Consider the following 219,371-nt stretch of genomic DNA (forward strand, 5'->3'; position numbering starts at 1 on the left):
ATCGAGGGGAAGGGGTTTCGGGCTGACCCACCCGCGGCCCCCACCCCAAATCCAGCCGCGAGTCCTCCCCCCCCACCCAGGACAGGCCGTCACTCACATCGAGGGGAGGGGGTTTCGGGCTGGCCCACCCGCGCCCCTCACATCGAGGGAAGGAGGTTCCGTTCAATCCTATTTATCGTATCTATTGAGCGCGGACTGTGTGCAGAGCACTGGACTAAGCGCTTGGAATGGACAGTTGGGCAACAGATAGAGACCGTCCCTGTCCGACGACGGGCTGGCCCGCACTCCCCACCCAAAATCCAGCCTCAAGCCCCCCCAGAACAGGTCGCCCCCCACATCGAGGGGAGGGGGTTTCCAGTATGCAGGTGGAAGAGAGGGTAGGAGGAGCCCCTGGAGAAGACCCCCTTGAACTGACCCTCGCACCTCTTTTGCTCCTTCTGTTCGGACCGGCGCTTAGTACAGCCCCTGGCACATAGTAAGCGCTTTACATATACCATTATTATTATTATTATTAGGCGCCCAGCCCTCACGCGTGTCAGTGGGGCGGGTGCTGGGGTAGGGGGGAGACCTCTGAGCTCCCCCTCCTCCTCCTTCAACTCCGAGGGGAGGGGGCCGCCCCTGGGAAGGGGTCCGACTGGGAAAAACCAGGAGCAGGAGACGGTGGGCCAGGCAGATTCTCGGGGGTCCCGGCCTCTCCCCCGAAATCAGGCTGAGGACGGGGAAGAGGGGCGCTGGGAGGCTTCGCCCCATCTGGGGGGAGGGTCGGGCCCCCCGCCCCAAGTCAGCTGGGGAGCCCCCCCCCCCACCTTGGGGTTCCTGACTCGGGGGGTCCCGTCTCGGGGTGGGGTCTGGGGTCCTGAAGGGTCGGCCGTGGAGGGGAGGGCTCGGTCACCCGCAAATGGGAGGGCTGAGTTCCAGGTTCTGTTGGTTTGGTTTTGATTAATGGTATTTCTTAAGAGCTTACCATGTGCTAGGCACTGTACTGGACACCTAGGAGTAGGTACAGCAATGGCGGCATTCGTTAAGCGCTATGTGCCGGGCACTGTGCTAAGCCCTGCGGTAGACAAATCGGGTTGGACACGGTCCCTGTCCCACGTGGGGTTCACCGTCGCAATCCCCGTTTTCCAAATGAGGTATCTGAGGCCCAGAGAAGTCAATGATAATGTTGGTATTTGTTAAGCGCCTACTACGTGCAGAGCGCTGTTCTGAGCTCTGGGGGAGATACAGGGTAAAAATAATAATGATAATGTCGGTATTTGTTGAGCGCTTACTAAGTGCAGAGCGCTGCTCTAAGCGCTGGGGGAGATACGGGCTCATCGGGTCGTCCCACGTGAGGCTCACGGTCTTCGTCCCCCTTTCCCAGATGAGGGAACGGAGGCCCAGGGAAGGGAAGTGACTCGCCCACAGTGCTACAGCTGACAAGTGGCAGAGCGGGATTCGAACCCACGACCCCTGCCTCCCAAGCCCTGGCTCTTTCCACTGAGCCACGCTGCTTCTCGAGAACCTGGTTAGATGCCACGAAGGAGGTGGCAGTGCCTTAACCACGTGGGTGGTAAAGGCCGCTGGGACCTCTTCCAACCTCCCCGAGGGGACTGCTAACCTTCTCTCCTTTCGTACGACCCGGTGAAGTGACTTGCCCAAGGTAATCGGGTTACAGCGAAAGGCTGGAGGGCTCCCCTCCCAACCCCCCGGATGGGGGTGATCCCGTTCATTTATTCCATCGCGTTTATTGAGCCCTTCCTCTGTGCAGAGCACCGTACTAAGCGCGATAGACCGTGACGCTCGGTCGGTCAGTCAGTCGTATTTACTGAGCGCTTACTGTGTGCGGAGCGTCGCACTAAGCCCTTGGAAAGTACAGTTCAACAACTAATAGAGACAGTCCTTGCCCACAAGAGTCTAGAAGGTGCGTTTGGGGGGTCGGGGGACGCAGTTAGCAATACAAGTCAATAAAATTACAGATGGGGACGTAAGCTGAGAGAGGGAAGGGCAAAGAGAGCAAGACAAGGAGACGCGGAAGGGAGTGGGAGATGAGGAAAAGTGGGGCGTAGTCAGGGAAGGCTTCCTGGAGGAGGTGGGCCTTCAATAAGGCTTTGAAACGGGGGGGGAGGGGGGAGTCGTCGTCTGTGGGATCCGAGGAGGGGGGAGGCTGTTCCAGGTCAGAGGCCGGACGTGGGCCGGGGGTCGACGGCGGGACGGGCGAGAAGGAGGCCCGGCGAGGAGGCGAGCGATGGGACAATGGATCCATTGATGGATAGCTCTGAGCCTCAGTTTCCCCACTTTAGAGAGGGAGATTGCCCTACCCCCCTAACAGGCAGCCGGTCCAGTTCCCAGCCCCGGCCCGGCGCCGGCGGTGCTACCGGTCGTGTCCCCCTAGGAGCCTGGACGGCTGGGGGACGACCAACCGTGAGAGGCCGCGTGGCTCCGCGGTGAGAGCCCGGGCTCGGGAGTCAGAGGTCGTGGGTTCTAATCCCGGCTCTGCCGCCTGTCAGCGGTGTGACTTTGGGCAAGTCACTTCACTTCTCTGTTCCTCAGTTACCTCATCTGTAAAGCGGGGATGAAGACTGTGAGCCTCAGGCGGGACAACCCGATTACCTTGTATCTACCCCAGTGTTCAGAACAGTGCTCGGCACAGAGTAAGCGCTCAACAAATACCAACATCATTATTAACGGCGATAACCAGGGTCGCCCCTTCCCGGCACCTGCCGTGTCTCCAGACTGTCCTCAACCCTGAGCCCCTCGAGGAAGCACGGCAGGTTCGTTTCATTCTAGCCGGGATAACACCGCCGGCCAGGATAACACCACCCGACCCCCAAGGAAGCACCACAGGTTCACTTCATTCCACCCGGGGTAACACCACTGGCTGTGAAGCGGCACGGCCTAGTGGATAGAGATCCACTATGGCCTGGGAGTCAGAAGGTCAGGAGTTCTAATGCCGACTCCGCCGCTCGTCTGCTGTGTGACCTTGGCCGCTTCACTTCCCTTCCCTGAGCCTCAGTCCCCTCATCCCGAAAACGGGGATTGGGACCGTGAGCCCCACATAGGACAGGGATTGTGTCCAACCCGATTAGCTTGTGTTCACCCCCCCTCCCCCCAGCGCTTAGTATAGTGCCTGGCACATAGTAAGTGTTTAACAAATACGGAAAGACCACAGGCTTAGGAGTCAGAGGTCATGGGTTCGAATCCCGACCCTGCCACTTGTCAGCTGGGTGACTGTGGGCGAGTCCCTTCACTTCTCTGGGCCTCAGTTCCCTCATCTGGAAAACGGGGATGAAGACCGTGAGCCCTCACGGGGGACAACCCGATGACCCTGTATCTACTCCAGCGCTTAGAGCAGTGCTCTGCGCATAGTAAGCGCTTAACAAATACCAACATTGTTATTATTATGCCCGGGGGCCCCCGCGGCAGCCCCGAACTCTGCCAGAGGGAGACGGGACGCTAGGAGGGATTGAGGGGCTGGTTGCTTTCTTGACACCTGCCTTCAGGGTTAAGGATGGGTCTTTGTACACTCTTGACTCTCCCCTCTCCATCCCTGACTCTCCCCCCCCACCCAGTGACCCAACACGGACCCTCCCACCCCACCCCCCCGATTCTCCCCTCTCCATCCCTGACTCTCCCCCAGGAACCCAGCATGGTCCAGTGCCCAATGCCCATGCCCACATGTCTTTCCTTATTTCACTTTTACAAAAGAGGATGGGAGGCCCAGAGAGATCAAGTAATTACCCCGAGGTCACACAGTGGACACACACGGTGAGAAGCAGCGTGGCCTGGTGGAAAGAGCACGAAATTGGGAGGCAGGGGTCGTGGGTTCGAACCCTGCCCCTGCCACTTGTCAGCTGCGTGACTTTGGCCAAGTCACTTCACTTCTCTATGCCTCAGTTACCTCATCCGTAAAATGGGGATGAAGACTGTGAGCCCCACGTGGGACAACCCGATAACCTGGTATCTACCCCGGCGCCTAGAACAGTGGTTAGCGTGTAGTGAGCGCTTGACGAATACCATCTTTTCTAGACCGTGAGCCCGTTGTGGGCAGGGATTTTCTGTATTGCTGAATTGTACTTTCCAGGGGATTAGTACGGTGCTCTGCCCATAGTAAGTGCTCAATAAATACGATTGAACGAATGAATGGACCGTAAAATCAGGCTATTCGTTAAGGGCTTACTATGCGCTAAACGCTCTCCTAAGCGCTGGAGTAGATACGAGGTAATCAGATCGGACACCGTCTCTGCCTCACACGGGGCTCATCACAGTCTAAGCGGGACAGAGAATAGGTATTTAATCCCCACTTTACATACGAGGAACTGAGGCTCGAAGAGTAATTATAACTGTGGTCTTTGTTAAGCGTCTACTATGATGCCAGGCACTGTACTAGGCGCCGGGGCGGATACAAGAAAATCGGGTTGCTCACAGTCCCTGTCCCACCTGGGGCTCACAGTCTCCATCCACCATATCCGGATGACGGAACTGAGGCCCAGAGAAGTGAAGTGACTTGCCAAGGTCACAGAGCAGAGAAGTGGCAGAGCTGGGATTAGAACCCACGACCTTCTGACTCCCAGGCCCGCGGTGACCTAGCCGCCGAGTCCCGCCGCTTCTCAGGGGCAGGTGCGAAGGCAGGATCCGAACCCAGGTGTTCTGTCTTCCGGCCAGAGTCTAGGTCTCTCCCTAAGTGTCTCTCTAGGCTCTGCTGTCCCACCCCGGCCAACCTTTCCAGCCCAACAGGAAGGGTTGATGAGCCTCCCCTCCAGATCACTTCGATCCCCTCCGCTCCCAGGGGAGGGGCGGGGGACCAGGCTCTGGGGGGCTTCGTCCGTCATCCCACCCAGTGGCTAGACGAAGGCCGAGGACAGCCGGACACCGAGGACACCCTTTGCCCCCGAACCTGGCCGCTTCCGCCCTTGGCTTTCTCACCCGTCTGATTCTCTCCGTGGTTCTCAAGCCGACTCTCCCCGGGGGTCTCGGCCTGACTCTGTCGGGGGGTCTCGGCCTGACTCTCCCCCATGGCTCAGTCGATCTAACTCTCCCCCTGGCTCGCTCAAGCTGACTCTCCCCGGGCCTCTCAGCCTGATTTCCCCCCACGGCTCTCTCCGCCTGATTCTCCCCCATAGCTCCGGCAGCCCGATTCTCCCCGAAGGTCTCGGCCTGACTCTCCCCACGTCTCTTTTCAGCCCGATTCTCCCCGTGGCCCTCCTGCTGTCGTAATAATACTAATGGCGGTATTGGTTAAGCGCCTACTACGTGCAGAGCACTGTTCTAAGCGCTGGGGGAGACAGAGGGGAATCGGATTGGCCCACGCGAGGCTCAGTCTTGATCCCCATTTTAGGAATCTGAGGCCCAGAGAAGTGAAGCGGCTCGCCCACGGCCACACAGCTGACGAGTGGCCGAGCCGGGATTCGAATCCGTGACCTCCGACTCCCGAGCCCGGCCCTTTCCACTGAGCCACGCTCCCCAGGTGATCTCCGGGGGCACACCTGCCCTCCCCCGCGGCAGGATCCCGGTGCCCTGGGAGGGATGACGGACTCTTCGACTGACACCGCCCTCGCCCAGTCGCCCCGGGCCCGGGGACGGATCCCTTCCTTCGGCGACACGGTCAGTGCCCGCGCGGAGGAGGGTGGTCTGGTTCAGCCTCAGGGGCCCAGGTCGAGGGGGCCGGCCCGCCGCCCACTGTCAGCCTGGACTACCCGAACCTTGTAGATGAGAGCATCTGGTACAGTGCTCAAGTGCTTAGTACTGTGCTCTAGACTGTGCAGTGGCCAGGGAAACTGTCTGTTTATTGTTCTACTGCGCTCTCCCAAGCGCTTAGTATAGCGCTCTGCACTCAGAAAGAGGTCAGTAAACACGACTGAATAGCAATAATGAGGATGAGAATGGTATCTGTTAAGCGCTTACTCCGTACCAAGCACTGTTCTAAGTGCCGGGGGAGATACAAGTTTAATCAGGTTGTCCCAGGTGGGGCTCACGGTCTGGTCCTGGGTTCGAATGCCGGCTCTGCCGCTTGTCAGCTGTGTGTCTGTGGGCAAGTCACTTCGCTTCTCTGTGCCCCAGTTCCCTCGTCTGTAAAAATGGGGATGAAGACTGTGAGCCTCACGTGGGCCAACCTGATTACCCTGTGTCGTCGTCGTCCCCCCCCCCAGCGCTTAGAACAGTGCTCTGCACATAGTAAGCGCTTGACAGATACCATCATTATTATTAATTCCCATTTTACAGATGAGGTAAGTGAGGCACAGAGAAGCGACTTGCCCAACGTCACACAGTTGACAAGTGGCAGAGCTGGGATTAGAACCCGCGACCTCTGACTCCCGGGTCCGGGCTCCTTCCACTGAGCCACGCCGGAATTAATAGGGAGAGTCAACGGCATTGGGTGGTCTAGTACAGGGTCACCGGGGAGAGGCGAGGACGGAGAGGGGAGAGTTAGGGATGTTGAGGGGGGTCCTAGCTGGGTCACTGGAGAGAGTCGGGGGTGTGGGGTGATCCATAGTACGTTCCGTCTGAGTCGTCCGTGAGCCTGTAAGCTCCTTTTGGGCAGGAGGATGTGGGCCTGGCTGCTGTTGGACTCTCACAGGCTCCCGGTACACTACCGACCAGTCTGGAAGTGCTCAGTACATCATCCCTGATGGATGGACTGACTGTCAGCCAAGTATCCCAATCAGACCCACCGCCCCCAGAAGACCGGAGAAGCAGCGTGGCTCAGCGGAGAGAGCACGGGCTTTGGAGTCAGAGGTTCGAAGCCCGGCTCTGCCCCTTGTCAGCTGTGTGACCGTGGGCGAGTCACTTCACTTCTCTGGGCCTCAGCGACCTCATCTGGAAAATGGGGATGAAGACCGTGAGCCCCACGGGGGACAACCTGATTCCCCTGTGTCTACCCCGGCGCTTAGAACGGTGCTCCGCACATAGTAAGCGCTTAACAAACACCAACATTAATATTATTATTATTAGAAGACTGGTTCCTGAACGAGCATAATTTAAAAAAAATCGTTAATAATAAGGTTGGTATTTGTTAAGCGCTTACTATGTGCAGAGCGCTGGGGTAGATACAGGGTCATCGGGTTGTCCCACGTGAGGCTCACGGTCTTCATCCCCATTTTACAGAGGAGGGAACTGAGGCCCAGAGAAGTGAAGTGACTCGCCCACAGTCACCCAGCTGACAAGTGACAGAGCCGGGAGGCGAACCCATGACCTCTGACTCCGAAGCCCGGGCTCTTTCCACTGAGCCACGCTTACTCTGTGCCGGTACTGTACTAAGCGCTGGAAAAGACGCAAGATCATCAAGTTGGATACACTCCCTTTCCTGCAAGGGACTGAGAGTCTCAGTAGGAGGGATTGGGGAAACTGAAGCGGAGAAATGACTGGTCCAAGGTCACAAAACAGGTGCGTGGCAGGGCCGGGATTAGAACCCAAGTCCTCTGACTCCCAGCCCTCCACCGCTGCAGGAACACCCTGATTACCTTGCGTCTACCCCAGCGCTTAGAACAGGGCTAGGCACATAGTAAGCGCTTAATAAATACCATAGTAATAACAATAATAATAATAATAAGCCCCCTGCCCTGTTTATGCAGAAGTGAGTGGTTTAGAGAAGGTCTGTGGTTTTCAGAGGGGCAGTGGGGGCCGGGGGTCCCCGAGGGAAGGGTTTTGGGGTGTGGCATCTGGGGGGGGGGGTCTCTAATTAGATGATGTCACAGAAGTGGGGTGGGGGGGAACGAAAGAAGGGGACGTTTCCGGTGTGTGGCTTCTCGGGGAGGAGCTTCCAGGAATCTTTCAAGAGAAGGATTTCCAAACGGGAAATATCCGAATTCGTCTCTCCTTCGAGGACTATCGAATAATAATAATAATGTTGTATTTGTTAAGCGCTTACTATGTGCAGAGCACTGTTCTAAGCGCTGGGGGAGACCCAGGGGAATCAGGTTGTCCCACGTGGGGCTCACAGTCTTCGTCCCCTTTTTGCAGATGAGGTCACTGAGGCCCAGAGAAGTGAAGTGACTCGCCCACAGTCACACGGCTGACAAGGGGCAGAGCCGGGATTCGAACCCATGACCTCTGACTCCCAAGCCCGGGCTCTTTTCACTGAGCCATGAACGACTGAAGACAGTCGGGAAAACCGGTGCTTTCGGGCTAAGGGATCCGTGAGGGTCACGGAGGCTCCTTCATTCATTCAGTTGTATCGATTGAGCGCTTACCGTGTGCCAAACGCTGTGCTAAGCGCTTGGGAGAGTACCAGAGAATAACAAAGAAACACGTTACCTGCCCACAACGAGCTAACAGTCTAGAGGGAGAGGCAGACATTAATAGAAATAAATAAAATGACAGAGACAGGGTGGAGAAGCAGCGTGGCTTAGTGGAAAGAGCACAAGCTTGGGAGTCAGAGGTCTTGAGTTCTAATCCCGACTCCTCCACTTACAACGTTGGTATTTGTTAAGCGTTTACTAGGTGCAGAGCACCGTTCTAAGCGCCGGGGGAGATACAGGGGAATGAGGTCGTCCCACGTGAGGCTCCCAGTTGATCCCCATTTTACAGAGGAGGGAACTGAGGCCCAGAGAAGTGAAGTGACTTGCCCACAGCCACACGGCTGACAAGGGGCACTGTGCGACTTTGGACAAGTCACTTTACTTCTCTGTGCCTCCTCCGTAAAAGGGAGATGAAGACTGTGAGCCCCAAGTGGGACAGACTGATAGCTACCTCAGCGCTTAGAACAGTGCTTGGCATATAGTAAGCGCTTAACCATCGCTAGTCTAGCACACTTCCCCCCTTCAAAGCCCTCCTGAAAGCTCACCTCCTCCAGGAGGCCTTCCCAGACTGAGCCCCCCTTTTCCTCTGCTCCCCCTCCCCTCCCTATTGCCCCGACTCCCTCCCTCTGCTCTACCCAGCTGTGTGACTTTGGGCAAGTCACTTCACTTCTCGGTGCCTCACTTCCCTCATCTGTAAAATGGGGATGAAGACCGTGAGCCCCACGTGGGACGACCTGATTCCCCTGTGTCTCCCCCAGCGCTTAGAACAGTGCTCGGCACAGAGTAAGCGCTTAACAAATACCAACATTATTATTATTATCATTACCCCCCACCCCTCACCGCTCCACAGCACTCGTTTATATCTGTACATTTTGATATCAAGACCGTGAGCCCCACGCGGGACAGGGACTGTGTCCGATCCGATTTGCTTGTATCCACCCCAGCGCTCAGTACAGCGCCTGGCACATAGTGAGGGCTTAACAAACACCCTCATCATTATTTATTTTGTTAATGATGTGTATATATCTATCATTCTATTTATTTATATTGATGCTCTTGATGCCTATCCACTTGCTTTGCTGTCTCCCCCCTTCTAGACTGTGAGCCCCTTGTTGGGTAGGGATTGTCTCTGTCGCCCAGTGGTACTTTCCAAGCGCTCAGTAGAGTGCTCTGCACACAGTAAGCGCTCAATAAATACAACCGAATCAATGAAGAAGTGGGAAGCAGCGTGGCTTAGTGGAAAGAGCCGGGGGTTTGGGAGTCAGAGGGCGTGGGTTCTAATCCCCGCCCTGCCCCTTGTCAGCTGTGTGACAGTGGGCGAGTCACTTCACTTCTCTGTTCCCCAATTACTTCATCTGTCAAATGGGGATGAAGACTGTGAGCCCCGCGAGGGACAACCCGATGGCCTTGTATCTCCCCCAGCGCTACGAACAGTGCTCGACACATAGTAAGCGCTTAACAAATACCATCATCATCATCATCATTATTATTATTATTAGACTGTGAGCCCGTCACTGGGCAGGGATTGTCTCTATCTGTTGCCGAATTGTCCATTCCAAGCGCTTAGTACAGTGCTCTGCACCTAGTAAGCGCTCGATAAATACTATTGAATGAATGAATATTCTTAAGTGCTGTGGGATTGGGAGGGGGGATGAATGAAAGGGAGTGAGTGAGGGCGACGCAGAAGGGAGTGGGAGAAGAGGAAAGGAGGGCGCAGTCAGGGAAGGCTTCCTGGAGGAGATGGGCCTTCAGTAAGGTTTGGAAGACGGGGGAGCTGGACATTCATTCATTCAATAGTATTTATTGAGCGCTTACTCTGTGCAGAGCACTGTACTAAGCGCTTGGAATGGACAATTCCGCAACAGATAGAGACCAGCCCTGCCCTTTGACGGGCTTACGGTCTCATCGGGATCCTGAGGGACTGCGTCGGCCTTCCTATGATAATAATAATAATGTTGGTATTTGTTAAGCGCTTACTATGTGCAGAGCACTGTTCTAAGCGCTGGGGTAGGTACAGGGTCATCGGGTTGTCCCACGTGAGGCTCCCAGTTAATTCCCGTTTTCCAGATGAGGTCACTGAGGCCCAGGGAAGTGAAGTGACTTGCCCACAGTCACACAGCTGACAAGCGGAAGACATGCCTCGCGTGGCTCAGTGGAAAGAGCCCGGGCTTGGGAGTCGGAGGTCATGGGTTCGAATCCCGGCTCTGCCCCTTGTCAGCTGTGGGACTGGGGGCAAGTGGCTTCACTTCTCTGGGCCTCAGTGACCCCATCTGGAAAATGGGGGTTAACTGGGAGCCTCACGTGGGACCACCCGATGACCCTGTATCTCCCCCAGCGCTTAGGACAGTGCCCTGCACATAGTAAGCGCTTAACAAATACCAACATCATTATGGCTCCTTACTCCCTCGCTCCCGGGGATCCAATGGTTTTGCCCCCCGCCCCTCCCTCTTCCCGTTTTCCCTTCGGGCTGCTCCCGGCGGGATCCGTTGGGAAGAGGCCGCCGGAGCAGGGACGGTCCCTGCCGCCGGGGGGCGCTGCGGAGAGGCGCCGCGGGGAGGCCGGGGCCTCTGCGCAGGCGCACTTCGGGGCTCTGCCTCCCCGCTCCACCCCGAGCGGCTCCGGCGCCGGGTTTTCGGCGGCTCCGTCCCGGGCGCCTCCCCATCGAGGGACTGGCGCGAGAATTATAATAATTACGGTATTTATCAAGCGCTCAATAAATACGAACCAATAATGCGCGAAGCCCTCACTATGTGCGAGGCACTGTGGCAAGGGCCGGGGAGGATACAAGCAAAGTGGGTTTGTGAGCCCCTGGGTGGCCCACGTGGGGCCCACGGTTCCAATCCCCATTTGACAGACGAGGTCACTGAGGCCCAGAGAGGTGAAGTCACCATCAATCATGTTGGTATTTGTTAAGCGCTTCCTATGTGCCGGGCACTGTTCTAAGCGCTTGAGGTAGATACAGGGTCATCAGGTCGTCCCCCGCGGGGCTCACAGTCTTCATCTGCTCTTGGAGAAGCAGGGTGGCTCAGTGGAAAGAGCACGGGCTTTGGAGTCAGGGCTCATGAGTTCGAATCCCAGCTCTTCCACTTGTCGGCTGTGTGACTGTGGGCAAGTCACTTCACTTCTCTGTGCCTCAGTTCCCTCATCTGTAAAATGGGGATGAAGACTGTGAGCCCCACGTGGGACAACCTGATTCCCCTCTGTCTACCCCAGCGCTTAGAACGGTGCTCGGCACATAGTAAGCGCTTAACTAATACCAACATTATTATCCCCATTTTCCAGATGAGGGAACTGAGGCACAGAGAAGTGAAGTGACTTGCCCGAGTTGGCACAGCAGATAAGGGCGGAGCTGGGATTAGAACCCACGACCTCTGACTCCCAAGCCCGGGTTCATTCATTCAGTGGTATTTATTGAGCGCTTACTCTGTACTAAAGCAGCGAGACTCAGTGGAAAGAGCCCGGGCTGAGGAGTCAGAGGTCATGGGTTCTAATCCCGCCTCTGCCACCTGTCAGCTGTGTGACGTCGGGCAAGTCACTTCATTTCTCGGTGCCTCCGTCACCTCATCTGGAAAATGGGGATGAAGACCGTGAGCCTCACGTGGGACAACCTGATGACCTTGTATCTACCCCGGGGCTTAGAACAGTGCTTGGCACATAGTAAGCGCTTAACAAATGCCACAGTTATTATTGTTAATTATAACTTAACTTCTCTGGGCCTGTTACCTCATCTGTAAAAATGGGGATTAAAAGTTTAACCGTGTTCAACCCGATTAACTTCCATCTGCCCCGGCGTTTAGAACAGTGCTTGGCACATAGTAAGCGCTTAACAAATACCGTAATTATTATTATTAGGAAGAGAGCAGCGAGGCGAGATAGGAGGGGGCGAGGGGGTTGAGGGCTTTGAAGTTCCCGGATTCTTTTCTGGCCTCTGCCTCTTTTTCGGTTCCTCCCTCCTCCCCCTTCCCCTCGGATGTCTCACCTCCGTTACGGGACATCCGGGGACGGAGTCATTCATTCAATAGTATTTATTGAGCGCTTACTATGTGCAGAGCACTGGACTAAGCGCTTGGAATGGACAAATCGGTAACAGATAGAGACGGTCCCTGCCCTCTGACGGGCTTACGGTCTGATCGGGGGAGACGGACGGACAAGAACAATAGCAGTAAATAGAATCCAGGAGTCCCGGCCGGGATCCAGGCTGGAGTAGAAGGTCTGCAGCTAAAAAAAGACCCTCTACCTCCCTTTCCTCCTAGCCCGTTTATACATATATTCATTTATACTTTATTATTTCATCCTATCGGCATTTATTTTAATGTTCATTCCCCCCCGCTAGGCCGAAAGCCCCCTGAGGGCAGGGATAATGCCTGCTAACTCTACGATACTCTCCCAGGTGCTCGGCACAGTGCTCTGCACATAGTAGACTGTAAACTCCCGGAGGGCAAAGATCCTACCTACAGACTCTATCGTACTCTCCCAAGCGCTCAGTACAGTGTTCTGCGTACAGTAGACCGTCAGCTCCTTCAGGGGCAGGGCCACGTTGGCTAACTCTACTGAATGCTCCCAAGCACTTAAATCAGCACTTTATTATGCACAAGGTATCGGTACAGTGCTCTGCTCTCAGTAGGGGACTAGTACAGTGCTCAGCACACAGTACGGCACTCAGAACACGGTAGACCCCCAGAACACCATTGTACACACAATACATGTCTAGAAAAGCTCTCTGCACACAATAGACATTCAGTACAGTGCTCTGCAAAGAGTAGATACCCAAGGACACGTCCTACACATAGTGTGGACTCGGGGAGAAGGATTATTACTATTAAGTGCCGTCGAGTCGTTTCCGATTCAGAGCGACTCCATGGATCTACTTTCTCCAGGACGTCCTGTCCTCTGTCGTAATCTGCAAGCTTTCTAACGGTTCTTCCGTTATCGTCGTTGTGGTCGCTATCCATCCAGCTGCCGGTCTCCCTCTTCCGCGTTTTCCCTGAACTTTCCCTAGCATTAGTGTCCTCTCTGGAGAATTAGTCTTCCTGATTATGTGTCCCAAATAGGCTAATCTAAGTGGAGTCACTTGGCCTTCCGAAGACCACTTTGGTTGAATTTGCTCTAAAATCCATCTGTTTGCCTTTCGAGCAGTCCACGGTATTCGCAAAAGCCTTCTCCAACACCGCGGTTCAAAAGAATCGATGTTCTTTCGATCCTGTTTTTTCACTGTCCGGCTTTCAGATCCATACATCGTCACAGGAGATACCCCAGAGTCGACAATTTGTATTTTTGTGGCAGTCGTCACATCAGCACGTTTCATGGCTTTTTCCAGGCTCTTCCTGGCTAGGCTTCCTAACATTAATCTTCGGCGTATTTCTTGGCTACTGGTTCTTTTAATATTGATTATCGATCCCAGGAGGGAAAAATGATCAACTATTTCAATCTTCTCTCCATCCACTATAAACGAGTTAAAGCTTCCAGTTGTCGTGATCTTTGTTTTCTTGACGTTCAATTATAGGCCCATCTTTTTGCTCTGTTCCTTAACTTTTCATTTTAGTCTACTTTCTGAGAGGAGGGTTGTATCATCAGCATAAGGAAGGTTGTTCAGATTCCTTTCTCCAGTCTTTACTCCCCATTCGTCTTCGTCCGATCCAGCTTCTCTCATTAGGTATTCGGATAAGGGGATAAAGAACAGTGCTTGGCACATAGTAAGCCCTTAACAAACACCATCATTATTATTATTACATCCTTGTCTTACTCCCTTAGTAATGGGAAACCAATCTGTCTCTCCCTATTCTGTTTTTATTGTAGCTGCCCGCTTGTCCTACAGGTTCCATATTAATGCAGTTCAAGTGGCCAGGGTGTGCCCATTTTCCTTAATGTGCTCCACTGTCAAAAGGATACTGGTGATTATTATTGTAATCGGCATTATTATTATTATATGTGTTAAGTGCTTACTCTGTGCCAAGCTCTGTACTAAGCGCTGGGGTAGATACAAGATGATCAGGTCGAGCCCCCGTCCCCTATGGGGCTCACGGTCCAAGTCGGGTGATGACAGTGACCCTAAAAATGACAATGAGGATGACGAAGCCATCCCAGCTGGTGGGAATTATGACTTTTTGATCTGTGTGCTTGGATCTGTGACCCCTGGGCATTCGATATTCACCCCGCCCTCAACCCCAAAGCACTCAGGTCTATATGCACAGAGGCAGGGTGGCTTAGTGGATAGAGCAGAGGCCTGGAAGTCAGAAGGACCTGGATTGTAATCCCCGTTCGGCCACATGTCTGCTGTGTGACCTTGGGCAAGTCATTTCGCTTCTCTCTGCCTCAGTTACGCATCTGTAAAACGTAGAGCGTGAACCCGTTAAGGGGCAGGGATTGCCTCTGTGTGTTGCCGAATTGTACATTCCGAGCGCTTGGTACAGTGCTCTGCACATAGTAGGCATTCAATAAATACTACTGAGTGAGAGTGAGTGAGTAAAATGAGAAGAGTGTGAGACCCGTGTGGGACCGTGTCCAACCTCAATAACTTGTATCTGCCCCAGGGCTTGGAATGTGCTTGGCACAAAGTAAGTGCCTAACAAATACCATAATTATTATGATTATACCTTTAAATTATATATTATATATATATATATAAATACTATATGCAGAGCACTGTCCTAAGCGCTGGGGGAGATACAGGGTCATCAGGTGGTCCCACGGGAGGCTCCCAGTTAATCCCCATTTTACAGATGAGGGAACTGAGGCACCGAGAAGTGAAGTGACTCGCCCACGGTCACCCAGCTGACAAGTGGCAGAGCCGGGAGTCGAACTCATGACCTCTGACTCCGAAGCCCGGGCTCTTTCCGCTGAGCCACGCTGCTTCCCAGCTACGTGGTCCACCCAGCTCATCTGATTGCCCCCCATGAGGGTCCCTCCCCCTGGCTCAGGGCCTCCCCCCAATCTCCATCCCCCCAATCTCCATCCCCAACTCAGGGTCATCCCCCCCAACCCCATCCTCTCTACTGCAACTCTCCCCACCCCATCTCCAACCCCGTCCTCAGCTCGGAGCGCCCCCCGAAGTTTCACCACACCCATATCCAGCGCCCCCCCCCCCGCTACCAGCACTCTCTCACCCCATACTAGGACTCTGATATTAATTCGTTAGTTAATGAATCAATAAATTACAGTACTTGGAAAGCCCTTGGTAAATTCTAATGCCACCTTTCTCACTGTACCTCAGTGTCGTCAATCTCGCCACCGACCCCTCGCCCACGTTCTGCCTCTGGCCTGGAACTCCCTCCCTCCTCATATATGACGGACAATTACTCTCCCTCCCTTCGAAGCCCTATTGAAGGCCCATCTCGTGGTTCAGTGGCAAGAGCCCCGGCTTGGGAGTCGGAGGTCATGGGTTCAAATCCAGGCTCTGCCATTTGTCAGCTGTGCGACTGTGGGCAAGTCACTTCCCTTCTCCGTGCCTCAGCGACCTCATCTGTAAAATGGGGATTAAGACTGTGAGCCTCACGTGGGACAATCTGATTCCCCGTATCTACCCCAGCGCTTAAAACAGTGCTCTGCACATAGTCAGCGCTTAACGAATACCACCATTATTATCTCCTCCAAGAGGCCTTCCCTGACTAAGCCCTCTTTTCCTCTTCTCCCGCTCCCTTCCGCAGCACCATGACTTGCTCCCTTTCTTCATCTCCCCTCCCAGCCCCGCGGCACTTATGTCCATATGTGTAATTTATTTATTTCTATTCATGTCTGTCTCCCCTCTAGACTGTAAGCTCGTTGTGGGCAGGGAATGTCTGTTTATTGTTATATTGTAGTCTCCCAAGTGCTTAGTACAGTGCCCTGCACGCAGTATGAGCTCAAAAAATACGAGTGGCTGACCGACCCTCATTGTGTGCCGTGCGCCGTACTGAGCACTGGAATATTCATTCACTCATTTATTCAATCATATGTGTTGAGCGCTTACTGCGTACAAATCACTGGACTAAGCACTTGGGAGAGTACACTATTTATTCATTCGTTCAATCGTATTTACTGAGCAAGGGGAAAGAGCACGGGCTTGGAAATCAGCGGTCGTGGGTTCTAATTCACTCCATAGTATTTATTGAGCACTTACTATGTGCAGAGCACTGTACTAAGTGTTCTAATCCTGCCATTTGTCAGCTGTGTGACTTTGGGCAAGTCACAACTTCTCTGTGCCTCAGTTGTCTCATCTGTAAAATGGGGATTAAGACTGCGAGCCCCGCTTGGGACAACCTGATAATCTTGTATTTCCCCCAGCGCTTAGAACAGTGCTTGGCACATAGTAAGCGCTTAACAAACGCCATCATCGTCACTGAGCGCTCACTGTGTGTAGAGCGCTGTACTAAGCGCTTGGAAAGTTCAATACAGCAATAAAGAGAGACAATCCCTTCCCACGCCGGCTCACAGTGTAGAAGGGGAAAGACGGACACCGAAACAAGTAAACAGGTGTCAATATAAATCTATAAATTCATTCATTCATTCATTCAATACTATTTATTTAGCGTTTACTATGTGCAGAGCACTGTACTAAGCGCTTGGAATGTACAAATCGGTAACAGATAGAGACAGTCCCCGCCCTTTGACGGGCTCACGGTCTAATCACGCTGGAGAAGCAGCGTGGCTCAGTGGAAAGAGCACGGGCTTTGGAGTCCTTGACCTCTCTGCTGCCTTTGACACTGTCGACCATCCCCTCCTCCTCCGTACCTTATCTCACCTTGGCTTCACGGACTCTGTCCTCTCCTGGTTCTCCTCTCACCTCTCTGGCCGATCATTCTCGGTCTCCTACGCTGGAGCCTCCTCCCCCTCCCATCCTTTAACTGTTGGAGTTCCTCAGGGGTCAGTTCTTGGCCCTCTTCTGTTCTCCATTTACACTCACTCCCTCGGTGAACTCATCCGCTCTCACGGCTTTGACTACCATCTCTACGCAGATGACACGCAGATCTACCTCTCCGCCCCTGTCCTCTCCCCCTCCCTTCAGGCTCGCATCTCCTCCCGCCTCCGGGACGTCTCCACCTGGATGTCTGCCCGCCACCTAAAACTCAACATGAGCAAGACTGAGCTCCTCATCTTCCCTCCCAAGCCCGGTCCGCTCCCAGACTTCTCCATCACCGTGGATGGCACGACCGTCCTTCCCGTCCCGCAGGCCCGCAATCTCGGTGTCATCCTTGACTCGTCCCTCTCGTTCACCCCACGCATCCTATCCGTTACCGAGACCTGCCGGTTTCACCTCTACAATATCGCCAAGATCCGCCCTTTCCTCTCCACCCAGACGGCTACCTTACTATTACGGGCTCTCGTTATATCCCGGCTAGACTACCGTGTCAGCCTTCTCTCTGACCTCCCTTCCTCCTCTCTCGCCCCGCTCCGGTCTATCCTTCACTCCGCTGCCCGGCTCATCTTCCTGCAGAAACGATCTGGGCATGTCACTCCCCTTCTTAAACAACTCCAGTGGTTGCCTATCGACCTCCGCTCCAAACAAAAACTCCTCACTCTAGGCTTCGAGGCTCTCCATCACCTCGCCCCTTCCTACCTCTCCTCCCTTCTCTCTTTCTACCGCCCACCCCGCATGCTCCGCTCCTCCGCCGCCCACCTCCTCGCCGTCCCTCGGTCTCGCCTATCCCGCCGTCGACCCCTGGGTCACGTCCTCCCGCGGTCCCGGAACGCCCTCCCTCCTCACCTCCGCCAAACTGATTCTCTTTCCCTCTTCAAAACCTTACTTAAAAATCACCTCCTCCAAGAGGCCTTCCCAGACTGAGCTCCTCTTCCCCCTCTACTCCCTCTGCCATCCCCCCTTTACCTCTCCGCAGCTAAAGCCTCATTTTCCCCTTTTCCCTCTGCTCCTCCGCCTCTCCCTTCCCATCCCCACAGCACTGTACCCGTCCGCTCAACTGTATATATTTTCGTTACCCTATTTATTTTGTTAATGAATTGTACATCGCCTTGATTCTATTTAGTTGCCATTGTTTTTACGAGATGTTCTTCCCCTTGACGCTGTTTAGTGCCATCGTTCTTGTCTGTCCGTCTCCCCCGATTAGACCGTAAGCCCGTCAAACGGCAGGGACTGTCTCTATCTGTTGCCGACTTGTTCATCCCAAGCGCTTAGTACAGTGCTCTGCACATAGTAAGCGCTCAATAAATACTATTGAATGAATGAGTCAGGGCTCATGAGTTCGAATCCCAGCTCTGTCACTTGTCGGCTGTGTGACCGTGGGCAAGTCACTTCACTTCTCTGTGCCTCAGTTCCCTCATCTGTAAAATGGGGATGAAGACTGTGAGCCCCACGTGGGACAACCTGATTCCCCTATGTCTACCCCAGCGCTTAGAACGGTGCTCGGCACATAGTGAGCGCTTAACAAATACCAACATTATTAATCGGGGGAGACGGACAGACAAGAACAATGGCAATAAATAGAATCAAGGGGATGAACATCTCATTAAAACAATAGCAAATAAATAGAATCAATATAAATGTAAATTATGTACCGATAACTCTATTCATCTATTTTGATGCTCTTGATGCCTGTCTACTAGTTTTGTTTTGTTGTCTGTCTCCCCCTTCTAGACTGTGAGCCCACTGTTGGGTAGGGATTGTCTCTATCTGTGGCCTAATTGTACTTTCTAAGCGCTTAGTACAGTGCTCTGCACACAGTAAGAGCTCAGTAAATACGATTGAATGAATAATTAGAATTAAAGATATGTACATAATTACACAAGTGTTGTGGGGCGGGGAAGAGCAAAGGGAGCGAGTTGGGGTGACGTGGAGAGGAGAGGGAGCTGAGGAAAAGGGGGGCTTAGTCTGGGAAGGCCTCTTGGAGGAGGTGAGTCTTCTGTAGGCCTTTGAAGGGGGGTAGTAATAATAATAATGTTGGTATTTGTTAAGCACTTACTGTGTGCAGAGCACTGTTCTAAGCGCTGGGGTAAACACAGGGGAATCAGGTTGTCCCACGTGGGGCTCACGGTCTTCATCCCCATTTTCCAGATGAGGTAACGGAGGCACAGAGAAGTGCAGTGGCTCGTCCACAGTCACCCAGCTGCCAAGTGGCGGAGCCGGGATTCGAACCCATGACCTCTGACTCCAAAGCCCGGGCTCTTTCCCCTGAGCCACGTTGCTTCTCAATGACATGACCCCTGCTCTCAAGGAGCTTCCAATCTACTGTGTCCGGAGCACCGTGATGAACACTTGGGAGAATCCAATAGAGTCAATAGAAAAACGATCCCTGTCCTTTTAGGAGTTTGTCGTCTACTCTGTGAAGAGCACTATAATGAGCTCTTGGGAGAGGACAGTAATAATAATAATAATCATGGCATTTGTTAAGCCCTTACTATGTGCCAAGCACTGTTCTGAGCGCTGGTGTAGATATAAGGTGATCAGGTTGTCCCACGTGGGGCTCACAGTCTTCAGCCCCATTGGACCGATGAGGTCACCGAGGCCCAGAGGAGTGAAGTGACTCGCCCAAAGTCACACAGCTGACAAGTGGCGGAAACGGGATTAGAACCCATGACCCGTGACTCCCAAGGCCGTGCTTTTTCCACTGGGCCATGCTGCTTTTCAGTAGAGTTAGTCGACACGACCCCTGCTCTCAAAGAGCTTCCAGTTTATTGGGGGCGGCCAACACTCAAATAAATGAAAGTAGGGGGGACAACAGAGTCTAAATATAATAATGATGGTATTTGGTAAGCGCTCACTATGTGACCAGCACTGTTGTAAGCCCTGGAAGCGGGGTGAGAGCAGGGGGTGGGATGAGAAGCGGAGAGAAGCGGCGTGGCTCAGTGGAAAGAGCACGGCCTTGGGAGTCAGGGGTCATGGGTTCGAATCCCGTCTCTGCCACTGGTCAGCTGGGTGACCGTGGGCAAGTCACTTAACTTCTCTGTGCCTCGGTGACCTCATCTGGAAAATGGGGATTAAGACTCTGAGCCTCATGTGTGACAACCTGATTACCCTCTATCTACGCCAGCGCTTAGAACAGCGCTCTGCACATAGTAAGCGCTTAACAAATACCAACATTATTATTATTATGAGTAGCTAAGTGCTTATAGGGCCGGGAGACAGTGCAGAGATAAGACGGTGGAGCAATGAGACGGTGGGGAGACAGACAGAGAGATGTCTCTGTTTCTGTCTGTTTGTGCCTCTCTTTGGGGCTCTTGTCTCTCCGTCCCTTGGTCTCTCTGGGTCTGTGTCTCATGGTCTCAGTCTCTGGCCCCCTCCCTCGGTCTCTGAGGGTCTCTGTTTCTCTCGCAGTCTCCGTCTCTGCTCCCCCACTCTGGGTCTCTGACAGTGTCTGGGAGAACCTGGGGTGCCAGGCTCCCCAGTGGCTGGGAGGGAAACGAGCGGAGGGAAACTTCGGAGTGCGGGAAATTGCCTCCTAGAGGCCCGGGCCTGGATTTTGGGGGTGCTCTCAGTCCGTTCCCTGAACGCCCACCCCAGAATCACCCTGCAAACACCCCTGACCCGGGGGTGGGAGAGGAGGAGGAGGAGGAGGAGGAGGGCACAGATGGGCAAGGCCTAGGATCTGAGGGGGCAACCGTCGCCCCGGCCCTCAACCTTCCCCCTCCCCCCCCCCCCAACCCCCTGGCATCCCTGAACGAAGAACTGATGGAGCAGGGCACGGTAGAAAAAGCAATTGAGCAGAAAATAAACAGGCCGGTGGACCCCCGCTCCCTCGCCCCGCTTCCGCCCTTCTGATTGATACCGGGCATATCGAGGCCTAATCATGTTTATACTCTGGTGAAATGTGGTTTAATATTCCATGCATTTTTAGGTCGACTGTCGCTAGACCCACTCGGTGGGTGAATTACGGAGCCTCTGGCCAGGTGGAAACGTGCTTCACCGTGGTCTTCCCCACTGCCCTCTCTCTGCCCTCCGACGGGCCACTTATTGATGGTTGCAATTTCTCCTCTCCCTGCCCCTCCCTGCCCCCCACTCTCTCTTTCTCTGTGTCTCCTGGCTCTCATTCTGGGCTTCTGCCTCGGTTTCTGTCTCTGTCTTTACCCCTCTCTTCCTCTCCATCTCTCTCTGCATCTCTCCTTTCTCCTTCTCTCTCTCCATCTCTCTGTCTTTCCTACTTCTCTTTTCCTTCTCCCTCCTTCTCTTTCTCCATCTCTGTCTCTCTTTCCCTTTCTTTTCCATTGCTCTCCTTTCTCTTTTCCTCCCTTTCTGTCGCTTTATCTTTCTTCCCTTCTCTTTCTCCCTCTTTCTCCCTCACTCATTCTCCTCTTTCTCCATCTCTCTTTCTCTCCTTCCTACTTTTTCTCCATCACTCGCTTTCCTTTTCTCTTCCACTGCTCTGTCTCTTTCTCTTCCTCCTTCTCTTTTCTATTGCTCCCTCTCCTTTCTCCATCTCATCTCTCTTTCCTTCCTTCTTTTTCTCCATCTCTCCTTCATCTCCTCTTTCTCCATCTCTCTCTCTCTCTCTCTCCTTCCTACTTTTTTCCATTGCTTGCTTTCCTTTTCTCTTCCACTGCTCTGTCTCTTTCTCTTCCTCCTCTTTCCTATTGCTCCATCTCATTGCTCCATCTCTCTCCTTTCTCCATCTCCATCTCTCCTTCCTTCTCTTTCGCCATTTCTCCTTCATCTCCTCTTTCTCCATCTCTTTCTCCCTTCCTCTTTTTTCCATCTGTCTATTCTTCTGTTTTCCATTGCTGACTCTTTCTCTCCTTCTTTCTCCCTCCCATTATATCTTTCTGCCCCTGTTCATCTCTTTCCCTTCCCTTCCATCTCCCTGTATGCATGTGGGTCTCTCTGCATCTTTCTCTTTTCTGCCTCTTTCAATCTCTGTAACTGTCTCTTTCTCTTCCTCTGTCCTTCTCTCTCTTTTACCATCTTTCGATTCTAACTTTCCCTTCCCATTTCTGTCTGAATCTCTTTCCCCGACTCTCTTTTTTATGTCTTTCTTTCTGCCTCTTTCTCCAGCTTTCTAGCTGTTTTTCATTCTCTCCCTCTTCTCTCTTTCTCTATTTTTGTCTCCATCTCTCTTTCTCCATCTCTACCTGTCTCTTTCTCTTCCTCTCTCCATTTCTTTCTCTCTTTCTCCACCTGCATCTCCTTTTCTGCCTCTGTTTCCTTCTCCTCTTTTCTATTTCTCCGTCTCTTTTCTCGCTCGCTCGCCTTCTCCGCTCCTCTCTCCATCTGTCTCTCGGTCTCTCAGCCTATTTCATTCATTCCCTCCCCTATTTCTTTCCCTGCCCGTCTCCCTCTTTGCGTCTCTGTGTCTTTCTGCTTTTGTCTTTCTCCCTCTCTCTGAGTCTTTCTATCTCTGACTCTCTCCCACTGTCTCTGACTCTCTACCCACCTCGTCCTCTCCACCCTTCTTCCTCTTTCTCTGTCTCTTTCTGCCTCTTTCTCCAGCTCCCGGGCTCCGTATCTCTTTCTATCCTCCCGTTTCCCCCTTTCTCTGCTTCTCTCTCTGTGTGTCTGTCCCTCTATAACGGTAATAATAACTACGGTACTTATTAAGTGCTTACTATGTGCCAAACACAGCTCCAAGCCCTGGGGCAGATACAAGTTAATCAAGTTGGGACACAGTCCCTGTCCCACATGGGGCTTACACTTGATCCCCACTTTTGACAGATGAGGTAACTGAGGCATAGAGAAGTGAAGTGACTTGCCCAAGGTCACGGTGTAGGGGATAGAGCACGGGCGTGGGAGTCAGAAGGTCACGAGTTCTAATTCCAACTCTGCCACTTATCTGCTGTGTAACCTTGGGCAAGTCACTTCACTTCTCTGCGTCTTGGTTACCTCATCTGTAAAATGGGGTTTGAGACTGTGAGCCCCACATGGGAAAGGGACTGTGTCCAATCCGATTCGCTGTACCCACCCCGGTGCTTAGTACAGTGCCTGCCACATAGTAAGAGCTTAACAAATGCCGTTATTATTATTATCATAATTATTATTACGTGGCGGAGCTGGGATTAGAACTCAGGTCCTTCTGACTCCCAGGCCTGTGCTCTGTCCACTAGGCCAAACCGCTTTACGTCTCTGTCTCTCTCTTCGTCTCTCTCTCTCGTCGCTCTCTTCATGTCTCTCTGTCTCTCTTCTCCTCTTTATTTGCTTTCCGCGATGGGGAGGGGGGAGCCCCCTTCCGCCCCCGGGGAGACGGATCTCCCGGCATGTTTCCCTGCGCAAGAAAAACAGCGGATGATAACGATAATGACTGTGATATCTATTAAGCGCTTACTGTGTGCCAGGCACTGACCTAAGCGCTGGGGTGGATACTAGCAAACAGAGTTGGACACACGGCTTCTAATCCCAGCGTGGCTCAGTGGAAAGAGCATGGGCTTGGGAGTCAGAGGTCATGGGTTCGAATCCCACCTCTGCCACTTGTCAGCCGGGTGACTGTGGGCGAGTCACTTCACTTCTCTGGGCCTCAGGTCCCTCATCTGTCAAATGGGGATGAAGACTGTGAGCCTCACGTGGGACAACCTGATTCCCCTGTGTCTCCCCCAGCGCTTAGAACAGTGCTGTGCACATAGTAAGCGCTTAACGAATACCAACATTATTATGGTTATTATTATCATTACGCCATGCTGCTTCATGGATGACGAAGCCGAAGAACGGAAGCCAACGTGGGTCTGGGTGTCGGGTCTGCAATCTTGGGGATGGGCCGGTCGGTCTTTGGTAGCGCAACGCGCTCTGCAAGGGGCCAGGACAGTTCGACGCTCGAAGCACGTGCTCTGCCCGCAGGGAGCGTCCACTCCGACGGATTCAATCGATCAATCGTATTAATCTGTGTATTTATTTATCTCTTTATGCATTTATTCATTTCCTTATCTATTTGCTTATCTATCCATCTATTTATTTATTTACTTAGCTATTTATTGATTTATCTACTTATCTATTTGTTTATTTACTTTTCTATTTATTTACTTATTCATTCATTCAATAGTATTTATTGAGCGTTTACGAGGTGCAGAGCACTGGACTAAGCGCTTGGGATGTACAATTCGGCAACAGGGAGAGACCATCCCTGCCCAGTGACGGGCTCACAGTCTAAGGCGGGGAGACAGACGGACAGAAACAAGACAACATAATCACGATAAATAGAATCAAGGGGATGTTCACCTCATTAACAGAATAAATAGGATAATAAAAATATATACACATGAGCACAGTGCTGAGGGAAGGGAAGGGAGGGGGGAGGAGCAGAGGGAAAGGGGGCTTAGCTGAAAAATATGGAAAGCTTCACGAATTTACGTGTCATCCTACTTATGTATCCATCTATTTATTTATTTACTTAGCTATTTATTGATTTATCCGTTTACATATTTACCTATCTATTTATTTACCTATCTTTTTATTTACTTATCTATCTATGCATTTATTTATTTACTTCTAATAATGATAATAGTGTTGGTATTCGTTAAGCGCTTACTATGTGTCGAGCACCGTTCTAAGCGCTGGGGGAGATACTGGGTCATCAGGTTGTCCCGCGTGAGGCTCACAGTCTTAATCCCCATTTTCCAGATGAGGTGACTGAGGCACCGAGAAGTGAAGTGACTTGCCCAAAGTCACACAGCTGACAGGTGGCAGAGGCGGGATTAGAACCCCTGACCTTTGACTCCTATGCCCTGATCTTTCCACTGAGCCACGCTACTTAATCTATTTGTTATCTAGATATCTATTCTCTACAGAAGCAGCGTGGCTCAGTGGAAAGAGCCCGGGCTTGGGAGTCAGAGGTCGTGGGTTCGAATCCCGGATCTGCCACTTGGCAGCTGTGTGACTGTGGGCGAGTCACTTCACTTCTCTGGGCCTCAGTTCCCTCATCTGTAAAATGGGGATTAACTGGGAGCCTCACTTGGGACATCCCGATGACCCTGCATCTCCCCCAGCACTTAGAACAGAGCTCTGCACATAGTAAGTGCTTAACAAATACCAATATTATTATTATTATTATTTGTTTATTTACTTTTCTACTTATTTATTTATCTGTCTATGCATTCATTTATTTACTTATCTATTTGTTTATTTACCTTTCTATTTATTTATTATCTATTTGTTTATTTACTTTTCTATGTGTTTATTTACTTATCCATCGATGCATGTATCTATTTGCTTATCAATTCGTTTACCTATTAATTAATGTACTTATCTATTTTTATTTTATTTACTTATTGATTTATCTATGTATTTATCTGTTTATATTCATGTCTGTCTCCTCTTTACACCATGAGCTCGTTGTAGGCAGGGAATGCATCTGCTTGTTGTTGGGTTGTCCTCTCCCTAGTGCTTAGTCCAATGCTCCGCACACAGTAAGAGCTCAATAATTAATTATTGTTGGTATTTGTTAAGAGTTTACTATGTGCAGAGCACTGTTCTAAGCAGTGGGGGAGATACAAGGTAATCAGGTTGTCCCACGTGAGGCTCACAGTCTTCAGCCCCATTTTACAGATGAGGGACCTGAGGCACCGAGAAGTGAAGTGACTCGCCCAAAGTCACACAGCTGACGGGTGGTGGAGCCGGGATTAGAACCCATGACCTCTGACTCCGAAGCCCGGCCTCTTTCCACCGAGCCGCGCCGCTTCTCTCTGACTGACCGACCGAATGAACCTATTGAGCAACTGCTGGGTGCAGGACTCTGGACTAAGCGCTTTAGGGGAGGCAGCTTGGGGTAGTGGGTAGAGCATGGGCCGAGGAAACAGAAGGTCATGGGTGCTAATTCCGGCTCTGCCATCTGTTGGCTGTGTGGCTCTGGGCAAGTCGCTTCACTTCTCCGGGTCACGGTTCCCTCATCTGCAAAATGGGGATTGAGACGGCGAGTCCAACCTGATTTGCTTGTCCCCAACCCAGGGTTTAGTACAGGGCCTGTCTACTTGTTTGTTTTTGTCATCTGTCTCCCCACTTCTAGTGTTGGCATCTGTTAAGCGCTTACTATGTGCAAAGCACTGTTCTAAGCGCTGGGGAGGATACAAGGTGATCGGGTAGTTCCACGTGGGGCTCACAGTCTTAATCCATAAGCCCACTGTGGGGAAGGGATTGTCCCTATTTGTTGCCGAACTGTACTTTCCAGTGCTCTGCGCCCAGTAAGTGCTCATAAATTCATCTGACTGCATTAATATTATTATTATTACAATATAACAGCCTAACAGACACAGTCCCTGCCCTCAACGAGCTTAGCAGTCGTATGTTTTGAGCGCCTTGTGTAGACCACTGTACTAAGTGCTTGGGAGAGAACAGTATAACAGACTCGAGAGACACACTCCCTGTCCACCATCAGTTTACAGCCTCGGGGGAAGCGATAGACAGGGAATTATTTACAAATGGAGCAGTTAAAAGAAATCATAGACTGAAAAATTGATTAAATCATAGACTGCACAATTGATTATGAATATGCCGTCCCCCTCCCCTGTAGAGCTCAGTTATATCCCTCCCCGTCCTCCCTTCCCCCTCCCTGCCACTGGGAACGGCCAACCGCTTTCAACCCTATTTGGGAAGCGGCATGGCCTAGTGGAAAGAGCCGTCCCCTGAAAGTCAGGGGTCCCGGGTTCTAATCCCGTTCTACCACCTGTCCGCTGGGTGATCTTGGGCGAGTCACTTAACTTCTCTGGGCCTCGGTTACCTTATAATAACAATGATAATAATAGTGTTTATTAAGCACTTACTATGGGCCAGGCACTGTTCTAAGCACTGGGGTAGACACAAGATAATTGGGTTAGACCTAATCCCCTGTCCCACCTAGGGCTCACGGTCTTAATCCCCATTTTACAGATGAGGGAACTGAGGCACAGAGCAGTTAAGTGACTTGCCCAAGGTCACACAGAAGTCAGGTGGTGGAGTTGGGATTAGAATGCAGATCTTCCTGACTCCCAGGCCCGTGTTCTATCCACTAGGCCATGCTGCTTCTTGGGATTAAGACCGTGAGCCCCATGTGGGACGGGGACTATGTCCATCCTGATGATTTGCATCTACCTCAGTGCTTAGTACAGTGTCTGGCACATAATAATAATAATAATAATAATGTTGGTATTTGTTAAGCGCTTACCATGTGCAGAGCACTCTTCTAAGCACAGGGTAATCAGGGTAATCGGGTTGTCCCACGTGAGGCTGACAGTCTTATACCCATTTTACAGATGAGGTAACTGAGGCACCGAGAAGTTGAGTGACTTGCCCACAGTCCCACAGCTGACAAGTTGCAGAGCCGGAATTCGAGCCCATGACCTCTGACTCCAAAGCCCGGGCTCTTTCCACTGAGCCACGCTGCTTCTTCCTTATCTGGAAAACGGGGATCGAGACTGTGAGCCCCAAATGGGACCGGGATTGCGTCCAACCTGATTTGCTTGTATCCAACCCAGTGCTTAGTACGGTGCCTGGCACAGAGTAAGCGTTTAACAAATACCATTAAAAAGTGCCGGCGTAGCGGATAGAGCGGGGACCTGGGAGTCTGAAGGTCATTCATTCGTTCGATCGTATTTATCGATCGCTTACCCGGTGCGGAGTACCATGCTAAGCGCTCGGGAAAGTATAATACAGCAACCAACAGTGACATTCCCTGCCCTCAACGAGCTTACAGTCTGGGGGGTGGCGGAGGGAGACAGACATTAATACAAATAAATAAAGTTACAGATATGTACGTAAGTGCTTTGGGACCGGGAGGGGGCAAAGAACAAAGGGAGCAAGTCAGGGGGATGCCGAATGGAGTGGGAGGTAAGGAAAAGTGGGGTTGAGTCCGGGAAGGCTTCTTGGAGGAGATATGCCTTCAGTAAGGCTTTGAGGTGGGGGAGAGTGGTTGTTGGATTAGAGGAGGGAGGGCGTTCCAGCCCAGAGGCAGGATGTGGGCCCCGGGGTCGGGAGCGAGACGGGCAAGATGGAGGCACAGTGGGCAGGTTAGCCCTAGAGGAGTGAAGTGTGCTAACTGGGTTGTAGAAGAAAAGTGAGGGTTCTAATCCCAGATCGGCCATTTGTCTGATGTGTGGCCTTGAGCAACACACTTCAGTTCTCTGTGCCTCAGTTACCTTATCTGGAAAACGGGGATCGAGACTGTGAGCCCCAGGTGGGACCGGGATTGCGTCCAGCCTGATTTGCTCGTTTCCACCCCAGTGCCTGGCACACAGTATGGCACTCGCCAAATACCCCAATTATTATTATTATCATTAAGGGCGTAACAAATGCTATATTATAATTACTATCATTATTATTATCCTTATTTTATTGGCTCCGTTCCTTCTCGACCCTCCATCAGCCACCGGAGGACTCTTTTCTCCCCTCGAAGACTGCTGTTCAACCACCCGTGTTCCATTAGAAGTAACTGAAATATAATTTATTGAACATCCACCGGGTGCACTGCACTAAGCGCTTAGTACAGTGTTCTGCACACAGTAAGCGCTCAATAAATGTGACTGATTGAATGAATGAAAGAAGTACCAAACCCAGATGGGACACATTCCCTGCCCACAAAAGACTTCCACTCTCATGGGGAAGACAGGCATAAAACTATTTACAAGAAGGGTAATGAGAATTAATCCTTGAAGGAATGACTGACTGAATGAATGCGAATGAGCATAAGGAGATCTGAGAGAAAATGGAGACCTTAATTCAGAAAAGAACCAAAAACAGAATAACTTCATTTTCGCCTTCAGCAGAAGAAGGGGGCTGTCCTCTGTCTAATTAAAACGCCCCGATCACAATGTAAATAATCGTGTTTTATTAATCATCGGCACCCAGGATTGGGACCGTGGCAATCCCGGAGATAATTGGGCGGTCGGTGTTGTGAGTGGAGCCTTGGTAATCATACGGTCGTCAAGAGGTGGAATGCTAATGAACGGCGGGAGATTCTGCCCCGACGATGTCCTGGAGACCGGTAATTTATTCCGTTTCGTCCATCATTATTCATTCCAAGCAATGAAGGGGCCACTAGGCTGAGGACTGAGGTCCTGGTCATAAGTAATAATAATTAATAATTGTGGTATTAGTTAAGCGCTTACTATGTGCCGTGGAGCGTACTATGCGCTAGGGTGGGTGCAAACAAATCGGGTCCCTGTCCTACGTGCGACGCACCGTCTCGATCTCCTGAGGTAACCGGGGCCCAGAGAAGTGAAGTGACCTGCCCGTGGTCGCAGAGCAGAAAAGCGGTAGAACCGGGATTCGAACCCATGACCTTCTGGCCCCCAGGCCTGTGCTCTAGAAGCAGCGTGGCTCAGTGGAAAGAGCTCGGGCTTAGGAGTCAGAGGTCATGGGTTTGAATCCCGGCTTTGCCACTTGTCGGCTGTGTGACTGTGGGCAAGTCACTTCACTCCTCTGGGCCTCAGTGACCTCATCTGTAAAATGGGGATTAAGACTGTGAGCCTCGTGTGGGACAACCTGATTACGCTGTATCTACCCCAGCGCTTAGAACAGTGCTCTGCACATCGTAAGCACTTAAATACCAACATTATTATTATTATTATCATGCCACGCTGCTTCTCAAGGTGAGCTCGGTATGGGTAGAGAATGCGTCTGTTGTTGTTTGGTATTTTCCCAAGCGCTCAGTACGGTGCTCTGCACATAGTAAGTGCTCAATAAATACGATCGAATGAATCAATCTCCATCTGGTAGGGGTTCAGTGGCCCTCTCCATCACGTGGCCTGGTATCAGAGTGCGGGGTTGGGAGGAAGATGACCTGGGTTCGTGTCCTGATTCTGCCATGGACCTGCTACCATTGAGGGTGACGATGCTGGGGCTCATGGAGTTACTCCCCATTTTACAGATGAGGTAACTGAGGCACAGAGAAGTGAAGTGACTTACCTAGGGCCTCACTTTCCTCATCTGTAAAACGGTATTCAATCCCTGTTCTCCCTCCTGTTTAATGTCAACCTTATATGGAACAAGGACTGTGTCCCACCTGACTGACTTGTGTCTGCCCCAGCGCTTAGAACAGTGCTTGTCACATTGAGAAGCAGCACGGCGTAGTGGCTAGAGCGTGGGTCTGGGAGTCAGAAGATCGTGGGTTCTAATCACGGCTGGGCCACTTGACTGCCATGAGACCTCGGGCAAGTCACTTCACTTCTCTGGGCCTCAGCGACCTCATCTGCAAAATGGGGATCGAGACTGTGAGCTCCACGTGGGACTGGGACTGTGTCCAACCCGACTCACTTGTATCCACCCCGGTGCTTAGTACAGTGCTTGTACCACAGTAAACACTTACCACATACCCAATTATTGTTATTTTAGAAAGGGAGGGAGGGCAAGAGAGAGGAAGGGAAGGCAAGATGGAGGGAAAGAACTCCTGTACTCCTTTTCATTTCCTCAGAATAACTCCAACATCATTTTTCCATCAATTCTTAGTTGTAAAAGCAAAGAGCTAGAAATTGGGTCAGGCCCCTCAGAGGAAAGATTGACACTGAGCTGGCAAAATTTCTCCTCCTTTCACCTCGCTGCTCTCCCCACTTCTCAGTCATCCATCTTCATGCCCCAAATCAATATCCAGCCCCAAAAGCAGCGTTGCCTCATAGATAGAGCCCAGGCCTAGGAGTCAGAAGGACCAGGGTTCTGATTCCCAGTCCTCCACTTGTCTATGTGACCTTGGGCAAGTCACTTCATTTCTCTGGGCCTCAGTTACCTCATCTGTCAAATGGGGATTGAGACTGTGAGCCCATGTGAGACAGGGACTGGGTCCAAAGAGATTTTCTTGTATCCACCTCAGAGCTTAGTACAGTGCCTGGTATCCATACTCTCAGATCCGACTGGGCCCCCTTTTTTTTTAATGGTATTTGCTAAGTGCTTACTATGTGCCAGGCACTGTTCTAAGCGCTGAGATAGGTACAAGGTAATCAGAGCGTGGCTCAGTGGAAAGAGCCCGGGCTTGGGAGCCAGAGGTCATGGGTTTGAATCCCAGCTCTGCCACTCGTCGGCTGTGTGACTGTGAGCGAGTCACTTAACTTCTCTGTGCCTCAGTTCCCTCATCTGTAAAATGGGGATGAAGACTGTGAGCCCCACGTGGGACAACCTGATTCCCCTGTGCCTACCCCAGCACTTAGAACAGTGCTCTGCACATAGTAAGCGCTTAAAGAAACCCCAACATTGTTGTTATTATTACTAAAGTCCATGTCCCACGTGGGACTCCAGTCTTAATCCCCATTTTACAGATGAGGTAACTAAGGCCCAGAGGAGTTAAGTGACTTGCCCAAAGTCACACAGCTGATAAGCTCATTCAATAGTATTTATTGAGCGCTTACTAGGTGCAGAGCACTGTACTAAGCGCTTGGAATGGACAATTCGGTAACAGATAGAGACAATCCCTGCCCATTGATGGGCTTACAGTCTTGGCGGAGCCCAGGATTAGAATCCATGACCTCTGACTCCCAAGCCCATGCTCTTTCCACTGAGCCCGGTGCTTCTCAAATTTAGACTATTCATTTAGACTGTAAGTTCCTTGTGGGCAGGGAATATGTCTACCAACTCTGTTATGCTGTACTCTCTCAAACAGTGCAGTGCCCCGCACACAGTAAGCACTCAATAAATACCAATGATTGAGTAAGTACTTACCGTGTACAGAACACTGTACTGAGCACTTGGGAGAGTACGATACAATAGAGATATTACATGCACTCCCCCTCCCCCGGGTGGATTCAGGGAATGGACTTCGGGGGGTGACCTTCGGGGTGGGGTTCAGGAGGCGATGGATTTTGAGCAAGGAGATGGAGAATAAGAGACACAGATGCAGTAATGGAAAGAGACGTAAGCCAAGAGACATAGATGGAGAGAGATACAGGAACGGAGAGACCTCAGCTTCAAGACTTTCTCCCAATTCTCCCCACTTTACTTGGGGGCTCTGTTCATTTTACTCCCTTTTTTAACGGTATTTGTTAAGCACTTAATATTTGTCAAACCCTGTTCTAAACGCCGGGGGAGATACAAGCTAATCAGGCCCTGACTCGCATGGAGCTCACAGTCTAAGTAGGAGGGAGAAATGGAATTTAGTCTCCATTTTACACAGAGACTGTGCCCAGCCCGATTTGCTTGTAATAATAATGTCGGTATGTGTTAAGCGCTTACTATGTGCAGAGCACTGTTCTAAGCGCTGGGGGAGATACAGGGTCATCAGGTCGTCCCACGTGAGGCTCCCAGTTAATCCTCATTTTCCAGATGAGGGAACTGAGGCCCAGAGAAGTGAAGTGACCTGCCCACGGTCACACAGCTGACAAGGGGCAGAGCCGGGATTCGAACCCATGAACTCTGACTCCAAAGCCCGGGCTCTTTCCGCTGAGCCACGCTGCTTAGTACAGTGCCTGGAACATAGTAAGTGCTTAATAAATACCATAATTATCATTATTAGACAGGTGACGTAACAAGCCTAGACAAGTGAAGAGATTAGAACCCAGGGCCTTCCGATGCCCAGGCCCGTGCTCTATCTACTACACCACACTGCTTCTCAGTGTGCTTCACACTGTTGGGGAAGGGGTCTTATAAAGCTCTGTGCCTCTTTAGACCCCTCCCAATTTACCCAACCCGAAATCCTGTCTGAGAAAGGGTCAGGGAGACTCCAGGGTGGAGGGAGGGGGGTACCCCTAACCAGGCCTGTTTCAAATGATAATTCCTCCTCTCTTTGATCAGGGTTGTCCCCCGGGGGCAAGCGGGAGAGGTGGAGAGGGGAGGGCAAAGGGAAGGGGGGGGGATAATTTAGGAAGGGATGGGAGAGAGCAGGAAGGAGAGAATGGGGGGAGGGGATGAAGAGGGGGCACAGAAGGGGATGGAGGTGGGGAGGGGACGGGTGGGGGCGAGATCGGAGAAACGGGTGGCGGGAGGAGCTGGACCAAAGGAGACAAAGAAGCCAGCTGGCCCGGGATCTGAGCCCACCCTTCTTTCACGGCCATCATTAGCAGCCAATCAGGAAACCGCAGCTGGTCCCAGGGCCCGGCCTAAATCCCTTTTATAATAAGAGTTAACGGGCCCCGGGGTGGTCAGGGATCAGGAGCTGGGGGGGGGGGGGAGGGCATCCCATCATATCTAGGGCAGGTGGGCGACAGTGATCATATCTATACTTCTGTTTATCTATTTTGACTCTATTGATGCCTGTCTGCTGTTCTGTTGACCGTCTCCCCCTTCTAGACCGTGAGCCGGTGTTGGGTAGGGATCGTCTCTCTCCGTTGCCGAATTATACTTTCCGAGAGCTTAGTACGGTACACAGTAAGTACTCAATAAATATGACTGAATGAGTGATCCAGGTCCCCCTCCCCTAAGTCCCTTGCAGCTCCGTCACCTATAAATCCCTCTCCCCGTCATCGCGGGCTGCAGCCGGGGTGACCCCCGCTCCCGCAGGTAGAGACCCCAGAAATGAGCCTGGTCTGACCCCGTCTCCCCGCTTCTAGACTGTGAGCCCTTTGTTGGGTAGGGATTGTCTCTATTTGTGTCTGAATTATTCTTCCCAAGTGCTTAGTACAGTGCTCTGTACATTGTAAGCGCTCAATAAATATGATTGAATGAGTGAATTAAGAGGCACATTCCCTGCCCACAACGAGCTCACAGTCTAGAGGGGGCAGAGACAGACATATAATATAAAGAAATAGATAAGGACGTAAGTGGAGTGGGGCTGGGGTTGGGGGGATGAATAAGGGGAGCGAGTCAGGGCAACACAGAAGGGAGTGGGAGAAGAGGATGTGTCTGTCTATTGTTATATCGTGTTCTCCCAAGCGCTTAGTAGAGTGCTCTGCACACAGTAAGTGCTCAATGAATGACCGAACTGAATTGAAATGACGGGAGGGCTTAGTCCCGTCATAAGAGAAGCAGTATGGCTCAGTGGAAAGAGCCCGGGCTCGGGAGTCAGAGGTCACGGTTTCGAATCCCGGCTCCGCCGCTCGTCGGCTGTGTGACTGTGGGCGAGTCACTTCACTTCTCTGCGCCTCAGTTACCTCCTCTGGAAAATGGGGATGAAGACTGTGAGCCTCACGTGGGACAACCCGATGACCCTGTATCTACTCCAGCGCTCAGAACAGTGCCCGGCACACAGTAAGCGCTTAACCAATACCAACATTATTATTATTAGTCAGGGAAGGCCTCTTGGAGGAGATGTGCCTTAAATAAGGCTTTCGTAGGGAGGGAGAGTGACCATCTGTCGGATATGAAGGGGGAAGGCGTGCCAAGACAGAGGTCAGTGGTGAGAGAGACGAGATCGAGTTTCAGTGAGAAGGTTGGCGTTATAGGAGCAAAGTATATGGGCTGGGTTGAAGGAAGAGAACCTAGCCTTACTGAAGGCACATCTCTTCCAAGATGCCTTCCCAGACTAAACCCCGCTTTTCCTCATCTCCCACTCCTTTCTGCATCGCCCTGACTTGTTCCCTTTGCTCTTCCCTGCTCCCGGCCCCGCGGCGCTGATGTCCATATCTGTCATTTTATTTATTTCTATTCATGTCTGTCCCCCCCACCCCCCGCTCTAGACTGTAAGCTCATAGCGGACAAGGAATATCACTGTTTATTGTTGTACTGTAGTTTCCCAAGCGCTCAGTCCAGTGCTCTGCACCCAGAGAGCGCTCAATAAGTAACGATCGAATGAACGAACGAACGAATGAGAGCTGCGAGGTGAGGTAGGAGGGGGTGAGGGGATGGAGGGCTTCGACGCCGCTGGTGAGGAGTTTCTGTTTGATGTGGAGGTGGATGGGCAACCACTGAAGATTCTTGAGGAGTGGGGAGACACGGACTGAACGTTTTTGTAGGAAAATGATCCGAGCGGCAGAGAGAAGTATGGACTGGAGTGGGGAGAGGCAGGAGGCAGGGAGGTTAGCGAGGAGGCTGATACGGTAATCTAGGAGGGTTAGGCTAAGTGACTGGATTAAAGTGGTAGCAATTTGGATAGTTGAACTCAGCTCTCTCGCTCATAAATAATTTATAATTATGGTCTTTGTGGAGAGCTTATTGTACGTCAAATACCGTTCAAAGTTCTGGGGTAGGGACGGGTCAATTAGGTCGGACATAGTTTCTGTCCCACATGGGGCTCACGGTCTAAATAGGAGGGAGAACAAGTATCCTGTTTTACAGAGAGGAAACCGAGGCACAGAGAAGTTAAATGAACTTTCCCAAGGTCACCCAGCAAGCAGTCGGCGGAGCTGGGATTGGAACCCAGGTCCTTTTAACTCTCAGGCCTATGTTCTCTCCACTAGGCCACACTGCTTCTAAGTCCAAGCCCTATTATCCCTTTCTCTCCCTTCTGCAACAACCTTGCACGTGGATTTGCACCCCTCATTCCCTCCTCCCTCAGCCCCGCAGCACTTATTTACATATCTGTCATTTATTTCTATAGTGTCTCTCTCCTTTTTATTATTATTATTGTTGGTATTTGTTAAGCGCTCACTATGTGCCGAGCACCGTTCTAAGCGCTGGGGTCGACATAGGGGAATCAGGTTGTCCCACGTGGGGCTCACAGTCTTCATCCCCATTTTACAGATGAGGGAACTGAGGCACAGAGAAGTGAAGTGACTTGCCCACGGTCACACAGCCGACAAGTGGCAGAGCTGGGATTCGAACTCATGAGCCCTGACTCCAAAGCCCGTGCTCTTTCCACTGAGCCACGCTGCTTCTCTAGACCTCAAACTCCCTGGGGGCAGGGAACGTATCTGTCAATTCTGTTGTACTCTTACAAGTGCTTAATATAGTGCTCGACGTGCAGTAAGAGCTCAATGAATATGATTTATTGATTATATACACCACCACTCCTACTATCGGTAATGGTAAAAACAATGATAATTGTATTAATAATTCTTTTGCAACATAAACTGCTTGGTGCTATTTCTGGGACAGCGGGAGGAGAAAAGGAAGAAGCAGCTTGGTCTAGTGGATGGCGCCTGGACCTGGGAGCCAGAAGAACCTGGGTTCTAATTCTGGTTCGGCCACTTCTCTGGTCTGTGACCTTGGGCAAATCACTTCACTTCTTTGTGCCTCAGTTACCTCATCTGTAAAATGAAGTCTGTGAACTCTTTGTGGGTCAGGGACTGTGTCCAACCTGATTAGCTTGCATCTACCCTAGCATTTAGTACATACTAAGCGTTAGACAAATACCATCAAAAAGAGGGGCAGCCATGAATCGGCCCATTCTACAGATGGCAGAAGGCTGAGTCCCAGACAGGTTAAGGGACATCGTGGCTCAGTGGAAAGAGCCCGGGCTTGGGAGTCAGAGCCCATGCGTTCGAATCCTGACTCTGCCACTTGTCAGCTGTGTGACTGTGGGCAAGTCACTTCACTTCTCTGCGCCTCAGTTACCTCATCTGTAAAATGGGGATTAACTGTGAGCCTCACGTGGGACAACCTGATTACCCCGTATCTATCCCAGCGCTTACAACAGTGCTCTGCACATAGTAAGCGCTTAACAAATACCAACATTATTGTGTGAGGTCACCCAGCAAGCCTGAAAGCCCAGAACCCAGGCAGCCTTTTAGACAGTGCTCCTGATTCCTTTACAGACTGATCTGTCAATTCTGTTTTTGTTCAAAGCCTACAGTCCTTGGCCACACTTTAAATCTTCCTTCTCATCTCCTCTCTTTCAGTCTTTTCCCCACTCTTCTTGTTTCTCCTTTTCTCCCCGCTCCCCAGTTTGCTTGTATCCACACCAGTATTTATTACAGTGCCTGGCACATAATAATCTTGGTATTTGTTAAGCGCTTACTTAACCCGTTCTAAGCGCTGGGGTAGATACAGGGGAATGAGGCTGTCCCACGTGAGGCTCACAGTCTTCACCCCCACTTTACAGATGAGGTAACTGAGGCCCAGAGAAGTGAAGTGACTTGCCCACCATCACACAGCTGACAAGTGGCAGAGCCGGGAGTCGAACCCAGAGGTCATGGGCTCTTTCCACTGAGCCACGCTGCTTCCCACATAGTAAGCACCTAACAAGTACTATTCATTCATTCGTTCGTATTAATTGAGCACTTACTGTGTGCAGAGCATTGTACTAAGCGCTTGGAATGTACAATTCAGCAAAGAGACAATCCCTGCCCAACAACGGGCTAATTATCATTATTCTCCATTTCTCTCTTCTCCTCTCCTCTCTTCGTCTCTACTCTTCCCTTTCCTCTCCTCCCATTTCCTCTCCTCTTGCCTCCTCCACCCTTCTACTTCCTTTACTTCTTTCCCCTGCATTCTCCTCTTTTTTCTTTTCTCTTCTTTGTTTTACAGAAAATGAGGGCTGTGTGAAGATGGCTTTTAGCACAGTTGGGAGAATATGCTTATTTCCTATCTCAGCTAGAGGCCAGCCCCTCTAAAGTGTTTTCTCCTATCAGAACGGAAAGAGGGAGAGGGAGAGAAGAGAAAATGAGGGGGGAGAGAGAAGAGACAGTAGGGAAAGAGGGGGAGAAAGGGAGAAAGAAAGGGGACAGGGGTATTTATGTATATATTGAGAGAGAGAAGAGAGAGTAGGGAGAGAGGGGGAGAATGAGAGAGGTCGGGGAGAGATAGAAAAGAGACAGTAGGGAGAGAGAGGGAGAAGAGACAGGGAAAAAGAGAGGGGGAGAAAGGGAGAAAGAAAGGGAGCAGGGAGAAAGAGAGGGAGAAAAAGAGAGAGGGAGAGAGAGACTAGACAGTATGGAAAGAGAGAAGGGGAGAGAGGGATGGAAAGAAAGAGGCCAGGAGAAGAGAGAGAGAGAGAGACTGTGAAGGGGGTCATGGAAAATTCAAACATCAATAGCTCTTGTAGCTGCTGCTGTTATTGCTTCCCGCACATTGGCAGATCGCAGGAGCCAACAAATTAACCTTCTCTTTCCATTCCTCCTCTCAATGAAATGATTTCCAAGGAGTCGGATCAGTAGTTCTCGGGAAGTGATCAATATCCTAGTGACAGTGATGCTTCTTCCTGGCTGCTCTGCTCCCGGGTGACAGACTCGGTGGCCTGATACATCCAGTTCCAGAGAGTTTCCTCCTCAAGGATGAATCACATCCCTCTCTCCCCTGGGATAGCCTGACTCTGCTGGTTGCTCCTCTAATATTAATAACTGGGGTACCTGTTAGACGCTTACTCTGTGTCAGACACTAATAATAACAATAACGGTACTTGTTAAGCACTTACTGTGTGCCAAGCACCGTTCTAAGCAATGGGGTAGATACAAGTTAATCAGGTTGGACACAGTCCCTGTCCTACGTGGGGCTCACAGTCTTCATCCCCATTTTCCAGATGAGGGAACTGAGGCCCACAGAAGTGAAGGGACTTGCCCAAGGTTGTGCAGCAGACATGTGGCAGAGCCAGGATTAGAACCCAGGTCCTGCTGACTCCAGGCCCACGCTCTAGCCGCTAAGCCACGCTAAACACTGGGGTAGATATGAGATCCTGGCTCCACCACTTGTCTGCTGTGTGACCTTGGGCAAGTCACTCGATTTTTCTGGGCCACAGTTCCCTCGTCTTTAAAATGGGGATTGAGACTGTGAGCCCCTCGTGGGACAGGGACTGTGTCCTCTTTGCTTGTAGCCACCCCAGCGCTTAGAACAGTGCCTGGCACATAGTAAGCACTTAACAAATACCATAAGTATAATCAGGTCAGACACAGTTCCCATCCTACAAAGGGAGCACAGTCTGGAGGAGAGGGAGAACAGGTATTGATCCTCATTTTTGTTAATGTACTTGTTAAGCACTTACTACGTGCCAGGCACTGTACTACGTTCTGGGGTAGATGCAAGAGAGTCGTGTTGGACACGGTCCCCTGTCCCACATGGGGCTCACAGTCTTAATCCCCATTTTACAGATGAGGGAACCGAGGCCCACAGAAGTGAAGGGTCACCCAACAGAAAAGTGGCAGAGCTGGGATTAGAACCCAGGTCCTCTGACTCCCAGACCCATTCTCTTTCCACTAGACCGCTTTGCTTCGCTCAATCAACTGAGTTCATTAATTGCTTGACTGAGGAGTGGGGAGACTTGGGATTTTGTCTCAAGTTCACCTGAGAGCTCTACATCTCCGGACTGTAAGCTCCTTGTGGGCAGGGAATGTGTCTATTATATTGTACTCTCCCAAGCGCAATGCTCTGCACGCAGCAGCATGGCCCAGTGGATAAAGTCCGGGCCTGGGAGTCAGAAGGTCGGGGGTTCTAATCCCGGCTCTGCCACTTGTCTGCTGTGTGGCCTTGGGTAAGTCACTTCACTTCTCTGGACCTCAGTTACCTCATCTGTAAAACGGGAACTTAAGACTGTGAGCCCCACATGGGACAGGGACTGTGTCCAACCCAAGTTGCTTGTATCCACCCCAGCTCTTAGTACAGTGTCTGCTACATAGTAAGCACTTAACAAAGGGCCCAGTTATTATTATTATTATTATTATTATCAAGTGCTTATTAAATACGATTGGCTGATCGATTGACTGACAGACTGACTGTGAGCATGCCCAGTTGGGTTTGAGGAAACCACGCAGCAAGCCCTTGGTAGAGGCCTCCTGATTGGCTAATTCCACATCTGGCACTAAGGACCAATAATAATAATAGTAATTTTGTTTTTTGTTAAGTGCTGTTTACTTGCCAGGCATTGTTCTAAGCACCGGGGTGGATATGAGCAAATCGAAGTTGGCGCTTAGTACAGTGCTCTGCGCTCAGGAAGTGCTCAGTAAATACAATTGAATGAATGGAGGAAGGAAGAGGCTGGGCCTCAGCCTTTCCCCGCCTCATTAGAGAAGCAGCAAGGCTTAGTGGATAGAGCACACGTCGGGGAGTCAAAGGGTCATGGGTTCTAATCCTGATTCCGCCACTTGTCTGATGTGGGAGCTTGTGCAAGGCACTTCACTTCTCTGGGCCTCAGAGACCTCACCTGTAAAATGGGGATTGACACTGTGAGCCCCACGTAAAACAGGGACGGTGCCCAGCCTGATTTGCTTGTCTCCATCCCAGTGCTTTGTACAGTGTCTGGCACATAGTAATAATGATGACGGTGCTTACTATTCATTCAATAGTATTTATTGAGCGCTTGCTATGCGCAGAGCACTGTACTAAGTGCTTGGAATGTATAAATCGGTAACAGATAGAGACGGTCCCTGCCCTCTGACGGGCTCACGGTCTAATCGGGGGAGACGGACCGACAAGAACAATGGCGATAAATAGAATCGAGGGGATGAACATCTCATTAAAACAATAGCAAATAAATAGAATCAAGGCGATGTACATCTCATTAACAAAATAAATAGGGTGATGAAAATATATACAGTTGAGCGGACGAGTACGGTGCTGAGGGGAGGGGAAGGGAGGGGGGAGGAGCAGAGGGAAAGGGGGGAAAAGAGGGCTTTGCTGAGGAGAGGTGAAGGGGGGGTAGAGGGGGAGCTTACTATGTTCCAAGCACTGTTCTAAGCACTGATAGTAAGCACTTTCTCTGCCTCTTGTCAGCTGGGTGACTGTGGGCAAGTCACTTCACTTCTCTGGGCCTCAGTTCCCTCATCTGGAAAATGGGGTTGAAGACTGTGAGCCCCACGTGGGACAACCTGACAACCTTGTATCTCCCCCGGCGCTTAGAACAGTGTTCTGCACATAGCAAGCGCTTAACAAATACCAACATTATTATTAACAAATGCCATTGTTGTTATCACTGCTGTTTCCCAAGACAGTAGTGAATCCCAGGGAGGCTTCCTGGAGGAGGCAGGACTTGAATGGAATGCCCAATTCTTTCTATATCTTCTCTGTTTTTTGGTGTGTGTTTGTCATTAGATCGTCAACTTCATCAATCAATTGTATTTATTAAGCGTTTACTGTGGGCAAGGCACTGTACTAAGCGCTTGGGAGAGAATAACACAATATAACAGACACATTCTGGATCACATCTTCTTACTCTTTTGTACTCCAAGATATTTACTGAGTTCTTACTGTTCTTACGGGTGCTCGGGAGTTAGTAGACAGGATCCCTGCCCTCAAGGAGTTCAAAGTCAACCGTGTGCGGAGCAGTAGGCTGAACGCTTCGGAGAGGACAAGAGAGTTGGTAGACCCCATCCCTGTCCCGGAGGAGCTTCTAGTCTAGCAGGAGAGATAGACACTCAAATAAATTACTGGTCGGATGAAGTGTGTGTTATGAGTGTGTGTGTGTGTGTGTGTGTGTGTGTGTGTGTGTGTAATTCATAGTGGGTGGGACACCCACCAATAATAATAATGTTCGTATTTGTTAAGCGCTTACTATGTACAGAGCACTGTTCTAATAATAATAATAATAATAACGTTGGTATTTGTCAAGCACTTACTATGTGCAGAGCACTGTTCTAAGCGCTGGGGTAGATACAGGGTCATCAGGTTGTCCCACGTGAGGCTCACAGTTAATCCTCATTTTACAGATGAGGGAACTGAGGCCCAGAGAAGTGAAGTGAGTTGCCCACAGTCACACAGCTGACAAGTGGCCGAGGCGGGATTCAAACTCATGACCTCTGACACCCAAGCCCGGGCTCTTTCCACTGAGTCACGCTGCTTCTCTAAGTGCTGGGGAAGATACAGGGGAATTAGGTTGTCCCGCTGAGGCTCACAGTCTTCATCCCCATTTTACAGATGAGGTCACTGAGGCCCAGAGCAGTGAAGTGACTTGCCCACGGTCACACAGCTGACGAGTGACAGAGTCGGGATTTGAACCCATGACCTCTGACTCCCAAGCCCGGGCTCTTTCCACTGAGTCACGCTGGGCCCGCTGTCTAAGAGATCTGGTGTGCGTGTGTGTGCTTTTGTGTGCTTTTGTGTGTTGGTGTGTGCTTAAGATCCACTGGGTGCCTCGAATCTGCTGGCAGAAGGGCCCCACTTGCCTAGTGTCCAGAACCCGGGCCTGGGAGTCAGAAGGACCTGGGTTCCGATTCCAGGTCCCCCCACTTGTCTGCTGTGTGACCTTGAGCGAGTCACGTCGCTTCTCTGTGCCTCAGTTCTCTCGTCTGGAAAATAGGGATTAAGACTGTAGATTTGTATGTATTATTTCTCTATTTTATTAATGACGCATATATAGCTATGATTCTATTTATTTTGATGGTATTGATGGCTGACTACTTCTGTTGTTTTGCTGTCTGTCTCCCCCTTGTAGGCTGTGAGGGCGTTGCCGGGCAGGGATTGTCTCTATCTGTTGCCAGATTGTACATTCCAAGCGCTTAGAACAGTGCTCTGCACAGAGTAAGCGCTCATTAAATACGATTGAATGAAATGAATGAATGACTGTGAGCCCTACTGAGGGACTAGGACCGTGTCCAACCCGATTATCTTGTATCTACTTCAGTGCTTAGAACCGTGCCAGGCAAATAGTAAGCACTTAACAAATACAATTATTATTATTATTATTACTTGCCTGCTGTGTGACCTTAGGCAAGCCACTTCATTTCTCTGTGCCTCAGTTGCCTTATCTGCAAAATGGGGATTGACCGTGAGCCCCATGTGGGATACGGATTGTGTCCAACCCGATTTGCTTGCGTCTGCCCCAGCACACAGTTCAGTGCCTGGCGTGTAGTAAGTGCTTAAAAAATAACCGGCTTCATGTAGTAGGGGCTTTACAAAAAATAATAACGATAATGATAACTGTCTGGGGTCGGGGGAGTGAGAGCCACTCTACAATTTCTCCTCCCCAAGAGACCCAAGAGAGAAGCAGCTTGGCCTAGCGGATAGAGCCCGAGTCTGGGGATCAGAAGGTCACGGGTTCTAATCCCGCTTCCGACCCCTTGTCTGCCGCGTGACCTTGGGCGGGTCATCTCACTTCTCTGGGCCCCAGTTCCCTCATCTGTAAAATGGGGATTGAGACTGTGAGCCCCAGTGGGACAGGGCCTGTGTCCAACCCGATTCGCTTATATCCACCCCAGCGCTTAGTACAGTGCCTGGCACATAGTAAGTGCTTAACAAAGACCATCATTATTATTATTATATCAGTGGATGAGCCCCTGAGCCGGCACGGGGGTCAACTTCCTCCTGCGGGGGTGGGGGTGAGGGCTGTGAGCCCGAGACCCCTTTCGGCCCTATCATTCATTCATCCATTCACTCAATCTTATTTATTGTTTACTGCGTGCAGAGCACTGGACTAAGCACTTGGGAAAGTACAGTTCGGCAATAAAGAGTGACGCTCCCAGCCTAGAGGAGCAGCTCGTGGTCTAGAGGGAGACCCCTGCCCAGCTTACATCTTTTCATCCCAAGGCGGGAAGGGGCGTCGGGGTTCAGAGACGTCAGATATAGGAGGGTGGGGGGTGGGAACGGGGTCTTTGCCAGCGAACAAGCAGCTGGCTAAAGGACCGGCCTTCCAGATGGTCACTCTGTTGCCCACCCACCCGCCCCTCCCCTCGGCTCACAAAGAAAGCGCTCCAGGCCCGAGGCAAGGGGTGGGAGTGGGGGGAGGGGGATAGAGGAGGGAATGGGGGGGCTAGGGGTGGGGGGCGAGGGAGAAAGGAGCAGGGAGTGAAGGAAAGCTGGGGGTCGAAGGGGGAGCGAGAGTGAGAGGGATGCAAGGAGGACCCTCAGCGAGTGGGAGGGAAAGGGGGTGAGGTGAGAGTGAGGGGATGGAAAGGGAGAAAGCAGGAGGCGAGGGCGAAATGAGTGGGGGCCTGGGGGTGAAGGAGAGCCAGGAGATGGGAGGGGGGAGTGGGAGGGGAGAGAGGAGGGGTCGAGGGGGGCAAGGGAGACTGAAGAGCAGAGAGGAGCGAGGGGGAGAGAGGAAGGGGTGCTGAACAAGTGGAGGAGAATTCCAGCCCTGGGAAATGGGGGAGAGGGAATAGCAGAATGTGGGGGGGGGGATCTGAGGTGGGGGGTTGGATAGAGAGGGTCAGCGGGGGGCTCGGGAACTCACCTTCGGCGGTCTGTTGGAGCCCCTGGCTCCTGGGGGGGCGTCGGGGGGAGGGGGTGAGGGGGAGACGGCAGAAGAGGGAAAGAGGCCCAGATAGACAGCAGAAGGGAGATGGACACCAGGCCAGGCGCAGCTGGACACACAAACCCAGAAAGACAATGAGAGGCACTTGGAAAGGGGGAACAAAGGATTGAAAGAGAGAGGGAAAATTAGAGGGCATACTCTCTCTCTCTCTCTCTCTCTCTCACACACACACACACACACACACACAAACACACACACATACACACAGGAGCCTCAGAGAGCCAAGAAGAGACTGAGAGATTTACAGGGACAGAGACCGAGAGAGAAGCAGATAAGGAGACTTAGGAAGCACAGCAACAGAAAAAAAGCCAGAAAGAAAAAAGAGAAAGAGACAGAGAATCAGAGAGATGGAAAGTCAGAGAGGCTGGGAGAGAGAGAGAGAAAAAAAGGCAGTCAATACAGAGCAATCAATCAGTCTTATTTATTGAGAGCTTTTTTTTTACCGGTGTCTGTTAAGCGCTTACCAGGTGCCAGGCACCGTTTAAAGCGCTGGGGTAGAGAAAAGTTAGGTTGGACACAGTCCGTGTCCCACAAGGGGCTCGCCACCTTAATCCCCATTTTACAGATAAAGTAACTGAGGCACCGATAAGTTGAGTGACTTGCTCGAGGTCACGCACAGCAGACGTGCGGTAGAGCTGTGATTAGAACCCAGGTTTTTCTGACTCCCGGGCCCGTACTCTACCCACTAGGCCACCCTACTTCTCTAATGGGTGTAGAACACTGTACGAAGCGCTGGGGAGAGTTCGGTAGAGTAACTAAAGATGACTCCTACTTTCCAGGAGCTTACAGTCTACTGGGGAGATGGACATTATAATAAACTACCTGTTGGGGAAGCTACGAGAGAGAGAGAGACAGATGGAAGACTAGGGACAGATGATAAGTAATCACAGAGGAAAAATTACAGAGGAAATATCCTTTAGAGTGTTAATAGCTCCTTGAGGACAGGGAACTCCTATTTCTAGTGCCTAGACCTAGTTGCCTTGGGAAAACCCAAACAGAAAATTAAACATGGACCGGACACTTCACCGCTAGACATACCCTATTGAACTTGAGATGGTCAGGCATCACCTAGACTGTCAGCTCCTTGTGGGAGGGAACATGTCAACTCTGTTGTATTGTACTCTCCCAAGCACTCAGCACAGTGCTCTGCACATGGTAAGTGCTCAACACTTAGACTATGAATCCAGTGTGGGACGGGGACTGTGTCCAGTCTGATGAGCTTGTATCTACCTCAGGGCTTAGACAGTGCTTCGGACATACTAAGTGTCTAAAAAATATAATAATAATAATAACAGTAATAATAATCATGTGCTTCCAGAGCCTAGGGCAGGGCATTGTTTTCAGTAGATGGACAGTCGATTGAAAAAGGAAGAACAAGAGAGAGAGCTAGAGGCAGAGAAAGAGAGAGACTGAGAGAAAAAATGAGGCCGGTAAAGAGAGAGATTAGAGATAGACCGAGAGAGGAAAAAAAGAGCTAGAGGTAGGAGACTGAGAGACAGGGAGGAAAAAGGGGAGAGATGCAGAGGATAAAATAGAGAAAGAGAGGGAGTCTGAGAAGAAAAGAGAGACGGAGAGACCGAGGATAAAAGAGACTGAAAAAGAGAGAGACTGAGAGAGGAGAAAGGAGGCAGAGGGAGACAGAGAGAAAGAAGAGAGAGACAGAGGGGGACAGAGGCTCAGCTGATAAAAGAAACAGAGACACACAGAGAGAAAAAGAGAGACAGAGAAAGAAAGAGGCTATGAGAGGTTAAAAAGAGACTGAGAGAGAAAAAAGAGACAAGAGGGAGACAGAGAGAAAGGAGAGACAGAGAAAGAGATAGACTGAAAGATATAAAGAAACAGAGAAAAAGGAGACAAAGAGAAAGATAGAGACTGAGAGGCAAAAAGTCAGAGAAAGAGAGAGACCCTGAGAAGAAAAGGGACAAAAAGAGAGGGACAGAGAGAGAAAAAAGAGACAGGGGAAGAGAGAGGCTCTGTGAAGATAAAAGAGACCAAGAGAGACTGAGAGAAAAAAGGCAGAGAGGAGAGAGTCGGAGGATAAATGAGACAGAGAAAGAGAGAGACTGAGAGAGAAGCAAAGAGAGGCAGAGAAAGAGAGATCGGGAATTGAAAAAAGAGACAAAACCAGAGAGAGCCTCTGAGAGAGGCAAAGAAAGGGAGACAGAGGGAGAGAGAAGTTTAAGGTGCCTGGTAAGCAGATTGATAAGGAGAGAGGAAGGGGCCCTAGAGTCACATGAGGAATGATGAAGGCGGGGAAAGGAGAGAAATTAGATAAAGGGGAGAGGGGAGAAGAGAGGCTGATCCATTGAAGTGGGGGCGCGGGGGGGAACTTGCCATTTCAACTTTATTGCAAAATAAATTTAATTTATTGTCATTTTAGCTTCTTTAATCACTTTTCAACCTTTTTTTAATGAGGCCCATATGTTGCCAGGAACGGTGTTTTATGGCTCTTGTTCTCTCTCCTTTCCCAAAGCCTCAATTTGCACGGTAATTGTGGCGTTCACCGCGCACTTATCAGCCTCTGCCTCCCGGTTCGGCGCCGGGCGACCTATTTGGCGAGACCCTCCTCTGGGAGAAATACGGTAGGAACACCTGTCTCCCCTTAATTGAAGGCCGCTAGTGTTGCTTCGGACTGAACGCCAGATGGCGGTGGTGGGTTTTCCCCAGCGGCTGTCAATCATTCGATCCATCCATCAATCAATCCATCAATCGTATTGATTGAGCTCTTCCTGGATGTTGAGCACTGCACTAAGCGCTCGGGAGAAAACAATATAAGGGACTTGATAGACACGTTCCGTCCCCGCAGCGAGCTTACGGTCTCGAAGACCGTCGATCAATTAGTCGATCGATAGTTTCTACTGATAACTGGCCATTCATTCCGCCAATCGTATTTATTGAATGCTTACTGGGTGCAAAGCACTGTACTGAGCGCTTGGGAGAGCAGCACGGCGTAATGGTTGGAGCACGGGCCTGGGAATCTAATCCCCGCTCCGCTATTTTTCGGCTGGGTGGCCTTGGGCAAGTCACTTCACTTCTCTGTGCCTCAGTTCCCTCATCTGTAAAATGGGAATTGAGACGGCGAGCCCCACGTGGGACAGGGAGTGTGTCCAACCTTATTTGTTTGTATCCACCCCGGCCCTTAGTATTCGTTCGTTCGATGGTACCTATTGAGCGCTTACATTGTGCCGAGCACTGAACTGAGCGCTTGGAAAGTACAATTCAGCAACGAAGAGAGACAATCCCTGCCCACAACGGGCTCACAGTCTAGAAGGGGGGAGAAAAACATCATAACAAGTACACAGGGATGCGTGGCACATAGTAAGGGCTTAACAAATACCGTAATTATCATTATTGTTATTAAATAACAATAAACTGACCGAGTCCGTGCCCACAACGAGTTCACACTTACTATGAACAGAACAATTACTATGGGAGAGTATCATGCAGTTGGTAGACACGAACCCAGCCCTCAAAGAGATTATAATTTGCAGTGGTAATCAATCAGCTGATGTTGTGTAGAGAATTGTAGTAAAAATATTAATAATAATCCTACTACTATTATTTGTGAAGAGTTGACTATATGTCAAGCACTGTACTAAGCACTGGAGTAGATTCAAAATAACTAGGTCCCATACAATAATGTTGGTATTTGTTAAGCACTTACTATGTGCAGAGCACTGTTCTCAGCGCTGGGGTAGATACAGGGTCGTCAGGTTGCCCCACGTGAGGCTCCCAGTTAATCCCCATTTTCCAGATGAGGTCACTGAGGCCCAGAGAAGTGAAGTGACTCGCCCACAGTCACACAGCTGACAAGTGGCAGAGCCGGGAGTCGAACCCATGACCTCTGACTCCGAAGCCCGGGCTCCTTCCACTGAGCCACGCTGCTTCCCCAATTCACAGAGTAAGTATGAAGGAGAACAGGTGCTGAATTCCCATTTTGCAGATGAGAGAACTGAGGGCCAGAGTAGTTATTAATAATAATGATAAAGACTATTATGATTATTATGGTACTTGTTAAGCTCTTACTCAGTGCCCAGCACTGTGCTAAACGCTGAGGTAGCTACAAGATAATCAGGTTGTCCCACGTGGCGCTCACAGTCTTACTCCCCATTTTATGGATGAGGTAACTGAGGCCCAGAAGAGTGAAGTGATTTGCCCAAGGTCACACAACAGATAAATAGCAGAACCGGGATTAGAACTCAGGGCCTCTGACTCCCAGGCTGGGGCTCTTTCCACTAGGCCACGCTGCTTATCGTAATAGTAATACCTGTGGTATTTGTGTAAACCCCTCTTGATAGTAAGCTCATCGTGAGCAGAGAATGTGTCTGTTTATCGTTGTATCGTGCTCTCCCAAGTACTTGGTAAAGTGCTCTGCACAGAGTAAGCATTCAATAAATATGATTAAATGAATGAATTTAGCACTTACGATGCGCCAAGCTCTGAGGGAGATACAAGGTAACCAGGTCGCACGTGGGGGTCACGGTCTAAATAGGAGGGAGAATAGGGATTTCTTCCCCATTTTACGGTTGAGGAAACTGAGGCGCAAAGAAGTGAAGTGAATCCCCCTTTTGAAGGTGAGGGAATTGAGGCACAGAGAAGTTAAGTGACTTGACCAAGGTCACACAGCAGAGCAGGGGCAGAGCCGCAGTTAGCACCCAGGTCCTCTGACCCCCGGGATGCATGAGACCGAGGCCAGGGATTCGTGTCGACTGACTTTATTTTCCTCTCCCAAGCACCTTGGTTCAGTGCTCTGCACACCGTAGACTGTAAGCTCCTCGAGGGCTGGGATGGTGCCTACAAACTCTTTTATCTTCTCCCAAGCGCTCAGTACAGTGCCCTGTGCAGAGTAAGCGCTCAATAAATACAATTAATTGATCCATGAGACACATTCCCCATCCACAAGGAGTTTGCCCTGCAATGGAGGGCCTACTGGCCACACTGCACTGTACTGAGTGCTTGAATGAGTTCAGTAGAATTCAACTCACTCATTCCCTGCACGCACAAGGAGTTTATAGTCTGTCATAATAATAATAATTATGCCATTTGTTAAGCACTTACTATGTGCCAAGCACTGGAGTAGATACAAGGTCATCAGGTGATCCCACTAGGGGCTCACAGACATAATTCCCATTTTCCAGATGAGGTAACCGAGGCAGAGAAGTTAAGTGGCTTACCCAAGGTCACACGACAGACAAGCAGAGGAGGCGGGATTAGAACCTACGACCTCTGACTCCCAAGCCCGGGCTCTTTCCACTAAGCCATACCATTATCATCATTATTATTATTACATTCATTCAGTAGTATTTATTGAGCACTTACTCTGTGCAGAGCACTGGACTAAGCGCTTGGAATGTATAATTCGGCAACAGATGGAGACAATCCCTGCCCACTGACGGGCTCACGGTCTAACTGGGGGAGACAGATGGACAAAAACAAGACAACATAATCACGACAAATAGAATCAAGGGGATGGACACCTCATTAACAAAATAAACAGGATTATAAAAATATTACAGTCTAGCAGAGGGGACAGACATAAAAGGAGCCTTAGAGTCATCAAAATAAAAAATTGAATGGACAGTAGAATAAATGTAATCATTAAGCCCCTCCTATGTGCCAAGCACTGTTCTAAGCACTGGAGTAGAGGCAAGTTAATCTGGTTGGACACAGTCCCTGACCCACATGGGGCTCACACTCTAAATCTCCATTTTGCAGATGAAGTAACTGAGGTTTAGAAAAGCGAAGTGACTTGTCCAAGGTCACACAGCAGACGTGTGGCAGAGCCGGGCTTAGAACCCAGATCCGACTCTCCGGGCTGTGCTCTATCCACTTGGCCTCGCTGCTTCCCTACACCAGTTCCGTTCGCAACGCTGTTATATCGTACTCTCCCAAGTGCTTAGTGCAGTGCTCTGCACACAGTGAGTGCTCAATAAATACTATCGATCCATCGATTGATTCCTTTGCCCCCAGGTGAAGACAGTAAGAGAGCGACCCAATTCCCCCCTCGGAACAAACGCTATTGTAGTACAAAGCGGAAGAGCCCCCCGCCACCCAACAACAACAAAAAATTCTGTTTTATATTTGGAATCTCTTCAATTTTGCCGTTCTATTTCCAGGGGCTGGGATCCGCACCAGAATTTTAATTAATGAGTAAATTCATGCAGCAGGCCAGAGCAGCAGGAAACATGCACGTTATTTAAATAGGTTTTGAAATGATCAGATCTTATCTCCCAAAACAGCACTCCGATGAATATTAAAGTTGCCTTTGTTCCTCTAAAGGAAGTAGGGAGAGAATCAAGGCGAGAGGAGGTTAAATCCCGAGCAGTCAAACACACGGATCCAGGCCAGACGCGCCAAACCAATACACACGTGTCAGTCCGTGATCTTAGACTGAGAATTCCGTCGTGGACAGGGACTGCGTACTAGCTAATAATAATAATAATAATAATGTCATTTGTTAAGTGCTTACTATGTGCCAAGCACCGTTCTAAGCGCTGGAGAGGATACAAGGTGAGCGGGTTGTCCCACGTGGGGCTCACCGTCTTCATTCCCATTTTACAGATGAGGTCACTGAGGCCCAGAGAAGTTAAATGACTTGCCCAAAGCCACGCAGCTGACAAGCGGCGGAGCCGGGATTAGAACCCATGACCTCGGACTCCCAAGCCCGGGCTCTTTCCACGATGGTCGATCATCTATCTTCTCCAGCATTTAGCGCATTCAATAATAATGATGATAATAATAATGTCGGTATTTGTTAAGCGCCTACTATGTGCTGAGCACCGTTCTAAGCGCTGGGGGAGATACAGGGGAATCACGTCGTCCCACGTGAGGCTCCCAGTCTTCATCCCCATTTTCCAGATGAGGGAACTGGGGCCCAGAGAAGTGAAGTGACTTGCCCAAAGTCACACAGCTGACAGGCGGCGGAGCCGAGATTAGAACCCAGGACCTCTGACTCCTAAGCCCGTACTCTTTCCACCGAGCCACGCTGATTCGGTCAGTGAGCCCATCCGTGGTATTTACTGAGCTTCTAGACTGTAAGCTCCTTGTGGGCAGGGAATGTGTCTGTTTTTTGTTGCAGCGTACACTCCCAAGCGCTTAGTATGGTGCTCTGCACACTGTAAGCGCCCAATAAATACGATTGGCTGAGTGAATGAGCTCTTCCGGGGTGGCGAGCACTGTGCTAAGCACTTGGGAGGGTACGAGATGTACATCCCCTTGATTCTATTTATTGCCATTGTTTTTTTCTGTCCGTCTCCCCCGATTAGACGGTAAGTCCGTCACTGGGCAGGGACCGTCTCTATCTGTTGCCGCTTTGTCCATTCCAAGGGCTTAGTACAGTGCTCCGCACATAGTGAGCGCTCAATAAATACTATTGAATGAATGAATACAATATAATAGAGCTGGTCAATAAAATAGAGTTGGGCGACACATTGCCTGCCCCCAAGGAGGTTACAGTCTAGGCGGGGCGACAGGCATTAAAACAAATTACAGATCGGGAAACAGTAGAGTATGGGGATATGCCCTTTCTTGCTCCTTCATTCATCCTCCCTCTCATCCCCACAACACATATGTATATATCTGTATATATCTCTGATTTATTTATTGATCTATTTCTTTATTTATTGATTGATCTATTTCTTTATTTATATTAATATCCGTCTTCCCCTCTAGACTGTGAGCTGCCTGTGGGCAGGAATGCGTCTATTCGTTGTTATACCGTACTCTCCCAAGCGCTTAGTAGAATGCTTTGCACACAGTAAGCGCTCAATAAATACGATTGATTGAATGAATAATAATAATAATAAAGTGGGTATTTGTTAAGCGCTTACTATGTGCAGAGCACTGTTCTAAGCGCTGGGGTAGACACTGGGGAATCAGATTGTCCCACGTAGGGCTCACAGTCTTCATCCCCATTTTACAGATGAGGGAACTGAGGCACAGAGAAGTTAAGTGACTCGCCCACAGTCACACGGCTGACAAGTGGCCGAGCCGGGATTCGAACCCATGACCTCTGACTCCACAGCCCGTGCTCTTTCCACTGAGCCACGCTGCTTCTCCGAAATAATTATGGTACCTGTGAAGCGCTTACTATGTGCCAAGCACCGTTTGAAGCACTGGGGGAAACACAAGGTGATCAGGTCGTCCCACGCGGGGCTCCCAGTCTTCATCCCCATTTTCCAGATGAGGGAACTGAGGCCCAGAGAAGTGAAGTGACTTGCCCACAGTCACACAGCTCACAGGGGGCAGAGTGGGATTCGAACCCATGACCTCTGGCTCCCGAGCCCGGGCTCTTCCCACTGAGCCACGCTGCTTCTCATGAATGATATGGACGTTATTATTAATTGCATTTATTGAGCACTTACAGTGTGCAAAGCACTGTACTAAGCGCTTTAGTACATTAGTGCTGGGAGGCTGAGGGTGGGGTGAATATCAAGGGCTTAAGAGGTAATCAATCAGTGCTATTTATTGAGTGTCGACTGTTCAGTCATTCATTCAATCGTATTTACCGAGCGACTACTGTGTGCAGAGCACTGTACTAAGCTGCCGATTCATTCATCCATTCTTCCGATCGATCTATTGAGCGCTTCCTGTGTGCAGAGCACTGTACTAAGCGCTCGGAAAGTACAGTTCAGAAAAAAAAAGAGATACAATCCCTGCCCACACCGGGCTTACAGTCTAAAAGGGCGGGGAGGGGACAGATATCAAAACAAGCCAACAGGCATTATTATAAAGAAATAGAATTACCGATGTATACACATCAAAACAAGTAAACAGGCATCAACTATAAATAGAATTTGCGTGGCTCAGCGGAAAGAGCCTGGGCTTCGGAGTCCGAGGTCATGGGTTCGACTCCCGGCTCCGCCACTTGTCTGCCGTGTGACTGTGGGCGAGTCACTCAACTTCTCTGTGCCTCCGTTACCTCATCTGTAAAATGGGGATGAAGACGGTGAGCCTCACGTGGGACAACCTGATGACCCTGTATCTCCCCCAGCGCTTAGAACAGTGCTCTGCACGTAGGAAGCGCTTAACGAATACCAGCGTTATTATTATATGTACTTATTTACACAAGGCCTGTGGGGAGGGAAGAGCAAAGGGAGCGAGTCGGGGTGACGCAGAGGCGAGGGGGAGCTGAGGAAAAGGGGGGCTTAGTCTGGGGCCAGAGCACAATACAGCAGAGTTGGTGGACATGTTCCCTGCCCTCAAGGAGTTTACAGTCCTAGAGGCGGAGACAGACTTCAAAATAAATGGCGGATGGGGGAAATCACTATTTATACTACTATTGCTATAAAAATATGGACACAGTGCTGTGGGGCTGAGGGTAGACTGACTCTCAAGCGCTATAGGGGGTAATCAATCAATAATAATAATGTTGGTATTTGTTAAGCGCTTACTATGTGCAGAGCGCTGTTCTAAGCGCTGGGGGAGATCCAGGGTCATCGGGTTGTCCCACGTGAGGCTCACAGTTAATCCCCATTTGACGGATGAGGGAACTGAGGCCCAGAGAAGTGAAGTGACTCGCCCACGGTCCCACGGCCGACAAGGGGCAGAGCCGGGCTTCGAACCCATGACCTCTGACTCCGAAGCCCGGGCTCTTTCCACTGAGCCACGCTGCCATCAATTGTATTTATTGAGCACCTACTAAGCATGGAGCACTGCACTAAATATTTGCGAGCGTACAGTGTGACACAGTTGGTAGAGACATTTCCTGCCCACGACCGGCTTACAGTCTAGAGGGGCTGACAGCTTGGCTCAGTGGCAAGAGCCCGGGCTTGGGAGTCAGAGGACGTGGGTTCTAATCCCGGCTCCGCCACCTGTCGGCTCCCTGACTTTGGGCAGGTCACTTCACTTCTCCGGGCCTCCGTGACCTCATCTGGAAAATGGGGGTGTCCCATGTGGGCCAACCCGATGACCTTGGATCTCCTCCAGTGCTCAGAACAGTGCTCGGCACCTAATAACGAAGGTATCTGTTAAGCGCTGACTATGCGCCGAGCCCTGGGCTAGATACAAGGCTAACAGGTTGTCCCACGTGGGGCTCACAACCTTATACATAGTAAGCACCTAAATACCATTATTATACTTGTTATTATTAATAATAAAATCAAGGATGGGTATGGACATTACTGGGGCTGAGGAAGGGGTGAAGAGAGGGAGCAAATTCAAGGGCCAAAAAGAGGGAGTAGGGGAAATGAGGGGTTAGTCAGGGAAGTCCTCTGAGGGGAGGCGTGCTTTTGAAGGTGGGGAGAATCAGATACGAAGGGAAAGGGGGTTCCGGGCCAGAGGTAGGATGTGGGTGAGCGCTCACCTCCTCCAGGAGGCCTTCCCAGACTGAGCCTTCCCTTTCCCTCCGCCCCTCCTCCCCTCCTCCCTCCCTCTGCTCTTCCCCCTTCCCCTCCCCACAGCCCTTGTGCATATTTGTGTGTATCCTTTATTCCTCTCTTTTATTATTGATGTGTATATATATCTATGATTCTATTTATCTCGATGGCATTGATGCCAGATTACTTGTTTGGTTTCGTTGTCCGTCTCCCCCTCCTAGACCGTGAGCCCGTTGTTGGGCAGGGATCGTCTCTATCTGTTGCTGAGTTGTACCTTCCAAGCGCTTAGTACAGTGCTCTGCGCACAGCAAGCGCTCAATACATCGATCGAATGAATGAATCGGCAGGAAGATAGACACCCGTTGACAGCTTATTGACAGCCATGCCCGTTGCCAGTTGTTCCAGAGCTCCGCCCCGGGACCTGTCCTTCCGCCCCCCTCCTGCCCGGCGGGACCGGACCTGTCCTGGGTTCGAATCCCGCCTCTGCCACTCAGCTGGGTGACTGTGGGTGACTGTATCTACCCTAGAACAGTGCTCTGCACATAGTAAGCGCTTAACAAATACCAACATTATTATTATTATTATTTAACTCCCTCCTCAGTCCCCCGTCCCCCCCACCTCCCCCATCCTTTGCCACCAGTGACGTGACCACCTACTTTATTAAGCAAATTGACACGATCAGGAGTGAGCTCCCTAAAATCGCCCCTGCCCCTCCTCAGTCCCTCCCCGTTCCGGTCCCCTCTTCAACTCTCCCGTCCTTCCCGGCACAATCTCTAGAGGAGATCTCCTGCCTCCTCTCAAAAGCCACCCCCTCCACTCAAGCATCCCACCCCATTCCCTCGCACCTTTATCAAAACTCTCCCCGCTTTCCTTCTTCCCTCCCTAACAGCCATCTTCAACTGTTGGCTCTCCGGGGGCTTCTTCCCCACTGCTTTCAAACATAATAATAATGTTGGTATTGGTTAAGCGCTTACTATGTGCAGAGCACCGTTCTAAGCGCTGGGGGAGATACGGGGTCATCACGTTGTCCCCCGTGAGGCTCCCAGTTAATCCCCATTTTGCAGATGAGGGAACTGAGGCCCAGAGAAGTGAAGTGACTCGCCCCCGGTCACACGGCTGACGAGGGGCAGAGCCGGGAGTCGAAGCCATGACCTCTGACTCCGAAGCCCGGGCTCTTTCCACTGAGCCACGCTGCTTCCCCATCTCTCCCCTATCCTAAAAAAACCCCTCCCTTAACCCCACGGCTCCTTCCAGTGTTCGCCCCATCTCCCTCCTGCCATTCCTCTCCAAACTCCTTGTGCGAGCCGTCCACACCCGCCGTCTCAAATTCCTCTCCTCCGATTCTCTCCTTGACCTCCTCCAGTCTGGCTTCCGTCCCTTTCGTGCCAAAGAAACCACCCTCTCAAAGGTCAACTATGATCCCCGTCTTGCCAAGTCCAGTGGCCTCCACTCTATTTTTCATTCTCCTCGACTTCTCAGCTCCCTTCGACACCGTGGACCACCCCCCTGCTCCCGGAAACGTTGGCTTCGCTGACTCTGTCCTCTCCTGGTTCTCCTCCTGGCTCTCTGGCCTTTCATTCTTAATTAATAATGATAATAATAATTATGTCGGTATTTGTTAAGCGCTTACTATGTGCAGAGCACTGTTCTAAGCGCTGGGGTAGACGCAGGGGAATCAGGTCGTCCCACGTGGGGCCTCACAGTCTTCATCCCCATTTTACAGATGAGGGAACTGAGGCACCGAGAAGTTAAATGACTCGCCCACAGTCACACGGCTGACAAGTGGCCGAGCCGGGATTCGAACCCATGACCTCTGACTCCAAAGCCCGTGCTCTTTCCACTGAGCCACGCTGCTTCTCGATTCTCCTTCGCGGGCTCCGCCTCTGCCTGTCCCCCCCCTCTAGACTGTAAGCTCGTTGTGGGCAAGAAATGTATCTATCGTATTCACTCATTCACTCATTTACTGAGCGTAAATATGTACTAAGCGCTTGGAAAGTACAATTCAGCAACAGAGACAATCCCCGCCCACACTGTTCATGCAATAGTATTTACTGAGCGCTTACTATGTGCAGAGCACTGTACTAAGCGCTTGGAATGTACAAATCGGTGACAGATAGATTGCTGTGTGACCTTGGGCAAGCCACTTAACTTCTCTGTGCCTCAGTTACCTCATCTGTAAAAATGGGGTTTAAGACTCTGAGCCCCATGTGGGACACTCTGATTACTTAGTATCTACCCCAGTGCTTAGAATAGTGCTTGGCACATAATAAGCGCTTGACAAAACCATTATTATTATTATTATGGGGAGACTACAAAATACCGCAGAGTTGGTAGACGTATTCTCTGTGCCATTGTTCTCGTCTGTCCGTCTCCCCCGATTAGACCGTAAGCCCGTCAAACGGCAGGGACTGTCTCTATCTGTTGCCGACTTGTTCATCCCAAGCGCTTAGTACAGTGCTCTGCACATAGTAAGCGCTCAATAAATACTATTGAATGAACAAGCTCACAATCAATACCACTGACTGGTTGATCGATGTGATTGGTGGTTTCGGCAGGAGTTAAGATCTCCTCACGGCACGGAGTTGGATTATTTCTTGATATAGGGCTCTGGTTTTGTGTTTTCTCATACTTTGCCCCGAAATATGTTTCTTATCCATTATGAATGGGAACAGAAAAGAGCGAAAATGCAAATGAAGGGGTGGGGCATTCTCCGGTCCTGTAGCTCCCTAATTTATGTTTTATTAAAGTTGATTTTTATGAAATCCAAGAGGAACTGAAAGTAAATTCAGCTTTCGGAATAAAACATAAGAACGCTCTTTGCTAGCCAGACGTACTTCTCCAGAGGGATTCCTAGACCTGTTTCCGACATATCAAAACTCCTTCTAACATTCCAACGCCATCAGGAAGTCAATTTTAAACCCATTTTGCAGATGGAGAACTTGGGTTCTAAATCCGGCCCTGCCACGTGTCTGCTGTATGACCTGGGGCGAGTCATTTCACTTCCCTGTCTTTCAGTTTCCTCATCTCTAAAATGGGGATTAAATCCTACTTCCTCCAATTTAGACTGTGGCCTGGTAGATTGAGCAGAGGGTGCCGTAAGGGTGCTGTTTTTTGTTCTGTGTTTATATTTTTTATGGTACTTGTTAAGCGCTTAATTTGTGCCAAGCCTTGTGCTGAGCACCGGGGTAGATCCAAGATAAGCAGGTTGGACCCAGTTCTTGTCCCACATGGGACTCAGAGTCTAAGTGGGAACACGGTCTGAGGAGCACTGTTCTGATGCTCAGAAAGAGTGGAGCAATTTTTCTTTGTCTGCACGGGCAACCAGAAGAAAGTGACTAATTCCCGCCTTTAGCCTTTAATTTGCTGAAAGAAAGAATGGAAGAGGGAGGCGTGTGTCAGGATTGGGGGCCTTGCTAATCAGTCAATCGTATTTACTGAGTGCTTACTCTGTGCAGAGCACTGTACTAAGCATTGGGAAGAGTACACTACAACAGTAAACAGACACATTCCCTGCCCACAACGAGCTTCCACTCTGTCACTAATTAATCACTGGTATTTATCGGAAAGCTGTATTTATTGGGAAGCTGTGTGGCCTAGTGGACAAGGCCCTCATCTGGGAGTCAGGCGGACCTGGACTCTAATTCCTGCTCTGCTACTTGTCTGCTGGGTGACCTTGGGCAAGTCACTTTACTTCTCGGTGCCTCAGTTACCTCATCTGAAAAATGGGGATTAAAGCTGTATCGATCGATTGTATCTATTGAGTGTTTACTTTGTGCAGGGCACTGTACTAAGTGCTTGGGAGAGTACGATATAACAGAGTTGGTAGACGCATTCCCTGCCTCAACAGATGTACAATCTAGAGGGGGAGGCAGACATTAATAACAATAAATAAATTACGAATAGGGACGTAAGTGCTTTGGGACTGAGGGATTCGTGAATGAAGGGAGGAAATCCAAGCGCAAGGGTGACGCAGAAGGGAGTGGGAGGAGAGGAAACGAGGGCTTAGTCAGGGAAGGCCTTTTGAAGATGATGATGATGGTGGTATTTGATAAGCGCTTACTATGTGCCAAGCACCGTTCTAAGCGCTGGGGTAGATAGAAGGTAATCAGGTAGTCCCACATGAGGTTAACAGTCTTAATCCCCATTTTTACAGATAAGGTAACTGAGGTCCAGAGAAGTTAAGAATAGGGAAGCAGCGTGGCACAGTGGAAGGAGCATGGCCTTGGGAGTCAGAGGTCATGGGTTCGAATCTCAGCTTGTCAGCTGTGTGACTGTGGGCAAGTCACTTAACTTCTCTGTGCCTCAGTTACCTCATCTGTAAAATGGGGATTAAGACGGTGAACCTCACGTGGGACAACCTGATGACCCTGTATCTACCCCAGCGCTTAGAACAGTGCTCTGCATATAGTAAGCGCTTAACAAGTATCAACCTTATTATTATTATTATTAAGTGATTTGCCCACGGTCACACAGCTAAGTGGCGGAGCAGGGATTAGAACTCACGACCTCTGACTCCCAAGCCCGGGCTCTTTCCGCTAAGCCACTCTGCTTCTCTAAAATGTGGGATGGTGTCCAACCTGATTAGTGTGTATCTTCCCCAGTGCTTAATACAGTGCCTGGCACATAAGAGCTTAAGAAATACCATTTTTAAAAAGTAGTGACTGCTCGGAGCACTGCACCAAATGCTTGGAGAGTACATTTTCAGAGAGTTGGTGGAGTTGTACATTCAGTCGATACGGACACCAGCATAACACGTGTGGATCTAACTGCCGGTGCCTGTGACCTGTCTCCTCCAGGAAGCCTTCCCTGACTGCACCCTCCTCTCCTCTCCCTCCCTTCTGCGCCCCTCTCCCTCACTCCTTCATTCATCCTCCCTCCCATCCCCACAGCACATCTGTACAACTCTGTATGCATGCAATTTATTTATTTTTCTATTTATTAATTAATATTAAAGTCTGTCTCCCCCTGTGACCTCACTGTGGGCAGGTATGTGTCTATTGATTGCTCTATTGCCCTCTCCCAAGCGCTCAGCACAGTGCTTTGCATATAATTGGAGCTCAATAACTACGACGGAATGAATAAATGCAGGAGAAGTGAAATAAAATAAAATTCCCCCCCCCTAAATTATGGCAGCTCCAGCTTGGCAGAGGAGGGGCGTCCCGAGCATGCGCACTGGCGCGCGTTCGGGAGCCCTTTCGCCCAACCCGTCCGGGCGGGGAGTCTGCGCAGGCGCGCGCTCCTCGGCCCAGCCCTGCGGGAGGGGCCGGAATTCAGCCCGCGCGCCTGCGCACCAGCCGTCACAAGAAGGAGGGGCGGGGGAACAGGGTTTCCCGGCGCCTGCGCACGAGGCATCACGAGGGGGCGCACGAAGGGGGGGCGGGAGGGTTCCACAGCGCCTGCGCACGAGCCATCACGAGGTGGTAGACGGAGGGTTCCGCTGCGCCTGCGCACGAGGCACGGGGGGGGGGGTGCACCAAGAGGGGTGGGGGGAGGCAGGGTTTTCTGGCGCCTGCGCACGGGCCACTATATATGTATAATGGTATTTGTTAAGCACTTACTCTGTGCAAAGCACTGTTCCAAGCGCTGGGGGGGGGGATGCACGGTGATCAGGTTGTTCCACGTGGGCTCACAGCCTTAATAATAATAATAATAATAATGTCGGTATTTTTAAGCGCTTACTATGTGCAGAGGACTGTTCTAAGCGCTGGGATGGATACAGGGTAATCAGGACCCACATGAGGCTCACAGTCTTCATCCCCATTTTACAGATGAGGTAATTGAGGCGCAGAGAAATGAAGCGACTTGCCCAGTCTTCATCCCCATTTGACAGATGAGCTCACTGAGGCTCAGAGAAGTGAAGTGATTTGCCCAACGTCACCCAGCTAAGTGGCCGAGGCGGGATTAGAACCCACGACCTCTGACTCCCAAGCCCGGGCTCTTTTCACTGAGCCACGCTGCTTCTCTGTTCATTCAATCGCATTTATTGAGCGCTTACTAGGTGCAGAGCACTGTCCTAAGCGCTTGGAATGGACACTTCGGCAACAGATAGAGAGAATCCCTGCCCATTGACGGGCTCACAGCCTAAGCGGGGGAGACAAAAACAAGACAACATGATGACGAGCAATAGAATCGAGGGGATGGAAACCTCATTAACAAAATAAGTAGGGTATGGCCACGAACGAGCACAGGAATGGGGGAAGCGAGGGTTATCTGGCGCCTGCGCACGAAGGGGCGAAAGAAGGGAAGGAAAGGCAGGGTTGTGTGGCGCCTGCGCACAAGCCGTCACGAAGGAGCGCAAGAAGGGGGGGGAAGGCGGGGTTGTCTGGCGCCTGCGCACGAAGGGGCGCAAGAAGTGGGAGGGGGCGGGCAGGGTTGCGTGGCGCCTGCGCACGAGCGGTCTCGAGGGGGCGCAAGAAGGGGGGGAAAGGCAGGGTTCTCTGGCGCCTGCGCACGAAGGGGCGCAAGGACGCGGGGGGGGGAGGGGGAGTGAGGGTGGCGTGGCGCGTGCGCACGGGTCGTCACGAAGGAGCGCACGACGCAGGGCGGGGCGGGGGGAGTGAGGGTGGCGTGGCGCGTGCGCAGTGGGGCGCGAGGCCGGGGGCGGGGGCGGGGGTGGGGGCGGTGCCGGGCCGTCAGCTGACGGGGCGGCGGGCGGCGGGCGGCGGGGGCGGCCGGCGGTTTGACGGCAGCGGGCGCGGGGGGCAGCGGCCTGACCCGCCCGCACGGACCCGGCCTCCTCCCGCTCTCCGTCTCTCCGCCTCTCCGTCCGTCCCTCCGCCCGTCCGGCCTCGGGCCCCTGCGTGAGGGCCGCGGGCGGCGCCCTCGCCCTCGCCCTCGGGGACGACATGGCGACCACCGTCACCACCCAGCGGGGCCCGGTGAGGACACCCCCACCCCACCCCCACCCCATCCCGGGGGGCGCCCTGTCTGTCTGTCTGTCTGTGTCGGGGGGGGGAGGTCCCCCGTCTCCTCACCCCACCCCCCCCCCACCCCGGGGCTGGACATGAGGGGGCCTCGTCTCCTCACACACACCCCTCCCCCACAGCTGGACTGGGGGGGGGGCGGGATATATTTTATATATATATATATATACACATGCACACACACATATATACACATGCACACACACATATATACACACGCACACACACATACACACACACGCACACACACATATATACACACACATATACACATACACACATATATACACATATATACGCATACACACACATATACACACATATATGCACACACATACACACACGCATTTACACATACACACATATATACACATACACACACGTATACACACATATATGCACACACAGACACACACATAGATACACACATATATACACACACATATATATGCACACACACATATACACATATATACACATATGCACACATATACACACACACATTACACACATATACATATATATGTTTGTGCATGTTTGGCAGGGAAATCCCTGTCTCCTCAGACCCCTCCCCCCCAAGCTGGATTGGGGGGGGTGTCTCCCTGTCTCCTCAGAGCCCCCCCCTGGCTGGACTGGGGGGGGTGTGTGTGTGTAAAATCCCTTTTTTCCTCAGACTGCCCCCCAGGCTGGATTGAGGTGGGGGTCTCCCTGTCTCCTCAGAGCCCCCCCTGGCTGGACTGGAGGGTGTGTGTATGTGTCTGTGTGTAATAATAATAATGTTGGTATTTGTTAAGCATTTACTATGTGCAGAGCACTGTTCTAAGCGCTGGGGAAATCCAGGGTCAGCAGGTTGTCCCACATGAGGCTCCCAGTCCTAATAATAATGTTGGTATTTGTGAAGCGCTTACTACGTGCAGAGCACCGTTCTAAGCGCTGGGGGAGATACAGGGTCATCGGGTGGTCCCACGTGAGGCTCACAGTCTTCATCCCCATTTTACAGATGAGGGAACTGAGGCCCAGAGAAGTGAAGTGACCTGCCCACAGTCACACAGCTGACCAGTGACAAAGCTGGGATTCGAACCCATGACCTCTGACTCCCAAGCCCGGGCTCTTTCCACTGAGCCCCGCAGCAGATATTCATTCATTCAGTCGTATTTATTGAGCGCTTCCTATGTGCAGAGCACTGTACGAAGCGCTTGGAATGGACAGTTGGGCAACAGATAGAGACCATCCCTGCCCATCGACGGGCTTACAGTCTAATCGAGATATATAGATAAGGTCATCACGTTGACCCACGTGGGGCTCACAGTCGTCATCCCCATTTTACAGACGAGGTCACTGAGGCCCGGAGAAGTGAACTGACTTGCCCAAAGTCGCTGACAAGTGACGGAGCCGGGATTAGAACCCACGTCCTCTTGACTCCCAAGCACGGGCTCTTTCTGCGAAACCACGCTGCTTCTGGGGGATGGGCGTGGGGGGGGGGGGCTTCAGTTTTGGGGTGTAGCCAGGGTGGGATTGGTGACTATTCAGTTCCCTTAATTAATGTTGGTATTTGTTAAGCGCTTGCTACGTGCAGAGCACTGTTCTGAGCGCGGGGGGAGATACAGGATAATCGGGTTGTCCCACGTGAGGCTCCCAGTTAATCCCCATTTTACAGATGAGGCAGCTGAGGCCCAGCGAAGTGAAGGGACTTGCCCACAGTCACACAGCTGACAAGGGGCAGAGGCGGGAGTCGAACCCACGCCCTCCGACTCCCAAGCTCGGGCTCTTTCCACCGAGCCACGATGCTGCCCTACTATTAGGGGAGGCCAGTTAGGGTTTCTGGAATTCTTGGGAGGGGGGCCGAACCAATCCAGAAGATGTTTAGATAAGAAACCACATTGCTAATACTATTGATAATAGTGGTATTTGTTAATCACACCGGGCAAAGCACTCTGCTAGACGCCGGGTTAGTTGCAGTGCAGTCGGATCAGAGACGACTGTCCCCCGGGGTGTTCACGGTCTAAGGTGGAGGGAGACTGTGTTCAATCTACATTTTACAGGTGAGGAAACTGAGGCCCAGAGGAATCGCGTGACTTCCCCGAGGTCACATAGCAGGCAGGCAGCGGAGGAGCGATTAGAACCCAGGTCCAGGCATTCCCGGACCCCTCCCTCTTTCCACTAGGCCGCCCCGTTGCTGTCCCGTCCTCGCCAAGAGGTTGGGTGCCGAGGCTGGAACCTCTGGGGAGGTGCCCGGAGAGACGAGATCTCCCAGATTTCTCTGCCGTTGCTCAACCCCAGCGGGAGAAAAAAAGCACTTTGCAGTGTCTCCCTCTCTCCTTTTGCAGTATCGAAGGGGCAACTTTTGACCTGCCCCGGCGTCCCCCCGGGGAGGGGTGGGGCAGGCAGGACTTGTTCATCCTCTTCTCCCTACACCCCGTGAGTTAATTCCGGCAGCCAGTGGCCTCAGAGGAGGGAGAGCTGCAGTCCTCCCCCTTGCCCAGCGGGCTGCTCACTTGATTTTTTATTTTTCGTTTATGGCATTTCTTAATAATAATGTTGGTATTTGTTAAGCGCCCACTATGCGCAGAGCACTGTTCTAGCGCCGGGGTAGATGCAGGGTAATCAGGCTGTCCCGCGTGAGGCTCACGGTTAAGCCCCATTTGACAGACGAGGGAACCGAGGCCCAGAGAAGCGAAGCGACTTGCCCACGGTCGCCCAGCTGACAAGGGGCGGAGCCGGGATTCGAACCCATCACCTCTGACTCCCAAGCCCGGGCTCTTTCCGGACTTGGATACAGATAATCAGATCGGACACAGTCCCTGTCCCATATGAGGCTCACACTCTAAAGTGGCAGGGGAAAGATGTTGGTATTTGCTAGTATTCGTTAAGCGCTCACTATGTGCAGAGCACTGTTCTAAGCGCCGGGGTAGATGCAGGGTAATCAGGTTGTCCCACCCGAGGCTCACGGTTAATCCCCATTTGACAGACGAGGGAACCGAGGCCCAGAGAAGCGAAGCGGCTCGCCCACAGGCACCCAGCTGACAAGGGGCGGAGCCGGGATTCGAACCCACGACCTCTGACTCCCAAGCCCGGGCTCTTTCCACTGAGCCGCGCTGCTTTCTCATGATGGGACCCCCCTTTTCCAGATGAGGTCCCCGAGGCCCAGAGCGGTGATGTGACTTGTCCTAGGTCACCGGGCAGATATTGGGTGGAACTGGGATTAGAATCTCCGCCCCTTGTCAGCCGTGGGACCGGGGGCGAGTCGCTTCCCTTCTCGGCGCCTCAGTGACCTCATCTGTAAAATGGGGATGAAGGCTCTGAGCCCCTCGTGGGACAACCTGATTCCCCTGTGCCTCCCCCAGCGCTTCGAACGGTGCTCTGCACATAGAGAGCGCTTAACAAATCCCACCATTATCATCTAGGTCTTGTGAGTTGGCCCGGGCTCTATCCGTTAGAACACGCCGCTCTATCCACTAGGCCATCCTGTCTCTGACTCTCATTCAACCCCCATATTCAGTCCATCCCTAAATCCCGTGGGTCCCACCTCCAACACCTTCGCGAAAATCCACCCTTCTACCGCGTAGAACAGTCGCTCCTCCTCTCCCGCCTGGTTTAGTGCATCGGCCTCCTCGCCGACCTGCCAGCCTTCCGCCTCTCCCCGCTCCGGTCCACACTCCGTTCTGCTGCCCGGCTCATTCTTCTACAGAAACGTTCAGGACACGTCACCCTCCCCTCCTCAAAAAGCTCCAGTGGCCGCCCGGCCGCCCCCGCCTCACACAAAACCTCCTCCCCGTTGGCTTTTAAGCCGTCCGCCACCTTCCCCTCTCCTACCTCACCTCGCTTCTCTCCTGCCACAACCCAGCCTCGTTCCCCTGGTGAATCAGGGAAGCAGCGTGGCTCGGGGGCCGGACCCCCCCCCCCCCCCGGGCTTGGGAGTCCGAGGTCACGGGTTCGAATCCCGGCTCGGCCACTTGGCAGCCGGGTGACTGTGGGCGAGTCGCTTCGCTGCTCCGGGCCTCAGTGACCTCATCTGGAAAAGGGGGGGGGGGGTGAAGACCGCGAGCCGCACGTGGGACAACCCGATGACCCCGTATCTCCCCCGGCGCTTAGAACAGTGCTCTGTACACCGTAAGCGCTTAACAGATAGCAACGTTATTAGTGCTAACCTTCTCGTACCTCCGTCTCGTTTATCTCCCCTCTGACCTCTCGACCACATCCTCCCTCTGGCCTGGGACTCCCTCCCTCCCTCATATCAGACAGATAATTGCTGTCCCCGACTTCAAAACCTTATTGAAGACCCACCTCCTCCAAGAAGCCTTCCCTGCTTAAGCCCTCCCCGCCTTTTCTCCGACTCCCTTCTGCGTCGCCCTGACTCGCTCCCTTTATTCATCCTCCCTCCCATCCCCACAGCACTTACGTATATATCTCTAATTTCTCTATTTATTCCTGCATATGAATGTCCGTCTCCCCCTCTAGACTGTGGGCCGGCAGTGTTCGTTCAGTAGTATTTATTGAGCGCTTACTATGTGCAGAGCACCGTACTAAGCGCTTGGAGCGGACAAATCGGTAACGGATAGGGACAATCCCTGCCCTCTGACGGGCTTACAGATGAACGTGCCTAGTTGTTGTCGTGTCGTACTGTCCCAAGCGCTCAGTACGGCGCTTTGCGCCCAGGAAGCGCTCAATAAATCCCACTGGATGAATGAACGGGATGAGTGAATGAATGGTTCTTTTTCCCCAGCGCCCGGTGAGGCGAGCTGGGGTGATGGGTGGGCTGGTCAGCGGGGCGGAAAAGAAGCCACTTCTCTGTGCTCCGTAGCCCCCGACGCCGTCCAGATGGGGGGAGTTGTCCTGGGGGGGTTTGAGGCGGCTCACCGGGGCTCCCCCTCCTCCCGTTCGGGGAAGCAGCGCGGCTCGGTGGAAAAGAGCCCGGGCTTGGGAGTCAGAGGTCATGGGTTCGACTCCCGGCTCTGCCCCTTGTCAGCTGGGTGACTGTGGGCGAGTCCCTTCACTTCTCTGGGCCTCAGTTCCCTCCTCTGTCAAATGGGGATGAAGCCTGTGAGCCCCACGAGGGACCACCCGATCACCTTGTATCCCCCCAGAGCTTGGAGAAGCAGCGTGGCTCAGTGGAAAGAGCACGGGCTTTGGAGTCAGAGGTCATGAGTTCGAATCCCAGCTCTGCCGCTTGTCAGCTGTGTGACTGTGGGCGAGTCACTTCACTTCTCTGTGCCTCAGTTACCTTATCTGTAAAATGGGGATTAAGACTGGGAGCCCCACGTGGGACAACCCGATTCCCCTGTGTCTACCCCAGCGCTTAGAACGGTGCTCTGCACATAGTAAGCGCTTCACAAATACCAACATTTTTTTTTTTTTTTAGAACAGTGCTCTGCACATAGTAAGCGCTTCACAAATACCAACGTTATTATTATTATTCTGCCAGCTGCCGGAGGGCGAGGGGTCCAACTGGAAGCTCGTTGTCAGCGGGGAGTGGGTCTGTCCTGTTGTCCTCACCCAAGCGCTTAGGACAGTGCTCAGCACCCGGAAAGTGCTCAGTAAATACAGTCGTCTGACTGTTGAGAACTGCTGGGCTTCACCTGCCCCACCTGGTTCAGCTTCGACGTCCGGGTCGAGCGGTAGCTCGGAGAAGCAGCGTGGCTCAGTGGAAAGAGGCCCGGCTTTGGAGTCAGAGGTCACGGGTTCGAACCCCGGCTCCGCCGCCTGTCAGCCGGGTGACCGTGGGCGAGTCGCTTCGCTTCTCTGGGCCTCGGTTCCCTCATCTGGAAAATGGGGATGAAGACCGGGAGCCCCACGTGGGACGACCTGATTCCCCCGTGTCTACCCCAGCGCTTGGAACGGTGCTCTGCGCACAGTAAGCGCTTCACAGATACCAACATTATTAATAGGAATGTGCAGGGGTGTCGAGGGGGGCGTTCCTTTTTTTATGGTATTTCTGAAGCGCTTCCTCGAGACCGTTGTGGACAGGGAATGCGGCTCTGCTCTTTTATCCTCCCGAGCTCTTGGTGCTCTGCACCTAGTAAGCGCTCAATAAATACTAAGCTCACTGTGGACGGGGAAGGTGGGGCAGAGTGGATAGAGCCCAGGCCTGGGAGCCGGAAGGGCATGGGTTCTAATCCTCGCTCCGCCACTCGAGTTCTGTGTGACCTTGGGTATGTCACTTCTCTGGGCCTCAGTGACCTCGTCTGTAAAAGGGGGGTGAAGACCGTGAGCACTCATGGGACAGGGCCTGGGTCCAACCCGATTTGTTTGCATCCACCCAGCGCTTAGTACAGTGCCCGGCACATAGTAAGAGCTTGACAGAAGCCATAATTATTACTGTTATACGGTACTCTCCCAAGCGCTTGGTCCCTGGGCCGCGTCCTCCCGCGATCCCGGAACGCCCGCCCTCGTCACCTCCGCCAAACTCATTCTCTTCCCCTCTTCAAAGCCCTACTCAGAGCTCACCTCCTCCGAGAGGCCTTCCCACACCGAGCTCCCCCCTTTTTCCCTCTGCTCCCTCTACCCCCCGCTTCACCTCTGAAGCAGCCTGGCTCGGTGGAAAGAGCTTGGGCGTTGGAGTCAGAGGTCATGGGTTCGACTCCCGGCTTTGCCGCCTGTCAGCTGGGTGACTGTGGGCGAGTCACTTAACATCTCTGGGCCTCAGTTCCCTCATCTGTAAAATGGGGATTAACCGGGAGCCTCACGGGGGACAACCTGATGACCCTGTATCTCCCCCAGCGCTTAGAACGGTGCTCTTGCACATAGTAAGCGCTTAACAAATACCAACATGATCACCTCTCCGCAGCTAAACCCTCTTCTCCCCCCTTTCCCTCCGCTCCTCCCCCTCTCCCTTCCCCTCAGCACCGTACTCATCCGCGCGACCGTATATATTTTCATTACCCTATTTATTTTGTTAATGAGATGTACATCGCCTTGATTCTATTTATTTGCTCTTGTTTTAATGAGACGTCCCTCCCCTCGATTCTATTTATCGCCGTTGTTCTCGTCTGTCCGTCTCCCCCGATTAGACCGTGAGCCCGTCGACGGGCCGGGACCGTCTCTGTTACCCATTTGTCCATTCCGAGCGCTTAGTCCAGTGCTCTGCACATAGTAAGCGCTCAAGAAATACTGTTGAATGAATGAATACAGTGCTCTGCACACAGAAGCGCTCAATAAATACTAAGCTCGTTGTGGGCAGGGAATGTCTACTATTTTGTTGTATTTTACTCCCCCAAGTGCTCTGCACACAGTAAGCACTCAATAAATACGATCGATTGGCTACGTGTCAAGCACCGTCCCAAGCGTGGGGCAGATTCAAGATAATCCGGGCCCATTGTGAGGCTCATGGTCCAAGTAGTCAGTCGTATTTATTGAGCGCTTACTGTGTGCAGAGCACTGTACTAAGCGCTTGGGAGAGTGCAATATAAGATAGTTGGTGGATCCATTCCCTAAGCATTCATTCAGTCGTATTTATTGAGCACTTACTGGGTGCCAAGCGCTGCACTAAGCACTTGGGAGAGTACAGTACAACAGACAGACACATTCCCTGCCCACAACGAGCTCCCAGTCTAAGCAGCACTGTACCGAGCGGACGGTAGAGAGGACGGAACGGAGAAGCCGCGCGGCTCAGTGGAAAGAGCCCGGGCTTGGGAGTCGAGGACGTGGGTTCTAATCCCGGCTCCGCCACTTGTCTGCTGTGCGACCTTGGGCAAGCCGCTTCACTCCTCTGTTCCTCAGTGACCTCATCTGGAAAATGGGGTTTAAGACTGTGAGCCCCACGTGGGACAGCCCGATTACCTTGCATCTACCCCGGCTCTTAGAACAGTGCTTGGCACGTAGTAAGCGCTTAACAAATACCCTAATTATTATTACAGTCAGCGTTTAGACTGTGAGCCTGTTGTTGGGCAGGGAGTGTCTGTTGCCGAATTTTACATTCCAAGCGCTTAGTACAGTCCTCTGCCCGTAGCAAGCGCTCAATCAATGTGATCGAACGTGGCAGGATCCATGATGATGTCAGGGTGGACGGGACCGGAAATCAATTACAGGAGGGAGGAAGTAATAAGAGCTTAAAGATATGGAACGGTTAACTCTTGCCGGGGAGTGGATTCAGTCAGTCGGTGGTATTTATTGAGCGCTTACCGTGTGCAGAGCAACAATAAGCGCACGTTTCCTGCCCTTCAGTGCTGAGGAGAAGTGGAAGGGCTGAAGCGGCCCCTCCCAACCCCTTATCTCTTCCTCCTCCAAATGTGAGGCTGCTATCTTTTCCCCAATACTTTAGTTCCTTTTTCTTTTTATGGCATTTGTTAAACGTTTACTATGTGCCGGGAACTTTACTGAGGGCTGGGGTAGATAGAAGCTAATCAAGTTGGACACAGTCCATCTCCCACCTGGAGCTCGGTCTTAATCCCCATTTTACAGATGGTTTTTCGTTCGTAGGGTATTTGTTAAACGCTTATTCTGTGAAGGTACTGAGGGCTGGGGTAGGTCAGAGAAGCGGCGTGGCTCAGCGGAAAGAGCCCGGGCTTGGGAGTCAGAGGTCATGGGTTCGGATCCCGGCCCCGCCACCTGTCAGCTGTGGGACTGTGGGCGAGTCACTTCACTGGGCCTCAGTGACCTCATCTGGAAAATGGGGATTAACTGGGAGCCTCACGTGGGACCACCTGATGACCCTGTATCTACCCCCGCGCTTAGAGCAGTGCCCTGCACATAGTAAGCGCTTAATAAATACCAACATTATTATTATTACAAGCGATTCAGTTCGGACACGGTCCTTGTCCCACTGGCCTAGCCCCTTTTAGAGATGAGGTAACTGAGGCCTGGGGCGAGTCGGTCCGTCAGTCATATCTACTGAGCGCTTACCGTGTGCAGAGCGCAATACTAAGCGCATGGGAAAGTACAGTAAACAAACACATTTCTTGCCCACAACCATCTTACCTTTTTCGAGGGGGAAGAAGTAGTCAAACGACTTGCCCAAGATCACACAGCAGGCAAGCGGAGGAACTGGGATTAGAACCCAGGTTCTCTGACTCCCAGGCCTGGGCTCCTTCCACGAGGCCATGCTTCTTCCATCTTTCTTTATTAGAAAGGCCTTTTGGTAATAATAATAATGGTTATTATTATTACGAGGGTATTCGTTAAGCATTTACTTTGTGCCAGCTGCCGTTCCAAGCGCTGGGGTGGATACGTGCAAATCGGGCAGGACCCGGTCCCTGTCCCATGTGGGGCTCACAGTCCCAAGCCCCGTTTTCCAGATGAGGGAACTGAGGCCCAGAGAAGCGAGATGACTTGCCCAAGGTCACACGGCAGACAGGTGGCCGGGGTCGGGATTAGAATTCTTGAAGACAGCTCCCTCTGCGAGAAGCTCCACCCCGTCCCCAGTCCGATAAGCAGCGCCTCGAGAAGCAGCGCGGCCTCGCGGATAGAGCGTGGGCCTGGGAGTCGGAAAGTCGTGGCTTCTGATGCCGGCTCCGCCACGTCTGCTGTGTGACCTGGGGCAAGGCGCTTCGCTTCTCTGAACCTCGGTTACCTCATCTGGAAAATGGAGATTAAGACAGCGGGAGCTCCCTCCAAATCCCGACTGAAGGCTCACCTCCTCCAAGAGGCCTTCCCAGGCCAAGCCCCCTTTTCCTCATCTCCCCCTTTCTTCCGCATCACCTCCACACGTTCCCTTTGCCCTTCCTCCCTTCTCCCCGCCACAGCGCTTAAGTATTTATCTCTCTATAAATCTGTACCGATGCCTGTTTACTGATTTTGATGTCTGCCTCCCCGCCCAGACTGTAAACCCGTTGTGGGCGGGGATTGTCTCTCTTTATGGCTGAATTGTACTTTCCAAGCGCTTAGCACATTTCTCTGCCCATAGGAAGCACTCAATAAACGAACGTTGTTGAACGTTTACTATGTGCCAGGAACTTTACTGAGGGCTGGGGTAGATACAAGCTAATCAAGTCCATGTCCCTCATGGAGCTCACAGTCTTAATCCCCATTTTACGGGTCGTTTTTCGTTTGTAGGTTATTTGGTAAACGCTTATTCTGTGCAGGTACTGAGGGCTGGGGTAGATCCAAGCGATTCAGTTTGTCAGATTCGGTAAATACAGTTGAATGGATAAATGAATGACAGGGCCTGTGTCTAACCCGATTATCTTGTAGCTACCCCAGCGCCCAGAACAGTGCTTGGCACATAGTAAAAGCTTAACAAATACCTGCACCATCATCACCCGTTCAGCTCCGGTCACAAATCTCTGGGTGGGATGCGGAATCACCAGCCCGAGACGCCACTTTGGATAGTTTGACCCTGTAGCACTTGAGAGCACCGTATCCCGTTCTTCTTTTCTATTCCCTCCCCACCCTCCTCGCCCCCTTCACGCCATGCCCGTGTTTCGGGAAGATGGCCTTAGGCCGGCCCGGTTCAGGGGAGAGGAGAGCGAGTCGTCGCTCGTAAATTAGCAGGTGACGCTCATTCGTTCGTATTTATTGAAAGCTTACGGTGTGCAGGACCCTGTGCGACGCGCTTGGGAGCATATAGTATAACAATAAACACGTTCCCTGCCCACAAGGAGTTTACAGTTTATAGGGCGTGGCGGTTCAGGACCGGTCCGCGAGGGTGTCGAGGCCGGCAGCGGAGCCAACCCTCCAGTGGGGTGAGAAGCAGCGTGGTCTAGTAGTTAGAGCCCGGGCCTGGGAGTTAGAAGGACCTGGGTTAATAATAATAATAATAATGTTGGTATTTGTTAAGCGCTTACTATGTGCAGAGCACTGCTCTAAGCGCTCAGGGAGATATAGGGTCATCAGGTTGTCCCATGTGGGGCTCACAGTCTTAATCCCCATTTTACAGATGAGACACAGAGACGTGAAGTGACTTGCCCACAGTCACACAGCTGACAGGTGGCGGAGCCGGGATTTGAACCCATGACCTTTGACTCCCAAGCCCGGGCTCTTGCCACTGAGCCACGCTGCTTCTAATCCTGGTGCCGCTCCGTGGGATGTCGGGCAAGTCACGTCAGTTCTCTGGGCCTCTCTGCCTCATCTGTAAAATGGGGATTAATACTCTGAGCCGCGTGTCGGACGAGGGGCTCTGTCCAACCCGATCAGCTTACATCTCTTCCAGCGCTCAGTACGGTGCCTGGCCTACAGGGAGCACTTCGGAAGCAGCACGGCTTAGTGGATAGAGCATGGGCCCGGGAGTCAGAAGGAGCTGGGTTCTAATCCCAGCTGTGCCGCTTGTCTGCTCTGTGACCTCGGGCAAGTCATTTAGCGTGGCCTAGTGGATAGAGCCAGGGTCTGGGAGTCAGAGGACCTTTTCATTCAATAGTATTTATTGAGCGCTTACTATGTGCAGAGCACTGTACTAAGCGCTTGGGACCCGGGTTCTCATCCTGGTTCCCCTGCTTGCCTGCTCTCGGATCCCCTCCCCACCCCATCCTCCCCCTCTCCCCCTCCTTTCCCTCCCCTCAGCACTGTGCTCATTTGTATGTATTATTTATCACCCTATTAATTTTGTTAATGAGGTGTCCGTCCCCTTGATTCTATTTGTCCTGATGATGTCCTTCTTGTGTTGCTCTGCCGTCTGTCTCCCCCAATTAATAGTAATAATGTTGGTATTTGTTAAGCGCTCACTATGTGCAGAGCTCTGTTCGAAGCACCGGGTTCATCAGGTTGTCCCGTGTGAGGCTCCCAGTTTTAATCCCCATTCTGCAGTTGAGGAAACTGAGGCCCAGAGAAGTGAAGTGACTCGCCCACAGTCACCCAGCTGAGCAGAGCCGGGATTCGAACCCATGACCGCTGACTCCCGAGCCCGGGCTCTTTCCACCGAGCCCGTCACTGGGCGGCGATCGGCTCTATCTGTTGCCGAATTGCCCATTCCAGGCGCTTAGTACAGTGCTCTGCGCACGGTAAGCGCTCAATAAATACTGTTGAATGGATGAATCTGGGGCAGGTCCCTTTCTCTGGGCCCCAGCTCAGTCATCTGTAAAAGGGGGATGAGGACTGTGAGCCCCACGTGTCCCGATTACCTGCGTCTATCCCGGCGCTTAGTACAGTGCCTGATAGGTAGTAAGCACTTAGTAATGTCGTTACTAGCAAATACCAGGAAAAAAAAATCCTAGCCTAGAAGTGCTGGCCACCGGAGGGAATGAATAAACCGTGCACCTCCGGGTCGGTCCTGACGTGGAGGGCGTGGGGTGACTGGTGGTGGTTATTCAATAGTATTTATTGAGCGCTTACTATGTGCAGAGCACTGTACTGCGCGCTTGGAATGGACGAATCGGTAACAGATACAGTCCCCGCCCTTCGACGGGCTTACTTATTCAGTCTGATGTGATGTTTCCATCTTCATAGTGAAAAGAATTGTGCGCTTGAAGTGTGTAGTATGTACCAAGCGCCGTATTAAGCACCGCAGATTATCGGGTTGGCCTCCCCCTCCCACCGGGGACTCTCACAGTCTAAGGAAGAGGGAGAGCAGTTATCGATCCCCATTTTGCCGCCGGGGAAACTGAGGTGCAAAGCAACCGAGCGTCTGGTCCGGGCTCACGCGGTATTCATTCGTTCAATGGTATTTCTTGAGCGCTTACTAGGTGCGGAGCACTGGACCGAGCGCTCGGAATGAACCAGTCGGCAACAGATAGGGACGGCCCCTGCCGTCTGACGGGCTTACGGTCTGATCGGGGGAGATTAGGCAAGGAGGCAGGATTAGAACCCAGATCCTTTGACTCCCAGCCGGGCTCTTTCCACTGGGCCACGCCGCTTCTCTTTTTGCCCTCTGGTTCCTGGGTGTTCTCTGTTTTCCTCTCCATATTGGTCGGGCCCTCGTGAGGATCGGATGAAGGAAGCGGCTCTCTCCTCGATGTTTTCAGGCGTGCGCGGGGTCTCCCCGTTTCAGGGGTCTACGGAAGTGTCAATAATAATAATAATGTTGGTATTTGTTAAGCGCTTACTACGTGCAGAGCACCGTTCTCAGCGCTCGGGGAGATACGGGGGGTCTGAGGTTGTCCCACGTGAGGCTCCCGGTCTTCCTCCCCACTTTCCAGCTGAGGGAACCGAGGCCCAGAGAAGCGAAGCGACTCGCCCACGGTCCCGCAGCTGACAAGGGGCAGAGTCGGGATGCGAACCCGTGACCTCTGACTCCCAAGCCCGGGCTCTTTAATAATAATAATGTCGGTATTTGTTAAGCGCTCACTATGTGCAGAGCACCGTTCTAAGCGCGGGGGGAGATACGGGGTCATCGGGTCGTCCCACCCGAGGCTCCCAGTTAATCCCCATTTTCCAGATGAGGGAACGGAGGCCCGGAGAAGCGAAGTGACTCGCCCACGGTCACCCGGCTGACGAGGGGCAGAGCCGGGAGTCGAACCCGTGACCTCTGACTCCGAAGCCCGGGCTCTTTCCACTGAGCCGCGCTGCTTTAATCCCTGGGCCTGGCTACAGGAGCAGTAACGGTATTTGTTAAACGCCCCCCTGTGTATACTATCCTACGCTAAACGCCTGGGAGAGTCAACCGAAGGGCGAGACAGGGGACGTGTGTTGACCGACTCTGAAGCAGCGCGGCTCAGTGGCAAGAGCCCGGGCTTGGGAGTCAGAGGTCATGGGTTCGAACGCCGCCTCTGCCCCTTGTCAGCTGTGGGCGAGTCACTTCGCTTCTCGGTGCCTCGGTTCCCTCATCTGGAAAATGGGGGTGAAGACTGGGAGCCCCACGTGGGACAGGGACCGTTTCCAACCCGACCTACCCCAGTGTTTAGAACAGTGCTTGCGCTTAACAAATACCATCATTGGGAAGCGGCGTGGCTCAGTGGCAAGAGCCCGGGCTTGGGAGTCAGAGGTCATGGGTTCGAACGCCGCCTCTGCCCCTTGTCAGCTGTGTGACCTGTGGGCCAGTCGCTGCGCTTCTCTGGGCCTCAGTTTCCTCAACTGTAAAATGGGGATTAAAACTGTGAGCCTCACGTGGGACGACCCGATGACCCTGTATCTCCCCCAGCGCTTAGAACAGTGCTCTGCACATAGTGAGCGCTTAACAAATGCCAACATTATTATTCTTAATTGGGGGAGACAGACGGCAGAGCAAAACAGAACGAAACAAAAACAACATTATCACGATAAAGAGAATCAAGGGGACGGACACCTCATTAACAAAATAAATAGGGTAATAAATAATATATACAAATGGATTGTATTGAAAGAGCCCGGGCTTGGGAGTCAGAGGTCATGGGTTCTAATTCCGGCTCCGCCGCTTGTCAGCTGTGTGACCTTGGGCAAGTCACTTCACTTCTCTGGGCCTCAGTGACCTCATCTGTCAAATGGGGATGAAGACTGGGAGCCCCGTGTGGGACAACCTGATCACCTTGTATCCACCCCACTGCTCAGAACCAGTGCTTTGCACCTAGTAAGCGCTTAACAAATCCCATCATTATTATTATTAGTAGTGATAAGTGCTCAATAAATTGGGCAGGGATCGTCTCTCTCTGTGGCCGATTGTCCGTTCCAAGCGCTTTGTACAGTGCTCTGCACAGAGTAAGCGCTCACTAAGTCACTTAACTTCTCTGTGCCCCAGTTACCTCACCTGTCAAATGGGGGATGAATAAATTGTGGTATTGGTTAAGCGCTTACTATGGGCAAAGCACTGTTCTCAGCGCTGGGGCATACAAGGCGATCAGGTTGTCCCACGTGGGGCTCACAGTTTTTTAATCCCCATTTGACAGATGAGGTAACTGAGGCCCAGAGAAGTGAAGTGACTTGCCCAAGATCACAAAGCTGACTAGCGGCGGAGCCGGGATTAGAACCCGTGACCTCTGACAAGACTGTGCGCCTCACGTGGGACAACCTGATGACCCTGTATCTCCCCCAGCGCTGAGAACAGTGCTCTGGACGTAGAAAGCGCTCAACAAATACCAACATTATTATTATTACTACTACTAATAATAATAAATACTATTGAATGAATGAAATTGACTGACTGTAGTAGAACTGAACGGCCACCAGGAGGTGCCAAAGTCGTAGCCGTGAATTTCCACCCTGAATTTTTCCTGCTTTTCCTAATATTCATTCAATAGTATTTATTTTAATACTATCGAAGTCTTTAATACTATTAAAATAACTACAGCAGGTTATTTGAATTGGGCACGGAACCGCAAAGGGGACTGTGATACAATCCCTGGAACAGCGAGGCGTGCTTGACGCCTAGGAAGTGCTTAAATGCCGTCATTATTATCAATTGTCCATTCCAAGCGCTCAGCACAGTGCTCTGCACACAGTGAGCGCTCGATGAATGGAGAAGCAGCGTGGCTCAGTGGCAAGAGCCTGGGCTTTGGAGTCAGAGGTCGTGGGTTCGACTCCCGGCCCTGCCACTCGTCAGCCGTGTGACTGTGGGCGAGTCACTTCACTTCTCTGGGCCTCAGTTCCCTCATCTGTCAAATGGGGATTAACTGGGAGCCTCCCGGGGGGCGACCCGATGACCCCGTCTCTCCCCCAGCGCTTCGAACAGTGCTCTGCACGTAGTAAGCGCTTAACAGATACCAACGTCACCGTGATTGTTATTGTCTAGGAGAGCACCGTACGACAAGAGAGTAAGAGAAGCAGCGTGGCCTGGCGGCAAGAGCCCGGGCTTGGGAGTCAGCGGTCGTGGGTTCTAATCCCAGCTCCGCCACTTGCCTGCTGTGTGGCCTTGGGCAAGTCACTTCACTTCTCTCTGGGCCTCAGGTACCTCATCGGGAGAATGGGGACAGAGACCGCGAGCCCCACGTGGGACAACCTTGATTACCTTGTATCCACCCTAGTGCTTAGAACAGTGCTTGGCACTTACTAAGTGCTTAAATACCATTATTAATAATAATGTTGGTATTTGTTAAGCGCCGGGGTAGACACGGGGGAATCAGGATGTCCCGCGTGGGGCTCCCGGTCTCGATCCCCATTTTACAGATGAGGTCACTGAGGCACAGAGAAGTGAAGTGACTTGCCCACAGTCACACAGCTGACGAGTGGATTAATAACAATAAGCGTATACGTTCCCTGCCCTCGGCGAGCTTACGATCTAGAGGGGGAGACGGACGTCAAGAGAAATCAGTTACAGACAGGGACGTAAGTCCCGTGGGGCGAGTGGGCTTCCGTCCCCTTCGCTCCTCAGAAGCGGCGCCCTTTCAAGGACGCCGATGACCTCCGCCTTGCCAGATCCAACGGCCCCTGGTCCGTCCTCATCCTCCTCGACCCCTCGGCTGCCTTGGACACCGTGGACGACCCCCCACCCCGGCCCCGGAAACGTTACCCAACCTCGGTTTCACCGATTCCGTCGTCTCCCGGTTCTCCTCCCGTCTCTCCGGCTAGTCATTCTCGGTCTGTCTTTCCCGGGCTCCAGATCCGCCTCCGGCCCCGCGACCGTGGGGCTCCGGCGAGGTTCGGTTCCGGGTCCCCTTCTGTTCTCCGTCTACGCCCGCTCCCTCGGGGAACCCGCCCGCTCCGGCTACCGCCTCGCTCCCCTCCGGCCCCGATGTCTCTCCCTCGCTGCGGTCTCGCGTCTCCTCCCGCCTTCGGGACATCCCTCCGCGGACGGCCTCCCGTCACCGCGGGCTGAACGTGCCCCAGACACAACTGCTCAGCCTTCGCGGAGAGGGAGGCCTTCGTAACGGCTCTCGAGCCTCCCCAGAGTGGGGAGGTCCCTAGGAAGGGGGAGGATTCTCGTGCCCGGGTGGGAGGTTCGGCTACTTCCCCTTTTAGGGAGGAGGAAATGGAAGCTCAGAGAGCTTAAGTGACTCGCCCAAGGCCACGCAACGGGCTGGGACTAGAACTCGGGTTTCCCGACTCCCAGCCCTACCCCGCGTCCCCCAGTACGTGCCGCCTCCTCCCCCCCGGACTCGTATGGCCGCCTCGGTTCTGTTTATCGCCACCGCCCTCGTCCGTCCGTCTCCCCCGATTAGACCGTGAGCCCGACGGAGGGCGGGGACCGTCTCTCTCTGTTACCCGTTTGTCCGTTCCGAGCGCTTCGTACAGTGCCCCGCACGTACTGTCGAATGAACGCTCTACGTACAGAGCGCATAGCAAGCGCTCGGCGTGGCCCGGTGGCAGGAGCCCGGGCTTGGGAGTCAGAGGTCATGGGTTCGAGTGCCGGCCCCGCCACTTGTCAGCTGTGGGACTGTGGGCGAGTCACCTGGCTTCTCCGAGCCTCAGTTCCCTCAGCTTTAAAATGGGGATGAAGACCGGGAGCCTCACGTGGGACGACGCGATTCCCCTGCGTCTGCCCCAGCGCTCAGAACGGTGCTCCGCGCCTAGTCGGCGCTTAACGAACACCAACGTTATTAGTAGCGTCGAATGATTGAATGAGCCAGACGGGGTCGGACGCAGTCCCCGTCTCCAACGGGGCGCCCCGTCTCGATTCCCCCTTCGACAGATGAGGGAACCGAGGCCCGGAGAAGTGAGGCGACCGGCCCCGGGGTCACGCGGTGGACCACGGGCGGAGCCGGGACCCGGGTCCTTCCGGCCGCCAGGCCCGGGGTCGCTCCAGATCGGAGTTCGAGGCGGGGGGCGGGGGGCCGGACAGGGCGACCCGCCGGCCCGGGTGGAGGAGGGGGGCCCGCCCCGGGGCGGTGGGGGCGACGGGGCCCGCCCGAGCCGACTCCGCCCCCTCGCTCCGCAGGTGTTCGTCGGCGACCTCCCTCGGGACTTCCTGCGCATCACCCCCACGGCCCAGCAGCGGCAGACCCAGCTGGACGCCCAGGCGGCCCAACAGCTGCAGTACGGCAGCCCCCTGGGAACCGTCGGCCGCCTCAGCGTCACCGTGGTGCAGGTGAGGCCCGGCCGGGGGGGGGGGGGACCGGGAACCCGCCGCCTCGGCGAGCTCTATCCTCTGCCGAGCGCGTAGCGCGGCGCCCGGCACACGGTCGGCGCTCCGTAAAGACCGTCGAGCGATCATAAAGCGTGGCGACGGTACTCGCTACGCCGGGCCAAGCCCTGTCGGTAACGGTGACGATTATCCTGGTGCGCGTTGAGCGCCTAGGTGGCGCAGTGGAAGGGGCCCGGGCTTGGGAGGCAGAGGTCACGGGTTCAAATGCCGGCTCCGCCACTCGGCGGCTGGGTGACGGCGGGCGAGTCGCTTCACTTCTCTGGGCCTCAGTGACCTCATCTGGAAAATGGGGATTAACCGGGAGCCCCCCGTGGGGCGACCCGATTCCCCCGTATCTCCCCCAGCGCTTAGAACAGCGCTCCGCGCACAGTAAGCGCTTAACAGATACCGACGTTATCATCATCATCGCTGTCGCCACGTGCCAAGCACCGTTCCGAACACGGGTCGATAGAAGGTTATCGGGTCGGACGGGGTCCCTGTAGAGATCGTGTCTCTTTGGTGCCGAACTGTAGTTCTCAAGCGCTTAGTAGGGCGCTCAATAAGTACGACTGAATGAACGAACCAACACCCCAGTGCTCCGTACGGGGCCTGGCCCTCGCCGGGCTGGGAGTCAGAAGGACCTGGGTTCTCTGCCCGGCTCCACCGTTGGTCTGCTGTGTGACCTCGGGCAAGTCCCCTCATTGCCTGGGAAGCAGCGTGGCTCAGCGGAAAGAGCCCGGGGCTCGGGAGTCGGAGGTCACGAGTTCGAATGCCGGCCCCCGTCGGCCGTGTGACCGTGGGCGAGTCACTTCACTTCTCTGGGCCTCGGTGACCTCCTCTGTAAAATGGGGATGAAGACCGGGAGCCCCGCGTGGGCCGACCTGATGACCCCGTATCTCCCCAGCGCTTAGAACAGTGCTCCGCACGGAGTAAGCGCTTGACGAATACCAACGTTGTTATTCACTTCTCTGGACCTCGGTTCCCCATATCTGTAAAATGGGGACGGGACCGTCGTCGACCTGATTGACGTCTGTCTGCCCCAGCGCTTAAAACGGTGCTTGGCGCACGGTAAGCGCTCAGCCGGGGCCCTGATTATTATTACCGTCAGGAGCGCTCAACAGATACCGTTAAAAAAAAGAGAGAGGGTCCGTCCCTCACCTCCCGGGAGGCGTCCTGGGGTGGGGGGGGGGGGGGGGGCCGCTCCCGTCGGCCCTGACCTCCCCGGCGGGCCGCTCCTCCGCTCCCGCAGGCGAAGTTGGCCAAGAACTACGGGATGACCCGCATGGATCCGTACTGCCGGATCCGGCTGGGCTACGCCGTGTACGAGACGCCGACGGCTCACAACGGCGCCAAGAACCCCCGCTGGAACAAGGTCATCCAGTGCACGGTGCCCCCCGGCGTGGACTCCTTCTACCTGGAGATCTTCGACGAGGTCGGGAGCGGGGCCGCGGGCGGGCGGGCGGGCGGGCGGGCCGGGGAGACCGGCGGGGCCGCCCCCGGGGCCGTTGACGGCGTCCCCTCTCCTCCCCCGGCAGCGAGCCTTCTCCGTGGACGACCGCATCGCCTGGACCCACGTCACCATCCCCGAGGGGCTGAGGCAGGGCAGGGTGGAGGACGAGTGGTACAGTCTGAGCGGCAGGCAGGGCGACGACAAGGAAGGCATGATTAACCTGGTCATGTCCTACACGGTGAGCGCCCCCCGCCCCGGCGGGAGGGACGCGTGGCGGGGCTGGCGCCGAGGCGCACGCGGGCCTGAGGGCCGGCTCCGCGCGCGTACGGACGGGGACGTGCGGGGGACGCGGGGCGGCGGACCGTGTGGGCCTGGGTCCCAGCCGCCCGGGACGTCGGCCCACCGGGGCCGTCGCCCCCGGGTACCCTTCCTCCTCCGCGTGCCCCCTCCGGGGCCGCGGCCGTCCCCCCGGGGTCCGTCTCCCACGCACGCGTTCGCGCGCGCGCGCCCCGCGGGGGCACGGGGGGCCGCCGCTTATCCCGCCCAACGCCCGCGGTGCCCGATGGCGTGCGGAGCGTCCTGACGGCCGCCCCCGGTGCTCTCTCTCGGTCCAGTCGCTCCCCGCCGCCATGATGATGCAGCCGCAGCCGGTGGTGCTGATGCCCACGGTGTACCAGCAAGGCGTCGGCTACGTGCCCATCACAGGTCCGTGGACCCCCCCACCCCCCCCCGGCCCCTCCGCCTCCCCCGAGGCCGCGGGGCCCCCTCCCCGGGCCGCCCCCGTGCGACGTGGGAAGGCGGGATGGGGGGAGCGTCGGCAGCCACCCCCGAGGACCCTTCCCCCCCCGAGGCGGGGCCGGGGGGTGGGCGGCGGGAGGGCGTCCCCCTCCACCCACCCCGACTCCCGTCGGTGGTACCCGGCCCCGGGCGGGGACCGTCGTGAGCCGGGAACCCCCGGCGCCTGTCCGAGCTTGATTCGCGGTCCGTCGCTCGGTCAGCGGTATCTCTCAATAATGTTGGCATTTGTTAAGCGCTTACCAGGCGCAGGGCACCGTTCTGAGCGCCGGGGGAGACGCGGGGGAATCGGGTCGCCCCGCGTGGGGCTCCCGGTCTCCATCCCCATCTTCCAGGCGAGGGATCCGAGGCCCGGAGAAGCGAAGCGACCCGGCCACGGTCACCCGGCTGACGAGCGGCCCAGCCGGGACTCGAACCCGTGACCTCTGACTCCCGAGCCCGGGCTCTTTCCACTGAGCCTTCTCGAGCGCTTACCGTGCGCAGGACACCGGACTGGGCGCCCGGGCTGCTTAGAATAGGCATGGCTCGGTGGAAAGAGCCCGGGCTTCGGAGTCAGAGGTCACGGGTTCGACTCCCGGCTGGGCCGCTCGTCAGCCGGGGGACCGCGGGCGGGTCGCTTCGCTTCTCCGGGCCTCGGTGACCCCGCCTGTAGAACGGGGGTTAACCGGGAGCCTCCCGTGGGACGACCCGGTGACCCCGGATCTACCCCGGCGCTTAGAACGGTGCTCGGCACGCAGGAAGCGCTTAACCGATACCAACGTTATTAGCAGAAGCGGCGCGGCTCAGTGGAAGAGAGCCCCCCGGGCTTGGGAATCGGAGGTCGTGGGTTCTACTCCCGGCTCTGCCGCTTATCGGCTGTGTGACTTGGGGCAAGTCACTTCGCTGGGCCTCGGTGACCTCGTCCGGAAAATGGGGATGAGGTCTGTGAGCCCCACGTGGGACGACCTGGTGACCCTGTATCTGCCCCAGCGCTTATCTCACTTCACTTCTCTGTGCCTCAGTGACCTCATCTGTAAAATGGGGGATTAAGACTGTGAGCCCCACCTGGGACAATCGGATTCCCTTGTGTCTCCCCCAGCGCTTAGAACGGTGCCCGGCGCATAGTAAGCGCTTGACAGATACCGACGTTATTATTATTATTACGGTTAAGTAAGCGCTTAACAGATACCGTTATTATTATCATTATTATTCTTATTATTGGGTGACGGTGGATTTGGTTGATGCGGTCCCCGCCCACAGACAAGCAGCGTGGCTCAGTGGAAAGAGCCCGGGCTTCGGAGTCAGAGGTCATGGGTTCGAATGCCGGCTCGGCCACTCGGCAGCTGTGGGACTTGGGGCGAGTCGCTTCACCTCTCGGCGCCTCAGTGACCTCATCTGTAAAATGGGGATTGAGACCGTGAGCCCCACGCGGGACAGCCTGATTCCCCCGTGTCTGCCCCAGCGCTTAGAACGGTGCTCGGCACATAGTAAGCGCTCAACAAATACCGACGTTATTATTGTTAGAGCTTCCAGTCTAGAGCGAGAGACCGGGCCTTTAAAGAGAAGCAGCGTGGCTCACTGGAAAGAGCCCGGGTTTGGGAGTCAGAGGTCATGGGTTCAAATCCCCACTCCGCCACCTGGCAGCCGTGTGACCGTGGGCGAGTCGCTTCACTTCTCTGGGTCTCAGTGACCTCATCTGGAAAATGGGGATGAAGACCGCGAGCCCCGCGTGGGACAACCTGATCACCTTGTAGCCTCCCTAGCGCGTAGAACAGTGCATTGCACATAGGGTTTACCGGATGCCGTCGTTATTATTATCATTATTATTATTATTATGAAACCATTTCGAAAATTTTCCAAAATGGTATTCGTTAATAATAATAAGAAGAATAATAACGCTGGTATCCGTTAAGCGCTCACTAGGTGCCGAGCGCTGTTCTAAGCGCTGGGGTAGGGTAATCGGGTCGTCCCACGTGAGGCTCACGGGTAATCCCCATTTTGCAGATGAGGTCACTGAGGCCCAGAGAAGTGACTCGCCCACAGTCACACAGCTGGCAAGCGGCCGAGCCGGGAGTCGGACCCCCGACCCCCGACTCCGAAGCCCGGGCTCTTTCCGGTGAGCCGCGCTGCCTCCCCACTGCACCGAGCGCTTGGGAAGAGTCCCCTCGTTCGGTCGTATTTATCGAGTGCCTACCCTGTGCAGAGCACTGGACCAAGCGCTTGGGAGAGTTCAGTGCGACAACAGGGACGATCCCTGCCCGCAGGGAGCTCACAGCCTAGAGAGGGAGACGGGCGTTAGGGAGGCAACGTGGCTCAGTGGAAAGAGCCCGGGCTCTGGAGTCAGAGGTCGCGAGTTCGAATCCCCGCTCGGCCGCCCGTCAGCCGGGTGACCGCGGGCGAGCCGCTTCGCTTCTCCGGGCCTCGGTCCCCTCGTCTGGAAGATGGGGATGGAGACCGGGAGCCCCACGCGGGACGACCCGATTCCCCCGCGTCTCCCCCGGCGCTCAGAACGGTGCTCGGCGCACGGTAAGCGCTTAACCGATACCAACATTATCATTATCAATATACATAAACAAAGAGATTTAATTAATTAATGTTGATGTTGGTATCGGTTAAGCGCTTACTACGTGCCGAGCCACCGTTCTAAGCGCTGGGGTGGACACGGGGGAATCGGGTCGTCCCCCGTGGGGCTCACAGTCTTCATCCCCGTTTTACAGATGAGGGAACTGAGGCACCGAGGAGTGAAGTGACGCGCCCACGGTCACACAGCCGGCAAGTGGCAGAGCTGGGATTCGAACTCATGAGCCCTGACTCCAAAGCCCGGGCTCTTCCCACTGCGCCACGCTGCTTCTTCAGATTTCAGATTTAGACGCGTGTGCCGTGGGGATGGGACGGGGGCTGAATGAAGGGAGCAAGTCCGGGCGACGCAGAAGGAGAGGGGGAGGATAATGATAATAATAATGACGATGTCGGTATCTGTTAAGCGCTCACTACGTGCAGAGCACCGTTCTGAGCGCCGGAAAGAGACGCAGGGTCGGCGGGTCGGCCCGCGTGGGGCTCCCGGTCTCCATCCCCGTCCTACACGCGAGGGAACCGAGGCCCAGAGAAGCGAAGCGACTCGCCCACGGTCACCCGGCTGACAGGCGGCAGAGCGGGGATTCGAACTCATGACCCCCGACTCCAAAGCCCGGGCTCTGTCCACCGCGCCGCGCTGCTCCCCTAAGAATAGTAACGTCGCCATCGGTTAAGCGCTTGCTGTGTGCCGAGCACCGTTCTACGCGCCGGGGGAGATCCGGGGGCATCGGGTCGTCCCGGGTGAGGCTCCCACTTGATCCCCATTTTACAGATGAGGTCACTGAGGCACAGAGAAGCTTAAGTAATAATAATGCTGGTGTCTGTTAAGCGCTGACTAGGGGCAGAGCCCCGTTCTAAGCGCCGGGGGAGGGACGAGGTGATCGGGTGGCCCCCGCGTGAGGCTCCCGGTCTCCATCCCCGTCTTCCAGACGAGGGGACCGAGGCCCAGAGAAGCGAAGCGTCTCGCCCGCGGTCACCCCGCGGACGGGTGGCCGGGCCGGGATTCGAGCCCGTGACCTCCGACTCCCCAGCCCCTGCTCTCGCCCCTGAGCCGCGCGGCCTCTCGCACCCTTGTCTCCCGACTCTCGTCTCCCACTCTGCGGGGCGTTCCGTAGGGGCGGGTGTCGTTAGCCCTCCCCCAAACGCTCGGCACGGTGCTCTGCGCGCGGTAGGGCGTAGGCTCTACTTGAGAAGCGGCGTGGCTCGGTGGAAAGGGCACGGGCTTTGGAGTCCGAGGTCGCGAGTTCGAATCCCGGCTCGGCCGCCGCTCGGCCGGGTGACCGCGGGCGAGCCGCTTCGCTTCCCCGGGCCTCGGTCCCCTCGCCTGGAAGATGGGGATGGAGACCGGGAGCCCCACGCGGGACGACCCGATTCCCCCGCGTCTCCCCCCCGGCGCTCAGAACGGTGCCCTGCGCCCGGTAAGCGCTTAACAGATACCCACGGGATTAACTCCTCCGGGGCAGGGATCGGGTCTACTGACCCGGTCCCGAGCGCTCGGCGCGGTGCCCTGCCAGCGGTAGATCGGAAGCTCCCGGGGGGGAAGGGATCGCGTCTGCTGACTTCGCCCTGTCCCGAGCGCCCGGTAGACCGCCCGCGGCGCTCACGCTCGTCTCCTCGCCCCCAGGAATGCCCGCCGTCTGCAACCCCGGCATGGTCCCCGTGGCGCTGCCCCCGCCGGCGGCGGCCCCCCGGGCCCCGTGCTCCGCCGAGGACCTCGGAGCCATCCGGGACATGTTCCCCAACGTGGACGGGGAGGTCATCCGCTCCGTGCTGGAGGCCCAGAGGGGGAACAGGGACGCGGCCATCAACTCCCTGCTTCAGATCGGGGAGGAGTCGTAGGCTCTCCCCTCCCCGCCGCCCCGCCCCCCCCCCCCGTCCCGTCCCGCTCCCTCCGTGCCCCCCCCCCCCGGCCCCCGCCCCTCCCCCGCCTGGCCGCGTCCCCCCCCCCGCCCCGGCCGTTGGCGGCGCGCGGCGGCCCCCGCGCGCCCCCCCCCGCGGGTCGGCTCTCCCCCGTCACTCGCGTCTCCGCCGGCGGGGGGCTCGGGGAGCCGGGAGGGCGGTCGGGGCGGCCCTCCCTCCCCCTCCGTCCCCCGCCCCGGGGGAGAGCGCGGGCGAGCTCCCGGCTGCCCGGAGCCGCCCGCGAGCCGAGGTCCCCGCGGGACGTGCCGGACCTCTCCGCTCCCCACCTCCCCCGCCGCTTGTCCCCTCGCCTTTAATAAAATCTCCCGGCTTCCGAAGGCGGCCCCCGTGGCCGGGGAGGAGCCGGACCCCCCGGGTCCGCCCCCGACCCCGCCGGCTCCCGCCCCGTCCCCGGGGCCCGGGCGGAGGTCCCCCTCGGGCCGCCCCCGCCGCCTCCGATCTGTCTGCCGGCGTCCCGAGAGCGGCGGGCGGGGCGCGTCCGATCTGTGGACGACGGGCCCGGCCGGGGCCGCGGGCTCGGGGATGGGGTCCTCGCGGCCGGGATCGGGAGCGGGGGCCGCGGCGGGGCGTGGGCGCCGTCCCTCCCGGCCGCCCGGTCGGCCTCGGGCCGCCACCCCGGGCGTTCTCACGCCGGCGTCTGGCTCGGTCTCGGCCGGAGGGAACCGGGCGCCCCGCGGAGACGCCTCCGGACGCGAGAAGCCGCGGGAGCGGCGCCCCGAGATGCCGCCCGGACTCCTCCGCCCCCGCCCGGCGCCCCGCCCGCCTCGGGGACCCGCCGGGGAGCCCACGGGGGCCGGGGGTCGGCGGCGCCCGGGGCCGCCCCCCGGGTCCCTCCTCCTCCTCCTCCGCGCCGGTCGGTCCTGAGGCCGCCGGGGCATCCGCTTTCCGATCTGCTGCTCGTAAATATTTATTTTTTTAGGACTTGAGAGGCAAGAGCGCGGTGACGTTCGTCAGGTGGGGTTTCACGCGGCGGGTCTCTTCTGGGTGGCGGCGACGGGGGAGACCCCCGGGGGCCTTTCCTCTGTGGCGGGAAAGACAGAGGGTGCCGGGGGCGGGCGCCACCGGGGTCCGGGGCGTCGTCGGTCCCCGCCCTGCCGGCGGAAGACCCCCCACCCCGACGGCGGGGGGAGCGCGGGTCTCTCCGGACGGGGACCCGTGGCCTCCCGAACGTCGGCGGGCCCGTCCCGGGCCGCGGGCGGAGGCGGCGGCCGGGCCGGGGTCCTCCCTCCCGGGGAGAGGGGGCCTCCTAGCCCGAGACCCCGCCCCGTCGACCCGACGCCGTCCTCTCCGAGAAGCCGGCGGTCCGCCCCCGCGGGCTCCACGGCGGCCGCTCTTCGGTACCGTCCCGCCCGGGGCCGAGGCGGGGGCGCGGCGGGCCGGGCAGACCGCGCGCTCGCCCCGCCCGGGTTTCCCGCCGGGTCTGAAAACGCCGGACCGGAGGGCGTCGCGGGAGGTTCGAGGCCGCGGTCATCTCCGGCCTCACCGAACCGCTCCCCCGCGACGCCCGGAGGAGTCGGGGGATCTCAGATCCGCCGCGTGAGTTTCGACGAATCGTCCCGGGGGGGCCGGGGGGGGGGCTCCGGGCTCTCCCCCCCGCCCTCCCGCCGCTCCGGGAAATCGGGGGCGGACCCCCGGGGGTCCGCCCCCGGCCACGGGGCCGGCTCTTCGGACCCGGCGGAGGAGTCCAGATGGGGTCGGTCGGGGCGGGGGAGCCGGGCCGGGGCCGGGGCGCCCCCCGCGCGTCCCCCTCAGTTCGAACCCCACATCCCCGGGGCCTGGGAAAACCCCCGGGGGTGACAGGAGGAAGGCGCCCCGCCTCCAGACCTTCGTCCGGCTGGGAGGGCGGGGAGTCACCTTCGGTTCCAGTTTAAGCGACGCGTCGGTCGCGCCCGGCCCCCCGATCCGCACCCCTTCCCGCCCCGGCTCGCCAGAGCGTGGGGGTCGACCGCCCCCGGTCGGGGGCGGGCCCGGGTCGGGGGGACCGGCCGACGGCGGGACTCCGTCGGTCCGGCTCGACCCCCTCGCCGCTTTCTCTCCGCAATCCGGCGTCCCCGCCGACCCCGCGCTTCCCCCCCCGCCCCCTCCCCCGGCCGTCTGCTCGCGTACCCCCGGGACGCGACCGCGTACCCGAGGCGTCCCGCCGTGACCCCCGTCGTCCGGTCCCGCCTTTTCGTCTCTAACCGTATCGTCGGGGCCCGGCGTCCTTTCACTGTATGATAATCGCCACTTTTTCATTCTTCTAATTTAATAAACGATCACCCGGACGAGAACGGAGTGGTGGATCCTTCGCGAAGCCGGCGGGGGGGTCTCGGAGTCGCGTACCCCTCCCCTCCCGCCACGCCGTCCCTCGGACGCCCTGATCCACGAGGGGCGGCGTCGGCCCGGCGGGTGGGGCCGGGGACTCGGGAGGACCCGGATTCTAATCCCGACTCCACCTCTCGTCTGCGCCGTGACCTCGGGCAAGTCTCTTCGCTTCCCTACGCCTCGGTTGCCCCATCCGGAAAACGGGGACGCGCCCGTGAGCCCTACGTGGGACGCGGACCGGGTCCGACCTCTCCGTCTACCTCAGCTCTCAGCGCGGCGCCCGGCACACGGCGGAGCGCTTAAAAGCAGACCAGAGAAGGGGCAGTTGGACAGCGGTCGGAGAGGTTGGCTTATTTTCCGGTGCTCGTTAAGCTCTTCCCCGTGCGTCAAACACCGGGGTAGATAGAGGTTTATCGGGCTACGGTTCCTGCCCCCTCACGGTCTTAATCCCCGTTTTCCAGAGAAGGCAACTGAGGCCCGGAGAAGCGAAGCGACTCGCCTGAGGTCATGCGGCACGGGCGGAGCCGAGATTGGAACCCAGGTCCTCTGAGGCCCGGGCCCCGTCCGCTAGGCCGCCCCGCTTCCCAGTCCTGGTCCGGGGTCCCCGGCGGGGAGGGGAGAGGCCCTTCCCTTCGGAAACGGGGCGCGGGCGGGGGGGGGGTCCGGAACCCGCGCCTCGCCGCCCGGGGGCCGTAGGTCCCTCCTGGGGTGGGGGGGGGGGGCCCGGCCGACGCCGGCCTCACCCGGAGGCTCGGCCCAGTGGGAGGGGGCGGCGTTTCGGGGACCCGGCTGGTGAGCGTCCGGTAACGGTGATGACGATGGTGTCTGTGAAGCGCTTACTCTGTGCAGAGCACCGTTCTGAGCGCCGGGGTGGGTACGGGGTCATCGGGCCGTCCCACGCGAGGCTCCCGGTTAATCCCCGTTTTCCAGACGAGGTCACTGAGGCCCAGAGAAGCGAAGCCACTCGCCCCCCGGTCACGCAGCCGACGAGCGGCAGGGCCGGGAGTCGAACCCGTGACCCCCGACTCGGAAGCCCGGGCCCTTCCCACCGCCCCACGCCGCTTCCCCGGTCGGCGTCTCCAGTCAGCGTCCCCCGGCTGCCGAGCCCCGGAGGCCGCGACCCGACGCGATCCCGCTGGCCGCGGCCCTCCCGCTCCCGCACCCGCGTGGGACCGGGAGGGGGTCCGGTGGAGGTGGGGGGACCACGGGGCAGCTGTGGGGGCAGGGAGAAGAAGGGTCTGAGCTGAGGAGAATTGGGGAGAAGGGGGGGGGCGGGTGAAAGGGAGAGAAGCAGCGTGGCTTAGTGGCAGTAACGTTGGTATCTGTTAAGCGCTCGCTACGCGCTGAAGGCTCACGGTCTTCATCCCCATTTTGCAGATGAGGGAACCGAGGCCCAGAGAAGCGAAGCGACTCGCCCACGGTCCCACAGCCGACGAGCGGCCGAGCCGGGAGTCGAACCCGTGACCTCCGACTCCGAAGCCCGGGCCCTTTTCCACGGAGCCGCGCTGCTTCCCCTAAGACCCCGGGCTTGGGAGTCGAGGTCGCGGGTTCTGATCCCGGCTCCGCCGCTCGCCCGCTGGGCGACCTCGGGCGAGTCCCTTCGCCGCTCCGCGCCTCGGTTACCTCCTCCGGAAGACGGGGATCGAAAGCGTGAGCCCCACGTGGGACCACCTGATTACCCCGTCTCTACCCCGGCGGTCAGAACGGTGCTCGGCACGTAGTGGGCGCTTAACAGATACCGTAATATCGGTTATTATGGGGGGGGGGGGGGGAGGTCCGGGGGTCGGCGGAGAGGCCCGGGTTCTGGGGGGGGGGGTGGGTTGGACTAGGAGAGGGGGGTCTGGCGCGGGATGGCGGGGGGACTCTGGGGCGGGGGTCCGGCGGGGAGGACCGGGAGAGGGGTCAGCCGGAGCGGGGGTCCGCGAGGGGGGCCGGAGGCGGGAGACGGAGTCGCCAACTTGGAGTCCGGGGGGGTCCGTCCGTCCCCCCGCCCGGCGCTGACCGTTTATTGGATCGCCCCTGGCCAAAAGTTAACAGAAACCCGAGGCCCCCCTCCCCGGCCCGGCGGCGCCCGGCCGCGCCCGCCCGGCTCGCCAGGGTGGGTCCGCGTGTCCGTCTCTCCCCGAGAGGGGTCAGGCCGCTCGCCGACGGGGAACGCGTCTCGTGTCTCCGCCGTCGTCTCCCAGACGCTCGGTACGGCGCTCGGCGACTCCCGCCGTCCTCCCCGCGAGCCGGCCGCCGGCCGAGGGCACGGCGCTCCCCGGGCTCCGGGCGCGCGGGTCTCCCGCGGGGCCGGGGGCCGTGCCGGGTGCCCGGCGGGCGCGGGCGGTCGCGCCGAGCGCCTTCCGGGTGCGGGGAGGGGGGGGCGTCCGGAGCGCGGGCCGGGGGCCGTGCCGACCGGGCGCAGGGGACGGCCCGCGGCGGGCCGATGGCTTCGCGGGGCGCCCGCTTCCGGCGGAGCGCCGTCCTAAGCCGTCGGGGAGCGCGTCTCGGCGGCCGGGGAGCTCTCGGGCGGCGGGGACGGGAGCGCGGAGCGCGGCGGGTCGCCGACGCCGGACGGGGTCGGGGCCGGGGGGGCGGTCTAGGCCGAGGCGTCGCCCCCGTCCCGGGGCGTGGCGGCGGAGGGCGGCGGGCAGGCGGACCGGCACCCGCACCGCTCCACGTGGGTGTAGGAGAAGAGGACGCGGGCGCCGCCGGGGCACAGCAGGGCCACGTCGCGCGGGCGGGTGGCCTCCTCCTGGCAGCAGCCGCACCGCCGCTCCATGGCGCTCGCCTCCGCCGAGTAGCTGCCGGGGGACACCCAGCTGGTCGGCGCCCTCGCCCGACCTCTGACCCCTGACCCCGGCCTCCCGCCCCTCACCTCCCGCCCGTACGCCTCCCGGCCCCCGGCCCGCCGCCTCCCGCTCCTCGCCTCCGTTGGGAAGCGCTTGAATAACTTTAAGAGAAGCCGAAACCAAAGGCTCCCGGACCAGGGGTCTCCTTGGGTCCCGGGGGCAAGAGCCCCGGCTTGGCGGTCAGAGGTCGTGGGTTCGAATCCCGGTTCCGCCGCTCCGCTGCGCGACTCGGGGCGGGCCACTTAGCTTCTCTGGGCCTCCGTTGCCTCGTCGGGAAAACGGGGATGAAGACCGCGAGCCCCGTAGTGATGATAACGTTGGTATCTGTTAAGCGCTTACTGCGTGCGGAGCGCCGTCCTGAGCGCTGGGGTAGACACGGGGGAATCGGGTCGTCCCACGTGGGGCTCACGGTCTCCATCCCCGTTTTCCGGATGAGGGGACCGAGGCGCCGAGAAGCGAAGCGACTCGCCCGAAGTCACCCGGCTGCCAAGTGGCAGAGCCGGGATTCGAACCCATGATCTCTGACTCCAACGCCCGGGCTCTTTCCACTGAGCCACGCCGCTTCCCATGCCCGATTAGGCCGTGAGCCCGTCAAAGGGCGGGGACCGTCTCTCTCTGTTACCGATCTGCCCATTCCAAGCGCTTAGTCCAGTGCTCCGCACCTAGTAAGCGCTCAATAAATACGGATGAATGAATGAATGAATGAATGAACGTCAATACATTATAATAATAATGATGTTGGTATCTGTTAAGCGCTTACTAGGTGCGGAGCACCGTTCCAAGCGCTGGGGTAGACGCGGGGGAATCGGGTCGTCCCACGTGGGGCTCCCGGTCTCCATCCCCGTTTTCCAGACGAGGGGACCGAGGCCCAGAGAAGCGAAGCGGCTCGCCCACGGTCACACGGCCGACGAGTGGCGGAGCTGGGATATCTACCCTAGCGCTCAGAACAGCGCCTGGCACATAGTAAGCGCTTAACAGACACCCTGGGCGGCGGCAGCGGAAGCTGCAGGGGAGGACGGGGGCCTGGGTGTGAGTTTCCCCCACGCGTGCTTCAAGCCCCAAACCCGCGGCAAGCCCCACTGGGTGGGCCGAGCTCCTTCTCCAGGAAGCCCACCCCCGCCAAGATTATCCATTCGTTCGATCGTATTTATTGAGCGCTTACTATGTGCGGGGCACCGTACTCGGCGCTTGGAATGGACAATTTGGCCACAGATGATAATGTTGGTATCTGTTAAGCGCTTACTATGTGCAGAGCACCGTTCCAAGCGCTGGGGTAGACGCTGGGGAATGAGGTCGTCCCACGTGGGGCTCACGGTCTCCATCCCCATTTTCCAGACGAGGGGACCGAGGCCCAGAGAAGCGAAGCGGCTCGCCCCCGGTCACCCGGCGGCCGAGTGGCCGCGCCGGCCTTCGAGCCCATGACCTCGGACTCCAGAGCCCGGGCGCTTCCCACTGAGCCACGCTGCTTCCCGTAGAGACGGTCCCCGCCCGACGACGGGCTCGGGGAGCCCCCCGCGCCACGCAGCCCCCCCGTGCCCCGGGGAGGGGGGTTGTGGGCGTGGAGGGGCTCGGAGCCCCCCGTACTCACATGGAGCTGGTGTGACACGTCCCCTCGCAGAAGGTCACGTTGACGGGCGCCTCGGTCCGGCAGCCGTCGTGGGTGAGCACCGTCTCCTTGACCCGCACCTGGCAGAGCTCTGCCCGGGACGGAGGGGACGCGGGTGAGGCCCTCCCCTCCCCGTGCCCCCCCCCGAACCCCGGAGGCCCACCCGGCCGGCGGGCGTCCCCGGGGGTCATCTCGTCCAACCCCCCGCCCCCCTCCCGCCCCCGCCGCGGGGCCCTGCCTCCCGGACGGGCCGGAGGCCGCCGGGCTCCGAAGGCCACCCCCCGGTTCGTCCGCCGTCTTGGGGCAAAGGATGATAACCACGTTGGGATGGGTTAAGCGCTTCCTACGTGCAGAGCACCGTTCCAAGCGCCGGGGTGGACACCGGGGTCGTCGGGTCGTCCCCCGTGGGGCTCCCGGTCTCCATCCCCGTTTGACAGACGAGGTCGCCGAGGCCCAGAGAAGCGAAGCGACTCGCCCGCCGTCACCCAGCTGACGAGCGGCAGAGCCGGGAGTCGAACCCGTGACCTCCGACTCCGAAGCCACTGAGCCACGCGGCTCCGGCGGCTCGGGGGGGCGGCGCGGGGTGGAGTGGGGGCTCCCCGCTTTCTGGTCTAGTGTCTGGGGGGGGGGGGTCGAGGTCAGCGTGCGTTCATTCATTCGCTCGTATTGAGCGCTTACTCTGTGCAGAGCACTGGACGAAGCTCTTGGAAAGTAAAATTCGGCAGCAAATAGAGACGAGCCCTAATGATGATAACGATGCTGGTATTTGTTAAGGGCCCAGGGAAGCGGCGCGGCTCAGAGCACGGACTTGGGAGTCCGAGGTCGCGGGTTCTAATCCCAGCTCCGCCGCTTGTCTGCTGTGTGACCCCGGTCGAGTCACCAGACTGCCCTCCGCCTCAGTTCCCTCGTCTGTAAAATGGGGATGAAGACCGTGAGCCCCACGTGGGACAACCTGATCACTTCGTATCCCCTCGGCGCTTAGCACGGGGCTTCGCACATAGCAAGCGCTTAAAAAAACGCCATCGTTATCGTTAGGCGCTTGACTATGTGCCAGGCACTGTACTGAGCGCTGGGGTTGATACGAGCAGATGGGGTGGGACCCAATCCCTGGCCCACGTGGGGCTCACGGTCTCGATTCCCATTGTGTAGATGAGGTGACTGAGGCCCAGGGAAGCGAAGCGACTTGTCCGAGGTCACGCAGCAGACGAGTGGCTGAGCCGGGATTAGAACCCGGGACCTTCCGGCTCCCAGGCTCGCGCTCTAGCCACCGCACCATGCTGCTTCTCGGCAGATACGAGGTAGATACGAGGTAGTGGGTTTGTCCCCCGTGGGGGGGGGCTCGGTCTTCATCCCCGTTTTACAGATGAGGGAACTGAGGCCCAGAGGAGCGAAGCGACTCGTCCAAGGGCACACGGCAGACAAGCGGAGGAGCCGGGGTTAGATAGAACACGCTCCCTGGGAGCGCGGGGACCCCGACCTTCCGCGTCACCCCCCCCCCCCCGTCCAACTCACTACACACAGTGGGCTCGCGGTCTTCCGACCGCGCTCGGAAAACCGAGGCTTGGGTCTCCCGATCTCCAAGAAGAGGGGGCGGGCCCCCCCCCCCGTCCAGCAGCCCCCCGAGATAATGTTGGTATTTGCGGAGCGCTTACTATGTGCGGAGCACCGTTCTAAGCACTGGGGGAGACACGGGGGTCCTCAGCTCGTCCCCCGTGAGGCTCCCGGTCTTAATCCCCATTTTCCAGATGAGGTCACCGAGGCCCAGAGAGGCGACCTGCCCACAGTCCCCCAGCTGCCGAGGGGCGGAGCCGGGATTCGAACCCATGACCTCCGACTCCCGAGCCCGGGCTCTCTCCGCTGAGCCACGCCGAGGCTGGGGCCTCGGAGGGGGCGTCCCCAAGGGGCGCGCGCTGGCCACGTACCGGTGTCGTTCCTACATTCGTAGCAGCAGCCAACCTTCTGCAGTCTTCCCTGGACGGGCACGGGGACAGAGAGAGGGCTGGAGGTTAGACCTGCCGAGGATCCCGGGCCGCGGGAGGGCACGGCGGGCGGTGCCGGCCGGCGGGGACGCGGAGGGTCAAGGCCCGGCCTGCCGCGGGACCCCGGGACGGTTAAACGGGACGGGGATTGTCTCTCTCTGTCGCCGAACTGTACTTCCCCGGCGCTTAGTCCAGTGCTCTGCACGCGGTAAGCGCTCCATAAATACGATCGAACGAATGGGGGGGTGGGCGCATCCCTGTACTCCCTCCCTCTGAGATGGGGGCGATGGGAAGGTTGGCGAGGGCACCCGCCGGTCCACATGGCACTGGCCTGGCTGTTTATTTATTCGCTGCTATTTATTGCTATTGTTCCTGTCTGTCCGTCCCCCCCGATTAATAATAATAATAATAATAATAATAATGTTGGTATTTAAGCGCTCACCATGCGCAGAGCACCGTTCTAAGCGCAGGGGGAGATACAGGGTCATCGGGTCGTCCCACGTGAGGCTCCCGGTTAATCCCCGTTTTCCAGATGAGGGAACTGAGGCCCAGAGAAGCGAAGTGACTCGCCCACGGTCACCCAGCGGACACGTGGCGGAGTCGGGATCCGAACCCGTGACCTCTGACTCCCGGCCTCTTTCCACTGAGCCGTGCTGCTTCCCGTAAGCCCATCAGAGGGCGGGGACCGTCTCTCTCTGTTACCGATTTGTCCGTTCCAAGCGCTTAGTACACTGCACCTAGTAAGCGCTCAATAAATACGATCGAATGAATTGGGGAGGGGGGGTCACATCTCTGTTCTCCCTCCCTCTGAGATGGGGGGGATTCATTCATTCACTAGTATTTATTGAGCGCTTACTATGTGCGGAGCACTGGACTAGGCGCTTGGAACGAACAAGTCGGCAACAGACGGAGACGGTCCCCGCCCTTCGACGGGCTCACGGTCTAATCGGGGGAGACGGACGGACGGGAACGATGGCGATAAATAGAGTCGAGGGGAAGGACATCTCGTGAAAACAGTGGCGGCTAAATAGAATCAGGGTGCTGTACATCTCATTAAACAAAATAAACAAAATAAATAGGGTCATGAAGATACAGACAGTCGAGCGGACGAGTACAGTGCCGAGGGGGTGGGACGGGAGAGGGGGAGGAGGAGAGGGAGAGGGGGGAGAAGAGGGTTTAGCTGAGGAGAGGTGAAGGGGGGGAGTGGAGGGAGCAGAGGGAAAAAAGGGGGGAGCTCAGTCCGGGAAGGCCTCTCGGAGGAGGTGAGCTCTAAGTAGGGATTCGAAGAGGGGAAGAGAATGAGTCTGGCGGAGGCGAGGAGGGAGGGCGTCCCGGGACGGCGGGAGGACGCGGCCCGGGGGTCGACGGCGGGACGGGCGAGACCGGGGGACGGCGAGGAGGCGGGCGGCGGAGGAGCGGAGCGTGCGGGGTGGGCGGGAGAAAGAGAGAAGGGAGGAGAGGTAGGAAGGGGCGAGGTGACGGAGAGCCTCGAAACCTAGAGTGAGGAGTTTTTGTTTGGAGCCGAGGTCGATGGGCAACCACCGGAGGGGGGGGGGGTGACAGGCCCAGATCTTTTCTGCGGGAAGATGAGCCGGGCGGCGGAGCGAAGAATAGACCGGAGCGGGGCGAGAGAGGAGGGAGATCGGAGAGAAGGTCGCCACGGTAGTCTAGCCGGGATATAACGAGAGCCCGTAGCGGTGAGGTAGCCGTTCGGGTGGAGAGGAGAGGGCGGGTCTCGGCGATATCGTAGAGGCGAGGCCGACGGGTCTCGGTGACGGATAGGGCGCGTGGGGCGAACGAGAGAGACGAGTCGAGGACGACGCCGAGGTCGCGGGCCCGAGAGACGGGAGGGACGGTCGCGCCGTCCACGGCGATGGGGAAGTCCGGGAGAGGACCGGGCTCGGGAGGGAAGATGGGGAGCTCGGTCTCGCTCACGTCGAGTTTCGGGCGGCGGGCCGACATCCGGGCGGAGACGTCCCGGGGGCGGGAGGGGATGCCTGCCCGAAGCGAGGGGGGAGAGGACGGGGGCGGAGATGGAGATCTGCGTGTCATCCGCGTAGAGGAGGTAGTCGAAGCCGTGAGGGCGGATGAGTTCACCGAGGGAGGGAGCGTAGATGGAGAACGGGAGAGGGCCGAGAACCGACCCTCGAGGAACTCCGACGGTTAAAGGACGGGAGGGGGAGGAGGCGCCCGCGAAGGAGACCGAGGAGGACCGGCCGGAGAGGCGAGAGGAGAAGCGGGAGAGGACGGAGTCCGTGAAGCCGAGGCGAGATGAGGTGTGGAGGAGGAGGGGACGGTCGACGGTGTCAAAGGCGGCCGAGAGGTCGAGGAGGATCAGAATGGAGTAGGAAGGTCGGTGAGGGCACCCCCTTGTCCGCATGGCATTGGCCTGGCTTGTCATCTATCTATCGCCGTCGTTCTCGTCGGTCCGTCTCCCCCGATTAGACCGTGAGCCCGTCGAAGGGCAGGGACCGCCTCTATCTGTTACCGATTTGTCCGTTCCGAGCGCTTAGTCCAGTGCTCTGCACCTAGTAAGCGCTCAATAAATCCTATTGAACGAATGAAGGAATCTCAGTAACTCTCCGCCCCGCCCCGCCAGACTGAAAGCTCCCCGTGGCCGGGGGACGCGTCTCCCAACTTGGTTAAATTCATTCAGTCGTGTTTATTGAGCGTTTACTATGTGCAGGGCACTCTCCTGAGCGCCGGTGACAGTCCAGTACGACCGTAAACAGACACATTCCTTGCCCACAACGAGCTTACAGCCTGTCGTCCTCTCCCAAGCGTTCAGTACAGTGCTCTGCCCACGGCGAACGCTTAGTAAATGCCGTTGGCCGATGGACCGTTAGCTTCTCGGACGCACGGGCTCCGTCTGATACATTCCCCTGGACTCTCCAAGCACGCGGCACAGTGGTCTGCACACTGGAGGTGCTCAGTACAGCGCTCTGTACAGAGTAGGCACCCAATAAAAGCCTCGGAACAACGATGCCCAGTAGAGCCTCTGTGCCCAGTAGGCACGGTACCGTGGTTTGCACAATAATAATAATCATGTCGGTACTTGTTAAGCGCTTACTATGTGCAGAGCACTGTTCTGAGCGCTGGGGGAGATCCAGGGAAATCAGGTTGTGCCACGTGGGGCTCACGGTCTTCCTCCCCATTTTACAGATGAGGGAACTGAGGCCCAGAGAAGCGAAGCGACTCGCCCACAGTCACCCGGCTGACAAGGGGCGGAGCCGGGATTCGAACCCATGACCTCTGACTCCCGAGCCCGGGCTCTTTCCGCTGAGCCGCGCTGCTTCTCTAATGTTGGCATTTGTTAAGCGCTCGCTATGCGCAGAGCAGCGTTCTAAGCGCTGGGGGAGAGCCAGGGTCATCAGGTCGCCCCACGTGAGGCTCACGGTCCGAATCCCCATTTTCCAGCTGAGGTCACTGAGGCCCAGAGAAGCGAAGCGACTCGCCCACGGTCCCCCAGCTGCCAAGTGGCAGGGCCGGGATTCGAACCCGTGACCTCTGACTCCCGAGCCCGGGCTCTTGCCACTGAGCCACGCTGCTTCTCAGAGTAGCTCAGTACAGAGCTCCACACACAATGTAATGATAATGTTGGTATTTGTTAAGCGCTTACTACGCGCCGACCACTGTTCTAAGCGCTGGGGGAGATCCAGGGTCGTCGGGTCGTCCCACGTGAGGCTCCCAGTTGATCCCCATTTTCCAGATGAGGTCACTGAGCCACAGAGAAGTGAAGTGACTTGCCCACGGTCATGGACAGCACCCTGCACACGGTAGGAGCCCCGTAGAGTGCTCCCCCCCCCCCCCGTAGGCGCCTAGTCCAGTCAACGCCGGGCACCGGCTACAGAGCTCTCCCCTCAGCTGGCGTTGGGTACGGAGGATTGACCGATCGACACGGAGTCCGTCGTGGCAGCGACGCGCCGAGGGCGGGCGGGGGCCGGGCCCGGGCCGGCGAGGAGGGCGGCGGGCGGCCGGGGTCGGAGCGGGCGGCCTCACCTGGCAGCGCGTGACGTCGGGGCACCCCGTCCTCCCCGGGCTCAGGAGGAACGCGTCGTCCACCCGCTCACACAGGTACTCGGTGCAGTTGTCCACCTTGGTGTCCACCCAGGTCTGGTTGGGCTGAAACCGCAGCGGGGCGGGGGGTCAGCCCGTGGAACGGTCGGGTGATGACGATAAGGATAAGGTTGGTATCTGCGAAGCGCTTACTCTGTGCAGAGCACCGTTCTAAGCGCTGGGGGAGATACGGGGTCATCGGGTCGTCACGGTTAATCCCCATTTGACCGATGAGGGAACTGAGGCGCCGAGAAGCGACCCGCCCGCAGTCCCGCAGCTGCCAGGTGGCCGGGCCGGGGGTCGAACCCGTGACCTATGACCCCGAAGCCCGGGCTCTTTCCACTGAGCCCAAACGGGCACCGTACTAAGCACCGCGGTGGATTCGAGGTTCTCTGTTTGGGGACTGTCCCTGTCCCACGTGGGGCTCCCAGTCTTTATCTCCATTTTCCAGATGAGGGAACTGAGGCCCAGAGAAGCGAAGTGACTCGCCCCCGGTCACCCAGCTGACAAGGGGCAGGGCCGGGATTCGAACTCATGACCTCTGACTCCAAAGCCCGGGCTCTCTCCGCTGAGCCAGGCTGCTTCTTCACTATGGCATGTCGCCTCCCCGGGAGGGAGGGTCCGGCTGAGGAGGAGGGGGTTCGGATAATAAAGGCCGCCCTGCCCTCCACGTGGCAGATCCCTGATGCCTGGGGCTGGTCGTGGGCCCCGGGTGCGAGTCCTACCTGGATCCACCCGCCGTCTTTGGTCCGGCAGGCCGTCTGCACGCACCGCCCGCAGCAGCTGCCGGCCTTGACTCTGTAGGCGAAGCCCTGCCGGGGGGGCGCAAGGAGGAGGCCGGTCAGGCCCGGCCGAGACCCCGGGAGGACGGACGGACGGACGGGGGGCGGGGATGGACAGACGGAACAGGTTGGGCAGAGATGGACAGACAAAGATGGGCAGGGATAATGATGATGATAATGATTCTGGCATTTGTTAAGCGCTTACCACGTGCCAAGCACTGTTCTAAGCGCTCACGGTCTTAATCCCCATTTTCCAAATGAGGGAACCGAGGCACTGAGAATGATGACGATGTTGGTGTCTGTTAAGCGCTTACTAGGTGCAGAGCACCGTTCTAAGCGCTGGGGGACATACGGGGTCATCGGGTCGTCCCCCGGGAGGCTCCCAGTTAATCCCCATTTTCCGGATGAGGGAACTGAGGCCCGGAGAAGTGAAGTGACTCGCCCACGGTCCCACAGCCGCCAGGTGGCAGAGCCGGGAGTCGAACCCATGACCTCTGACCCCCAAGCCCGGGCTCTTGCCACTGAGCCGCGCTGAAGTTAAGTGGCTTGCCCAAGGTCACGTAGCGGACGAGTGAGGGAGCGGAATTAGAACCCACGACCTCCGACCCCCGACCCGGGGCCCTTTCCACTAGACCACGCCGCTTCCCGGACAGAGTTCGGGGGGCGGGGGCCGGCCGGCCGGAGGACGCGGGCGCTGACCTGGGGGCAGGCAGCGTGGCACGTCTCGGGTTCACACCACCAGAAGTCGTGGGTCCGGGGGTCCGGCTCCTCCCGGCAGGTGCAGCGATGGCAGGGGACGACGGACGTGACCTTCGCCCCGACCTGCGGAGGGGAGAAGGGGCCGCCCGGCGGGTCAGGGGCGGGGGGAATCTGCCCGCCGGGGTCGCGGCCTACGCCCGGGAGAGGACGGAGACGGGCCGCGGCCTCGCCGACCACCCGATTCTAATCACGTTGGCGTCTGTTAAGCGCTTCCTGTGTGCAGAGCACCGTTCCAAGCGCTGGGGGAGAGACGGGGTCATCGGGTCGGCCCCCGGGAGGCTCCCGGTTAATCCCCATTTGACAGATGAGGGCACCGAGGCACAGAGAAATTAGGCGACTCGCCCACAGTCACACAGCTGACGAGTGACAGAGCCGGGATTCGAACCCATGACCTCTGACTCCCAAGCCCGGGCTCCTGCCACTGGGCCGCGCTGCTTCTCTAAGTGACCAATTAATGGAACGTAAAATGCAAATGAAATCAAACACTGTAAATTCTCAATTGAACCCTGCAAGGACAGTTCACGTCATAGCTTCCGATTTACGGATTTGCTCTGAACCCCCAAGATGGTTTCATAGAGACAAACTGTAAATTTAGAGGCTGTTACCGTGGGGATTAGCTAATAATGATGTTGGTATTTGTTAAGCGCTTACTACGCGCAGGGCACCGTTCTAAGCGCCGGGGTAGACCCAGGGGAATCAGGTCGTCCCACGTGGGGCTCACGGTCTTCATCCCCATTTGACAGGTGAGGGAACTGAGGCCCAGAGAAGCGAAGCGACTCGCCCACAGTCACACAGCTGACGAGTGGCAGAGCCGGGAGTCGAACCCGTGACCTCTGACTCCGAAGCCCGGGCTCTTTCCACTGAGCCACGCCAATAATAATGTTGGTATTTGTTAAGCGCTTACTAGGTGCAGGGCACTGTTCTAAGCGCTGGGGGAGACCCAGGGGAATCAGGTCGTCCCACGTGGGGCTCCCGGTCTTCATCTCCATTTTCCAGATGAGGGAACTGAGGCCCAGAGAAGCGAAGTGACTCGCCCACGGTCACACAGCTGACGAGTGGCCGAGCCGGGAGTCGAACCCGTGACCTCGGACTCCGAAGCCCGTGCTTTTTCCACTGAGCCACGCTGCTTCTGTCTAAGCGAAGAGGAAGGGGAGTGGATTTTTTTTTTTTTAAATGCCATTTGTTAAGTGCTTATACACCTCCCAGGGGCCGAGCGCTGCGTGTGGGGGCCTTCTGGGGGCCGGACACTATACTGAGTGCCTCCTCAGGGCTGGGACTGGCGGAGTCAGAAAGGGGTGGGCGGACGGGGCGGGTGCAGAATTTCTGTTCTTCAAATCCCACCTCCTGGGGCAAGAGACCCGACGGAGCCAGAGGGTCGAGGGGGCGGAACAAACGGTAGGGAACAGTGGGGGACGGTCGCATGGCGAGGGGAGAGTCGGGGGCGGGGGTGAGTAGAAGCAGCACCGCTGAGTGGAAAAGAGGCCGGGCTTGGGAGTCAGAGGTCATGAGTTCGACTCCCGCCTCTGCCACTTGGGCAGCTGGGTGACCGTGGGCGAGTCGCTTCACTTCTCTGGGCCTCCCTTCCCTCATCTGGAAAATGGGGATGAAGACCGGGAGCCCCACGTGGGACGACTTGATGACCCTGGATCTCCTCCAGCGCTTAGAACACTGCCCTGCACACAGTAAGCGCTTACCAAATACCGACATTATTATTGTCCACGTTGGGTGACCGTGGGGGAGTCAGGGATGGACGGGGGAGAGGCGGAGGGGGGGGAGGGGTTGGATGGTCCACGCTGGGTCACGGGGAGAGTTAGGTGTGGGAGGCTCCACTCCTGTCCATGAAAAGGGCCCCCGGCCCTCTGTCCCCCACCCCCCCCCCCAGACCCCTTCAGAGGGCCAGAGTCCGGGCCGGCTCCGGGGTAGGTTGAGGCAGAGGCCGGGTTGAGGGCCGAGTTCGCCTTCTCTGGGCCTCCGGGACGGTTGCGGGCCCAGAGGAGTGGTCACTGGAGGATGCCCCTTCTCAGGGACCCCCGCCCCGGGATGCCCCCCGCCCCGCCTTACCCCGTACAGCGTCCCGTTGTGCTCGCACTGCCGACGCTCTGCGAGACAAAATGGGGGGCAGAGGGCATCCATTTAGGGTCGGGGGCTTTCAGGGTTCTCGTTCCCGCCGGCGACCTCCCCTCACCCCCCCGGGAGCTCCGCTGCCCGGAGGAAGGCCACAGAACGGGTCTGCTGGTTCCCTGTTTTCTCCCAAGCGCTTAGTACAGTGCTCTGCACGTAGTAAGCGCTCTATAAATACCACCGATTGACTGACGGGACTCCATCTTTCCACTCCGTTTCCCCATCTATCTCTCCTGTGAGATCCGAAGACCCTTGAGGGCGGAGATCTTTCATCTCTGTGGCACTTCCCACAGCGCTTAGTTCAGTGTTCTGCACGGGACAGGTGCCCCATAAAGCGGTTTGCCCGTATTAGGCTCCTGGCACAGTCCTCTGCACGCAGTAATAATGTTGGTATCTGTTAAGCGCTTACTATGTGCAGAGCACCGTTCTAAACGCTGGGCTGGATACAGCGTCACCGGGTCGTCCCACGGGAGGCTCACGGTCTTCCTCCCCATTTGACAGATGAGGGAACCGAGGCCCGGAGAAGTGAAGTGACCCGCCCACGGTCACCCGGCTGACGAGCGGCAGAGCCGCGATTCGAACCCACGGCCTCTGACTCCCAAGCCCGTGCTCTTTCCACTGAGCCGCGCCGCTTAGGCAGCTGGCACAGTGCTCCGCCCACAGTAGGAGCTAGATAAATACTGCCAACTGACGAAAAATGGACTTTCATCCCTTGGGCCTCCACCCCCCAAAACCTCCGCTCTTGACGTGGGACAGGGACTGTAGCCAACCCGATTAGCTTGTAATGATGCTGGTATCTGTTAAGCGCTTACTATGTGCAGAGCGCTGTTCTAAGCGCTGGGGTGGACACGGGGGCATCCACCCTAGTAAGCGCTTAACAAATTGGGTCGTTATTGTTATTGTGGGCAGGTGGGTATCCGTCGGGCACTTACTGCATTCAAAGGAGGGGCAGCAGTCTCCCTGGAGGAGGACCGTTTGGGGCTCTTCCCCCAGCCCACATCTGGGGGGCTTCGAGGAGCAGAGCGAGGTGTTGCAGACTGGGGAGGGAGACGGGAGAGAAGCGGCCGGCGGCGGAGGGATCGGTGTGGGGTTTGGGTCGGGGGTGGCGGAGGGGCCGGAGGGGGGTGGGGGGAGCCTGGGGGCCACTGGGGGAGCGGTCGGGCTGGGTCAGGGGGCATCGGGCCACCGGGACCACTGGGGTCCCCGGAACACTAGGACCTCTGGGACCACCGGGACCACTGGGAACATTAGGACCGCTAGAAACACCCAGGACTTCTGGGACCACCGGGACCACTAGGACAACTGGGACCACCGGGACCGCCGACCGGCGCACTCAGGACCCCTGGGACCTCCTGGACCATGGGAACTGCCAGGACCTCCGGGCCAACAAGAATGCCAGGACCGCTGGGCCCACTGGGCCACCCGGACCACCGGGACAGCTGGCGTGGCCGGGACCACCTTGACCGCCCACCAGGCCTACCGGGACCTCTGGGACTCGGGGCCCACCGGGACTCCTGGGGCCGCGGTGACCACCAGGACCGCCGAGACGGCCACCGGGACCACTTGGGCCTCGGGGACGGCCCGGGCGGCTGGGACCTCCACGACCCCCGGGCAGCCGGGGGTTCCGGCCGTCAGGGGCGGTGAGTGGACCTACAGCACTTGTGGTCCGGGCAGCACTTGTCCTCGGGCCGGACGACGCGGACGGGGACGAAGCCCGGCTTGCGGCAGGCGGCGGGGAGCTCCGGGGTCCCGCACCGGATGGGTCGGCACTGGACGGTCACCGAGCCGGCGTCGCACTGGCACTGCTGGCAGTCGGTCTCCCAACGCGCCCCGGGCTACCGGTCCGGGGAGGGGACGCGGAACGGCGCGTCATCCACGCTGCCCGCTTATCCGCACGGCCCGCCTCCTGTGCGGCCCTGCTCTCGGCGCCTCCCCGGTATCCGCGCCTCCTCCCGCTTATCCGCTCTGCTCCACGAGGAGCCCCGCCCCGGGATACAGCAGGGGAGGGAGAGGCTACTCCCGGAGAGCCGAAGGCGAGAGCCCAGAAGAACCGGTGAGAGCCCACACAGAGCTCAGAGAGAGCCCGGAGGTCCTGGAGAGATCCCACGGTCGGACTAGAGATCTCAGAGATGTACACGGAGAGCTTAGAGGTCCCGGAGAGGTTCCGCGGATAACCCAGAGATCCCCAAGAGGCCCTGGAGAGGCCCGGAGATCCCGGAGGGATCTCAGCCATGTCATACGGCGAGTCCAGAGACGTTACACAGAGAAGTCAGAGATCCCTGAGAGGTCCTGGAGAGAGCCCGGAGACAGCACAGAGATCTCGGAGACGGCATACAGAGAGCCCAAAGATCCTGGAGAGTTACACGGAGAGCCCCGAGAGGCCCTGGAGAGATCCCAGAGGCGGCCCAGAGATCTCAGAGATGTCACACCGAGAGCCCAGAGATCTTCAGAGCGGTCCCGCAGGGAGCCCAGAGATCCTCGAGTGGTCCAGGAGAGAGCCTAGAGGTCCTGGAGAGAACCCAGAGATCCTAGAGGGATCCCAGTGACAGCCCAGAGTGGTCACGGAGAGAGCACAGAGATCTCAGAAAGGTCACGGAGGAGGGCCGGAGATCTCAGAGTGGTCACACAGAGAGCCCAGAGATCCTGGAGGGATCCCAGAGACGGCCCAGAGATCACACAAAGAGCTCAGAGAGGTCTTAGAGAGAGACCAGAGATCCTCAAGTGGTTCAGGAGAGATCCCAGAGACAGCCTAGAGAGCTCAGAGGTCACACAGAGATCCCGGAGGCCTGCAGAGAAGCCCCCCCCGGGCGGGGGCGGGGGCGGGGGGCAGGGCCGGCCAGCGGGAGAGGCCGCGGGTTTCGGCCGGGGATACTCACGTATCTTGGCAGGCCGTCCGGCCCCACGCAGGCTGGAAGACACGAACGGGGAGCGAGGTGGTCATCGTGGTGCCGGTAGGCCTCGGGGGCGGGCGGCTACGGGGAGGGTGACGGGGGTCCCCCCCCCCTCCCAGTGGGCCCCCCCCCCGGGGACGGTCCCTCCCCAACAGGTAGCGGAAACTTACGGCATCTGGGCAGGCAGATGTCCACTTGGGAGTTGAAGAGGAGCTGACCCTCCGGACAGAAGCAGCCTTCCATGAGGTGGGCCTGGGGGTTGGAGTCATGCCTGCGGGTAGGGAGGGGGGCGGTTGGGTTGGTTGACCACGGGGGCGGGGGTGGGAGGGCACCGTTCTTCCTTCGGAGACCCGGGCCGCGGGGGTCCCCGGGGCTGGGGGGGCCCGGGGGGCCCGAAGCCGCCGCCTACCTGTTGTCGCAGGACGGGGGTCTGGCCGGTCCGCAGGGCTTGTACACCTTGCCCGGTGGGCACGCCATCTCTGGGGGGCACAGGGCAGAGAATCGAAACGGGTGGCCGGCGTCGCGGATCCCGCCCTCTCGGTCTTGGGGGTGCCGTGGGCTGGCGGGGAGCCCGGGGAGGGCCCGGGGTACGGAGCTGGCGCCGGGAGGGCGGCCCTCAGAATCAAACTCCTTCATTTCCACCTCAGGGGATTCGGGGAAGCCCGGGGCTGAACCATGGAACGGTGACTCGTGCCAGGCGGCTGGGCTGGGCACAGATAACCCGCGTGGCTCAGCGGAAAGAGCGCGGGCTTTGGAGTCAGAGGTCCCGGGTTCGAATCCCGGCTCGGCCACCCGTCAGCTGTGTGGCCGTGGGCGAGTCACTTCACTTCTCTGGGCCTCAGTGACCTCATCTGGAAAATGGGGGTGAAGACCGGGAGCCCCACGTGGGACAGACAGCCTGATTCCCCTGTGTCTCCCCCAGCGCTTAGAACAGTGCTCTGCACATAGTAAGCGCTTCACAGATACCAACATTATAGCCCGGGTGGACTCGGGCCCTGCCCCGTCTGGGGCTCGCCCCCCTCTCAGGGAGGCAGAGCAGTCAGTTCATCCCCATTTTACAGGTGGGGACACTGAGGCCCGAGGAGGAGCAGCAGCCCGGGCAGATCTATAACAGTGATAACGATGATGTGCCAAGCACTGTACCAAGCACTGGGGTAGATACAAGATAATCAAGTTGGACCCACTCCCTCTCCCACGTGGAGCTCACAGTCTTAATCCTCATTTTACAGATGAGGTAACTGAGGCACAGAGAAGTGAAGTGATTTGCCCCAGCTCGCACAGCGGACAAGTAGTAAGGAGGACCTGGGTCTCCCCGACTCCCAGTCTCCGTGCCCTCTCCACTAGGCCGCGCCGTGTCGCCCTCTGCCTCGCCCCCGGGCAACCCCCTTTCTGGCCGGGGTCGGGGCAGAGGAGACGCGGGGGTTTCTGAGGGCGGGAAGGTCGGTCGTCCAGGGGTCCGGGGTCAGGAGGGGCCGGTCGTGGCCTCTCCAAGGTCAAAGGGCGAGGCCTGGGGTGGACACGGGGGGGGGCGGGGGGCGCTCACCACACTGGCCACCGGTGAGGCTCCTCCACTGGGTGCAGACACCTTTGCCCCGGCAGAGGGAGGCGTAAAGCTCGACGCTCTGGCAGGGAAGGGTGTCGGCCGCGTGGCAGGAGTCGGCGACGCACGTGTCGTAGAAGGCTTTCGGGGGCACCAGGTGGTGGCACTCGGCAAACACCCTGCAGGTGCAGAGAGGAGCTGGGGGCCGAGAGGGCTGCTGGCCCGCCTCGTGTACGCGCACAAATACAGACTTTGTACCATCCACAAGCACGCATGCACACACACGAACACCACAATCTCCCCTCTTCATCCCTGACTCTCCCCCAGTGAACCAGGACGGCCATTCCAACACCCCTGACTCTCCCCCGTCCATCCCCGACTCTCCCCCAGTGACCCAGGATGGCCCATCCAACACCCCCTGACTCTCGCCCCTCCATCCCTGACTCTCCCCAGTGACCCAGGATGGACCGTCCAACCCCTCTGACTCTCCCCCGTCCATCCCCGACTCTCCCCCAGGGACCCAGGATGGCCCGTCCAACACCCCCTGACTCTCCCCCCTCCATCCCTGACTCTCCCCAGTGACCCAGGATGGACCGTCCAACCCCTCTGACCCTCCCCCGTCCATCCCCGAATCTCCCCCAGGGACCCAGAATGGCCCGTCCAACACCCCCTGACTCTCCCCCCTCCGTCCTTGACTCTCCCCAGTGACCCGGCCCGGACCGTCCGACACCCCTGACTCTCCCCTCTCCAAGGCCAGAAGCGAGGTTACGGTTTCCCCCATTTCCCTCGGGGTGTCGGTGACCCTCTTACTCGCTGAGGATAAGCCGGCACACGGGCGCCGGCTCGCAGGGCTCGGGCGGCGTTGGCGTCGGCTCGATCCCGGGGGCGGGGGTGGGTGGCACCTGGCAGCGTTCCTTGTTCCTGTCCGGGATGAGCCAGGCGGGCGCCATGTTGGAGCAGGTGGTCGAGATCTTGCCTCCCGGGAGGCGACACTCGTCCTTCTGGTCGTTGGTGCAGGTGCCTGAAGCGGGGCAGAATGTAGACCGTAAGTCCGTCGTTGGGCGGGGATTGTCTCTATCTGTTGCCGAATTGTCCGTTCCGAGCGCTTAGTCCAGTGCTCTGCACATAGTGAGCGCTCAGTAAATACTATCGAGTGAATGAATGACGCTGCCTGGCCAAACGGCCTAGCCAGTGGGGCTCAGTCTATCGATGTTTCACTGTTCGGCCAATGGATCAGTTCATTCATTCGATTGTATTGAACAAAAATAATAATTTTAGTAGTTGTTAAGCGCTTACTACGTGCCAAGCACTGTTCTAAGCACTGGGGTAGACACACGGTCATCAGGTTGTCCCACCTGGGGCTCCCAGTCTTCATCCCCATTTTCCAGATGAGGTCACTGCGGCCCAGAGAAGTGACTCGCCCACAGTCACACGGCTGCCAAGTGGCAGAGCCGGGATTCGAACTCATGACCTCTGACTCCCAAGCCCGGGCTCTTTCCACTGAGCCGCGCTGCTTCTCCTCCCCGTCCCCGGGCCTGCTGTGCGACCCCGAGCAGGTCGGTGAGCCTCTCTGGTGGATAATTTGGCGGGGCCGGGAGAGATGGCTGTTCCCTGACTCCCTCTCAGACTGGTCAGGGGGTCAGGGACGGTGGCGGGCCTGCCCGGGAGGCCTCTCCCCGGGAGCCGGCGAGGGGACGGGGTGGGTCGGAGTTCGAATCCCGGCTGCGCCCCTTGTCAGCTGTGGGACTGTGGGCGAGTCACTTCACTTCTCCGGGCCTCAGTTCCCTCATCTGTCAAATGGGGATTAACCGGGAGCCTCACGTGGGACGACCCGATTCCCCCGTATCCCCCAGCGCTTAGAACAGTGCTCCGCACATAGTAAGCGCTTAACAAATACCGACATTATTATGGAGGAGGAGGAGGCGGGCGAGGGGAAGGGACAGGGCCGGGGGCTCGGAGCTCACCGCACTGGCCCTCCGTGTTGTTGCCGAAGAGGCCGTAGGGCAGTTTGATCTGGAAGACCAGCCCGTTGAAGGAGAAGGAGGCCTGGATCTCGGGGATCTCCACCACCATCGTCCGACCGCTCCCCGAAACGATGACGCCGTCCTGGCTGAAGCCGTGGCTCACTTCGATTTTATCGAACAGGACCTGCGGACGGGGAGGGGCCGGGGAGGGGGCAGAGAACGCCCGGCAGCTCTTTAATAATACCGATAATAATCATCATTAGAACGGTATTTGTTAAGCGCTCACTATGAGCCGGACGCCGTGCTAGGTCCCGGGGCAGAGACGAGTTAATCCGGTTGGACCCGGTCCCTGTCCCCCATGGGGCTCCCAGTCTTCGTCCCCGTTTTCCAGCTGAGGGGACTGAGGCCCAGAGAAGTGAAGCGACTCGCCCAAGGTCACATAGCAGACAAGCGGCGGAACGGGGATTAGAATCCAGGTCCTTCTGATTCCCAGGCCCGGGCTCTATCCACTAGGCCGTGCTGCTTCCCACTTCGCTACACTCGGGAGTTCTACCTTCAGGAGGCGCAGCGCGGCTCGGTGGAAAGAGCCCGAGCTTGGGAGTCAGAGGTCATGGGTTCGAATCCCGGCTCTGCCCCCTGGCGGCTGTGTGACTGTGGGCCAGTCACTTCACTTCTCTGGGCCTCAGTTCCCTCATCTGTAAAATGGGGATGAAGACTGGGAGCCTCACGTGGGACAGCCTCATTCCCCTGTATCTCCCCTCAGCGCTTAGAACGGTGCTCTGCACGTAGTAAGCGCTTGGCAGATGCCAACATTTATTATTTTTATTTATTATTTACAGCACCCCACGCTCAGCAGGACTTGACGACAGCTCTTGGCACCCAGGAGGCGTCCAGTAGATAATGGTATTTGTTCGACGCTTCCTATGCGCCAGGCACCCTACTAAGCGTCCAGTCCCTGTGGCGCTCGCGGTCTTAATCCCCGTTTTCCAGACGAGGTGCGGAAAATAATAATGTTGGTATCTGTTAAGCGCTCGCTGTGTGCAGAGCACTGTTCTAAGCGCTGGGATAGATGCAGTCAAGGCAAGGCGAGTCACTTCACTTCTCTGGGCCTCAGTTCTCTCATCTGGAAAATGGGGACTAAGACTGTGAGCCCCAAGTGGGACAACCTGATGACCCTGGATCTCCCCCAGCGCTTAGAACAGTGCTCTGCACCTAGCAAGCGCTTAACAGATACCAACATCATTATTACAGGGTAATGAAGTGACTTGCCCAAGGTCACGCAGCGGACAACTAGACCTTCTGACTCCCAGACCCGCGCTCTATCCGCCACGCCTCGCTGCTTCTCTATTCCCCGGTCGACTCGCGGAGGAGGAACCGGGCGTCCCCCGGGGGGAGGGGACGGGACCGGGGGCACTGTACCGGACGCCCGGGAAGGCCGCCCGCCCCCAGCCGCCGGGAGCGGACCTCGTTGGCGATCTTTCCGGCGACGATCTCGCTGGTGAGCAGGATCTCGGCCTCGCGGTAGTTGATGATGAGGGCCCGGGGGCAGGCCCGGTCGCGGCCCACCTCGCAGAAGTGGTTGTCGATGGCCACGCTCAGGTTGCCCGCCCGCGGGGAGATCTCCCGCACCAGCACGTAGGTGCAGTTGTCGTAGAACGTGTAGTAGATGCCGTCGAAGGTCAGGTAGTGAGAGTTGCCCCAGCCGCTGCAGATACCTGGGGGGGAAGCGGAGGCGGCGGGGAGTTTGGGGGGCCGACCGGCGGCCTGTCCTCTTCGTCCGGGTGGGTTTGCGGGCGGGGCTTGGGTCTGTTTGTTGTTCTCTTGTGCTCTCCAGAGCGCTTAGTACAGTGCTCTGCGCACGGTAAGCGCTCAGTAAATACGATCGAGTGGATGGATGAGTATTTTTACGGCACCGGTTAAGCGCTTATTACGTGCCAGGCACCGTTATTATCATTGTCGTCATTATGGTATTAGTTAAGCGCTTACTACGTGCCAAGCGCTGTTCTGAGCTCTGGGGTAGATACGAGGTAAGGAGGTTGTCCCACGTGGGGCTCACGGTCTTCATCCCCATTTTATAGATGAGGAAACTGAGGCACGGAGAAGTAAAGTGGGGAAGCAGTGTGGTTCAGTGGAAAAGAGCCTGGGCTTCGGAGTCAGAGGTCATGAGTTCGATTCCCGGCTCTGCCGCTTGTCAGCCGTGTGACTGTGGGCGAGTCACTTATAATAATGTTGGTATTTTTTAAGCGCTTACTATGGGCAGAGCACTGGACTCAGCGCTTGGAACGGACAAATCGGCAACAGATAGAGAAATGTCCATTCCAGGCGCTCCATATTATTATTCCATTCCATAGTAAACTTACTATGTTCTAAGCGCTGGGGGAGATACAGGGTAATCAGGTCGTCCCACGTGAGGCTCACAGTTAATCCCCATTTTACAGATGAGGTAACTGAGGCCCAGAGAAGTGAAGTGACTTGCCCACAGTCACACAGCTGACAAGTGGCAGAGCCGGGAGTCGAACCCATGACCTCTGACTCCAAAGCCCAGGCTCTTTCCACTAAGCCACGCTGCTTCCCACTTCACTTCTCTGGGCCTCAGTGACCTCATCTGGAAAATGGGGATTAACTGGGAGCCTCATGTGGGACAACCTGATTACCCTGTATCTACCCTAGAGCTTAGAACAGTGCTCTGCACATAGTAAGCGCTTAACAAATACCAACATTATTGTTATTATTATTAAAGCGACTTGCCCAAGGTCCCGCAGCAGAGAAGTGACGGATCCGGGATTAGAACCCATGACCTCCTGCAGGGGGTCTAGCCGCTATGCCACGAGGGATGATGCAACTGAGGCACAGGGAAGTGGAGTGACCTGCCCAAGGTCACTCAGCAGACAAGGGGCGGAAGCGGGATTAGAGTTAGGGATTAGGAATTTGATTATTTGAAGGATTGGATTAGGGATTAGATTAGGAGTTGGGGTTGATATCGACTGATCCATCTTCCAGAATGCTCTGCGCACAAGTGGTGCTCAGCACAGTGCTCTGCATCCAGCAGAGCGCTCTGCACCCAGTAGGCATCCACTACAGTGCTCTGCACGGATCAGGCATCTACCAGAGTACTCTGCACACAGCTGGCACTCAGCACAGTGCTCTGCACACGGTAGGTGTCCAGGACAGTGCTCTGCACCCAGCAGACATCCAGTAGAGTGCTCGGCACAGAGCAGGCGTCTACTAGAGTGCTGTGCACACAGCCGGCACTCAGCACATTGCTCTGCACACGGTAGGTGTCCAGGACAGTGCTCTGCATCCAGCAGAGCGCTCTGCACCCAGCAGATGTCCAATAGAGTGCTCTGCACCCAGTAGGCATCCACTCCAGTGCTCTGCGCACAGCTGGCACTCAGCACGGTGCTCTGCACTCAGGAGGTGTCCAGGACAGTGCTCTGCATCCAGCAGACGTCCAATAGAGTGCTCTGCACCCAGCTGGCACTCAGCACGGTGCTCTGCACTCAGTAGGTGCCCAGTATAGGGCTCTGCACCCAGCAGGTGCCCAGTACAGTGGTCTGCACCCAGCAAGCTCCCAGGACAGTGCTCTCCACCCAGCAGGCGCCCAGTACAGCTCTGGGCAGCCGGCAGACGCCCAGTACAGTGGTCTGCAGGCCCGGCCCCCGGCTCTCACATTCACACTCGTAGTGGAAGGAGCATCTGTCCTCGTGGTAGACCTTGATGGGTTCCATCCCGTTTTCGCACGAAATCTTGTCGACGGGCACCGGGTCCAGCAGGACGATCCGGTTGTCTCCTTCGCAGACGGCCACCGTGCAGTTGTCCAGGGTCCAGGTCTCATTGATCTAACGACAATAATAAAAATATTAATAATGATAACGGTAGTGGTTAAGCGCTTACTATGTGGCAGGCACTGGACTAAGCGCTGGGGCGGATACGAGGTTGGGCGCCATCCCTGTCCCAGGTGGGGCTCATCCTCTCAATCCCCATTTTCCAGGTGAGGGAACTGAGGCGCAGAGATTATTATTATTATGGTAGTTCATTCAGTAGTATTTATTGAGCGCTTACTATGGGCAGAGCACTGGACTCAGCGCCTGGAATGGACATTTCTCTATCTGTTGCCGATTTGTCCGTTCCAAGCGCTGAGTCCAGTGCTCTGCCCATAGTAAGCGCTCAGTAAATACTATGGAATGAACGATTCGACAACAGATGGAGCCGATCCCTGCCCACTGACGGGCTCACGGTCTAATCGGGGGAGACGGACAGACAGAAACAATAGCAATAAATAGAATCAAGCGCTTACTACGTGGCAGGCACTGTACTAAGCGTTGGGGTGGATACATGCAAATCGGGTTGGGCGCAGTCCCTGTCCCAGGTGGGGTTCATAGTCTCAATCCCCACTTTACAGATGAGGGAACGAGGCCCAGAGAAGTGATGGGGCTTGCCCCAGGTCACACAGCAGACGAGTGGCAGAGCCGGGATTAGAACCCGTGACCTTCTGGCGACCCAGGTTCAGGATCCATCTGCTATGCCATGCGGTGTTTGCCAACAGTACCTCCTGGAGAAGGGGGAGGGCAGCAGGGCGGGTGGCAGCTGCGGGTTCTAATCCCGCCTCGGCCCCAGGCCTGACGTGTGACCCCCAGAGGAGCAGCGTGGCCCTGCTGTGTGACCTTGGGGGAGTCACTTGACTTCTCCGGGCCTCAGTTCCCTCATCTGTAAAACGGGGATTAAGACTGTGGGCTCCGTGTGGGACGGGGACTGTGTCCAAGCTGACTGTCTCCCATCTCCCCGAGGGCTCAACAAAATACTGTAAAAAAGAAAAAGAGCTGCGAATCCTTGAACTTCTCCGGGCCTCAGTTTCCCCCCTTACAAAATGGGGAGAAGACATCTGCTCTCCATCCAACCCTGGAAGCCCCAGGTCAGACTGGGACTCTGTTCTGGTTAGCCTTTGTCAGTGCTTACAGGGTGGCTCGAGGGAAGCAACGTGGCTCAGTGGAAAGAGCCCGGGCTTGGGAGTCAGAGGTCATGGGTTCGACTCCCGGCTCGGCCACCTGTCAGCTGGGTGACCGTGGGCGAGTCGCTTCACTTCTCTGGGCCTCAGTGACCTCATCTGGAAAAAGGATTGAGACTCTGAACGCCGCACCGGACGGTGTCCGACCCGATTTGCTTGTGTCCACCGCAGCACTTAGTACAGTGCCTGGCACATAGTAAGCGCTCAGAAAATACCCCGATTATTATTATCATTCATTCATTCATTCAATAGTATTTATTGAGCGCTTACTATGGGCAGAGCACTGTACTAAGTGCTTGGAATGGACAAATCGGTAACAGATAGAGACGGTCCCCGCCCTGTGACGGGCTCACGGTCTAATCGGGGGAGACGGACGGACGAGAACGATGGCGATAAATAGAGTCGAGGGGAACAACATCTCGTAAAAACAATGGCGACTAAGTAGAATCGAGGCGATGTACATCTCATTAACAAAATAAATAGGGTGATGAAGATATAGACGGTTGAGCGGACGAGTTATCGATGCCCTTTATAAAACTGCCCATCAGAACTGACCCCGAGAGACAGTACGGCCTAGCGGAGAGAGCCCGGGCCTGGACGTCAGAGGACCCGGGTTCTAATCCCAGCTCTTCCGTTTGCCTGCCGTGTGACCTCGGGAAGGTCGCTTCGCTTCTCTGGGCCTCGGTTTCCTCATCAGTGAAGTGGGGATTCAGTTAGGACGGGGGCCCGTCAACCGCCCGTCGATCGTCCATCAATCACCTGTCGCGGAGGGTTGGCGTTGGAGCAAGAGGGCGGCGGGGCTGTGGTCCGGGCAGGCGGGGTTGTGGGGGAAGGAGGGACGGCGGGAGAGAGCGAGGGGGTGGGAGACGGGCACGGCCCCTGGAACCGGTCGATGTCACAGAGGGGGCTGCAGATGGCATAGTAGACGCACCCGGCCTTGTCCGTCTGGTTGTACACCACGTCCCCTGGCGCCGAGGGAGAGCAAGAGAAACAAAGTTCGGGGCCGGATTCTCTCCCCGCCACCCCCGTCCCTCCTTCCGTCATCCAGAGGTTTATCTTGAGCGCTTTCTGCGTGCGAAGCGCTGTACTGAGCGCTCGGGAGAGGACGAGGCGACGTGCCCGTCACAGCAGACTCTCCCAAGCGCTCAGTAGAGCGCTCTGCACAGAGTTAGCGCTCGATAAATGCGATCGACTGACAATATGATCGAGGGCGTAGAGACGAAAACTGCCCTCGAGGAGCGACCAGTCTACTGCGTGCAGAGCACTGGGCTGAGCACTTGGGAGAGGACAATAGTAATGAATAATAATGATAATGTGATGATAATGATAATATGATATGATGATATGATAATGATTAGAGAAGCAGCGTGGCTCAGTGGAAAGAGCCCGGGCTTGGGAGTCAGAGGTCATGGGTTCGAATCCCGGATCGGACACTTGTCAGCTGGGTGACCGTGGGCGAGGCACTGCACTTCTCTGTGCCTCAGTTCCCTCATCTGTCAAATGAGGATTAACTGGGCGCCTCACCTGGGACAACCTGATTACCCTGTATCTCCCCCAGCGCTTAGAACAGTGCTCTGCACAATAGTAAGCGCTTAACAATTACCGACATTATTATTATTATGATTCCCACACTCAAGAAGCTGCCAGCTACATTCTGTCGGACCTTGGGAAGGCAGTGTGGCCTAACGGAAAGATCCCAAGGCCGAGAGTCAGGAGTGGCGGACTCTAATCCCTGCTCTGCAGCTGCTCTGCTGTGTGACCTCGGGATTGTGACTCCATCTCTCTGGGCTGCAGTTTCCTCATCTGTAAAATGGGTTTGAGATCACGCCTCTTCTCCCACTCCCTTCTGCTTCGCCCTGACTTGCTCCTTGTATTCATCCCCCCTCCCAGCCCCGCACCACCTGTGTCCATATCTATCATTTATTTACGTCTATTAATGTCAGTCTCCCTCTCTGTTCTGCAAGCTCGTGGTGGGCAGGAAATGAGCCTGTTTATTATTATAGTGTACTCTCCCAGCTCTTAGTACAGTGCTCTGCACACAGTAAGCGCAGCGTGGCTTAGTGGAAAGAGCACGGGCTTGGGACTCAGAAGTCGTGGATTCTAATCCCTCCTCTGCCACGCATAAACTGTGTGACTTTGGGAAGAGCCCGGGCTTGGGAGCCAGAGGTCATGGGTTCGAATCCCGGCTCTGCCACTTGTCAGCTGTGTGACTGTGGGCAAGTCACTTAGATTCTCTGGGCCTCAGTGACCAAATCTTTAAAATGGGGATTAACTGTGAGCTTCACGTGGGGCAACCTGAAAACCCGTCAAAGGGCAGGGACCGTCTCTATCTGTTGCCGATTTGTACATTCCAAGCGCTTAGTACAGTGCTCTGCACATAGTAAGTGCTCAATAAATACTATTGAATGAATGAATGAACGACCTGATGATCCCGTATCTCCCCCAGCGCTTAGAACAGTGCTCTGCACATAGTAAGCGCTTAACAAATACCAACATTATTATTATTAACTTCTCTGAGCCTCAGTTACCTCATCTGTAAAAGGGGGATGAAGCCTGTGAGCCTCCTGCGGGACAACTTGATTACCTTGTATCTACCCCAGCGCTTAGAACAGTGCTGGGTACATACTAAGCACTTACCAGATACCATTATATTTAATAAATATGGCCAACTGACTGACTGCAGTCTCTCCCAAGTGGGAGGCGGAGTGAAACCCGGCTGATTATCACGCTCCACGGGTAGTAGACGCCCGACGGACCCCGCGACCGATCGGTTCGCCGACAGCGGAGAGGAGAAGGGGGTCAACCGAGGCACTCACCGGGGGAGAAGAGGTGGCCGAACACCCGGCAGAAGCAGGGAGTTGTGAGAGGAGAGGACGGAGGGGTGAAACCGGAGGTCGGAGTCCGCGTGGGGAGGACGGTCGCGGGCCGGCCGGAGGACGTGGCCAGGGACGTGGTGACGATGGCGGGGCTCTCGATGGAGGTGGACGTGGTCGGGGTGGGGGAGGTGGACCCGGCACAATGGCTGGTGTCCTCGCAGCACAGGATACGCATTTGGTAGTTGAAGCACACGGCGAAGGGGCCCGGCTGGTCCTGGTTCCGGCAGACCAGGCCGTAGGCCAGGTCGCAGGTGACGTTCTGGCCCAGCTCGTGGACGGTCAGCCCGGGGAAGTCCTCCCCGCGGCACTCGATGGCCCGCGGCTTCTTGCAGAGGTGGTGGCCGGCGGTCCGGAGGCGGCGGTAGGTCTCGACGTCGCCGCCATCGGGGCCGGACTCGGGGCGGTCTTCGTCGAACCACGGGGACCAGCGGCAGCGAGGACGGCACGCGGTGGACGGTGAGGGGGCCGGGGAGGAACGGGGTGCCACCGGAGAGCTCGGGGGACCGTGGGTAACGGAAACGGTGGCAGCGGTCTCCGTCCGGGGAGCCGTCGGGGTCGCCTTAGGGGTGGTCCCCACCGGGGCCTTGGCAGACCCGGTCGTCGCCGACGTGGTCGGGGACGGAGGAACGGAGGGCGCCGAGGACGGGGTACGGAGACCGGCGGCCGTGGAGGCCGGGACGGACGGCGTCCAGGTCGGGCAGTGGCTGTAGTCGTCGCAGCACTGGAATCGCACGTGGTAGTTGAAGCAGAGTTTGAAGGGGCCCGTCTGCTCGCGGTTCCTGCAGACCAGACCCACGTTCACGTCGCACAGCACGTTCTGTCCCACGTCCCGGATGGGCAGGTCGGGGTAGTTCTCCGCCCGGCACTCGACGGCCACGGGCTCCTCGCAGATCTGCCGGCCGGAGGCCCCGCATGTTGTCGAGCGTCTCGATGTCGGCGCCGTTCGGCCCCGGACTGGGGTAGTCCGTGTCCAGCCATTCCGTCCAGTGACACGCGGGCCGGCAGGAGGTGGGCGTGGGGCTCGTGTGGGCGCTCGCGGGGGCCGAGGCCGGAGGGGTGGATGTGGTTGTCGGCGGGGCTGTGGTCGAGGTGGTGGCCCTGCTTGCAGGCCCCTGGGAGATTTTGCTGGTGGCCGTGGTCGCCTCGGATGGGATGGGTGAATGTGGCGGGACTGCCGTCGTTGGCAGTGATGAGGCACCGGTGGCGGGGGTCCGCGGGGTGGCCGTGAGGCTCGCGATGGTGGTGGTCAGGCAGTGGCTGAGGTCGTCACAGCAGAGCACGCGCACCTGGTAGTTGTAGCACAGCTTGGACTTCCCCGTCTGCTCCCTGTTCCTGCACACCAACCCGAAGGCCACGTCGCAGTAGACGGTCTGTCCGACCTGGTGCACCGGCGTGTCCGGGAATTGCTCCGCCCGGCACTGGACATCCTCGGGCTGCCCGCAGAAGCTTCGTCCCGCCGCCCGGATCGACCAGTAGGTCTCCACGTCACCCCCACGCGTTCCGGTCCCGGGGCGGCTCACGTCGAACCATTCCGTCCACCGACAGGCTGGCTGACAGGATGTGGGTGACAGAGCCTCGGTGACGGACGTGCTGGTGGTGGTCACTGTGGCTGGAGCCGTGGAGGTCGTGCCGAACGTGGAGCCGGTCCCAGGAGTCCCGGGGCTGGTTCTGGTCCTTCCCGGGCTACCGGGCCCCTCTGTGGAAGTGACGTGGAGCGTCGTAGCCTTGGGGGACGTACCTGTGGCCGGAGAGTATGGAAGCAGGCTGGTCACCGTGGCAGCGGTGGTGGTGCCCCGCAATGGGCCGGTCGGGGTCGCCTTAGAGGTGGTCCCCACCGGGGCCTTGGGAGACTCGGTCGTCGCCGCCGTGGTCGAAGATGGAGGAACGGAGGGCGCCAAGGACGGGGTGTGGAGACCGGTGGTTTTGGAGGCCGGGACGGACGGCGTCCATGTCGGGCAGTGGCTGTAGTCGTCGCAGCACTGGAATCGCACGTGGTAGTTGAAGCAGAGTTTGAAGGGGCCCGTCTGCTCGCGGTTCCTGCAGACCAGACCCACGTTCACGTCGCACAGCACGTTCTGTCCCACGTCCCGGATGGGCAGGTCGGGGTAGTTCTCCGCCCGGCACTCGACGGCCACGGGCTCCTCGCAGATCTGCCGGCCGGAGGCCCGCATGTTGTCGAGCGTCTCGATGTCGGCGCCGTTCGGCCCGGACTGGGGGTAGTCCGTGTCCAGCCATTCCGTCCAGTGACACGCGGGCAGGCAGGAGGTGGGCGTGGGGCTCGTGTGGACGCTCGCGGGGGCCGAGGCCGGTGGGGTGGATGTAATCGTCGGGAGGGTTGAGGTCGTGGCGGTGGCCCGAGCCGGTACGGAGGGGGTCTCGGGCCGGGTCCACCCCTGGGGAGTGGTGGTCGCCGGCCCTCCCGTCGTCTGTGAAGCGGGAGGAGTCCGGGGAGGGACAGTGGTCAACCGTGTCGTGGTCCTGACCGGGCCCGCAGTGGTCTCGCTGGTGGCGGTGGTGGTTTCGGACGGGAGGGACGACCCCGGCAGGATGGCAGTCGTCGTTGGCGGCGATGGAGCTCCGGATGCGGGCGTCCGCACGGTAGCTGTGGGGCTGGAGCTCGTGGTGGTGATCGTGGCCGGAGCTGTGGTGGTCGTGCCGGAAGAGTAGCCTGTCCCGGGAGTCGCGGGGCTGGTTCCGGTCCTCCCCGGTGTGGCGGACACCTCAGTGGAACTGACGCGATGTGTGGTGGCTGTGGAGGACGTGCCTGTGGCCGGAGAGTGTGGAAGCAGGCCGGTCGCCATGGCAGCGGTGGTGGTCCCCGGCCAGGGGCCGGTCGGGGTCACCTTAGGGGTGGTCCCCACCGGGGCCTTGGCAGACTCGGTCGTCGCCGCCGTGGTCGGGGACGGAGGAACGGAGGGCGCCGAGGACGAGGTACGGAGACCGGTGGCCGTGGAGGCCGGGATGGACGGCGTCCAGGTCGGGCAGTGGCTGAAGTCGTCGCAGCACTGGAATCGCACGTGGTAGTTGAAGCAGAGTTTGAAGGGGCCCGTCTGCTCGCGGTTCCTGCAGACCAGACCCACGTTCACGTCGCACAGCACGTTCTGCCCACGTCCCGGATGGGCAGGTCGGGGTAGTTCTCCGCCCGGCACTCGACGGCCACGGGCTCCTCGCAGATCTGCCGGCCGGAGGCCCGCATGTTGTCGAGCGTCTCGATGTCGGCGCCGTTCGGCCCGGACTGGGGGTAGTCCGTGTCCAGCCATTCCGTCCAGTGACACGCGGGCCGGCAGGAGGTGGGCGTGGGGCTCGTGTGGGCGCTCGCGGGGGCCGAGGCCGGAGGGGTGGATGTGGTTGTCGGCGGGACTGTGGTCGAGGTGGTGGCCCTGCTTGGCCCCTGGGAGATGTTGCTGGTGGCCGTGGTCGCCTCGGATGGGATGGGTGAATGTGGCGTGACTGCCGTCGTTGGCATCGATGTGGCACCGGTGGTGGGGGTCCGCGGGGTGGCCTTGGGGCTCACGATGGTGGTGGTCAGGCAGTGGCTGAGGTCATCACAGCAGAGCACGCGCACCTGGTAGTTGTAGCACAGCTTGGACTTCCCCGTCTGCTCCCTGTTCCTGCACACCAACCCGAAGGCCACGTCGCAGTAGACGGTCTGTCCGACCTGGTGCACCGGCGTGTCCGGGAATTGCTCCGCCCGGCACTGGACATCCTCGGGCTGCCCGCAGAAGCTTCGTCCCGCCGCCCGGATCGACCAGTAGGTCTCCACGTCACCCCCACGCGTTCCGGCCCCGGGGCGGCTCACGTCGAACCATTCCGTCCACCGACAGGCTGGCTGACAGGATGTGGGTGTCAGAGCCTCGGTGACGGACGTGCTGGTGGTGGTCACTGTGGCTGGAGCCGTGGAGGTCGTGCCGAACGTGGAGCCTGTCCCAGGAGTCCCGGGGCTGGTTCTGGTCCTTCCCGGGCTACCGGGCCCCTCTGTGGAAGTGACGTGGAGCGTCGTAGCCTTGGGGGACGTACCTGTGGCCGGAGAGTATGGAAGCAGGCTGGTCACCGTGGCAGCGGTGGTGGTGCCCCGCAATGGGCCGGTCGGGGTCGCCTTAGAGGTGGTCCCCACCGGGGCCTTGGGAGACTCGGTCGTCGCCGCCGTGGTCGAAGATGGAGGAACGGAGGGCGCCAAGGACGGGGTATGGAGACCGGTGGTTTTGGAGGCCGGGACGGACGGCGTCCAGGTCGGACAGTGGCTGTAGTCGTCGCAGCACTGGAATCGGACGTGGTAGTTGAAGCAGAGTTTGAAGGGGCCCGTCTGCTCGCGGTTCCTGCAGACCAGACCCACGTTCACGTCGCACAGCACGTTCTGTCCCACGTCCCGGATGGGCAGGTCGGGGTAGTTCTCCGCCCGGCACTCGACGGCCACGGGCTCCTCGCAGATCTGCCGGCCGGAGGCCCGCATGTTGTCGAGCGTCTCGATGTCGGCGCCGTTCGGCCCGGACTGGGGGTAGTCCGTGTCCAGCCATTCCGTCCAGTGACACGCGGGCAGGCAGGAGGTGGGCGTGGGGCTCGTGTGCTCTTTCAAGGGGGCCGAGGCCAGAGGGGTGGATGTAGTTGTCGGCGGGGCTGTGGTCGAGGTGGTGGCCCTGCTTGCAGGCCCCTGGGAGATTTTGCTGGTGGCCGTGGTCGCCTCGGATGAGATGGGTGAAAATGGCGGGACTGCCGTCTTTGGCAGTGATGTGGCACTGGTGGCGGGGGTCCGCGGGGTGGCCGTGGGGCTCGCGATGGTGGTGGTCAGGCAGTGGCTGAGGTCGTCACAGCAGAGCACGCGCACCTGGTAGTTGTAGCACAGCTTGGACTTCCCCGTCTGCTCCCTGTTCCTGCACACCAACCCGAAGGCCACGTCGCAGTAGACGGTCTGTCCGACCTGGTGCACCGGCGTGTCCGGGAATTGCTCCGCCCGGCACTGGACATCCTCGGGCTGCCCGCAGAAGCTTCTTCCCGCCGCCCGGATCGACCAGTAGGTCTCCACGTCACCCCCACGCGTTCCGGCCCCGGGGCGGCTCACGTCGAACCATTCCGTCCACCGACAGGCTGGCTGACAGGATGTGCGTGTCAGAGCCTCGGTGACGGACGTGCTGGTGGTGGTCACTGTGGCTGGAGCCGTGGAGGTCGTGCCGAACGTGGAGCCGGTCCCAGGAGTCCCGGGGCTGGTTCTGGTCCTTCCCGGGCTACTGAGCCCCTCAGTGTTAGTGATGTGGAGGGTCGTAGCCTTGGGGGACGTACCTGTGGCCGGAGAGTATGGAAGCAGGCTGGTCACCGTGGCAGCGGTGGGGGTCCCCCGCAATGGGCCGGTCGGGGTCGCCTTAGAGGTGGTCCCCACCGGGGCCTTGGGAGACTCGGTCGTCGCCGCCGTGGTCGAAGATGGAGGAACGGAGGGCGCCAAGGACGGGGTGTGGAGACCGGTGGTTTTGGAGGCCGGGACGGACGGCGTCCAGGTCGGACAGTGGCTGTAGTCGTCGCAGCACTGGAATCGGACGTGGTAGTTGAAGCAGAGTTTGAAGGGGCCCGTCTGCTCGCGGTTCCTGCAGACCAGACCCACGTTCACGTCGCACAGCACGTTCTGTCCCACGTCCCGGATGGGCAGGTCGGGGTAGTTCTCCGCCCGGCACTCGACGGCCACGGGCTCCTCGCAGATCTGCCGGCCGGAGGCCCGCATGTTGTCGAGCGTCTCGATGTCGGCGCCGTTCGGCCCGGACTGGGGGTAGTCCGTGTCCAACCATTCCGTCCAGTGACACGCGGGCAGGCAGGAGGTGGGCGTGGGGCTCATGTGGATGCTCACGGTGGCCGAGGCCGGTGGGGTGGATGTAATCGTCGTGAGGGTTGAGGTCGTGGCTGTGGCCCGGGCCGGTACGGAGGGGGTCTCGGGCCGGGTCCACCCCTGGGGAGTGGTGGTCGCCGGCCCTCCCGTCGTCTGTGAAGCGGGAGGAGTCCGGGGTGGGACAGTGGTCAACCGTGTCGTGGTCCTGACCGGGCCCACAGTGGTCTCGCTGGTGGTGGTGGTGGTTTCGGACGGGAGGGACGACCCCGGCAGGATGGCAGTCGTCGTTGGCGGCGATGGAGCTCCGGATGCGGGCGTCCGCACGGTAGCTGTGGGGCTGGAGCTCGTGGTGGTGATCGTGGCCGGAGCTGTGGTGGTCGTGCCGGAAGAGTAGCCTGTCCCGGGAGTCGCGGGGCTGGTTCCGGTCCTCCCCGGTGTGGCGGACACCTCAGTGGAACTGACGCGATGTGTGGTGGCTGTGGAGGACGTGCCTGTGGCCGGAGAGTGTGGAAGCAGGCCGGTCGCCATGGCAGCGGTGGTGGTCCCCGGCCAGGGGCCGGTCGGGGTCACCTTAGGGGTGGTCCCCACCGGGGCCTTGGCAGACTCGGTCGTCGCCGCCGTGGTCGGGGACGGAGGAACGGAGGGCGCCGAGGACGAGGTACGGAGACCGGTGGCCGTGGAGGCCGGGATGGACGGCGTCCAGGTCGGGCAGTGGCTGAAGTCGTCGCAGCACTGGAATCGCACGTGGTAGTTGAAGCAGAGTTTGAAGGGGCCCGTCTGCTCGCGGTTCCTGCAGACCAGACCCACGTTCACGTCGCACAGCACGTTCTGCCCCACGTCCCGGATGGGCAGGTCGGGGTAGTTCTCCGCCCGGCACTCGACGGCCACGGGCTCCTCGCAGATCTGCCGGCCGGAGGCCCGCATGTTGTCGAGCGTCTCGATGTCGGCGCCGTTCGGCCCGGACTGGGGGTAGTCCGTGTCCAGCCATTCCGTCCAGTGACACGCGGGCCGGCAGGAGGTGGGCGTGGGGCTCGTGTGGGCGCTCGCGGGGGCCGAGGCCGGAGGGGTGGATGTAGTTGTCGGCGGGGCTGTGGTCGAGGTGGGGGCCCTACTTGCAGGCCCCTGGGAGATTTTGCTGGTGGCCGTGGTCGCCTCGGATGGGATGGGTGAATGTGGCGGGACTGCCGTGGTTGGCATCAATGTGGCACCGGTGGCGGGGGTCCGCGGGGTGGCCGTGGGGCTCACGATGGTGGTGGTCAGGCAGTGGCTGAGGTCGTCACAGCAGAGCACGCGCACCTGGTAGTTGTAGCACAGCTTGGACTTCCCCGTCTGCTCCCTGTTCCTGCACACCAACCCGAAGGCCACGTCGCAGTAGACGGTCTGTCCGACCTGGTGCACCGGCGTGTCCGGGAATTGCTCCGCCCGGCACTGGACATCCTCGGGCTGCCCGCAGAAGCTTCGTCCCGCCGCCCGGATCGACCAGTAGGTCTCCACGTCACCCCCACGCGTTCCGGCCCCGGGGCGGCTCACGTCGAACCATTCCGTCCACCGACAGGCTGGCTGACAGGATGTGGGTGACAGAGCCTCGGTGACGGACGTGCTGGTGGTGGTCACTGTGGCTGGAGCCGTGGAGGTCGTGCCGAACGTGGAGCCGGTCCCAGGAGTCCCGGGGCTGGTTCTGGTCCTTCCCGGGCTACCGGGCCCCTCTGTGGAAGTGACGTGGAGCGTCGTAGCCTTGGGGGACGTACCTGTGGCCGGAGAGTATGGAAGTAGGCTGGTCACCGTGGCAGCGGTGGTGGTGCCCCGCAATGGGCCGGTCGGGGTCGCCTTAGAGGTGGTCCCCACCGGGGCCTTGGGAGACTCGGTCGTCGCCGCCGTGGTCGAGGACGGAGGAACGGAGGGCGCCAAGGACGGGGTATGGAGACCGGTGGTTTTGGAGGCCGGGACGGACGGCGTCCATGTCGGGCAGTGGCTGTAGTCGTCGCAGCACTGGAATCGGACGTGGTAGTTGAAGCAGAGTTTGAAGGGGCCCGTCTGCTCGCGGTTCCTGCAGACCAGACCCACGTTCACGTCGCACAGCACGTTCTGCCCCACGTCCCGGATGGGCAGGTCGGGGTAGTTCTCCGCCCGGCACTCGACGGCCACGGGCTCCTCGCAGATCTGCCGGCCGGAGGCCCGCATGTTGTCGAGCGTCTCGATGTCGGCGCCGTTCGGCCCGGACTGGGGGTAGTCCGTGTTCAGCCATTCCGTCCAGTGACATACGGGCCGGCAGGAGGTGGGCGTGGGGCTCGTGTGGCCTTTGACGGTGACCGAGCCCGGAGGGGTGGATGTAGTTGTCGGCAGGGCTGTGGTTGAGGCGGTGGTTCTGGCTGTTTTGGAGGGGGTCCCCGGCCGGGTCCATCCCTGAGGAGTGGTGATCACCGGCCTGCCTGTCATCTGTGAAGTGGAAGGAGTCTGGGGTGGGACAGCCGTCAATCGTGTGGTGGTCCCGTTTGGTCCCGGGGTGGTCTCACTGGTGGCTGTGGTGCTTTCAGAAGGGAGGGACGACCATGGCAGGATAGTCGTTGGCTGTAATGGGGTGCCAATCGTGGGCATCCGGGAGGTGGCCGTGGGGCTCGGACCCGTGGTGGCGGTGGGCGCGCAGTGGCTGAGGTCGTCACAGCAGAGCACGCGCACCTGGTAGTTGAAGCACAGCTTGGACGTCCCCTTCTGATCACTGTTCCTGCACACCAGCCCGAAGGCCACATCGCAGTAGACCGTCTGTCCGACCCGATCCACTGTCACGTTCGGGTATTGCTCCGCCCGGCACTGAATGTCCCGGGGCTGTCCACAGAAGCTCCGTCCGGCCTCCTGGATCGACTGGTACGTCTCCACGTCGCCTCCGCCCGCCCCGGGCTCGGGGCGGTCCACGTCGAACCATTCCGTCCAGCGACAGGCGGGCTGACAGGCCGTGGACATCGGGGCCTCGGTGACGGATGCGGTGGTGGTGGTCGTGGCCAGAGATGTGGAGGTCGTGCTCAATGTAGAGCCGGGCCCAGGAGTCCCGGGGCTGGGCCCAGTCCTTCCCGGGGTGCCGGGAACCTCAGTGGAAGTGACCTTATGTGTGGTGGCCGTGCCTGTGGCCGGAGAGCTTGGGAGCAGGTTTGTCACCGTGGCTGTGGTGGTGGCTCCTGGCCATGGGCCGGTCGGGTATAGGGAAGGCGTCACCTTAGGGGTGGCCCCTGCCGTGGCCGTGGGAGACTCCATCATTGCCCCCGTGGTCGGGGACGGAGGAGCGGAGGATGCCGAGGAGGCGGTGCTGAGACCGGTGATCGTGGAGGCCGGGACGGACGGCGTCCAGGTCGGGCAGTGGCTGTAGTCGTCGCAGCACTGCAATCGCACGTGGTAGTTGAAGCAGAGTTTGAAGGGGCCCGGCTGCTGGCGGTTCCTGCAGATCAGACCCACGTTCACGTCGCACAGCACGTTCTGCCCCACCTCCTGGATGGACAAGCCGGGGTAATTCTCCGCCCGGCACTCGATAGCCACGGGGTCTTTGCAGATCTGCCGGCCGGAGGCCCGCATGTTAGCGAGGGTCTCGATGTCGGCGCCGTCTGGCCCGGACTGGGGATAGTCCGTGTCCAACCATTCCGTCCAGCGACAGGCGGGCTGACAGGCCGTTGTCGTCAGGGTCTCGGTGACGGCAGCGGTGGTGGTGGTCTTGACCGGAGCCGTGGAGGTCGTTCCGTATGTGGAACCGGTCCCAGAAGTCCCGGGGGTGGTTCTGGTCTTCCCCGGGCTGCTGGGCCCCGCAGCAGAGGTGATACGCTGCTTGCCTGTAGCCGGAGAGCTCGTGGCAGTGGGCGACGCCTTCCCCGTGGACGGTGCGGTGGAGCGGACGGTTACCGTCGGCCCGCCGGACGTGGTCCGGGCGGTCGTCACCGCCGGGGTCTCAGCCGTAGTCGTCCCCGGAGGGCGGGTCGCGCAGTGGCTGTAGTCGTCGCAGCACAGGGCTCTGACGTTATAGTTGTAGCACAGGTTGAACTTTCCCGACTGGTCTTCGTTCCAGCAGATCAGCCCTCGGTCCAAGGAGCACTGTACGCGCTGCCCGATCTGGTCGATGCTCACCCCGGGGTAGTTTTCGGCCCGGCACTCCACCTGGATGGGAGTCAGACAGAGCTTCCCCCCGGCGGCCCGGATGCGGTCGAAGGTCTCGAAGTCCCCGCCCATGGTCCCCGACGACGGGAAGTCCACATCGAACCACTCCGTCCACTGGCATCTCGGGTGGCACGGGGTGGATCCGGCCGTAGTCGTCGTCGGGGCCCCCGCGGACGTCCCGCGAGATGACGTGGGCTGACCCCTCGACGTCGACCCTGGCGGGGGCGTCGAGGAGAGGACGGTGGAGGTGACCCCTGGTCCGGTCTGGAGCGTGGTGGTCTCTGCCACGGGGAGAGTCAGCGGGGAGAGCGTGTGTGTGGTGCCGGCCGAGTTCATGGTCCCGGGCGACCCGGAGGCGGGGGTGGACTGCAGAGTGGTCTCTCTCCTGGTGGCCATCTCCTTGGTGGTCAGGGAGGCGATAGGGGAGCTGGTGGTGGACGGGGTGGGCCTGACCCCGGGGCTGACCGAGGCTTCGCAGGAGACGTAGCTGCAGCAGAGGACTCGGATCTCATAATCGAGGCAGCCCGGCGGGTCCTGGTCCCGGTGCCAACACTGCAGCCCCTCAGAGGGGGTGCACTGCACCCGCTGACCCTTCGACCTCAGGTCGGTGTCGGGGAATTCCGCCAGCCGGCAATCCACGGCCCGGGGCGTCCGGCAGACCGGAAGGCCCTTCTCCCGAAGCTCCTCGAGCCTCTCAAACTCACCGCCGTCGTCGGACACGGCCCCCGGGTGGCTCCCGTTCATCCAGGCTGACCACTGGCAGCTCTCGCGGACGCACACCGTGGGCGCCGTGGGTGGAGGCGTGGGCCCTGGGGGAGACAGGGGAGGTATGTGTCGGAGGAATCACCTTTCCTGGACAGTGGGGTCCCATCCCTGGCTATTGGTGGGGGGCTTCCTGCCCTTGGAATAACGGGAGCTCACTGAGCCTCACCTTTCCCCCCTTTCTCTCTCTCTCCCTCTCCTCCATCTCTCTTTCATCTTCTCTTCCTCTTTTGGCCACTCATTTTCTCTCTTCTTTTCCACTCTCTCCTCTTCTCCCTCTCTCTAGCTCTTATTTTCTCTCTACTCCCCTTACTCTCATCTTTCTCCCTGACTCTCCCTGATTTGCTCTCCCTCTCCTGCCTCCTCCAGCTCTTCTCCCTTCCTCTCTCTTCCTCATTTATTTTCTCCCTCTCCCTACATTTCTTCTCTCCTTTTCTCTCTCTCTCTCTTTCTCTCCCTCATTTGTTTTCTTCCCCCTCCCCCCTTCTCTCTCCCTTTTACCTTCCCTCCCGGTCTCCCATTTACTCTCTTCCTCACCCACCTTGCTTTCCTCTCCTTTTCTCTCTGTCCTTCATTTTCTCTCTTCCTCTCCACTCTCTCTCTCCTCCCCTTCTCTCTGTCTCTCATTTTCTCCCTCCCTCTCTTTTCTCTTCGTTTCTGAATCTCATCTTCTTTCTTCCTTTCCTCTCTACCCCACCTCTCTTCTCCATTCCTCTCTGCTTCTGTCTCCTCCCCTCTCTTCCTCACCTCCACCCCTCCTTCTCCCTTCCTCTGTTTCTGACTTTCATCATAATAATAATAATAATAATGTTGGTATTTGTTAAGCGCTTACTATGTGCCGAGCACTGTTCTAAGCGCTGGGGTAGACAAAGGGGAATCAGGTTGTCCCACGTGGGGCTCACAGTCTTAATCCCCATTTTACAGATGAGGGAACTGAGGCACAGAGAAGTTAAGTGACTTGCCCACAGTCACACAGCCCACAAGTGGCAGAGCTGGGATTCGAACTCATGAGTCCTGACTCCAAAGCCCATGCTCTTTCCACTGAGCCACGCTGCTTCTCATCTCATCATCTTTCTCCCCTCCTCCACCTCTCCTCCTTCCTCTCTGTTTCTGTTTCTCCTCTTCTCTCTTCCTCTCCTCCTTCTCTCATCTTCTCTCTCTCCCACTTCTCACTCCCCTTCCTCTCTCTGTTTCTGGCTCTATCTCCTCTCCTCCACCTCTCCTTTTCCCTAACTCTGTTTCTGACTCTCAACTTCTCTTCCTCTCCTCTCTCCCCCTCTCCTCCTGTCCTCTCTGTTTCTGTCCCTCATCCTCTTTTCCTCTCCTCCTCTGCCTCTCCTCCCTTCCTCTCTGTTTCTATCTCATCTCTCTTCCTCTCCTCTCTCCCTATTCTTCTCCCTTCTTTTCTGTTTCTGTCTCTCATCGTCTCTTCCTCCCCTCCCCTCTGCCTCACTTTCTCTCTTCCTCTCCCCTCTCCCCTTTTCCTCTCTCTCTCTCTTCTCTCCTTCCCACCTCTCACTCATTCTCTCTCCTTGTCTCTCTCCCCCTTCTCCTCCCCTCCCCGTGTCTCTCCATCTCTGTCCACCGACCTCCCCGGGCCCACGTCCGACACTACGGTCCCACGTCTCCTCCAGCGCTCAGAGCGGGGCTCGCCCCCTCCCCCCGGTCCTCCCACTGTCCGGCCGTGGTGCTACCTGTGGTGGGCCGTGTCGTGGTCGGGGTGGAGAAGGAGAACGGGGTGGTGGACGGGGCGTGGGTGCAGGCCTCGGAGGTGCGGTCGATGCGGCCTCCGGGGGAACACACGGCAGTCAGGCAGCCCCCGGTGCCGTCCGACGTGTGGTAGATCAGCTCTCCGACCTGGTACATCTTCCCCTCGTACTCGCAGGTGCAGGCTGCGGGCCACAATCCAGCCACCCGCCAGTCAACCCGATGGCCTGTACTGAGCACTCGTGTGTGCGGACGGCATTCTACTGAGTGCTTGGAAGAGGACAGTACCAGAGATTTGATGCTGGCTCTCAAGGAGCTTACAGTCTACATGGAGAAAGAGTCACTAAAATAAATTAGATAGGGGTAGAGTAGAAGGATGTGGGCATCGATCAATGGTATTTATTGAGCACTTACTGTGTGCAGAGCACTGTACTGAGCGCTCGTGCTCAGCGATGGAAGGGTCGTGGGGCGGGGGGTGGGGTGAGCGTCAGAGAACTTATGGGGTACAGACCTAGTGTGTAGGTAATGCAGAAGGGAGGATGAATAGGGTGGGGAAATGAGGACTTAATGAGGGAAGGCTTCCTGGAGAAGATGTGACTTTAGGAAGGCTTCCCAGCACCTGGTGGGCAGTGTCGAAACCACCACCTTTGCAGTGATGGCCCGGGGCTCCTAATCATATCATTTACTGAGCACCCCCTAGGTCCTGGAGCTGTAGTAGGCGCCTTGTCAAAGACCCCACCATCACCTCCCGGCTCCTGGGGACCCAGTCGGGACTTACCCATCTGGTCCGGAAGGCATTCGATGCCTTCGGGGGTGCACTGGCTAAAGGAAAGGGGGAGAGAGGAAGGAAAATCTGTGAATCAGGGGAGATCAAGGAAAGAGCCGATCTTAATTATGCTTTTCTCAGGTAATTAAGCCCAGACCCTGGGGCCCAAGATGGAGAGTGGGTGAGGAGGGTCTCATTCTAATAATAATAAAAATGATAATAATAATGATGGTGTTTTTAAGTGCTCACTATGTCCCAAGCAGCTTTCATCACTAATGCATACAAAAGGGGAGAGGGTGGATGAGATATGGAGCTGGGAGTCGAGAGACCTGGGTTCCAGTCCCAGCTCTGCTTCTGGCCTGCTGTGCGACTTTAGGAAAGCCCCTGAACCTCTCTGGGCCTCTGTTTCCCCTTCTGTAAAATGGGGTTGAGGTCGACGGGGAGCCCCTTGTGGGATGGGGACTGTGTCTGATCTCATAACTGGGTATCTACACCAGCGCTTAGCACACAGTAGGTGCTTTATAAATGCTCTCATTATTATTAATAGAGAAGCAGCATGGCATAGTGGACAGAGGACGGGCCTGGGAGTCAGAAGGTCATGGGTTCTAATCCCAACTCCACCATTTGTCTGCCGTGCGAGCTTGGGCGAGTCACTTCACTTTTCTGTGCGTCAGTGACCTCATCTGTAAAATGGGGATTGAGACTGTAAGCTCCACTTGGGACAAGGGACTGTGTCCAACCCGATTTGCTTGTACCCACCCCAGTGCTTAGTACAGTGCCTGGCACATAGTAAAAGCTTCACAAATACCATAACGAGTGGTATTTATTGAGCGCTTATTGTATGCGGAGCACTGTCCTAAGTGCTTGGGAGAGGAGAATACGACAGAGTTGGTAGACAAGTTCTTCGTCCACAATGAGTTCATAGTCTAGAAAGGGGAATTGAAATGAATTATGGATATGGATGTAAATGGAGGGGTGGGGAGAATATCAAATTCTCAAAAAGGACAGATCCTTTTGCATGGATGATGAAGAAGGGAAAGGAAGAAGGGAAAATGAGGACTTAGTCTGGGAAGGCCTCTCAGAGGAGATGGGATTTTTAATAAGGATTTTTGAAGGTGGGGAGAGTGATCGTCTGTGGGAAGGGGGAGGGAGTTTCAGGCCAGAGGGCAGGGGTGGGCGATGGGTAGGCAGTGAGATAGGCGACATAGAGGTACAGTAAGGAGACTGGCATTAGAAGTGCGGAGTGTGAAGGCTGCGTTGTAGTAGGAGAGCAGAGAGGTGAGGTAGAAAGGGGTGAGCTGATTGAGGGCTTTAAAGCCAATGGTGAGGACTTTCTGGTTGATGCTGAGGTGGATGGGCAACCACCAGAGCTTGTTGAGGATTGGGGAGACGAGGACCGAATGAATTTATAGAAAAATGATCCGGGCAGCAGAGTAAAGTATGGACTGGAGTAGGGAGAGAGATTAGACAGGCAGGGTGGATAGAGCAAAGGCCTGGGAGTCAGAAGATTATGGGTTCTAATCCCAACTCTGCCACTTGTCTGCTGTGTGACCTTGGGCCAGTCACTTCCCTTCTGTGGGCCTTCGTTGCCTCATCTGGAAAGTGGGGAATAAGGCTGTGAGCCCCACGTGGGACAGGGACTGTGTCCAATCTGATTTGCTTGTATCCACCCCAGTGCTTAGTAGAGTGCCTGGCACATAGTAAATACTAAACAAATACCATAATTATTATTATTATTACTGTCAGTGAGGAGGCTGATGGAGTAGTCAAGGTGGTATAGGATAAGTTCTTGCATCAGCGTGGTCCTTCTTTTTGTGGTATTTGTTAAGCGCTTACTATGTATCCAGGCCCTTCTGACTGCCAGGCGGCTTGGCCTGGTGGCAAGAGCGCGGGCTTGGGATTCTAATCTCGGCTCCAGCACCTGTGTGCCTGGTGACCTTGGGCAAGTTGCTTCACTTCTCTGGTCCTCAGTTCCCTCATCTGGAAAATGGAGGTGAAGACTGTGAGCCCCTTGTGGGACAGGGACTGTGTCCAAACTGATTAACTCGATTCTACCCCAACGCTTAGAACAGTGCCAGGCACATAGTAAGTGTTTAACGAACACCATAATTATTATTATTAACATTATTTCAGGCCCGTGCTCTATCCACTAGGCCATCCTCCTTGATTGATTTGGGGAGGGTCCCTCTTCATGTGGGGAGGTTGGAATCGGGCTCCTCCCCCGGCTCAATCTCACCAGCGCTGGCAGTTCTGGGGGGCGCGGACCTCCACCCCAAGCTGGTGGTAGTTTCCTTCTGAGTCGTAGCAGCCGCACTGGGAGACGCATTTCATGTCGTGTTCACTGAAGAAGGGCCTCTCCGCCGGGCATTTTGGGTAGCAGCCTGAGATGGGCACAGAGGATGGCTCTCTCCGGGGCCTTCCTCCCTTCCTTCTGTCGCCCCTCTTTCCCGCCCCCGGGTCGGTCATTACCTTCCAACCCGGGAAGAGCGTTGAGACACTTCCCGGTGGGATTACGGCAGGTCTTCATGCAGGCATCCCCGCACGGCTGGTAGTGCCACTCACACTCGCCCTTGGGGTTGTAGTAATCGCAGAACAGGGCTGGGGGAACAGGGGCCGGAGGCCGGGTCAGGGGGCGGTCGCTCCGTCCGGCCCCGGCGGCCGGGGACGGGGCTCAGGGGGACCACTGACCCCTCGATCCCCTTCGTCCGGCTCCGGGAAGGTGGGGGCCGTGTCCCCATCCCTGACCCAAGCTCGTCTCCTCTCCGACTCCCTTGCCCCCGGCCCCGCCCTCCTCCCGGCCCCCTGCTCCAGGCCCGGAACCGTCTGGGGGTGTGAGGACGGGCACTCACGGCAGATGTCGGGGGTCCTCCAGGAGACGCAGACCCCGACCTGGTTGCAGGCCCGGGCGTAGGCGGCCACGGCGGTGCAGAAACACTCACAGTCCCCGCCGCTGTCGCAGGCGCAAGCGTCGTTCACGCAGGCCTCGTAGAACCTCGACGGCTCCACCTGCCCGCCACCACGGGGATGGTCGGCAGGTCAGGCTGGGGCAGAGGGCCAGGGGCAAGTAGGCCAGCGGGAGACCGCACCCCCCAGTGCTGCCCCGAGCTCGCCGGGTTGTGGCATCGTGGCTCAGGGTTGGCATCAGGTTGTGCTCCCTCCGGCCACCCACGGGCCTCCCCGCTGCCCCGCCCCCAGCTCAGCCACGCTCCCCGTTACGTCCATCCTCTAGTTGGGCCGTCACCTCCTGGAGGGCACTCACTCTACTATGCTCTCTGCAGTGCTCAGCACAGTGCTCTGCGCACAGATGACTGGAAGTTCCTCAAAGACAGGGACTGTGTCTGCCAAACTCTATCAGATGTCCCTGAGCTCTCAGCCCAGGAATACGCATGGTAGCTGCTAATAAATACCGTTGATCGATTAGTCAGGTCAGTCAGTCGATCGTAGTTATTGAGCTGTGTGCAGAGCACTGTACTAAACACTTGGGAGGGGACGATTTAACAATGAACAGGCACACCCCCTGCCCGCGATGAGCTTAGGGTCTAGAGGGGGAGATGGACATGAATAGAAAGAAATAAGTGATATGGACCAAAGTGGTGTAGGGCTGGGAGGGGGAATGAATAAAGAGAGCGAGTCAGGGCGACGCAGAAGGGAGTGGGAGAAGAGGAAAGGAGGGCTGAGTCAGGGAAGGCCTCTTGGAGGAGATGGGCCCTCAGTATGGCTTTGAAGCCAGGGAGATTCATTGTCTGTCGGATGTGAGGAAGGAAGAAATTCCAGGGTTTAGTCAGGGAAGCCCTCTTGGAGGTCTTCTGTTTATTATTTGTTGTTGTTTGTCTGTCTGTTGTTCTATTGCACTCTCCCAAGCTCTCAGTACAGTGCTTTGCACACAGTAAGCTCTCAATAAATATGATTGAATGGATGAAGATGTGCTTTCAATAAGGCTTTGAATGGAGGGAGAGTCACTGTCCATCGGATATGACGTCAGCGCTTAGAACAGTGCTAGGCCCATAGTAAGCGCTTAACAAATACCATCATCATCATTATTATTATATGAGGAGGGGTGGCGTTCCAGGGTTTAGTCAGGGAAGGCCTCTTGGAGGAGATGTGCCTCAGTAAGACTTTGAAGCAGGAGGAGGAGGAGGGAGGGCGGTCCCGCCCCCACCGTCCCCTGTGATTGACCGTACCTGGCGGTGGCAGAGGGCGAAGACGTCACTGTGGAGGATGGCGCAGCGCCGGTGGGCCCAGGCCCTGCGGTAGGGGTTGGCGGTGCAGGGGTCTCTGGGAGTCACGGCGTCGGGGCAGGAGGGAGACGACTTCCAGCTGTTGCCGAACTCCCGCACGTCGCCCACCACGGACCCGCTGCGCGTCGTCAGATCGTTGCCCCCGTGGTCGTCGAAGTTGCCGCACAGCCCGCACACCCGGCCCTGAGGGGAGAGGTTGGGGTCGGCTTGGGGAGGCGGGCGGAGGGGGCCTGTCTAGAGCCTACCCGGAGCCTGAGACCTCTCACTCTGTCCTGCTCCTTGAGGGAAAGGATCATGTGTACGGACTCTACTGGACTCTCCCAGGCGCTCAGGACAACGCTATGCCCACAGAAGGCTGGAAACCTCTTGAGGGCAGGGACCGGGCCTACTAACTTTATTTGCTCAGGCGCTCAGTCCAGTGATCTGCACAGGATCACTGCGAAGCAGCGTGGCTTAGTGGATAGAGCACAGATCCAGGAGTCAGAGGGGCCTGGGTTCTAATCCGGGCTCCGCCACTTGTCTGCTGTGTGGCACTTGGCTTCCCTTTGCCTCAGTTCCCTCATCTGCTAAATGGGAATTGAGACTGTGAGCCCCACATGGGACATACACTGCACCCAACCTGATTATCTTGTATCTACCCCAGCGCTTAGTACGGTGCCTGGCACAAAGTAAACGCTTAACAAAGACGATAAAAGAGGAGGGAATTCGGGGTTCCCCTTCCGGAGCCTCACCTTGAGTTCCTGGCTCAGCCTGATGAAGATGCTGGTCTTCCTGTCCCATAGCAGGGCCAGACCGTTCTGGGCCTCGATGGTCAGGAAGATGCCCATGGTCCGGACGCTGTATGGGATGCTCCCACCGGCTCCCCGTTCCACCACCGCGATGTCCCCCTCGCTGAGGATCAGTTCGTAGCTCTGGGGGTTTGGGGGAGGAAGAGACAGGTGTTACCTAAGCAGAAACTCCCTGCCCCTCCTACCTCAGCCCGCTACTCTCCTACTCTAACCCAGCCTGCGCACTTTGCTCCTCCAATGCCAACTTTCTCCCTGGGCCTCCATCTCGTCTCTCTCACCACCAACCTCTCGCCCACATCCTGCCTCTGGCCCGGAATGCCCTCCCTCCTCAAATCCCACAGACGATGACTCTCCCCCACTTCAAAGCCTTATTGAAGGCCCATCTCCTCCAAGAGGCCTTCCCTGACTCAGTTCTCCTTTCGTCTTTTCCCTCTCCCGTCTGTGTCACTCTGACTCGCTCCCTTTCTTCATCCCCCGTCCCAGCCCCACACGCCTTATGTATATATCTGTCACTTCTTTCTTTCTATGCATGTCTGTCTCTGCCCCATCTAGACTGTAAGCTCCTTGTGGGCAGGGAATGTGTCTGTTTATTGTTCTATAGTCATTCATTCATTCAATAGTATTTATTGAGCGCTTACTAAGTGCAGAGCACTGTACTAAGCGCTTGGAATGGACAATTCGGCAACAGATAGAGACAATCCCTGCCCAGTGACGGGCTCACAGTCTAACTGGGGGAGAGAGATGGCAGAGTAAAACAGAACGAAACAAAAACAAGACCGCATTATCACGATAAATAGAATCAAGGGATGAACACCTCATTAACAAAATAAATAGGGTAATAATCCTCTCCCAAGCACTTAGTACAGTGCTCTGCACATAGTAAGAGCTCAATAAATACGACTGACTGACTTCACTTCTCTCTGCCTCAGTTGCCTCATCTGTAAAATGGGGATTAAGACCGTGAGCCCCCTGAGGGACAGGGACTGCATCCAACCCGATTTGCTTGTATTCGCCCCACTGCTTAGTACAGTGCCTGGCACATAGTAAGCATTTAACAAATGCCACTATTATTATTATTACTATTATCCTTCTTATTATTACATCCAATCTCCCCCCACCACCTCCACCCAGCTCACACACCCCACCGCCCACACCGGCTCACAGTCCCCCGCCTCCGTCCCCCAGCCTGGATCTCCCTCCCCACCCCAAGCGACCCGCTGGAATCCCACCTCCTCCAGGCAGCCTGTCCTAATTACCTCCCTATGTTCCTGTCGGCCACACAAGCACTTGAGGATTTTATCGCCCTGGAGCACTTCTGCCCCTGTGCAATGTCCGTTATTTATTCAGCCATCTCTTTCTGGCAACCACTGCTTCCTGACGTACCCTCGTTCTTGCTCGTGACATTTTTATATCATTTAGGCCTGCCCATCTGCTTCTGGCGAACTCTCCAGAGTCCCTTAATAGCCTGTTCCGCACTCCCCTGTTAGGCTGTAAGCTACCTGAGGGCAGTCTACTCACCCGACTGTCCTGCCTCAAGTGCTCAGCACAGTGCTCTGCACAGAGTAGACTAAACTCCTTAAGGGCAGGGATCATGTCTGCCAATATTACTGTACTCAAGTGCTCAGTACACTGCACCCAATGGGTGCTCAGTAAATGCCATTACTACTAATAGTGCCACTATTACTATTATCATTCCACTCCTAATCATCACTTTTTTTTAATGATATTCGTTAAGCGCTTACTATGTGTCAGGCATTGTATTAAGCGCTGGGGTGAATACAGGTAAATCGGGTTGGACGCAGTCCCTTTCCCACAGGGGGATCACAGTCTCCAGCCCCATTTTCCAGATGAGGTAACTGAGGCCCAGAGAAGGGAAGGGACTTGTCCAAGGTCACACAAGTGACAGAGGTGAAATTAGAACTCTTGACCTTCTGACTCCCAAACCCGTGCTCTTCCACTACGCCATGCTGCTTCTCCCTATACCATGCCACTTCTACTACTACTAACAATAATAATAATAATTGTGGTATTAATTAAGTGCTCACTATGTACCAGGCCTGTACTAAATGCTGGGGTGGATGCAAGCAAATCGGGTTGGACCCAGTCCCTGTCCCATGTGGGGCTCACGGTCTCAATCCCCATTTTCCAGATGAGGGAAATGAGGCTCAGAGAAGTGAAGTGACTTGCTCAAGGTCACACAGCAGACATGTGGCAGAGCGGGGATTAGAACTCATGACCTTCTGACTCCCAGGCCCGTGCTCTATCCACTACGCCATGTTGCTTCTACTACAACTACTGCTGCTATTTTTCCTCCTCCTCCTCTATTATTGCTATTACTAGGAAACTATTATTACTAACATTATTATTACCACTAGCATTATTACTACAACTATTCTGCTTCTGCTACTATTATACTAATGCTACTTTCCAAACAAAGGAGCAACTCTCTGGACCACCCCAGCCCTGTGTCTCGGGAAGCCGCAACTGAGAGAGAGCAGATAATTCCCTTTGGCCAACGGAGGCGGCCACTGCCCCAGCCCCGGCCCCCTCGGTGGGCGCTCACCCCAAGGAAGATCTTGATGGCCTTGGAGCAGGTGACGCCGGTGGTGCCGCAGGGCACGTTCTCAGTGATGACCCGGAAGGAGCCCGGGGCGCTGCCGTTCCCCCCGCAGTGGTCCTGTGGGGGTGGGGTGGGCTGTTGGGGGGGCGGAGGGCGGATCCGGGGGACGGGAATGGCCTAGGCCAGACTGAGGTGTCCAGGAGTAGGCCGGGGGATGGGGGCGGACGGGGTGCCGGGGGATGGGGAGAGTTGGACTGGGGATGTCTGGGGGCAGAATGGAGAGGGCAGACCGGGAATGGGGGCGCCTGGGGAAGGTGGACCGTGTACCTGGGCTAGCGTGTATTCGCAGCTCCCCTCGAAGGCGAAGCTCTCCCCATCGAAGGTGACGTAGTGTCCGTCCCCGTAGACGGAGCACGTGCCCATGCAGGCCTCCTGGGTACATTCCCAAACCCGGTCCTTGCACGTGCTGTGGAGGGTGGGGGTGGGAGAGGTGAGTGGGAAAGATTTCCGGCGAGCAACGAAAGCCGCCCCTCGGGTGCTCTCCCTGGCCCCCAACACCGTGCCACCTTCTACACCCTTCACACTACCCACGTTTCCACCTGCACACCCCACCTCCCCGTCTCCTTTTCTAGCGGGAAATTATTTTGCCTCTGGATCATTTTGCGCTCTGCACACAGTAGAGTGGAAGCTCCTTGAGGGCAGGGAATGTGTCTACTAATTCTATTGTTCTCTCCCAAGCGTTCAGCACTGTGCTCTGCACACAGTAGATGCTCAGTAAACACCATGAATGGATTGATTGTCAGACCAAGGGGAAAAAGACACCAGCGGCTATCACAAGGGATGGCCAGGATGGATAAGTGGATAAGTGTGTTTTTACAGTGATAGTAGTAACAGCAGCAGTAGTTGGGAATAATAATAATAATAATGATGATAATTGTGGCAATTGTTGTTAAGCACTTACTATGTGCCAAGCACTGTTCTAAGCACGGGGGTAGATACAGGATAATCAGGTTGTCCCACATGGGGCTCACACTTTTAATGCCCATTTTTCAGATGAGGGAACTAAGACACAGAGAAGTGAAGTGACTTGCCCAAGGTCACACAACAGAGGAGTGGCACAGCTGGGATTAGAACCCACATCCTCTGACTCCCAAGCCCGGGCTCTTGCCACTAACCAGGCTGCTGCTCTAAGCAACATGGTTTAGCAGATAGAACTCGGGCCTTGGTTCTAATGCCGGCTCTGCCACTTGTCTGCCGTGTGACCTTGGGCGAGTCACTTCACTTCTCTGGGACTCATTTACCTCATCTGTAAAATGGAAATTAAGATCACGAGCCCCAGGTGGGACAGGGCCCGGGTCCAGCCCGATTTGCTTGTATCCACACCGACACTTAGCACGGCTCACGTCGTAAGCGCTTATCAAATACCATAATTATTAATAGTAGCAGTAGTAATAATGATGGTAGTAATCATTCATTCAATCCTATTTATTTAGCGCTTACTTTGTAATAGTAAGACTTGCTAGAAGAGCCTGGAAAAAATCATGAAATGTGCTAATGTAACTATTGCTACAAAAATACAAATCGTGAACTCTCTGGTGCTTCCAGTGACAACGGAGGTATCTGAAAGCTGGACAGTGAAAAAACAGGATAGAAAAAGCATCGGTTCTTTTGAATATGTGGTGCTGGAGAAGGCTTTTGCGAATCCCATAGACTGCCCAAAAGACAAACAGATGGATTTTAGGGCAGATTAAACCAAAGTGGTCTTTGGAAAACCAGATGACTCGATTTGGATTAGCCTATTTTGGACACATCATCAGGAGGACTAATTCTCTGAGGAAGACACTAATGCTAGGAAAAGTCCGGGGAAAATGTGGAAGAAGCAGACCGGCAGCTAGATGGATAGAAACCATAATGACGATAACGGAAGAACCGTAAGAAAGGTAGCAGATTATGGCAGAGGACAGAACGTTCTGGAGAAAGTATATCCATGGAGTCGCTCTGAAACGGAAACGACTCGATGACAATAATAATGATGATAATAAATAGTAGTAATAGTAGGGGTCTTCCTCTAGACTATTAGCTCGTTAGGGACAGGGAATATGCCTGTTTACTGTTGTATTGTCCTCTCCCAAGTGCTTAGTACAGTGCTCTGCACGCAGTAAGCGCTCAGTAAATATGACTGGCTAATAGCAGTAGTAGCAGTAATCGGAGTAGTAATATTTATTGAGTGCCTCCTGGATGAAATGCACTGCATTAAGTGGTTGGAAAGTGCATCAGAAGTCCAAGACAAGTCCTCTGCCCATGAGGAGCTTTGCCTCTAATGGGGGAAACAGCCATATAAACGTGGTTCACAGAGACCGATCAAAAGTGATCAGCGAGGGTAAAGGGAAGTGCTCAAAGAGTTGAGTGTGGGAGGCTGGGGCGGGGAGGACCCTGGGGATTCCCATCTGGACCCCCCAGCCCTCGTCCCCGGCCCCCGGCCGCCACTCGCCATGTGTTGCAATCCACCCTGACGGTCTCTCCCGGGCTGTAGCTGGCCTCGTTGTGGACGCACGGACAGGCCTCCGGGGTGATGCAGCCTCCCTTCCCGTCCGACACCAGCCCGCCGGGGCACATGCAGCCAGACACGCAACGTGTGCTGTACTGGAGAGAGGGAGGCCGAGCATGGTCAGCGGGGTTGGTAGGAGGATGGGGATGGTCAGTGGGGAGGGGCAGGCTGGGACAGGACAATGTAGCGGGAGGAGGACGGGGATGGTCAGTAGGGTAGGGGGAGGCCCGGGATGATGAGAAGGGTTGGGGGAAGCCTGAGCTGGTCAGAGGGGCGGGGGGAGCCAGGCCTGGTCAGTGGAGTGGTGGAAGGCCTTGGGTCAGTCAGGGGGGTGGGGATAGGTCTGGGATAGTCAGCGGGGTGGGGAAAGGTGAGACCGGTCACTGGGGTGGAGGGAAGCTGAGGCCGGTCAGCGGAGCCGGGGGATACTCCCGGGCTGGTTAGTGGGGTGGGGAAAGCCAAGGCTGGTCATTGGGGCGGGGGAAGGCCAGCGCCGGTCACCGGGGCAGGGAGAGGTCTGAGCCAGTCACAGGACAAGACCAGGGCTGGTTAGCAGGGCAGTGGTGCAGGGAAGCCAGAACTGGTCAGCTGGGCAGCTGGCAGGGGCGAGGTGGGACAGGGTGGGCAGGGACTGTGGGGGGGGGGGTCCCCGGTCTACGGGCTCTATTTGTTTCCAATCTGAAGGCCGGGGCAGTGAGGCTCGGTGGTCAGAGCGCGGGGCTGGGTGTCAGGAGATCTGGGGCAAGTCACCGAGCCTCTCCGGGTCTCCGTCTCCCCCTCCAGAAAAGGGGCAAAAACCATTCCCCCCCTCCATCCCTGGTTGAAGGAAGCCCCCGGGCCCCTCACCCCACACTCACGCAAGCCATGTCGAGAGTCTGACAGCTCTTCAGACACTCCACCCCCGGTGTCCCCGCCGACACGTTTCCACAGTCCAGATAGACCATGGGAGGGGAGCACACTGGAAGGAAAGTCGAGGGGCGGGCGTTTCCACGGGGGCAGAAATGGGAGAGGTCTCCCCAACCCCTGGCTTTCTGGGATAGGACCCCCTTCCCGCTCCATGCCCATTCTGGGAAACACCCCTCATGGGCTGAATCTGGACCAAAAGGGGCCGCTGCTGGTCCTCCCTGTCTCCCAGCCCCAGTCCCGGTCCTGCCACAAATGGAACAGCCTGGGGCGAGATCTGCCCACCCACATAAAAGCTGTCTGGAGGCTGCCCAGACCCCCCACCAGATAGCAGGGACCAAGGACATGGCACTGGGGGTCAGGGAAAGGCCCAGCGTCAGGGACTGGGGGCTCAAGGATCAGTGGTCAAGGGCTGGGAGTTAAAGGCCGGCACTGGTTGTTAAGAAAAGGCCCAGCATCAAGGACCGGGGGCCAAGGGGTCAAGGGCCAGGAGTCAAGGGACCGGGCATCATGGACCAAAGGTTAGAGACCGAGTGTGAAAGGCTGGACACTAAGGACCAAGGGTCAAGGACCAGAATTCAGGGAACGGGCATACCAGGCGGGGGAGGGGGGGTCGAGCCACCAGGGAGGAGCGGGGGTCTGGACTGGGGAGGGGGACGGGCTTCCTGGTGGGCCCTAGGCTGGGGTGGGAGCGGGGCTGGGGCACCCACTAACTCACCTGGGAATCGGTTAATCTCCCCAAAGCAGTTCAGCTTCCCCCCTGAGCAGGAGCTGTGGAGACATGACCCGGCTTCCGATCAATCGATTAATCTGTCAATCACCCAGAACCTCCCCACTCCCAGCCGGACCCAGAGCCTCATCTGAGAACTGGATGCTTGAACCATTTCTTCCCACACCGCCCCCATACCCTCTCCCACTACCCCCCCCCCAGAAGGAGCCCCTAGCCAAAGCCCCTTCTCCACTGGCTCCTTGGCTCTCCCCAGGCCCACCCTGTCAACCACCTTAATAATAATAATAACAATAATGATAATAATGTTGGTATTTGCTAAGCGCTTACTATGTGCAGAGCATTGTTCTAAGCGCTGGGGGAGATACAGGGTCATCGGGTGGTCCCACGTGAGGCTCACAGTCTTCATCCCCATTTTACAGATGAGGGAACTGAGGCCCAGAAAAGTGAAATGACTTGCCCAAAGTCACACAACTAACAAGTGGCGGAGTCAGGATTAGAACCCTAACCCTCAGCATCTCACTAGTCGCGTAACCTGAATCCCTAAGGGAAACTCTCCAGGTCTCTGCGTTTCCGTCCCTCTCTTTTTCTCTCACTGCTTGGTCTCTTTCTGTCTCAATCATCGACTCACAATCCCCGTTAATCCCCATGTGGCTTCAGTGAGAAGCAGCCCGGCGTAGTGGATAGAGCCCAGACCTGGGAGTCAGAAGGTCATGGGTTCTAATCCCGGCTCCTCCACTTGTCTGCTGTGTGACCTTGGGCAAGTCACTTCACTGCTCTGGGCCTCAGTTCCCTCGTCTATAAAATGGGGTTTAAGCGGGTGAGCCCTATGTTGGGACAGTGACAATTTGGCTAACTTGTATCCATTCCAACGCTTAGAACAGTGCTTGGCACAGTTAGGGGCTTAACAAATACCATAATGATTATTATCCTCCAGATGTACAGACCGAGACCGTTCATCCTTTGGACTGGCGGACCAGAGATGCCCATTTCCCAGAAGGGCAGACTGATGCCTACCAGATGGCACCGTTCTGGCGGAAGGACTGGCCGGCGGGCACGGGCGCCCCGTGGTGGTAACAGGGGCAGCTGGCGGCGGGCACGCACTGGCCCCCGGCGTCCAGGTAGGTGCCGTTGGCACAGGTGCAGCCGTCCACGGGGACGAAGGGGACCGCGCACGTGACGTCCGGCTGGCTCAGCGCCCGGCACGTGGGCGGGCAGGACTCTATCGCGTAGCTGTAGGTCAGGGACTTGGGGCACGAGGTCGTATATTTGGCTGGAGGCGGGAGAGAAGCAGCCGTTAGAGAAAATCGCTCAATCCATGGTATTTATTGAGCGCTTACTGTGTGCAGAGCGCTGTACTGAGCTCTTGGGAGAACACGATAGGACAGAGACATGTTCCCTGCCCACAGGGAGCTTAGTCTAGAGGGGGAGACGGACGTTAATAGGAGTAAATAAATTCCATTTGAGGGTAAACGAGGGGGCATATCTGGGGGCTCCTCACGTCTTTGGGGGGCAATGGAAGAGAGGGGCTTCTGAGGCACCCCAATCGCCCGGAGTGTGTGCCTGAAGGGTCCCCAGAGGGGCATGACTACCACCAGGAGCGGGGCCTCAACCCAAGAGGCGATACCCCAACCCAAAACTTGTCACCATTGGCTTTAAAGCCCTCCACCCCCTTGCCTCCTCCTACCTCACCTGGCTACTCCCTTACTCCAACCCAGCCCACACACTTCGCTCCTCTAATGCCAACCTTCTCCCTGCCCCTCCATCTCGTCTATCTAAGTCCCCTGACTAAGCCGCCCGAAACCCTTCTCCCACTCCCTCTGTGTCACCCTGACTTGCTCCCTTTATTCATCTCCCTCTCCCAGCCCCACCGCATTTACATCCCTGCCATTTATTTCTTTCTGTTCATGTCTGTCTCCCCCTCTAGACTGAAGCTCGCTGTGGGTAGGGACTATTGTTGTATTGTACTCTCCCGAGCGCTTAGGACAGTGCTCTTGCACACAGTGAGTGTTTAATAAATACGATCGAATAAATTGAATGGATGAATGAATGAGGCCCCCCAACTGGCCACAGACGCCATGGCCCCTCCAGTCCCACCCCCAGCCCCCCGTGGATGGTCCCCCCCCGACTCACCGCAGACGCCGTGGCCCCTCCAGCCCCGCAGCAGGATGCCGTGTCCGGCACAGGCCCTCACGTAGGAGGACCAGGCCGCGCAAAGACAATCCTCGCTCTTCTCGCAGTTGCAGGTGTCAAACATGCAGTTCTGGGGGCGAAGGGACCCTGCGTCAGAGACCCCCGCCGAGCCCAGACATCTCCCCCCCATCCATTCCCAGGGACCACCCACCTCACGGGGCCCCCCAATTCTGACCCAGCTCTGTGACCCCACCTGCCGGGAGGCCCTCCTGGGATGCCTTGCCGTGACCCTTTCCACCCAACCGGGACCCCCACCCTCTTCGTTAAATTTGCATTTGTGTTTTGGGAACAATAAGCAGACCCCCCAGACTTCCCCTTAGCCTTCCGGGACCACCCACAATCCTCTCCACTTGCAGCTTCCGTGCGTGGCCTAGTGGAAAGAACACACGCTTGGGAGTCAGAGGACGTGAGTGCTAATCCAGCTCTGCCACACGTCACGGGCAAGTCACGTCCCTTCTCTGTCCCTCAGTTCCCTCATCTGTAAAATGGGGGTGAAGACTGTGAGCCCCATTTAGGACAGGGACTGTGTCCGACCTGATTTGCTTGTGTCTACCTCAGTGCTTAGAACAGTGCCTGGAACGTAATAAGCGCTTAGGAAATGCCACCCAAAAAAAACCAACCCCAAACAGGCTGGAGCCTTTGGTAAGAGGAGCAAGAGAGATGAAACCGTTCGTAGTCACTCCACGACGGGCATCCCTCAGTGCTCATGAGAAAGCACGGGGGGCCGTTTATCCGTTACCGTGTAGTAGGGGGCAGGGTTCACGGCCTGGTGGCAGGGGGCGAAGATCCCGCTGGAGTTGGTCAGCAGGGAGCACCAGTGCTGGGCGTAATTCTCTGCAGAGAGAGACAGCGACACAGAGAGAGAGAAAGTTAGTCATCTTGGCCCCTGCCCTCGGCGGGGGCGGTAATAATTGTAACTAGTATTTGTTAAGCATTTACTATACGCCAGGCACTGTACTAAGCGCTGGGGTGGTTACAAACTAATATCCCCATGGGGCTCACAGTCTTAATCGCCATTTAACAGATGAGGGAACTGAGGCACAGAGAAAAGAAGTTTCTTGCTCAAAGTTACATAGCAGATAAGAGACAGAGCTGGGATTATTTATTGATTTACTGAATGATAATAATAATAATTGTGGTATTTGTTAAACGCTTACTATGTGCCAGGCACTGTACTAAGCTCTGGGGTGGATACAAGTAAATTGGGTTGGACACACAGTCCCTGTCCCATGTGGGGCTCACAGTCTCAAACCCTATTTTACAGATGAGGGAACTGAGACACAGAGCAGTGAAGTGACTTGGCCAAGGTCACCCAGCAGACAAGTGGCAGAGCCAGGGATTAGAACCCATGACCTTCTGACTCCCAGGCCCGGGCTTTAGCCACGACGCCATGCTGCTTCTGCTGATTGATAGAGACTTTCTGAGTCTCCCAGTGAGCCCACCTTTCCCAGCGCCCCCCCCCCCGCCCCCCAGACTTCCCTGTCTTGTCCGTTTTGGGGTCAGGATGGGGTCAGGGGTGTGGGTTTCCTTGTCCGATGAGTGGGGGTGTGGGCAGAATGTTGTATAATTCTCCCCCAAGCGTTTAGTACAGTGCCCTGCACACAGTAAGCACCCCATAAATACCATCGATTGATTGAGTGATAGAGGGGCCTCCCCAAGTCTGAGAATCAGCAGGGTATGTGTCTGTTTATTGTTATATTGGACTCTCACAAGCATTTAGTACAGTGCTCTGCCCTAATGAGATGTTCATCCCCTCGATTCTATTTATTGCTATTGTTCTTGTCTGTCCGTCTCCCCCGATTAGACCGTAAGCCCGTCAGAGGGCAGGGACTATCTCTATCTGTTACCGATTTGTCCATTCCAAGAGCTTAGTCCAGTGCTCTGCACATAGTAAGCGCTCAATAAATACTATTGAATGAATGAATGAATGAATGAATGAACAGTAAGCGCTCAATAAATGCAATTGATTGACCGACTGTCCTACACCCTTGACTCTCCCCTCTCTGTCCCTGACTGTCCCCCAGTGACCCAGGATGGACCATCCCACACCCCTGGCTCTCCCCTCTCCGTCCCTGACTCTCCACAGTGACCCAGCCTGGCCAAGCCGGGGGAAGGGAGCACTGTCCCCCACAGTACCGTTGTCCACGCTGAGGGCACACGGGTTCTCGAAGAGGTTGTGGACGTTGGGGCAGTCGGCCCGGGTCTTCCAGGTGTTGGCAAAGGCGGCCGCCGTGGCCTCCACCACGCCGCTCACCGCCCTGAAGTCGTCCGCTTGGTTCTGGTTGAAGTTTCCGCAGAGACCTGCCGGGCCGGACGGGGGGGTCACCACGCACCGGCAGGGAGGGGGCCGTGGAACGGACGGCCCGGCGGGTTCTGGGGGTGCCTTGGGGCCACGGGGCTCTGGGGTGGGTGCTTAGTACACATGGTAAGCGCTCAGTAAATATGATTGATTGATTGATAGGTGGAAGAGCAATGTGTGTGTGTGTAAATCGGTGTCTGCTTGGCTTCCTCCGTTAGATTGTAAACTTCTTGAGGGCAGGGATCATGTCTTTTCTCACTTGATATACTGTAGAGTGCCTGGTACGGTGCTCTGCACCCAGAAGGTGCTCAGTACAGTACTCTGCAGCCAGAAGGCACCCAATACAACAGTCTGCACACAGTTGGAACCCAGTACAGCTCTCTGCAGCCAGAAGGGGCCCAGTACAGAATTCTGTAGCCGGAAGGTACCCAGTACAGTGTTCTGCAGCCAAAAGACACCCAATTCAGTGCTCTGCAGCCAAAAGGGGCCCACTACAGAACTATGCAGCCAGGAGGCACCCTGCAGCCAGAAAGTGTCCAATCCAGTGCTCTGCAGCCAGAAGGTGCCCAGTATGGCACTCTGCAACCAGTACAGAGTCCTGCAGACAAGCTGACACTACGGGTGCTGGTCCCCCTGTGCCCCCCACCCCACAGGGGCGGCCGGGGGCCGGGGCTCTTACCGCACATCTGCCCCTGGTGGGAAGAGTCCACCGTCATGAAGACCTGCATGACGGGCACGACCTGAATCTGCAGCTGGAGGCTGAAGCCGGTCTGCACTATCACGAAGAACGTCGATGGCCGGAAGATGGTCATGTTGGCTGCAGGCACGCAACATAAGAGTCACTGCCAAGGAGTGCCCGCTGCCAAGTGGGGCCCGCTGCCAAAGTAAGTCTGGGCTCTGTCAAATTCTCCCCCAAAATGCAGGTCTGGAGGCTGAGGGCCGGTGGCTGGGGGCGGTCTTGGGGAGATTCAGGATGGCAATCCCGGGACACCCCGATTTGTTTCCCCTCTGGCTCCCGGCTGTGGGACTCAAGTCTGGAGTAATAATAATCTTGGTGTTCACTAAATGCTTACTGTGTTCTAAGCGCTGTGTTGAGTGCTGCAGCGGATCAAGGAGGGCTGACCCCAACCCCAGCCCCCTCGCGGCTCACAGTCCGGATGGGAGGCCGCACCCCCATTTTATGATGGGGAAAGAGAGCCCTGGAGAGGTCCAGTGTCTTGTCTGTGGTCACACGGTAGGACCTGGGCAGACCGGGCCTAGAATCCCTGGCTTTCCTGACTCTTCCCCGTGAGGCCGCGAAGCCAATGGGGGCCAGGCCAAGAAGGCCCCGGGGAAGGCCGCCCCCCAAGGTCCACCCCCTCCCCCGTACCTGCTGAGAAGGGCAGCTGGGTGTAGATGGTGTTCACATACACACCGCCGTCTGACTGGACCTTAATCACCTGGTGGAGATGGATGAGGGGTCAAAGATGAGGGGTCAGGATTGGGGGGCAATAAGGCGGAGCCTCGGGTGGAGGGGAGGGACTTGGGGGCAGGACCAGAGTCAGGAGGGCAGAGCCTACAGGTCAGTAGGCCTGAGAGCCAGGCCTGGGGGCCGATAGGGTGGATCCTGGGATGGGAGAAGTCAGAATGATAATAAAAATAATGATGATGATGGTATTCGTTCAGCACTTACGATGTGCCAAGCAGTGTTCTAAGCGCTGGGGTAGATACAAGGTTATGAGGTTGTCCCCCCGTGGGGCTCACAGTCTTCATCCCCATTTTACAGATGAGGGAACTGAGATACAGAGAAGTTAAGTGACTTGCCAAAGGTCACAAAGCAGGCAAGTGGCAGAGCCGGAATTGGAACCCATGACCTCTGACTCCCAAGCCCAGGCTCTTGCCAAGCCATGCAAAAGCCTTTCCTGACTAAGCCCTCCTTTCCTTTTCTCCCACTCCCTTCTGTGTTGCCTTAACTTGCTTCTTCATTCACCCTCCCTCCCATCCCTACAACACTTATGTATATATCTATATATGTCTGTCATTTATTTATTTATTTATTTGTCATTTATTTGTTTATATCAATTGTATTAATTATATTGATGCTTGTCTCCCCCTCAAGACTGAACTCTTTGTGGGCAGGAATGTTGTTACATTATATTGTTGTTATATTAGGGAAGCAGCACGGTGTAGTGGATAGAGCCCGGGGCCTGGGAGGCAGAAGGTCAGGGGTTCTTATCCCGGCTCCCCCACTTATCTGCTTTGTGACCTTGAGCAAATCATCTCAATTGTCTGGGCCTCAGTTCCCTCATCTGTAAAATGGGGATTGAGAATGTAAGCCCATGTGGGACAGGGACTGTGTCCAACCCAATTTGCTTGTACCCACCCCAGAGCTTAATACAATGCCTAGCACATAGTAAGCGCTTAACAAATATCATAATTGTTATTAGTATATTGTACTCTCCCAAAGGCTTAGTACAAGGCACACAGTAAGCGCTCAATAAAATCTAATCCCGGTTCCACCACTTGTCTGCTGCCTGACCTTGGGCAAACCGCTTAATAATAATAATAATAATAATATTGGTATTTGTTAAGGGCTTACTATGTGCCAAGCACTCTAAGCGCTGGGGTAATAATAATAATAATAATAATAATGTTGGTATTTGTTAAGCGCTTACTATGTGCAGAGCACTGTTCTAAGCGCTGGGGTAGACACAGGGGAATCAGGTTGTCCCACGTGGGGCTCACAGTCTTAATCCCCATTTTACAGATGAGGGAACTGAGGCACAGAGAAGCTAAGTGACTTGCCCACAGTCACACAGCCGACAAGTGGCAGAGCTGGGATTCAAACTCATGAGCCCTGACTCCAAAGCCCGTGCTCTTTCCACTGCGCCACACTGCTTCTAGATACAAGGTAATCAGGTTGTCCCACGTGGGGCTCACAGTCTTCATCCCCATTTTGCAGATGAGGTAACTGAGGCACTGAGAAGTGAAGCGACTTGCCCAAAGTCACCCAGCAGACAAGTGGCAGAGCCAGGATGAGAACTCACGACCTCTGACTCCCAAGCCCGGCCTCTTTCACCGAGCCACGCTGCTTCTCTAACTTCTCCGTCTCTCAGTTCCCTCCTCTGTAAAATGGGGATGAAGACTGTGAGCCCCATGTGGGACAATCTGATTACCTTCTGTCTTCCCCAGTGCTTAGAACAGTGTTTGGCACATAGTAAGCACTTAGCAAATGTTATTATTATAGGATTGAATGAATGGATGGGAGGTGAGGTGTTAGGGTGGGGCCTGGAGGCCGATAGGGCAGATCCTGGGGTGGGAGGAGCCTGGGGCCAGGGCCTGGGGACTGATAGGGTGGATTTGGGGTAGGGAGGAGTCGGGGGGTGGAGCCTTGTCCCAATAGGGCAGGTCCTGGGGGTGGGAGGAGGCTGGGGTGGGGCCTGGGGGCTGATAGGGCAGATTCTGGGGTGGGAAGAGCCTGGGAGTGGGGCCTAGGGTCGGGGCCTGATCCAAATAAGTCGTATCCTGGGGTGGTAGGAACCTGGGGGCCGATAGGGCGGATCCTGGGGCGGGAGGACTTACTGTCTGGCCTCCGTGGAGGTTGAGGGTGACCGTCTTCAAGCAGGTCTCGCTGTCCGTCAGTCCGCATTTGCGAAGCTCTCCCAAGACCGTGAAGCTGCTGTCGGCGCAGTTCTGGAGGAGGGGGATAATTGGGAGAGGGGAAGACACAGACCCCCGAGGTCGGCGGGGAGAGGGCGTCGAGGCCGTCCACGTGAACGAGGGGGTGGGCGAGGTCCGGAGGAACAAGTGTGCGCGGGTGTGCCTTTGTGTACGTGTTTGTTGTTACACTGTCCTCTCCCAAGCGCTTAGCACAGTGCTGTGCACACAGTATGTGCTCAATAAGTCCGATTGACTGAACGAATGAACGTACAGCCGAATTTGCAGGCAAACTGGTTTGTAGCCGTGGGTGCCGGTGTGTATACGGGGCAGGGACTGGCTCTGTTGATTGTTCTATTGTCCAAGTGCTTAGTACAGTGCTATTATTACAGCCAATATTAATAATATTACAATAATATTTGCTATTTTTACAGTCAATAATACACGCTCAATAAGTACGATTGAATGAAGGAATGAATGAATGAACAGGGGGCTGAGTTTGCAAGGATCTTAAGTGTACGCGTGTGTGGTTGCATGTGTGGATGAGGGCCTGTGGGTAATTGCATTTGTGTACATGTATCTGTGGAAAAGTATGTACTTAATTATGGTATTTATTAAGCGCTTTCTATGTGCGAGGCACTGTTCTAAGCGCTGGGGTTGATACAAGGTAATCAGGTTGTCCCACTTGGGGCTCACAGTCTTAATCTCCATTTTACAGATGAGGTAACTGAGGCACAGAGAAGTTAAGTGACTTGCCTACAGTCACACAGCTGACAAGTGGCAGATGTGGGATTCGAACCCATGACCCGATTCCCAAACCCGAGCTCTTTCCACTAGGCCATGCTGCTTCTAATTTGCCTCGGATGCAGGTGTGAATGTCTGCATTTGTGTATGTGTATCTGGATTTGCCAACAAGTAAGCGCTTGTGTGTGCATGCGGGGCACGGATGTACTTCCGTGTGCGGGTGTGAATAGTAATTAATAATAATGATGGTATTTGTTGAACACTTACTATGTGCCAAGCACTGTTCTAATCGCAGGAGTAAATACAGGGTAAGTAGGTTGTCCCACGTGGAGCTCAGATTCTTAATCTTAATGAGGTAGCTGAGGCACAGAGAAGTGAAGTGGCTTGCTCAAGGTCACACAGCAGCCAAATGGAGCCGGGATTAGAACGCATGTCCTCTGACTCCCAAGCCTGTGCTCTTGCCACTAAGCCGTGCTGAATGTGTGCATTCGTGTACATGTACCTGTATTTCATTCATTCATTCATTCAATAGTATTTATTGAGCGCTTACTATGTGCAGAGCACTGTACTAAGCGCTTGGGATGAACAAGTCGGCAACAGATAGAGACAGTCCCTGCCGTTTGACGGGCTTACGGTCTAATCGGGGGAGACGGACGGACGAGAACAATGGCAATAAAAAGAATCAAGAGGAAGAACATCTCAGGCCCAGATGTGCATCTGCGTGCAGATGCGAATGTGTGCATTTGTGTACGTGTATCTGAATTTGCCAACAAGTATGTGCTTGTGTGGACAAGTCAGTCCTTTCTCTGTGGCCCTCCCCTGGGGTCCCCCCGAGTCTCCCCCTGCAGACCCCGGCTGTCAACCCCCTCCCCACCTCCCAAGCCCCCTGCAGCGTCCAGTACCTTGCCCAGGACATAGGTACAGTCGCCGTGGATGGTGTAGCGCTTCTCGTCGAAGGTGGACACGTGCGAGCCGCCTTCCACGGAGCAGGTGCCGGGGCAGGGGAGGGTCTGGCAGCTCCATCTCCCTCCCGTGCAGGTGCTGAAAGGTGGGGAGGGTCAGTGGGGTGCAGGGAAACTGAGTCACTGCCTCCGGGCAGGAAGGACTTGCCCCGGATGGGGTCTCTGTGTCCCCCCGGGGGTCACCGACGCTCAGGAAGGGGAAGGGGGAAGAGGGAGAGGGTTGGGGGGGAGTAGGTAGATGAGGAGGAAGAAGAAGAGGAGGAGGAAGAAGAGAAGCAGTGTGGCCTAGAGGCAAGAGCACAGCCTTGGGGGTCAGAGGATGTGAGTTCTAATCCCAACTCTGCCACTTGTCTGCTGTGTGACCTTGGGCAAGTCACTCAACTTTTCTGTGTCTCAGTTACCTCATCTGGAAAATGGGGATGAAGACTGTGAGCCCCACGTGGGACAACCTGATCACCTTGTATCTACCCCAGAGCTTAGAGCGGTGCTTGGCACATAGTAAGGGCTTAACAAAAACCATCATTATTAACATTGTTATTAATAAGAAGAGGAAGAAGAGGCCTCCCCTAAGTCCTCATTTCCTCTTCTCCCGCTCCCTTCTGCATCGCCCTTGCACTTCGATTTACTCCCTTTATTCCCCTTTCTCTCAGCCCTACAGCATTTATGTCCACATCGGTCATTTATTTATTTATATTAGTCTGTCTCCCTCTTTTTTTGGTATAATAATAATAATGGTATTTGTTAAGCACTTATTTTCCAAGTACTGTACTAAGTGTTGGGGTAGATATAAAGTAATCAGGGTCCAACCTGTCCCACATGGGGCTCACAGTATTAATCCCCATTTTATAGATGAGGTGACTGAGGCACAGAGAAGTGATTTACCCAAGGTCACCCAGCAGATAAGCGGTGGAAGTGGGATTAGGGTTAGTTGTGGGCAGGGATCATGTCTATCAACTCTGTTATATCGTCCTCTCCCAAGCGCTTAGTTTAGTGCTTTCCTCACGGTAAGTGCTCAATAAATATGATTGATTGAAAAAGGAGAGGGAGAAGAGAGGGAGGAGGGACCAAAAAAAGAAGAAGGATAGAGGAGGAAGGAGACGGGAGGGAGGAAAAGTCGAGGGCGAGGGGAAGGAGAAGAAGAGGAGAGAGTAGGGAAGAGGGAGAAGAAGGGGAGAGAGAAGGGTGGAGGGCCTGCTGAGTGAGCAAGCCCTTCAAATTATCTGTGCCTCAGTTCTCCATCTGTGAAATGGAGATTAAATACTCATTATCCTTCCCCCTTAGATAATGAACCCGGGGTGGGACAGGGACCATGTCTCATCTGGTTAACAATAATAATAATAATTATGGTATTTGTTAAGCGCTTACTATGAGCCAAGCACTGTTCTAAGTGCTGGAGTATTTTTTTTTTTTGGGGGGGGATTTGTTAAGCGCTTACTATGTGCCGAGCACTGTTCTAAGCGCTGGGGTAGACATAGGGGAATCAGGTTGTCCCACGTGGGGCTCACAGTCTTCATCCCCATTTTACAGATGAGGGAACTGAGGCACAGAGAAGTTAAGTGACTTGCCCACAGTCACACAGCCGACAAGTGGCAGAGCTGGGATTCGAACTCATGAGCCCTGACTCCAAAGCCCGTGCTCTTTCCACTGAGCCACGCTGCTTGGAGTAGACACAAGGTCATCAGGTTGTCCCACCTGGGGCTCCCAGTCTTAATCCCCATTTTACAGACGAGGTCACTGAGGCCCAGAGACGTTAAGTGACTTGCCCAAGATCACACAGCAAACACGTGGTAGGCCCGGGATTAGAACCCACGTTCTCTGACTTGCAAGCCTGTGCTCTTGCCATTAGGCCATGCTGCTTCTCCATTATTATTATTATTATTATTATTACTATGCTCTCTAGTTTGTAAGCCAGCTATGGGCAGGGAATTCATCTATCAACTCTGTCGTACCCTCCCAAGTGCCTAGTACAGTGCTCTGCACACAGTAAGTGCTCAATCAATTCCACTGATGGACTGATTATGCATCCCCCTCAGTGCTTCGGGCAGTGCTCGGCACAGAGTAAGTGCCCAAGCCGTCTCTGATTCCTTTGAGTTTCTCCTGGTGCTATTTGAGTACTTACTGTGTGGCAGGCTGGGGCAGACACAGTCATCACCCCCAAGGGTACCCCCTTTTGTTGGGTGGGGGGGCTCCCTTGCCCTCCCCCTCCCCGTTGACCCCTGGAACGCGGAGACCCCATCAGCTCCCCCAGCTAGAGGCTGTGATGCACAGAATTGAGTGGAGGCCGGCCGGGGGCCGGAATTGGGACTAGAACCCAGGTGTCCGGTCTCCCGGCCCCTCTTGGTCTGAGCAGGGGGTGGAGGGTGGTTACCAGGTGCTGCAGCGGGTGGAGAAGGAGGCTCCTGGCTGGTAAGATTGGCCGTTGAAGGTGCAGGAGCACTGCGACAGGGGGATGCAGCCCTCCTCGAGCACGTCGTCCAAAACGGTCCCTGCGGGGGAGACGTCCCATTAGCCAGGGGAAGGGGAGAGTAGGGGGGCCCCCGCCAGCCCCCCACCCCACACCTCACACATGGTGTCTGATGATCAGTGGAAGGCGATGACTCCACGAGGGCTATTTTAATAATAATTATGGTATTTGTTAAGTGCTTACTATGTGTTAAGCACTGTTCTAAGCGCTGGGGTAGATACAAGGAATCAGATTGGACACAGTCCCTGTCCCAAATGAGGCTCACAGTCTCAATCCCCATTTTCTGGATGAGGAAAATGAGGCCCAGAGAAGTGAAATGACTGGCCCTAGATCCCACAGCAGACAAGTGGCGGAGCTGAGATTAGAACCCCCGACCTCTGACTCCCAAGCCTGGGCTCTTTCCATTAAACCACGTCTGCCATCCACACTCTAGACTGTGAGCCCGTTGTGGACAGGGAATGTGACTGTTTAATGCCGTAGTGTCCTCTCCTTAGTACAGTGCTCTGCACATAGTAAGTGCTCAAAAAATATGATTCAATGAATGAATAAATGGTTCTGGCACAGGTAGGGCAGGGGAGGGAGCGTGGAGGGAATGGGGACGAGGGGGTCTTACCCGGGGGGCAGAAGCATCCATCCATGCAGTGGTCTTCGCAGAGCTGGCTACGCTCGGGGTTGGAGCAGGTGTCGGGGCAAGGAGACCCGCACTCTTCGTAGCGCATCGTGGACGGACACGTCTTGGCTGGAATGAAGGACGGGATGTCAGGTTGGCTGACCGAGAGGGACGACGCTGACCGGGCTGACCAGCCCTGGCCCCCCCCCCCCCCGCCCTTCCTCCCCCTCCCCCAGCTGGGACCACCACTGGGGAATCGAGGTTGAATAATAATGTTGGTATTAAGCGCTTATTATGTGCAGAGCATTGTTCTAAGCGCTGGGTTAGATGCAGGGTAATCAGGTTGTCCCACGTGAGGCTCACAGTTAATCCCCATTTTACAGATGAGCTAACTGAAGCACAGAGAAGTGACTTGCCCACAGTCACACAACTGATAAGTGGCAGAGCTGGGATTCGAACCCGTGACCTCTGACTCCCAAGCCCGGGCTCTTTCCACTGAGCCACACTGTTGAACCAGGTGACTGCAGTGTGGCCGGGTGGTTGCCTACCAAAGGGAGCTGATGAAAGTCCCCAGAGTGACCTCCCCCTTCCTCCACTACCTCTCCAGGAGAAAGCATGTTCTGAGTAGAGACACTATATAATAATAATAATAATAATAACAACATTGATTAAGTGCTTACTATGTGCCAGACACTGTACTGAGCGCCGGGGTACCTACTAGGTAATTGGGGTGGACACAGTCCCTGCTTTTAGACTGTAAGCCCGATATGGGCAGGGATTGTCTCTCTTTATTGCTAAATTGTACTTTCCAAGCGCTCAGTACAGTGTTCTGCACCCAAAGCTCAATACATATGATTGAATGAATGAATTAATTAATTAATTAATGTCCCACAAGGGGCTCACAGCCTCAATCCCATTTTACAGAGGAGGCACAGAGAAGCAAAGGGATTTGCCAAGGTCACACAGCAGATGAGCGACAGAGCCGGGATTAGAACCCAGGTCGTTCTGACTCCCAGGCCCGGGTGCCATTCACTAGGTCCAGCTGCTTCCCTGTAATAATAATAATCATAGTATTTGTTAAGCGCTTACTATGTGCCAAGCACCATAATGAGCGCCCTTTTTTGGTGGGACTCTGTACTGGGCACTTGGGAGAGTTCCACAGTCCCATGAGACAGGCTGTCTCCCCGCAAGGGGCTTCCACTCGACCAGTGAGGCAGACGCAGAAACCCTGTCGTTTAGGGGCCATTTCCAGCCATACTCTCCCAAGTGCCTAGTACAGTGGTTGGCATGTGGTGAGCGCCCAATAAATACCACGGATTGACTGACCTCCTCCCTCAAGACTCCATCCTCTCTGTCAGCTCTGGGCCCCGTGGTTACTATTCCTGAGATGGGAAGGAATCCAGGGAAACCCGCTCCCTGTAATACCTTGCACCCTCTCTCCCCAACTAGACCCTCAGCTCCTCAAGGGCAGGGATCTTGTCAACTAATTTTATTGGACTCTCCCAAGCGCTCACCACAGTGCTCTGCACACAGAAATAATAATAATAATAATGATGGCATTTGTTAAGCGCTTACTATGTGCAAAGCACTGGTTTAAGCGCTGGGAGGATACAAGGTGGTCAGGTTGTCCCACGTGGGGCTCACAGTCTTAATGCCCATTTTACAGATGAGGTCACTGGTAATATATCAGCCCCTTGAGGGTAGGGAATCAGCGTGGCTCAGTGGAAAGAGCGTGCGCTTGGGAGTCAGGGGATGTGGGTTCTAATCCCAGCTCCTCCACTTGTCTGCTGTGTGACCTTGGGTAAGCCACTTCACTTCTTTGGGCCTCAGTTACCTCATCTGGAAAACGGAGATTAAGACTGTGGGTCCCACACAGGACAAACCGATTACCTTGTCTCTACTCTAGCACTTAGAACAGTGCTTGGCACACAGTAAACACTTAACAAATACCATTATTATTATTCTTATGTCTACAAACTATTGTCCTCTCCCAAGAGCTTACTACAGTGCTCTGCACAGCCTACTGTGCAGGGAAGGAATGGGAGCTCCTCAAGCTCCTCAAGGACATGGATCATTTTCCTAACTTTATTGGACTCTCCCAACTGCTCAGTATAGTGCTTTGCACACAGCAGACCGCAAGCTCCTTCCGGGACAGGAATCCTGTTCACCCACTCTTTTGCCTTGTATCCTTCCAAGTGCTTAGTACAGTGCTCTTCACACAGTAAACTGTAAGCTCCTCAAGGGCAGAGACTGGGTCTCCTAACTCTAGTGGACTCTCCCAGTAGTCAGCACAGTGCTTTACACACAGCAGACTGTAAGCTTCTCGAGGACTGGGGTCATGTTGACTAACTCTCAACATAGAGAAGCAGCGTGGCTCAGTGGAAAGAGCACAGACTTGGGAGTCACAGATCATGAGTTCGACACCAGCAGACAGGTGGCAGAGCTGGGATTAGAACCCAGATCCTCCTGACTTCCAGGTCAGATTTGTGGGTCGGGGGTGGTCGTGGATTTCAATGATGGGGGGCTTCCCCATGCCCAGCCATTGGACTGTTTTCCCCCTCTTGACTGTAAACTGGCGTGATCAGGAAATGTATCTGTTTATTGTTCTATTATATTCATCATTCATTCGTATTTATTGAGTGCTTGCTATGCGCAGAGCACTGTCCTAAGCGCTTGGGAGAGTACAGTATAAAAATATAACAGACACATTCCCTGCCCACAATGAGCTTACAGTCTAGAGCAGGGGAGACAGACATTAATATAAATAAATTATGGATATGTATAAGCGGTGTGGGGCTGGGAAGGGAGGGAAGAACAAAGGGAAGCAAGTCAGGGTGATGCAGAAGGGAGTGGGGGAAGCACTCTCCCAAGCGCTTACTACAGTGCTGTGCACACAGTAAGAGCTCACTAAACACAATTGAACGCATGAATGAATGAATGAATGAATGAATGAATGAATCTCCCAGCGGGGTAATGGAGGTGACTCACGGCACAGCTGGGGGTTCCTCCAGGCCTGGGGTTGCCCTCCGGCATGGGCACACTGCCGAGAGTACTCAGCGATGGTGTCACATGGGCAGGAGGGTCCGGCGGGCACCGAGCAGAAGCACAGGTCTTGGATGCAGGCCTCGATGTACTGGCTCACGTTGACCAGCCCGTGGCAGTCCTCGAAGGCTGGGCCGGTCAGCACCCTGACGCAGACATCAGCCTGTGGACCCGCGAAACCGGAGCCCGCAGCCGGTGAGGACGTGGCCGGCCCCTGGGTGACGCCCCTCGGACCGGACTCGATCGGGCCTCCCAGGACCCAGTCTCGCACGGGGCCCGTGAAGCTTGGGGGAATTATGTGTCTCATGTCCTTTTGACCATCTGCCCTCATGGCTGGTGATAGCCCACCTCACACCTCTCACTGTCCCTCAGTGACCCAGCATGGACCATCCAAAACCCTTGACTCTCCCCTCTCCATTCCTGACTCTCCCCCAGTGACCCAGCACTTGACCATCCCAAAACCCCTGACTCTCCCCACTTCATCCCTGATTCTCCCCGGTGATACAGTACGGACCATCCCACAACCCTGACTCTCCCGCTTCATTCCCGATTCTCCCCAGTGACCCGGCTTGGATCATCCAACACCCCTGACTCTCCCCTGTGACCCAGCACGGACCATTTGACACCCCCGATTTTTCCCTGTCCATCCCTGACTCTCCCCAGTGACCCAGCACGGACCATCCCACTCCCCTGACTCTCTCCTCTCCATTTCTGACTCTCCCCCCATGAGCCAGCACAGATCATCCAACATTCCTGACTCTCCCCTCTCCATCCCTTACTCTCCCCCAGTGACCCAGCACGGACCATCCAACACTCCTGACTCTCCCCACCAAGTCCTCTTGTCCATGCTTCAACCTTACACCTGTCTGAGCCCAGGTCTGTGTCCAGACATTTCCCCGGGAAGATGTCACCCTCTGTTCCCACCTGGATGAGACCATCCGCTCCTTCCTCCCCCTGCTTTCCATCTTCCTCGAGGCCGACCACCGGTCAGCGCAGGAAGCGACGGCCCCAGGGTATCACACCTCACCTTGTCCTGACATTTCTCCTCCTTTGGCATTTCTGGGTCTTCGCATTCTTCTGTTGGTCCATCCATCTTCTGCAGGTTCCCAAACTGAAGCGCCGTCAGCCTGACGTCTGTAAGCGGGCTCTCCGTCAGCTCCTCCCTCCCGCCCGGGCCCCCTCTCCCTTCTCCTCAGGGGGACCACAGCTCTCCCCATCTTCAAAGCCCTTCTGAAAGCCCATCTCCTCCCCGCCGGCCTCCCCATACCTCCGACTCTCCCCCAGTGTCTCAGCACGGACCATCCAACACCCCCGACTCTCCCCTTTCCATTCCCTTCCTCTCTGGCAGACCACAACTCTCCCATCTTCAAAGTCGGATCATTTTTCTACAAAAACGTTCAGTCCATGTTTCCCCACTTTCAAGAACGTCCAGAGGTTGCCCAACCACCTCCAGATCAAACAGAAACTCCTCACCGTTGGGTTTAAAGCCTTCCATCTCCTTGCCCCTTCCTACCTCACCTCGCTACTCTCCTACTGCAACCCAGTCCGCACATTTCGCTTCTCTAATGCCAACCTTCTCACTGTACCTCATCTATCTCGCAGCCTAACCCTCATCCACATCCTGCTTCTGGCCAGGAACGCCCTCCCTCCTCGGATCTGGCAGACGATTACTCTCCCCCACTTCAAAACCTTATTGAAGGCACATCTCCTCCAAGAAGGCTTCCCTGACTAAGCCCTCCTCTCCTTTTCTTTCCTCTACTCTTACTACTACTATGGGTAAGCAATAAATACCATACATTCATTCATTCAATAGTATTTATTGAGCGCTTACTATGTGCAGAGCACTGTACTAAGCGCTTGGAATATGCAACAGATAGAGACGGTCCCTGCCCTTTGACAGGCTTACCATGTCTACTCTACTTCTACCACTATCGTGGGTACTTAATAAATACTTTGTCTACTCTATTACTACTATTATTAGAGTGGGTGCTCAATAAATGCCATGTATTCGGTACTACTATCACTATTGCAGGAGGCGTTTAATAACTACCATGCCTCCTCTATTAGTATTACTACTACAGGGGGTGTTCAATATATCCCATTATTGCTATGTTGGCTCTCCTCTGGACAATCAGGGGATAGTTGGGGGGCTGGCGGTGGGGACGTGCGTTATACTCACTGTTGGAGAAGAATTCGTTGTATTCCGGGAGTCCGTTGAAATCCCCGCAGAGTCCGCAGGTCTGGTTGAGGTATCTGGGGTCCAGTTCCAGCTAGAACCAGAGCAGAGGTCGTCTGGAGGTCAGGTGGTCAAACCCAAGGAGACTCCAGCCTGGGGCTTGGGGGGTGGGGGTGGCGTAGGGATCCATGCTCGCCCAGGGCAAATCCCCAGATGGGTTGGTAACATGGTGCCGACCTCAGTTCTGCCGGCCAGGAGAGGATTGCGGGATTGAGACTGTTGGACCTTGTGTGAGGTGGTGACCCCTTGGTTGATTTGGAGGTGCTCCTGACTTCTACTGATGGGAAATAACTTTAAATTTAAAGGGTCTTAAAGTAGATTTATGTCTACAGTCATGAGCTGAACTCTTCAGAGCCCCTAAATGCACAACTGGAAAATTGAGAATCCAAGAGAGTTAAAAGGAAGGGCCTTCCCCGACTAGCCCCTCATTTCCTCTTCTCCCATTCCCTTCTCTGTCACCGTAGCTCTTGGGTTTGCTCCCTTTATTCACCCCCTCCCTCAGCCCCACAGCCTGGATATACATATCCATAATCTATTGATTCATTTTAAATCTGCAAACTTCTCGGGGGCAGAGAACGTGACTGTTGGCCTGGCCCAAAGTCAACAGGCCAACCAAGCAGGCCAACCCATGGCCTCCTTCCCTTCTGCTCCCGACTCTGCTTCCAGTCTTCCCAAACTCCGGGCCCTTCCTCACAAGACCTCCCCAACCTGTCCTAGGGCAGCTGAGGCGTCGACGAGACCCTGGGCAAGTCACTTCACTTCTCTGTGCCTCAGTTACCTCATCTGTGACGTGAGGATTGAGACTGTGAGCCCCACATGGGACAGGGACAGGGCCCAACCCCATCTGCTTGTATTCACCCCAGTGCTTAGTATAGTGCCTGGCACATAATAAGCGCTTAACAGATACCATAATTATTATTATTAGGGTCGGGGGGACTGGGAGAGGCCAAGGTGCTGTCAATCAAACATGCCGCAATTGCTGTCTGTGGGAGCTGGCTCCCGGGCTATCCAGGAGCAAGCCCAAAGAAGTCTGGCTTTCCGGGGAACCCTGAGGGACGATGGCGATGTCTATGTGTCCAACTTGCAAATATAGTAATAATCAAAATAATCATAGTAATAACAGTGGTGTTTGTTAAGCACTTACTATGTGCCAGGCACCTTACTAAGCGCTGGGGTGGATACAAGCAAATCGGGTTGGACACTGTCCCTGTCCCACGTGGGGCTCACAGTCTCAATCCCTATTTTACAGATGAAGTAACTGAGGCACAGGGAAGCAAAGTGGCTTGCCCAAAGTCACACGGCAGACAAGTGGCGGATCCAGGAAAAGAACCCATGGCCTTCTGACACTCAGACCTGGGCTCTAGCCACTACGGTAAGCGGTCAGTCTCACCAGGACGCCGTCCTCGCCGTTCCACATGAAGGTCAGGCCGATCTTGGCTCTGACTTTAGTGTAGACACTGTTCTTCTCCACGGCGATCCCAGAGCGCGCGAAGGGCAGCTCTTCCCTGCAGAGGGTCGGGGAAGGAGGAGAGGAGAAGATAACAATAATAATAATGATAATTGTGGTATTTGGTAAGAGCTTACTATGTGCCAGGCACTGTCCTAAGCACTGAGGTGAATACAAGAAAATCAAGTTGGACGCATGCCCTATCTGACATGGGGCTCATGGTTTTAATCCCCATTTACAGATGAGGGAAGTGAGGCTCAGAGAAGTGAATAATAATAATAATAATAATGGTATTTGTTAAGCACTTACTATGTGCCAAGCATTGTTTTAAACCCTGGGGTAGATATGAGGTAATCAAGTTGTCCTACATGGAGCTCACAGTCTTAAACCCCATTTTACAAAAGAGGTAACTAAGACCCAGAGAAGTGAAGTGACTTGCCTAAGGTCACACAGCAGACAAGTGGCACAGCTAGGATTGGGACCCACATCTTTTGACTCCCAAGCCTGGGCTCTATCCACTAAACCACACCGCTTTTCATTTGTTAAGTGCTTACTATGTGCCAGGCACTGTACTAAGCGCTGGGGTAGATACGAGCAAATGTGGTTGGACACATTCCCTGTCCCCTGTGGGGCTCACAGCCTCAATCCCCATTTTCCAGATGAGGGGACTGAGGTCCAGAGAAGTAACGTGATTTGCTCAAAGTAACCCAGCAAGGATTAGAACCCATAACCTACTGACTCCCAGGCTCAGACTCTACCCCCATGCCACGCTCAAGTGACTTGCCCAAAGTCACACAGCGGACAAGTGGTGAAGACTGGATTAGAATCCAGATCCACACCTACCCCTCAATTCTGCTGGGACTTTCCAGTTAGGGATATGGCTGTTTGGAGATGAGGCCAACGGGGTTAATCAATCAATCAACTGTATTTACCTGGTCCTTACTCGCTACAGAGTTATGTAGTACTCTCCCAAGTATTTAGCACAGTGCTCTGCACACAGTACACAATTAATATATATGATTGATTGATTGATAGCAGAGCACTGATCTAAGAGCTTTGGAGAGTATACTGGGATTAGAAGATACAGTCCCTGCCCTTAAGGAGTTTACAGTCTACTGTGCACAGAGCACTGTACTGAGCACTTGGGAGAGGAAAATAGAGTTAGTAAACACAATCCCTGCCCTCAAAGATGACATAGTAGGGGTAGAAGCATGGCGTAGTGGATAGAAGTAGTGGGAGTTAGAAGGTCATGGGTTCTAATCCCAGCTCTGCCACTTGTCGGCTAGGCAGCCTTGGGTAAGTCACTTCTCTGTGTCTCAGCTACCTCATCTGTAAAATGGAGGTTAAGACTTTGAGCCCTGTTCAGGACAGGGGGTGTGTCCAACCTGTGTACCCACCCCAGCGCTTAGTACAGTGCCGGGCACACGATAAGCGTTTAAGAAATACCAAAATTGTTAATAATTGCTAAGGAGCTTCCAGTCTACCATGTGCAGAGAACTGGAGCGGGATCTTGGGAGAGTCCAATAGAGTCAGCAGGCACCATCCCTGGCCAGAAAGCCCTCACCTTTGGCCGTCGATGAGGACCGAGCCGTTGACCATCTCCAGGACGACGCCATCGATGCGGAGCAGGACGCGGGAGACCACGGGGCGGCCGCCCGGGACCAGGGCCCGGCGGATCTGGACGTTGAAGTCCTCGTACGGTGCGTGGCAGTGGGCGGCCAAGACATAGTTGCAGAGGCCGGGGAAGTGGAAGATGGCGCCGTCGAACGTCTTGTAGTGGAAGCCCCCCCAAGTGCTGCACACTTGGCCCCCGTGGGCAGGGTACAGGGCTGCGGGGGGCACCGGGGAAGAGTGAGGGTCAGCACGTCGGCTCAGGATTGCCAGAGACCATAGTAACTGGGAGCTGATTGGCTACTTCTCCCTAGCAACACCTTCCTGCCGGGAGCTCTCCCTAGTGGCTGGGAGACTCTGGGTGGCGCTTAGAACAGTGCTTGGCACATAGTAAGCGCTTAACAAATGCCATTATTATTACATAGTTTTTAAATTACCACTGAGGGAGGCTCCTCTCTCAAACTGGGGCTCAGGGGCTCCACACCCAGAATCCCCCACCCCTGCAATTCCAGGAAGCCACCGGGGGACTGGTGTGAGTCTTGAGGGCTCCCGTGCTGGGGGAGGGCCTGGGATTGAATCCCGGTCCTGCCCCCAGCCTGCTGATTGAACTCAGGCAAGTCACCGAACCTCTCTGGGCAGAGGAATGAAATTGGGGCTGTAGGTTGGGCCGTCATTCTTGGCCACCACGATGGGGTCACAGGCAACTGTCTGCCTGGCCCAAGCTATCTCTTCAACTTCCCAGGGCAGGGTCACATTCTGGTTGGAAATATCAGCGGGGTCCAGAGTGATTTGGACAAGTCCATGGACCAGTGGTCCAGGTTGGGTCACTGAAGGAGAGTCAGGGCAGAGAGGGGAGAGTCAGGGGTGTTGGATAGTCCATGCTAGGTCATTAGGAGAGAGTCAGGGATGGAAAGGGGAAAGTTAGGAGTGTTGGACGGTCCGAGCTGGGTCACTTGGGGGGAGACAGGGATGGAGAGAGGAGAGTCAGGGGTGTTGGTTTCATTCAATCGTATTTATTGAGCGCTTACTGCGTGCTAAGCACTTGGAAAGTACAGTTCAGAAATGAAGAGAGACAATCCCTGCCCACACTGGGTTTTCATGATCTGTGATGGGTCGCTGGGGGAACATCAGGCATATCGGATGGCCTGGGCTGAGTCCCTAGGAAGATTCAGGGATGGAGAGGGAAAGATAGGGGTGTTGGATGGTCCAGGCTGGTCACTGGGGGAGAGTCAGAAATGGGGAAGGGAGAGTCAGGGGTGTTGAATGGTCCATGCTGGGTCACTGGGGAGAGTCAGGGGTGTTGGATGGTCCAGGCTGGGTCACTAGAGTCAGGGATGGAGAGGGGAGAATCTGGGATGTTGAATGGTGTGAGCTGGTTCGCTAGGGAGAGTCAAGAATGGAGAGAGGAGAGTCAGGGGTATGGGATGGTCCATCCCTAACATGAGGGAGTCTAGCACAGGGTTCCTTCGAGCGGTCCAGTGTGGCCCTGTCAGAGACCAGGTCCCAGGCTGGCTGGACCGTGGATATGCCCCAGAAACGGTGCTGGGCCTGGGCTGATGGGCTTCCTCCCCTGGCCATGTCCCAGTTTTCCTAACAGTCAGCTCGTCCTGCCTTCTGTCCCCCCGCCCAGCCGGCTGTCTCCTCCGCTTTCTCCACTCTCCCTCCATCTTCTGACCACTCTCGGCCTAATCACCCACCTCTGCTCACGGGAAGGATGGTCACTGGCTCGATCAGGTTCACCCTCTGTCCAGGGGACAGCGTCGAGGAGGCTGAAGGGAAAGGTCGCAGCTGTTGGATCCGTGTGTGGCCACTCTGACCCGAGAACTGGCCTGGGTAGACCCCTCCCTCCCTCCTATTCCCTTCATCTCCCTCCTTCTCCTTCCTTGCCTCTGCATCTCCCTCCATCTCCCTCCCTCCTTCTCCTTCCCTGTCTCTGCCTCTCTCTCTCCCTCCCTCTCCTTCCCTGTTGGACAACCAATCCCAAAGAGATACCAACATAGGGGAACCACCAGTTCCCTCCCAGGGCCCAGACCGGTCGGGTTTCCAGCCTCTGGCGCAGTGTGGGATGGGGGAGGCTAGTGAGAGGGGGGAGTTCACCCAGGGGATCAGATGCCATCCCCTCCCCCTCCCAGGATCTCGACCCCTCACCTCCTGGGTCCGCCAGGGTCACACGATCAGGGTCCCCCACAACGAACGTGATTCCTTCGCCTGTGGCCCCCATCGTCCCCATCGCTGTGGTTGCACCCTGGGGTTCTGGGGAGAGAGAGGGAAGATCGAGGTGAGAGCAGCCCCCAGCCCCTCTCTCCTGGGGCCACCCACCCAGAGACCCACCCAGTTGTCTGGCAGGAAGGGAAGACCTCGTTTTATTACAGCATTCATAATAATAATAATAATAACGTTGGTATTTGTTAAGCACTTACTATGTGCCGAACACTGTTCTAAGCGCTGAGGGAGATACAGGGTCATCGGGTTGTCCCACATGGGGATCACAGACTTCATCCCCATTTTACAGATGGGGTCACTGAGGCACAGAGAAATGAAGTGACTTGCCCACAGTCACACAGCTGACAAGTGGCAGAGATGGGATACGAACCCATGACCTCTGACTCCCTAGCCCGAGCTCTTTCCACAGCCCGGGCTCTTTCCACATTCATTAAGTGCTTCATTAAGTGCTTACTATGAGCCAGGCACTGTTCTAAGCACTGGGGTAGATACAAAGTAATTAAATTAGACACAGTCCCTGTCCCACATGGGGCTCACCGTCTTCAACCCCAATTTACAGATGAGGGAACTGAGGCACAGGGAAGTGAAGTGACTTGCCCAGGGTCATGCAGCAGACGAGTGGCGGAAATGAGATTAGAACCCACGTCCTTCTGGCTCCAGGCCCGGGCTCTATCCACTAGGCCAGGTGATAGACACGATTCAACTGATAGACACCACTCCTGCCTCAGTCAATCAGTCCATCACATGAGCTCTTACTGTGTGCAGCACACTGTACCAAGGGCTAGGGAGAGTACGATGCTGAAGAGTAGTTAGACTCATCGTGGGCCCTGCCCACAAAAAATTTACAGATCAAATGGGGAAACAGATTAAAAGTAAATGATGGATGGATATGTACTTAAGGGAAGTGGGGCTGGGCAAGGAGTGGCTATCACAGTGCTTAAGGGGAACTTAAAATCATCTGTTTGTGGAGCACAGTACTGAGGGCTTGGGTGAATCCAATAACGTTAGTTAGACACGATCCCCACTCTCTAGGATCTTATGATCTACTTAGTGCAGAGCACTGTACTGAGCACTTGGGAGAGTAAGCCTTGTTTAAGGTGTTACATATACACCCAGTTGCCACTCAGAAACCTGCCATTTTTAATATTTTTTGCAGAATTAAGACTCCCACAGTGGTTGAAACAGAATGGGGCAATGGAATTTAATTTTTCTGTAGTGACGTCTATCTCCTCCCCTAGACTGCGAGCTCACTGTGGGCAGGGAATGTCACTACTTATTGTAGTATCGTACTTTCCCAAGTGCTTACTACATTGCTCTGCACCCGGTAAGCGCTTAATAAATACATTTGAATGAATGAATAAAGACCTAAGCTTGGACGACAGCCAGAGCGGTGGAGGAATAAGAATTGTATCTTTATTTTCCAGAGCCCCAGCCCTGGGACCACCCTGCGGATGTGCCCGAATGGGTTCCTTCCTGCTCACAGTGCAAACACCAAATCTTCTTCCTCGAACCCTGCGGCCCCGGGGCAAAGAGGCCCCCATCCAAGGTGGACATGCAAGGTTTGTTCATTCAGCCGTATTTATCGGGTGCTTACTGTGTGTACAGCACTGTACTAAGGGCCCGGGAGAGTGTGATAGAGCAGTAAACAGACACATTCCTTGCCCACAACGACCTTACAGTCTAGTTCAGCGATGAGCCCTTGTGGGCAGGGAGTGGGCTTGTTTATTGTCGTATTGTACTCTCCCAAGTGCTTAGTACAGCGCTCTGCATGCAGTAAGCGCTCAATAAATACGATTGAATGAATGAATGGGGGACTCTTCTTCACTCAGCTGGGGATCATTGTGTGGAATCTGATCTCCCGGCTGCAGCCTGGCCAAAGGAAGTTGTGATGGCTGAGATTATCCGTGAATTTAAGAGGGGTTTGGGTAGACCAAGGATGAGTGACAAGGTGAGCTGGGGGAGTGTCAGGGATATAGAGGGGAGAGTCAGAGGTTTATAAGTGGCTCAGTGGAAAGAGCACGGGCTTTGGAGTCAGGGCTCATGAGTTCGAATCCCAGCTCTGCCACTTGTCGGCTGTGTGACTGTGGGCGAGTCACTTAACTTCTCTGGGCCTCAGTTCCCTCATCTGTAAAATGGGGATTAAGACTGTGAGCCTCACGTGGGACAACCTGATTCCCCTATGTCTACCCCAGCGCTTAGAACAGTGCTCGGCACATAGTAAGCGCTTAACAAATACCAACATTATTATTATTAAGGGTTCTTGGGTCACCGAGGAGAGTCAGGGATGGAGAAGGGAGAGTTGGGGGTGGGGGCAGCCCAGAGAAGGGTTAAATAGAAATGTGAACAAATAGGTCTGTGATGGATTATAAGAGGAAATGTGAGGTTGTTTGATTCATAGCATTTGGATGTCGATGAATGGTACATTAATAAATCCTTTGGGTTCTGGGTGGAGCCTCTGTGGAGGGTCTTAAATGGTTCACATATAAATCACTTTCATTCATTCAATTTGTTCAGTCATATATATTCTAGACTGTGAGCCCATTGTTGGGTAGGGATTGTCTCTGTAGCCGATTGAACTTTCCTAGCGCTTAGTACAGTGCTCTGCACACAGTAAACACTCAATAAATACCGTTGAATGAATGAATTCAGCACTTACTTTGTGCAGAGTGCTGTACTAAGCCCTTGGGAGAGTACGATATTCTCATCCGGCAAGTCAATACCCCTCTCTCTGCCTCAGTTTCCTCAGGTATAAAATAGGGATTAAATACCTGCTCTCCCTCTGCCTAGACTGGGAGCCTCAGGTTGGACAGGGACTGTATCTTGTATCTAAGCCAGAGCAGCACTCTGTAGAGTGCTTGACACATTCATTCATTCATTCATTCGTATTATTTGAGCGCTTACTGTGTGCAGAGCACTGTTTTAAGCGCTTGGGAAGTATAATTCAGCAACAAATAGAGACAATCCCGGCCCACAAAGGCTCACAATCTGGAAGCGGGAGAGACAGACATCAAAACAAGTCAACAGGCATCAGTAGCATCATTATAAATGAATAGAATTATAGATATATACCCATCATTAATAAAATAAATAGAATTATAATTATATAACACATAGCAAGCACCTTAAGAATAACACAATTATTAACAGCTACAATTCTTCCCTTGGGAGCCATTTTATGCAGTTTGGATCAACATCCTAATGTGCAGAGACCCTTCTCCCAGAGCCAAATGTTACTGGGCGAAGCTAAAGACGAGACTGTGGGAAGGAAACCGACGTCCCGTATGTGACCTCTGAACTAGCCCCACTGCCCTAGCTAGCTATCCCACTGGCCACTCTGAACTACCCTGGCCGATCCAGCAGCATGGCCTGGTGGAAAGAACCTGGCCCTGGGAGTCACAGGACATAGATTCTAATCCGACTCTGCCACATGTCTGCTGTGTGACCTTGGGCAAGTCCCTTCACTTCTCTGGGCCTCAGTTCTCTCATCTGTAAAATGGGGCTCAAGACCGTGAGCCCCATGTGGGACAGGGATTGGGTCCAATCTGATTAGTTTGTATCTACCCCAGCTCTTTAAAGAATGCTTGGTACATAGGAGGTTCTTAACAAACACCACAATTATTAATTATCATTATTAATATTATTCACCATAAAATGGCGTGGTCAGTTATAATAATGTTGGTATTTGTTAAGCTCTTACTATGTGCAGAGCATTGTTCTAAGCGCTGGGGTAGATACAGGGTAATCAGGTTGTCCCACGTGAGGCTCAGAGTTAATCCCCGTTTTACAGATGAGGTAACTGAGGCAGCGAGGAGTTGAGTGACTTGCCCACAGTCACACAGCTGACAAGTGGCAGAGCTGGGATTCGAACCCATGACCTCTGACTCCAAAGCCCAGGCTCTTTCCACTGAGCCACGCTGCTTCTCTGTTATCCTTATCTTTTATCTGTTATCCTTATTATGTTATGTTATGTTATGTTTGTTACGTTATGTTATCTGTTATCCTTATCTGTTATCTGTTATGCTTCTCAGTTATCCCACTGGCTACCTTAGACTGCTCTGGCCCTCGCCTTGGGCAAGGCACTTAACTTCTCTGGGCCTCAGTTGCTTCATTTGTAAAATGAGGATTAAAACTGTGAGCCCCACGTGGAACAGGTACTGTGCCCAAACCGATTTACTTTTATCCACTTCAGCACTGAGTACAGTGCCTGGCACCTAGCAAGCGCTTAACAAATACCACAAAAATACCACAATTATTATTATTATTACAATTAGTTTCCCAGTCCAACTTTTTATGGTATTTGTTAAGTGCCTACTATGTGCCAGGAACTGATCTAAACCCTGGGGTTCAATCAAGTTAATAAGATGGGATACGATCCATTTTCCCACATGGGGCTCTCAGTCAAGTAGGAGGGAGAACGGGTATTGAATCCCTATTTACAGTTGAGGAAAGAGAGAAGTGGAGTGACTCACCCAAGCTCACACAGCAGACAAGTGGCGGAGCTGGGATTAGAACCCAGGTCCTTCTGACTCCTGGGCCCGGGCTCTATCCACTAGGCCACACTGCTTCCCTGCGGGAAGCAACGTGCCAGTGTTTCTGAGCCCCAATAATACTCTGGGGCCATTGTCCAGTGAATCATGCTGCTCTTCGAGTAGGAGGAAAGGGCTCAACAGAACAGCGCTCGGCATCTAGTGAGCGCCGAAACAATAGCAGAAGTAACTGAGCGACTAATGCAGCCAGAGAGGGCTAAGTTGGTATGTGAACAAAAAACACTTCCCGCTTGCCATGAATCTCCCAGAGGAGGAAACTAGGAATGTGAGAGCCGTGTGGTTATAAAAGACCTTATTGAGTTTCCCCTGGCTAAGCCTGCCTTGGCCTAAGCTGTACCCGGGCCCGGGCACAAATGGATTTTCTGGCGGGAGGCCGGAGCCTGCCACAGGTGATAAACTCTCTCTCTCGGGGGTGGCCCCAACGCCAGAGTCTCCTAATAATAATAATTATGGTACTTGCTAAGTGCTTACTGTGTGCCAGGCACTCTTCTAAGCGCTGGGGAAGATACTAGCTAATCACTTTGGACCCGGTCCCTTCCCCACATGGGGCTCACAGTCTTCATCCCCCTTATACAGATGAGGCAACCGAGAAGAGAAGTGTCCAAGGTCACACAGCAGACAGGTGGCGGAGCCAGCCGGATGTCCCCGGGCTCCCCGGGCCGGGCCGAGGGGCACCATGTTCTCTGAGGCAGGTGAGTTGTTCTGGGGCCTGACTTCTCGCAGAGAGAACTCAAGTCTACATCCTGGGCGCCCATGGGTGTCTGTCTGCCGGGGGCTGATTCAGATGGACCATTCCATGCTTAAATATTCCCACGTCTCTGTCTTCCCGTCGCTGTTCTGGCCTTCCCAAGTGGATGCTCAATAAATGCTACTGCTGCTACTACTAATTATTATGATTATTAATAACAATGATAATGGTACCTGTTAAGCGCTTACCATATGCCAAGCTCTGGGGAGATAGAAGGTAATCCGGTTGTCCCACGTGGGGCTCGCAGTCTTAGTCCCCATTTTACAGATGAGGTAATAGGCCCAGGGAAGTTAAGCGACTTGCCCAAGGTCACACAGCTGCTGCTGGAACTAGCGGGGCTGCTAGTCTGCTACTACTTCCAATACTGATAATAATTGGGGTATTGGTTAAGCGCTTACTACGTGCCAGGCACTGTACTAAGCGCTGGGGTGGTTACAAACAACTTGGGTTGGACACAGTCCCTGTCCCAGGTGGGGCTCACCGTCTCAATCTCCATCTTATAGATGAAGTGACTGAGGCCCGGAGAAGTGAAGTGATTTGCCCAAGGTCACACAGCAGACAAGTGGCGGAGGCTGGATTAGAACCCACGACTTCTGATTCCCAGGCCCGGGCTCTAGCCACTAGACCGCACTACTTCTACTCATACACGAAGCAGTGTGGCTTAGTGGCGAGAGCCCGGGCTTGGGGGTCAGAGGACGTGGGTTCTAATCCCGGCTCCATCACTTGTCTGCTGTGTGATTTTGGGTAAGCCACTTTAATAATAATAATGATAATAATGTTGGTATTTGTTAAGCGCTTACTATGTGCCGAGCACTGTTCTAAGCGCTGGGGTAGACATAGGGGAATCAGGTTGTCCCACGTGGGGCTCACAATCTTAATCCCATTTTACAGATGAGGGAACTGAGGCACAGAGAAGTTAAGTGACTTGCCCACAGTCACATAGCCGACAAGTGGCAGAGCTTTACTTTTCTGTGCCTCAGTTACCGCATCTGAAAAAGGGGGATTGAGACTGTGAGCCCGAGGTGGGACCACCTGATAACCTTGTATCTCCCCCAGCGCTCAGAACAGTGCTTGGCACATAGTAAGCGCTTAACGAATATCTACTACTACCATAGCTAAGGCTGTTGCTACTACTGTTACTATGACTGCCGCTGCTACTACTAACAATTGTTAATAATAACAATAATGGTGTTTGTTAAGTGCTTGCTATGTGCCAAGCCCTGTTCTATTCACTGGGGAGATACAAGGTAATCAGGTTGTCCCATGTGGGGCTCACAGTCTTCATCCCCATTTTACAGATGAGGGGACTGAGGCCCAGAGAAGTGAAGTGACTTGCCCAGAGTCACACAGCTGATGAGTGGCGGAGGCAGGTTTAGAACCCACATCCTCTGACTTCCAAGCCCGGCCTCTCTCCAACTGAGCCACGCTGCTTCTTCTACTACCACTGCTACTATTCATTCATTTGTTCATTCAACTGTATTTATTGAGTGTTAACTCTGTGCAGAGCACTGTACTAACTGCTTGGAAAGTACGATTCTACAACAGATAGAAACAATCCCTACCCAACGATGGGCTCACAGTCTAGGATGGGGGAGACAGACAGCAAAACAAAACAAGTAGACAGGCATCAGTAGCATCAGTATAAATAAATAGAATTACAATATATACATATCATTACTATTACTTCTACACTATTAATAATAATAATGTTGGTATTTGTTAAGCACTTACTATGTGCACAGCACTTTTCTAAGTACTGGGGTAGATACAGGTTCATCAGGTTGTCCCATGTGAGGTACTGAGAAGTGAAGTGACTTGCCCACAATCACACAGCTGATAAGTGGCAGAGCTGGGATTCGAACCCATGACCTCTGACTCCCAAGCTCGGAATCTTTCCACTGAGCCACGTTGCTTCTCTACCACCACTCCAGCTTCTACTCTAACTACTTCAGCTCCGGCTCACATGGCTTATGGGTAGGGATGAGACCTAATAATAATAGTAATGATGATGATGATGATGATGATGGCATTTGTTAAGCGCTTACTATGTGCTGATCACTGTTCTAGTTGCTGGGGTAGCTACAAGTTAACCAGGTTGTCCCCCATCACGGTCTTAATCCCCATTTTCCAGATGAGGTAACTGAAACACAGAGAAGTCAAGTGACTTGCCTAAAGTCACACAGCTGACAAGCGGTGGAGGCGGGATTAGAACCCACGACCTCTGACTCCCAAGCCCATGCTCTTGCCACTGAGCCACACTGCTTGTCAGATCGCGAAGAAGGGACCCAGGCTGGTCTCAATCCATAAATAATATTGATGAAGCATTTGTCGTGTGTGGAGCACTGTACTGAGTACTTGGGAACGTTCAATAAAATAAGAGTGGATTCACCCGTCTCTGTCCTCAAGGAGCTTACAGTGTAGTGGAATTTCCCATCGAGAGTGGTGGGTGACCCTTGATTTGAGACCCCCAGACCCGAGACCCTGCCTGGAGGGATGGGGATGAGGCTGGGGTCTGCATGGTCGCCCCCGTGCCGTCTCATCTCTGCCCACCAGGCTCCCACCATTTGTCCGTTGTGTGACCTTGGGCAAGTCACTTCACTTCTCTGAGCCTCAGTTACCTCATCTGCCAAGTGGGGATTCAATCCCTGTTCATTCCATTGTATTTATTGAGTGCTTACTGTGTGCAGAGCACTGATCTAAGCGCTTGTACCCTACCTAGACTGTGAGCCCTATGTGGGCCCCGATTATCTTGTATCTATGCCAGCGCTTAGTACAGGGCTTGGCTAGTAGTAAGCAATTAATAAATACCAAAATTAGGACGGATCGGTGATAAGCTCCTTCTAGACTGTAAGCTCACTGTGGGCAGGTCAAGTTCTGTATTCAGTAAGCGCTCAATAAATACAATCGAGTGATCTACCGGATGGGTCAGGGTCCTTGGAGGGATCCAGACCAAGCCAACACCCGGACCCTCCAACCTCCCCCTTCACCCGTCCCCCCTTCCCCTTATCCCCCCCCATCCCCGTCCCCAAAAGCTGGCTTCAGCTATAGCATAGATAATCACTGGGCTTTGTTTCTCCCCAGGGGCAGGACAGCTCTACTAATTGATTAAAGTTAAGTAAACTGTGGTATTTGTTAAGCATTTATGGTGTGCCAGGCACTGTACTAAGCACTGGGGTGGATACAAGCTAATTGGGTTGTATATAGTCCCTGTCCCATGTGGGGCTCACAGCCTCAGTCCCCATTTTACAGATGAGGTAACGGAGGGCCAGAGAAGTGAAGTGACTTACCTGAGGTCACACAGGAGACAAGTGGCAGAGCTAGGATTAGAACCCTTGACCTTCTGACTTCCAGGCCCCTGTTTTATCCACTATGCCATGCTGGTAAAGCTCTTATGCTGTCCCGAGCCCTGTCCTATACTCTATTGTTATAATGGTGTACGTTATATGGTATATCATACTCTCCCAAGCACTTAGACTGTGCTCAGCACACAGTAAGTGCTCAATAAATATGATTGACTGACTGGTCAGCGCCGGGGCCGAAACAGAATCGGCTCAGACACCATCCGTGTCATTCATTAATTCATTTGATTGTATTTATTGAGCACTTACTGTGTGCAGAGCACTGAACTAAGCACTTGAAAGAGTACAATGCAACAATAAATGACACCATCCCTGCCTACAATAAGCTTACAGTCTAGAGGGGGCTCCAGCCAAAGAGAGGGGAAAAGACCCCTCCTCTCCCCACCTCTTAGACCATGGGATGGGTCTGTCTTCTTCCACTGTGCTCAACACATTTTATTTTACTTTTTGGTATTCAAGTGCTTACTACGTTCCAGGCATTGTACTAAGCGCTGGGGTAGTTATGAACTAATCAGGTTGGACACTGTCCACGTCCCACTTGGGGCTCACAGTCTTAATTCCCCATTTTATAGAACTGAGGCACAGAGAAGTGAAGTGACTTGTGCAAGGTCACACAGCAGATAAGTGGCACATATCAAGTGCCTCATCAATAGCATGGAAAGCTCTCTCCCGCCCCGAATCGCCTCAGCTGGGGTGGACAGGTTGGGAAGACCCTGGCTCATTCGGTCTGGTTGTGGTCTCTCCCAAGATGACTGCAGAGATGAGAGACATCCCTCCCACCCCAATCGTCCCCTTCCCCAGGTCTGGCTTCTTCTAGAGCCTGGAATGGCGGGAGTCAGCGGATGCCTGGTTCTGACATCCATGAATTGTCCGATGCACCAATGGACAGGGAATATCCTGCCCAGTGGAAAAGCACGGATCCCTGTGGCCCTGGGACCTGCGTTCCCAGCAGAAGGTCTCTCCAGGAGACCAGCCATGATGCCAGGATGCTGGGCTAGGAGGGGTGAACAGTCGCGGGGGGAGGGTCTACAAGATGCCCATGATGGACAGGGATGGGTGCAAGTCTTACCTGCCAGGTGCGAGGCACAGATCACGATAGCCAGGGTCCACAGCGGAACCCCCGGCCCCCTTCCCGTGCCCATCCTACCCGCGGAAATCCGTGCCAGGCCGGGCCAAGGAAGAGAGGCACGGCTGCCCCGGGCTCCGTTGGGTTTATATAGCTGGAGGTCCCGGCCTCCTTCCCGTGCCTCCCCTCGCCCCCTCCTCCCCGCCCCCCCGGGTCCGGGTGGGTGGTGCCAGGAGGAGGGGAGCAGGGAGGCTACCCCCGGGGAGAGAATCTTTGCTCTCTCAGACTGGACGGTTTACATTGGGGGAGGAGACTTGTTTGATTTCCGGGGGCAGGGGCGGGTGGGAGGGGAGGGCAGAGAAGGGAAAAATAATATACCAGGAAGGGGAATACGCAGGGCTACACAGACTCCCAGGACATAGTACCGGACTAGAGATTTTAACCTGTCATTTGGGAGAAGTCTGGGTGGGAGCATGAGAACAAGTAACACTGCCGTGCAGTTAAGCACAGGCCCGCCGGCCTGTAGGGTTTGAGGCCGTGGGCTGGGAAGGTAGAATCATCATGAAAAGTAGCATCTCTGAGTCATCACCATGACTGTAGTAAATGTGGGAAAGGCTTCGGAGAGTTGAGGCGAAGGGAGCCAGGGATTAATTAGTTGAGTTTTGTGGGTATCATTGATTAGGCGGTTGGTTGAGTTGGGTGGGTACCACTGGTTCGTTGACTGAGTTGGGTGGGTATCATTGGTTGGTTATGTAGGGTGGGTACCATTGGTTAGTTGGCTGAGTTGGGTGGGTATCATTTGTTGGTTAATTCATTCATTCATTCAATAGTATTTATTGAGCGCTTACTAGGTGCAGAGCACTGTACTAAGCGCTTGGAATGTGCAAATCGGTAACAGATAGAGACAGTCCCTGCCCTGTGATGGGCTTACAGTCTAATCGGGGGAGACGGGCAGACAAGAACAATGGCAATAAATAGAATCAAGGGGAAGAACATCTCATTAAAACAATAGCAAATAAATAGAATCAAGGTGATGTACATCTCATTAACAAAATAAATAGGGTAATGAAGATATATACAGTTAAGTAGGGTGATTAACATTGGTTGTTGGGTTGCGTGGGTACCACTGGTTGAGCTGTGTGGAGGGCATTGGTTGGTTCTTTGAGTAGCGTGGGTACATTGCTTGTGTTGGATGGACACCATTGATTGGTTAGTTGGTGTCACTGGTTCATCTTGGAACAGTTGGTTGCTTAGTTGAGTCGAGTGGGTACCGTTGGCTGGTTAAGTGGGTACCATTGTTTGGTTGAGTTGGGTGTGGACTGTTGGTTGCTTGGTTGAGTAGTGTGGTTACCGTTGGTTGGTTGAGTTGGGTGGCTACCCCTGAGTTGGGTGGGTACCATTGGTTGACTGAGTAGTTGATTGGTGGGCTGATAATGTCCTGGACTGAACGCCTCCTATGTAGTGCCTACGTACTCAGGTACAGACGCATACCCGTTGCGTGCAGATATTTGGGGAAGGTGAAAAGTAACGATAATGATGGTATCTGTTAAGTGCTCACTCTGTGCCCAGCTCTGTTCTAAGCGCTGGGCAAGTAGTACTAGAGGTGGCCGAAGCCTCGGGAGTACTAGCAGCACCAGTAGTTGTAGTTGAGCAGTATTCATTCATTCAATCCTAATTATTGAGCATTTACTGTGTGCAGAGCACTGGACTAAACGTTTGGAAAGTACAGTTGGGCAACAGAGAGACAATCCCCACCCAACAGTGGGCTCAGAGTCTAGAAGGGGGGAGATACACAGCAAAACAAAACAAATAGACAGGCATCGATAGCATCAATATAAATAAATAGAATTATTGATATACACACATCATTTTATTTGCTATTGTTTTAATGAGATGTTCATCCCCTTGATTCTATTTATTGCTATTGTTTTTGTCCATCTGTCTCCCCCGATTAGACTGTAAGCCTGTCAAAGTGCAGGGACTGTCTCTCTCTGTTACCGATTTGTACATTCCAAGCGCTTACTACACTGCTCTGCACATAGTAAGCGCTCAATAAATACTATTGAATGAATGAAATGAATAGAATGATAAATATGTACATGCACATCCACGTGTTGTGAGGCAGGGAGGGGTATAGAGCAGAGGGAGGAAGTCGGGGCGATGGGAAGGGGAGGAGGAGCAGAGGAAAAGGGGGGCTCAGTCTGGGAAGGCCACCTGGAGGAGGTGAGCTCTCAGTAGGGAGCAGTAGTAACACTATTAGCAGTAATAGTAGCAGTAATAATAATAATAATGGTATTTGTTAAGCACTTACTCTGTGCCAAGCACTGTTCTAAGTGCTGGGGTAAGTACAAGGTAATGAGGTTGTCCCACCTGGGGCTCACAGTCTTCATCCCCCTTTTACAGATTGAGGGAACTGAGGCACAGAGAAATCAAGCAACTTGCCCAAAGTCACCCAGCTGATAAGTGGCGGAGTCGGGATTAGAACCCACGACTTCTGACTGTCAAGCCCGGGCTCTTTCCACTCAGCTGCGCAAGTGGTAGCAACAGGAATAATAGCAGCAGTAGTAGGGGTAGTGATAGTAGTATCTTTTGAAGCAGAGGTATTCGTTCAATCGTATTTTTTGAGCGCTTACTGTGTGCTGACCACTGTACTAAACGCTTGGAAAGTACAATTCAGCAACAAAGGGAGGTGGTCCCTGCCCACACCGGGCTCACAGTCTAAAAAGGGAGAGACAGACATCAAAACTAGTGAACAGACATCAATAGCATCATGCTTTCATTCAATTCAGTCACATTTTATTGAGTGCTTAATGTGTGCTAAACACTGTATTAACCACTTGGGAGAGTAGAACAGAACAATAGACATAGTTGAAGTAGTTGTATCGGTCGTAGGGGGAACAGGGGCCATGGCTAGACCCGATGACCGGAGCTGGCAGTCGGTCACTGGATGCGGTGGGAAAGGAGGCTTCCTCATCCCCTTCTCGCACCACTGTACAATCAATCAATCAAGCAGCCTATCGATATTAATAATAATAATAATAATAATGTTGGTATTTGTTAAGCTCTTACTATGTGCAGAGCACTGTTCTAAGCGCTGGGGGAGATACAGGGTCATCAGGTCGTCCCACGTGAAGCTCACAGTTAATCCCCATTTTACAGATGAGGTCACTGAGACACAGAGAAGTGAAGTGACTCGCCCACAGTCACACAGCTGACGAGTGGCAGAGCCGGGAGTCGAACTCATGACCTCTGACTCCGAAGCCCAGGCTCAGCACTGAGCTCCTACTATGTGCAGAGCACTGGGGAGAGGACAATCGGATTCATAGACATGATTCGATCCCTGGCTTCCAGGAACGTGCAATCCAGCGGAAGAGACGGTCACAAAACGAACACAGGCACGGCTTAGTGGATAGAGCCTGGGCCTGGGAGTCGGAGGACCTGGGTTCTAATTCCGCTCTTCCACTTGTTGTAGTAATTATCATATTTGCTAAGTGCTTACTATGTGCCAGGCGCTGTTCTAAGCGCTGGGGTAGGGACAAGGTAATCAGGTTGTCCCACATGGGGCTCACGGCTTTCATCCCCATTTTCCAGATGAGGTCACTGAGGCACAGAGAGGTTAAGTGACTTGTCCAAAGTCACACAGCTGATAAGTGGCGGAGCCGGGATTAAAACCCATGACCTCTGACTCCCAAGCCCGGGCTCTTTCCTCTAAGCCACGCTGCTTCATTTGTCTGCTGCATGGCCTTAATAACAATAATAACAATAATAATAATAATAATGGTATTTGTAAAAGTACTTACTATGTGCCAGGCACCAAACTAAGCACTGGGGTGGATATAAGCAAATCAGACTGGACACAGTCCCTCTCCCTGTCCCATGCTGGGCTCACAGTTTCAATCCCCATTTTACAGATGAGGTAACCGAGGCACAGAGAAGTGAGATGATTTGCCCAAGGTCACCCAAATGACAAGTGGTGGAGCAAGGATTAGAACCCATGACCTTCTGACTCCCAGCCCATGCTCTATCTCTGTGCCTCAGCTCCCTCATCAGCAAAATGGGGTCTCAATCCCTGTTCTCCCTCCTGCTTAGACTATGCGCCCCAGGTGGGACCTGATTATCTTGTATCAACCCCAGCGCTTAATACAGTGCTTGACACATAGTAAGCGCTTAACAAACACCACACTTATTATTATCATCTCTTTTTCTAGCCTAAAACTTGACCTACTGCCGACTGTTGACCTTTATTGCGGGTACCTGATGATGTGAGTTACCCCCGACCAAGAAATGGGGAACCTAGACTATCCCAAATCCCCTCTCTCCCCGACCGCAGATAAGTGACCTCTTTCATCATGTTCTTTGTGTCAAGGACCCAAATCAAGAAGCAGCATGGGCCTAGTGGCTAGAGCCCGGGCCTGGGAGTCAGAAGGACCTGGGTTCTAATCCCACCTCCTCCACTTGTTTGCTGTGTGACCTTGGGAGAAGCAGCCCGGCGTAGTGGATAGAGCACAGGCCTGGGAGTCAGAAGGTCATGGGTTCTAATCCCCGCTCTGCCACCGTCTGCTGTGTGGCGTTGAGCAAGTCAGTTCACTTCTCTGGGCCTCAGTTCCCTCATCTGTAAAATGGGGATCAAGACTGTGAGCCCCACGTGGGACAGGGACTGAATCCAATCTGGTTTATTTGTACCCTCCCCAGCGCTTAGTACAGTGCCTGGCACTTAGTAAGCGCTTAACAAATACCACCACGTTATTACTTCACTTCTCAGTTTTCTCATCTGAAAATGGGTAGTAAGACTGTGAGCCCCAAGTGGGACAGGGACTGTGTCCAACCAGATTACCTTGAATCTACCCCAGCGCTTACTAGAACAGTGCCTGGCACATAGTAGGTGCTTAATAAATACCCTTTTTTTTTTTTTAAAAAAAAGGGACCCTCTCCTCTTATCCCATGTTCCGACACCACTGAGGGGAGAGTGTCCAGCAAGGCTGATTCCTCTAGACTGGAAGCTCTTTGTGGGCAGGGAATGTATCTGCTTACTGCTTACTAGGAATATGCAATCCAGCGGGGGCGACGGTCACAAAATGAACACGGGAAGCATCATGGCTTAGTGGAAAGAGCCCGGACCTGGGAGTCGGAGGACCTGGGTTCTAATTCTGGCTCTTCCACTTATCTGTTGCGTGATCTTAATAACAATAATAATAATGGTGTTTGTTAAAGTGCTCTCATTCCTTCCTTCATTCATTCAATCGTACTTATTGAGCGCTCACAGAGGGCTGTGCTAAGCTCTTGAGGCAGCGCAACGGACACATTCCTTCTCTCCCAAGAGCTTAGTACAGGAATTGTCTCTATCTGTTGCCGAATTGTATATTCCAAGCATTTAATACAGTGCTCTGCACATAGTAAGCGCTCAATAAATATTATTGAATGAATGAATGAAGTACAGTGCTTGGCACCTGTTGTTGGGTAGGGATTGTCTCTGTTGCCGAATCGTACTTTCCAAGCGCTTAGTACAGTACCCTGCACACAGTAAGCGCTCAATGAATACGATAGAAATACTATTGAATGCATGAATGAGAGATCAATAAATAGGTTAGGACAAGCTTCGGGAGCTGGTCCTCCCCGCCTCCAAGGCCCGGGGAATGACACCTGCCAGCCGTGCTCCGGGTGGGGGCGAGGGCAGGGGGGTCATCCACGTTCCTGTTTGATGGGGGATTGAGACACAGGCCGGATGTTTGGGAACGATGTGGAGCCGGGGATTGTGTTTGCTCACGCAGGTTTACATCTTCACAGTTCAGAGAAGCGAGAAAAGAGAAGAATAGAGAAGGGGGACAAGGCGTGGGCTTCCGGCTTCCCGCCGGCCGCTCCTGCAGCGGCTGGGAAACGGGTGACACTGGGGGCACGCAGAGCCGGGTGGAGCCTGAGATTGATCATTAGAATTCTCTTCATTTTCATTAATGATGTGTCTATCTTTATAATCCTATTTGTTTATAATGATGCTACTGATGCCTGCTTACTTGTTTTGGTGTCTGACTCCCCCCTTCTAGACTGTCAGCCCCTTGTGGGCAGGGATTGTCTCTATTTGTGGCTGAATTGTACATTCCTACAGTGCTCAGCATGCAGTAAGTGCTCAATAAATACGATTGAATGAATGAAGATAATAATAATAATGGTATTTGTTAAACGCTTACTACATGTCAAGGGCTGTTCTAAGCACCTGGGTAGATAGAAGCTAATTGGTTTGGACACAGTCCCTGTCCCCACATGGGGCTCACAGTCTTCATCCTCATTTGACAGATGAGGGAACTGAAGCCCAGAAAATAATAGTAATAATAATAATAGTAATCGTGGTATTTGTTAATCGCTTACCATGTGCTCGGCATTGTTGTAAGCGCCGGGGTAGATACAAGCTAATCAGGGTAGACACGGTCCCTGTCTCCATATAGGGCTCACAGTCTCAATCCCCATTTGACAAATGAGGGAACCAAGGCCCAGAGAATAATAAAGATAATAATAATATTAATTGTGTTTTTTTGTTAAGGGCTTACTATGTACCGGGCATTGTTCTAAGTGCTGGGGTAGATATAAGCAAATCGGGTTGGACACAGTCGCTTTCCCCACATGGGGCTCACAATCTTAATCCCCATTAAGAGCTGAGAGAAATGAAGCCCAGAGAATAATAATAATGATAATAATAATTGTGGTATTTGTTAATCACTTACTATGCTCCCGGCACTGTTCTAAGCACTGGGGTAGATACAAGTTAATTGGGTTGCACCCGATCCCTGTCCCGACATGGGGCTCACAGTCTTAATCCCCATTTGACAGATGAGGGAACTGAGGTCCTGAGAAGTGAAGTGACTTTCCTGAGGTGACCCAGCAGACAAGTGACAGAGCTGGGATTAGAACCCAGGTCCTTCTGACTCCCAGGCCCGGGCTCTTTCCACTAAGCCATGCTGCTTCTCTCCCGGACGGTGCTCTCCTTTCCCCCCGATTCTGGGCCCAGCCCCCCACCCCATCCAACCAGAGTCTCCTTCTTTGACAAGGCCCAGGACACTGGAAATAACTGTGTGCTGGAGGTCTTTCTCACCATCGGCCCCCATGGATGGTGATGGACCTTTCCACACCCAGCACAAACCACTGACACTCCTGATTCTCCCCTCTCCATCCCTGACTTTCCCCTAGTGACCCAGCATGGACCATCCCTCACCCCTGACTCTCCCCTCTCTATCTCTGACTTTCCCTTGGTGACCCAGCATGGACCATCCCCCACCCCTGACTCTCCCCTCTCCTTCTGATTCTCCTCTCTCCATCCCTAATTCTCCCCCATTGACCCAGCACAGACCATCCAACACCCCTGACTCTCCCCTCTCCACCCCTGACTCTCCCGGGTGACCCAGCATGGATCAGCCAACCCCCCAACTCTCCTTTCTCTATCCCTAATTCTTTCCCCTCCCCATCCCTAATTCTCCCCCAGTGTCCCAGCATAAACCATTCAACATCCTTGACTCTCCTCTCTCCATCCCTGACTCTCCACCAGTCACTCAGCTCAGACCATCCAACCCCCCCGTCTCTCCCCTCTCCTCGTGATTCTCCCCATGGACTGGAGACTGGACCATCCGACACCCTTGAGTCCTCCCAGAAAATGGTTTCTAGTTTGTCTGTCAATCCACTATGGGAGTTTTGGGGCTGGGGGACAAAATGGGTTAGTTAGCAGCTATGCCAGAGAGCACCCCAAGGGGATCGACCCACTGTCAATCAATCAATCCATCAACCAGGATATTTCTTGAGCACCCTCTGCGTACAAAGCATTATTCGAGCACTCTCCCTGGATTACAAGCTCCTTGAGAACAGGGAATATTCCTAACAATTCTATTGAATTGTGTCTAATTCTCATCTGTGAATTCTTTCTCAGTGCTTAGTACAGTGCTCTGCACAGGGTAAGTGCTTAATAAATACTATTACTACTACAGCTTCTACTCTACCAAGCGCTCACTAGCCTGAAAGCTGCTCAAGGGCAGGGACCATGTCTGCTATCTCTATTATCCTCTCCCAAGCACTCAGTACAGCGCTCTACACACAGTAGACTTGAGGGCAGGGGCTGTCAGTCAGTCAATGGTATTTTTTGAGCGCTTACCATGTGCAGAGCACTGTAATAAGCACTTGGGAGAGTATGATATAACAATAAACACAGATTCCTTGCCCACACGAGCTTACAATCTAGAGGGGGAGACAGACATTAATAGAAATAAATGACTTACAGATATGGACATAGGTGCTGTGGAGACTATGGGGATTGGATCTAATAACTCTATTGTCCTCTCCCAAGCATTCGGCACAGTGCTTTGCACACAGTAGACTGGAAGCTCCTTGAGGGAAGGGTTGGGAGATGGAACAATGATGAATTAGACTTCACAATCAAGCAGTTTCCCTTTGTTCTCCCCCAACCGCTTCTCCATAACACTTTTGTCCATATCTGGCATTAGCAGCGTATCTGTTGCCGACTTGTTCATTCCAAGCGCTTAGTACAGTGCTCTGCACATAGTAAGCGCTCAATAAATACTATTGAATGAATGAATGAGCTTAGCGGAAAGAGCCCGGGCTTGGGAATCAGAGGCTTTGGGTTCTAATTCCGGCTCTGCCACTTATCAACTGTGTGACTTTGGGCGAGTCACTTAACTTCTTTCTGCCTCAGTTACCTCATCTGTAAAATGAGAATTAAGTCTGTGAGCCCCACGTGGGACAACCTGATTACCTTGTATCTACTCCAGCGCTTAGAAGAGTGCTTGGTACATAGTAAGTGCCTAACAAATACCATCATCATCATTTCTTTCGATTAATGTCTGTCTTCCCCTCTAACTTTAAGCTCGTTGTGTCTACCAATTCTGTTCTATGGTCCTCTCCCAATCGCTTAGTACAGTGCTCTTCATACGGTAAGCACTCAATAAATATGATTGATTCATTGATTCATTCATTCAATCATATTTATTGAGCGCTTACTGTGGGCAGAGTCTGTATTAAAGCGCTAGGAAAGTTCAATTCATTCATTTATTCAATCCATTCAGTCGTATTTATTGAGAGCTTATTGTGGGCAGAGCACAGTACTAAGTGCTTGGAAAGTACAATTCAGCAACAAAGAGAGACAATCCCTGCCCACATCAGGTTTACAGTCTAGAAGGGGGGAGACAGACATCAAAACAAGTAAACAGGCATCAATATAAATAGAATTATCGATACATACATTAATAGAAATAATAATAATGCTGGTATTTGTTAAGCGCTTACTACGTGCAGAGCACTGTTCTAAGCACTGAGGTAGATACAGGGTAATCAAGTTGTCCCACGTGAGGCTCACAGTTAATCCCCATTTTACAGATGAGGTAACTGAGGCACAGAGAAGTGAAGTGACTTGCCCACAGTCACACAGCTGACAAGTGGCAGAGCTGGGATACGAACCCATGATCTCTGACTCCCAAGCTCAGGCTCTTTCCACTGAGCCACGTTGCTTCCCATAAATAAATGACTTACAGATATGGACATAGGTGCTGTGGAGACTATGGGGATATATATATATATATATATATATGTGCTGTGAGGTGGGGAGAGGAGGGAAAGACCAAAGGGAGCAAGCTGAGGTGACACAGAAGGAAGAGGGAGCTGAGGTAAAGGAGGCTTAGTCTGGGAAGGCCTCTTGGAGGAGGTACGCCTTCAGGAGGGCTTTGAAGGGGGAAGAGTGATTGTTTGGCGGATTAAGGAGGGGGGATGTTCCAGGCCAGAGGTAGGATTAATTGACTGATTGCCATATTGTACTCTCCCAAGCACCCTAGGAGCTCCATCCCAGCGCTCTCCCAACCCTGAGGCGAGACCCTCACTGCCACCCAGTCTGCCCGCGCCGTGTCAGACGGAGGGAGGATCCCGGGCCTTGGACCCCATCCCCCGTGCTAATGTCAACAGGCCTGGCCCCCGACAGGGCGGAGGCTGTTTGCCTTGTTGTCCCCGGCCCCTCTGGATCTGTGGGTGTTTGCTTGGGCAGGGGAGGGGGCCTCTCCTTCCTCATGACGTCTGGGGCGAAACCTCAGGGTGGGGCGGGGAGGGTGGGCAGATGGCTCTCCCTCTGACCTTCTGTCCTCTGGTCCTCACCCTCCCGTCCACCTCCCTCTGTCACACGTTCCCGCCTTCCATCTCCCCCAGAGAGTCGAGTCTCCGGGGATCTCCACTCTGGCCTTTTGTCTTTCTGCTCAGGTCTGTGAGTCCCTCCTAATAATAATCGTAAATATGGTCTTTGTTAAGCACTTGCTTTGTGCCAGACACTGTACTAAGTGCTATGTCTAAACTGATTTGCTTGTATCACCCCCACTTAGTACGGTGCCTGGCACACAGTAAGCGCTTAACAAATACCACAATTATTAGTATTAGTATTATTATTACAAGCAAGTTGGACATGGTCCCTGTCCCACGTGGGGCTCACAGTCTCAATCACCATTTTCCAGAGGAAGGAACTGAAGCCCAGCAAAGTGAAGTGGCTTGCCCAGGATCACACAGCAGACAACTGGTGGATCCGGGATTAGAACCCATGACCTGCTGACTCCCAGGCCAGGGCTTGAACCACTGCACCAAACTGCTTCCCTGCTGGTCCCCTCCAGCAACACTGGAGCAGCTTCTGCTTTCCTTTTTTTTTATGCTATGTAGATGATGATGGTATTTCTTTCATTCATTCAATCGTATTTATTGAGCGCTTACTGTGTGCAGAACACTGTACTAAGCGCTTGGAAAGTACAATTCGACCACAAATAGAGACAGTCCCTACCCAACAATGGGATTTGTTAAGTGCTTACTATGTGCCAAGAACGGTTCTAAGCTCTGGGTTAGATATTTGTTAAGTGTTTATTATGTGCCAGGTACTGTACTATGTGCCACGATAGAAATGAGATAATCTGGTCACATCTCCTACAAGAGACCTTCCCCAGTGAAGCCCTCTTTTCCCCAGCTGGCTCCCGTTTCTGCGTCTTCTATGTGCTTTGATCTGTGACCTTTGGATAGTTGATAGTCACCCCACCCCTAACCTCAGGGCACTTATCTACATATCTTGAAATTATATACCATAAATGATTTATTTCTATTAATTTTCATCTCCTCTTCTAGACTGTAAGATCAATGAGGACAGGGAATCTGTCTACCAACTCTGTTGTCCTCACCCAAGCACTGAGCACAGTGTTCTGCGCATCGTAAGCACTCAGTAGATACCATTTACTGTTCGATCCATCGATCAGGTGGGACAAAGTCCGTGTCCCACAAGGGGCTCACAGTCTTCATCCCCATTTTACAGATGAATTAACCGAGGCACAGAGAAGTGAAGTGACTGGCCGAAGGTCACACAGCAGACATTAGGTGGAGCCAAGATTAGAACCCAGGTCCTTTGACTCCCAGGCTTGGATTCTATCCACTAGGCCAAGATGCTTCTTCCATTCAGTTTTCTATGGCTCCCAGCTCCCTGCCAACTTTGCCAGCTTCCAATCATCAGTGCTGACCTTCTTCTGGAAGTTCTCAGAGAAACCACTTTGAGTCAACAACATGGTCTACTTTGTAAACTCATCCTCTAGACTGCAATCTCGTTGTGGGCAGGGAATGTGTCTGCTCATTGTTCTATTGAACTCTCCCAAGAGCTTATTATAGTGTTCTGCACATGGTAAGTGCTCAATAAACATGATGGAATGAAAGATTGAATGGTCTAGGACTCTGCCTCTGCCCCCGCCACTTGTCTACTGTGCGATCTTGGGCAAGCCACTTAACTTCTCTGTGACTCTGTTGCCTCATCTGTAAAAGGGGGATGAAGACTGTGAGCTCCACTTGGGACAACCTGATTATCTAGTGTCTACCCCAGTGCTTAGAACAGTGCTTGGCACACAGTAAGTGCTTAAATACCATTATTATTATTATTATTATTATTGGCTCTAGGATGCTGGACTCTCAACCAAGTAAGCAGTCAATAAATATGATTGATTGAATGAATGAAGGAATGAATGCCTTTGCGCTTTGCCATCCTGGACATTCATTCATTCATTCAATCATATTTATCGAGCGCTTACTGTGTGCACAGCAGTGTACTAAGCACTTGGGAAAGTACAATAAAACAGTAAACTGTGACATTCCCTACCCACAACAACCTTACAGTCTAAAGGAGGGGAGAGAGACTTTAATATAAATAAATAAAATTACAGATATACACATCAGTGCTGAGAGGCTGGGGAGAGGAGAAGAGCAAAGGGAATAAATCAGGATGATGCAGAAGAGAGTGGGAGATGAGGAAAGGTGGGTCTGAGTCTGGGGAGGCCTCTTGAAGGAGATGAGCCTTCAATAAGGCTTTGAAGGAGGGAAGAGTCATTGTCTATGGAATATGAGGAGGGAAGGCATTCCAGGCCAGAGTTGGGACATGAGAGAGAGGGTGGCGATAATATAGGTGAGGTTGAGGCACAGTGAGAACTGCCCTCATGATTAAGTTTGGACTATCTGACACCTCTGATTCTCCCCTGTCTGTCTGATTCTCCTCCAGGACAGACCACTCAAGCCCCCTGACCCTCCCCTCTCTGTCCTGGACTCTCCCCAGTAGCCCCTGCAAGGACCATCCTACACCCCTGACTCTCCACTCTCTGTCTCTGTCTCTCCAGAGGTGACCCAGCATGGACCATCCCACACCCTGACTCTGCCCTCTCCTTCTGATTTTTCTCTCTCCTACCCTGACTCTCCCCGAGTGACCTAAAAGAGACCATCCAATACCCCAACATGGGAAGCAGCATGGCCTAGTGATAAGAGCCTGGGCCTGGGAGTCAGAGGACCTGAGTTCTAATTCTGACTGCCATTTAATAATAATTGTGGTATTTGTTGAGTGCTTACTATGTGCCAAGCACTGTTCTAAGCACTGGGTAGCCTGTTAGGTGACATGTGGCCAGTCACTTTATTTATCTGTGTTTTATTTTCCCCATCTGTAAAAATGGGGATTTGATTCTAATTCTCCCTTCCCCTTAGACTGAGAGACTTCTGTTTGACAGGAATTATGCCCGCCCTGATGATCTTATGTAGTTTAGAGTTAGTGATGCTTGGCATATAGAAAATGCTTAATAAATATCACAATATTATTATTATTGTTATTATTATAACAACAACAACAATACTAATTGAGGTATTTATTAAGCTCATACTATGTGCCAGGCACTATACTAAGCACTGGGGGGATGCTTGAAACGTAGTAAGCTTTTAACAAGTACCATAATTATGGTTATTATTAACCCCAACCCTTTCCTGGACTATCCCTCAAGTCCCCTGCTGGGACCGCTGGGTTTGGGATTGGTAATAGTAATAATAATAATAATTATGGTACTTGTTAAGCACTTACTATGTGGCAAGCACTGTTCTAAGCACTGGAGTAGATACAAGTTAAGCAGGTTGGATACAGGTTGGGAGGTGGGGGCAACCAGGTTGGAAGCAGGTAAAGAAGCAGCATGGCTTAGTAATATTAGTAATAATAATGATGGCATTTGTTAAGCACTTACTATGTGCAAAGCACTGTTCTAAGTGTTGGGGGGGATACATGGTAATCAGGTTGTCCCATGTGGGACTCACAGTCTTAATCCCCATTTGACAGTTGAGGGAACTGAGGCAGAGAGAAGTGAAGTGACTTGCCCAAAGTCACACAGCTGACATGTGGTGGAGCCAGGATTAGAACCCATGACCTATGACTGCCAAGCCCATGCTCTTTCCACTGAGCCACGCTGCTTCTCTGCACGTTGTTCTATAGTGTGGACTCTTCAAAGCATCAGCTCAGTGTTCTACACACAGTAGACTGGAAGCTCCTTGAGAGCAGAGATCCTGCCTCCTAACTCTATTGTCCTCTCCCAAGAGCTCAGTACTGTGCTCTGCACACAGTAGACTGGAAGCTCCTCGAGAGCAGGGATTATATTTATTAATGCTATTATACCCTCCTAAGCGCTCGCTACAGTGCTCGGCACACAGTAGACTGAAAGCTTCTTGTGGGCGGGGATCATGCCTACCAACTCTACTGTATTGTACTCTCCCAAGGACTTAGCACTGCACTCTGTTGCGTTATCCTCAACTCTGGGCGTTAGCCTCAACTCTCGGTGCTATCCTCCACTCATAATATTCATTCATTCATTCAATAGTATTTATTGAGCGCTTACTATGTGCAGAGCACTGTACTAAGCGCTTGGAATGGACAAGTCGGCAACAGATAGAGACAGTCCCTGCCGTTTGACGGGCTTACGGTCTAATCGGGGGAGACAGACAGACAAGAACAATGGCGATAAATAGAGTCAAGGGGAAGAACATCTCGTAAAAACAATGGCAACTAAATAGAATCAAGGCGATGTACATTTCATTAACAAAATAATAATAATAATGGTATTTGTGAAGTGCTTACCAATGTGCCAGGCACTGTACTAAGCACTGGGTTGGATACAACCAAATCGGGTTGGACCCAGTCCCTGTCCCACATGAGGCTCACAGTCTCAATCCTCATCCTCAATCCTCATTTTATTGCCATTGTTCTTGTCTGTCCGTCTCCCCCGATTAGACTGTAAGCCCGTCACACGGCAGGGACTGTCTCTATCTGTTGCCGACTTGTTCATTCCAAGCGCTTAGTACAGTGCTCTGCACATAGTAAGCGCTCAATAAATACTATTGAATATTGAATCATTTTACAGATGAGGTAACTGAGGCCCAGAGAAGTGAAGTGACTTGCTCAAGGTCACACAGCAGACAAGCGGCAGAGCCGGGATTAGACTCATTTTACTCAATCCACACGTTCAGTCTGTCACTAAATCCTGTCGGTTCCACCTTCACGACATCATTAAAATCTGCCTTTTCCTCTCCATCCAAACTGTTACCGCATTAATGCGAGCATTTATCCTCTCCTGCTTTGATTACTGCATCAACCTCCTCTCTGACCTCCCAGCCTCCTCTCTCTTCCCCACTCCAGTCCAGACTTCACTCTGCTGCCGGGATCATTTTTCTACAAAACCATTCAGTCTATGTTTCCCCATTCCTCAAGACCCTCCGCGGGTTGCCCATCCACCACCGTGTCAAACAGAAACTCCTCACCATCGGCTTTAGAGCCTTCGATCACCTTGTCCCCTCCTACCTCACCTCCTTGACCTCCTACAACCCAGCCCGCACACTTCGCTCCTCTCACGCCAACATACTCCCAAACCTCGATCTCATCTATCTCTCTGCTCACCCCTTGCCCACGCCCTCCCTCTTCATATCTGATAGATGATCATTCTCCCCACCTTCAAAGACTTATTGAAGGCTCATCTCCTCCAAGAGGCCTTCCCTGACTAAATCCTCTTCTCCCACTCTCTTCTTCCTCACTCTCGCACTTGGACTCACACCCTCTATTCACCCCTCCTTCAGCCCCACGGCACTTATGTCCTTATCCCTAATTGGCTTATTTTTATTAATGTCTTTCTACCCCCCTTGAGACTATAAACTCGCAATGGGCAGAACCAAGGTCGTGGGTTCTAATCCCAGCTCCGCCACTTGTCCACTGTGTGTCCTTGGGCAAGTTGCTTCACTTCTCTGGACCTCAGTTCTCTCAACTGTAAAATGAGGATTGAGATTGTGAGCTCCACATGAGACAAGGACCGTGTCCAACCCGATTCGCTTGTATCCACCCGGTGCTTAGTACAGTGCCTGGCACATAGTAAGTGCTTAACAAATACCATCATCATCATTACTATTATATTGTACTCTCCCAAATGCTTAATGCAATGCTCTACACAGTAAGTGCTCAATAAATGCAATTGACAGTTTGATTGATTCATCTGCATGCACTAAACACTCAATAAATACCATTTCTAATGTTTGACCTAAATCCTTCATGCTTTAATCTCCACCCATGCTTCTTGTTCTGTCCCCTAGGAGTTGAGGTAAAGCACATCGTACAACTATAATAATGATGAAAATAACAATACTAATAATAACTGTGGAATTTGTTAAGCACTTACTATATGCAGTCACAGCACTCAGCACTAGGGTAGATACAAGAGCCAAGGGGACTCACGGTCTACAAAGAAGACAGAACAGTTAGTGAATCCAGATTTTCCTGATGAGGAAAATGAGGCCCAGAGAAGCGAAGTTCATTTATTCGTTCAATCATATTTATTGAGCGCTTACTATGTGCAGAGCACTGTACAGAGTGCTTGGAATGTACAATTTGGCAACAGAGACAATCCCTACCCAAGAATGGGCTCCCAGTCTAGAAGGGGGGAGACAGACAACAAAACAAAACGCTTCTCTTCTCTGTGCCTCAGTTCCCTCACCTGCAAAATGGGGATTAAGACTGTGAGCCTTATGTGGGACAGGGACTGAGCCCATCTGCATTACCTTGTATCTACCCCAGTGCTTAGAACAGTGCCTGCACAGAGTAAGCCCTTAACAAATTGTACAAAAAAAAAAAAAGAAGGGAATTGGCCCACATGGGTTTGAGATACGTGGATTGATGGGAGGTCAGGGAACCCCAAGAGTCAGGGCAGATATTTGAGTGCGGCCCAGGGCAGGGGAGGCCACAGAGTCAGAGATTATGGCGGAGGGGTTCGCTTGGGTTGGGGAGAGGGATCCTTCTTGGGATTGGGAATCCCGGGGTCCTTCTGAGTCCAAGAGGGAATCACACAGACATTACTGTGAATAAGAATGGTGTGGATCGAGTGCTTACAGTGTGCCGGACCAGGAGCAGTGATTCCCAATGGTTAGAGCCCAGGCCTTGGAGTCAGAAAGACCTGGTTTCTAATTCCAGCTCCGTCACATGTCTGCTGTGTGAACTTGGGCAAGTCGGTTAACTTCTCTGGGCCTCATCTGCTAAATGGGAATTCAGACCTTGAGCCCCATGAGGGACAGGGATTGTGTCCAATCTGATTAGCTTGTTATCTACCTCAGTGCTTGGAACAGTGACTGTAAGTGTTTAACAAATGCTGTTATTATTATTATTATTATCAGTGTTACTACTATTGTTTACTCCCCCGCATTTAGAACAGTGCCTGGCACATAGTAAGTGCTTAACAAATGCCATTAAAAAATCAGTCAACCAATTAATCGTATTTACTGAGCACGTATTATGTACAGAGCACTGTACTAAGCTCTTGGAAAAGTATAATATAACAATGTAATAGAGTTGGTAGTTATGTTCCCTTCCCACAGTGACCTTTTAGCCTAGAGGGTGAGACAGATGTTAATATAAATTACTATTAATAAATAAATTACAAATATGTACAAAATGGCTGTGGGGCTGAAGGAGGGGTGAATAAAGGGAGCAAATCCAAATCCAAGGGTGATGTAGAAGGGAGTGGTAGAAGAAGAAAGGAGGGCTTAGTCCGGGAAGGCCTCTTGGAGGAAGTGTGTCTTCAACTGTATATATTTTCATTACCCTATTTATTTTGTTAATGAAATGTACATCGCCTTGATTCTATTTAGTTGCCATTGTTTTTACGAGATGTTCTTCCCCTTGACTCTATTTATTGCCATTGTTCTTGTCTGTCCGTCTCCCCCGATTAGACTGTAGGCCCGTCAAACGGCAGGGACTATATCTGTTGCCGACTTGTTCATTCCAAGCGCTTAGTACAGTGCTCTGCACATAGTAAACACTCAATAAATACTATTGAATGAATGAATAAGGCTTAGAAGTTGGGGTGAGTAATTGTTTTCGAGATATGAAGTGGGGAGGGCGTTCCTGGTCGGAGGCAGGATGTGAGCGAGAAATCAGCAGCGAGATAGATGAGATGGAGGTAAAATGAGTAGGTTGGCATTAGAGGAATGAAGTGTGAGGGCTGGGCTGGAGTAAGAAATCAGGAAGGTGAGATTGGCGGGGGAAAGGTGATTGAAGGTTTTGAAGCTGATGGTAAGGAGTTTCTATTTGATGTGGAAGTGGACGGGCAACCACTGGAGGGTCTTGAGGAGGGGGGAAACATGGACTGAATATTTTTGTAGAAAAATGATCCAGGCAGCAGTGTGAAGTCTGGACTGCAGAAGGGAGAGACAGGAGGCTGGGAGGTCAGCAAAGAGGCTGATACAGTAATTGAAGCGGGATAAGATAAATGCTTGGATTAATGTGTTAGTTTGGATGCTGAGGGAACAGAGGATTTTAGTGATGTTGTGAAGGTTGAACCAGCAGGAGGATTTAGTGATGAACTAAATATGTGGTTTTAATGAGAGAGATGAGTCAAGGATAAGGTTCTATGCTTTTGAGACAGGAAGGATGGTGGTGCTGTCCACAGTAACAGGAAATTTAGGGGGAGGACGGGATATGGATGGGCAGATAAGAAGTTCTGTTTTAGCCATATTAAGTTTGAGGTGACAGGAGGATATCCAAGGAGAGATGTTTTGAAGGCAGGAGGAAATACGAGACTGCAGAGAGGGAGGGAGAGAGGCAGATCAGGGCTGGAGATGGAGATTTGGGAATCATTCATTCATTCACATTTATTGAGCGCTTACTGTGTGCAGAGCACTCTACCAGCGCTTGGGAAGTACAATTCAGCAACAAATAGAGACAATCCCTGCCCACAACAGGCTCACAGTCTAGAAGTGGGGAGACAGACATCAAAACAAGTAAACAGGCATCAGTAGCATCATTATAAATAAATAGAATTATAGAATCATGCTCATAGGAGTGGTAGTTGAAGCCATGGGAGTGAATGAGTTCTCCAAGGGAGGGGGTGTAGATGGAGAAGAGAAGGGGACCCAAAGCACGATGCCAAGAACTGGGGGAAAGAGAAGAGAATCATATCGTACACAGTCCCTGCCCCACACTCAGCTCACCAAAGGAGGGAGGGAGAGAGCAGATATCCCATTAAAAATGGGGAAACTGAGGCCCAGGGAGGCGAGGTGATTTACCTGACCTCACACAGCAGAGGCAGAACTGGGACTAGAACCCACGTTTCCCGACTCCCCATCATTCATTCATTCAGTAGTATTTATTGAGCTCTTGGAAAGTAAAATTCAGCAACAGAGACAATCCCTGCCCACAACAGGCTCACATTCTAGAAGGGGGGAGACTGACATCAAAATAATAAACAGGCATCAATAGCATCATTATAAATACATAGAATTATAGATATATGCACATCAAAACACGTCCCATACTCTCTCCACTAGACCACCCTGCCCCCTCCCTACCTTTTAGTAATTATGGAATTTGTTAAGTGCTCACTTATGCATGGAAATGACAGACTGATTGTGCTTCAAGCACTGTTCTAAGCGCTGGCTGGGGCAGGTACAAATTAATCAGTTCAGACACAGTCCCTGTCCCACATGGGCCTTCCGTGTCTTAGTGGATAGAGCACAGGCTGGGAGTCAGAAGGACCTGGGTTCTAATCCCGGTTCTGCTGGGTGAACTTGGGCAGGTCAATTCACTTCTCTGTGCCTCAGTTCCCTCATCCATAAAATGGGGATGAAGAGTGTGAGCCCAAAGTTGCGTAGGGATTGTGCCCAACCCCATTAACTTGTATTTTGTAGAGAAGCAGCGTGGCTTAGTGGAAAAAGCCCGGGCTTGGGAATCAGAGGTCGTGGGTTCTAATCCTGCCTCTGCCACTCGTCAGCTGTGTGACTTTGGGCAAGTCACTTATCTGTGCCTCAGTTTCCTCATCTGTAAAATGAGGATAAAGACTATGAGCCCCACATGGGACAACGTGATAACCTTCTGTCTCTCCCAGCGCTTAGACAAGTGCTTGGCATATAGTAAGCATTTAACTACCAACATTATTATTATTATTGTCTACCCCAGCACTTAGAACAATGCTTGGCACATAAGAAGCATTTAATAAGTAACATACTTGTTATTATTATTATTACTAAGTAGGAGATCAGATAATAGAGTCCCATTGTACAGATGAGGAAACTGAGGCACTGAGAAGTGAAGTGACTTGCCCAAGGTTACCCAGCAGTCAAGCGGTGGAGCTGGGATTAGAACCTAGGTTCTGTGACTCTTAGGTCTGTGATCTTTGCTCTAGGCCATGCTGCTTCTCATTGCCCCAGATTATAATAATATTCCATTATATTATATATAATTATATATTATATAATAATAATATTGATAATAATAATAAAATAATCCTGTTGGACCCAATCCCTATTCCATATAAGGCTCACACTCTTAATCCCCATTTTGCTGATGAGGTAACTGAGACCTAGAAAAGTGATGTGCCTTGCCCAAGGTCACCCACCCAGCAGACAAGTGGCAGAGTCAGGTTTATTCATTCAATAGTATTTATTGAGCGCTTACTCTGTGCAGAGCACTGTACTAAGCGCTTAGAATGGACAAATCGGCAACAGATAGAGACCGTCTCTGCCCTTTGACGGGCTCACAGTTTAATCGGGGGAGACAAGCAGACGAGAACAATGGTAATAAATAGAATCGAGGGGAAGAACATCTCATAAAAGCAATAGCAAATAAATAGAATCAAGGTGATGTACATCTCATTAACAAAATAAATAGGGTAATGAAGATATAGACAGTCGAGCGGACGAGTACAGTGCCGAGGGGAGGGGATGGGAGAGGGGGAGGAGCAGAGGGAAAGGGGGGAGAAGAGGGTTTGGCTGCGGAGAGGTGAAGTAATAATAATGTTGGTATTTGTTAAGCGCTTACTATGTGCAGAGCACTGTTCTAAGCGCTGGGGTAAACACAGGGGAATCAGGTTGTCCCACGTGGGGCTCACAGTCTTCATCCCCATTTTACAGATGAGGGAACTGAGGCACAGAGAAGTTAAGTGACTTGCCCACAGTCACACAGCTGACAAGTGGCAGAGCTGGGATTCGAACTCATGAGCCCTGACTCCAAAGCCCGTGCTCTTTCCACTGCGCCACGCTGCTTCTCTGTGGGGAGTGGAGGGAGCAGAGGGAAAAAAGGGGGGAGCTCAGTGTGGGAAGGCCTCTCGGAGGAGGTGAGCTTTAAGTAGGGTTTCGAAGAGGGGAAGAGAATGAGTTTGGCGGAGGTGAGGAGGGAGGGCGTTCCGGGACCGCGGGAGGACGCGGCCCGGGGGTCGACGGCGGGATGGGCGAGAACGGGGGACGGCGAGGAGGTGGGCGGCGGAGGAGCGGAGCGTGCGGGGTGGGCGGGAGAAAGAGAGAAGGGAGGAGAGGTAGGAAGGGGCGAGGGGATGGACAGCCTCGAAGCCTAGAGTGAGAAGATTAGAACCCAGGTCCTCACACTCCCATGTTACTAGGCCATACTTTCCTAGAATTTCTTCAGTAAGCACACCCTAAATAATGGATTCTGGAGAATGTGGGGGACGTCACTCAGAATTGGAGGACTTCCTGCTTTTTGACCTTTCTTTCTAGGAGGAGCTGTGGTAAAGCAATCAATCAATATTAAGAGAAGCAGCGCGGCTCGGTGGAAAGAGCCCGGGCTTGGGAGTCAGAGGTCATGGGTTCGAATCCCGGCTCTGCCCCTTGTCCGCTGTGGGACTGTGGGCAAGTCACTTCACTTCTCTGGGCCTCAGTGACCTCATCTGGAAAAGGGGCATTAACTGGGAGCCTCCCACGGGACAACCTGATCACCCTGTATCTACGCCAGTGCTTAGAACAGTGCTCTGCACATAGTAAGCGCTTAACAAATGCTAACATTATTATCGATCGAATGCCTGCTGGGTATAGGCCATTCTGCTCTTAGTACAGTCTTTGCACACAGTTAAGTGCTCAGTAAACGCGATTGAATGAATGTATGAGAATCAGCGTGGCTCAGTGGAAACAGCCCGGGTTTGGGAGTCGGAGGTTGTGGGTTCTAATCCCGCCTCTGCCACTTGGCAGCTGTGTGACTTTGGGCAAGTCACTTCACTTCCCTGTGCCTCAGTGACCTCATCTGTAAAATGGGGATTAACTGTGAGCCTCATGTGGAACAACCTGATGACCCTGTATCTCCCCCAGCGCTTAGAACAGTGCTCTGCACGTAGTAAGCGTTTAACAAATACCAACATTATTATTATTATTATTACCTTGTATCTACCCCAGCCCTTAGAACAGTGCTTGGCACATAATAGACGCTTAACATATACCATTAGTATTAATGAGTCTCGCCTCTGTCCTCATGGAGCTTCCAGGCTACTGGGTGCAGAGCATTGCGCTGAGCACTAGGGCGAGGATAACAGAGTTAAGAGAATTGATCCTTCACCTCAGGGAGCATGTGTGGAGCACTGTGTGCGGAGCACTGTGCTGAGTACTTGGGAAAGGGCAGGGATCAGAGAGACAGAGCTTAGTGAAAAGAGCCTGGGCTTGGGAGTCACAGGTCATGGATTCAAATCCCGCTCCACTACTTGCCTGCTATGTGACCTTGGGCGAGCCACTTCACTTCTCTGGGCCTCAGTTACCTCATCTGTAAAATGGGATGATGACTGTGAGTTCCAAGCTCTTAGTACACTGCTCTGCACACACTAAGTGCTCAATAAATATTAGTGAATGAATGACAACCTGAATACCTTGTATCTACCCCAGACCTTAGAGCACCGCTTGGCACATAGTAAGCCCGTAAAAATACCATCATCATCATCATCATCCAACTAACTCCATTATATTAATAATGTTGGTATTTGTTAAGCGCTTACTAGGTGCAGAGCACTGTTTAAGCGCTGGGGTAGACACAGGGGAATCAAGTTGTCCCACGTGGGGTTCACAGTCTTAATCCCCATTTTACAGATGAGGTAACTGAGGCACCGAGAAGTGAAGTGACTTGCCCAAAGTCACACAGCTGACAAGTGGCTGAGCCGGGATTCGAACCCATGACCTCTGACTCCAAAGCCCGTGCTCTTTCCACTGAGCCACGCTGCTTCTCTGGGGAGTCAGAAGACCCGGGTTCTAATCCAGGACTCCACCGCTTATCTGCTGTGTGACCTTGGACAAGTCACTTTAACCATGCGCCAAGCACTGTATCATAGCCAGTGGTAGAGACAAGTTAAGCAGGTCGGACACAGACCCGCTCTCACATGGGGCTCACAATATAAGGGGGAGGGAGAAGGGATTGAACCCCCATTTTACAGGTAAAGAAACTGAGGCCCAAGAAGTTAAATGACTTACCCAAGGTCCAGGGACAGGCCAGGGACAGAGCCGGGATGAGAATCCAGGTCCTCCAATCCCAGCCCTGGGTCCTTTCCAGGAATCCACGCTGTGTTCAGAGCACTGAATTAGGTGCTCTTTGTGTTCAGAGCACTGCACTGAACATTTACTAGACTGTAGTAGACTGTAGACTGTAAGTTCAGTGTGGACAGGGGATGTGTCTATGCAACCTTATATGAGTACTCTCCCAAGTGTTTAGTACAGTGATCCGCACATAGTAAGCACTCAGTGGAAAGAGCATGGGCTTGGGAATCAGAGGTTGTGGGTTCTAATCCTGACTCCGTCACTTTTCAGCTGTGTGACTTTGGGTAATTCAATTAACTTCTCTGTGCCTCAGTTACCTCATCTGAAAATGGGGATTAAGACTGAGAGCCCCACATGGGGCAACCTGATTACCTTGTATCTACCCCAGGGCTTAGCACAGTGCTTGGCACATAGTAAGCACTTAACAAATACCATAATTATTATTATTATTATAAACATGACTGATTGATTGGTTGATTGATCAGTGATGCCTGACTACTTGTTTTGTTTTGCTCTCTCCCCCTTTTAGACTGTGAACCCATCGTTGGGCAGGGATTGTCTCTATCTGTTGCCAAATTGTCCATTCCAAGGGCTTAGTACGGTGCTCTGCACACAGTAAGCGCTCAATAAATACCACTGAATGAATGATTGTGCAGGGCTGTTTGGGAGAGTCCAATTGGAATAGCATTGTGAGAAGCAGCGTGGCTGTGGAACGAGCACGGACTTGGGAGTCAAAGGTCATGGGTTCGAATCCCGGCTCTGCCCGTTGTCCGCTGTGTGACTGTGGGCGAGTCACTTAACTTCTCTGTGCCTCAGTTCCCTCATCTGTAAAATGGTGATTAAAACTGTGAGCCCCACGTGTGACAACCTGATGACCCTGTGTCCACCCCAGCGCCTAGAACAGTGCTCTGCACATAGTAAGCGCTTAACAAATGCCAACATTATTATTAGTGGAAAGTAGTCCAGGCTTGGGAGTCAAAGGACGTAGGTTCTAATCTGGCTCTGCCACTCATCTGCTGTGTGACCTTGGGCAAGCCATTTCACTTCTCTGTGCTTCAGTTCCCTCGACTGTAAAATGGGAATTAAGACTGCGAGCCCCACGTGCGACAACCTGATTACCTTACATCTACCCCAGTGCTTAGGACAGTGCTTGGCACATAGTAAGTGCTTAACAAATTCCATAATTATTAATTATTATTATTATAATAACAGACCCTGCCCTTGAGGAAGTTGCATTCTAATCAGGAGGATAGGAAAGCACGAATTATTTACCTATGGTGGGAGCAGGAAGAGAAAAAATAATACTGGAAAGAGAAAGGGCAGAACGATCAATAGATGACTAGATTGACGAACGAGCAGGTGTGTGGGTCCAGGATTTAAAACAGTGCCCAGTGCTCCAGCGCTTAGCACAGTGCTTGGCACATAGTAAGTGCTTAAAAAATACCGTCATTATCCTTATTATGTCGGGTGGAAATTCGTCAGAGACTTCTGGCTTCTCGTTGGCAGGGACTTCAAGGTTTAATGAGAAGCAGCACGGCTTAATGGAAAGAGCCCGGGCTTGGGAGTCAGAGGACGTGGGTTCGAATCCCAGCTCCACCACTTGTCTTCCCTGTGACGTTGGGCAAGCCACTTCACTTCTCTGGGCCTCAGTGACCCCATCTGTAAAATGAGGATTTAGACTGTGAGCCCCGTGTGGGACAACCTGATTCCCTGGTATCTACCCAGGTTTAATGAGAAGCAGCGTGGCTCAGTGGAAAGAGCACGGGCTTGGGAATCAGAGGTCATGGGTTCGAATCCCAGCTCTGCCACTCGTCAGCTGTGTGACTGTGGGCAAGTCGCTTAACTTCTCAGTGCCTCAGTTACCTCATCTGTAAAATGGGGATGAAGACTGTGCGCTTCATGTGGGGCAACCTGATTACCCTGTATCTATCCCAGCGCTTGGAACAGTGCTCTGCACAGAGTAATCGCTTAACAAATACCAACATTAGTATTATTATTGTTACCCCAATGCTTAGAACAGTGCTTGGCATTTATTAAGTGCTTAACAAATACCATCATTATTATTATTATTGCTCCCACTACCATCCTCTCCCAAGCACGCACTACAGTGCCTTTCACCCAGTAGACTGGAAGCTCCTTGGGAATAAGGGTCATGGCTACTCACCTATTGTCCTCTCCCAGTGCTCATTACAGTGCTCTGCTCCTGTAAGCTCCTTGAGAGCAGTAATGTGTCTACTAACTCTATTGGACTCTCCCAAGTGCTCAGTACAGTGCTCTGCACACAGTAGACTCTTAGATTCTTGAGGGAGTGATAGGGGCTATTAACACTATTGTGCTCTCTCAAATGCTCACTACAGTGCTCCACCCCCAAGTAGAATGTAAACTCCTTGAGAGTAGGGATTGTGTCTACTCACCCTCTTTGTGCTCTTCCACACTCTCAGGACAGTGCTCTGCCCAGAGTAGACTGTAAGCTCCTCAGGGAAAGAGATTGTTTCTATTTTATTCTATCCCAAACACTCAGTAAAGTGCCCTGCAAACTCCTCGAGGGCAGGGACCATATAATAATAATAATATTGTTGGTATTTGTTAAGCGCTTACTATGTGCAGAGCACTGTTCTAAGCGCTGGGGTAAATACAGGGTAATCAGGTTGTCCCACGTGAGGCTCAGTTAATCCCCGTTTTACAGATGAGGTAACTGAGGCACAGAGAAGTTAAGTGACTTGCCTACAGTCACACAGCTGATGTGTGGCAGAGCTGGGACTCGAACCCATGACCGCTGATTCCCAAGTCTGGGCTCTTTCCACTGAGCCACGCTGCTTTTCTAACTACTCTCTAATATCTACTCTCTCTAACTGCTTCTCTAATATCTACTAACTCTATTATAATGGTGGTATTTGCTAAGCGCCTACTATGGGTCAAGCACTGTTCTAAGCGCTGGGGTAGATACAAATGAATCAGATCGGACACAGTCCCTGTCCCACGTGGGGCTCACACTCTAAGTAACATGGTGTAGTGGATAGAGCCTGGGCCCGGGAGTCAGAAGGTCATGGGTTCTAATCCTGGCTCTGCTGCTTGTCTGTTGTGTGACCTTGGGCAAGTCATTCATTTCTCTGAGTCTCAGTAACCTCATCTGTAAAATGGGGATTGAGACTGTGAGCCCCATGTCCAACCTGATTACCCTGTATCCATCCCAGCGCTTAGGTGCCTAGCACATGGTAAGCACTTAATCCAAGCGCTTAGTACAGTGCTCTGAAGCAGCAGCAGTGAAGCAGCGTGGCTCAGTGGAAAGAGCACGGGCTTTGGAGTCAGGGCTCATGAGTTCGAATCCCAGCTCTGCCACTTGTCGGCTGTGTGACTGTGGGCAAGTCACTTAACTTCTCTGTGCCTCAGTTCCCTCATCTGTAAAATGGGGATTAAGACTGTGAGCCCCACGTGGGCCAACCTGATTCCCCTATGTCTACCCCAGCGCTTAGAACAGTGCTCGGCACATAGTAAACCCTTAACAAATACCAACATTATTATTATTATTGTTGCTCTGCACACAGTAAACGCTCAATAAATACGATGGAATGAATGAATGAATAAGTAGAAGGGAGAATAGAGGTTGAATCCCCATTTTACAGATAGGAAAATTAAGGCACCGAGAAGTTAAGTGACTTGTCCAAGGTCACACCAACAGGCCAGTGGCAGAGTCAGGATTAGAAGTTGGGTCCTCTGACTTCCAGCCCCTGGCTCTTTCCACTAGTCCACGCTGCTCCAAATACCCTTCCAAACGCTCAGTACAGTGCTCTGCACACAGTAGACTGAGCTCCTTGAAGACAGGGATTGTGTCTACCAATTCTGTTGTATTGTACTTTCCCAAGTGCTCAGTACAGTGCTCTGCACACAGTATATGCTCAATAAATACCATGGATCTATCGATCGACTGATAGAAGGCTTCCTGGAGGAGGTGGGATTTCCTCTGAAGATGGAGAGAGGCGTGACCTGGAAGATCCAAAGGAATTCCAAGCCGCAGGGATAATAATGAATAATTATGGTATTTGTTAAGCGCTTACTATGTGCCAAGCACTGTTCTAAGCGCCGGGGTAGGTACGGGGTAATCATGTTGTCCCACGTAATCTTACGCCTCACAGTCGTCATCCCCATTTTACAGATGAGGTCACTGAGGCACAGAGAAGTTAAGTATCTTGCCTAAGGTCACCCAGCAGACAAGTGGCAGAGGTGGGATTAGAACCCATGTCCTCTGACTCCCAAGCCCGTGCTCTTTCCACTAAGCCGATGGGAGACCGAAAAAATGGGAAGGGAATCCAATCAATCAATCGATTGATCAATCATATCTATTGAACAAGTCCTGTGTGCTCCAGTGCACTAGAATCCTAGGTTACACTGTACTCTCCCCCGCTAGACTGTAAGCTCGTTGTGGGCAAGGAATGTGTCTATTATTCTATTGTACTGTCCCAAGTGCTTAGGCACTCAGTAAATTCGATTGACTGTACTAAGCATTTGGGAGCGTTCAGTACAACAGAGTTGGTAGACACGTCCCCTGCCCACAACAAGCTGATAGACTGGTGGGGGAGACAGTCATTAATCTAAATAAGTAAATGACAGATATTCACTCATTCATTCAATCATATTTATTGAGCACTTACTAGGTGCAGAGCACTGGACTAAGCGCTTGGGAGAGTACAAGGCAACAATAAACAGACACATTCCTGTCCACAATGAGCTTAGGGACGTGGAATTGAAGGAGGGGGTGATTAAAGGGGGGCAAATCCAAGCGCAAGAGGGACGCAGAAGGGAGCGGGAGAAGCGGAGAAAGGAAGTGTTTCGGAACAGGCCAGAGCGGGGAATCGGGAAGTCTGGGGGAATTTTTACGAGGAGTGGATTTACGCAGATGGGCTGCGGGCCAAATCCTGATTAATGCTCATTTGATTTGGTCCGTTCCCAGCTGTGTCCGGACACGGCAAACAGGACGCGGAGAGCTGGTTTTACCCGTCTCGGATTTCCACAGCCGAGAAAAGATCAGCAGAAGGCCAAGCCCGGTGCGGGTACCGGCCTTCCCCGGCCCACCCCCTGCCGTGGGGTGGGGCGGCCGGACCCGGGGTCCTTGGCTAATATTGACCCAAGGGAGGGCGCAGTGGGTGTGGACTGGCTCTCACGCTGTTTGCCCAACAATTAGGGAGCCTGGCAGTGATTCCGACCCAAAGGCCGGTCCTCCAGTCTGGCTGGGATTTGGGAGATCCACTCCCTCCTCGTCACTTCCAAACTGCCCTCTCCCCGCTCCCAAGCCGAACCCTTTCCCTGCCTGGAATTTCCTCCCCGCCAACCCCGAGGCTTCCAGCTGCGGCCCTCAAATCCCTCTTGGGGGCCCTGTCTCCTCCGGGAAGCCTTCCCTGATTCACTCATTCAATCATGCAATCGTATTTATTGAAAGCTTACTGTGTGCGGTGCACCGTACTAAGCGATTGGAAAGTACAAGTCGGCAACGGATAGAGAAAATCCCTGCCCACAACGGCCTCACAGTCTGCCCCTAGCACCCTTCCTCCCCTCCACCGAAGCTGCAGCAACCCCCCAACAGCTGGCGGAGTCAGAAGGTCATGGGTTCTAATCCTGGCTCCGCCACCTGTCTGCTGTGTGATCGTGGGCACGTCACTTCATTTCTCTAGGCCTTAATTCCCTCATCTGTAAAATGTGTTGAAGACTGGGAGCCTCACATGGGACAGGGATTGTGTCCAACCCGATAAGCTTGTATCTACCCCAGCGCTTAGTGCAGTGCCTGGCACATAGAAAACAATTAATTAATTAATGTTGGCATTTGTTAAGCGCTTATTATGTGCAAAGCACTGTTCTAAGCGCTGGGGGGGATACAAGGTGATCAGGTTGTCCCACGTGGGGCTCACAGTCTGAATCCCCATTTTACAGATGAGGTAACTGAGGCCCAGAGAAGTGAAGTGACTTGCCCAAAGTTGCACAGCTGACAAGTGGCCGAGCCGGGATTTGAACCCATGATCTCTGACTCCCCAGCCCGTGCTCTTTCCACTGAGCCACGCTGTTTCTCTTAAATACCATTATTATTATTATTATTATTAGCCATGCTTAGCGCTTTTGAATTTTATTCCCTTCCTCACTACCCGTGGACCTATGGACTGAATTGTTACTTCATCTTTTTCAATCTAAGGTATAATACTATTACTATTAATAATAACAGTATTTGTTAAGCTCCTACTATGCACCCGGTACTGTACTAAGCAATGGGAAGCAGCATGACGTAGCAGATAGAACACAGACTTGGGAGTCAGAAGGTCATGGGTTCTAATCCCGGATCTGCCCTTTGTCTGCTGTGTGACCTTCTCTGTGCCTCAGTTCCTTCATCTGTAAAATGGGGATTGAGACTGTGAACCCCATGTGGGACGAGGGACTGTGTCCAAATGGATTTCCTTGTATCCACCCCAGCGCCTAGTACAGTGCCTGGTACATTGTAATTGCTTAACAAATGCCGTGACTATTACTTGTAATAAATTATTAGAAGCAAATCGGGTTGGCAACAGTCCCTGTCACATGTGGAGCTCACAGTCTAATCCCCATTTTACAGAGAAGCAGCGTGACTTAGTGGAAAGAGCACGGGCTTGGAAGTCAGAGGAAGTGGGTTCTAATCCCGGCTCCACCACTTGTCTGCTTTGTGACTTTAGCCAGCCACTCAACATCTCTCTGCCTCAGTTACCTCATCTGTAAAATGAGGATTAAGACTGGGAGCCCCACGTGCAACAACTTGATTACCTTGTATCTACCCCAGCACTTAGAACAGTGCTTGGCACATAGTAAGCGCTTAACGTGTACCATAATCATTATTATTACAGATGAGGTAACTGAGGCCCAGAGAAGTGAAGTAACTTGCTCAGGGTCACACAGCCAACAAGTGGCAGAGGCAGGATTAGAACTCATGACCTTCTGATTCCCTGGCCTGTGCTCTATCCACTATGCCATGCTGACTACTGGCCGCTCCAGTCCTGGGGGAGAATCAGGGATGGAGAGGGGAGAGTCAGGGGTGGGGGATGGTCCGTGCTGGGTCACTGGGGGAGCGTCAGGGATGGAGAGGGGAGAGTCGGGGCGTGGGATGATCTGTAAATCTCTCCCAACCCCTCTTGCCTGCCAGAGTTTCCGGCTGCACATCTATCTCTGCGTGGGAGCGGATGCCGGCGCTAGGAGGGGTGCTTCCTGTTTTTTGTTCTCAACTAGCTGCCCTCTGGCTTCCAGAGGCCCCTCACCCCAGAGGGTGGGTATGGGTTCGGGTCTACCTGTTGGTCCCCTCAACATCTGTAAAATGGGCATTAGGACTGTGAGCCCCATGTGGGACAATCTGATTACCTTGTATCTACCCCAGCGCTTAGGACAGTGCTGGGCACAGAGTAAGCACTTAACAAAAATCGTAATAATAATAATAATACCTGATCCCGCACTGGCAGAGAGACGCAGCAGGTGTGGCTATATCCGATTTAGGCAGGAGGGGGGTGTTGTTGACTGGTCCACAGTGGCTTCGCTCTTCCCAACCACCACCACGAGGATGGAAGAAGTCCCGTGTCAGGCCCTGGAATGTTTGGGTTTTGGGGAGCAGCTGACATCCAGTTTTAGGGAGACTAATAATAGTAATAACTATGGTATTTGTTCAGTGCTTACTAGGAGCCAGGCACTGTACTAAGCACTGTGGGTGAATACAAGCAAATCGGGTCGGACACAGTCCCGATCCCCTGTGGGGCTCACAGTCTTGATCGCCATTTTACAGATGAGGGAATTGAGACTCGGAGAAGTGAGAACGCAGCGAGGCATAGTAGCTACAGCCCGGGCCTGGGAGTCAGAAGGTCATGGGTTCTAATCCCGCCTCCGCCACTTGTCTGCTGCGTGACCTTGTGCAAGTCACTTCACTTCTCTGCACCTCAGTTACCACACCGATAAATGGGGTTTGAAACTGTGAGCCCCAAGAGGGACAGGGACTGTGTCCAACCCGATTTCCTTGTATCCACCCCAGCACTTAGTACACTGCCTGGCACATAATATGGGCTTAATAGATACAATCATTATTATTATAATTAGCTTATATCCACTCTAGCTTTTAGTACAGTGTCTGGCACATAGTTAGTGCTTAACAAATACCAGAGGAGGAGCGTAGCTTAATGGAAAGAGCACAGGCTTGGGAGTCAGAAGTTGTGGGTTCATATCCCAGATCTGCCACTTGTCATCTGTGTGACTTTAGACAAGTCACTTAACTTCTCTGTACCTCAATTACCTCATCTGTAAAATGGGGATTAAGACTGTGAGCCCAATGAGGGACAACCTGATAACCTTGTAACTACCTCAGCGCTTAGAATAGTGCTTGGCACATAGTAAACCTTTAACGAGTACCATCAACATCAAATATTATTGTTATTATTAAGCGAAGTGACTTGCCCAAGCAGATTAGTGGCAGAGACAGGATTAGAACCCATGACCTTTTGACTCCCAAGCTTGTCATTTCAGTGCCTCTTGGCTCCAGGGTTGGAGGATGTTCCCTTGGAGACCCCAATCCCAGGCCCGTGAAGGGGCTTGGACAAGGACTCATCCCTCTCCCAATTAATCAAGAGCCCTGCCCTCGAGGAACTTCCAGTCTACTGTGTGCAGAGCTCTGTACTAAACACATGGTAGAGGACAGTAGAGTTAGTAGACATGATCCCTGCCCTCAAGGAGCCTCCAGTCTACTGTGTGCAGGGCACTGTGCTGAGCGCCTTGGGAGAGTCCTCTAGACTGTAAACTCGTTGAGGGCAGGGAACGTTCCTACCAACTCCGTTATATTGTTATATTGTACTCTTCTAAGCGCTTAGTACACTACTCTGCACACAGTAAGTGCTCAATAAGTGGCTTAATAGAAAAAGCCCGGGCTTGGGAGTAAGAGGTCATGGGTTCTAATCTTGGTTCTGCGACTTATCAACTGTGTGACTTTGCTTTGTTTCTCTTCTCTGTACCTCAGTTACCTCATCTGGAAAATGGGGATTAAGACTGCGAGCCCCACATGGGACAGGGACTGTGTCCAACCTGATTTGCTTGTGTTGTTCCCCCCAGCACTTAGTACAGTGCCTGGCACATAATAAGCACTTAACAAATACCATCATTATTATTATTATTGTTAATATTAATTGATTGATTAATTGACAATAGAGTTAGCAGATACAAAATCTGCCGTCAAATATCTTACAGGTCACTGGGTGCACAAGTCTGAACTGAGCATCTGGGAGAGGACGGTAAAATTAGTAGACATGATCGGTGCTCTAGAAGATCTTTTACTCTGCTGTGTGCAGGGTAAATCAGAAATAAATAATAAAAAAAGATTACGTTCCTTAAGCAGTTACTATGTGTCAAGCACTGTTCTAAGCACTGTGGTAGATACAAGTTATTCAGGTTGGACACAGTCCCTGCCCCCAAATGGGGTTCACACTCATCCCCATTTTACAACTGAGGTAATTGAGGCACAGAGAAGAGAAGTGACTCGCCTCGGGTCTCACAGCAGACAGGAGGAGGATCCGGAATTAGAACCCAGGTCCTTCGGGCTCCCAGGCCCGGGTTCTAATCCACTAAGTACTTGGGAGAATCCAAAGTTGTTAGACCTGATCCCTCTCCTCAAGGAGTTTATATTCTAGTACTGGAGATAGACACTGAAATTCATTCATTCAATCGTATTTATTGAGTGCTTACTGTGTGTAGAATACTGTACTAAACGTTTGGAGAGTACAGTACAGCAATAAAGAGAGACAATCCCTGCCCACATCGGGCTCACAGTCTAGACAGGTGAGACAGACATCAATAAAAGTAAACAGGCATCAATAAATTTTAGGTAGGTGAAGCAGGAGAATATAAGGATGTGTCTGTCTCTCCCACTAGACTGTAAGCTCTTTTCTAATCCGGGTTCCGCCACTTATCTGCTGTGTGGCCTTGGGCAAGTCACTTCACTTCTCTGTGCCTCAGTTACCTCATCTGGAAAATGGGGAGTGAGACAGTGAGCTCAACGTGGGACAGGGACTGTGTCTAACCAAATTTGCTTGTATCTACCTCAGTGCTTCGTACAGTGCCTAGCACATAGTAAGCACTTAACAAATACCATAATTATTATTATTATTACACTCTGAAGCCCATGACTGTGGAATTATCCTTGCCTTCTCCCTCTCTCCGTCACTAGACTGTGAGCTCGTTGTTGTCAGGGAATGTGTCTGTTGTTGTATTGTACTCTCCCAAATGCTTATTACAGTGCTTTGTACAGAGTAAGCTCTCAATAAATCCAATTAATAATGTTGGTATTTGTTAAGCACTTACTATGTGCAGAGCACTGTTCTAAGCACTGGGGTAGATACAGGGGAATCAGGTTGTCCCATGTGTGGCTCATAGTCTTAATCCCCATTTTACAGATGAGGTAACTGAGGCCCAGAGAAGTGAAGTGACTTGCCCACAGTCACACAGCTGACAAATGGCAGAGCCGGTATTCGAACCCATGATCATTGACTCCAAAGCCCGTGCTCTTTCCACTGAGCCTCGCTGCTTCTCACTGAGCCATTCTGCTTCTCAGCATGAATGAATGAATGCATGAATGAATGAATGGCACCAAATCCTGTTGGCTCTACCTTCAAAATATCCCTAGAATCCCACCTTTCCCCTCCTTCCAAACTGGACCATGCTTATCCAAGCCCTCCACTTTTCCCTTCTTGACCCCTGAATCAGCCTCCTTGCTGATCTCCCAGCCTCCTACCTCTCCCCACTCCAGTCCGTACTTCCCTCTGCCCCCGGATCATTTTTCTACAAAAAATGTTCAGTCCACGTCTCCCCACTCCTCAAGAAACTCCAGTGGTTGCCCATCCGCCTCCGCATCGAAGAGAAACTCCTCAACATCCGCTTGAAAAGCAGCATAGCTTAGTGGACAGAGTCCGGGCCTGGGCGTCAGAAGGACCTTGGTTCTAATCCCTGCTCTGCCACATGTCTGCTGTGTGACCTTGGGCAAGTTGCTTCACTTCTCTGGGCCTCAGCTACTGCATCTGTAAAAAGGGAATTAAGAGTGTGAGCCCCATATGGGCAGGGACTGTGTCCAACCCAATTAACTTGTCTCTACCCCCAACTCTTAGAACAATGCTTGGCACATAGTAAGTGCTTAATAATGATTGTGGTATTTGTTAAGTGCTTACCATGTGCCAGGCTCTGTACTAAGCACTGGGGTGGATACAAGCAAATCAGATCGGACACACAGTCTCTGTCCCACATGGGGCTCACAGTCTCAATCTCCATTTTATAGATGAGGAAACTGAGGTCCAGAGAAGTGAAGTGACTTGCCCAAGTCCATGCAGCAGACAAGTGGCGGGGCCGAGATTAGGACCCGAGACTTCCCGACTGCCAGGTCCTCGCTCTGTCCACTTAGCCGTGCTTAACAATTACCGTAATTCTTATTTAGGGTTGCCCAATCAGCTCTCTCCCTCTGACTTATTCACTCTCTTCTCCCGCTACACCCCAGCTCACACCCTTCACGTCTCCCAAGCCAACCGTCTCCCTCAGCCTGGTTCCCATCTCCTGCCGCTGACCTCTTGCCCACACCCTCCGCACTGCCTGGAACTCCCTCCCCCTTCATAGCTGAGGGACCGCAACTTCCTCACCTTGAAAGCCCTTCTGAAATCACATCTCCTCCAGGGGGCTTTTTTTCCCTTGTTTATATTCTCCGACTGCCATTTCATCATTTCCTTGCCTCCTAAGCACTTGTGTACTCACACCTCCCCTATAGAATTCAGGAAAATATCAGAGCTATCCTATTACCTAAACACTAATACCAGTCTATATCCCCTTTTCCTTCTTCCTCCTGCCGGTAATGCAGTGTCTGTCTCCCCGATAGATCGTAAACTTCCTGAGGGCAGGGAGCTTGCCCGATAACTCTATTGTCTTATCCCAAGTGCTCAGTTCAGTGTTCTGCACATAGTGGACTGGCAACACCTTGAGGGCAGGGATCGTGTCTACCATCTCTATTGTAGCCTTATTCATTCATTCAATTGTATTTATTAAGTGCTTACTGTGCACAGAGCACTGTACTAAGTACTTAGTCTCCCAAGAGCTCAGTACAGTGCCTTGCGCACAGAAGATCATAAACTCCATTTGGGCAGGGATCGTGTCTACTAACTCGGTTGTACTCCCCGAAGCGCTCAATACAGTGTCCTGCACTGTAATATATTTTAATGTCTGTCTGCCCAATCTAGACTCTAAGCTCCTTGAGTCCAGAGACCGTGTCTACAAATTCTATCATACTCTCCCAAGTGCTCAGTACAGTGCTCTCTCTGTAATGTATTTGAATGTCTACCTTTCCCTTTAGACTGTAAGCTCCTTTAGGGGAGATATAGGGTCCTCTAATGCTATTGTCCTCTCCGAAGCACTCAGCACAGTGCTCTGCACACAGTAGATGGTAAGCTTTTGAAGGCAGGGATAATATCTATTAACTCCATGTAGTTTTCCAAAGAGTCCATTGCTCTACATATACTAGACTGTAATAATAATATATTAATAACTGTGGTATTTGTTAAGCGTTCACTGTGTGCCAGGCACCGAACTAAGCGATGGAGGGGGAACACAAGCAAATCGGGTTGGACACAGTTCCTGCCCCATGTGGGGCTCACAGTCTTAATCCCTGTTTTACAGATGAGGTAGCTGAGGCACAGAGAAGCAGCATGGCTCAGTGGAAAGAGCACGGGCTTTGGAGTCAGAGGTCATGAGTTCGAATCCCAGCTCTGCCACTTGTCAGCTGTGTGACTGTGGGCAAGTCACTTCACTTCTCTGGGCCTCAGTTACCCCATCTGTAAAATGGGGATGAAGACTGTGAGCCCCATGAGGGACAGCCTGATCACCTTGTATCCCCCCAGCGCTTAGAACAGTGCTCTGCACATAGTAAGCGCTTAACAAATGCCAACATTATTATAAGTGAAGTGACTTGTCCAAGGTCACAGAGCAGACAAATGGCTGAGCTGGGATTAGAACCCGTGACCTTCTGACTCCCAGGCCTACTACTTTCCAGCAGCATGTAAGCTCCATGAGAGCAGAAATCACATCTACTGACCCTATTGTCCTCTCCTATTGAAGTGGTCAATCAATTAATATCATTAATTATTATTAATCAATAAATTGGAAGCAGCGTGGCTCAGTGGAAAGAGCCTGGGCTTCAGTGTCAGAGGTCATGGGTTCGACTCCCGGCTCTGCCACTTCTCAGCTGTGTGACTCTGGGCAAGTCACTTAACTTCTCTGGGCCTCAGTTACCTCATCTGTAAAATGGGGATTAACTGTGAGCCTCACGTGGGACAACCTGATTACACTGTATCTACCCCAGTGCTTAGGACAGTGCTCTGCACATAGTAAGCGCTTAACAAATACCAACATTATTATTACCATTATTATTATTATTACTGATATTAATTGAGCACTTACTGTGATCAGCACACTGCATTTAGCTCTTGGGGGAAGCACAATACAGTAATAATAATGATACTAATTATGGTATTTGTTAAGCTCTTACTATGCGCCAAGCACTGTTCTAAGCACTGGACAGACTTGGAAGACATGATCCCTACCCACAAGGAGTTTACAGTCTACAGAGACATGAAAAAAAAAACACCGTAAAAAAACCTCACCCTTCATCCAGTTATTATATTTATTGAGGACTTACTGTGTGCAGAGCACTGTACTAAGCACGTGGAAAGTAAAATTCAGCAATAAAGAGAGACAATCCCTTCCCACACCGGGCTTTTAGTACTATCCTCTGCATCCAGGAGATGTCTGATCAATATTTTTGATTGATTGATCATATTGCTTTTAGGTTATTGCTGTTAGGATAACTGATATGGGTGTTCAAAGTACTTGTCCTAATCCCCGGAATCTAGACTGTAAACTCCTCTCTTGACTGTAAATTTGTTGTCGACAGGGAACATGTCTACTACCTCTGTCATATTGTCCTCTTCCAAGCGCTTAGTGCAGTGCTCTGCACACAGTAAGCTCAATAAATGACTTCAACTACCACCTCTATGTGGATGATATCCAAATCTCCATCTCCAGCCCTAATCTCTCTTTCTCTCTGCAGTCTCGCATTTCCTCTTGCCTTCAAGATGTCACTACTATCACCTCAAGCCTAACATATCCAAAACAGAATTCCTTATCTTCGCCCTCAAACCCTGCCCTCTTCATGACTTTCCCGTTACTGTAGTCAGCACCACCATCCTGTCTCACAAGCCCATAACCTAGCATTATCCTTGACTCCTCTCTCTCATTCAACCCTTATATTCAAGCTATTACTAAATCCCGTCGGTCCCACCTTCACAACATCGCTACAATCCTCTCTATCCAAACTGCTCCTGCATTAGTACAATCATTCTTCCTCTACCGCCTGGATGACAACATCAGCCTACTTGCTGACCTCCCAGCCTCCTGTCTTCTCCCACTCCAGTCCATACCTCACTCTGCTAACCAGATTATTTTTCTACAAAAACACTCAGGACATGTCATCCTGCTCCTCAGAAAACTCCAGTGGTTGCCCATCCTCTTCTGCATCAAGCAAAAACTCCTCCCCATTGTCTTTAAAGCCCTCAATCTCCTTGCCCTCTCCTACCTCACCTCACTACTCTCCTTCTACAACCCAGCCCGTTCACTCTGCTCCTCTGGTGCCGTTAACCCTCTCACTGTGCCTTGATCCCACCTATCTCACCGCTGACCCCCGGCCCACATCCTGCCTCTGTCCTGGAACACCCTCCCTCCTGAATTCCGACAATGACTCTCCCCCCTTCAAAGCCTTTCTGAAGGCTGATCTCCTCCAAGAGACCTTCCCTAAGCTCCCCTTTCCTCTTCTCCTACTTCCCTTCTGCATCACCCTGACTCACTCCCTTTGTTCTTCCCTTCTCGCAGCCCCACAGCATTTATTCATTCATTCAGTTGTATTTATTGAGCACTTACTGTGTGCTGAGCACTGTATTAAGCACTTGGAAAGTACAATTCAGCAATAGACAGTCCTGCCCACAGTGGGCTCACAGCTAGAAGCGGGGAGACAGACATCAAAACAAGTAAACAGGCATCCATAGCCTCAGTATATAAATAGAATTTGAGATATATACACCATTAATAAAATAGAATTATAAATATGCACATATATATACACACAAGTGCTGTGGGGTGGGGAGGTGGGTAAAGCAGAGGAAGGGAGTGGGGGCAATGGAAAGGGGAGGGGGAGCAGAGGAAAAGGGGGTTTAGTCCGGGAGGGCCTCCTGGAGGAGGTGAGCTCTCAGTAGGGCTTTGAAGGGGGGAAGAGAACTAGTTTGGCGGATGTGAGGAGGGAGGGCATTCCAGGTCAGAGGTAGGATGTGGGCCAGGAGTCGACAGTGGGGCAGGCGAGAACGAGGCCCAATGAAGCAGCAGAGGAACGAAGTGTGCGGGCTGCGTAGATGGAGAGAAGGGAGGTAAGGTAGGAGGGGACCAGGTGATGGAGAGCTTTGAAGCCAAGAGTGAGGAGGTTTGGCTTCATACAGAAGTTGATAGGCAATCACTGGAGATTTTTGAGTGGGGGGGTGACAAACCCAGAACCTTTCTGTAGAAAGATAATACAGGCAGCAGAGTGAAGTTTAGACTGAAGTGGGGAGAGACAGAAGGCTGGGAGATCAGAAAAGAGTCTGATGCAATCATCCACTCGGGATAGGATGAGTGATTGTACTAATGTGTTAGCAGTGTGGATGGAGAGGAAAGGACAGGTCTTGACGATGTTGTGAAGATGAGACCGGCAGGTTTTGGTGATGGATTGGATACGTGGGGTGAATAATGTTGGTATTTGTTAAGCGCTTACTATGTGCAGAGCACTGTTCTAAGCGCTGGGGTAGACACAGGGGAATCAGGTTGTCCCACGTGGGGCTCACAGTCTCAATCCCCATTTTACAGATGAGGGAACTGAGGCACAGAGAAGTTAAGTGACTTGCCCACAGTCACACAGCTGACAAATGGCAGAGCTGGGATTTGAACTCATGAGCCCTGACTCCAAAGCCCGTGCTCTTTCCATTGTGCCACGCTGCTTCTCTGTGGGGGGGTGAATGAGAGAGAGGAGTCAAGGATGACACCGAGGTGGCGGGCTTGTGAGACGGGAAGGATGGTAGTGCCGTCCGCAGTACGGGAAAGTCAGGAAGAGGACAGGGTTTGGGAGGGAAGATAAGGAGCTCAGTCTTGGACATGTTGAGTTTTAGGTGGCAGGCGGAACATCCAGGTGAAGATGTCCCGAAGGCAGGAGGAGATGCGAGCCTGGAGAGAGGAAGAGAGAACGGGGAGGAGATGAAGATTTGGGTATGTACATTACATACATTTATGTACATATGTGTAATTTATTTATTTGTATCGATGTCTGTCTCCTCTCCTCTACACTGTAAGCTCGTTGTAAGTAGGGAATGTGTCTGTTTAGTGTTGTATTGTACTCTTCCAAGTGCTTAGTACAGTGCTGTGCACACAGTAAGCACTTATAATCCAATTGAATAATGAATTAATGAATGAATGAATACCACTGATTGATGGATTGAATCACCTCCGATGTCCTGGGTGATCTTGGGAAAGTGATATCTGCTCCTCAGTTTCCCCAACTGTGAAAGAGGCCTCAGGAGCTCTGCCTACTGCAGGTTGCTGGTAGGGGGAGTGAGGGCCACCCCCCACCCGGCCACCCCCCACCCCTGCAAATGGTCAAAGTCTGTGATGAGAAGCAGGATGGTGCAATGAGTAGAGCCCGGGCCCGGGAGTCAGAAAAACCTGGGTTCTAATCCCAGCTCTGCTACTTGTCTGTTGTGTGAACTTGGGCAAGTCACTTCACTTCTTTGGTACTCAATTTCCTCATCTGTAAAATGGAAATGAAGACTGTGAGCCTCACAGTGCTTAGAACAGTCCCTGGCACATAGAAGCACTTAGTAAATACCATTAAAAAAAAACGTGAGACAGGGACCATGTCTAACCCAATTAGCTTGGAGCCACCCCAGTGCTTAGTACAGTGCCTGGCACATAGTAAGCACGTAACAAATACCATCATGATTGTTATTATTATAAAGTCCACCCCCCTGGAACGTGTAGAAGCAGACCTGCAGGCGATTGTGGTGGAGTCTCCTGCCAGGGCTGGGGTGAGGATGATGACAGCGTTTTACATGCTTAGTGTCTCTTGGCCCTACTGGTCACCTCGTTGCCAAGGCAAGCTTTGGCCGGCTAGCATCACCACTGGCCACGGGGGCCGGGCCTTGGGAATCCACCCTCGATTCCCTCGAAAACAGCCAAGACCTGTTAAGTGCTCACATCTCCTCCAAGAAGCCTTCCCTGACTAAACCCTCTTTTCCTCTTCTCCCACTCCCTTCTGCATCGCCCTGACTCGCTGCCTTTATTCATCCCCCCATCCCAGCCCCACACAGCTTCTGTCCATATCTGTAATTCATTTATTTCTATTCATTCCTGTCTCCCCCTCTGGACTGCAAGCTTGTCTGCTGTATGGTTAAATTGAACTCTTCCAAGAGCTTCGTACAGTTCTCTGCCCACAGTAAATGCTGCACTTAGTACAGTGCCGGACAAATAGTAAGCACTTAAATACAATAATAATAATAAAACATCTAGTCAGTCAATTGTATTTAATAATAATAATGGCGTAGTAATAATAATAACTGTGGTATTTGTTAAACACTTATTATGTGCCAACCACTGTACTAAGCACTGGGGTGGACACAAGCAAATCAGATTAGACTTAGAATAGTCTAGTAGAAGACTATAGACTGTGGACTGTAAGCACTCTGGACTGTAAGCTTGTTGAGGGCAGGGAATGTGTCTGTTTACTGCTCTATTGTACTCTCCCAAGCGCTTAGTACAGTGCTCTGAACATAGTAAGCGCTCAATAAATACGATTGAATAAATAATAAATACAACTGAATGAATTAATTAGTGCTCTGTACACAGTAAACGTTCATTAAATCTGATTGCCTGGCCGATTAGAAGTGCCTTCCTGGCTTCTGCTGAAATCATTATGATGCCACAGTCTGATTTCTTTTAAGACTCAGCCTGGTTTCTTATGACCCTTAGGAAGATGGGTTAATGTTCTCTGCTGCTCTGAGGTCTGCTCAGGAAGCTCCTGGAAGGGAAATCCTCCTTTCTCCAGCAGAGAAGAGCATAGGGAATTTGTTTGCAGAGGAAACTTCAGATGGTCTGTGCTGGGTCACTGGGCAGAGAGAGAGAGAGTCAGGGATGGAGAGGGGAGAATCGGGGTTGTTGGATGGTCCCGTGCTGGGTTACTGGAGAGAGTCAAGGATGGAGAGGGGAGAGTCAGGGGTTTTGGATGGTCTGAGCTGGATGACTGGGGAGACTCAGAGATGGAGAGGAGAGAGTCAGGGGTGTTGGATGGTCCATCCTGGGTCACTGGGGAGAGTTAGGGATGGAGATGGGAAAGCCAGAGGTTTTGGATGGTCTGTGCTGGGTCACTGGGGGAGAGTCAGAGATGGAGAGGGGAGAGTCAGGAATGGCAAAGGATTTGTGCTGGGTCACTGGGGGGAGAGGGTTATCTCTGTTTCCAGAAGCCCTGAAAGGAACCAGGTGGATTCACGGCACTGTGTTGGGAATGGAGAGAGGAGCTCAAGTGGAAAGGGTGTGGGTCAGATTTTAGATCATGAGCCTCCCAAAGGACAAGGACTGTGTCTAATTCCCCATGCGTATTCTCTCCCAGCACTTTGCATGGCATAGTAATAATAATAGCAATTGTGGTATTTGTTAAACGCTTACTATGTGCCTACCACTGTACTAAGTGCTGGGGTGGATACGAGCAAATCGGATTAGGTACAGTCCCCGTTCCAAGTGGGGCTCATGTCTTGATCCCCGTTTTACAGATGAGGTAACTGAGACACAGAGAATTGAAGTGACTTGCTCATGGTCACACAGCAGACAGGTACGTGGTGGAGCCGGGATTAGAACCCATGACCTTCTCACTCCTAGGCCCGTGCTCCAGCAATAGCGTGAAGCAGCATGGCCTAATAGAGAAGCAGCATTGCCTAATGGATAGAGCGTGGGCCTGGGTCTGTTATATTGTACTCTCCCAAGCACAGGGATCTGCTCACAGTAAGCAGCATGGCTTAATGGATAGAGCATGGGCCTAGGAGACAGAAGGTCATGGGTTCTAATCCTGACTCTGCCACTTGTCTGAGGTGTGGCCTTGGGCAAGTCACTTCACTTCTCTGTGCCTCACTTACCTCATCTGTAAAGTGGAGATTGAGACTGTGAGCCCCATATGGGACATGAACTGTGTCCAACCTAATTATCTTATATCCACCCCAGGGCTTAATACAGTGCCTGGCCCATAGTAAGATCCTAACAAATACCACTATTATTATTTTCATTATTATTATTATTATTCACTTTGTACAGTGTACTGCACACACTAAGCAGCATGGCCTAATGATAAGAGCCCAGGCGTGAGAGTCAGAGGACCTGGCTTTGTTTTGTCTATTTGTTTGTTTTATGGTAATTGTTAAGCACTTACTATGTGTCAAGCACTGTTCTAGGAGCCAGGGTGAAGCTAATTAGGTTGGACCCAGACCCTGTCCCCCATGGAGGCTCACCATGTTAAGTAGGAAAAAGAACAGATATTGAATCGCTATTTTACAGTTGAGGAAATTGAGGCACAGAGAGTTAAGTGACTTGTCCAAGGTCACACAATAAGCAACTGGCACAGCATTTGGCAGAGCTGGGATTAGAACCCAGGTCCTCTGACTCCCAGGCCCGTGCTCTTTCCACTAGGCTGTACTGCTTCTAATCCCAGCTCCACCACTTGTCTGCTCTGTGACCTTAGGCAAGTCACTTCACTTCTCTGTAAAATCCTAACAAATACCACTATTTGTAAAATGGGGATTAAGACTGTGAGCCCCACATGGGACATGAACTGTGTCCAGCCTGATTATCTTATATCCACTCCAGTGCTTAGTACAGTGCCTGGCACATAGTAAGCATTTAACAAATAGCATTACAAAAAAACACTTAGTATATACTACCAGTTCAATTCAATCCATTTAATTCATTCAGTTGTATTTCTTGAGCGCTTCCTGTGTGCAGAGCACTGTACTAAGCATTTGGGAGAATATGATTTAACAATAAACAGATGCATTCCCTGCCCACAGTGAGCTTACAGTCTAGAGGGGGAGATTCAACAAATCTAGGCTCTGCCCTCGGCCTGCTGTGTGACCACAGGGAACTCACTCAACCCTTCTGGGCCTCTGTTTCAGTCCTTCTCCCTCTCTGCGACGAGGGCACACAATGGCTTCCTTGATGTCAGGGAGTGGCCATTCTCGGTGTCATAAATTACATCTTCTCCCTGGGCCAAGGGAAATAGAGCAGGCTGAGCCCCAGGCCCGGCCCCCCACCCCTCTGCCCCCACCCCGGGCAGGCGGCTGGCACTGCTCCCGGAAAATTCCCGAAATGTTGTGATTCGTCCTTTCCCGTATTTACAGTAATCAAACCGGACCCTGTCCCCTTCCCCTTCTTCCCACCCCCACCCTGCCGCAAGGAGGGAGTCTCCAACATGTCTGGACACCTGCAGAGCTGGTCTAGTGTGGATTAACCTTTGCCAGGCGGGTGGGCATATGTGTGTGTGTGTGTTTGCATGTTTGTACAATAATAATACACGTATACAGGCATGCATACATAATAATGATATAATAGTAACTCTGGGATAGATACAAGGTTATCACGTTGTCCCAAGTGGGGTTCACAGTTTTAATCCCCATTTTACAGATGAGGGAACTGAGGCACAGATAAGTTAAGTGACTTGCCCAAAGTCACACAGCTGACAAGTGGCGGAGCTGGGATTAGAATCCATGACCTCTGACTCCCAAGCCCGGGTTCTTTCCACTATGTCACACTGGGATCCTGTCTGATGCATTGTCCTTTCCCAAGCGCTCAGTATAGTGGTCTGCACACAACAGACTGGAAGCTCCTTGAGGCCAGGGACCATGTCTACCGACTCTATTGTGCTCTCTCAAGCGTTCAGCACAGTGCTCCACAGACAGTAGTAAGTCAGTGAGTCGTACTTACTGAGAGTTTACAGTGTGGAGAGCACTGTACTAAGCGCTTGGGAGAGTACAATATAACAATAAACAGACACATTCCCTGCCCACAATAAGCTTAGAGTCTAGAAGACGAGACAGAAATTAGTACTGTAAACTCACTGAGGGCAGGAATCATGTCTACAAACTTTGTTATACCATGTTCTCTCCCAGGCTCAGTCCAGTGCTCAGCCCCGAGTTATGTATTGAGGGCTGTGACTTTAATAATAATAGTAATATTTGTGATATGCTCCTTCCCATAATAATAACAGAGAGTCTTAAGCAGCGTGGCTTAGTGGATAGAGCCCGGGCCTGGGAGTCAGAAGCTCCGATGTTCTAATTCCAACTCTGCCACTTGTCCGCTCTGTGATCCTGGGCAAGTCACTTTACTTCTCTGTACCTCAGTTCCCTCATCTGTAAAATGGGGATCGAGGCCCTGAACCTCATGTGGGACAGGGACTGTGTCCAACCCGATTCGCTTGTGCCCACCCTAGCGCCTAGTACATAGTCCTGGCAAATAGTAAGTGCTATGTGGTATATGCCTGGCACATAGTAAGCGCTTAACAAATACCATATTTGTTATAATTCTTATTACTCTGTTTTTCTTGCTGTATTTCAATCTTTCTTCCTCCAT

At 54.0% G+C, this 219,371-nt stretch overlaps 2 protein-coding genes and 1 non-coding gene across 3 annotated transcripts; 1 reads left to right on the forward strand and 2 right to left on the reverse strand.

Annotated features, from left to right (window-relative positions):
* Nucleotides 1-1,496: 1,496 nt before the first annotated feature.
* LOC114810525 lies at nucleotides 1,497-1,622 on the reverse strand. The gene has a single exon (XR_003758224.1). It is a non-coding gene; the product is annotated as a U6atac minor spliceosomal RNA (small nuclear RNA).
* Nucleotides 1,623-60,914: 59,292 nt separating this feature from the next.
* Nucleotides 60,915-85,623, forward strand: LOC100078225 (toll interacting protein). The gene is made up of 6 exons (XM_029058961.1): nucleotides 60,915-61,130; nucleotides 78,763-78,912; nucleotides 80,198-80,380; nucleotides 80,484-80,636; nucleotides 81,013-81,103; nucleotides 85,371-85,623. The coding sequence occupies exons 1-6, from the start codon at nucleotides 61,098-61,100 to the stop codon at nucleotides 85,583-85,585; spliced, it is 825 nt and encodes a 274-aa protein (XP_028914794.1). The 5' UTR covers nucleotides 60,915-61,097; the 3' UTR covers nucleotides 85,586-85,623.
* A 958-nt stretch (nucleotides 85,624-86,581) lies between these two features.
* LOC103167280 (mucin-5AC-like) lies at nucleotides 86,582-164,790 on the reverse strand. Its single transcript, XM_039911647.1, is given in 52 exon segments — nucleotides 86,582-86,687; nucleotides 89,020-89,183; nucleotides 90,558-90,756; nucleotides 92,393-92,501; nucleotides 94,333-94,381; nucleotides 98,389-98,511; nucleotides 99,171-99,257; nucleotides 99,927-100,049; nucleotides 102,048-102,085; nucleotides 103,040-103,144; nucleotides 103,762-103,942; nucleotides 104,984-105,015; nucleotides 105,169-105,269; nucleotides 105,408-105,477; nucleotides 106,542-106,717; nucleotides 107,349-107,559; nucleotides 108,503-108,686; nucleotides 109,967-110,217; nucleotides 112,173-112,341; nucleotides 114,267-114,472; nucleotides 116,324-117,290; nucleotides 117,292-119,492; nucleotides 119,495-127,135; nucleotides 128,783-128,980; nucleotides 129,574-129,617; nucleotides 131,798-131,942; nucleotides 132,031-132,159; nucleotides 132,411-132,567; nucleotides 133,743-133,982; nucleotides 134,531-134,710; nucleotides 137,151-137,264; nucleotides 137,475-137,613; nucleotides 139,639-139,790; nucleotides 140,553-140,653; nucleotides 141,317-141,369; nucleotides 142,343-142,598; nucleotides 143,459-143,588; nucleotides 144,258-144,352; nucleotides 145,655-145,819; nucleotides 146,497-146,634; nucleotides 147,187-147,256; nucleotides 149,379-149,489; nucleotides 151,100-151,238; nucleotides 153,528-153,645; nucleotides 154,237-154,357; nucleotides 156,402-156,406; nucleotides 157,222-157,438; nucleotides 158,303-158,409; nucleotides 159,455-159,545; nucleotides 160,902-161,016; nucleotides 162,523-162,787; nucleotides 164,718-164,790. Coding segments are annotated over 52 exon segments (17,361 nt in total).
* Nucleotides 164,791-219,371: the final 54,581 nt, after the last annotated feature.

This window comes from Ornithorhynchus anatinus, chromosome 3, assembly GCF_004115215.2.
Source record: "Ornithorhynchus anatinus isolate Pmale09 chromosome 3, mOrnAna1.pri.v4, whole genome shotgun sequence".
Classification (NCBI taxonomy): Eukaryota; Metazoa; Chordata; class Mammalia; order Monotremata; family Ornithorhynchidae; genus Ornithorhynchus; species Ornithorhynchus anatinus.

Bases quoted from the DNA above. Each gene is read 5' to 3' on its own strand.
- LOC100078225 (XM_029058961.1), top strand. From the start codon at position 61,098: ATGGCGACCACCGTCACCACCCAGCGGGGCCCG. The intron at 61,131-78,762 runs GTGAGGACACCC...CTCGCTCCGCAG, and splicing joins TCACCACCCAGCGGGGCCCG to GTGTTCGTCGGCGACCTCCC. The intron at 78,913-80,197 runs GTGAGGCCCGGC...CCGCTCCCGCAG, and splicing joins TCAGCGTCACCGTGGTGCAG to GCGAAGTTGGCCAAGAACTA.